This window comes from Tiliqua scincoides, chromosome 6 (assembly GCF_035046505.1).
Source record: "Tiliqua scincoides isolate rTilSci1 chromosome 6, rTilSci1.hap2, whole genome shotgun sequence".
Taxonomy (NCBI): domain Eukaryota; kingdom Metazoa; phylum Chordata; class Lepidosauria; order Squamata; family Scincidae; genus Tiliqua; species Tiliqua scincoides.
In genome coordinates, this window is record NC_089826.1 from 38426618 (window position 1) to 38714975 (window position 288358).

General features: G+C 42.7%; 7 protein-coding genes across 14 annotated transcripts; 3 read left to right on the top strand and 4 right to left on the bottom strand.

Annotated features, from left to right (window-relative positions):
- The first annotated feature begins 23904 nt into the window (after positions 1-23904).
- NOCT (nocturnin) lies at positions 23905-38823 on the top strand. 3 transcript variants are annotated; one of them, XM_066632751.1, is made up of 3 exons: positions 23905-24225; positions 34287-34556; positions 37637-38823. In XM_066632751.1, the coding sequence occupies exons 1-3, from the start codon at positions 24015-24017 to the stop codon at positions 38470-38472; spliced, it is 1317 nt and encodes a 438-aa protein (XP_066488848.1). In that variant the 5' UTR covers positions 23905-24014; the 3' UTR covers positions 38473-38823. The 3 variants fall into 3 exon arrangements, with proteins under 3 accessions (XP_066488848.1, XP_066488851.1, XP_066488850.1); XM_066632754.1 differs by lacking the exon at positions 23905-24225 and adding an exon at positions 31984-32061; XM_066632753.1 differs by lacking the exon at positions 23905-24225 and adding an exon at positions 33154-33460.
- A 3953-nt stretch (positions 38824-42776) lies between these two features.
- Positions 42777-101592, bottom strand: ELF2 (E74 like ETS transcription factor 2). 3 transcript variants are annotated; one of them, XM_066631830.1, is made up of 9 exons: positions 101454-101592; positions 78111-78324; positions 76683-76848; positions 54275-54388; positions 50066-50239; positions 48502-48591; positions 46194-46386; positions 45234-45578; positions 42777-44477 (listed from the first exon to the last, which is right to left on the bottom strand). In XM_066631830.1, the coding sequence occupies exons 2-9, from the start codon at positions 78183-78185 to the stop codon at positions 43850-43852; spliced, it is 1785 nt and encodes a 594-aa protein (XP_066487927.1). In that variant the 5' UTR covers positions 78186-78324; positions 101454-101592; the 3' UTR covers positions 42777-43849. The 3 variants fall into 3 exon arrangements, with proteins under 3 accessions (XP_066487927.1, XP_066487929.1, XP_066487928.1); XM_066631832.1 differs by lacking the exons at positions 76683-76848; positions 78111-78324; positions 101454-101592 and adding an exon at positions 72612-72672; XM_066631831.1 differs by lacking the exons at positions 76683-76848; positions 78111-78324; positions 101454-101592 and adding an exon at positions 67830-68024.
- Positions 101593-113883: 12291 nt separating this feature from the next.
- On the bottom strand, positions 113884-142053 carry MGARP (mitochondria localized glutamic acid rich protein). The gene is made up of 6 exons (XM_066631756.1): positions 141901-142053; positions 135177-135280; positions 132291-132396; positions 125744-125974; positions 115691-115837; positions 113884-114360 (listed from the first exon to the last, which is right to left on the bottom strand). The coding sequence occupies exons 1-5, from the start codon at positions 141974-141976 to the stop codon at positions 115710-115712; spliced, it is 645 nt and encodes a 214-aa protein (XP_066487853.1). The 5' UTR covers positions 141977-142053; the 3' UTR covers positions 113884-114360; positions 115691-115709.
- Positions 142054-158635: 16582 nt separating this feature from the next.
- On the top strand, positions 158636-213368 carry NAA15 (N-alpha-acetyltransferase 15, NatA auxiliary subunit). Its single transcript, XM_066632418.1, has 20 exons — positions 158636-158930; positions 173621-173705; positions 176526-176630; positions 177081-177238; positions 180063-180197; positions 180676-180829; positions 186022-186141; positions 186888-186983; positions 187853-187959; positions 189528-189600; positions 192732-192901; positions 194228-194380; positions 195393-195521; positions 198207-198420; positions 198948-199141; positions 199968-200076; positions 204676-204774; positions 209617-209760; positions 211405-211502; positions 211862-213368. The coding sequence occupies exons 1-20, from the start codon at positions 158877-158879 to the stop codon at positions 212060-212062; spliced, it is 2598 nt and encodes an 865-aa protein (XP_066488515.1). The 5' UTR covers positions 158636-158876; the 3' UTR covers positions 212063-213368.
- Positions 213369-216759: 3391 nt separating this feature from the next.
- RAB33B (RAB33B, member RAS oncogene family) lies at positions 216760-223179 on the top strand. Its single transcript, XM_066632017.1, has 2 exons — positions 216760-217021; positions 220022-223179. Exons 1-2 carry the CDS (start codon positions 216779-216781, stop codon positions 220460-220462), a joined length of 684 nt encoding a protein of 227 aa, XP_066488114.1. The 5' UTR covers positions 216760-216778; the 3' UTR covers positions 220463-223179.
- Positions 223180-226616: 3437 nt separating this feature from the next.
- LOC136655934 (uncharacterized) lies at positions 226617-238499 on the bottom strand. Its single transcript, XM_066632678.1, has 7 exons — positions 238453-238499; positions 237534-237787; positions 235354-235413; positions 233611-233745; positions 231245-231391; positions 227240-227300; positions 226617-227082 (listed from the first exon to the last, which is right to left on the bottom strand). The coding sequence occupies exons 2-7, from the start codon at positions 237726-237728 to the stop codon at positions 226979-226981; spliced, it is 702 nt and encodes a 233-aa protein (XP_066488775.1). The 5' UTR covers positions 237729-237787; positions 238453-238499; the 3' UTR covers positions 226617-226978.
- A 12854-nt stretch (positions 238500-251353) lies between these two features.
- SETD7 (SET domain containing 7, histone lysine methyltransferase) lies at positions 251354-273005 on the bottom strand. Of its 4 annotated transcripts, none has more exons than XM_066632397.1 (8): positions 272818-273005; positions 266617-266746; positions 264963-265164; positions 262856-263045; positions 259996-260077; positions 256792-256909; positions 253847-254004; positions 251354-251744 (listed from the first exon to the last, which is right to left on the bottom strand). In XM_066632397.1, exons 1-8 carry the CDS (start codon positions 272855-272857, stop codon positions 251564-251566), a joined length of 1101 nt encoding a protein of 366 aa, XP_066488494.1. In that variant the 5' UTR covers positions 272858-273005; the 3' UTR covers positions 251354-251563. The 4 variants fall into 4 exon arrangements, 1 of the variants encoding a protein (XP_066488494.1); XR_010794670.1 differs by lacking the exons at positions 251354-251744; positions 253847-254004 and adding exons at positions 257997-258101; positions 258627-259898 and having other exon boundaries at positions 256826-256909; XR_010794669.1 differs by lacking the exons at positions 251354-251744; positions 253847-254004 and adding an exon at positions 257997-259898 and having other exon boundaries at positions 256826-256909.
- Between the last annotated feature and the right edge of the window lie 15353 nt (positions 273006-288358).

Sequence of the window (288358 nt, forward strand, 5' to 3'; positions counted from 1 at the left end):
CTTACGTACTTTGCTGTTTCAGAGATCATCCACTGAAAGGTCATTTCCAAAATCACGTAACCAAAAGCCACCATCTATTGATTTTTACTTACGTCTGGTTATTTACCTCTCGTTTTCAGGACAAGTTGTTAAGAGCAGTTTACATACCCAATAAAACTACACTAACAATAAAACAAATTCAAGACACAGCAGAATTCAAACCAGCACTAAACAACTTTGCAAGCAGCCAAACAAATCCAAAAACGTCTTCTGGTCTTAAGAGCTGCTGGGCCCAATGCAAAACATTTTTGCAGGGGGGTCCTACCCCCATGGGGGATCCTACTCATCAGGATGAGTGGCAGCAACAAAGGCAGGGGCATCACTTCCAGGGAGATTTCAAGCCAATCAGACCTGGGAAGCGCAGGAGGGAGGGTTTTCCAGTGACAAAGCTTCACTCACTGCGCTCTCCTCATGATGCCTTGGCATGGAAGACTCCTACATCAGCTAGAGCTACAGAGCAAGATGCCGCCTGCAGTTGTTTCACTTGCTGCCCCAGTGCGAGGCACCTCCAGGTGCAGGGCCCTTTTAGCCAGGCCCCCATTTTGACACTTGTCCTCATAATTGGATTTGCCTTCCTGAAGAGTATAATCATACATTTCTGAAAGCATCTTAGCTTTCTGAAAAACTACCCCTACTATACATTTGGGACCTGCTTCGTCATCCAAAATCTGTCTAAGGCAATTTCCCTCTTAAGGTTTTTTTTAAAAATGCCACGGCAGTACTCATGGATGTCTGCTTTTAGACCCAGTCTACACATTGGCAGTGGGAGAATTCTGGATTGATCCGCTTCAGACTGCAGGTGTGGGGTGATATTTGGAATGCATCCCCTTGCCCAAAAAAAACACAACTCCTCACTGCATGTAGTGAATGAGCACACTGGGCACAAGGGTCAGTGCAGGTTTCTCCCTGATTTACCAGTTTACTCCATGTAGGATGTTTTCTGCAGTTCAAACAAAAACCAAAAATATGATTCCCTACCTGTAGCCTGAAGTGGAACAGTCTAAAAATCTACCAGCTCAGCTTACTGCTTCACACTGCATAATACGTATATAGGTTGGGTTTTTTTTTTATTTTGCCTTTGTCTGGTCTTTCAAAAAGACCAGTCTTTGCTTAAAAAAACCAATTCAGCTTCAATTGCTATTCACTCAATTTATACTCAGTTTACCTAAGTGAAGAGAGATACTCTCCCAACATCCCCACTGGCATATAAGGGAGATACCCTACAATTTAGGAGGCATCTGTGCTAATAAAAACCAGGGTGTATGCAAAGAAAGCACAGCAAGAGACTTGCCTTGCTTTCATGTTCTGCCTATGACACAGAAAACCACCTAGCATGTATTTTAAGAGCTATTAAACCTGTCTAGGAGCCCTGGAATAAATGCTGATTGTTTCAGCTACGACAAGGTAAGAACAAAAGCCAAGGCTGCATCTCTTTACAAAAGAGCTGCTCTAGCCGCACGTCTCCTAGCTCCAAGGGGATGCCTTGGTTTCTGTATTCCTCCTGCTTGATATTCCATTCAGATGCTCACCTTAATTAAACAGTCCATAGAAATTCCCCACCATGAGAGTAGGAGGAGCAGATCAAAATCGCAGAAGGAGATGGAAATTGTGTCAATATTTTTCACGAAGTCGGGGCGGCTTTGTTTTGGTCTCTGCCTCTAGAGAAAAAAGATTAAAATACAATCAATCCCACCACCTGCACACTGCAGACAGGAGAAGAAGATAACCAGCCATGATGTTTTGAAAGCTAGCAGCATACACCTGTCTAATGCCAAGGGGCTGGAACAAAAGAAAACCTGCCACTGTCCTGGCTATTCTTTTTCCCAATGGTCGTCAAAGATTTCAATTTACCAAAGCAAAAACATCTCTGTGCAAACTGCAGAGGGAACAGTCAGCCTTATTGGGAAGTAATTGAAAATATGCTGCTGCTGTTTTTTTGCTCTGCAGCCCTTTCTACCCTCTTTCCAAAGAGCTTTCTTTTCTCATTAGAAATACCACATTTATTGGCATACGAATATGCGTTCTGTGTACGGACAGTGACATCTAGTGATGAAAAACTGAATGTCTGGTCAGGAAAATAAATGAGATGGGCAAAGAACATAAGAACATAAGAACAGCCCCACTGGATCAGGCCATAGGCCCATCTAGTCCAGCTTCCTGAATCTCACAGCGGCCCACCAAATGCCCCAGGGAGCACACCAGATAACAAGAGACCTCATCCTGGTGCCCTCCCTTGCATCTGGCATTCTGACATAACCCATTTCTACAATCAGGAGGTTGCACATACACATCATGGCTTGTACCCCGTAATGGATTTTTCCTCCAGAAACTTGTCCAATCCCCTTTTAAAGGCGTCTAGGCTAGACACCAGCACCACATCCTGTGGCAAGGAGTTCCACAGACCAACCACACGCTGAGTAAAGAAATATTTTCTTTTGTCTGTCCTAACCCGCCCAACACTCAATTTTAGTGGATGTCCCCTGGTTCTGGTATTATGTGAGAGTGTAAAGAACATCTCCCTATCCACTCTGTCCATCCCCTGCATAATTTTGTATGTCTCAATCATGTCCCCCCTCAAGCGTCTCTTTACTAGGCTGAAGAGGCCCAAACGCCGTAGCCTTTCCTCATAAGGAAGGTGCCCCAGCCCCGTAATCATCTTAGTCGCTCTCTTTTGCACCTTTTCCATTTCCACTATGTCTTTTTTGAGATGCGGCGACCAGAACTGGACACAATACTCCAGGTGTGGCCTTACCATAGATTTGTACAACGGCATTATAATACTAGCCGTTTTGTTCTCAATACCCTTCCTAATGACCCCAAGCATAGAATTGGCCTTCTTCACTGCCGCCGCACATTGGGTCGACACTTTCATCGACCTGTCCACCACCACCCCAAGATCTCTCTCCTGATCTGTCACAGACAGCTCAGAACCCATCAGCCTATATCTAAAGTTTTGATTTTTTGCCCCAATGTGCATGACTTTACACTTACTGACATTGAAGCACAACTGCCATTTTGCTGCCCATTCTGCCAGTCTGGAGAGATCCTTCTGGAGCTCCTCACAATCACTTCTGGTCTTTACCACTCGGAAAAGTTTGGTGTCGTCTGCAAACTTAGCCACTTCACTGCTCAACCCTGTCTCCAGGTCATTTATGAAGAGGTTGAAAAGCACCGGTCCCAGGATAAATCCTTGGGGCACACCGCTTTTCACCTCTCTCCATTGTGAAAATTGCCCATTGACACCCACTCTCTGCTTCCTGGCCTCCAACCAGTTCTCAATCCACAAGAGGACCTGTCCTCTAATTCCCTGACTGTGGAGTTTTTTCAGTAGCCTTTGGTGAGGGACCGTGTCAAACGCCTTCTGAAAGTCTAGATATATAATGTTCACGGGTTCTCCCGCATCCACATGCCTGTTGACCTTTTCAAAGAATTCTAAAAGGTTCGTGAGGCAAGACTTACCCTTACAGAAGCCATGCTGACTCTTCCTCAGCAAGGCCTGTTCGTCTATGTGTTTTGAGATCCTATCTTTGATGAGGCATTCCACCATCTTAGCCGGTATGGATGTCAGGCTGACCGGCCTATAGTTTCCCGGGCCCCCCCTCTTCCCCTTTTTAAAAATAGGCGTGACATTTGCTATTCTCCAATCTTCTGACACCGTGGCCGTTTTGAGGGACAAGTTGCATACTTTAGTCAAGAGATCTGCAACTTCATTCTTCAATTCCTTAATAACCCTTGGGTGTATGCCATCAGGGCCCGGTGACTTATTGATCTTTAATTTATCAATGAGGTCTGAAACATCTTCTCTTTTAACCTCTATCTGACTTAACTCCTTGGTCAGGAGGGGCCGTTCGGGCAGCGGGCAGCGGTAAAGAAACAGAGCAGCAGAGAATCACTAAGAATTGAAAAAGTCACAAACAAGGCTTTGCAAAGAAAGTTCTTAGACATTAAGAGCCCAGTCTGGACTGAGCTGACTGTACCGCGATACAGTGGCACAGGAACTGCCGCTGCTGTATACCGCAGGGGAAGAGAGGCAGCTAGAGGTCTCCTCTGTGGCAAGCCCCAGCAGCCTCTATGGGTCTACTTGGAGCCGGGTCAGCTCAATCGCTGGTGCAGAACCAAGTAATACCATGTAGGGCTTTCAAGCCTAGAACAGGGATTCTAGGATGCAGCGAAGGCTTCCTCCACTGTCCCTGCCTCCTCCTCTGGGCCTGAAGCACCCTCCTCCTCATCCCCCCAGCCCCAAAACACCCCTTCCCCACCCCCATTTTGCCTTTCCTCCACCTCCCCACCATCCAGCATTGGCCTTATCCCAATCAGCGAGCACTGCTCCAACACTGGTGGAGGCAGGTATCTCTGCTAAACAACACTGGCCTCTGCATGGTTGAAACATGCCTTATGGTGCAGTTGCAACAGCACATGTGTCTGTCCCACCAGCAGGAGCCAGTTTAGGATTGGGCTGCCTGGCTCCAATTCATTCCAGAGCTAACTAATAACTCCTTGCCTTGATGCCTACCCTCCCCCCCATAACATTTAAATTAAGAGGGCATCAAAGTCACATTTGGTCCACCAGGACTTTGGAGGATTATTGAAGGAGGGGCTGGTGAGAGTTCAGCTGCTGTCAGATTGACCTGCCTCCATTTCTGTAATATGGTTCCATTGCTTTTGAAGTGTTTCAATGCATTATTTTGCTTATGTATTCATTATTTTTTCTTAGCTATCTTGAGGTTTACCCAGGCAAAAGGCAAGACACAATATAATTTTTTTTCTCTTATTCTTCTGCTCTCTGCCTGACAAGGGACTGTGTGCTTTGATTAGACAGGTGACAGAACAGAGTAAGCACAGAGATTTTATCTTTTCTAAAAATAGGTGTACAGCCATTATTGAGCCATCCCAGAAGCCATGGGAGCATTCTGAGGTCATGTCTAGAATCTAGCGAGGCTGATCCAACATTTCACCAGATCCATCTTCCCCACCCCAGCCCCTTAAAAAAAAAAAATTCATCAGGCCAGGTTTTGAGTTCTGGAGAACTCAAAAGCTTACTTAATGTTTTGAGTCATACTGATTGGTCCCAATAAAGGCATTATCAGAATGTGGCTTTTGAAACATCCTTATGGACCAAGATGGCTACCTATACTTTTTACTGTAGACTGTGTAATCATGAAAGTTCATGGGGACAACCGGTGGAAGCTGTTGCTCTTCCAGTTGCTCTACACAGCAATCAAAGTAATGTGGTCCAGTATATGGGAGTATATAGTGTAGAAGGGAGGGCAAGGACTCATAAGGCCAGATGCTATGTGTGGTTAGCTGACAATGATCCAAGTTCTTATATACCATGAAAGGCAGATATTGGGTGGCAGCAGGCACTGTCAGTTACTCCTCTGTAGGCAAGATTAGCAGAGGCCATGGATATTAATTGTCAACAGGCTAATAAAACTGCCCACATGGAACATACTGCCAAGTGACTGAGTAAACCAACCAGAAATTACTGGAATTCTTTTGCACTCTAATAACCACCTTCCCTTAAAAGTAACCTTGGGTGTTTCTTTGCCACAAATTAGTGAAGCGTATATCCAGACAGAGCGGTTGCTCTCGAGCCTGTTAAGAGCACCACAATTCATTCTTTGGAACCCACTGCCTCACGTTCCTGTGAAATAATTCCTTTTTTGCTGGCATCACTTGCTCAGCTGCCATGAGGACACAACGCAGGCTGGGAGCTGACATGCCCCAGTGCCTCAGAAGGGTGGGGAGATGGGGTAGCAACAATTCCCAAATCTCAGGAAATACTTTACCGCTATGCAAGGCTTGGGGATGAAAGAAGTCACAACAGCCCCCAAAAAGATATTACTAGCGCTCAGGAAGTGTGTGAAGCCTCACAGGAAGGTGGCCACCCTATTCTCCAGCGAGAGGTCTCCACAATGGCAGCTTTGTCACACACAATGCTCAACTTTGTTCCAAAGCTCATGCATGCCTGAAAGTCATATACAAGATGGTCATGGTTCAAGACCCACTCCAGACTCTGCCAACAGTGTCTCTCCCCTTTCCCCTTGTTGAGACAGCTCCTCCTTCCCGGTGGTGAGACCTGATTGGCTGTCTTCCAACACCCTGCTAAACATATGTTCAACATGGTGTGTTTTTTAATGTTCTCTCAGACTTTTCAAGCACCTATCAATGATTTCTAAACAAACCAGAAACGACACAATCTGCCTCCAGAGCCAGCCCAGCCTGCCAAGATCTTGCTGCAAGGTCAGGATAACCAGGTTATCACCATCATCAGAGAGAGGCAGCTGACTTCCTTCTTTGCAACTCGTTGCTTCAGATCTTTAGCTGTATCAGAAGTATAAATGCCAGCAGGGAACCTAGACCTCTCTCTTGCCATTATGATGCAGCCAGTTGGCTATGGAAAAGGTCATAGAAATATTTTGCGCTTCCCAGAATGAAAGGCTAGGCATGCATGGAACAATATTTACTGAGCTGCGGAGTATCTGAGAGCTGATGCTTTGCTCTATCGGTCTGTTACACTATAAAAGATTTGAATTAGCTGCATACACCGGAGTGCTTCAGAGAAAACTTATTTATAAATATTTATTTGAAACATTTGTATCCTGCACCTCTGGCAGGATTGGCACTAGAATGTGGGAGCCTGGTAGCAAAACTCTGTGCTAGACCTCTCCATAGCACACTGGGCCTCCAATCCATAAGAACAGCCCCGCTGGATCAGGCCTTAGGCCCATCTAGTCCAGCATCCTGTGTCTCACAGTGGCCCACCAAATGCCCCAGGGAGCATACAAGACAACAAGAGACCTGCACCCTGTTGCCCTCCCTTGCATCTGGCATTCTGACATAGCCCATTTCTAAAATCAGGAGGTTGTACATACACATCATGGCTTGTAACCCATGATGGATTTTTCCTCCAGAAATTTGTTCAATACACATTTAAAGGCAACTAGGCCAGATGCCATCACCACATCCTATGGCAAGGAGTTCCACAGACCAACTACACACTCAGTAAAGAAATATTTTCTTTTGTCTTTCCTAACTCTCCCAACACCCAATTTTAGTGGATGTTCCGTGGTTCTGGTGTTGTGTGAGAGGGAAAAGGGCATCTCTCCATTCTATCCTTCCAGTGCGAAATTTTGCACTCCAGATGGTGCATGGGTATATACAGTAATGCCCCCCCATATCCACCGGTGATATGTTCCAAAACTTACCATGGATGCCCAAAACCAGATAGTTGCAAACCACCCACCCACACACACAATTTTTCATTTACATACCTATGATAAAGTTATTTTCACAACAATACTGCGATAACATGGCACTGAATGTGGACAGTGAGAACACTAGAAGCAAACGGGACACAAGTAAAGTGGGCCAGCATGGATACAGAGAACAAAGAGAGATGAGTCATGAGCTCAATGGGGCAAGGAGGTTTCACCATGTTGCTCAGAATGGTGCAGAATTTGAAACTTATGACTTGTTTGTGGAATTTTCCATCTAAACCATGGATAAATGAAACTGTGGAAGTCAAATCTGTGGATATGTGCGTTCTCTTGTACATAAACAAGTAAAAAGGGAGCAAACTAAACATTTAAAATGGTACTGCCATGGAGAGGAGTATCCACCGCTGCTGCCCACCATCATCCAGAAAGCTAGAGCTCAATAAGAGGCAGTCAGCAAATGCAGCAAATGGCTGCAAATGTTTCAGAAGGTGACCAGTTCACAGGCGGATCCTTCAATGGGCAAGGGCTGTCAGGCCCATGCCTGACATAGCTAACCGCTGATGCTCCCATTCATCTCAGATCAAGGGCTCAAAGAGTGGCTAACAATGGTTAAAACACAGTAAGGCAACAGCATATTAAACAACAGAACAACATAAAATGACTTTTAAAACACAACTCAAAAACAGAAGTGCTAAAACACTCAAGCAAAGTCTTCACCTGGCACCAGATGGGCCTCTTTGGAGAGGACACTCCAAGGCAGTGGCATCACTAGGGGGATGCGGGCCACACCGGGCGACACGCACAGGGGGGTGACACTACTACTGGCCAAACTTTTTAAAAATCTTGGTACTTTTGAATAATACCATCATGCTATATATCATTCACGGCATAATTTCATGCAGAATTCAAGGAAACAAACTGTGTTGATATAACTCTATTCTATCAAAAGTTAAAGCCAAAAATCCAGTGAGGTAGAGCAATGGTGCAGCACCATGCCCACCACCTGGGGCACTGCCCCGCCCATTTCATGAGAGAAAGTCCATCATGGGGGTGATGCGCTGGCCTCCCATACCAGGTGATGCAAACTATAGTGACACCACCGCTCCAAGGACAGGATCTCTTCACTGAAAAGGTCCTCAAATCTGTACCTGTCATACCTATGGAAGGTGGGTGACCAGGATACAATAGACTCAAAGGCACATCTTGACAGCCAGGCAGGTCAAGTACACAGAAGAAGCAACAAAAAGAATTTCAGGAACTCAGCAAAACCCGGTCCTTATACTGTATATCATCATGACTGAAGTCTAAACAGAGTTCTCAGTTCTTCATGATTCAAAAACATGTCAGCCTAGGAATACTTCACATGAGAGACTAAAAGCCTATTGTGTGGTGAAAGGTTTTTTGATAACACATCAATGATAATTTTAAAAAAATGTGTGAAGATTTCTCTGTACTCTTCACGTCTTAGAACCTTCCATTTTTTTTACAAATCTTTTACAGCACAATTCTATGCACGCTTCCTGTCCTGTTGGCAACCTTCAGTCTCGAAAGACTATGGTATCACGCTCTGGATGGTTGTTCTGGAACAACGTCTAGTGTGGCTGAAAAGGCCGATTCCGGAGTGACAATCCCTTCCACACTGGGAGCAAGTGCAGTCTGTCCCTGGTCTGTCTCCCTGGCTATGGGCCTTCCTTCTTTGCCTCTTTGCCTCAGACTGTTGGCCAAGTGTCTCTTCAAACTGGGAAAGGCCATGCTGCACAGCCTGCCTCCAAGCAGGCCGCTCAGAGGCCAGGGTTTCCCACTTGTTGAGGTCCACTCCTAAGGCCTTCAGGTCCCTCTTGCAGATGTCCTTGTATCGCAGCTGTGGTCTACCTGTAGGGCGCTTTCCTTGCACGAGTTCTCCATAGAGGAGATCCTTTGGGATCCGGCCATCATCCATTCTCACAACATGACCGAGCCAACGCAGGCGTCTCTGTTTCAGCAGTGAATACATGCTAGGGATTCCAGCATGTTCCAGGACTGTGTTGTTTGGAACTTTGTCCTGCCAGGTGATGCCGAGAATGCGTCGGAGACAGCGCATGTGGAAAGCGCTCAGTTTCCTCTCCTGTTGTGAGCGAAGAGTCCATGACTCGCTGCAGTACAGAAGTGTACTCAGGACGCAAGCTCTGTAGACCTGGATCTTGGTATGTTTCGTCAGCTTCTTGTTGGACCAGACTCTCTTCAATGTGTCAAGACAACCCTTCCTATTAAGTCGTGCTGCCATATTCCAGTTCAATAAATTTAGACAGTCTAATTTGCATATTATGCAGATCATCTGCTAATTATGCAAACTGAGTGGCGGGTTAGGGAAGAGATTAAGCCTCACATCTCCGCATTTCCTTTCCAAATTGCTCCCTCCTGATGCCACTTTGCAGCAAGGAAATGGTCCTTTAGGCTTTTCTTGCACATATTAGAACATTCCTGCCCCACCTTTTGTCACCAAATGGCCTCAGGGCAGTTTACAATAATAATGGGCTCCTTAGAGGAAGGGTGCTTGTCATGAGTGAAGCTTGCAATTTGTGTTTTCTGTGAGAAGTCAGAATTCAAAAGACAGGGTTTCCTCCAAAATCACTGATTCTGCTTTTGTTCCCACTAAGTTCTGGCAGAACACCAGGTTACCAAGATAGTGAGCTGGACTCAGGGATTGAGAACCTGAAAAGGAATGTCCCTACTTCCTTCCCCGTGGGGAGCGGAGCCCTGGGAAGCCGAGGCTGCTGGCAGCGAAAGAATGAAAAGATGGGTCGGTGTCTCAGGGCTCTTCGTCTGGAACCTCAAAAGCACCACAGCAACATATAAATGTGAAAAATAAATAACAGCCAGATCCTATTGGGCTAAATTGGTCATCAAGGGGTCTTGTATGGCAGTCATAAAAGGATCTCCAGCATGTGCTGCCAGAGTACCAGGAGGCAAGGTCCCACTAATTTAAAAACCCAAGGCTAATTATTATTATTTTGGTTAGAGAAATAGTACAAAAATATCACTGTCCTGTAAAAAAACACATTAAGAAAACAGCCCTGCTGGATCAGGCCAGAGGCCCATCTAGTCCAGCTTTCTCTATCTCACCAAATGCACCAGGGCATTATCAACCATTCAAAATACATCAGAGTAATAGCTGCAATTCGTGAAGTAACAGGACGCCCACTGCATGGTGTCCTGCTGTTCATATGTTCAAACTTTATGTACACAAGACAACATGCATTAATTCCCCAGACTGCCATTCTTAGCACACCTATGTGGAAATCAATCTCACCTTCTCCTACTTCTGAGTAAACATGCACAGAATAGCATTGTGAGGGATTTAACCTGAATTCGGGTGCTGAGTCTTTAGCAATACCACCAACAGCAACACAGACAACGACTTTTGAACAAAGCATACTCAGAAGGCAACATCAGAGATTAAAGGACAGTGAGTTTCCAGGAAGGGGAACCTGAAAATGGGGATAGTCCCTGGCAAGTCGGGCAGAGAGAATGAATGCTCCAATACTACTGGAAAGGAAAATAATGACACAGGCAGTGCAATCCTAACTTGTGCTGGAACAAGGAGGCTGGCAGGCCTGCCTCGTATCCAATGCATGTTTCGGGCTAAAAGCAGCTCAGCCCGGGGCAAGGGGAATCGCTTACCCCAGGGAGAGCCACAGCAGCTCCAATGGGGCTACTTAGATCTGCGCCACCTCAGGATGTGGCACAGATCCAAGCAGCCCAGAGTTGGCCCTGGTTACCCAGGAACGGGGTCAGGATCCGACATAACTGCTGGATCCTGGCTCCACCCCCCACTCTCCCACCGCACACCCATTAGTACACCGGCCACCTGCCCTCCCTTCACCTCAAAACACCTCCTCCCCGTTTCACACACCCCTAGACCCCCACCCCGGCCAAGTTGGCCAGCACGAACCTACCTGTTGTCAGCACAGTGGTGGCTGGATGCAGTCTCACAAGCTGGTGCACGTCCTTGCACAGGCCCAGCTGACTCCAGAGTAGGGGCAAATGCGCTTGACGGCACGTTTGCTACTCTCCCGGGCCGGCACAAGGGACTTGCTCAGGATTGCATTTCGGATTATGCTCTGAGTTACTCAACTTTATGCAAACTTTCTCTCCCATTTCTAGAACATACATATTTTTCCATAAATATTGGGAACAGTGGGAAGAAATAGGTTTGAGATAAGGTTGATGGCATCATTAAGATCTGGAGGTATACAAATGAAGAAAAGTTTGGGGCTTGTTTCTAGAAGTTTACCTTTGCCAACTGATGGGCTAATCTGGAGACTCACAAGCAGATGTGATAGTACATTTTAACATAATTTAGTTTTAGAAGCTAATTAACATGTAAGAAGTGGCAAGGCAGAGTACTCAAGTTAGCACAAATCATCCTGCTGAGGTTTCCCTCAGCTGAAGCCTTCAAGACAGCAGAAGCCAAGGCCTGGAAGTTAGACAAATCTCTGCAGTCCCATTCTATAGGAGGTCTGATCAGGATGCTCTTTATCCTAGACACAAGGGGGGGGAACCCTATAATTGAACCCCCCTGCCAGTGGCCCAACAATCCATCCATTACTGACTAAAGAAAAACTGAATCCATCAGGAATAATAACATTTCAAATGTCACATGCAGTTTGGCCCTGACAGTTTAGAAAGCTGGTCTGAACATTATGGCCACACTCCATTGACAGATGAAAAGGCCACAAAACAGAGAAGGTGAACAATAAACAGAAACAAAGTATAGAGAAAGTTCCTGATAAAGTCCCAGAGAGGGATTTCATACCTTAAAAGTCAACAAACACAAAATGCAACATTTTCACACCACAATACTCCAAGGATTGGTTCTTGGTTTCCTGCTTCCATGGGCAGCCTTTCTTTTATCTGCACAGAAAAACAAACAGATTTCTTCCTTAATGCAGGATGAAATCCCCATATATCCAAGAGATAAAGAGTAAAGGTAGAATGTTCATTTACAGACTCTGGAACTGGATTTGCTCAGCTGTGGGCTTGGAGAAATAAAAACGCAGGAGGAAAAAAGAAACTTGAGTTGTTTTTGAAACTATTTCACTCCTTTCTCCTTTTCATCAAACACAGAAAGAAAAGTGTTGAAGTCCATAGATCTTCCCATCTAGGGAAGGCAGAAGATTTGAGTTGCTGCTCATATGATCTACAGGGGTCAATTTAAAAGCATGTGAAAAGCAGAACTACAAGTTAGAATATTTGCACCGAGCAAAAATAAATATCAAAAAACAATAAAGGCAAGCTATACAGATGGAGTAACTACTACAGAAGATGAACTGGAGTAAAACTTACTTACACAAGCCCTGTAGAGGCATTCAGGTCAAATGGACACTGTGATCAGACAGGGAACTCTGCCCCTGATCTATAAGCGTTCATCTGCAGAGGGGCTTCATGCACAGAGCTGTATGTGTAATGGGCTCAACATGCTAAACTGACAACAGCATGAAAGTAGCATTCCTGCTCATGCCAGCATCAGGAGTCAGCCACCAGGGACACAGGTCAAGAATCCATGCCACCAAAGGGCCCACAGCTAACCCTCAAGGCTTGGGTGAAGAAGTTGGCAGCTACCAGTGCAGCACCAAGAAACACTCCCTTAGAGACAGTGGTAATTCAGAACATCCTTAAGCAGCTATTCTGCTGGCACCTACTGCCTTTGGTTATTTATGATGCAATGTGCTTGTCCTCTGCTGCTGCATCACTAGACACAGTGAGGGGAGATGAGCACATTGTATTATTCACAAAAGTGGCAGCTGTCCTGATAGCTGCTCTCCCATGCCACTAAGAGAGCCACAGTGGCACTTAACCCAGATCCCAAATAAGCCTGGTGCCTACGTTGGTGTGAACAGATCTTTCTGCATGTACAGCTATAGACCTTTCAGGCATCTAAGTGAACGTGGGTAGATTGGGAGAGAAATTTATCTCCCAATCTACACACATTTAGCATCCACACAATGTGAACACCCCAATGGTGTCTCATGAACCTCTTTGTGAAGGCCTGATCCTTCTGGAGACATATTTTCTTCAGTTTCATTTCTTCATTAGGCTTGGCAAAGTATTACTGAAGCATCCGAAACAATATACTGTATACCATCCTTGTACGACTGCAACCCTTGTGTAAATTTTCCAAGTTACACTGGGCAGGTCAACAACTAAAGCTGAATGTCCATCTCGCTCGAATGATAAATGCATTTAGAGGAAAGGTTTGGAAGTCTTTGCAGGGGCAGGCAACAGTGGTGACAGAACCTACACAATCGTGCCACCTCCCAGGCAAAAAATGTCTTTTTAAAAAGCTTGCCAGGGGTCGCTCTGCCTCCCCAGAAGGTGCAGGGAGCCTGCACCCCTCTCTGGGGGCCTCCTTGTGCCTTAGAACTGCTACAGATTGCAATCATGACCCACTTCCAGTTTTCGTCCCCCCAAAAATGTTTATACATTTTATAGTGTCAAATTTATTATACCATAAGTCATACATATACTACAATACTATCATTCACACATATGTTGCCTATGCTGTACACAGAAGTAGTTGCTTGACAGAGTTACAGCACAATCCTATACTTATCCTTCACCAGTACAGCAGCCACTATGCCAGCCTAGAGTGCTGCAAATGCGTCATGAAGCACATTTGCAATGACTCCTGAGCAAGCTGCACTGGTGGGAAGGCCTGCACAGCTCACCGGCACTGTATCCAAATGAGTGGCTACTAGCGGAGGTAAGAAAAGCGTTGAGTGGCACCGGGGCTTTGGGGAGGAGGGTGTGCTGGGGGCATTTTTGGGTGGGAGGGGGCAGAACAGGGGTGGGACAGGCCCAAAAGGGGGATGGAAGAAGCTATATCCCAACCCCCTTCCCAGAACTGCTGGGAAGGCCATAGGACTTCTTGGATTTGCACCAGCGATCAGTTGCTTCCCAGAGAAGTTCAAGTGTTTCAGTAGCCCTTCTGAGAGGACAAGGGGTGTGCCTGCACCCTCCCATGAATGGTTGTCTATTCAGATTATCATCTGGGAACTAGGACATGAAGGACGTGCACTCCACACTATCACACCTTCACTTGAACTAGTTTGTACTAGTTCATGGAGAAGAGTTCATCTATCTTACTGGCTCAGTGCTTTGAACACCTGAGAGTTGAATTGGATATGACCAAGTTAAAATGCTGGTACATGTTTTTGGGATGCCTTCTGAGTGCGTATGTATGTGGGATGGTTAAAAAATATAAACCAGCTGAACCAGGTTTCTTCCAAGTGGATGAATCTTGGGAAATGGGCCAGTATGGCAATGAATAGCGGATTATCAAAGACTGGCAAAATAGGCTGGAGCATGACAAAAGATAAATTCAATCGCAGGCTCCAACCTGTTTGCTGTTACAGCCGCTGTAGACAGTCACTTCAAATAAGGTCATACCACTGGGGGGGGGGATAGGTTCATGAGGTTTGTAATGCACTGCATAGTAATCTTGATACACCACATAAAAGAATGCCCTGCTAGGTGCTAATATGCCCTACTAGCTAATGTTAATGACGGTATGAGGAAGTAGCACCAGAGGTGTAGTTTCAGGATAGCTGAACTGGTACATTGTGGCAGTTCAGGAACTAAGCTCTTGATCTGGAATTCCCTGATTTGAATCTCACCTCTGCCATAAAACCGCAAGGCGATCTTCGGCAAGCCACGACAGTATCTTCTTCTCTTTTTTTTGTAATATGAGGAAACACAATTCTGATCCCTTCATTCTGTTTGGAGAAGAGCTCCTAAAATTCAGGGAGAAAAGCATCTGCTTTGCATGCTGAAGCTCCCAGGTTCAATCTCCAGGTAGACACAGGAAAACTCCTATCTAAAACCTCAGAGACCTGCCATCAGACAGTGTCAACACTACTGAGCTAAATGGGCCACACTGTTCTGACTCAGCATAAGGCAGCTTCCTGTGCGAGTCAAGGAAATGCAGTGGCTTGGGAAAGCATGGTCACATTGATATATTTTCATCTCAAAGTCATGCCCTGTTAAAACATTCAAAGAACAACTTCCTTCACATTAGCTAGGCACATCAAATCTTTTTGCCTGCTGCCACAGATGATGGAACAGCTCCAGATGCTGCATACCAACTGAACTTCGCAAATGAGAACGGCTCTGTTGAGTCACCTGGCAATCTAACAAAAGGAACATTTTTTTAAACCAAAACAAAAATATAAGAGGCTATCCTGGATTTGGTAAATCAACCTTGTTCGATTTCACATTACTTGAAAAGGAAAGCATATAAATACACTGTAATGTACTGTGTACACCGATGTCACTACAATGGTATTAAGCTACCTCCATTGAGGACCACAACTAAAAACTTGCTAGACCACTTAGCACCATCTTAAACTGTCACTACCTAGGATCAGGGATGGCCAAACCAATGCCACTACCTGATGCGATCCCCCTCCCAAGCAAGGAAAAATAAAGCCGTTATTTACCTTAATTCCTTCATGTGTGATCCTCTTGATAAAGTGGGAATTATGAGTTATGCTGGGAATTCCCAGCTGTCACTGCACTTTTTGTTTTACTTAAGGGATCCAGAAGGAAGAAGCTAGATAATTATCTGCTTCCTCTCACTTCTTCCTTGTACAGTCTCTTGTAGTTTAAAAAGACCATGTAAGGAAGGAAAAAGGGGAAGGGTAGCGAAGTGGCTTACTGCTGCCCACATCAAATAAAACCATTTGGGGTAGCAGATTGCCCCTTTGCTCCCCCCTTCCCTTTTTCCTTCCTCTCACAGTCCAACTAAACAAGGAAGGAATAAGGGAAATGGATAGCGAAGCAGGTAGCATCCGTGCAGTTTTATTGGTGCAGACAGCAGAAGGCCAGTTAACACCCCTCACTCCTTCCTCATGTGGTTCAACTATGTGAGGAAATGGGGGGTAGCAGAGTGGATGATCCTTTTCCACTTGTTTTTAGTGAGCAGAAGTCCAAAGCAAAATTGCTGAGAAAGCATTCCAAGATAGCTTTGTGTAAACATGGGTAGGATTCAGTTGCCAATGCTTAAGATGTAAGAATTAAAACAATTTGCTCACCTTATGCTGATGCTTATGTCCTTTCAATGGCAAGCATAAACGTAGGCAGAGCACTCACATTTACCCTCTTCCTGATTACACTGTACGCAGATTCTGAGTGACATAACGGGATTTAAAACCAGCTCTTTCCAGGGTGGTATCAGGGGTCAGCAAGGTCATGAAATGGTGAAGGGCCCACAACCAGTGCAGATGTTTGTCCCTGGACCCCCAGCTACCTGGCACTGACACATGCTCCTTCCTGTACTGCACAGGTGAGTTAAATTATAGCAAACACCTGGAATTCTTTTTCTATTCCAACAGTGACTGGTGCCATACTCAGCAGAGATTGTAGCTAATGCATGCTAAAAATAGATAAAAATACATGTGTGAAATTCATAAACACTGTATAGCACGTGCATCATGCCAGATTACGAACAATCACAAACAGCAGCCCTTAATTCTGCACAGTCCACCCTGCCTGAGAACTTGATCTTTCTTGCTTCTTGAGTCTTTGTTTCCTAGCATTACACATTCATTCCTGAAAATTTTGTAGTGTGTCATTACCCAAAGATCACAATGGGATTAGCAGAATCACTAAAAATGGAAACTATGACCACCACCTCCCAAGAAAAGCAATTTCCACAACGCTGTGCACACATGATTCAATTTCTCAGCATCCCACTCAGTCTACACCCTTTAAAAAAAAATACATCTTGAATAGGAGGTTTGGAAGAGTGAATGCCCATTCATTTTCTTTCTTGGACTTAAACTGGTATTACTAATAGATGTTCAACGGATGAGTCATCAAGAGCTAAGGGATTCAAGAGAACCTCACATTATTATTACAGTTTAAACGTGCAATCCTATCCTAGGGATATTTACTTGGAAGTTAAATCACATTAAACTGAATGGGATTTACCACCTGGTAAGTAAGTACGCATTAACAGTTTATAATCACAGCTGGCCCAAGACCTCCCAGGACCTGAGGCAGTGACAAATAATGCCCACCCAGTGGCATCGCTAGGGGGTGCAGGGGGTGCGAGCCGCACCGGGTGATGTGCACAGGGGAGGTGACGCACACTGGGGGGGGTGACACGCTAAAATCGCGGTGGTTAGGAGTAACCCCATCATATTATATACCGTTGGATGCAGAACTTCAAGCAGAATGCAATGCAAAAACCCCGAGTGAAATATCTCCTTTCTATCAAAAGTTATGGCCAAAACACTGGAGAACAAAAAATGCATGGATCCCTATGGAAAGTGAAAGTGAGCTGTATTGTGCACTTACTCATGAGTAGGCAAACTTGCCTTAGTCCATTGGAAAGGGCAGGCTAAGAGGAATCCAATGACACCAGAATGGGCCTGATCCAATGACTGCAGCCCCAAAAAAACACCTGAGAAGGAAGTCCCTCCCTCTAAGCAGATGAATGCAGAGCCCTAGGGAATGCGAAACTAAGCCTCACAGTCGAAACTAAGCTTCACCGGGTAGGGCCGAAAACCTTACTGGTTTTGGAGGAGGGGTGTTGTTATTGTAGGTAGGCTACAGAGGAAATTCACTTGGTGGACCAGGGTTGGCTTCTGCTTATTTAATTGTTTTTAATTATTTATACTTATTTATTTTAATTTGCCTCATGATATCACTTCTACCATGACATCACTTCTGGTGGGTCTTGGACAGACTGTCATTCTAAAAAGTGAGTCCCAGTGCTAAAAGTTTGAGAACTGCTGCAATAAAGTGTTAGTAACTTGATACCTGGGGGGGGGAGTGACACCACTAGTGACTAAAATCATAATTTGGAAGAATAATACCATCATGTTATATATCGATCAATGCGTAATTTCATGCAGAATGTGTTCTATTAAAAGGTACAGCCAAAAAACCAGTGGGGGCAGAGTGATGGTATATCACCACACTCACCACCTGGGGTATTGCCCCTCCCACTGCATGGGGGTGACACGCTGGCATGCCGCACCAGGTGACACGAACCCTAGTGACGCCACTGTGCTCACCCTTACCTAATGAGGGTCTAGCTTCTGCTCTCCCACCTTCTGGGTTGGGAAAGGAAGAGGGTGTGGAACAGGAGAAAACGGTGGACTAAAACTCATCATTCTCCTTCACACTTCCTCTTCTGCTTTCTTAGTAAAAATCACACGCATACCTCCTTCTGTAATTTCTCAGAGGGGCCTGCAAACTGAAGAATACTGACTCTTTCACTAAGGCTGTGGTTTCACTTCCTGCTCCACTTTTTGCTACTTCCTCTACCCCAATACATTTATAGTGAGAGCAATGTGATAATTATTATTGTTATTGGTGAAATCATGCTTCCTGAGCCACCTCTCCCTCCTAACACCCCTTCAGAGTGATACAAGAAAAATTTGGTCACATGCTGAAATCATTTCATTTGCCTTCCCTGATTAGGGTAAAGAACTTCCTTCTATCCACACCATCCATAATTTTATGTCTCTATCATGTCTCCTCTCAGAGTCAGATCTGAGCAGAGTCAGAGCAACTCTTTTTTCTAGATAAAGAACCCCAAATGCTGTAGCCTTTCCTCATAAAGGAAAGTACCCTGCCCATTAATTATTTTGGATGCTCTCTTCTGCATCTTTTCCAGTTCCACTATATCCTTTTTGAGATGTAGCAAGTAAAACTGGACACAATACTCTAAATGTGGCCACACCATCAATTTGTACAATGGCATTATAATATTGGCCATTTTACTTTTATTCCCTTTTGTAACTATCTCATTAAAAGAACACCGAAGAAATATTACAAAATAGCACTGAAAGTGAAGCAGAGAAGGGAGAATACAATGACTGTAAACAGCTATTAACTACATCCAAAAAAGTATGCCGGGGGGGGGGGGCGGAAGGCTTTAATGCCCACCTAATGACTTTCACCTTAAATTTTTTTTTGTTGGTTACAAATTCAGTGCAGCCCAAGTCAACATTAGATTTACTTAAACAAATACACCAAAAGGAGAGAAAAGGGAAATCCAAGGATTGACAATGTAAGAAAAATCTATTATGAAACATATGTAAACAGAAAAGCAAATATGATATGAAATGCTTATATTAAAAGATATCCTTTGAAATTTACACCAAAAACACAGTCTTTCAAAGAAGTGATATTCATCTTGAATGAAACCTATGGAATCCTTGAAATGGTAACCTCAGTATAAGAGAGGAGAGGTGACTCACAAGACTGCTGTTGAACTTGGTGTACTTCATAGCTGACCGTGAACACCAGGGTTGCATGATTAACTCAGAAGTGTGGCTCAGATAACTCAAACCAAGCTCAAAACAAACTCCAATGTTCCAGAAATATGATGGCTGAATGAGCTTCCCAGAAAAAGCCAATTCATGGACATTCATTTCAAAAAGACTCAGTGTGAGTTTTTTTTAGATCTTATCGTTGCTATACGAGGCACTGCACCGATATTCTGAAGCAACACACCAATTCATTCAAGTCTAGTATCATCCACCTAAATTAGTTCAAACTGCAGTGTGCTACATAATATATGTTTAATTTGATAGAATCTACACTCCTTCAGTGCAGATACTATTTTTGCTTTCAAGTAGCTTGATTCTTATTTTAAATATATGACTCTTCCATAAGCTCCAGCAGCCCTTTGAACCTTGTACCAAATTAGCAGATGACTAAATTAATGAGTGACAGACTATGAAATGGAATAATCAACTGTATGCATATACAAAGGTTGAGGTTGGGTAATTGGTTTTTAAAAAAAAAAAATTCTTTCGTTTTTTTTTCATTTTCCATTCAGCACACAGTACAACGTATTATTATTTGCTGCAATCCAGAAAGAAAAATGACAGAGTGGGACAGAAAATGAGGAAGAGAGTGATGGGCTAGCACTAGCTAGAGAGTCTAAAGCAGTGATTCCCAACCTGTGGTCTGGGGACCACAGGTGGTCTGTAAGACCCTTAGAAGTGGTCCGCGAGGTCTCAGGGGGAAAAAAAGATGATGACTCAGCAAGATGTTTCCCCATAAACCACCAGAGAGGGTGGAGAATGGACCCCCTGCAGCTTGCATTTCCATTGTCTCGCTGAGCTCCCCCCCCCCCATGGGCTATCAAACTGAATTGTATTTTTTTGTGTGGTGGGGATGGAGGGTGTTGCATGTGGTCCAAGACAATTCCAATATTTGCCTCTGTGGTCCTCAGGCTCCTAAAGGTTGGGAACCAGTGCTCTAAAGGGAGTGCAAAGAGTAGAGGCTGGTGCATCATTGGGTAAAGGACAGGTAGCTTCAGATGCCAGGAGTTCTTGGGCAGGCCGAGTACAGAATTGGGCTGGATGTAACCGTAGATTCAAACCCCACTTACAGCCCAATCCTAACCCACTTCTGTGACTGCGTAACTGCTTCCCCTGCATCAGTACTGGAAAGTTAGATAGGATTGCACTGTTAGACACAAAGATCCCTAGGCAACAATGGCAATATTTCAGTTGCCCTTCGCAAACAGCCTACTCTCCAACACCCTCTGACTAGGGAAGAAGGAGTGTTTGGTTTTGTTTTCAGCAAGGGGTGGAGAGGCTGCCACAAAATAATTTGGGAGAAGAGGATTTTGGGGAAAGGCATTTGGCAGCGCCATCACTGACATGCAGAGGTTGGGCGTAGGGGTAAGAACATTGGTATTCCCTTTCCCACAACATAGTATCTGGTTTTAGCACAAGATAAATCCATCCCATACCCTCATTCTAGCAGAGTGCAAATATGCAACTCAACCTCACACATCCCTTCTCCCTTTGCTCCCCCCCAAGCACTTACATATGGAGCTGTAGTGTGAAATTATGAACTGCAGGAGCTCTTCATGACACCTCCATAGCCATGCCACACACCCCTTCTTCCTAGCTCCCTTTCGCAACTCCTCTCTTCCTCCTCACAGCTCACCACTGCCTATCTCTCCCCCAGCACTAGCTTGCCAGTGCCACTCGCCTCCCCCCCACTCCCACATTCACCACTGCCATGCTCTTTCACCACCTCCCCATCAGATCCATTCATTACTCCAACCCCTTCATTTCCACTGTCCCAGTTCTCTTTCTTTTCCTCCCCTGCTTTTGTCCTCCTCCCATTTCTATTCCTTCCTGCCTTTTCAAAAAGCAGAGGCAGGAAGGAGGAACTTGGAAGGCAGTTGCTCTAGTCCACTAGTGTCCCCAGCCACTTCCTTCTGAGTTGGGAGGAGGACATATGTCCTGGAAATGCAGTGCTCATCCTGATGATGACACTGCTGCACGTCAGGGGGGATGCCATCCTGACCTGCTTCCCTTTCACTGAATCCTTGCTCACAAGCTCTCTTTCCATATTGTGCCAAGATGTTCTAGGTCAGGGGTGTCACTCGTTTGATACAGAGGGCCACATAGCATTCATGATGCCTTCTGAAGGCCGGAAGTGATGTCATTAGGCAAGAAGTGATTAAACTGGTCATACCCAAAAATATGCACCACTTTTTCTCACTTAGGAACTCATTAGTTGCAAATGACAGAAGAGAAAATGCACAAATCTTGATAATCTTTCAAGATATGGAATAGCCCAATTTTCATGTGGGCCACCCTTTCAACAGTGTCATCTCAGCATTGCTCAGCAGCTGAGAGCCCGAGGGCCAGATAAAAAGCTTCCGTGGGCCACATCCGGCCCCCGGGCCTTATGTTTGACACCCCTGTTCTAGGTCTAATGGGTTAGAGTTCTAAAATCAGCATGGTTATTCCTGACAGCTGCAAAAGCAAGATCATGGGATGAAAGGCCACAGCTCCCTGGCAGAGAATCTGCTTTGCATGCAGAAGGTCCGAGGTTCAATCCCTGGCATCTCCAGGTGGGGCAGGGGGAAACCCCTGCCTAAAACCTTGAAGAACTGCAAGTATAGATAACACAGAGCTCAATGGACCACAGATAAAGCAGCTTACCCTACTTGGTATCACTTTGTCTGTTTCCCCTAAGCATTGTAGGGTAAAAGTTTGGGGGAGATGTATATACCTATGCCCTTTCAGCCTACAATACTAGATTTTCCAAAGACCTGATTCCAGCCCAAGAAGTTTCCTAACTCACACAGAAAAATGTTCCATTACTGAAGGAATAGGAAGTCAGCAATTAGGAACCTGTTTAGGCAGATCAAGAGAAGACCACTACTCCTTTGTTCACCCCATTCACTAGGCAGCAGCACCACTGACTCATCATGTGCCCTCCTTGCATTTCTCACTGGTCACACTGGCCACTTCCTGACTGGATCCAACCAGACAGCAGCCGGTGCTCATATTCCATGCAGATCAGCCTTTGGCTATTAGGAAATGCTCTGTTGCCACTGCTGCATGCTGAGGGGTGGGTGTTCTAAAACTGACGTTTGAAAGGTCAGCCTGGGGAAAGAGCCCTAGTTCCTGCAGTAGTTCTGGGCCCAAACAAACGCCAGCCACTGCCAAGGTAAATAGCCAGTGACGTTGTTCATTCTGAACAGTGGCGATGATGATAGCCCTTTGCTTGGGTGACTGAAGAGGCTCCGATAAATGCAAGGAGTTCTAGGGGCTTTAAAGGCTAATAGCCACGATAGCCCAATGGAACCTCCATGATACAGAGACAGGCTACCTTGTAGAAGGGAAGCTGAGGACTCATAACCCAATCCTACACACACCTTCCTGGGAGTAAGCCCCATTGACTCTAATGGGACTTATTTCTGGGTAGATATGCTTATGATTGGACTCTCAGGGACCAATCCTATCCAATTTTCCAGTGCCAGTGCAGCTGTGCCAATGGCCTGTGTGCTGCATCCTGTGGTGGTGGGGCAGTCACAGAGGCCTTCTCAGGGTATGCATTGTGGCTGCACCAGTGCTTGAAAGTTGGATAGGATTGGGCCCTCAGGTTGCAATCTATCCAATCACCTAGGAGTAAGCTCCACTGACTCTAATGGGACTTACTTCTGAGTAGACATGCCTAGGCTTGGGCTCATACAACGCCTCTGTGGCCTCCACGGAGGCATGTGGCTTGGCCACTCAGTAGATGCTGAGCTGGCTGGGCTGATGCAGCTCCCCTGATGCTGTGCAAGAGGAGCCCAGAGGATCGTTCTGTCCAGACAGCGCGGGACAAGCGAGGCACGAGCTACTCGAGGAAACGACAAACGGAAAGCAGAAGGAGAACCCCAGCATGACGCATACCGGGCTCCAGCAGCAGCAACCAGCCCACCCCTCCGGAGAGGGAGGCTCCCGCCACCACCCCTCCCACGCCCAGTGAATCAATGTTCCCCGTGACGTCAGCACCCGAGCTTTTGGCACTCTGGTGCAGACCGGATCAGACCATGTCATCCGCGGGGGGGAGCACAGGAGTTCAGGGTGGGGGAGGCTCCCTGGACGGGGACTTTTCCTGCTTGGACAGTATCGTTTGCCTGCTTTGCTTTGCACCGACGTCCAGCGGTGCCTTGAGCAGCGGGTGGAGGCGCAGCCTGGATGGAGGCGCCCCCTCGGTGGGGAGTTGGGAGCTGCCCATTGCGTCAGTGCCGGCAAGAGGAGTTCTTGTTCTGAGTTCCCGGGCGCAGCAGATGGTTTTGCCGGTGCCCGCGTGGGATCCTCTGCTCGGACGAGGCGTGCTCGTGCTCCGGCGGCAGGCAGGCAGGCAGAAGCCCCTCTCTAGACCCAGCGCAGCTGCTGGTTCCGGCTCCGCTCCGGAGGGCTTTTCTTGTCCTGCTGCGCCGGAGGGAGCGTGATTATGTATCAGAGCCCTGCCAGGTCCCTGTGCTCGGTCCTCTGCAACCTCTGCTGCGCGCCCTGCTCCGCCACCTCCTCCTCCCTGCTGCGCCGCTCTCCCGCGCCGGTGAAGAGAGCCCTCTCCCCGCCTGCGCTCCTCGCCTCCTCTGCCGCCGGCCCGCGCTGCAGCTGCCCTGCCGCTGGAGGCTCCGGGGCCAGCGCTTCCCCAGCAGGTGAGTGCTTGGAACTCTCGGAGGCTGAACGTTCTACCCATGGAACGTTGGCGCCTGGGGGTTCGGAAGGAGGTTTCATCGTTCCAATGATCCAGGCTGGAGGGAGCAGACGCTCACCCCAATCCTAGCCACGCTTTCCTGGGAGTAAGCCCCAGTGACTAATGGGATTTACTTCTGAGTAGACATGTATAGGGTTGGGCTGTCTGGCTCGTTTAATTCATCTTTTGCAACTGGTCAGTGGTTCTCAAACTTTTTAGCACCAGGACTCACTTTTTAGAATGACAAACTGTCCAGGACTCGCCAGAAGTGATGTCATTCACCTGGAAGTGATATCCTGACCAGGAGTGACATCATCAAGCAGGAATATTTGTAAAGCCCCCATATGACAAAATCAAATAAATTTAGGCAAATTAAAAGGTTATAAGATGTTTTAAAATGTATTTAAAATAAAGGAGAACCCTCCTAACCCTCCCAAGCAGTTGCTGATCAGTTTAAAAAAAATTCCCCAAGCATCCCAAAGGCTGCAATTGTAGCCACACTTACCCAAGAGTAAGCCCCATTGACTATATTGTTAAAGGGCTATACATAGCAACCTCTTAAAAGAACAGATCTGTAGCATTTTCCCTAAATGCAGTCACATACCATGGTAGTGTCAAGTCTAATATATTAAAAATAGAATGCACATTGAAATGTACACCCACCTGAAATTGGCTCGCAGTCCACCTAGTGTGCCCCAACCAACAGTCTGAGAACCACTGCAATAGGTGATACTTCACATTTGAATTTCTGGACTCAGAACATCAGTTTCTGCTATTTTATTGATTATGTTGCACCATTCACTTTCATGATGCTTGATACAGAGAATATATCTTCTTTAAACAACAACAAAAATCAGAAAGTAACTTATAAAGCAAAACAGATGGGGGAAAAATGATTCCTTGTCCCAAAGGGGTTCACAAAGGAGATGCTGGCAAACACCAGAGAAGATGTGATGCTGAGCTGAATACTGTAGTAGTTTCTCTTCAGCTGTTAAACATAAGAGAACTACCAACTGAAAGTTACTCATGGGGGGGGTCAAATTTCCTGGTATTTCCCCAAAACTGGGTGAGACTTGCTTGTGAGTAAACAGACATAGGAGCACTCTCTCTATATTGTACTGTTCTGCAGTAGATTTTTTTCTAGGGAAAATGTTATGAAGGATATTCTTGCTATTTTGACTTTAAATGATGCTGAGGAAATCTGTTGATCTGATTGTAATAAATATGTAGTTTGTCAAGTTTGTCCTAGCTGTTCAAAGAAGTGGGTACACATTTGTTTCACAGAATGTGGTACAATGTACCAGAATGCGGTACAATGCATCAATCTCACCTATTGATGGGAATAGGCACCTCACAATTGCATTCCCTGTCTAGTCTGCATCTTTTTTTATGTTCATGATGACTCATAGTTCTGAGGAAATGTGACTAGACCATGGTGGATCTCAAAAGCAATTGTTTTAAGCTGATACTTTAAGTAGGGAGGTGTGTCTGTCTTGGAGAGCATTTTACAAAGAAGGATATGCTGAACTGCATAGTTCCTTATCAGAAGTACTTCTTCCTTTTACTAAGCTCTCATGTCTCTTGTCTGTTTTCTGTAAAAGTTTAAGAAGCAATAGTTTATCTAGCAGAGTAGCCTCTCTTCCACAGCAGCTACTTGTAAATTGGGCAGCCTTGGATGAAGTATTGTTATCCAGTCTCAAGAAGTGTCTCAAGGCTTCTCTTTGCAGATACTCTCCTGCTGCTGTTGGCTTAGATTCATCTGATTTCATTTCTGACCTTTACTTTGAAGGCTTGAAACAAATTAAGCCATGTCTGACCCTATTAAAAAAAATTGTTTTAAGGCTTATTGTATAGCACTGACCATTCTCCCACCCCCCAGCCCACCCTGGTGCTAACTAAGTATATCCCAAAAAGTCCAGGTCATGTCCAAATAGGTCCTTGGTGTATGTTAGCTTGCTCAGATCTAGGCTCTCCCCACTGCAGAGCATCCACCAAGAAAGTGTTTGAGTGGAACTCCAAGGATTGTTGAGATAATTGGTTGTGCTTAGGGAGGTTTCCTTGACTTAAGAGTACCATTGACAAAATTACTACAGATATACATTCTCCTATTTAATATGACTATAATTGCTCCCCTCCCCTTTGGCTTTCCCAGTTTTTTGTTGCTGGAATATGGAACTTAAATGTTGCCCCTTTGGTTGTTTTGTTGGTTGGCAACCTTCAGTCTCGAAAGACTATGGTATAAGCCTACAGCACCTGGTATTCCTAGACAGTCTCCCATTCAAGTACTAACCAGGCCTGACCCTGCTTAGCTTCCAAGATCAGGCATGTGCAGGGTAACTGAAAGCATGTTTTAAAATGAGAGTATTTAGAATTTATGTCTACATTTCAGTTTATTTTGTATGGGCATCTTCTTGCAAAACAACTTGGTTTTCTAAATCTTAGTCATCATATTTGAGAAAACATGACTATGATTTCATGTGATCTTCTTACCCACAAAGGCCAAGAGAACAAATTGTCCTTTGGGGGAACACACAATGTAAGATGAGAAGGTACAGCTGGCTTGCTTGAACAAGCACCTTTTAACTACAGATGAATCCTGTCTTCATCTCTTGGAACTACTCTGGAGTGATAATTTGCAAATTGTGTCCAAAGCATACATGTTATTTCCCATCTTTAATTGGTTCTTGTTATAAATCACCATTTTTCACTATGGTATTCTGTGTCTTGAGTGAACAGAGTTTTTTAACTAGTCTACCAATATATCATTTATTTTTTTTTACATTTAGAACATGCACAATCAAGTGAGTACAGTGTTTTAAAATCTGCACAACTGGAGTATCAACCTGGAGCTCTTGTATATTGGTCATGTCAAACCTGAGTTCCTCATTATGAACCAAAATTTGAATTTTGAGCAGCAAAAACATTTAAAACAAAAATACCAAATTCCATTCACACTTGAAATCTGTCTCTGATTTGGAAAGAAATTCCTGGAGACCCAGCATTGGGGCAGCCCATGCCTCCCTGCTGCCTGAATCCTACCCCCCTTTTGCCATGTCTGCACACATGCACCTGACCATCTCCAATACATAACAAGTGGGGAAAGGTAGATAGGCAGGCAAGGAGAGCAAACAAGTGAGTATGCACCTATCTGTCCCCAGTCGATAAGGGGGCAGAAAGGTGCCCCCCCTTTACTTGCCTGGAGCTCAGTGTACAACCTCTCTGAAGCCCTGCCCCTATTTTGAATGGGCTCCATGGAATGGGGTCAGGGAGGGCTCTAAACTGCCTTGGTGCTTTGTATGTACTGAATGTGCAGGGAATAGGGTTCTGGAGCCATGGCAGCTATTTTACCCTCTTTCTTCTCAGCACCGGAGGGAGAAGGGAGCTGCTGCTACCATGGGTGGAAAGCCAAAATAGATTGGAGCAGCTGCCTGGAGAGGGTGGCAAATGGCTTGTCAGTTTCCTGCTCCTTTAAGCTTTGCTATTGTACCTGATGGTTTTATGTCTTTTCATGGACTAACTGGCCTTGCCTGGCCTTGCTCTGATGAATTTGAAGTCCAACCAACTATTCAAACCTCTCTTTCCCCACAATCTTCCTACTAAGAAGTGGCACCATACAAGGGATCCTGCAAACACTTGGCCTTTAAGGTTGTGACAGCAGGTACCTCCCAATCACTACAATGTAGCAAAAGTTGATCTAGGCTGTAAAGGAGACTGGTGAGGTCAAAGACACCAGTGACACCCCTATGCTTCTCAAATTCAAAGTAGCTTTCAAAAATAGGAAGGCAGAGCAGTTGCTATGAATGTACTCATGTTTAAGATGCCCTTCCCTCTCAAAGGATTGATCCCCTGAAAGCTAATAAGGCCCTGAGGACCGTGAAACGGGAAAAGAATGCAAAGTTCTCACACTCCCCAAGCCTTCTAGGGCTTGGAAAACACTAACATTCATTGGAAATGCAGAGCTACCAAAGCAGTTGACTGTCTCATTTTCATAAAATGATGGTGGTGTGGCATTTGGAGGTTTAGAGTGTGGTTACGTGGAAACCGTTTCATGTCCTACATAGACCTGCCCTACATCTTGGTCAGACTACGATGTACACCCACGAAGTGTTAATGTGTGAAGTGGCCCACATGGCTGCTCACTGAGTGATCTCTTTCAGCATCATTAGATTGATTGTCCAAATATTGGCAGTCAGTGTTGAGCAACATACCTGCATTGCATGAGTGTTATTGAGTAACTGTAGCTTAAATAGGCATGATTGAGCATTTTATCAGTCCTGCTGGAAGCTGTAATAGTCTTTTGCCTCAAGGTTAGGTAAAAGTAGCTGACTTGGTCCTGACCCATGTTTTAGATTGCTTATTCCAAAGTTCTTCATGTTGTGAGGGAAACTTTTTGCTGACAGATAATCTTTTTCCTGCACAAAATATTCTCCATTATAAATGTGAATTATTTCATAAACGTAATTGGTCACAGTGATTGGATGCAACCTTGGTAAAAGAGAGCAATTTCAAAGTTGTAATAAATTCTGGGGTGTGTATGTGGCTCTCCCTGAGTTGCATATGCAAGTATTATAAAATTGGTATGGTAACTCTCTGTACATTCAATTTTTTTATTCAAATCAAAATTACCAATAAAAATGTCCAAGCCAAACTTTGAATTTGTTTGAATGTAAATATTTCAGCCTCATCAAGTGTGCTTAACTGAAAATGTTTCAAGTTCAGAATGTAATTGTTCAGAAATAAAGTTTTCTGCAAAATCCAACGTTCTGTCTGTATGTAGCAATTTGAACTTTGCCAGAATGCAGTATGTCAACTCAGATGAAAAGTTACAACACCACAAGCCAAGAAAAATATTTGAAGAGCAAATAGCTGAAGATATGAAAATTGCTAATAAAAGAACACTAATACTAATTTACTAATTACTAGTAAAGTTACTAATAAAAGAATAAAGCTAGATGAAGGGATGTAGCTCAGTGGAAGAGCATTTTGAATGCATAAGATCCTAGATTCAAGTGTGGCAACTTCAGGAAGTACTGGAAGTACTTCAGGACAACTTCAGTAGGGTCCTGTAGAGCTTCTCATGGTTCATGTGTAGACAATATTAAGCTAGGTTTGGTATAAGAAGTCTCCATATATTTTCATAAGCCCTTTTGAAATGGCAACTAAAATGATTGACAATGAGAGAGGTCGAAGATTTGCCCAGGAGCATCTTTCGGGCATTCACAAGAATGCGGTGTGCTCAGTCACAGCAACTTCTCAATTCTTAGGACAGCTGTGCTTTAGCTACCAAAGATAAGCTATGCATCACACTCTGTTGCTTGGGTTCCTGCTGCTGCATTGCAGTTGTTTGTGATTGAGTTGTGCATCAAGGCCTGCTGTATCCTAAAAAGCAGACAGAATCTGGCTGCAAGTCATGCAGCTGCATCACTGCAAAAAAAGCATTTGGAACATGGAATTGGTGCAGCAACTCAGGATGATGCAACGGTGACTGTGTAACTTCAGTTGCACAATAACATGCAGATGACAGGAGAATGGAAGAGCAGTGCTACCAAATGCAGTCTTCCCTTCACTGAGGGCTCCAGGGAGCATCTTTGTGCCTCTGCAATTTTACTACCAGGATGCATGAATAATTCAACTTCAAAATTGGAGCATCAAGTTCTAAGGCCCGCCATTGGCCTCTCTGCTAGGCATTAGTGATACAGTACACTGGTTCCAATTGGCATTGTCCCAGAACCTTCCCCACAAAAAAGGGGGCAGAGGTGGAACAGTGGGGTAGAGGAAGCACACGGTTTACAGTTTCATAGCATGCATGATTTTTCCAAGTCACTGGTATTGTCACGTGCTAGTGCAAGTGTTGGTCTGGCCGTGGGCCCTTCAGGGACCCATGGGATCAAGCTTTGGTGGGTTGGTTTTTCTAAGATATTAAACACTGTAAGGTTTTCCTGTACTGTTGTGTACGTGTCTGGAACTACATGGAACTACATGTGTGTCAAGTGTGCTTACAGATGTATTCAGAATGTATGGCTTTATGCAGAGTGAGAGCCTTGACACAGTATTGTTTGAAGAGTGGCAACAGTTCCCCAGGATTTCATGCAGGTTCCCATTTCTAAAATGAGGAGGTTGCACATACACATCATGGCTTGTAAACCGTAATGGATTTTTCCTCCAGAAACTTGTCCAACCCCCTTTTAAAGGCATCCAGGCCAGATGCCGTCACTACATCCTGTGGCAAGGAGTTCCACAGACCAACCACACGCTGAGTAAAGAAATCTTTTCTTTTGTCTGTCCTAACTCTCGCAACACAGTTTTAGTGGATGTCCCCTGGTTCTGGTGTTATGTGAGAGTGTAAAGAGCATCTCTCTATCCACTTTATCCTTCACATGCATAATTTTGTATGTCTCAATCATGTCCCCCCTCAAGTGTCTCTTTTCTAGGCTGAAGAGGCCCAAATGCCGTAGCCTTTCCTCGTAAGGAAGGTGCCCCCAGCCCCGTAATCATCTTAGTCACTCTCTTTTGCACCTTTTCCATTTCCACTATGTCTTTCTTGAGATACGGCGACCAGAACTGGACACAATACTCCAGGTGTGGCCTTACCATAGATTTGTACAACGGCATTATAATATTAGCCGTTTTGTTCTCAATACCTTTCCTAATGATCCCAAGCATAGAATTTGTCTTCTTTACTGCCACCGCACATTGGGCAGATACTTTCATCGACTTCTCCACCACCACCCCATGATCTCTCTCCTGATCTGTTACAGACAGCTCAGAACCCATTAGCCTATATGTGAAGTTTGGTGTCGTCCACTCCGAAAAGTTTGGTGTCGTCCGCAAACTTAGCCACCTCACTGCTCACCCCTGTCTCCAGGTCATTTATAAAGAGGTTGAAGAGCACCGGTCCCAGGACAGATCCTTGGGGCACACCACTTTTCACCTCTCTCCATTGTGAAACCAGGAGAGACAATGGAGACCAGGAGAAACCTTCAACCAGGTCTCAGTCCAGGAGAGAACCTGCCCTCTAACTCCCTGGCTGTGGAGTTTTTTCAGCAGCCGTTGGTGAGGGACCGTGTCGAACGCCTTCTGAAAGTCCAGATATATAATGTCCACGGGTTCTCCGGCATCCACATGCTGTTGACCTTTTCAAAGAATTCTAAAAGGTTTGTGAGGCAAGACTTACCCTTACAGAAGCCATGCTGATTCTCCCTCAGCAAGCCTTGTTCGTCTATGTGTTTTTCAGAGCCATGCTGATTCAATCCTCAGAGGTGGGAGACTCCTGGTCTCATAGTTACGCCTTCAGAGCACATGTTCCAGTTCTGGGCTTGTTACGGCGGTCATATGTTCTGTTTTCAAATTGTCATCTCATGCTGAATACTATGAACTTCGAGGAATTTGGTGGAAAGGGTGTTGATAAGAAAATATGTGCTTACTCATTTGAAGTCATGAAGACAAGGCAGCAGGAGACTATTTTGGTCTGTATTTATTGCACACGGCCAAGTTAGTATGGGTTCACTTTTTATGTGTTTGGAATACGCATACCACATGGCTAGATCATGGTTCATCATGCAAGAGCAGGTTCAAGTCTTGATTTTTCCAGAGTTGCTAGGTAACTCGTAATTGTGACAATGGAGTTTTAAAAAATTCCTAAACGAGTGGAAACATTTCTGCCCGAGGCCACTAGGTGCCGCCAGTTGACTAGTTCAACTTATATAGAAGGCTCACATGACTGGAGGCTGGCATTTCTGGGTGTGCTTCACCATCAGACTTGTTTACTCGGTGCAGATGTATTCGTCTCCTTTATCAGGTGTGTATACATGAATAGAAATTTCATTTGTTGTGATTTGATTTTGGTAAGTTGCACAGCCTTGTTTTTCTTGCACATATAGAACGCTGGAAACCCTGAAAGCGTTGACGCATTTGTACAGACGAGGGTAAGGAATCTGTCCTTCTTTGTAGAGTTTTGCTTTTAACCCGTATCCAGCAACTGTTGGACAGAAATAGTTACAAAGGAGAACAGTCTCCTCATGTCCTAGGACAGTGATTATAAATAAGCAGTGTGATCTTCTTTTGCTTTCCTCTCCCCCTGTTGAAAGGAATGAGAGTTGGTGAATTGAGGCCCTTAAAACAGTATGATTTAGCTCAAGCTTGCTGCTACTTTTTTTCTGCATAGCTGTGTTTGATATTTCGAAACTGTAGAACAGCTCACTTGCTGTCTTGCACAAAAGTCAGTTTCCCATGGAGGAGACTTTGGCCAGTGTTGCAAGTGAACAACAGCTCAGTTGAAAAAATGGTGCCAAATGTGACCGAGCAAACTGCCAGGCGATGTTGGGGGGTAGAAAGGTGTAAAACTCAATTGCAGAGATTCCTTGATCATATGGTGAGCACTTGACTTGGTCACAGTCATAGTGGAATTGTTGGCAATTATTTAGTATTCTGTATTTCCAGAGTAATTGTTGAGAAAGTAAAATGGACATAATAACCTGTTTTCAGATAACAAATTTAAAATACAAGTTCACTCCTTGGTCTTTTTGCATTGCTTTCTGTGTTTTAATCACTGGGCTTTAACTTCCTGCTCCTGCAATTGAATGAGTGTTTGAAAGGCAAAGCTCCTGCCTTCTTGCACAGCATTAACCATCATTAATAATGTTGGTGAGCCAAACTTTTCTTTAGTATCCTCTGGTGACCCTTTTTATCTTCAGTGGGTGGAATGAATGGAAAATGCAGTGGCTTTATCACTTACAAAATGTCACTGATGCACAAACAAATAGATTGGAACATTCATGACTGTTTTTGGCCTTCCTCCATGATGGGAAGTAAACCGTGGCGTCATAAAACTTGGCATGCTTGAGAGATTACATAAGAGGCCAGACTATTTAGTAAGAAGCAGCTCTGTACTGATCTCGTTTTGAGTAGCTATTGCAGTTGACGGAAATAGTTGCAATATATAGTCTGATGGAAAATGTCTCGCATGTGACAAGTCACTTTTTGGATTAGAGTCAAATAAACTGAGAGGCTTCACAGTCAACTGGAAGAAAGTAGTAGCTCCCAGAACTCTGTTGGAGCCCTGTGACTTGGGTTTACACTGATGAGAAAATTCTGGTTGATGGAAGATATCTGCTAATTGTTCCCCCATAAGGAAAATGGCAGCGATTTCTGGGTGATGTCCCATGAGGAAAAACGACACTGGGAGCGTAAATTTGCAGGTATTAGGAGGGGAAATTGCATGTACTTTCTCTCTGTAATTTTCTTGACAAATAGCTGTGAATTAGGTTTTGTTTTTATGCTTCCACCAGGATGTGTGTATCTGAATCTCCCAATTTAGATATTTGACACTTTCTGGTTAAAGATCTAGTGTGCAATAAAGAACTACAAAATTATTCAACAATGTGAAGCCATGCCAAGTCACAGAAACAGTATTTTGCATGAATTCTTTCAAGTCAACCAGCCATGTGTTCTACTTATATACAGTTTTAGATGTTAATGATGTTATACCTTTGCAAATAACATTGGTTAGCAGTTTCAAGATGCAGTTAGTTTGACCTTCAGAAAACTTCAGGACTAATCTCTTATGCCTGGTTAGGCTCCCACCAATGTGAAGGGAGGGGGGGAGAGAAGGGTGAGGTTAAAACTGATCTAATTATTCTTGTACCGAAAAGCCTTCTGAATATTTCCTGAATTCAAATGTGTACTTTGATTGTGGCTGCAATCCTAACCACACTGAGAGTAAGCCCCATTGAACAAAATAGGACTCTGAATAGACCTGGTTAGGGTTGTGCCCTGTGTCAGTTAAGCAGATCTTAAGCGCTTAAGCAAGGGGTAGCAGAGAAGATACAATGGCTCAAACAAGGCAGAGGGGAGCACAGGTGGATGCAACCCATGAAGTCATTCTCCAGTGGTTGGAGTCTTTCCCAATCCACTCAGTTACCCTTTTCTTGGTGAAAAAACTTGTGTTGGCTCAATGGGAAAGGGAACTACATGTGTGTGTTTGTCTATGATGCTGAATTTGCTTTTTTCTTTGTTTCCTTGCAGTGTATTCCATGGGCAACAGTACAAGCAGGCTGTATAGTGCTCTTGCAAAGACTCTGAGTGATGGGGCTGTCTCCAAACATCAGGAATATTTGGAACAAACAGACCCAGACCTCCTGGATCCCATAGATCCTAAAGATCTGCTTGAAGAATGTCAGATTGTCCTTCAGAAACGCCCTGCCCGGCTCCAGAGAGAGTTCGTAGACCTCACAGCTAACTTTGCCAGAAACCACCAACCCATTCGTGTTATGCAGTGGAATATACTTGCTCAAGGTATAAATCGCAGTTGTGAAAATGTTCTTGTCCCACCATGGTGTCGAGATGGAACTGAATGCATTTTACTTTTTTTTCTATGTAGATAACAGGATTTTAGTCCTAAAAGAGTTAAGTGGCTAAAATGGAGACACATCCAAGATGATTGATGCCTAGAAAACTGCCAGGTTGGGCTGATGCAACCTTGTGTTTAATCCCATTTGTAACCAGCTACTGAGCTGAAGCTCCATCCCGTAGAGCAGGGGTGTCAATCATAAGGCCCAGTGGCTAGATGTGACCTGCAAAAACTTTTTATTCAGCCCTTGAGCTTGTAGCTACTGAGCAGTGCTGAGGTGTTACTGCTGGAAGGGCAGCCCACATGATAATTGGGTTTTGCTATATCTTGAAATATGATCAAGATTTGCATATTTTCTCGTCTGTCGTTTGCAGCCAATGTGTGCTTATTTCTGGTTATGTCTGTTTAATGACATCACTCCCTGCCTAACGACATCACTTCTGGCCCTCAGCAGGCATCATAAACGCTATTGACCTGCTGTATGAAAAGTTTGACACCGCTGCCATAGAGTAGAGACGTTCAGTAAGGGTGTGATGCTCCTTGCACTCTTCTTTACTAGCAGATGCAGAACAAATTATATGAACAAATGGTTTGCTTAACTATGCAAGTGTGTACAGCTCTGGATATCATTACGGCTGGAGACTTATCTTTACATACCTACTTGAATGTATTCATTGATTTTCTGCAATGGAAATCTTAAATCTAAATGTGAGCCAGGTTGAAGATCTGTGGGAGTGCTGGAGGCAGCAGATGTTTCAGAAGGTTTGGAGGTTCTGTAGACAAACGGCTTGTGGTATGGTTAAACTGTTCTTTGACTGTGCCACTTCAGACCAAACTAATGATCCTCCATTAAAAATCTCCAAATAAGTCTATATGTCAGAGATGGAATATAACCAAATCTCCACTCTGATGAGTTGCATGGGTGCTCTTGATCCTAATAGATTTCCCCACTATGGAATTTTTTCTAACATGCAAATAACAAAGCCATTAAAGACTGCTGGGATGACTTCTTGCAACAAAGAAGAAACAAAATGTTATACAGGTTATTTGTGAGGGTTCTGTTCATGTGGATGAACAGAATTCATGTGGATGGCAAAAACGGCATTAAAGCAAATCTATTTAAAAAACAATGTCCCTTTGCTAAGGGATTTAAAAACAGCCTTGCTGACCTTTGTAATGCATCAGGCAGACAATCAATCTCTATCCAGGAACTTAGAAAGGCTTCACGTGGAGGCAGCAATCCCTCCCTTCACCAGGAGCCGCAGTGTGGAAAGAATGGAGGAAGTGATTATCACTACCATTTAGCATTCTTTCACATGCTCAGGAGGAAAGGAGGGGTCACTTGCCTTGGAGTGAACCTATCTGGAGAGAGAATGATTGATGGATTGTCAGCTGCCTGCTCTCTCTCACATTAGCGAGCTATTGTTAAACATCTTTTTTCCTTTGATTGAAAGGGCCCTTCTCATTGCATTGAAAAAAAACTGCAGGTGAAAAATCTGTGGATAATTAGGTTATACCTGTAATGTGCAGAAATAGATGCATCATAAGCAAATAAAGGATGACTGTGGTAACCCAAAATGAAATAAGCTTACTAATCATAAAAAGAATAAGCTCTTGTACTTCTGGAGCTGTGATGCTATGAGCAGCTAGGTTAAAAAAAAATGAAAATTACCGTTAAAAGCACAGTCCTGTGTCTGAGTCTACTCAGAAGGAATTCCCCTGTATTCAGTGGAACTTGGTCTTAGGTAAAAGTGCATTGGATTGCAATGCACACAATGCTGATTTTCCCAAAACTGAAACTGAGTATAGCATTGTCCATAGATTTTCCCCAGATAGCTATATTCTTTCAACTAGAGTGCCCCTTCACAAAGTGAACTGATCAACCAGTGCTAAAAGAAGTATTTTTTTTTTTTTTTTACAAAACCGACATGCTAGAATTTGCCATTTAAGCTGAACTGGCTGATTCTTTTTTTCCCCTGCCATATGCCACAGCAGTTTGTGGGACCATTGGATAACTTTCCCCAAAAGGTGAAAAGAGCTGGCTTTAACTGAGTGTCCTCCCCACCCTCATCTAGTTCCATTTTTGCAGGTCTTTTTTTTCTCACCAAAATAGTTCAATTTAACTACAGGTGTGAGGGACTGCGTGGATTGGGATTGAAACAGTGTGCATTTTAGCAACTAGAGCAGGGATTGTTTGACCAGTGTGCCACAAAAGGTCCGCAGGTGTGCTGCGGGAGTTTGGCGCACAGCCGTTGAAAATGGCTGAAAATTCCTTCTGCGTTCTGTGGCTCTGTGTTTAGGGCAACTGTTGGTAGTGACCGAATTGGCTCTGGCAGTGGAGGAAGAGGGACAGACAATTCATTACTACAAACAGTTGTCCGAGAAACAGAGCTGAGGAACTGGGACAAGTCTCCTGGAAGTGACATCACATGAGGTGAAGACCATAGAGGTGCCTTGAAAAGGAAAACATCAAAAATTGCTGAACTAGAGTGACTTGCAGTTCTTTTTCCAAGCAGGAATTCTCTTATCTCTGGCCTCTATTTTGAAACTACTGAGCGAAACAAAATTGCTATTCCAATTCCTACAGGTTCACCCAAAAAGCTAAACCTGCATGACTTGGCACATTCAGGTCCTTTATGAATAGGATCGTGCACATGGTAGGGAGGGGGAGTGTTCAATCTCCCACACTTGCCATCTGAACCCATTAATACAGAACTTGTTTTCATCATGAGCTATTTGTCTAGGAAGCCTCTTAGTTAACTATAGCGTTCTTCCAGTGGCTGTTGGCCATGATGGCTATGTTTAGGGGCACTGTGCCTCTGCATACCAGTTGCTGGGGTGAGTTGTTGCCTTAATGTCTTGCTTGTAAACTTGAAGAAGCAGAATCCTGGCATAAACGGATGTTCTAACGTAGCAAGGCTCATCCAAATGTGTATAAATTTGGTTACTTGTGTTCTAGGCTATGAAAGGGAGTTAGACTTTCTTTTACCAGTTAACAGCTGTAGATTTTTTTTTTTTATTGCAGCTCTTGGTGAAGGCAAGGACAACTTTGTTCAGTGCCCTCTGGAAGCCCTACGGTGGGAAGAAAGGAAATGTCTGATTCTAGAAGAGATCCTTGCATACCAGCCAGACATCCTGTGCCTGCAGGAAGTGGACCACTACTTTGACACCTTTCAGCCACTGCTCAGTCGAATGGGCTACCAAAGCACTTTCTTCCCTAAACCATGGTCTCCATGCTTAGATGTAGAATGTAATAATGGACCAGATGGCTGTGCCTTGTTCTTCCTTAAAGACAGATTTACTCTTGTCAATAGCACCAACATCAGACTGACTGCAATGAAGCTAAAAACCAACCAAGTAGCTATAGCCCAGACACTGAAATGTAATGAAACTGGCAAACTGTTCTGCATTGCTGTAACTCACTTGAAAGCTCGCAATGGCTGGGAGAGATTTAGATATGCACAAGGTTCTGATCTCCTTGAGAATCTGAAAGTCATCACCCAAGAGGCAAAGATCCCCCTCATTGTCTGTGGCGATTTCAACGCTGAGCCCACTGAAATGGTTTACAAGGAATTCTCCAACTCCAGTCTGAACTTAAACAGTGCTTACAAGTTGCTAAGTGCCGATGGGCTCTCAGAACCTCCATACACAACTTGGAAGATCCGCCCCTCCGGAGAGTGCAGGCACACACTGGATTATATTTGGTATTCACAACATGCCTTAAAAGTGAGTGCAGCTCTCCGCCTTCTGACTGAGGAACAAATTGGACCAAACAGGCTACCATCTTTCAATTACCCTTCAGACCATTTGTCTCTAGTATGTGACTTCAGCTTTAATGAAGATCCTGATAGACTTCTATAGTTAGCTTGAGCTAAGTTTTTTTTAATGTTACTGTTTTATGCAGTAGCCTTTTAAAATGAGCTCCTGAAGACGTACGAGGAATTATTTATGAATGGAGAACTAATGATTTGTTTTCAACTCTGTCCTTGAAAGATACTTAGTCATTAATACCTTGCTGTGACAGTAAAAAAGACCACACAACTTACTGACTTGCTTATTTGATAGAGGCATTGCCATGTTTTAAATATTGGGACAGAGCTTCTCTTTCAGTTTCTCCTGTATTGGAAGACTGGTTCAATAATAAATATGCAGATCTTTATACCTAAGAAGTTGGGGACCCTATAATTGTGCTGTACATATACAGGATAATCAGGTTATCCTGATTATGCACATGGGGAGGTGGCAAAAGGGCAAAATACATGTTTCCATACTCCAGTGTAAGTTGTGCTAAATGACCAAATTTTGATAGGTCCTGCACGAAGTTATTTCATTTTAGAAATGCAAAGAATTGTAACCCTCTAGTGAATTAAAATTATGCTTGAACTTGCACTTATGTTTCTTTACTAACTTGACTACATTAGAAGATTCATCAAGCATAGCAGGGCTGTGGGGCTTTCACGTGTGTAGACTGTACCTTTTAGGTTACATCCTATAAGCTCACTTAGGAAGGACCAAACCACAAGTGATATGGGGGATCATACTACATGCAAGTGGTTGGGCAAATGGCAGTCTTAAGGGTCAGGGAAACAGCACTGCAGTCAGCCAAGTTGGGGCTTTACCACTATTTGTGTGTTTTAATGGCAGAATTAGATGAATCTCCTGTATCATGTCTGCCTTTGCCTTTTAAGTCTCACTTGAATTCAGTGGTTCTCTTGAGACCATGTGGCCAGAAATGTGCAGTCTACAATCCACAAAGCAAGTTTGTTATATTTTATATCCCACTCCTCTTCTAAGGAGCGCAGGGTAATATACTAAATGGTTCTTTTTCCCCTTACAACTGTCAGGCTACCAGCATAGTAGCTTTGTGCAGTAATAGGGTAAGGATTTGAACCAGTCACCCTAGTGCTAGAGCAACACTAACTATGCAGCAGAAGCCACAATAATAGCTGCAAGTCTTAGTCCTGGATTGAAACCAATGGGACTTGAGAAAATTAACTCTTGTGGTTTTCAGCTGCTACCTCCAAGTGCTGCTTCATATGCAGGGTTGTAGCACAAGATTTGACGTATTTCAAATCCTATTGTGATCTTAATACAACTCCCGATCATATGCAGCTTTGTCGGTTCTCACTTCCAGCTTCCTTTCCCCTCTTCTTCCTCTGGCCTCATGCTCCTGCCTGGTTTCCTCTCAGCTTTAAGTTAGTCAATCCAAGCAGCGTCTGCCTGACTGGTATAGTTCAGGGAATGACAACTTATGACTGCCAGTTGAACTGTTCAATGCTTAAGGAATTGTCACAGTGGTAGTGGAAGTCTTTTTGCAGTTGCAGATCCCTTTGAGACTGATAAATGCAAGCATACAACTACTTTTGCATCTAGTTCATGGATCCCCTTGAAACCCTATTATGGACCTTGGTTTAAAACCCCAAATCTACACTGGTACCACAACATCCTTCAGCAGGGTCCCTCCATACTGTACATAGTTGATTTCATATGCCTTTCCAATGTAGTTGTGGCAGATGCAGTGGAGGAATCTTGGCTGCTCATGAGAAACTTTGAACTGAACCACAGATGTGTAATTCAAAAGCCTTCCACCTAAATGTTATATTAATTATGTGGTTTGATATTTTCTGAAGATTAATTCTAGAATGCCCTGGGAAAAGTCAGTCATAAGTTTGAAAAAGGAATATAGTCCCTGTGTACTTGAGTTATGAAAAAAACTAGAGTTGTCATAGTTTTTCAGAAAGCTATCTAGTAACGTAAGAGAAATTTAGTGGCAGTTTTCATGTATTCTGAGACTGCATTCCCCTCAGGAATGCTGGTGGTAGGTCTCTTGCCTAAAAGGGACAAGTACTGAGACTTCCTTATACCATACTGTTTTCTAAAATCAACTTACATGCTAGGCTAAATGACTCACATGATCCAGCAATTTAAACTAAATAGCAGTGGAAGGGGGAGGGAGGGGATATTTAACCCTTTTCTGCCATGCTGGGGTCAGAAACTTCTTTTCAAATAGAGGGGGAATTTTATTGGTGACCAGGTGAGGGAGAGGTTTCCACGGGAACTGTAGTAGGAAAAGAATAAATCTGTTCCGCATACAGTATACTGTTCTGATCCTTCTCAGACACATCCAAAATGCAGAGAAACCATAATGGAAAGTTTGGCGTTTAAGGAAAGCTTATGGTTCATATAATATGCAAGATTAAAAGAACTGCAGCTGCATGGCAGAGCTCTTCAAATTGCTTCTTTTATTAAACTGGCAGAGGCAATTGATTAAACAAGCTGTGAAAAGTAAAACTTAATTATTAGAGAAAGTGCCAGATGAGTCTGCTGCTGGAAGCTCTTTTCCTCCATCCCTAATGTTTTATGAAAGTGCCATCAAGGAGGACCTTCACAGAAGAATGCAATTCGGGCACAGTTCCCTAAACATAGTGCTATGTGAAGACACCTTAAGGACATGTTGTACTCCTACATTACTTGTGCTTCAGAGGAGTTATGAAACACTGACTTCCCCTCTGTGGGAGGCACTGCTTGTGCCTTCACATGAGCTGCTGCAAGAGCCCCACTCTACTCTATATTGGAAAGATCAGAAACCTCTAACTTTCCTTTATCTTCAAAGGTGGATTAGGAAATAGAGGGGTGCGTGTCCCAGCTGCAGAACAGCTAGCAAGGGGTTGAAGGACAGTACTTTAAATACTTTAAGTACTCAAATGCATTCACATGACAATGACCAAGAAGCAGCAAGTTGTACTTCACAGTAGAGCAGGTGCTATTTGTAGCAGCAATCTGCAGATGGAGAGTGACCCCAACTGTGGGACAGGTTTATTCCTCTGCACAGCTGCCATCTCTGATGCTAGTGATGATACTCAAAGTAGTAGTACCTGCAAAAGGTAGTATTTGTCCAAAGGTTGCCATTTTAACCAGTTTCACAAGAGCAGTTTCTATAAGTTCTTCACATTGTGCTAGGGCAGAGCTGAGCTTTCATGAGACTTTTCACAGCAGTGTTTTCTTAGAAAGAGCAGCTCTGTCTAGGAGAGATTTTGTCTTTTGCTGCTAAATTAAGATAATTTCCCCAATTCTTAAGCACTTTCCAAAAAATGAGAGAAATGGATAGTATTGTATCTGTAGATTGAATGCCACACTAATTTTTGAAGCAGCTCTCAATGTGAATTCAGACAACTATCTATCCTAGTGACTGCACTTACCTGATCTGCAACAGTTTTGACATTTTCAGATAAACAGTCTCCCCGTTTTGAGATTATCTAAAATTCATGTGGTATTTTGAATTGAATGGTAGTCACCCTCTGTGGAAGTTGGTATTCTGAATTCAGAGCCAACCACATGGTAATTTATGAGTCTGTCAGACCTCTACAACCCATCATCACCAATTCAAACTACGCTGCCTACCTTCACTTCATTCAGAGTCTTGGAGGAGCAGGGAGAATGAAATGTCCACTTTTAACCTCTAAACATGCATGACAGAGGCTGGGTTTGGAACAAGACAGAAATTTATCCTTTACTGAGTCTGGTAGCAGTGGGAAGGTTTGCAACCAGATACTTCTGCTCATGCTGCCTTTTGACTCCAACAATGTAACTGCCCCAGGGAGATTCTACTCCCTTTATTACCTACCCACATCTTATCCCAGGAAGTTAGCAAGCATTTTTCCAATTCATCCATAAAGTATAATAGAGCAGGCAGATGATGGAAAGATGCTACTCCCTCCCCCCAAATTCCTTCTATGAATGATTTAAAGGAAATTTCAATAAGATACCATTGTTTTCCATGAATTCCTTTTCTCACAGTATTATCTGGATAATGCGGCCATTTAATTTTTTCCAGTCTTAGCCTCCAACAGACTTTTCAGTCTCTCTCTGGGCACAACTTTTTGGATTGTGTCATGACAGTTCCTTCACCTAAGGAAACTAAGCCTGTGAATTCACTGGGCAAATTAACAATTTCAAAAGCAAGACACTTTGGGGTTTATTGCCTCTACCACTGTATTGGGGGATACAAGTTAAACCAGGGATTGCATTGCCTGACACTTTTTTCAAATTCTGTCCTGTGAAACTAGGTTTTCAATTCGTTAGCATAGAAATTCAAGAATCAAACTATCCAGTACATTCAATCTAGTGGAACACCAAAGGGCATATTAACACTTAGACACACACAATTTAAATTTCATTTCTGTATTTCATTAAAACCTACTTGAATACACTTTGAAACAAGAGTACAACAAAATAGAATATACTTTAGATGTTGAATATACAAACTATTATAGTTCATTCTGAACACTGGTACTTCCCTCTAACTTCAACTAAAAAAAAATGTACAGGCGTTTAACTACCTGACAAGAAGAGTTCATGCCAAGCGTGACCTTTCAAGTGACAGTAGAAGCTGAAACTGAAATGTATGCACAGATGTCGAGGCTAAGTGGGCGACCCAGGCGTGGCGTGGCAAAAGGCCAATACAACCCTGTTGCCACTTTGTCCACAATTAAGAGACAGACTTAACTACCATACAAAATATGTTACATGTAATTCATCTATAACAATACTGTGCTAGGTATAAGATTTTAAAAAATTTGTTTTAATAAAAAAATGCTTTTACACAAACAAGCCATTAGCTTATTTCAAGAAAGATAACTGAAAATCAGTCTAAGGCTTTCATTTTAAATCTGCTTAAGCTGTATGATACAAAAATCCCTCTAGATCTTCATCTTCTTTTAGAAACTCTTTAATCCTCTCCTTTAAATTCACATTCTAGAATACCTAGTAGCAGAGTTTTTCACATAGCACCAGTTGAAACTGTGAGTACACAGTAGTAATTGCTGGTATGCACATTAAATGCATGAGATTTGTCTTTTGTAACAGTGAATCTTCTTATACCCTCATACACAAACCAAGAACCCCTCACAGAACCAGCTTAGTGTTCTATGTATTAGTGTAACTTGATAATGAAATGAGAGCCTCGTCAGTCCCTAAAAATTTTCTTTCTTCATCAGCTTAGTAGTTTCCTCACTTTGCAAGAGGCGGTTGTGTCAGTGTGTGGATCTGGTTCAATCCCACTGAAACATGGGACATTAATTCATTTCCAGTAAGTTTCAAATATATGCATAACTATTAACATTTTTTAAAATCTCAGTTTATACTTCTTGATTGTGTTCATTTCCCTGTCTCGCTAAACATGTCAGTTTGCTTAATTCCACAATGGTCTATGTAAGTAATGTCCACAGCTGTCTTTTCTTCATTTCTCACATGTTACTATTCCCTCCGTTTTCACGGTTACAGGGAGGGCAATGGCCGAGGGTGTACTGACGACGACTACATGAGTAACGGTCTTGGTTCCATCTGCTGGCTTCTCTTCCTGTACAAGTTGCAGCGTTTTTACCTCCCGTTCCTGCTTTAAAGCCATGGTTTCAGATTTGACCTCTGGCCCTTTTATGACCGCGCTAATAACTCTGGGAGGAGTATGGCTACCTGCCTGCTGGGCTGGCATGGACAGTCTCATCACTGGTGTCCCATGGGCTATAGACACTGGAGTAAGTGCTCTCACAGCCAGTGGCGTTCCAACTATATTAATACTTCCTGTCCCTGGCAAACCAGTTTTTGTTTGCAACTGGCACTGTGCAAGTTGTGTAGCAGGGATAGTAATTATCTTTGCAGGCTGCATTGTGATTTTTTCTCCGTTTTCAGCAGATGCCGGCATCACTGTTGGGATTGTCTGGATCACTACCTTTGGAGTTGTTGCTGTTGTTGGGCTTGTGTTGGCAATCAATGGTGACCCTGCATTTACTGACTGCACTGCAACAGTTGATATTTTCTGTCCCAGGGATGTCATTACAACAGGCACTTGCATTGCCACACGAACAGTTCTGTCAAATACAAGATGACAAACATTGTACGACAAACAAGCGACTTGGACAAAACTAAATAAGTTGCCTATTACAGACCAGGTTTTATAAGCTAACAAAAATAAGAATGTTTTATTGCTCCATTGATCTGAATCTGAAACTGTGGACATCACCACTTCATACCAGCACTGCTACCTGCACTTTCTTCTTAAAACTTCAGAACTTTAGTTTCTGTTACTACTGTTACAGGAATCCCAATAAAAATGTCTAGAACTGCAATTTTCAGCCTTTTTCATCTCTCGGCACACTCAACAAGGCACTAAAACTGTCAGAGCACACCATCAGTCTTTTCACAAGGCACACCATGCTGCTGGTGGATGTTCCACATCCCTCAATGGCCCTATTAATAAATGATATTAAATAAATTAACCAAACTCCCATGGCACACCATTCACGGCACACCACTGTACTGCAGCACACTGGTTGAAAATCACTGGTCTTGAAGATGGCTTAGCACTTCAATAGTAAACTAATTTAAATTTTCAAAGTCTTGATTTTGCTGTCAATTTCATTGTTGACCCACCAGTAAGAGCCAAACCTTGAAACCTATAACAACTCAAGCTACAAGCTGACTTCTCAACAGATTTCAATTTTTTCACATTTAACAAAGTCTGTATCAAAGTGGTATGAACAGTTTGTGTATCTTTGCATTCGCCCAATGATGCTACAGATTCCCCAACTTCAGCCCACACAATAGGCAAACCACACAGCACTAACCTGGGAGCAGTTGTTGCTGGAACAGTGGTGGTGGTGGGAGAGCAAGGCGACATTTCACGCCCAGGAGAAGAGATATTCACCACCCTAGTGACTGGCTTCTCTGCTCTTGTGCAGTTCAATTGAGAAGCACTTTTTCCCGCACGAGCAGAGGTTGCTGCTTTCAATAGGTTTTCTGCAGACAGTGACACTCGTTCCAATGATTTCTCATCTGTAGGTACTGGTAAATCTTCATTGCCGCATTCACTCTTGTCATCAATAACCACAATGTTTTTGGGCATTTCTTTAAACTGATATACAAGCCTTTGCCCTTCAACTTTTGCCAGAATTCCTCTTTGATAGTAATATCTGCAAGAAAGTGCCCCCAAAAAGGATATATAATTTTTATATGACTTAATAACCTTAATGCATTATCTTCAATTTCCTAATCGCTTCAACAATTTTTAGCATCTTTTCTTTGGAAGAGACATTATACAGGCATCTGCCACTTAACAATGGTTCACTTAATGATAGACTGCATACATGACAGTGGTCAAAGCATAATAAAGATGCTCCTAATGAAGCAATCGCGCCTCCCATAGCCTGCAGCAGAGTGTCTGTTTACACAACAGAGAGGCTCCAGTAGACTGTGCAGCCAGGTAGTATTTGACAGGGAGTGTCTGTTTAAACAACAAAGACAAAAGATTGGACTGAATATTCACTTAATGACCTAACTGCATAACAGGGATAAGATGACATATCCCCGTCGTTAAGTGGCACACACCTGTATACGCTAAAAAGCATAAAATGAGAAAGTAAGATTTACTGTAACAATTATAGTGAAAAGATGGACTGAAAAGCACAAGCCCACATTATCAAAAAAAGCTGCACCAGATATCCCACAAAAAATATGACCAACACTGCAATTTAAAAACAAACAGGAAGAAAAGTTTCTTCCCTGCCCCTCTTTTTTCTCTCTATTACCTCAGAGCCCTTCCCATAGTTTCATAGTTCATGTCAGGCTTGTTCTTATGTTTTCCCCACAGTTTGGAGACAGCTTTTGAGTCCACAAGTTTAAAGATGCCCTTCTCCCGCTGCGTCCACTTGATATACCGAGGGCAAGTGTTTTTATCCTGAAGTAGATCTAGAAGGAATTCCCACAAGTAGGTTGTATTTCCTACAATTAAAATATAAAGGGTCAGGCAATTCATATTTAAAAATCTCCAAACAGAAATAAAAGTTTCTTTACACAACTAGCAATTGTCAAGAACAGCATTATTAAATTTTACACCATCCTTCTAATGATATTAACCTATAGTAATTATGTATTGCATTTTAAATTCAGTGGGAAGGAGTGCAAGTACCACTCCTTGTGAGTGTGTCACAAGTACCTATAAACTGCCATGTCCCCTGAAGGCTGTACACCCTCACCACCAACTACATTATACCAGAAGGAGCTTAAAAAAGGACTTAACTGCAATCACGTTTTGGTTGATTTACAAAAAAGAAACCACTAAGAATAACCACTAAAATGCTAAAAAGGATATTTTTCAAAAGGGCTAAGGAACACAGATTGAAAAATGAATGACTAAATTAATGAACCCTTAACATCTTACATCTTTAATAAAAAATAAATAAATGTTTTAGATGTTTTGGAAATTATCACCATGCTTTTCTATGTATTTTTGCACAATCAAGCAGAATTATAATTCCTTTCTCAAAACATTCAATCCAATCTTACTTACACAGAAAAGATGAAGCATCTATAAGCTTACAACATACAGGAAGTCATCAAGGACGAAATTTAGGATTACAGGTTGAGTCTTGTTATTTGTGAGGATTTGTTCCCAGAACTCACATGGATGGCAAAAATTGCATTAAAGCAAATCCATTTCAAAAATAATGTCCCTTTCCTGGGTGATTTAAAAACAGTCTTGCTGACCTTTGTGATGTATGACAGAGTCATTAGGCAGACAATTCATCAGTCAGTCTCTCTCCAGGTGCTTAGAAAAGCTTCACTCCAAGCCAGAGACCCCTCCCTTCACCCAGAGGGCAGCACTGAGAAAGAATGCACAGTGATTCTCTTTCTTTCACATGTCAGGGGAAAGGGAGAGGGTCCCTGCCCTTGGAGTGAAGCTGTTCTAAGTGCCTGGAGAGAAAATGATTGATGGATTGTCAGCCAGTTGCGCTCTCTCACAATAATGAGGCTATTGTTAAATGACTTTTTTCCTTTAATTTAAAGGGCCCTTCTCATTGCGCTGAGATAAAACCATGGGTGAAAAATCCATGGATAATTAGGTTATCGATTTTCACCTCTGTTCTAAAACAAAAAGTTTCCTAAACTCTCCTACAGACTGACAGGGAAGAATATCTGACAAAAGGTGCAATCCTAATCCACTTTCCAGCACTGACATAAGGGCAATGCAGCTCCGAGGTAAGGGAACAAATATTCCCTTACTTTGAGGAGGCCTCCGTGAGTACCACCCGACTGAAGGATGCAGCCCAGATCCCATTGGCACCACTAAACCAGTGCTGGAAAGTTGATTAGGATTGGGCCAAAGTTACATACTTGTGTCTTAAGCACTACTTTAATTTACTGACAATTCAGTGGGGGGTAATCTTCCACCAGGGCCTGTATCAAACTAAATTAAAAGATTTTTGTCTTCATAAAGATTTTGTTGAAAGATAATAGTCTTCTTAAAGAAATTCAGAATACATACACATATCACTAAAAGTGTGTTAACAAAAAAGTGATTTTAGAAGCATTTAGAAGATGGGATTTTAAATGAGAAAGTAACATTTAAAATATTTCTAAACCATTGTTCTATTCAAATTGACTTAAAAGTAATAAAACAGCGGAAATAAACTGTGACCATCACCCTATACGCACTGTCCTGGGAATAAATCCCATTGAATTCACTGGAACTTCTGAGTAGACATGCATAGAACTGGTCTGGAAAACACGCATTGCAAGGATCTTTAATACACCAGAATAGCAGTTAATCCAAACAAGTCATAATCTGGGAGTCACTCCAGCCATCATTACTGAGCAGAACAGAGAAACACACCAAATTCTGAGCATGCTGAGTAGATGTGTGTGCAGAAGGAGTCAGGGAAGCAAAAATCTAGTCGTGAGCAAACAATTTCAAGTGCTCATCTCATGCAAAGTTAACTATAAGCAGCTCTGAAAAGAAATGTTGCAGTCTTTGGTATTAGACAAAATTGGAGCACCAAGGTGATTTTTGCCAGGAACTTTGTAATATTTCAAGGAAAATTATTGCGCAAAAGTCACCTTTGCCTTCTCTTGGTTTCTTCTTTATATTCAAGTCTGGCGACGTACTGGGAATTGTTGATGGAACTTGGGGTTTTGGCTTGCGGCCAGCTGCAAAGACAGTTTGAAAGACTGAAACATGCACATAGAAATAGTATTGCACAGCTTGAGTTACTGCACAACTCAGGCTTTCATCCAAGTCTGAATAAACAGACTACTATCTGGACTTAAAACGTTTACAAAACAACATATCTTATAAGTCACAAGTTTATCTGATTGTTGAATTTCTAAGGAGAAAATCTATTTCACTTGGACGCTACTACATGAAAATTACATGAGCAGTAGCCTAAGAATTTCTTCGTCCTGCTTGCACAAGGAGGGAGCAGGATCCCCAACCCTCATAAGCTCATTTATACAAAACACAGGAGGCAGCAAAGAAAAGGAAAAACTGGCAAAAACAGACCCTTTCCTGGACAAACAGAACTTTTTCCTATGTTAGGATGCAAACCAATCATTCCCTTATATATAAACTGATTATGTGTGAGATATGGATTCGTTGATGGATTTCATAGATACAGGTGGACCCCCATTATCTGCATAGGTTCCATTCCTGGAACCCTCATGGATACAGAATTCCACATGAAATCAAATCATGCAGATTTCAGGGTCCACTAAACTCTGAACATGTCTGGAGCTGTTCTAAAGCCCATGGAGGCTGCGCGCAGCCTCCGCAGGTCTCAGAATGGCCTCTGGAGGTCCTAGAAGGGCACTTCCGGTTTTTGCCCAAAAACCGGAAGTGCCCTTTTAGGACCTCCAGAGGCCACTGTGAGACCTGTGGAGGCTATGCATGGCCTTTACGGGCCTCAAAAGAGCCTCTGGAGGCAACCAGGAAACAGCTTTGGTCGCCTCCAGAGGGCTCAGGTAAGGCCAAGTCTGGTTCCATGCAGGTCCAGGGGACACACATTGAGCCAGATCTGCAGATGGAAATTACGCAAACAGGCTCCATCTGTATTTCTACAGAACACAATCCCTTCTGTAGCACTTAGTGTGTAAAAGTAGTATACAAATGATCTCATTCATTCTCACAACACAATTATGTTGATAGTTAATATTTCCTTTCTACAGTCAGAGAACTAAAGGAGATCCCCAATTTCATCCAGAACACTCACAGTAGGGTGACTATTTGAACCATAACCTGCTGAAACCATATCTGTCACCTCAAAATTGATTCAAGATCACTGACTCATTCATTTTGGACAGTATATGTAAGCTTTTACGCTTATACAGTTAGCTGTATCTCAACATATCTCAATTTTTCATTAAACACTGATTTGCTTATATAGTAAATATTTATAGTATTTCTTAATTGTATTTTCAGCCCAGTGTGTGCTCAATGGAAGTATAAACCACAACAGAAAGTGTACTGTGCCATATCACATTTGTGTCTTTTTCTTGATGATTTTGCTATGCTGCTGACAACTTGGAATGCTTGTCCTAGAAAAGCAGCATACAAACATTAATAAAATCCAGAAATTGCACAACATGTTACTTAATACTGAAGTCCCCACTGCTCTGCGGTCAGTACCTTTCTTTTTTTTCATTGGCTCATGGATTTCTGGAGATGTTGGTATTGGAGATGTATCCATTGGTTCAGACTCCTCAGTTGATACCTCCACTACTGTTTCTGTTATCACATCTGGCCTCATTGCAGCATGGATAAACTCTGGAGTTGACACACAAGGTGGGACAAAAACTTCCACTAAGAAAGCAAAAGGAAAAAAGACAAAGTTTTTTGTTCATGTTGGATACTGTCTGCTCAATATATTTTGAACTAGAAAGCATTTTTTAAAAATATTGCTGCTTGTGATTGGCTCAGAAGTAACACAGAACCATATTTTAACTATAGTTTGTTAAACAATCCAGAATTGGCTTCACAGATTATCACAAATTCTAGCTTGTTTCTGTCTGATTCTGGTTTCTCTGTGGCCTGCCTTCATTCCCCAGTCCTCCATTACACTGGCTAATAAATCCTCAAACTTCTTAGCTTTCCCTGAACATTGCATCATCCCATAGAATTAAAGAGGCACATAAGCCGACATTCCCAGACAAATGTTAACTGTTGCTTACCCATTTCCTTTCTCATACCAAAAGGGCATTACAATTATTTATAAGCTACAGTTTGAGAACAAGGTTAGCATTTACTTAGAGAACCTGCTTCCAAACAAATGATTTGTGGCTACCAGGAGAGCTTATCTATGCATTTGAAAGCAAAGCAGAGGAGCATGAGCAAAGCTGTTGCTAGACTAACAAAAAGAATAGAGCGGTTTGGGGACAGTGCCAGCGAGAGAGTATTGTAACCTACAGTGCATTTCTTCCCTTGCTGATCCTAAGATAACATCTTTGTAGACAACAACAGTGCTGCATGGACATAGCCACTGAACCAAGTAGATTCTCAGTTTGGATAGCACAGAACGTCATAGTTGAGAAACTCCAGTTAACAACTTCAAACCATGGGTTTAATCCTGCTTTGTTCTCTCTCTTCTCAAAATACATACATTCTGTTTAAGGTCCCGTTCAGACAACAAAACACAGTTACATAAAATAGAACATGACTCCATATGATAACAGAACTGAGCCCTTGGGTCAAACCATGGACCATTTTCAAAGGTTCACAGCTTCCCATATATTCAGTCATTTGCAAATATCCACAACTATCCCAATGCAAAATGAGATTCACTTCTTTATTATGACATTTCAACCTGATTTTAAATAGTAAAGAATACTTGCTCTAGAGATTGAATGTTCAGATGCTTTTAACTCTGGAAATGACAAGGCTATATACTTTTCTAAATAAGATTCAATATGCTTTGGAAATTGATACAGCCATTAGATAGAATTTTCTTTTCAAAATGAAATGCAGTTCTTGCCTAGAAAATTAGGGCTCAATCAGGTCTTCAATTAACCTTTGTAAAACTATCATTAGTGACTCAGTTTCTGGCTCTCAGGAGTTAATTGCATCATGTGAACATGCAATTTTACTATTTCAGAAGTCTTTGAACTTTAAATTTTTAAAGGCACATTATATTGGCAACCTTCAGTCTCAAAAGACTATGGTATCACGCTCTGAAAGGTGGTTCTGGCACAGCGTATAGAGTGGCTGAAAAGGCCAATCCGGGAGTGACAATCCCTTCCACACCAGGAGCAAGTGCAGTCTGTCCCTGGTCTGTCTCCCTGGCTATGGGCCTTCCTTCTTTGCCTCTTTGCCTCAGACTGTTGGCCAAGTGTCTCTTCAATTGGGAAAGGCCATTCTGCACAGCCTGCCTCCAAGCAATCCGCTCAGAGGCCAGAGTTTCCCACTTGTTGAAGTCCATTCCTAAGACCTTCAGATCCCTCTTGCAGATGTCCTTGTATCGCAGCTGTGGTCTACCTGTAGGGCGCTTTCCTTGCACGAGTTCTCCATAGAGGAGATCCTTTGGGATCCGGCCATCATCCATTCTCACGACATGACCGAGCCAACGCAGGCGTCTCTGTTTCAGCAGTGCATACATGCTAGGGATTCCAGCACGTTCCAGGACTGTGTTGTTAGGAACTTTGTCCTGCCAGGTGATGCCGAGAATGCGTCGGAGGCAGCGCATGTGGAAAGCGTTCAGTTTCTTCTCCTGTTGTGAGAGGAGAGTCCATGACTCACTGCAGTACAGAAGTGTACTCAGGACGCAAGCTCTGTAGATCTGGATCTTGGTATGTTCCGTCAGCTTCTTGTTGGACCAGACTCTCTTTGTGAGTCTGGAAAACGTGGTAGCTGCTTTACCGACGCGTTTGTTTAGCTCGGTATCGAGAGAAAGAGTGTCGGAGATCATTGAGCCAAGGTACACAAAGTCATGGACAACCTCCAGTTCATGCGCAGAGATTGTAATGCAGGGAGGTGAGTCCACATCCTGAACCATGACCTGTGTTTTCTTTAAGCTGATCATCAGTCCAAAATCTTGGCAGGCCTTGCTAAAACGATCCATGAGCTGCTGGAGATCTTTGGCAGAGTGGGCAGTGACAGCTGCATCGTCGGCAAAGAGGAAGTCACGCAGACATTTCAGCTGGACTTTGGACTTTGCTCTCAGTCTGGAGAGGTTGAAGAGCTTTCCGTCAGATCTGGTCCGGAGATAGATGCCTTCTGTTGCAGTTCCAAAGGCCTGCTTCAGCATGACAGCGAAGAAAATCCCAAACAAGGTTGGTGCAAGAACACAGCCCTGCTTCACGCCACTTCAGATGTCAAAGGGGTCTGATGTGGAGCCATCGAAGACAACAGTGCCCTTCATGTCCTTGTGGAAGGATCTGATGATGCTGAGGAGCCTGGGTGGACATCCCATCTTGACGAGAATCTTGAAGAGGCCATCCCTGCTGACCAGGTCAAAGGCCTTCGTAAAATCTATGAAGGCTATAAAGAGTGGCTGTCGTTGTTCCCTGCATTTTTCCTGCAGTTGTCTAAGGGAGAATACCATATCAGTGGTGGACCTGTTGGCTCGGAATCCGCACTGCGATTCTGGCTAGACGCTCTCTGCAAGTACCTGGAGCCTCTTTAGTTGTAGGAAAGTTGTCGGGCAAACAACTTTCCTACAACGCTAAGGAGAGAGATGCCACGGTAGTTGTTGCAGTCACCCCTGTCACCTTTGTTCTTGTACAGCGTGATGATGTTTGCATCCCTCATGTCTTGAGGTACTCCACCTTCTCTCCAGCAGAGACAGAGAATTTCATGCAGCTCAGTGACGATGATCTCTTTGCAGCACTTTAGGACTTCAGCAGGGATGCTGTCTTTTCCTGGTGCCTTGCCAAAGGCAAGGGAGTCCAGGGCCACATGAAGTTCTTCTAGGGTTGGTTCACTGTCAAGCTCCTCCGACACTCAATGTTGTTCAGCGCTTCTTCGGTGACTACATTATCTCTGGAATATAGCTCATAGTGCTGCACCCAGCATTCCATCTGCTGCGCCCAATCCTGGATGACCTCGCCTGTTGCAGACTTCAGAGGGGCAATTTTCTTCTGTGTTGGACCTAGGGCCTACTTGATACCATCATACATCCCCCTGATGTTGCCCGTGTCAGCTGCTATCTGTATCTCGGAACAGAGCTGGAGCCAGTAGTCGTTAGCACATCTCCTGGCAGCCTGCTGGACTTTGCTGCGAGCAGCTCGGAGGACCTGTAGGTTGCACTCACTGGGACAGGCCTTGTATGCTGCTTGAGCTCTCCTCTTTTCCTCAATGACTGGTGTCAACTCCTCAGAGTGGGCTTCAAACCAGTCTGCCGTCTTGTTGGTCCTCTTGCCAAATATGGACAAGGCGGTGTTGTAAACGGTATTCTTGAAATGTTCCCATCTGTTGGATGCGTTTTCATCGGCCGGGCCTTGAGGACAATTTTTTAGTAAAATTGAGGATAATTTTACTATCTCAGAAGTCTTTGAACTTTAAATTTTTAAAGGCACAACTCAGAAGCTATTGTAACAGCCTCTATGCAACAGCTGCTCCAAAAGGCAACTGTACTGCATAGAGCAGTTCACTATGTTGAGCATCCCTTTTGTGAAGAGATCTTCCACAACTCTGATGCTGCTACAAGGCAGCTGCTTCAAACAGCCTTCATACAGAAAGTATAACTTATAGAACAGCCATTCAGTGTTCCCTGAGGACAAACAGCTCCGCTCTGCTAGGCCTGAAATTTATATTTTTTAGGCCCCCAAAGCATACTGAACCACTGTTTTAGTTCAAAAGAAAAGGTACAATATAAATCTATATACATCTGTATTATCAATATACCAGGAGTTCTTGCATCTCTTAAGCAGGTTGGAGATTCCATATGAAGCAGGGCCTCTGCAGCTTCAATGGTCTTATCTGAACAGTGCACATTGCTGCCATGAACTGATGCTTCCACTGCACAAAAGAGAAAAAGAAAAATTACAAATGCATTTGACAGGTAGTCTGGGTTAATAGTTCTACATGGGCCACTTAATATTAATCAAAACCCAGAGAAACAAATGTCCTTACAAGAAATTTGGGGGGAGGGCATTAATATATATATTTGGAAAAACTAGAAACCCTTCAGCCCACCTTTGATTTGTTGAAACCCATCACTCCTGCCCCCCAGACAGACAACTGAAATTTTACCATTGCTTTTAAGTTAGGTTAGAACAATTTTGGATTCAATAAAAATAGTATCTGCAGATCCATACCTGTGGATCCTGTATCTACACATTCAGTTATCCACAGATTGGGTCTATGGGGCCCCTCTGATGTGCGCCCCCTAATGCCATTAGGCAAGATGTTGCCTAAAGCCGATGGACCTGAATTAAGAAATGGTGCTAGAACTTTTGGTCTGTAATACTCTACATATGTTTATATTTAAATATATATAAATATATTAAAGAATAAAAATAGGAAGCTCTAACTGTCCTCTTCAAGCACCATACATTTTTATGTACTGAAATGGACCATCTGGGATATTCTTGAATTTGTGACCATCTATGAATCGTAATTTCAAAAGATTAGAAATAAAACTTATCCTGGAGGGAGGGGGGATTGAATGCCTCCTCATTTCCCCAAGCTAGTATCTGGCTATATGACAGGATTTAACTGGGTCAAACTGAATGCAAAACTGAAATTCATAATGTCAAACATATGCATGAAAATTTTAGTAATTTGTCTCTTAACTCAATGGAGAGCAGATTGTTCTTACAAATTCCCTATCACAGGAAAAGAGACTTAATTGCCCCAAATTCAGAAGTCAGCCACAGCAACACACCTGCTGCAGGATAGAGAGGATATTATTGGAGAACTAGAAAGTGAAGATGAAAATATCCCTTGCTTCTACAGGCAAGAATCAAGCTGGATGACATGCAAGTAACTACTCCTGACCTCTATGAATGGTATATGGCTGCGGTTTTCAAACTCTCTGGGAGTTTGAAAAGTGCAGTAAGTTCTTGCAGGGGAGGGAGGCAGCAGGGGTGGGGGAAGGCAGCTACATGATCTCCAGGATCACACCACTCAGTGAGGCTGCAGGGACTGGGATGCACGCACTAGTCCCTGCAGCATCATCCTGGGGGTGCAGGGAGCCCTGTGTGAGCGCCTGCAGGGTTCCCCAGCTGGTTTGAAGTGAAAGTAGAGCAATCGCATTCCACTTTTGCAAAACCAGGAAGGCTGCTGCAGGGACTGGTAGGTACATCCCAGTCCCTGCAGCCCCCCTGAGCAGTGCGATCCTGGGGATCGCGTTGCTGCCTTCCCCCCACCCCTTAAGGGGGCAGAGGCCAGGGCCCTCGGGCTGGGACGTCGCAACGCCCCAGACTGAATACCACTGGTAGATGGGCATCAATATCTCTGTTTAACATGGAGAGCAGAATAAGAGAAATGAGAGAAGGTGCAGAAAAACAGCAATTAGTTTTGCGGGAAGGGAAAAGTCAAACCTTGAAGAGCAGCTGTTAGGATTTGTAATATAATTACTTGTAAAGGGCTCCAAACACTTTCCACCGAAGTCAAGGTATGGCCAACCCTCTCTCGCCCATCTTCCCTTTTAACTTTCTCATTCTCTGCTGTCTTGATCTTCCTGTCATCATCAGCCACACACACACACACACAGACACACACACCCTGAATCCATTTATTCTGTTCTTGCATCCAATTCAGAGTAACTTTCCAAATTGGGAAGTTTCTTAGTGGTCATATTAATTAAAAATCTAAAATGCACCGTGTTTTAAATTTTAAGATACATACACTTAACCTAACAACTTGTAAAAAACCAGGCAACTAACAGATTTTTTTAAATGTTTAATTAGCTGACACCCTTACTAGTCACAGATCAATGTAATGCCATGGAAAGCAATTCAGTTTCACTGTGCAGCCAATCTTTGCCTATGATAATCTACTAATCCTGTTAGGGGGTTTAAGCATAGTAGGTAAAACTATTCCATTTTCCAGGACTTGTATTTGGCCCAATACTGTGTTTCACAAATCATGGGATTTTAAAAAATTGTTTTCTTTAAAAGAAAAATGATTAGCAACAACTAGTTTTGTATTTCTCACAAATATTCTGCAATAAAAAAACTCATGACATTAGTGCCAAGATACTGCTGTGTGTGTAACAGATTTACCCAGCAATTTAACATTGCTTAATTTTGAAAACAGTGATTTAAAAAAAAAACAATTCATCTCAAACTAAAAATATAAAATTAAAAATGATTTTTTCCTGCAGAGATTTTTAAAAGCAGCAGTACACAGCCACCTGTTTCATATCATCCACGCACATGAAGGTGTACAGTCTCTCTCTCTCCACTTGCTCTTTCCATTTATGGAAATCTACGCAAAGCTAAATCATTCCAGCTGGGTTGCCAGGATCTAAATCTATCTTTAGAATAAGCAGGATCACCTATCTACAGTGCCAGTTAAGCCAATGAAAATTCAACTAGCAATAGTCTCCTTAAACATCAAAAGAGCTTTTTTATTATTTCAATATACTAAAATAAAAGGACAACAAACCACCTTTTTAAAAGAAGAGGTGGTGTTGATACCAAGACCAAACTCACACATGCAATTACCTGTGTAGATCACTGCTTAATGTGCATTTGTGTGAAGACTGTGTCACTTGGCAAGTCATTATTGTCAGTATAGTCAATACTATACGATACTAACAGTATGTACTATCCAGGGGTGTCCAAAGTTTTTGGCAGGAGGGTCACATCATCTCTCTGACACTGTGTCGGGGCCCAGAGGGGAAAAAATAATTTACATTTCAAATTTGAATAAATTTACATAAGTTTACATAAATGAGAAAATAATGAATGTGGCGGAAATGGATAGACTTACCGAGATTTTGGATCAACACAGCAAACCAAAACAGACAGAGCAATGGAGACCATTCTATGCTTGGTTGAAAATGAAGTTGTAGATGTATAAGATAGGGCATTTAGATGAATGTATACATGATAGATAAAGAATATTAAGAGGCTAAACTAGAAGAGGAACAAGATCAGAAGATATGTACTGATTGATTATATATATTGACATATGATTGCCTACACCCTCCAACAGTGTGTTTTTGTGTCGTGTATTCAGTTTGTATTTGTTATGTGTTTGTTTTATATTTGTTGTTTGTTTTTATTTTTGAAAATTAAAAAAGTTTACATAAATGAATATATTAAAGATAAACTTATATGAATGAATGAAGGTTTCACTATAGCTCAAAGCCTATAAAAGACCTTGTGCAAAGCAAGGCTGGCCTTTCCTTTGCTGCCACTACTGCATCACAGATGTGAAACAGCAAGCAGTGGAGGGAGCCCTCATTCCATAGCTCACACAAGAAGTCAAACAGTCGCCCTCATGCTGAGAGCAGTTGCATCAGGCCAGTGCAGGCTCCAACAAATCTCCGGAGGGCCAGAGGTTCATTGGAGACTGGGGGCTCCCTGAGGGCCGCATTGAGAGACCTCGAGGGCTGCAAGTGGCCCCAGGGCCGGGGTTTTGGCACTCCTGTACTATACTAATACTATACGAACAGTATAGTCAATACTGTTAATTATTATTATTCTGAAGTACCAATAGCTTCCCATATAGTTGAACTGATTTTCACACAACCAGGCAGCCACATATGAGGGAAGTTACATATGTGAATCAGGTCTTATTTAGCATTACCTAAGGGCAAGGCTTGAAAAGTGTTAACAAAAAGGTACCCAATCCACACAAATGGTCTGGAGATCAACAGAAAAGGTGAAGATGAGTCAGGAAAACTAACTTGCAATATCTGGTAAACAGTACCACACATTACAGAGAGCTTAACCCCGAGAAATGAATTTCAGCCTAGCCATCAACTTGCGGGATAGCATGAAAGGCGACATTTCCCATCTCTATAATGGGAATCTTCCAAGAACTATAAACATTCTTAAAAGTTTTTTTGGGGGGGAGGGGCTCTCCTGTACACCAGTATTGATTAAATGAGACAGCACATACAGCATCACTAAAGTTGCAGAGTTCTCAGACCCACCCAGAGTCCCATTGGGTTGTATACTAAAACGACTAATGCTGTCTACCAACTCTGGTCTAACAGTTACAAATGAGACAGGGCTTTGGGCACATATTAGGCTTTACCCTTTCAAATTACATACTGAGGATTACCTTGAGCTAGTTATAAGTGTATTACCTAAGCGGCTGCTAGAAATAATTCCCTAAACATAAGAGAAACTACAAGGGAATAAACTGTAATCAAGCTTAACATAGACAGGTGAAAACCAAACAAGCCTGAGATTACCAGAAAACTAAAATGTGCACAAGGCCAACAATATATTTTTCTTTTTAAAGTACCTTCAGAGGGAATGAACAGGGACACTGAAAACATTATAAATAACTCTTAACAGGAAAGCAGTCAGAAGAAAGCAATTCTCTAGTATACAGAGCCTCAAGCCGTACCAACCTGAAGTTGTTAGGATTTTGATAGGTCTCAGTATCCTAAAGAGCAGGACTGATACAAGTTTTGTAAATCACTTTTTGGTACTGTTGGGGCAGGTTCAGGTGTCTATTGCTCACACCTAATCCTAATTCAGCAGCAATTAAACCAAACCCTGCACACAGAATCATGCAAATGTGTACAATTTGCAGAATCTAACAAGGAGTAGGACAGCCAAGTATAAGGAAGAATTAGCAACACAGACTGGGGTTCATGGAATGAGACCAAGCAATACAGAGCACACTTTCACCACAGCTGAACTATTCAAAGTTTGTTTCTGGACTTTAACCCTTCATGACACATAATGCACACTTTCATTTTCTCTAGAATACAGGGGCTAAACATTAATAAAAAAAAAGAATTAGAGTTTCACTTCTTGACAATCTCTGTATCAGATTTCCAGTTTCTCCCTCTTTTTAATCTGCATCATTCCCCAACACAAACTGTATCATGCTTTCCAGGAGCAGTGTAGAACAAGGTTTCTCCACCTTCTTTGATCATGGCCCCATTCTGAGCCACATCTCATCATACACCTGGCAGTTAGGTTTGGGTGGCCCCTTCAGAAACTTAATTTGGCCCCCTAATGTTCTGGGTTTTTTCCATGTGACCCCTAGGAGTATGGCGCAACCCAACTGGGGCCATATGACCCATGTTGAGAACCAATGGTATAGAACAAAGCAGAAACATCCTCTAGTTACTATAAGCTATCACAGTGTTTGCATCTGGAAATTCAGATTAAGACATGAATTTTTTCAGAACGTGTTTTCTCAGAATAGTGCACATTTTTCTTCAGCAAGTGCACATTTTAAAATAAAATATTCAGTTTAACTTCTCACCATCTTAACTTTTTAGTCAACATGATAAATTATTTAATCTCCAAAGCTAAAAATATACTGAGAATTTGTCCTAAGTTTGGAATCATTTTCATCAGCCAATTAAAATGATCCAACAAACCCTTCAGTGTGTTGGATCCTAAACATAAACTGAGAGTAATGAGTCCACATGCTCTGTTTCACCCTCCACGTTTTTCCTAAACTCAGGTACAGAGTTATGACAGAGGAATCCTGCCATTAAACCAGAGCCACATGTGTTGACTAAATCCAGAAGGTGCAGTTTAACTGTGGCTTACCAACAGGCTATGAAATTGGATTTGAGGCTTTTTAATGATTGCCATGGTAATATGCAAAGTACCATATAACTATGACTTTACATAACTATTACTCTATTCTGAAATTTAGTTTGGGCAACAAGCCTGGATATTTACAACTCTATTCCCCCAACAGATCAGTTACAGAACTATGTTCTATTTTCATTTGCATTGGAAAGCTGGTAAGTAGATTACGAAGATAGAAAGAAATTTCCTAAGATAAAAAAACTCAAGTGAGGGACAAAAGCAGAAATATATATAAGAACTTCAAGGATAAATATGCTCTCTACTCAGAAGCTTATGTCTTAAAATTGTCCATACCTCTAATTAAAACTGCTACAGAAACAAATCTAGGTCCAGTCCAAATATAATATATCAACCAGCATGTATATTAACTTCTATCTCAACTGCATTTCAAATAAAAACCATTTTCCAATGGAGCAAGCCTACACTAAAAGGTAGTTCAAATAGTATTATGAAATGTGTTAGGTACCAAGATGAAAATAAATCTGGGTCTACAAGCAAATCTCTGAACAATTTGCAACATAACAAGTGTTTCTGATGCCTAATTGTTCAACAATAACAAACAAAAAGGATACCTCTTCCCAAACTCCATAATTAGTTGCTGAATTAAAGTTTGGAGGAAAACAAATACAGGGTACTGTACTTTTGTGCGAAAGGAATGGGAACACAATTCTCACTCTAATTTCAGTGTTGAGCACGTGCTCAGAGAAACTGTTCTTTAAACATTTGCATGCCTGCTCTGCACACTTCTATTTTTAATCTGGCTGGCTATGGATCTGGGCTTTCTACAGCAGGGGTGCCCAAGCCCCGGCCCCGGGGGCCACTTGCAGCCCTCAGGGACTCTCAATCTGGCCCACGGGGAGCCCCCAGTCTCCAATGAGCCTCTGGCCCTCCAGAGATTTGCTGGAGCCGATGCTGGCCCGATGCAACTGCTATCAGCATGAGGTTGGCTGTTTGACCTCTCATGTGAACTGTGCGACAAGAGCTGCTTGCTGTTTGACATCTGTGATGCAGTAGCAGCAGTGAAGGAAACACCAGCCTTGTTTTGTGCAAGGTCTTTTATAGGCCTTGAGCTATTGCAAGACCTTCATTCATTCATATAAGTTCCATCTCTAATATATTCATTTATGTAAATTTATTCAAATTTTATTCCTGGCCCCCACTACAGTGTCAGAGAGATGATGTGGCCCTCCTACCAAAAGGTTTGGACAACCCTGTTCTACAGGGTTGGGGGAAGGACCTCCTACAAGCTTTAAGTTTGCCCATGAATAAGTCTGAAATTTTGGATTACTTGCCAAAAGCAAGTCAAATTCTTCACTATGTCAGCAATATGGTTTATAGCATTGGTAACAGTATCACAGCTGAGGCAAAGAAAAATGCAAAAAAACACTAACTCATCTGAAATTTAAGCTGACCATTCATATCAGAGCTTGATTTTTTGACACCTTTTAAACAGTATGTTGCCTTACCATTATATGTATGGTAAGTTGCATTAGTATGTTGTATGTTGCATTATGTGAAGAAACGTACTTTTCTAAAATGGAAAATTATTCAAAAAGCAGGAACCAAACTGTGATGTGGCATGTTAACAGCTGCACAGAGCAAAAAACAAGTGAAGATTTTCTTAAAGATTTTTACAATTTGCAGTTAGAAGTTTAATGTCGGTAGAAATTTCCTCCCCATTTGCATATAATTTAGCAACAATTACAATTTGTAACTCCACAGTTACAAAAAAAATGGAATAAAGCAATTAAGTCCAGTAGAGCTGAACTTCAACATAGCAGACTGCTATCAACATTTCTATTCTGCAATAATGTTCAATTTAGTGAAGTTCAAATTGTTAAATGAACTACTATAACAAGGGTAAAGCTAATTTTCTAAGAAAATCATCTAATACAACCGCATTAGACAATTAAGGGCACAATCCTAACTAGGTCTACTCAGAAGTAAGTCCTATTTTGTTCAATGGGGCTTACTCTCAGGAAAGTGTGGTTAGGATTGCAGCCTAAGTTACTGGATAGACCAGCAATCTCAACTGCTCTCAGTCATCCTGGTGCATTCCTCTTTCTTGTTACAGTCTTCACATACTATATGTGTACAATATACACATCTGCATAGTACAACTGCCAAATGATCAAATTGGTGTCCACATAAACCCCATGGATTCTGCCATGATTGTTTCAGTGCAGTGGTCATATTACTACATTTACTTATGAACGCCAAGTATCAAAAGCACGAGAATCAGGACTGGTAGAAATGCAAAAATACAAGGGCATTGACAATTTGGAAGGCAATGGATCAACAGACATTGACCCAGTTTATGCAGAACAGGTGTGTCAAACTCATTTCATACAGTGGGCCAAATAGCATTCATGAGGCCTGCTCAGGGTCAGAAGTAATGTCATTAAGAAGGAAGTGATATCATTAAGTTGGTCACGACCAGACACTGGTATATTTCAAACCATGGTTAGGGAGCAGACTAGGATCAAACAATAGTTTCAGATTTTGTTTGTTCCATAACAGTGGCTTGAAACAAACCAAAGTAGAAATAAAAACTTTCCTCCTTCTCTTGTGAGCCAGATGCTCATTCAGATGGAATGGGAACAGTGGTTTCCTTCTACATTAGGGGTATCAAACATAAGGCCTGAGGGCCAGATGCAGCCCTTGGAAGTTCTAACTTCCACCCACCTTACCTGCTCTCAGCTGCTGTGCTGGACGGCCTGCATAATTGGGTTCTTCCATATCATGAAAATATGCTCAAGATTTGCATATTTTCAGTTCAGTTATTTGGAGCTGATGTAAGCAAAAATGCTTATTTCCAACTTTGGATAAAAGCATTACACTTTACCTCAAAGCAGACGTAAAAGCTCTCTCTCAACTTTTCAAGTGCAGAACCTCATAACTCACAGACATTTTTTAATACTGTGGGAGCCTATGATTTCTCATTATGTATGAACTGAACCACAGCATCTTCCTTATCTTTATCCCCATAGTTATCATTTCTGAAGTTTCAAGAATAAATAGCAGCATTACTTATAGTAGTTATTTTCTTTCAGCATATTACAGATAAATATTTTGACTTTTAAAAACCTACAATCTGAAACTTAAAAACTGAATATGGATTGTATTCAACTGATTTAAAACAAGCCTAAGAATTCACATTCACATTTTTCTTATAGTTGTTTTCACAAAAGTAATCACAGGAGATAGTGTCACCTTGATACACTTATACTAAATCTATTGTCCCACTAAAATATGAATTATGCACTACCTAGGAGGAAGACAATATCCTATTCTTTTTTAACAGTAATTCATCACCACAGGAATAATTTCGAAAGAAGAGTAAGTGCAAGAAAATCCCTTCCAGCAATGCTATAAATGCTCAACCCATCTTTCTTTCCCCTACGCCAATCACAACCAATCAGGATTTTAAGGATAAAAGAAGAGCTGTCCCTTCTATGATAGTCAGCCCTGATGTCTTCTCAATGAATACTGCAGTTAGAGTCAGAAGACATGTTCAACTTCAAGTGCTACTCCCCAGTAGATGGCACCATTCCCTATTCCCAGCTTTAACACCTGCCCGAAAGCACTGTTCAATTCACACCTGTACTGGCATCTATGTCGCAGAAATAACTATTTTGCAACATGAAAGACTGAGAATATAGGAACTAGGAGACCTGATCACTGAAAACTAACATAATCACTGCAACAAATTCTTGACCCTGAGTTGATGCATCACCTCACGTGTCCAACATCATAAGGTGTACTGGAGATATTGTACCTGAAACACTTTAAAAATGACAAAGCACTATATAAATGCTTAACATGATTCTATTCAAAAAAGAACCTCTGCAGACAGTTACAAAAGCAAACAGAACATGCACAATACCAGTTGTAGTACTGAATAAGTTTAGTCCATTTTTTCAAAATTCCACAGACATATCAACACAAACAATGCAGGCAGTGAAAGAAAACGGCAACACCAGCAACAGTCATGCCAATGAAGCACCAAATAGCACTCTTACCATATAGTATTTTATAAACTTATTCATTTTTAGAGTACTAACATTGCACTCATACAAGGCAATTCCACCTGTGAAGTTCCTAACTGTTCAGTCCTATGTTCTTCCCACTCCTTCACATGCCTGTGAGCAGTGAAAAGTCTTAAGTACTTTGCAAAACCAAGAAGCCATAACACTTTCTTTCTGTACTAGCCCAATATACCTAAAGGCACAAGTACAAAATTATACAATTTATGGTCTTTGGAATAAAAATTAAGGTTGTGCTCTTGAACAACTGCCACTTCATACCTCAACCCAAATTTAATGTGTTTTTGGATATGACTGAAGGTTTTATGGAACACTGTCTTGCACCACAGATTGAGTGTACTGTATTTTTAGAGTTGTAGAACTGAGAAAATAGGAAGTTTCACAAACTTGTATAATTTTTCTATGACTGTTGTGCAAAGAAATAAATTTCTACAATATTACCAGCCAGAAATCTTCAATTTCCTATGAATCACAAACATATTAAAAGGCAGGCAAAGCACAATATAACAGAGTAAAATATTCAAGAAATATGGGCTACTAGCACTCTAAAGCCAAATATTTCATATCAATATATAAAATTTAGTTCTTCAGCCATTTCCCATCTTTGTTCTCTAGCCCTACAATATCTCCCACCTGTACAACCACCCAGTTTTTCTCCAATGGGATACAGTTCACTCCTCCTGTGAGGCTTGTTCATCATCCAGGCCCTATTTTCTCTATGACCCCTCGTTTCCTCAACACCTTCAATTTTCTCCATTCAAACTAAATTCCAGTTTTTCCACTATGAGCACTTTCTTTCAGACATCCTGCTTTTCCTAACACCACACAGTATCCTAACATCAACACTGAGTAATGTTTTCTCCAACTAAAATGACCTTCACTTTCCTCACTGAAGCTTCACAATTCCATTCACTTACCCTTTCCCCTTAGCAGTTCAAGAGTATTTGCAAACCTTCTGTGGCATTAGAATAGCGCAGCCAATGGCTAGGAAAGCTCACAGGCAGCAAGAAAGTGCAATCTCAGGCTTAGGCCTGTTATTACATTGTGTCCTGTATTAGCACATTTACCATGCCTGGACACACTTTGGGGCAAAATAGGAGAGAAAATAAAAGTGTAAGAATGGGTATCTATTAACTATGGACACTGAATATCCTTTGTAGGAAAATGTTAAGGAGTCAAAAAACCCTCCCCACAATGCCAAATAACAGCAGTGGCAAGGGCAGCATATATATGGTCTTCTATGCTGGTGAAAAACAAAATGAAACAGTAGCACACAGGCACAAATATCTCAGCCAGCCAAGGCTAGGAGTTAAACAAACTTTAGGAAAAGAAACCAAGTAGTTTGCCTCATGCTTTCAACCTAAGGCTGATGAGAGGGGGCACAGAAAACTGTGTGGAGAAGATGTACATTTCAGGCTTGAGTTGTAGCCAGTCTCTCACATGCAGAGAGAATCTTTAAAGCTGTGAGGGAAAAGACTCTTTTTCAGCTTTAAGGGGAGGGATTTTTGCTCCAGAGAAAGAACGCCCTGCAGCATGTGTCCTCCTAACCCCATTTCCTCTCTTCAAAATGATACTTTTTAAACTATAAGGTGGATGAAAGGAAATTAGCCGCTAAATGCATGCATATCCAAATTCCACACTTTGTCCATGCCATATCAGATTTCTGCTTCTATATATGAAATGCAGGATACTACCATCCACAATATAATGTAACAAATACAAACCACAGACAAAATAGTCTCAACTTATTTTTTGTATTTATACCGTAACTTTCTTCGTAGAATTAAAGAGACATACAACAGACTGCCAAGTGGTCTCCCATCAAGGAACCTGACTCAACCCTGCTTAGTTTTCAGCAGGATTGGTCAGGCCCTCTCCGAGGACCAACTGTATAGAAGGCTAACCAGCATGGACAACACCATGGCAACTACTATATAAAGATGATCTTGCCTCAGCAGCAAATTCATGAATTTGCCAGATTTTAAATTACTGCATACTGGATCTTAGTGTAGCACTGTTAAACCCAGAATATTAAAGACTTCCAAAGAAGATGCAAAAAATTAGAAAAGTTGATAGGTTGCCACCAGCACCATTTGTTAACACAGAATAGGATGAGGAAAGAGTGACTGACCCATCATCCATTTCACTGCTTTCAGGAGAAGTTACCTGACTAAAGCAAGTAACACAGAAGTGAGAAGGGTTTGAAAAGGGAAAGGAAAACATACACCTCTCTGAACTGCAGCTTGCACACCCTTGGATCTCCACCACACCTCACGTTTTGGAGCTGCAATTCTATCCCGTTGAAACGGATACATAAAGCAACACAAGCAAGATGCACATCACAGTGCCAACATCCAGTAGGAAGCCACAGTATAGTTACTAGACAACCCTTATTCCGAAGCAAGAAAGCTATAATATTTTTCAGAATAATAATTATTAGAAGGACTATTAGAAGGATTATTAAAATTATTTCTAACTTTATTTCTAACTTTATTTCAAAGAAAGTATAACATTAAAGAAAGAAACATTCCTATAAGTGGTCAAAAATTATTACAGACCAAATGAGTTCCTATTACTGGAATTAGAAGGTCAATAGGCATTTGCAGTTGCAACACAATGCGACATGCCCAGGTCTAAATCACATGTCAACATGCAATTAAAGAAGCATGTTTCAGGGTGTAATTACATTTTAAGAAAGTAAAAGAAAGGTATAACAGCTATATGTGCTCACACTGTTGGTGATTTTCAATCAGTGTGCCACAGTACACAGGTGTGCTGCAAATGGCCCGCAGGTGTGTCATGGTTGTTTGGGGGTGAGACATTTAATAGTAGGGCCATTGGGGGTGTGAGCCCCAGCTGCAGTGTGGTTGAAAAACTGATGGTTGCATTCACAATTCCACCTCCTTGCCAGTGTGCTGCGAGATAGAAAGGCTTGGATTATTGAGGTTGCACTCCTGTCCACACTTTCCTGGGAGTAAGCCCCACTGACTCTAATGGAGCTTGCTTCTGAGTAGATACGCACAGGATTGGGCTCCTCCGCTGCAGCCCCGCCTCGCTTCCGTATTTACAATCCTTCCTCTTCCCTCCAATTCCGCGCTCGCCTTGTCAGCGCTGCGGGGAGCTGCCGCTCAGCGCGTCCCGCACCCCCATTGGCCGCGCCGGGCCCGGCCCCGGCCAATCGCGGCCGAAGTTTTCTGAGTTCGAACGTCCTTGGCGCCTAATTGGCCGCTGGGGGCTTGTCCCGCCCACCTTGTCTCTCTCACTCCCCCCCACCCACCACCCCACCCCGCGCGCTGAGGGCTCCTGAGGGAGCTCGGCGCTTCCGCTGAGGGGGGGAGGGGGGTTTAAAGGGGGGGTCGCAGCGCGCGGCGCCTCAGAACGGGTTGGGGCGCCGGCGGGCAGAGCCTCCGTGCAGGAATCCTTCAAAGAGCGGCGCCGCCGCCGTGTGAGGCGCTCCGCGTGTGGGTTGAGGGTGCTCGGGCGCCTCACACGGCGGCGGCGCCGCTCTTCGAAGGACTCCGGCGGGGAGGCTCTGCCGCCTTAGTGGACGCCACGCCGAGCCGTTCACTTCCTGGATGCACCCTCGCTCCACTGCCGCCCCCGGAGCAGGCAGAGCGGGCGGGCAGCGTGCGCAGCGCCCCCTCCCCCCCGCCCGGCCCTCCCCCTCACCGGCGCGGATGAGCAGGTCGAGCTGATTCGTCGGGCCCTCATGCAGGGACGTCGCCATGTTGATGCCGCCGGAGCGAGCAGCAGCCGCCGCGACTTCACATTGACCCGCAGGGGCTCGCGCGCGCGCGCGCGGGGACCCGCTCGGGCGGGCACGCGCCCGCGCGCTCTCTCCCGCAGTGGCTCCGGATCTTGCTCCTCCTCCCGCCGCCGCCGCACACGCTGCGCACTCTCCTCCTCCCCTCGCTGCTTCCCGCTCCTGGCGCGGGGCGCACGCGATCCTTCCGCCGCCGGCCTCGCAGACAGGAAGTGCCCGGCGGCGCCCGCCCTCCGAGTCGCTCCGCAGCAGCAGCGAGAGGGGACCGGCCGCCCTCGGGCGCTCCGTGAGCGAGGCCGAGCCGCCTCTGCGCTGCTGGCGCCGGCCGCCCACGAAGCCTCAGCCCCGCTGCTCGTCGCGCGCTCCTGCAGCGACTCCCGTCTTCCGCAACAGTCCTGCTCCCAGCCACCGTCCTGGAGTCCGTTGTGCTCCTCAGCCTCCCTCACGGATGCGCATCGGGTGGGGAGACAGAGCCTCTTCCACAGGAGTCCTTTGGAAAGCACCCTGAGGCTCCCACAGCCCATGCACAGGTGAGGCTGAGCCTCCCCCTTGCAGTCCTTCGAAGAGTACCGCCGCTGTGTGAGGCAACCCAGTACCCACAAGCAGGCGAGGCCTCTCCCCCAGTCCTTCGAAAAGTGCTGCCCTGTGAGGCACCCAAGCACCACAACCCATCCGCAGAGTGCACCCCTAACACACACACACACACACACACACACACACCCCTCTTCCATGGGGCAAACACACTCCATGCATGGGTTGTGGGTGCTTGGGCACCTCACACAGCTGTGGTGCTTTTTGAAGGATGCTGTGCCTCACCTGCGTGTCCCCCCTCCTGTGCAAGGTTCTGCCTCATCAGCCACATGTCCCTGGCCTCTCTGGTTGACAATGCAGTACAGCCACCATCACAGCCTTCATCTGTCAACTTCTTTTCAGGAGAGGGCAAGGCAGGCCACCAGGCAGAAGAATAATGCATCCTTTCTAGTTTGCTACAGATCCATGCTTTCCTTGTCATGTCCTAGAAGTCCTATTTAAAAGCCAAGTTGCCAGTATGCAGGAAATGCTTTGCTACATCAAACCACAGGCTGAGGTTTCTAAGGGTCCAATCCTACCCAACTTACCAGCACCAAAGCAGCCCTGAGGTAAGGCAAATGTTCCCTTACCTCAAAGAGGTCTCTGTGACTGTCCCTCCATCACAGGATTGGCATGGCTGCATTGGCACTGGACAGCTGGATCCAACTGGGCCTAAGTTTACAAGCAAGTCCTAAGGATTTGCATAGCAAAGGCCTTTTAAAGAATTCAAGCCAAACAATTTCCCTTTTAAGCTAGCTGTAGCTTATTTGGAAGCAAAGGTATGGGCATTGCACCTGTGACACTCAGTCCAGATAGAGCAAGTTTAAGTAAATCTACATGACTGCATCTTTGCTAACAGATTCATCAAACTCTACCTTAAGTTGTATTTAACAAAATACAAAAATGGTGACAAGTTGTAATAATGCAGAAGGTGTGGGACTGTGCACATATACAGTACTACAAACTGATCCCACACAGGTTCAAGAAGAACTGGTCCCTATAGTTCATTCTGACCCTTTTGTACTTATTACTTGTTTAAACATTCCACCTAAGTGTTTCTAATATTTTGGTTTAAGGTAACCAGATCTATAAAATACAGATTATCATGATACTTTCAAGTACTATTACATGAGCATAGATTTTCTTTGAGATGCTCAACTTCCCTGCAGTTCCCTACACACAGATGGTCAATTTGAAAAACCAATCTGGCATTCATTCTCACTGCTTGAGGACATTGCTGGCCAAGAGGTTGTGCTGGATTTGAAGTTATGCTATCAGTGACAAGATCTATCAAGGCTATGCAGTAAGGCTTCTTTCAAAAGATGAGCCTGACAGGTCTTTCACAGTAAAGATGCATCTATGTAAATTTAGTCATTAGTAGCTTCAAGACTTCCAGCAATGACATCATACCTCATCACCAGACTTCTAGGATTTCCAAGCTGCACAGTTTAATGGGGACAGTCACAGTATTACCTGACAGTTACCAAAAACTGCAAAACTTGGGGCCCAGTCCTATCCAACTTTCCAACACCTGTGCAGCTGCAATACAGCCCCAAGGCTGATGGTAGCCTCAAGGTAAGGGAACAATAATTTCCTTGAGGAGGCCATGTGACTGCCCCTCTGCTGCAGAACGCAACGCACACCCCTTTGGCATAGCTTTTCCTGAGCTGTAAAATTGGATAGGACTGAGGCCTTAATCCGAAGTCACAGTAAAGGCAGTGGGATTTACTTCAGAGGCCACATACATAGGCTGTTTGGAAACATTCATGCATTAAGTTTTAGCACTGCTGCCTGATGCCACTTATTAGGGTGAATGTAATACTTACAAAACTATACAAAGTTCCACAGTTTAATGCAAAAATAAGGAGATCCAGCTGTAACAGTATGCAGCAATATTTTCCATTAACGTGCTTCCTTCAGCACAGATTGGTTACAGTGCTTTGTAGCAGCATGGCTTGACAGCTACTCTAGCCAATGGGAGCAGTGCATTCTGGGAAGCATGGATTCAATCAATTGAATCCAGTTTCCTGCCTCAGACATTTTTGCACTTGATTGTGCTGTTTCACACAGAACTTTTTGGAATGGATCCCCCATGTTTTGGGAGATATTACTGAATTTAAGACAACTGCTGAAGCACCAGCAATAGTTACATATAAATGCTGATTTGTCTTAAGGATATTTGATAAGCACATACAAAAATAAAATAAAAGCAATAGCAGAATTCCTCTTCGTTTTCAAAGCTCTCTTTGTATCTCTATTACTGTGTTTAGATTAGCTGTTAAATCCTCTATATATAGACAAGACTACAGGTATAACTTAATTATCCACACTTTTTTACCTGAAGGTTTTATCTCAACACAATGAGAAGGGCCCTTTAAATTAAAGTAAAAAATTCATTTAGCAATCGTCTTGCTAATGCAAGAGAGGACAGCCAGCTGACAATCCATCAATCATTCTCTCTCCAAGCATTTAGAACAGCTTTACTCCAAGGCAAGCAACCCTTCTGAGCATGTGAGAGAAAGATAATCACTGCATTTTTCCCCAGAGCTGGATTCCGGGTGAAGGGAGGGGTCACTGGTTTGGAGTGAATGCCTGGAGACAGAATGATAGATAGATGGATGGATTGTCTGTCTAATGACTCTGCCTTACATCACAAAAGTCAGCAAAGCTGCTTTTAAATTGCCTAGCAAAGGGACATTGTTTTTTTAAATGAATTTGCTTTAATTCAATTTTTGCCATTCATGTGAGTTCTGGGAACCCTTGCAAATAAGGAGACTCAATCTGCAATTCCAATAAAAGTGTATTAGGTTGTTTTTCCAGGTTGTTTTTCCAGTTATTAGGTTGTTGTACATACTGTACAATGCATGTACATGAACACAGTGGGCTTCCTACACCTCCTTCAAACTTATACATGCAATTTTTTTTTAAACTCTCTAGGCACATCTTGAGAAGACACATCTTAAGAAGTGGCTGATGATCTGGTATTCATAGTGGGAGAAAAACAATGCTGACCCAATCCAGCTTGCACTCCTCTGGATCTTGGCCAGAGTCAGCAAGATGCTCAGTTTCTTTTGTTAATGGTGAAAGAAGGGTACAATCCCATGAACATCTTGAAAATGGGCTAAGTTTTAAAAACACTATGTCGTAGTATGTATGTTGTATACATACTTGCCAAAAAAGCCTTTTCATTTGTGTTCAAAGTATGATATTTAGAAATATTTATTGATGAAGCACTTTATTTGTATAACTCATTTAGAATTCTTTTTAAAAACGCTTTATGTTTACATAGTGTACAGGTACTTCTAAATGTTTCAGCCAAAATGTTGTATATAGCTAAACAATTGCTTTTATTATTACTCAAGCTGTGCATACCAAAAAGGGAGAAATAATTTCTCTCTCTGAAGTATTCCTTGTTAATACCATATGCCAAATCAAACTGCAAAGATATAAAACTGGCATGGAAGAAGGCTGATTTAGAGATTCATACTTTCCAAAAAAGAATTCACACATTCCATAACAATGTAGCAAGCCAGCTGTCCACAGATTAACTCATCATAGATTCATCAAACAATTGAAAGACTATATCATAATCAGTGTTCCCTCTAAGATTCAGCACTGTTGTGCAGAGCTCTTCTCTGCTGCGCAGCACTATGGTGTCTTCCTGGCATTCGGCAATGACATCACCACTTCCAGGTCAACCAAGCTCCTAGCTGTATAGAGCTCAGTTGAGAAGTGAGCAGCCATGCACCTTAGGGAAAGCACTGATCACTAATATTCCCACTAGTAATATCTTCCAGATCTAACATTCAATGTTAGGACAAATGATTTACATCATATATCAAAGTATAGTTTTTCCTAACAATAACAACAAAAATTCAGAGGAAGACATTTTACATTTTTTATGTAATTGGAATCAAATGAAAATCTGAATAGGTTAAAAGATTCATTTTCCATAACAGCGATAATCTAAAAAAAGAAATAAGGGTTTCTTTAAATTGTACAAGCTAGCACTTGTTTTAAAGGGGCGAAGGGGTTTCTAAATCTTTAAGTACTATCCCACCCCTTTTTTAAAAAAATTAATTATATTTAAATAATTTTAAAAATAAAGATATACATACCAATGTATTTCTGGCTCAGTATTTTTCCTCCCACCATGAGATAAATCATGGAGGAGCTCCTGTTTTTTCATGCAGGTCTTCTACCTCCCTGTGGCAACAATATGTGTAAAATTAAAAAAGATAGTCTCTGCCACAGGGAGGATTTCTGATGTGATGTCAAGAACAGGGGAAAAAGTTAAACTAAAACCATCCCCTAAAAAAGGTAAAATTAGTGTTCTGAATATCAAAGCTCATTATTCTGAACTTACTCTGTTCCAATTATAACCAACAGCATTCCACTCAAAGCTTTTCAAATGAGAGTCCATACACCTGCATCTCCTCAATTAAACAGCATTCTAAAAGCTAAAAACCGTTTTTTCCCTCTTGGGAAAGAAGATTTTACCACCATCTACACTGAATGCACATTCTTTTCAAAATAGCTACAAAGGAATTTAAATATTGCCCGTCTTCATCACAAGACACATAGCAACAAGAACTGGAATCTTTATTTTATATACTGAGATATTTATGCGACACCCCCCCCCCCCAAAAAAAAATCAAGGAAGCTTCTCTACATGCATGCAAAGCTTCATGCTATTATTCTCAAGAACTCCAAATTCTGTTAAAAGTAAATTAAGCAAACAGTAGATCTTTGTTTCAGAATGTGGATTTTCTTTAATAGGATTTCTAGTGGAATAGTGATGACGAGGAAAAGAAAAATTTTCCTCGTTCATGAGGAAGGATAAAGGTTCATGAGGAAGGATAAAGAAGTAAAGGACACAAGCTTCACAATACTAAGTGCTTTTCTCTGGTTTCTGAGCACTACAACTACATTACTCATCACAGCTGTGAAAGCACATGTAAAAAATGAAAACACTGTGGAATTGAAAATCAAGAAAGTAAACAACTCCCTGCCCACAAGCTCCAAAACTGGAGAAGAGAGAACGACGGGTGCAATTTCAAATAGCTAGGTTCACAGAGTATATCCACCTTCTCTCAAATATTAGCATGCCACATCTTAAACTATTTATGTTCACCCAGCTAAAGGGAGATTCTAGTATCAATACTTACACCAAAACCAATCATTTTGGTTTTACCTCAAACTTTCAGAGAATTTGTATGTTTAAAAAAAAATGCAGCCTGTGTTCTAAGAGTGTCATGGCCCAATCCCAAACTCACTCAGCACCAGTGCTGAGCCCTAACAACAACACTAGGTGCCATAAACATGCCATAAAGCATGTTTGCAGCACCTGGTGAGTAGGGAGCACTGTCACCGGGACTGTGCCAGTCAGGTGCTTAGGCCCAGCACCGGCAAGAGGAGGACACACTACCAGGGGTAAGTGAAACCCCTTTGGAGGCAGTGCGAACCCTTGCATCCTGAACTTGGATCAAGTCTCTCAATTCTGTGCCAGCAAAATAGCCAGCACAGATTAGAGAAGCCCCATTGTGGAGCTTGGGGCTTGCTCAGAGACGAAAGTTCCCTTCCCCCAAGGAGACTTCTGGTGGCTTCCCAGCATCCAGTGGATATAGTGGTAGCCAGTTTGAAACCATTGCTCCAGCAGGCTCTGGGAAGCTTAGGATTGGGATGTCAGTGTTTTAAGAAGAACACATCTTCAACAGGTTACAAAACTAAACCCTAATCACAATCCCTATGCACTGTAGTACATCAAGAAGTTATTTAATGTTTAAAGGAAAATGTTCCAAGGAAAGAATTTCTCTCACTTAAGTCTCTGAGGGCGCAATCCTAAAGCACCCTTGGGCCAATATACTTTCAAAGCGCAATACTAACTTGGCGCTGGAACAGGCAGGCTGGCAGGCCTGGGCTGTATCCAGTGCAAGTTTAGATACTGAGTCTTGACCCAAGGCAAGGGGAAATAATTCCCCTTACTCTGTGTAGAACCACAGCAGCCCCAATGGGTTGATTTGGGACTGTCGCACTTGGGAGTCAGGAAGGCTGGCGCAAGGATGCATGCCAGCGTCCCTAAACTGATGCGGGCCCTGAGAACGGGAAGTTTGCGCTAGACTTTCCAGGCCAGTGCGGGGGCCGGGGGAGCATGGGGAGGGCATGGAGGAGGTGGGAAGGAGGCGCTTCAGGGTGGGGGGAGGGTAGGCAATGGGTGGGCCCACAAGCAGGTGGACGGGAAGTGGGAGGCAGGGCATTTATGCTGGATCCTAGCCCCATTCCCAGGCAGCCCAGGGCAACTCCAGGTTGCTCAGATTTGCGCCACCGATTAAGGTGGTACAGATCCGAGTAGACCCACTGGGGCTGCTGTGGTTCTACTTGGGGTAAAGGAAATTTCCCCTTGCCTTGGGTCAAGCTTCAGCCAGCCCCAAACGTGTGCTGGATACAGCGCAGGTCCTCCAGCCTGTCTGTTCCAGCACAAGTTAGGAGTGCGCTATGAAAGTATATTTTAAAAAACTGTTAGTTTAAAAAAGCTACCTATATGTGCTTTTAGCTCTGAATTTTCATAAACTTAATGAGAAAAGTAAAAGTTAGAAAAATAAATACATTACATGGGCATATCCAAACACCCGTGTGCACTCAGTAGAACTTCTGACACTTTACCTTAGAATAGCAGATGTTCATGCTATATCACTAAAAAACAATTTGTCAAGTGGCACTGGGTTGGGGGAGTGCTATGGGCAGCTGATCAAAACTTCACATTGTGCTGGTACATGTGCATCAACTTGTGAGCTGGCTATGCCAGCACAACAATGTGAGCTGCCCTGCCAGCACTGACCCAGAGCCTAGTGGAGGCTGGTGCAGGTGAGTGTAACATTGGGTGGCGCAGGCGGTAGGAGAGGGTGGCGGGAGGGTGTTCCAGGGGTGAGGAGGGGAGGTTTGGGAGCAGGGAGAAGGTGGAACAGGAGGTGGGCCGGGCCAGGTAGGGGTTGGGATCCACTGCAGCAATGAAGGTTGCATCCTAACCCCCGTCCCCAGTCCAAGGAACCTTATGCTTATTAGGTTATGTTTATTTAGAAGCATAACATAGAAACCCCACTAGTTTCATACAACCTGTTTCTGTATGAAGTTTATTCATGCCCAAACTACCAATGGTAAATTGATGGAAGAGTAGCAAAGTTTAAATAACTTTCATTAAATATTTGGTTAGCATTCCAAATCAACCATCTCACTTTTAACTGATAGACTGGTCAACTAAATTGAAATAGCATTTACACATAGCAGCCCCTCAATGAAGTCGTTTGAGAAGCTTGGAAAGCTCTTAAGTAGCTTTACTTTACAAAATTGCAAGTTACTACTTATTATAAAAGAAAATTTTCAATTTTTTTCCTTTTCATTCACTTAGGGCGCAATCCTAACTCACTTTCCAGCACTGACATAAGGGCAATGCAGGGGAACAAACATTCCTTTACTTTGATGAAGCCTTTATGAGTGCCACCCAACTGCAGAATGCAACGCAAGTCCCATTGGCACCACTATACCTCTGCTGGAAAGTTGGTTAGTATTTGGGCCTTAGAGAATATGAAATATGCCTTAGCTTAGTAACACTAGAACACTGCTACAGGAAAGTCATTTGAGAAAACAAGGCTCATCATTGTTGGGAAATATCTAAGTTTAAACACACTATGGTTTGGATCTAAAAAGCTAGCTAGCCATGTCATCCATAATCTTTGACTTTCTTTGAGTGGGAGATCTTTATTCCATATCACAAGTCGTTTGAAAAAGCAGTTTGTGATACGGTCTGAAAATCTGCCACTCAAAAGGAAATCAAAGATTCTACAGGACACACTATTGTCATTAGGTTTGCCTAAGTAGCTGTTTGGATCCAAGCCACGAAAGTTAAATCTTAACTGAACAGTGACAATATGCTAGCTGTGGTTTTTATTTCTAGAAAGAAAGCCACAGCAATATCAACCCAAGAAGCAGATTATGTGCTATATTTATATATAAATTGAAAAGAAAGACATCTCCAATGTCTTATCAAATCAAAGTAAGAAAGGCAGAACTAGCACATTTGTACAGTGTACACAGTGACAAAGTTTCTAAAATTGGCAGGCACTGCATTTTTTTTATACTCACTAAATGGGGAAAAGCAGCAAAAAATTTTAGCAAATTTTTTAAATGTCTACCTGTTTTCACAGTTTCAGTCTCAACTTCTTGTTCTTCTGCAACATCTTGTAGCAGGTATGTTTCATCATCATACACAAAGATTTGGGCAGCATATCCTTGTTCAACTCTGGCACTTGGCACTGGCTCTACAATCACTGCGGGGTATTCAGAGACTGGCTCATTCTCCTGTAGAACATAGTAAGACAGTTTGTTAATATTTCACCATCATGATCTAAATTCTTTCCCTGTTATGACTCTGTGTAATGAAATATTAAAATTAAATCTGTTAGAGCAGCGGTTCCCTGCTCTTTCCAGTGCAATGACCCACTTCATCCTTTGTGGTGGGTTGCAACGCTGCTGATCAAAATGACTAACTGGAAGTGCCCAGAGGCAGCTTCTGCTTAAATTTTAAGCTGTGTCCAAAAACCAGAAATCGCTGCCAGATGCTTTGGTGGGCCATTCTGAGGCCCACAGAGGCCAACAGAGTGTTTTATGAGCCCAGTATGACCAAAAGAGGCCTGTGGAGGCTCCTGTGAAGTCATTCCAGTTTGCAGCATCACTGGGCTGGCTTACGGAATGGCTCCTATTATGAGCCAAACCAGCACAAGGGTGGGCAGGAAGGCCCACCTTGCAACCCATCACACAGGGGCTCATGACCCACTGGTGGGTCACAACCCACACTTTGGGAAATGCTGCATTAAAGTATATGTGTGCATGTGTGAGAGAGAAAAAAATATAGTACCACTAAAGCAAGGGTGAAAAATATGGGCAACACTAAGAGCAAACACACCATGAAACACAGCCAGTGTGTAAGCATTATTGCATGCCATTAATAAACATCATTTTCACAAATATGTTCAATGTCAAGCTACATTGTAACAGACATAACTGAGAACTGAAGCAAAGCTACAATACAACTAAAATTAGGCACTTTTTTTAGCACTCATTAATTTCTAAGCAAGAATTATGCGTATACCTCATATCTGGGTATTTGATTACTGCTTATTCCTATGCCATATTTAAATGATAACTGATATTTGCTATTACAACTATATCTTGCAAGCAAGAATGTTGCTTTTCCAAAGTGAAACTTTGGATTCTTAGATGTCACATGTGGTTTGGTAGCTGTATCTTGCCCAGGCCTATTCTAAAAGCAAGTTATTTTAAGTGGGGAAAAAACACTTAAATGCACTTTATATACACTTTAAATAAAAATCTAATCTGTGAAGAATCAAACAGCATAGTTCTTTTCCCCTTAGTTCATGTACCTTGAGAATATTTATATGCCACTTTTCAGTAAAAGAGTTCAAAGTGGATTACACAGGGAACCACTTATTTATTTTACTATCTCAAAAGGTTTCAATCTAAAAGAAATTTTTATATTCTCAATTGTCTATACTAAAAATTTAAAACAATACATAAAAACAGGTTGTATAATGTGTCTCAACCTTGCTTTGAATTTGCACACCACTGCTGTCAAACTCCAGACCAGAACCTCCACTGTCAACTACTACAGATGTCATGGTGCATTCCCTGGAAGGCTGATAGAAAAGCAAGCAAATCTTCCCCAAGATGGTAATGCTGAAAGCCTGAGATATGGGAAGTTTGTAAACCAGGTAGAATGTTCCCCAAATTCAACTTTTGTCACTGTAATCAGAAATCCTGAAAGAGAGTACAAATGAAGATCATTAGTACAGTATAAGCAATAGTGTTTAACGTTTACTGCTACCAAAAGCATAATCTGACAAATGAAAACAGGGCATCAGTGTGAAGGCCCTGATGTCTTAAAAACTTCCTATTAGCATTAAGCTTCATAATACTTTGAAGAATCACTGGTTTGCCATCACATGATAGTTACAAGCTTAAGAACAGCCCCACTGGATTAGGCCATAGGCACATCTAGTCCAGCTTCCTGTATCTCACAGCAGCCCACCAAATGCCCCAGGGACTGCACCCAGATAACAAGAGACCTGCATCCTGCTTAAACATATGGAGGACCTCCTACCACACAAATTTACTTCAAACTTGCAGCTAGTTTTAGTTCATACTATATGTTTTGGCTGCTTGCCTTTTTGTTTCAGAAACTATCCATTACTCAATTATGAATCTCAGTGGTTCTCAAACGTTTAACACCAGGACCCACTTTTCTGAATGACCATCTGTCTGGGACCCACTAGAACTGATGTTATGGCCAGAAGTGACATCAAGCAAATTAAATAAATAAGTATAAATAATTTAAATAAAACAAATAATTAAATAAGGGGATGTCTGTCCTGTTCCACCAAATGAATTTTCTCTGTCACCTGCCTGCAATAACACCCCCCACAAAAAATCAGTAAGATTTTCAGCCCTACCCAGTGCCCAGTTCAATTTCTTATATTTAAACCATATCACTATCAGGACCTACCTAGCTTTACAAGTCAAAAAAAGGAAAAAAAAATCACCTTACTAGCTCAAGCCTCTGTTTTATTCTTTTTATTGGAAGGGGCTGCATTCTGGAGCATTTTTTGAGCTCTGCTTTCATCATATTGGGACCATTCTCATTCCTCTTTGCCTGACACTACCACAAGCCAAGGCATGGTTGCTCACTCATGAGTAAACATGAAGGTATAGCTTAGTTTTGCTTTCCATAGGGCTCAATATATTCATTAGCTTGGAGGGGGGACCTCCTTCTTGGGTGTTTTTGGGGGGCTTCATTCATTGGATCGGGACCATTCTGGTGTTGTTGGATTTCTCTCAGCCTGTCTTTTCCAATGGACTAAGGCAAGTTTGCCTACTCATTAGTAAACACACAACATGGCTCAGTTTCACTTTTCATTGGACTCCATTCATTTGCCTTCTCAGCTATCAGCTTTATTAGCTAAAGCTTTGTGACCAACCAACAATCAGGTCGTGACCCACCAAGTGGTTCATGACCCACAGTTAGAGAAACCTGGTGTATCTTATACAAATTTACTAAGGCTGCAATTTTATAACACTTATCTAAATGTCCCGCTAAACTCATTGGGACTTAGTTCTTAAACATGCATAGGATTGCACTGTCATAGTATTTAACATACGGAGAAGTTATAAAAGCTCTCTGATATTATGAAGAATTTTGGGGCTGCAATCCTATATACCAGGGGTGTCAAACATAAGGCCCGGGGTCCAGATGTGGCCTCTGGAATCTTTTTATCCAAACCTCAGGCTCTCAGTTGCTGAGGTGTTACTGCTAAAAAGCAGCCTACTTGAAAATTGGGCACCCCCATATCTTGAAATATGATCAAGATTTGCACTTTTTCTCTTCTGTCATTTGCAGTTAATGAGTTCTTTTGTGAGAACAAAGTGCTGATTTCTGGCCTTCAGCTGCTTAATGATGTCACTTTCTGCTTAATGGCATCACTTCCAGCCCTCAGCAGGTGCCCTGAATGCTAACTTTGGCCCTCTGTATAAAACAAGTTTGACACCCCTGCTATACCCTTTCCTGGGAGGAAGTCCCATGGACCACAATGGGACTTACCATATATACTCAAAACTCAAAAAAATTCATGCCTAAAAATTGGCCCTGAAACCCATGTCGACTTATACTCGAGTTAATGCGGCGAGTGAAGCGGGCGCCTCTGGGAGCTTCTGAGAAGCTTAGCTGCTGTCTGGTGAAGGGGGGGAACTGGGCTAAGGAGCAGGACACGGGTGGAGGAAAACAGAGAATTTTTCCTAGTAATTACAGTATTCAGAGGCAACCATTTTAGCTTCTTCTCCAAACAGGAAGCGAAGTGAAGGCACTTATGGGTTGAAGTCTGTATGAGGGCTGCTACTATGGAAGTGCAGCACTGTACTCCTCACAAAGCTTCCTCAGAACTCCCATAAGCTCCTTCATCTCCAATCTTCATCAGTTTGGAGAAGAAGGTAAAATGCCTCCTTTTTTTCTTTTTGCTGCTGCCTTAGAACCAGTTCCTGGCAAGTCAATTTCAAAGAATTTCACAAAACCCCCCCCCCTCAGTTTTGGGGTCTGGTTTTTTAAACACCAGGATGGAATCCTCGTTTCCATCTGAAACAAAGTCCCAGCTACAGGTCAGTGCACCATTACTTAAGAATAATACCCATGGAAAGCAATGGGTCTACTTCTGAATAAATACGGTTGCAATTATGTGCAGCTGCACTTGCTCATGCTCAGTCCTTGTTGCTTATTTTTCCACTGTGCACACTCCCAGTTAAGTGATATATGTTATGCACACTCCTAACCCCCAACTTATCCAAATGTCATAGAAAATTCCATGATTTGAGGCTCAAAATCTACCCTCAACTTATCTGTGAGATTAACTTATAGGCTAGTATCTGCGGACCTTCTAAGCAGACATGCCTAGGACTGTGCTGTAAGAATATTGTTCTAAAACTGGACAACTTTATTTGCTATCCTGTGTCCAAAGAACACCGTCAGATGTAGAATGCTGTGGTAGACCCAACCACTGATATGCCTCAGAGATTCAATTTTGGGTGATCATTGTGCTCTTAATTAGGGGGGCCCTAGCTGACTTCTCCCCCCACCGGCCAGCCTGTACATTCTCCCCCCTCCTATTCCGGCTGGATCCCTCCTTACTTTTGGCAACTACTGCCATCACAGCAACTTCTCTCAGTTTCACCTCCTTCCTGTGCTCCCTGCTTTCTGAAGACAAAGAAGCAAGTTGAGAAACCATAAAGAATAGAGTGGTAGGGCTAAAGCAGATATGCTGTAACCCACCATTTTTGCCTCTATTGTTCTAGGTGCAGGAAGGGAGAGCCAATCAGAAGGTGCAGCAGACTCTTCTCTACTTCATCTGGTGTCATAATCGTTTTGCCACTGCAAGATGTGGCAAGGCCACCACTCCAGCCAGCCCCCCTTAAATACACCCCCAATTATGGGAGAATGAAAGCAACAAATTCTCTCCATTGCAATAGAATCAGACAGCCTCTCTCTGTATTCAAATGCTAAGGGCTGGAGAAAACAAAAGCCTGACTTTGCATGCCAGTCTTTCCTCCCTTCTTGGATTTTATCTCAATAACAAAAGTAAGCTGTCTCTCTTCACTGCTAAAGCAACTAAGGAAGAAAGCAAGACTACCTTAAGAAGGCTGGTGTTGCAGCCTTCCAAGGTTTGTCCTGGATGGTGGCTCCTTACATTAACTGAGGTGCATGAGACAATTCCCTCTCCAGATAACCTCAGGGCTAGCACTAGATATCCCCTAGTCCTGTGGTTCTCACGCATTTAGCCACTGGGATCCACTTTTTAGAAAGAGAATCTGTCAGGACCCACCAGAAGTGATGCCATGACTGGAAGCAACATCATCAAGCAGGAATATTTTTAACAATCCTAGGCTGCAATCCTACGCACACTTACCAAGGAACAAATCCCACTTACTATCATTGTTAAAAAAATATATACATAGTAGCTTGCTGAAAGTACAGTTCTGTAACATTTCCCCACATGCAGTCACATACCATGGTATCATAAAGTCTAATATATTAAAAATGAAATGAAATGAATGGGGACCCACCTGAAATTGGCTCACGACCCACCTAATAGATCCTGACCCACAGTTTGAGAGACACTGCCCTAGTCACATGAGAAAGACAACATGGAAGCGTGAGGAGCACTCTGATCCCCTACGAGTGTTTTTTCTTTGTATTTGTTTGTGAGTTTGTTCATTTGTTCATTTTGCAAGGGTAAGGAAATTTCTCCCATTGGTGTCAACTATCCTATTATACCCACGCCATCCCTGTTAGACATTGCCAATGTTCCCAGGTCAGGATCCTACCTTAGGAAAAGGCAGACTTGAAGGCAGCATGACAACATTTGCAAATGTGTCCAATTTTATATGAACCACGCAGGTCAACTGTTTTTAGATGATTATACCAGTGGTCCTCACACATTTAGCACCAGGATCCACTTTTTAGAAAGAGAATCTATCAGGACCCACCAGAAGTGATGTCATGATCGGAAGTGACATTATGAAGCAGAAAATTTTTTAACAATCTTAGGTTGCAATCCTACCCACTAACCCAGAGTAAGTCCTATTTATGATCATTGTTAAAAGAATATGCATAGTAGCTTATTAAAAGTACAGGTCTGTAACATTTCCCCAAATGCAGTCACATACCATGGTAGCAGCAAGACTAATATATTAAAAATAAAATATTGAAATGCATGGGGACCCACCTGAAATTGACTTGTGACCCACCTAGTGGGTCCTGATCCACAGTTTGAGAAACAATGGATTATACAATTCCACAAGTCTATAAATCTGAATCAGCTAAGCTTTATCCCATGCTCCACCCTAAATGATTTTGTCAATGTACATGATTCAGTTTGTTTTTAATAGTATTTTTGCACCTTCCTATTCAATACAGCACCCATTCTAGAATTAATGGTGTTAATTAATCACTATTCAAATGTTACTAGTTCCACAACCAACAAATTTCTAATAACTTCTTTTGTATTTTATTGGTGAGTACCATTTTAAGTAATTCAACATTGTAACAAGCTGACAACTCTAAATCCACTGTTTGATAACAAAGACTTTTTTGGGGTTAAATTGCAGCTTCTTAGGGACAATTATCAGCAGGAAAAATACATGGAGGCAAAGAATTACTCTGTCTCTTCACTGCAGTTCCAGATCAAATCAAAGCCTTACACACAACTAAATCTAAATCTGTAACTACACAATGACACATTTAGCATCATGTATGAACTTGGCTCTTAATCTCCTTCTAAATATCTTGAGTCTTTGGGCAAGTCTACCATATCTTTAATCACCAGTTTATTTACATATCCAACATATTCAGTAAAACCCTACCATAACATGCTTCAAGGTCACGCAAATTCAGACAACGAAATTGGCTCCTGCAGTCTGCTATGCCCAGAGGAATTTTTAACTCCTAAACATAGTATTTAATGCATTAATATTGCAAGTAAAATTTTAATACAGTACTTAATAATGGGTAGATCAACTCATAAACAGAAGGCATTTACCATCCAAGAAAAATTTAAAGCTCTGGATCAGTTGAAGAATGGAAAACAGCAAACTCAGCTGTCCAGAAGGAAGTATTATTATTATTATTATTATTATTATTCAGTACAGTATTACCTGTGTATTTGTCACATGCACATTCTGTTTGTAATAATTGGCCTATCTGCTACACATCTAATAAATGAAAACATTTTCTCAAGTACAAGCCATGACATGTATGTGCAACCTCCTGATTTTAGAAATGGGCTATGTCAGAATGCCAGATGCAAGGGAGGGCACCAGGATGAGGTCTCTTATTATCTGGTGTGCTCCCTGGGGCATTTGGTGGGCCACTGTGAGATACAGGAAGCTGGACTAGATGGGCCTATGGCCTGATCCACTGGGGCTGTTCTTATGTAACCTACCAAAAAACTTGTGTTTTTTTAAAATTAACTTCACAATAACATATCCCCGCATTTTACGTAATTGAATTTTTGTACTCCACTGATTGCATTATGGCAGGGTTTTATTTGTATGCACTAGTTTATATTCACAAGCAATTTTATACAGTCAAATTAACATCTATAAAAGTGTTAAAAGGGCACTTTTTTCCTATCCTTTAGTGCAGATATAATTTACTTACTTAAGTATTTTTATCCCACCTTTCTCTCACACCAAAGGGGACTCAAGGCAGCTAACACTAACATAAAAACCAATATAATATTAAAAACAATTAAACATTAAAGCACCCAGGATCATGACAATTAAAAATTATTTAAAAGGTAGTGGTTCACATTTAATTGGTTACAATTCCTAGAACAAGTACCATGAAAATTACTACACATCAGAAAGTCGAAAGATCGTAATTCTTCAAAATATACTTAAATCATTTCTTATATATATATATATATATATATATATATATATATATATATATATATATATATATATATGTCTTAAATCATCATATACTGTATATCATCATATACTGTATATACTGTATATCATCAAAATATATCTTAAATCATCTCATAAATGAAATCTTAAATCATCAAAATATACACCAGAAACATGCCAAAAGATGCCAGACTGAATAATTAGGGGCTCTCCCCATGCTCTTAATCCCAGAGCAATGGTTCCCAAACGGTGGGTCAGGACACACTGGTGGGTAACGACCTGACTTTTGGTGGATCACTAAAGGGTGATGGAAAGATCAGATAACTAATTGCTTCAAGCCCTGAGGCTATTCAAAAATCAGATAGTGTAGCTGCTAATTGCCCTGCAAAGATCTCAGTTCCTGCAGTTTGCAAGCATGTGTAAATAGGGAGATAAATGTTTGATGGTCTTTTTTCTGGCTATTATTACTTTAAATAAAACATTTATTTCTAGATTTCCTTTTATTAAACTCTGGTAAACCTAGGTGGGTCCCAATAGAGTGTCATTTTTAAAAAGTAGGTCCTGGTACTAAAAAGTTTGGGAACCACAGGACTAGAGCAAGAACACAAAAAGGATTACTCTGACCAGATGATATAGTCTACTTTTGAAGGTATTGAGAACTTGTGATATATTAGCTCTGATCAGCAAACTATTATGTCAGACTGCAAATACAATGAGACTGTATTGCATAATTTGAATCTTCCTCACAGTGCAGGAGTATGAGTGTAAGTGCATAAGTCGAAACAGGAGGGAATGTGGGTGTAGCACTGTCAGAAAAGTTCACCCAAAGATATACAGCAACTCCATGGCAGAAATGGGATCTTAATGCAAGATTTCAAAAGAACTGTTCTCCCAGCATACAGGCCACATTTCCAGGACTTTGGTCAAGCCACAAGCTTATGGTTACACAACCACCACCACCCATAGTCGCACATTATGCGAGGAAGTCTTGTGTTTTAATCCAATCACTTTTTATGCAAACTTGAACTGCCTTCTTGTGTTTGCACATGTTTAATCCCATCACTGTTTAAAGATCTCCTACATTACTGTATGCAAACTTGCCTTCCATGATTTTGGTGTTGAAATTCTGATTCATTGGATTGTACCTATGTTTTCCACAGTCTTTGTTAGGTTCCCCCTTCTAGGAAGCCAGCCATCAACCCCTGATTGAATTTTGCTGATAACTGACATCCTGATCCCCATTCAAATGTATACATACTCCAAGCACCCAGCCTTGTGTTAGCAATCAAGCTACCATCCAGCTCAGCACTGTCTCCCAACCTCTTATAAGAGAGGGCTTCCTCTCACTCTCTCTCTCCAAGGCCCAACACATTTGTGTTGTGTCAGAGGGTCCTTTCCACAGGACTCCCCCCGCTCAACTGCTCTACAAGACAGGTAACTATCTCGCGCCTGGAACTCTTTCCCTTCTTCCCCCTTCCCTTTTTCTCCCCTTCTCTCCCCATCTTTAGTTAGAGCGGGGGTTGGCAAAGCAGGGACCCCTAAAGCCTTCCCTACAATCCCCTGTCCTTATCTGTTTTCCTCGGTTGCACCAAATACGCTTCACACGCAACCACCATGAAAGCTAGGTACCAAGAAATATATTTCTCCATGTGCATTATGTTTACCTTTGTCCTTTTGTAATAAACCATAATATTTTGTAATAAACCATAATATTTTACTGAAAGTTTTCTCTCAGTCTCCTCTTAAAGCAAAAGGGAATTTCTCTGCATTACGCCGTCTTGTTATCCAGTCTACGATCCTAATGTTCCAATAAGGGCAGTGTAATAATTCCCCTAAACCAGTGGTTCTCACCCTTTTTAGCCCTGGACCCACTTCTGAGAATGACAATCTGTCTGGGGCCCACCAGAAGTGATATCAGCAACTTGGAAGTGATGTCATAGCCAGAAATGACATCATCATCAATCAGGAAGTGACATCACTGTGACGTCAGAGCCAGAAGTGATGTCATCAAGCAGGAAGTTCCTGCCTAGAAACTCAAACTGTAAATGACAAGAGACAGTATTCCAGCTCAGAAGCTTCTTCCAATTCTCCCTGCCCTCGCTACCATTGCTATCAAGCAAAAAATAAAACATCTGGAACAAAATATTTGTGTATTTATTTACTACTGTTTTTATTTCTGTCTTTATTTACAAAATCTCAAGCTATGTCTTGTATTTCGCTTGAAACACAAACATTGATGTGGCTATTGATACTGTGCACAGCATTAGCCAGAAACAAGTGCACCCTACTCATGCACCTCAATACAAGAAGTAGCTTGAGTTTTTGTAAATAAAGGAAATAAAAAAGTAGTATCCCCCTCAGAAGGAAGATAAGCAGGGACGCTTCCCCTCATCTCCCCCAAGCCTAGACACATCTACTCAGAATTGACTCCCATGATTGGCAACAGTGCTTACTCCCAGGTAAGATTAGACAGAATTGCAGCCTAAGAGAGAAGTAAGAAGAGGGGAGGGATGCACATCAGAGAAGCGGCTGGGGGAGCAGCACTCTCCCTGGGTGTTCCCCCCCACATACCAGGCTTGCCCTCCCTCCTCCCCGCTCGCTTGGCAGCCAGGCAATCAGGGATCACCCCTCACCCCAGCATAGATATAGAGAGAGAACCTGCTAGTCAGGGCAGGAAAGGATTGCGGCTTCCAGGCAATTTCAGAGAGGGAGAGAGGTCGTGATGCAGAGGTCGAGAACGACAGTGGGGTGGTGGAGGTGGTGATGCTGCTTTCAAGGCAGGCTCACAAGAGGAGAGATCACGCTGGTCTGCCTCTACTCACCCAAGCCCTGTGTTCAGGTCTCCACCTACACTCTCCAGCCCAGTCCAGCTGCAGGGGGGACAGGGGAGCTGCTCTGTCTTGCAACCCCAAGGCAGCCCATCCCGTCAAGGCAGCCAAGCTGACAAAGGTTGGTGGGGAGAATCCTGGCTGGCTTGTCCACATCCTTCTTTGCCTGCAGTCCAAGCCTGTACTCTGTGATTGGCCCCCCTGAGGGAAGCCTCCAAGTACAGAGGGAGGTTCAACTGGAAGGCAGCAGCACGCTTTCTGGGGAAAAGCGGCACGCTGCTTTCTTTGCACATGTGCAAGCCACTCTTAGTTACGTCTCAATGCCAGGAAGCTTAAATGGCGACGCCCAGGCTTTGCCCACTTCCAAAATGGCACCACCTAGGTCTTTGCCATCTTCTAAGATGGCTGCCACCAGCTTCTTGCGACGCACCATAAATCGGATCACGACCCACCAAGTGGGTCCCGACCCACAGTTTGAGAACCTCTGCCCTAAACAAAACAGCCCTTTTGATAACACTCCAATGACTTGCTAGAGCCCGCACTGGCCTGATGCTACTGCAGTGTGAGGATAACTGTTCAACCTCTTGTGTTAATTGCGGGCCAAGGGCTTCCCCCACTGATAAACTACAACTGACAAACTGATAGCAGACAAGCAAAATGCATTGAACCCTATGGAAAGTGAAATTGAGCGATATTGCATGTTTACTCAAGAGTAGACAACCGTGCCTTGGTCCATTGCAAAGGTCAGGCTGAGAGGAATACAATGCCACCAGAATGGTCCCAATCCAATAAATCCAGTTCTCCCAAAAACACCCAAGAAGGAAGTCCCTCCCTCCAAGCAGACAAATGTACTGAGCCCTATGGAAAGCGAAAGTAAGCACCCATTCCTCTCCTCATTCTGAGTTTTTAATGCTGTTTAGAGAGAAGCTTTGTATCTCAATCCAAACCAACCAAAAAGCATGTTGGATTTAAAATTGTTTTTGTCCCAAATCACACAACTGGTTTAAATATAAGAACTTAAATTGAACTGGACATTGGGTAGGGCTGAAAATCCTACACTTTATGGGGAGGTAGGGGGGTTTGAAGTTTTTGCAGGCTGGCTGCTGAGAGAATTCACTTGGTGGAACAGGGCTGGCTTCCCCATCTCATCTCCCCTCATTTAATTGTTTTACTTTAAATTAATTATTTATATTCATTTTAATTTATTCATAGCCTGCCTATCTAGGGAAAATAGTACAATTTCAGTGCTTGCTACATTCTCAAGAAAGCACTTCTTTCTTGTCACTTCCAACCATGACATCACTACCACATTAATGACATCACTTCTGGTGGGTCCCAGACAGATTGTTGTTCCAAAAAGTGGGTCCCAATGCTAAAAGTCTGAGAACCACTGCTGTATATGGTATTGGGTAGTGATTTTGAGAGGATTCTGCAGCTCCCCAGCTGGTTTTCCACATTCATTGAGTACCCACAGTCACCGACTACTAGCGAACAGCGTTTCCAGGACAAGAGAGTCTGAATTTCAAGCATGTCCCAACATCTCAAATACATGTATGTAAAGAGAAACAGAAACAGTACATTTTCTGATATTCAAAACAATTACAATGCCAAAATATCATGAAAATTTTGATAGGCATCTATACACACCCAAACGTTTGCTCTGTAAATATCTACTCTACAGTATTAGTGTGCCAAAAAGTAGCACTGCCAACAACAAAGTACGTACTAAAGATTCTTTGGTTTTAGATTTGGAAATCCAAATATTTCTAGCAGGGTGAGCATGAGAGAAAGAGGCTTTCAACATAATTACTTTCCATGACAGAATCGGTCCCCCCAGGATTCAGAGGCACTGGCATGAAAAACCACTACATCTTCACCCCTTCTAGAAAAATATCACCTCCAAAGTTACCAAGTCAGCATGTGAAGCTATCATAAAGCAACACAACCATACATTTCAGTAACAAAAAAACAGGGATACCTCTGGAGGTATTAGAGCATCTCTCTCATCTCTCTTTACAACTGTCTCATTTCTGATGTCCACCTCACATTATGCAGTAGCCAATGGATCTTCTACCCTACTTGCCTAGAGACCATAAGCTTCTTCTCCACAAACTGCATAAAAACAAACCTTTGCATTCCTCTTGTTACATACTCAAACTGCATATGCTGCAAAGAACGTTATGTGACTTTTTGGGAACTTTACAGTCAAAACAGTCCTGCCTAAGAGAACAGAACTAGGAGGGAAAGAACCTAGGAAGGGCCAATTCCCAACCCATTAAGAGCCCCATTAGGCTAATCCAAGCAGTCCATTCAGGAGCCTGCAGAGTAGGTTACGCCCATCAGCAGCCTCAGGAGTTCAGCAGCAGGGCGAGGAGGCCAGGGCCCCATACACTGCCCTTCCTCTTCCCTTGAGAAGAAGAGGTATCCAGTGTAGGGTTTATAAAAGGACCCCTAAATAAAACAACAACAACAGCAACAAAAAAGCTATGCAGTCAGACAGCCAGCAGCAGGGTGGAGCAGCACTGCTATCCAGTGTTCTGCATCGAGTGCCACATGTATGATTATATGCCTCTGGGGCATAAGTCATGGGTGTGTCCTCGGTGCAAGGAGCTCCAGGGTCTCAGGGAACACGTCCGCTCCCTTGAAGCCTTGGTGGCCGACCTGGAGAAGCGCAGGCAGGCAGAGGAGGACCGTGGGGAGACTTCTGGGGACGATCAGGCTTCGTCCCAACCTCAGGCGTGCAGCTCCTTGGCTGCCCGAGTGGGAAGTCTCGGGACTAGAGGACGTCATCCTGGAGAGGAGGGAAACAATCCCCTAGGGGGGACTCCTTCTCCAGGGGATGGGCCCGTATCCGAACGCACTCGGGATACTCCTTGGCAGGAGGGGGGTCGGGGGCTTCTTGTAGTGGGGGATTCAATTATTAGAAACATAGAGAGGGGGGTTTGCGACGGATGTGAGGACCGCATGGTGACTTGCCTGCCTGGTGCGAAGGTTGCGGACATCACTTCTCGTCTAGACAGGCTAGTAGACAGTGCTGGGGGAGAGGTATCGGCTGTGGTGCATGTCGGCACCAACGACGTGGGCAAGTGTAGCTGGGAGGTCCTGGAGGCCAAATTTAGGCTTTTAGGCAGGAAGCTGAAAGCCAGGACCTCAAAGGTAGCGTTCTCTGAAGTGCTACCTGTTCCACGCGCAGGGCCAGCTAGGCAGGCGGAGATCAGGGGTCTCAATGCGTGGATGAGAAGGTGGTGTAGGGAGGAGGGCTTTAGATTCGTTAGGCACTGGGGAACTTTTTGGGACAAGCGGGGCCTGTACAAGAGGGACGGGCTCCACTTGAACCAGAATGGAACCAGACTGCTGGCACATAACATTAAAAAGGTGGCAGAGCAGCTTTTAAACTGATCCCTGGGGGAAGGCCGACAGGAGCCGAGGGGCATCCGGTTCGGGACTCCTCATCCCTATGGGATGAGGATGGGGAGGTTAGAGAACAACAAGACAAAGGCAGAGTAGGAGAAGAAATTGGGAAAGGTAGTGTGATGGGATGTGATAGACAGTTTGGCACAATGAGAGGATGCGGGGACAAAGGAGCGAATAAGCAGCGCATCCTGGGGCATTCCGTGTACAAATGCTTTTATGCGAATGCCCGAAGTCTACGAGCAAAGGTGGGAGAACTGGAATGTCTGGTGACAAGGGAAAATATTGACATAGTGGGCATAACGGAAACCTGGTGGAATGCGGAGAATCAGTGGGATACCGCAATCCCGGGCTATAAACTCTACAGGAGGGACAGGCAGGGGCGTGTTGGTGGTGGGGTGGCCGTTTATGTTAAGGAAGGGATAGAATCCAGCAAAGTAGAGATTGAAGGTGGGTCCAACTCCACCGTAGAATCTCTGTGGGTTAAATTACCAGGCTTGTGCAACGATGTAATACTGGGGGCGTGCTATCGTCCTCCAGACCAGAAATCTGATGGGGACCTTGAAATGAGGAAACAGATCAGGAAGGTGACAAGGAGGGACAGGGTTGTAATCATGGGGGACTTCAATTATCCTCATATTGACTGGGTCAATTTGTGTTCTGGTCACGATAAGGAAACCGGATTTCTTGACGTGCTAAATGACTGTGGCTTAGATCAGCTAGTCACGGAGCCCACCAGAGGACAGGTGACTCTGGATTTAATATTGTGCGGTACGCAGGACCTGGTTAGAGATGTAAACGTTACTGAGCCATTGGGGAACAGTGATCATGCTGCGATCCGTTTTGACATGCACGTTGGGGGAAGAATACCAGGCAAATCTCTAACAAAAACCCTTGACTTCCGACGGGCGGACTTCCCTCAAATGAGGAGGCTGGTTAGAAGGAGGTTGAAAGGGAGGGTAAAAAGAGTCCAGTCTCTCCAGAGTGCATGGAGGCTGCTTAAAACAACAGTAATAGAGGCCCAGCAGAGGTGTATACCGCAAAGAAAGAAGGGTTCCACTAAATCCAGGAGGGTGCCCACATGGCTAACCAGCCAAGTTAGAGAGGCTGTGAAGGACAAGGAAGCTTCCTTCCGTAAATGGAAGTCTTGCCCTAATGAGGAGAATAAAAAGGAACATAAACTGTGGCAAAAGAAATGTAAGAAGGTGATACTGGAGGCCAAGCGAGACTATGAGGAACACATGGCCAGCAACATTAAGGGGAATAATAAAAGCTTCTTCAAATAAGTTAGAAGCAGGAAACCCGCCAGAGAAGCGGTTGGCCCTCTGGATGGTGAGGGAGGGAAAGGGGAGATAAAAGGAGATTTAGAGATGGCAGAGAAATTAAATGAGTTCTTTGCATCTGTCTTCATGGCAGAAGACCTCGGGCAGATACCGCTGCCCGAACGGCCCCTCCTGACCGAGGAGTTAAGTCAGATAGAGGTTAAAAGAGAAGATGTTTCAGACCTCATTGATAAATTAAAGATCAATAAGTCACCGGGCCCTGATGGCAAACACCCAAGAGTTATTAAGGAATTGAAGAATGACGTTGCAGACCTCTTGACTAAGGTATGCAACTTATCCCTCAAAACGACCACGGTGCCAGAAGATTGAAGGATAGCAAATGTCACGCCTATTTTTAAAAAGGGAAAGAGGGGGGACCCGGGAAACTATAGGCCGGTCAGCCTAACATCCATACCGGGTAAGATGGTGGAATGCCTCATCAAAGATAGGACCTCAAAACACATAGACGAACAGGCCTTGCTGAGGGAGAGTCAGCATGGCTTCTGAAAGGGTAAGTCTTGCCTCACAAACCTTATAGAATTCTTTGAAAAGGTCAACAGGCATGTGGATGCGGGAGAACCAGTGGACATTATATATCTAGACTTTCAGAAGGCGTTTGACACGGTCCCTCACCAAAGGCTACTGAAAAAACTCCACAGTCAGGGAATTAGAGGACAGGTCCTCTCGTGGACTGAGAACTGGTTGGAGGCCAGGAAGCAGAGAGTGGGTGTCAATGGGCAATTTTCACAATGGAGAGAGGTGAAAAGCGGTGTGCCCCAAGGATCTGGCCTGGGACCGGTGCTTTTCAACCTCTTCATAAATGACCTGGAGACAGGGTTGAACAATGAAGTTGCTAAGTTTGCAGATGACACCAAACTTTTCCGAGTGGTGAAGACCAGAAGTGATTGTGAGGAGCTCCAGAAGGATCTCTCCAGACTGGCAGAATGGGCAGCAAAATGGCAGATGCGCTTCAATGTCAGTAAGTGTAAAGTCATGCACATTGGGGCAAAAAATCAAAACTTTAGATATAGGCTGATGGGTTCTGAGCTGTCTGTGACAGATCAGGAGAGAGATCTTGGGGTGGTGGTGGACAGGTCGATGAAAGTGTCGACCCAATGTGCGGTGGCAGTAAAGAAGGCCAATTCTATGCTTGGGATCATTAGGAAGGGTATTGAGAACAAAACAGCTAGTATTATAATGCCGTTGTACAAATAGATGGTAAGGCCACACCTGGAGTATTGTGTCCAGTTCTGGTGGCCGCATCTCAAAAAAGACATAGTGGAAATGGAAAAGGTGCAAAAGAGAGCGACTAAGATGATTATGGGGCTGGGGCACCTTCCTTATGAGGAAAGGCTACGGCGTTTGGGCCTCTTCAGCCTAGAAAAGAGATGCCTGAGGGGGGACATGATTGAGACATACAAAATTATGCAGGGGATGGACAGAGTGGATAGGGAGATGCTCTTTACACTCTCACATAATACCAGAACCAGGGGACATCCACTCAAATTGAGTGTTGGGCAGGTTAGGACAGACAAAAGAAAATATTTCTTTACTCAGCGTGTGGTCAGTCTGTGGAACTCCTTGCCACAGGATGTGGTGCTGGCATCTACCCTAGACGCCTTTAAAAGGGGATTGGACAAGTTTCTGGAGGAAAAATCCATTATGGGGTACAAGCCATGATGTGTATGTGCAACCTCCTGATTGTAGAAATGGGTTATGTCAGAATGCCAGATGCAAGGGAGGGCACCAGGATGAGGTCTCTTGTTATCTGGTGTGCTCCCTGGGGCATTTGGTGGGCCACTGTGGGATACAGGAAGCTGGACTAGATGGGCCTATGGCCTGATCCAGTGGGGCTGTTCTTATGTTCTTAACTTTCAAAATTTAGTTTCCATATAAAAATTAAAGTGACCATTAACCACTTTTGCACAACTGTATCTCTAGAGATTTTCTAGTGAGACAGGCAGTATTAATCCATTACATGCAGTCTCCAGATTCTTGAACCAATAATCTGAACTATAAATTCAAATATCCTTTCCTCATATGTTCAATACTATACCCAGAAACATAGTGGCACATGGTGCAATATCATAATCAATGCACATGCGTCTCTGCACTTGTCCTTACACTCTTCCTATACAGAGGAAAGAACAGAACTTCATCTTTCTCATTTAGCTATTCTCTTACCCCAACATTCATTCAAAGAGAACATGTTTTCTTCTCTGATCATATGAGAGGACCTTTAGGAAGATACTGCTTCCACTTTCTGAACACAAAGTACTGAAAACATCCCTTGCTGGACAATCAAGTTAAGCAATTCTGAAGTCGTAGTATAGGATTGTGCTGGGATGCTCACTCTCTGTATGAGAAGCCAGATGTACTGCTTTGGTTTTTGGTGAGACTTTGATTCCTCTAGCATAAGATAAGGTCATGCCAGAAGAAGACATAGTCACATGTCTGGTCAGAAGAGGGAAAATTCTGGAGACAGCAGCAGCAAACAGGGCAATCTACGCTAAACACCAGTATCTTCTTCAGTAGCAGATTCTTTAGGAGAAATAGGGCAGTTGTGATGAGGGGCAAGGTCACCATCTATAATGACAGACGCTGCCCTTTGTTCTCCAGCCTCATACAAGCTCATTACTTCCAACATATTGGAAATATTTTGTTTTTGCTTCTTTTGTGTTTAAGCTGTCCTGTGCATGTACTCACACCTTTCCGAGGCAGATGGAAGTCGGCAAGAAAACCCCTAAATGCTGCCTTCTGATTTTTCAAGCTGCAGATTGCTAGGGCTTCTACAAATGCCCTCCTTCTCCTACCACCCATCCCTTTGCTTTCCATCTGCCTTAAGAGGCCTGTAGGACTCAAAAGCACATTGTTTTTTATTCTGCTATGTTTTTTATTCTGCTACTGTTATGGCAGTAGTAAAGACATTACCCTACTTTGGAATGAAGGTGGCTGAGCTTACTCAACAGGAGAAAAAAAATCCAGTGACTGTTCTTGCTATATGCTTGCACACAAAAAGATAATTCTAGCAGTTATCATGCCAATAAGCACCCCCAATTCATCAATGGTAAACAAACAAAAAATTCCAGAAATCAGGGAAGGAATTGGGAGCGAGCAGCTACTATAGTGAATGTAAGTGTTTTTCAGGGCAGCTGTCAGCTTTGTGCACAGTCAACAGAGCACTGAACTGTGTTTCCAGTTTGGAACCTGCAGTGCAGCTCTCCTCCTCCTTTGTGCCTTATTAGAGAGTCATTGGGAGAGCACATATTCAGCCAGCATCCAACGCTGTACTCCATTCCTGAGTCGGATGCACTCTACATTGCCAGTGCTGGCTTTTAGGACCAGGACAGGAAACTTGGATATGATATAGTGTGTACATCTGACTGCAGAAAAATGGGAAGGAGGCTACTTGCTATAAAAACCAAGAAGTATGATGCAGCATGACAATTCCTATGTTCTATCCCTATCTAGTTGAATCCACATCTTTTAGTTTTGCAAGTGCCAAAGGAGAAGACAGTGGCATGCACAGCATGTGCCTGTAGATAAGAAATAATTTTAGTTGAATACAACCTGATGAAAAGTCACACCAAGCTGTCATTCTGAGAACTTGACAATTGTTTAGGTACCAGAAAAGTATCCCTGTATCCAAAAAAATAAGAGTGTCTACCAATAAAGACAGAGGCATGCATTTTGTAGAGAGGAATCTACTTCACCAGATGAAGTTTATGTAGCAATCTCTGGTCTAGAACAAAATTTCTGCCTAGTTCAAGATACTAACAGCTGCTCCTAAACATGAAAGCAAAACCCACTCCCTTGGCTTGCCCAAAATTTATCTTCGCATCTTGACTAATCCCATACAGAAGTAATGTCTTCTATCTAGCTCTCTGTCCAATTCAGATTTCAAAGTTCCAAATTTTAAGGTTAAACCATTGTTATATTCAACAGGCTACTACTGAGACACTTGTAATTTACACATGTACAAGCATAATCTGAGTTAGCATGTACATGTACATATACACATGTACAAGCATAATCTGAGTTAGCATGGATTTAGAATCATATTGTGTAGCCTAATATTTTGCATTTTTATTTGGAAGTAAATCTCACCAAGTTCAATGTATGCACTGGCCACAATTTCTTTGCTTGCTCTACAATTGTAAAATGCAAAACACTTTTTAGGATGCGATACAGAACTGACACAGGAATTAAGAACCACTTTTGCTGTTAGTCATACTTATTCTAATTTGAATTCATCCTTCTTGAATGTTAGTATTCTGTAAATGGTGCCTAGTCAGTGCTACTTAACTACATCTGATTAAAGTCTCTCCCCTATAAAAACTCAGACCTGTGTATTTAAGATGCCACTAGACACTTTTTTTGCTACTTCTCTAGAACTTAAGCATTTAAGCACCTAAAGTGCTAGCCTGGTATAAAGTTTCATTTGGTTCTATTTAACTAACACTATTTTTTACATAGAGCAGCATCTTTCACACTGTGGGTAAGGATCTACCAGGTTTGTCATGAGCCAATTTCAGGTGGGTTGTGCAGCATGTCGCTTAGCCTCCACTGAAAATACAGAGCAGAAAATACAGGGTATAGAGCTGCTGGGCAGGGTGGGCTCCTGGTGGGAAAGGGCAGGGTGCTTTTCCCTGAATAGGTGAAAAGATAGGATGCTGGAAAGGGGGGAAGGCTGTGTGATTGAAGAAGGATCTAAGTCGGAGTTCTGCTTTGATTTCTGAGCTGCAATGTTTGAATTCTGAGCTATGCAAAATAACAGAATGAGCTCACTGTGTAATGAGACCTTTTGCTGATCTCAACTTAGGTTTTAAGCCTAAACTGATGTCACTCCCAGCCATTACATCATTTCCGGGGTGAGACAGATTGTCATTCTAAAAAGTGGGTTCTGGCACTAAAAAGTTTGAGAACCACTGACCTTAAGGCACTTGTTGCGTGCCATTTCTTTCTGGTTTGGCACCCAAGAGAACAGTATGACCAAGTCAGAAAACTTTATTTTTCCTTTTTTTTTTCCTTCCACATGACCCACAGACAGAAAAACCTCTTAAAGTATTTTCTCTTCCAGAAAAGTTTACTGGGGAGTAAATAAATTCCACTGAATTAGATGGAACTTTTAAGAAAAACTTCTTAATAAAATCAAGTGCTTCTCCATAATTAAAGTGTGCCCTAGGCTGTGAAATAAAAGGTGTCATACCAAACATATCAAAGTGTTTTATATGTCAACTGCTAACTAACTTATGCACAATATAGTTCATAAACTGATGAAGATTGGGCAATATTTCATAAGCAATTGGGTATCGCTTATTGGATATCAATACTGCATACTGTATATTTTGATTTTTCCCCAAGGATAGGAGTCCTATCTGCCTTTGTATCTGGTCATACTACGAGGGTCGCCCAGAAAGTAATGCACCACATTTTTTTTCTCAGCCTACAGTAATGGTACGCATGCGAAACTTTAGATATACATTATTTGAATTTTCAGGAGTGCGCACACAAATTTTTGGTTTCTTCAGACAGACAGCGTAGCTGCAGCAGTGTTTCGAAATGGCGTCTGTAAGTGATGTACGTTACAAGCAGCATGTCGTCATTGAAATCTCACTGCGTAGAAAGAAACTGTTGGGAACATTCACAACGTTTGTGTACAGTTTATGGAGAATCTGCAGTCGACAGAAGTACGGTTAATCGCTGGGCACAGAGGGTGAGGCCATTAGAAGGCGGTTCGGCAGAGCTCCAAGATTTGTAGCGTTCGGGGCGGCCATCCGCGGCTGTCACACCTGACAAGACGCAGCTTGCTGATGTGCTCATTCGCGAGGACCGACGCATAGCGACTAGGCAGTTGGCGCTGAAGCTGTCAATCAGCAAAGGAAGTGTGGATGCAATCATCCGTGCTCTTGATTACTCAAAAGTGTGTGCACGATGGGTTCCGCGCTATCTTACAGTGGACCACAAATCTCTCAGAAAAAAACATTTCTTCTGAGTTGCTGAAACGTTTTGAAGATGAGGGGGAAGCGTTCTTGTCCAGGATTGTGACAGGTGATGAAACCTGGGTTCACCATTTTGAGCCCGAAGCAAAACGACAGTCGATGGAATGGCGTCATCCTCAATCTCCACAGAAGAAAAAATTCAAAGCAACTGCTTCCGCCGGTAAGGTCATGATCACTGTGTTTTGGGACTGTGAGGGCGTCATACTCATTGATGTGATGCCAAGAGGCAGCACCATTCATTCTGAAGCTTATGTGAAGACATTAACCAAACTCAAGAAGCGCTTCTAGCGACTTCGGCGCTATAACAACCCAGGTGAATGTTTGATTCAACATGATAACGTTCGGCCTCACACAAGTTTGAGGACTTCGGAACACATCACTAAACAGGGTTGGACTGTGTTACCCCATCCACCCTACAGCCCTGACCTAGCTCCCTCAGACTTCCACTTGTTTGGGCCATTAAAGGATGCCATTCGTGGAAGACATTTTGAGGATGACGAAGAGGTGATTCACACAGTGCAGAAATGGCTTTGTGACCAGAACAAGGAGTGGTACCGACAGGGCATACATGCCCTTGTGTCTCGCTGGAGGAAGGCCATAGAACTGGACGGAGATTACGTGGAAAAACAGGGAGTGTAGAAGAAACATCATTCTTTCTTGTGTGTAAGTTTCATTGTGTTCAATAAATAATTTTTGAAAGAAAAAAAATGTGGTGCATTACTTTCTGGGCGACCCTCGTAGAAAAGAAAAGAGGAACAGATATATTCAATAAATAATTTAAACTGGGTATCGTGTTGCAGGTTGGGATCAAAGGCAGGTCATGGGTCTAAGAAGGTTGAGACAGCCACTGTAGACAATATACCAAGCTAATTAAAATCTTTCTTTCAAGACATTTACAAAACTGTGAAGGGCGGAAAACAGTAATTGACTCACCATCAATGATGCCTACCCTATTGGAAAGGTTATCTTGGACATTCTTACAAACATACAGACACATACATCTCTGTCATAGCAACAATGATTGCATTCTAGGGAGCAGATAAAATCTGGTACTCCTCAAAGCCCCAAGATGTATTTTTCTCAGCAAATTCAAACATGAAAATTGCTCAAACCCAGAACTGTGCACATTGAGAAGGGCAAGGCTGTGTCTATCTCTCTGAAAGTGTGTAGTGTGTACAAGCCCTAGTTCTTGTAATAAGACACATTGGGTGTCTCTGGTCAAGAGAAAAGACAGAACAAACATTTTGAAAAAAGTCATCCTGACCAAACTGATATTTCAATTTCATACATGAGTTCACACACAACTTTGTTCAATATTCTAAGAGTCAGAAGCACCTTTTTCTCTCCAAATGTTCAATATCACTTGCAAAACTGCAATCATACCAATGACATCATAAACCAGGGGTGGGTAAACTTTCAACTTTAGGGATCCTGGACCTTTAACAACTGTAGAGAGAATTCCAACAGGTTCAGATGAGATGACAAGCTGCACCTGCTGAAATTTCCTATACAATTGTTAAAGGTCCAGGATCCCTAAAGTTGCAAGTTTGCCCACCCCATCATAAACTATCAGAAGCATAAAATTTAACACTACCTAAATATGTGTTTACTTGGTCTTTTGCAAGTGCTCAAAAGCATCTGGCACTTGTTGCTTTCTCTATTAGAATTATAATGACTATTCTAAGATTCAAGTCTTACAGTCTTCAACCTACCTCAGATGAACTTTTCTCTTCATCTCCTCTGACAAAAGTCCCAGTGCTTAAAGATACATCACATAGGAACATTTTTATTATGACTAGCTGCATATACTGTACATGCAGTTCCTGCAACTGACCAAATATTATATCCTTCAACAAGATAGGAATGTGCCAATTTGTGACGCAACACAACAATTCATGAGAGCTAAAAAAAGTCACAAGACTCAAATCTCTCTTCACTTTCCAGTAACTATTAGATGAGGGCTCCTTTACTAGGTCAGTTAGAGGCGTGGGAATTGGGAACTGGGAATCCCCATTCAAATCCCATGACCAAAACAAAAAAGCTAAGCAAAGCAGCTGCTTCATCAAACTGGTTGAGTGCAGAACCTACATCCAACAGCAAAGAGAACATGTCAGAGCGCAATTACACACTCCTGAAAATACAGTCACGTGCAAAGAGCAGTCATCTACATCCCTTCTTAGCAGACATGGAAAATATTTGTAAGCCACGCGGACACAGGATTGTGTGTTGTTGTTTTGCATTCAGAAAAAAAGGAGAGGAGAAGAGCCCTATCTTTCCTAGCCAGGAAGGAATGGGCTCTGATAACAGAAACAGCTTAACAGACACTCTGCAAGGGATTTACATATGCAATTCTGATCCAGGAAGGGAGACAATATACACACAAGAAACTGAAAGTAAAGACTGGGGAGAGGGAAGAGCTGGGATGCATGTACAGTATAGTCATCCCCATTTGACAGGGGGACGGATTGAAGCTGCTTCATTTCCAGGCAGTCGTGATGGCCTCGACTGCCCCACTTACAGTTCCCCTCCCCTTTCTAAGATCAACAACAAAGCCAAGCCAGCCCTGATGGGGGGGAAAGGGCCTTTTTGCTGGCAATTTTCACTGATTCTGTTTTTGCAGTGCCTTCAGATACAAGGTTTTATAACAAATAGAGTTTTCCCACGAATATTCAGATGAGGGTAGAGGATTGTTTTTACTCCTGTTTGCCAACCCCCCCCAACAATGCCCGCACACGCGCGCACACACAACCTGACAAGACCAGACTTCGCCTGAGCAAGCAGCACAAAACATCTGTTTATTTCCTCACCGATTCCTGTTCCCTTAAACCCCCCCCCACACACACACACAAGCACACTGTCCTGTCCCCTTAAACTACACACATACAAACTGTCCCCAGAAACTACACACACACACAGTCCTGTCCCCTTAAACCACACACACGTATTGCACAACCGCCGAACTCGGGAGGGCGAGCGCGGCGTCCCGGGGACTTTCCAGGGCCGGCTTGTGCCCAGCGTCTCCCCCCCACCACTGAGGCTCCTCTCGGTTTATGTAAGCGGGGCGAGGGCGCGACGCTCCCCGCGCGCCCACAGCGCCAGCCAGCCAGCCGGGGAGATGCCCCCGCCGCCACCCACAAACGGAGGGAAGGGGAGCGCGGGGAGAGCTGCCCTGCCCTGCCCTGCCCTGCCCTGCCCTCCCGCGCCCCTCTCCCTCTCCGCGGGCCCTCGGGGGAAGGAGCTAGCCCGCAGCCCAGGCCGGGCTCAGCCCCGGCTGCGTGAGCGCCCCGCGGGCCCCGCTCGGGGCGGCGGGACTGGCCCGGACGGAGCGGCCCCTTCCCCGCGGATGTGTCAGGGGAGCGCGCGTCACTCACCTCTCAGGCCGGGCGGCGGCAGGAAAACAGCCGGCGGCGGCGGCGGCAGCCGGGAGAGAACCAGCTCGGGGCGGGGGAGGAGGCTCCTCGCTGGGAAAGGCAGCCGCCCAGCTCCGGGGGAGGAGACAGGCGGCGAAGGGGAGGTGGGCCCGGCGCCGGCACGGACGCTGCGCGAGCTCGCCCCCGCCCCCGCACATGCTCGCGCACCTCGGGCGCCCTCGCCCAGCAGGCACGTGCCGGCCTCGCGCCCACGACGCTGCTCCGGCTGCTCAGAAGGAAGCCCCGTTGCAGTCTGTGGGCTTGCTCCCTGGAAAGCGTGCGTAGGATCGCGGCCTCGGAGCCCAGTCCTGTGCGTGTCTGCTCAGAAGGAGGTCCCATTAGAGTCAATGGGCTTAGTCCCAGGAAAGTGTGGCTAGGATGGCAGCATCAGAGCCCAAGCCTATGTGTGTCTCCTCAGAAGTAAGTCCCATTAGAGTCAATGGGGCTTACTCCCAGGAAAGTGTGGCTAGGATTGCAGCCTGAGGGAGGGAGGAGGCAGAGATGCTGTTTTTGAAAACATCTTTTTAATCTGGATTTTCATCTTGTGCAGTGGTTGTTCTTAGAGCCCAGTCCTATGCATGTCCACTCACTTCTGATTCTAGTCAATGGAGCTTACTTCCTGGTAAGTGTGGATAGGATTGTGGCCTTAATGGATCGTTGGTGAGCCACCTGACAGTCATGAGCCTGGGCGGGCCACAAATTCATAATGCAAACAAATTAATAAAACTGGCCTGGCTTTTTCTACCCCCCCCCCCATCCAATTTTAATAACCTACTATGGTGTTTCTGAACCAGTTGTACTTGAGGTGGTGCCCGGTGGTACTCATATAACCTCCCAGACTCTTGCCACCAGGCAGCAAGACCAGCAATGCAACAAGCAGCAGTAAGAGGCTTGGGGCCCAATCCTATCCAGCTATCCAACACCAATGCAACCATGCCAGTTGGACCTGTGCTGCATCCTGTGGTTGGGAGGCAGTTGCTGAGGCCTCCTCAAGGTAAAGGAACATCTTTTCCCTTACTTTGGGGATGCATTGAGGCTGCATTGGCTCTGGAAAGTTGAGTAGGATCAGGCTCTTGGCTCTGCAGGCTGAGCTCCAGCATGCACTTTTCATGCACTCAGAAAAGCCCTCCTGTCTGCCCTGACCCTCTTGCCAGTTTTTGTTGTGTTGCATCTGGCCTCCCAACCCAGAAGTAACCAGTGATGATGTCATCGCTAGTTACTTCCGGTGGTACTTCCAATAGGTGGCCCATGCAAAGTTGAGGTGGGGGCATGTCTTCTCAGGAGCAAGTCCCATTTATTTCCATAGGAATTGCTCCCACATAAGTGTCTATTGGACTGCAGCCTTAATAAATGTAACTGGTGTGCAAGATTTGAGCAATATACTATACCATAATTCATACTTGTTAACACATGTAGTTTAACTCCAATAGTGTTTGAAATTAGTGTTCCCTTTTTCCCCCATATGTGTTGCTGCTCTTATTATCACAAAGAAACCCAGTCAGGTTTTGCCTCCGACAGCCATTTTCAACATATTTCATCTCATGACACACTGAGAAGGTGCTAGAATTGTCAAGGCACATCATCAGTTTATTGACAATTGACAAGGCACACAGCACTGCCAGTGGGGGGGGGGGGAGGCTTACATCCTCCAATGGCTCTACTAAAAAATGACCCTCCAGATTCACAGAGCACACCACACCAATGTGCTGTGGTTGAAAATGGCTGGCCTAGGAGAACAAACGGATTTGTCTTGAACTTTATCCTTCCAGTAATGGAACAAACCAGCTCCACTTAAGATAAAATGGTCATATCTGTGTCTTCTTTTCCTAAGTCATTCAAAATTTGTTAATTTTACCAATGTGGCCATATTCCACAGTTTAGTTAGCCAATCATAAGAACATAAGAACATAAGAACATAAGAACAGCCCCACTGGATCAGGCCATAGACCCATCTAGTCCAGCTTCCTGTATCTCACAGCGGCCCACCAAATGCCCCAGGGAGCACACCAGATAACAAGAGACCTCGTCCTGGTGCTCTCCCCTACATCTGGCATTCTGACTTAACCCATTCCTAAAATCAGGAGGTTGCGCATACACATCATGGCTTGTACCCCATAATGGATTTTTCCTCCAGAAACTCGTCCAATCCCCTTTTAAAGGCGTCTAGGCTAGACGCCAGCACCACATCCTGTGGCAAGGAGTTCCACAGACTGACCACACGCTGAGTAAAGAAATATTTTCTTTTGTCTGTCCTAACCCGCCCAACACTCAATTTTAGTGGATGTCCCCTGGTTCTGGTATTATGTGAGAGTGTAAAGAGCATCTCCCTATCTACTCTGTCCATCCCCTGCATAATTTTGTATGTCTCAATCATGTCCCCCCTCAAGCGTCTCTTTTCTAGGCTGAAGAGGCCCAAACGCCGTAGCCTTTCCTCATAAGGAAGGTGCCCCAGCCCCGTAATCAGCTTAGTCGCTCTCTTTTGCACCTTTTCCATTTCCACTATGTCTTTTTTGAGATGCGGCGACCAGAACTGGACACAATACTCCAGGTGTGGCCTTACCATCGATTTGTACAACGGCATTATAATATTAGCCGTTTTGTTCTCAATACCCTTCCTAATGATCCCAAGCATAGAATTGGCCTTCTTCACTGCCGCCGCACATTGGGTCGACACTTTCATCGACCTGTCCACCACCACCCCAAGATCTCTCTCCTGATCTGTCACAGACAGCTCAGAACCCATCAGCCTATATCTAAAGTTTTGATTTTTTGCCCCAATGTGCATGACTTTACACTTACTGACATTGAAGCGCATCTGCCATTTTGCTGCCCATTCTGCCAGTCTGGAGAGATCCTTCTGGAGCTCCTCACAATCACTTCTGGTCTTCACCACTCGGAAAAGTTTGGTGTCGTCTGCAAACTTAGCCACTTCACTGCTCAACCCTGTCTCCAGGTCATTTATGAAGAGGTTGAAAAGCACCGGTCCCAGGACAGATCCTTGGGGCACACCGCTTTTCACCTCTCTCCATTGTGAAAATTGCCCATTGACACCCACTCTCTGCTTCCTGGCCTCCAACCAGTTCTCAATCCACGAGAGGACCTGTCCTCTAATTCCCTGACTGTGGAGTTTTTTCAGTAGCCTTTGGTGAGGGACCGTGTCAAATGCCTTCTGAAAGTCCAGATATATAATGTCCACGGGTTCTCCCGCATCCACATGCCTGTTGACCTTTTCAAAGAATTCTATAAGGTTTGTGAGGCAAGACTTACCCTTACAGAAGCCATGCTGACTCTCCCTCAGCAAGGCCTGTTCATCTATGTGTTTTGAGATCCTATCTTTGATGAGGCATTCCACCATCTTACCCGGTATGGATGTTAGGCTGACCGGCCTATAGTTTCCCGGGTCCCCCCTCTTTCCCTTTTTAAAAATAGGCGTGACATTTGCTATCCTCCAATCTTCTGGTACCGTGGCCGTTTTGAGGGACAAGTTGCATACCTTAGTCAAGAGATCTGCAACTTCATTCTTCAATTCCTTAATAACCCTTGGGTGTATGCCATCAGGGCCCGGTGACTTATTGATCTTTAATTTATCAATGAGGTCTGAAACATCTTCTCTTTTAACCTCTATCTGACTTAACTCCTCGGTTAGGAGGGGCCGTTCGGGCAGCGGTATCTGCCCGAGGTCTTCTGCCGTGAAGACAGATGCAAAGAACTCATTTAATTTCTCTGCCATCTCTAAGTCTCCTTTTATCTCCCCTTTCCCTCCCTCACCATCCAGAGGGCCAACCGCTTCTCTGGCGGGTTTCCTGCTTCTAACATATTTGAAGAAGCTTTTATTATTCCCCTTAATGTTGCTGGCCATGCGTTCCTCATAGTCTCGCTTGGCCTCCCCTATCACCTTCTTACATTTCTTTTGCCACAGTTTATGTTCCTTTTTATTCTCTTCATCAGGGCAAGACTTCCATTTACGGAAGGAAGCTTCCTTGCCCTTCACAGCCTCTCTAACTTGGCTGGTTAGCCATGCGGGCACTCTCCTGGATTTAGTGGAACCCTTCTTTCTTTGCGGTATACACCTCTGCTGGGCCTCTATTACTGTTGTTTTAAGCAGCCTCCATGCACTCTGGAGAGACTGGACTCTTTTTACCCTCCCTTTCAACCTCCTTCTAACCAGCCTCCTCATTTGAGGGAAGTCCGCCCGTCGGAAGTCAAGGGTTTTTGTTAGAGATTTGCCTGGTATTCTTCCCCCAACGTGCACGTCAAAACGGATCGCAGCATGATCACTGTTCCCCAATGGCTCAGTAACGTTTACATCTCTAACCAGGTCCTGCGTACCGCACAAAATTAAATCCAGAGTCACCTGTCCTCTGGTGGGCTCCTTGACTAGCTGATCTAAGCCACAGTCATTTAGCACGTCAAGAAATCCGGTTTCCTTATCGTGACCAGAACACAAATTGACCCAGTCAATATGAGGATAATTGAAGTCCCCCATGATTACAACCCTGTCCTTCCTTGTCACCTCCCTGATCTGTTTCCTCATTTCAAGGTCCCCATCAGATTTCTGGTCTGGAGGACGATAGCACGCCCCCAGTATTACATTGCTGCACAAGCCTGGTAATTTAACCCACAGAGATTCTACGGTGGAGTCGGACCCACCTTCAATCTCTACTTTGCTGGATTCTATCCCTTCCTTAACATAAACGGCCACCCCACCTCCAACACGCCCCTGCCTGTCCCTCCTGTAGAGTTTATAGCCCGGGATTGCGGTATCCCACTGATTTTCCGCATTCCACCCGGTTTCCGTTATGCCCACTATGTCAATATTTTCCCTTGTCACCAGACATTCCAGTTCTCCCACCTTTGCTCGTAGACTTCGGGCATTTGCATAAAAGCATTTATACACGGAATGCCCCAGGATGGGCTGCTTATTCGCTCCTTTGTCCCCGCATCCTCTCATTGTGCCAAACCGTCTATCACATCCCATCACCCTACCTTTCCCAATTTCTTCTCCTACCCTGCCTTTGTCTTGTTGTTCTCTAACCTCCCCATCCTCATCCCATAGGGATGAGGAGTCCCGAACCGGATGCCCCTCGGCTCCTGTCGGCCTTCCCCCAGGGATCAGTTTAAAAGCTGCTCTGCCACCTTTTTAATGTTATGCGCCAGCAGTCTGGTTCCATTCTGGTTCAAATGGAGCCCGTCCCTCTTGTACAGGCCCCGCTTGTCCCAAAACGTTCCCCAGTGCCTAACGAATCTAAACCCCTCCTCCCTACACCACCATCTCATCCACGCATTGAGACCCCTGATCTCCGCCTGCCTAGCTGGCCCTGCGCGTGGAACAGGTAGCACTTCAGAGAACGCTACCTTTGAGGTCCTGGCTTTCAGCTTCCTGCCTAAAAGCCTAAATTTGGCCTCCAGGACCTCCCAGCTACACTTGCCCACGTCGTTGGTGCCGACATGCACCACAGCCGCTACCTCTCCCCCAGCACTGTCTACTAGCCTGTCTAGACGAGAAGTGATGTCCGCAACCTTCGCACCAGGCAGGCAAGTCACCATGCGGTCCTCACATCCGTCGCAAACCCCCCTCTCTATGTTTCTAATAATCGAATCCCCCACTACAAGAAGCCCCCGACCCCCCTCCCGCCGAGGAGTATCCCGAGTGCGCTCGGATACGGGCCCATCCCCTGGAGAAGGGGTCCCCACTAGGGGATTGTTTCCCTCCTCTCCAGGATGACGTCCTCCAGTCCCGAGACTTCCCACCCGGGCAGCCGAGGAGCTGCACGCCTGAGGTTGGGACGAAGCCTGATCGTCCCCAGAAGTCTCCCCACGGTCCTCCTCTGGCTGCCTGCGCTTCTCCAGGTCGGCCACCAAGGCTTCAAGGGAGCGGACATGTTCCCTGAGAGCCTGGAGCTCCTTGCACCGAGGACACACCCATGACTTATGCCCCAGAGGCATATAATCATACATGTGGCACTCAATGCAGAACACTGGATAGCCCCCACCCTGCTGCTGGCTGTCTGACTGCATAGCTTTTTTGTTGTTGTTGTTTTATTTAGGGGTCCTTTTAAAAACCGTACACTGGATAGCAGCCCTCTTCTCTAGGGAAGAGGAAGGGCAGTGTATGGGGCCCTGGCCTCCTCGCCCTGCCGCTGAACTCGCCCAGATGCTAAACTCTTGTGCCTTACCTGGCACTTAGTTCCCAGAGGCACTGGGTTCCCAGAGGCCACACGCGTCTGCAGAGAGCCTCACGCGATGGCCTGCCTAGCTTTATACTCCTGGCTGGCTCCTCCCCCCTCCTTCCTTCCTGATTGAAAGGGGGCTGGCCTTCCCAGGTGAGCTTACAAAAGCTCAGGAAGGCAAATGGCTGCTGATGGGCGTGACCTACTCTGCAGGCTCCTGAATGGACTGCTTGGATTAGCCTACTGGGGCTCTTAATGGGTTGGGAATTGGCCCTTCCTAGGTCCTTTCCCTCCTAGTTCTGTTCTCTTAGGCTGGACTGTTTTTGTAACCTCAAGCTAGTTTTTATTTGGGTTTGTTTAATTATTTATTGCTCACTAGATCCTGTGTCCCAATTTACTGACCTGTTTAGGTTATGTTCTAACTTAGATTAGGTTTAACCTGGGTTAAGTATAGGTTTAATCAGTTATGGGGGGGGGGGGGAACCATGATTTTCCAGTGTTTACAGATTTTTAAACTTGCAGCTATGAGGACATGTATAGCTTATTATGTAGGGATAAGAAACAAATCTATGCAATACCAAAAAGAGCTAGCTCTGGTGACTGAAGCAAGATTAAGATTAATCAGGTAAAAATAAGGTTGCCACTTTTTTTGGCAGGTTTCTATGCTTTAAAATTCAGCAGTTGACACTTTCTCCTGCACAGCAGTGCTAGTGAATTCAGTCTGTTCTTCACCTGTCGAGGGCACTTGGGTCCTTTATTTTAAAAAATGACATTCAGGGCCATTCCCATGACCTCCTGGTATTTGAGGCAGTGTAGCAAATGCTGTCTTTATTCAGCGGCACACCAGCTATTGCTGCTGCCATCTCATCTCCAGATTTTAGTGGACTTGTAACTCCTTATGGCTTTTGATCAAAATCTCTTGAGAAAGGATCGAAAATGGAAAATAAAAATATTAGCTCAGATGGAATGAAACCTTTTTAAACCAGCCTTACGCACAGTAGAACCAAAGCTTGAAGATCAGAATTTGGCCCATTTTTAAGCAGCCAGAAGATTCTTTGGTTACCCTTAGTTACAAAAGAATCTGTTGTTTAAAGGATGCTAAACTATCTGAGGGAAGTTTACTTTCTCTGGAAGAAGTTGCCATATTCTCATTGACTTGAGAATAAATAGTTGTGTCAGCTGTGGATTCCAGGAGGAGTTTGCTTGTCTTCTAGTCCTTTCATAACTTGTGTTATTTACTTAAGGCAGTTGTACTAAATATTCATAACTTAAGGAATCAGGTCCTAAGTGCTGCTCTTCAAGTCATAGCCTCACACAGTACATTAAAGATAAACCATCAGGCACTGTCTCCAGATGGCTTGGCAGCCTTATTGTAGATTCAGCTGCTACCTGAGGCCTTGTATGCTATTTTCTGGCTGTCTAACCAATTTTCTGTGCAATATTGCATCAGTCTCTTTGTTTAAACATTAAGCTAACAGTATTAATGTGTCAAGGCCATTGATCTTAAACTGAGGGCTCCAGGGGATTCATGCCGGCCCACTTCCTGAGGTGCCATGGATTGGCTGCTGCAGGATGTTCATGGTTTTTCTCTGTCCTTCACACTAATGAATCCACACTATTGCTGGATTGGCCAATTGCTTTTCATTTCCTTCATTCATTTTCATATGAATGACTGGCCAATTGGCAATGTATCAGATTCTCTAAACATGTGGAATTTATAATTTCAATGTCATGCTAAATTATCATTATACACCAGCCATGCAACCTGGTCATCTGAATTTAATGATATTTACCCTGCACCAAGTATGCATATTATTGTAACTTTAAGATTTATGGGTTATAACTGAATTCAGAGCTCTTTGTATGCAGTCACTTAGCAAGTTATTGCAGTTAAAATTGTCAATTCAGGTCTAACACTTGTCAATTCAAGTCTAAATTGTCAATTCGCAGCCCAATCCTATCCATCTTTCCTGTGCAAGTGCAGCCACAATGCAGCACTAAGGGAAGGAAAGAAATGTTCCCTTACCTGGAGGAGGTCTTCATGATTCCCCCCCCCCAACTGCAGGATGCAACACATGCCCCGTTGGCATGGCTGCACTGGCAATGGAAAATTGGATAGGATTTGGCCCTCAAGTGGCTAACACTGCCACCCTTTTTTCTTAGCCCTGTAAACTCAAACTCACACAGACCTTTATTGGCATATATAGCCCTGTAGTATTGGCAACCTTCAGTCTCGAAAGACTATGGTATCGCGCTCTGAAAGGTGGTTCTGGCACAGCGTCTAGTGTGGCTGAAAAGGCCAATCCAGGAGTGACAATCCCTTCCACACCTGGAGCAGTCTGTCCCTGGTCTGTCTCCCTGGCTATGGGCCTTCCTTCTTTGCCTCTTAGCCTCAGACTGTTGGCCAAGTGTCTCTTCAAACTGGGAAAGGCCATGCTGCACAGCCTGCCTCCAAGCGGGCCACTCAGAGGCCAGGGTTTCCCACTTGTTGAGGTCCATCCCTAAGGCCTTCAGATCCCTCTTGCAGATGTCTTTGTATCGCAGCTGTGGTCTACCTGTAGGGCGCTTTCCTTGCACGAGTTCTCCATAGAGGAGATCCTTTGGGATCCGGCCATCACCCATTCTCACGACATGACCGAGCCAACGCAGGCGTCTCTGTTTCAGCAGTGAATACATGCTAGGGATTCCAGCACGTTCCAGGACTGTGTTTGGAACTTTGTCCTGCCAGGTGATGCCGAGGATGCGTCGGAGGCAGCGCATGTGGAAAGCGCTCAGTTTCCTCTCCTGTTGTGAGCGAAGAGTCCATGACTCGCTGCAGTACAGAAGTGTACTCAGGACGCAAGCTCTGTAGACCTGGATCTTGGTATGTTCCGTCAGCTTCTTGTTGGACCAGACTCTCTTTGTGAGTCTGGAAAACGTGGTAGCTGCTTTACCAATGCGCTTGAGAAATAGCCCTGTACATATGCCTTAAACAGCATGGTGAAAGAAAAGCTTTGCATTTGTTTGAATATAACATTTGAACCACTTGCTTCTCAACCCAAACTGTTGCTGTCAGTTGGACCTAATCTTGCTTGAATTTATCTAAGCGGCTGTTGACATCTATCACCTCTACCTCCAGATAATCTGCCTGGAATCTGACTGTGGAATGGACTTTGAGACCCTAAGTGTAGCTTCTTATCTGGTGGACCTGACCCAGTCATATGCCCTGCTAGCTGACTGTGATCAAGGCAAGGCTTCCTGCACTGAAATGGAATCAGGTGCCCCTTGTTACATTTTTCATTGCTTGACTTTCTGGGCCTTGTCATCAGTCTCCATTCCTTCCTTTGCTTTCTCTTTGCTCAAAACTAATTGAAAAGAGCAAGGAGAAGTTATTATAAGGGACTTAAGCTTATGTTGTAGTTTAAAAAAATTACTAGCGAGACTGAAAGCAGCCAAATGCCCCCTGCATTTTATTCTTAAGTAAGTGTGTCTAAGTTGGCAACCAAAATTGTCTTCTGATAGACTAGTGACGAATTTCAAAGGTGCCGGGGATTCTTGTACCTGCATAGAACAGAAAATGTTGGCAGGTACAGCTTGTCTCACAGGGCTGATAAAAGCTGCAATTCTGCTGAAATTCTCCCTTCTACACATAGGCAGCTGCCCTTATACTTGACCAGATCACTGGTCCATCTGGCCCAGTATTATCAATGCTAACTGGGAGTGGCTCTCCGGGATTTGAGACAGGTATTTTTCTCTGCCCTTCCTGAGATTGTCTACATGGACTGTGTGCTGTTTACTGTGTACAGTTCTGGTTGCCACACCTCAAGAAGAAGAATTTAGAGGTGGAAGAGGTACAGAAGACAGTGATCAGATTACTAGAGCAACTTCCTAATGAGGAGAAATTACAGAAGTTGGGACTTTTTAGTTTGGAAAAAAAAGGCAATTAAGGGGGGGGGACATGATTGGGATTTACAAAATTATGCATGATGTGGAGAGAGTGGATAGACAAGTTTTTCTTCCTCTCTCACTATGCTAGAACCATGGAACAGCCAATGAATCTGGCAGCAGATTTCAGATGAACAAAAGGAAGCCTTTCTTAATGCATAATTACTGTAGTCAGTGGAATTTATTGCCACATAATATGGTGCTGGCCACTAGCTTGGATGACTTTAAAATTAGATTGGACAAATTCATAGAGCACAGGTCTTTCAGTGGCTACCAGTCTGATGGCTATGTGCTACATTCAGGATTCGGAGCATTAAGCTTCTGAAGACCATTTGCAGGGGGGCAACAATGGGAGAGAAGTATGCCTTTCTCTCCTGCTTGTGACTTTCCAGAGGCAGTTGGTGGGCCACTGTATGAAACAGGGGGCTAAAAGAGATGGACTTTTGACCTGATTCAGCGGGGCTTTTTTAATGTTTTTATTGAACATGGAACCTGCTGCCAATAAAGCGTGTGTTCCACCACTATGTACCCTTCCCTGAATCTTTGTCTTCTTTTGCAACTGATCCTGTTCACAGGGGTATGCAGTCTACTTTTTCACCATTTATTGCTCTTTTTTTCTCATCCTTTACTGTGACTTCAGTGTGAGCCTCAGCTATTCTACAGATAATGCTAACATCTTTTCAACCTTTCAGATTACTTTTATGATGCCTTCTTTCCTCATGAGGGACTGGAAAAAATTGTTCCATGGCTATGTGAACACACTGTACAAAGAACTTTTCAGTCTCTTAGGAACATAAAGTCAATCAACCTGGTTTTTGGTCATATTCTTTTGAAGTGAATGGTTAAAAACAGTGGGCAAGCAACAGGCCATTAATTGTGTTATATTCACTACCTCTGTTTTAGGGACATCTAGACTTCTGCAAGCAATGTGTGTTTTGTGATGTGGGTTGTAGGACAATAAGGGTATTAGGCAAGATATTTCAAAGTAAGGGGCACAAATGTGGTAAGGTGGCAAAGATTTGTTTTGAACAAACAGTACATCGCTATATCAACAGGCGGAATCATGGAACAGTGAACCTCAGTCACCACAACAGTTGTATAAAGATGTTCCCTCTGTTGTTCATAGCAGCAGTTAAACACTTCACTTGGCTTATACAGCGTAATCCCATTAAACAAATTCTCCTTCACTCTTTGATCAGTGGAAAAAGGGTGATGCAGTGACAATTTATGCCTGGAGGGGACATCAGGTTAATGCATATCCAGATGTCAATTTATTACCTGTTTGGGTTTCTGAAGAAAAACAATACCCTGTTTTGGATGCTTGCCTAGTAAAACAACTATAATAAATTCATCACCAACCAGTCATGTTGCAATTCAGGCCAGTGCTCATAGCAAAGAATTATTTTTGTTATGTGTTTCTTTTAAGATGTATTTAATCAAGTCAGTCTTTTCCACTAAAGAAAAATGCATTAAGCATTCCTTTCTAGAGTTTGTTTATAGCTGGATGAGTTTATAATATTCAGTTGCTTCCCATCAATACAGTCTTTAATGTAGTGCCCTCTTCTGTTTGATACATGTCATTGCATAGAAAGCAAATGGAGGGGCAAGGTAGCATGAAATATATTGCATATGTGGAAAATAAAAATACTCTGGATTATTTCTTTAAAATAAATTGATCACATGTAAGAGCTGGCAATGGCAAGAGTCTGCTTGAAGACTTTGAACAACTAGGGATGTACTACTGGTCCTACTGTATGTCACAGCCTCTGTCTATTCCTGCTTTTCCCCCCCTGACTTGGCAAGACTTCCCTTGGGTCATCAGCTCTGCTATCTGCTTCTTTACCTGCTTTATCTGCTGTGACTGTGCTTTGGAACTTATCTTCTCTTGCCTGTCTAAGTAGCTGTTTTGCCTCCCTACTTCCCAGTGGTCAGCTAAAAGGCTTGACTAAAAATATGCAGAGCAGCCCCCTATAAGTCACAAGGGGCTGCACTGGAAATAAATATTCTCCCGGCCCTCATGCATGCAGATATGCTGCTTTCTAGTCCTGCTCAGATATGGGATGGGCTTGGATCCCAGCCAAAATAATTCTGGGTTCCGTTTTGGGAATATCTATGATTGATTTTCATTAGTTTTTCTTAATTATATAGAGTATTACAACACAGTTACAGACATGGGTAGAGGCTGTCTCATGAGCCTTCCCAAAATTCAGCAGCATAAACCGTGCTGGTTAGGTCTGTTTGTTCGCGTGCTTTTTCAATTAAAGTTATTTAGTATTTCAATATAAATTTCAGTATAGTAGAATTAATGTTCTGTATTTTTTTTCTTTTGTAAGTCTGCAGTGTGTGTTGATGTTTACAATTTTTTTAAAAATCTGGTTGAGACGTATGGAATTCCAAACATGTTTTTCATGTAGTAAGAACATAACTCATGATCAGAAGACCCCCTCATTTTTCAAGAGGTCCCTATTAAACGTGCAAAACTACTCAGTTTGTGGCTACATATTTTACATTCCCCCTATATCTTACTTTGAATTCCAGCACAGCAGACAATCTGTCCTTATTTCAAAGATTGCTGAGAGTTCTTCCTAATGAAGAAATGGTAGCATTATAGTTTAAGTGTCCTAACATATTTTTAAAAATTTACTGCTTTCAAAATAGTGCTTTTTTCTTGCAAAATGTGTTGAGCCGCCTGGGAACAAAACACAAACTTCATTATGTTGATTGTTGAGGTGATCATTTTGAACGTTTCCGTAGAACACTTCAGAAACTTGTGGCTGCAGAGAGAATAACAGTTGTTGACTCGTTAATATAACTAGAAACCTAGTTAAATTATTAACATCAAAACAGGTAAGTTCAAGTAAAAAATATTTTTTCAAAGCATCCCTCTTAAGCACATGCTCAACTTTAAGTGATTTTTTAATAGGTTCTCAATACAGCTTTCATCCTAAAGATATTTCCATGTACATAGAATACATGTAACATGGACAGAAGGCCTAAATCCTAAACAAACCTACTAGGGATTAAACCCTATTGAACATGTGGGACATAGTCCTGAGTAAATATGCAGAGGATTGGGCTGTAAGACTTAACCTGTTTATATATTTATATGCTTGGTCTGCTTCTATCCTAAAAGTCTAGAGAAGTGAAACAAGACTATGGATTTTGACAATAACTTTTATGCAAAAGAACTATAGTCCTGACTTACATTTATAATTATTTATTTTGCTATGCAAACCTGTGTGTTCTTTTTTGAAAAGCAGTGTATCATTTGTCTTAACAGTAATGATAATAACAGAAATAAAATAACTAACCACATGGATCACACATGCTACTGGTGGTTGACTGATGCATGTTCACATGGAAGTATCTCCCACTTAACTCAATATGCACATGCATAGAATTGCACCTAGCCAGCAGTATCAGTCTGGATTAGGGGTGGCATCAGGGGTTGGCCAATTGGGCACCTGAGGTTGCACCAGGTCTTTAGTACTCATGGAAATGGTAGTGCCCCAAAGTGTCTGGGAGGGTGTCATGGGGGCCCTATGCAAGCTTTACCACAGGGCTCTCAGCAACCTGGTGCAGGCACTGTCTGGATTGTACCTATTTTTCTGTTTCACTACTATAACTTGAAAGCTGGGTGTCGGTAGCTGCAAAATTAGCTGTTTGTTTATAACACAAAAAATCCATACCCTGCCTTCATTTTTATGTCACAGCGTTCGAATGTAAATATTTCTAGTTAGCGCATCACTTTTTCTTTACAAACATCAAATATATTACATTACATGGCAATCCTTTATGCACTTACTTGTGAGCAAACACCATTGAATACAGTGGGATTTACTTCTAAATAAACCTGCACAGGATTGCCTTTCTTGAAAGATTTCTTTAAAGGTGCCAAGCACCTGCTTGACTTCAAGTTATTTTGTATTGCAGTTCTGAATAAGGCAATCTGATGCAAGTTTATTTAGAAGTAAAGCCCTTTGTGTTCAATGGGACTTGTTCCCAGGAACGTGTATATAAGATTGCATCCTTAGAGATGTAACATATTAGACTAGATCTAAATTATAATGTAATTACTATATAATCTAAACGATAGCATCTCACTTTCTAAAGCCTGTAGTAATTAATCTGCATGAGTTTCTTCATCCAGTGATGCTGTGTCTAGCTTCTCTTGTGATGCTGGGGCCAGTGTTCCTTCTAGATTTTCTTGAGAAGACACATCTTTGGAATCTGAGACATCTTCTGGAGTTCCTATGCATAAAGTGGTGTTTGTTTATAAGATACTCAGTTTGACAATTTTAAAAAGCTGCAATTATGTCTCTGTTCAGCAGAGATCTTGCAAGAGAGTACACATTAACCAGTCAGAGATTAACCAGCATTTGTGATTAGTACAGTTTGCAAAAAATACAGTAATTCACAGCATTCTTGTGACTGAGTTCACACTTCTCCTAAGACCAAGTGGTGGATGCATTTTGCAGACCAACTATAAGTATAAAGCAGCCTTTATCTTATTTTATGTTTCACAGCCCACTAGCATTTTCTTGGGGAGTGCATTGTGGAGCCAGGGTGGTGTAGTGGTTTGGGAGGTGGACTTAGACCTGGAAGATCCAGGCTCAAATCCCCCCCTCAGCCATGAAGCTTTCTGGGTGACCTTGGGGCAGTCACTTTCTCTCAGCCTCACCTACCTCACAGGGTTGTTGTGAGGACAAAAGGAGGGGAGCAGCTGTGTACACTGCCCTGAGCTCTTTGGAAGAAGGGCGGTATTAAAATGTGAAAAATAAAAAAATTTGTAAAGCTATCTCATAACATTTTACTTCCAGTTTAACCGAACTCGGTTGTGCAGTATCCACCTGGCCTGTAACTACCTAAGCAGTAAAAACCAAAATAAAATCTGTATCAGTGCATCTCTACTTTCTTAAAACTTAGAATTATATCTTTTCCCAGTTGACTGTGGTCTTAATTTCACTGGAACTACTGTTCAAGCTCAAACTGTACATGATACGGATCGCATGTGGTCTACACTTCCTTTTAATCACCTAGGAGAGGTTAGAATTTCTAATGAGAGAAAAGAAAGGGGGAGTGATATCTTGACCGTGATAATTGTTTCATGTTAAATTCACTCCCAGGCTGCATAGATAAGAAGAGACAGATAATTTATTTTTCCCCACAAGACTAAAAGCTGAAGGGGCGGGGGAGAGGTGGAGCAGCTGCTATTTTCCCCCCCAAGGACAGAGCTCCTCTTTACACCAATGAGAGCTTTTTCCCCAGGGGATATAGCTACCATAGGCAGCCCCCTGACTTGTACTAGAGCCATGGCAGGGCTAAAGGGTAAACCCCCGCCCCCCACACTGCAAATTAGGTCCCCAGGACCCAATCTTGAACTGCACCAATGCAGAGCCATAAGCACCAGTACTGGATGCCCTAAACGTGCTGTAAAGCACATTTACAGCACCCACTGAGTAAGGAGCACTGCCAATAGGCCTGCACCTGTCAGCTGCCAGGCCCACCACTAGCAGGAAGAGGACGTGCAACTGCCCGGGGTAAGTTCAAATGCTGGACAGAGGTGTGCCCTCTGGGGGGGGAGGAGGGCGGGATCAGAAGAGCAAAATAGCTGGTGCAGACTTGAGAAGCCCCATTGTAGTGCTTGAGGCTTTACCTGGGGGAAAAGGATGAAAGTCCCCTTTCCCTAAGGAGACCTCTGACTGCTTCTCAGCACTCGCTAGATACAGTGGTAGCCATTTTGGTCCTGCTGCTCCAGCAGGTGCCAGGAAGCTTAAGACTGGGCTGCCATTCAGTTTTAAAAAAACAACAAAAAACCTATGCATGTTTAACATAATGTGTAGTTTGGTCGCCATACCCCTGCTCTTAGGCAGTGACTCTGAGGGCCCAATCCTATCCAACAGCCATGCCAATAGCATGTGTGCTGCATCCTGGGTTAGGGTGGCAGTCCTGATGGCCTCCTAAAGGTAAGGGAACATTTGTTCCCTTACCTTGTGGCTGCATCAATGCTGGAAAGTTGGATAGAATTGGGCTCTGAGGCACTTCCCTCTGAGGGGATTAACAACAATGTTGTATGAAGAACACCATGACTATGAACAACCCCATACCCACTCCATAAGAAAGTAACCCACTGCCTGTCCTAAGATGAAAAAGACCCTCAACTTCATCAACTACTCAAGGTAATTCAGTTCCCATCTCAGAAGGTAAACCTGACCCCATGGCCACACAAATAATTCCAGATCAGGATTTTCCCCTTTAAAATCCTGCTTAGAGCTGAATGGAAAAGAAATACAATGACAGTCCGAACTAAAGTGCCCTGTGACTGGATACAAGGGGAGAAGCTGTTTTGAGGAATACCTGCAAAGGGTGCAAGCTGAGAATACATGTAGTGAGAATTGTGCAGTCTTAAGGAACGTTGGTTTATTCCACATTTCAGACTCCTGTGCTTCGTTTTAGAAAGTTTGCTCTATCCAGCTACTATTCTGGGGTGTGAGTTTGAAATAATTCTCTTCCCCTGAAGAAGAGTAGTCAGTGCTGTTGTTGAGGCAGTTGTACTAAAGTACAGTATTCCTCTACCTTCACACTGTTTGTTTATCTTGCTGTTGCACCTCCATTTTTGAGTGTGGCTGCTGAGGTGTACATAGTTTAATCTGAGGCGCACTCCTCATATCATGAGATTCTTATAAGCAGGCCCAAAAATCTACTCTTTAATCACAGGTCACATTTAATGGAATACATCAGTGTTTCTCAAACTTTTGGGACCCACTAGGTGGGACGTGAGCCAATTTCAGGTGGGGCCCCATTCAATATTTTATTTTTAATCTGTTAGACTTGGTGCTACCATGGTATGTGACTGCATGTGGGGAAATGTTACAGACCTGTATTTTAAACGGGCTACTATGTATATGCTTTTAACAATGATAGTCAATAGAACTTACCCCTGGGTAAGTGTGGGTAGGATTGCAGCCTAGGATTGTCAAAAAATTTTCCTGCTTCATGATGTCACTTCCAGTCATGACATCACTTCCGGTGTGTCCTGACAGATTCTCATTCTAAAAAGTGGGTCCCTGTGCTAAATGTGTGAGAACCACTGGAGTACAATTCGGAGAGGTGCTCCAAAGGAGAAGACTGCAGAATATCAGCATCTTCTCACAGCTATTATGTAAATATCACAAATACAGTGTTTCAAATACAGGGTAGCATAAAAACAGAGACATCTTCCCCAATCAATCACAAAATAACACCTCACATTTTTATCTATTCATAGGCTGCACCACTAGTCCCCTGTTTGAGGTACAAAATGGATCTGAAGTCAACCTTAGAAGAATGTCACATGGTGACAGACGCAAACACAAATCATTGATGGTATACACTAGTCACCTAAATAGATGCTATCTAAAGTGTACTCAAAAGAGAGAAAGCTGGGCACATGTTAATAAAACATGTTGACTCAGATGTCAGTGGGCTATCTGAATTACGAAAACACCCTTCTGTTCTGAGTTAATAACAGGTAATGTGAGCTACAGGATATTACATTTGAAAGCAAAAAGAAACAGTGGATTGAATAAGTGCCCCGGGGGAGGTACTGGTAGCATCCCAGGAGTTTATTATTGATAGACTGAACATTGCAAGCCCTTAAAAGTTCAGCTCTAGTTTGAAAACAGAAAGTAGCTATCTTCCTCTTTATGGATAACCAGAACAAAAAGTATTCTACTAAGCACACCAGGATGAGGTCTCTTGTTATCAGGTGTGCTCCCTGGGGCATTTGGTGGGCCGCTGTGAGATACAGGAAGCTGGACTAGATGGGCCTATGGCCTGATCCAGTGGGGCTGTTCTTATGTTCTTATGTTCACACTTACTTAACAGTGAGCTCAGTTGAAACCAGTGAAGATTTACTATGGAGCTAATGTGCCTGCACAACATAGGGATCTATGCCTCTCCACGATTATTTGTTGCCCCAAGTGGAATTTCAAATGCCAATTTTTTGTGGTCTTTTTCCACTTCTTGGTAAGAACATCTGTAGCCCACACATGCAATTTGACAGGGTGGAAGAATGCTCAGGTGCTGAGCTCCTCCTTCCACTTGATTTAGAGAAGCATGGTGGAACTGACACTAGTTTTCCAGCCATTTACATCAGCCAGCCATGCAGCATGGCCCACCCAGTCCCAAGAGTTGTTTCACTTTGTATTGCTCCTTCCCTTGTTATTCTCTCTTTCTCATTCCAACACTAAAGCTGAGGACCCTGGCCAAATCTTATGAATGCAATCACTGCCTCCAATGCATACAAAAATTTCTCTGTGTGTCAGATATTTGTTCTCAAAACCAAATGCTGACTACAAGCCACTTAACTATCTCCAAGGCTGGCTTCAGGTTTTAGGGGCCCATCAACAAACATGAGCCCTCTTCATTCTGGGTCCCCTTATGGTTAATAGTGGGGCTTACCTTGGCAGATGGCAATGGAGCCACTCCTCAAGATAGTTTCTGTTTTAGAAGGAATAGATTTTCAATTGTTTTAACAGAGAATGCTTCACATATTAACTATTGACCTTAACTCTCATAACTCTAAAATGAAGGGTCTGTTCGACATCTGATATTCTTACAATTCTATTTTCAAGACTGAAATTTTGTGGGGCAGCACATTTATTGACCAAAGTAGTCGATGAGAAAGAATGAACACAAGCTGAATGTTCAAGATGTAGAGAACAACAGCAATCTCTCTCACTCAGTTCAAGAATTCTACACAAATAATTTCTCTTAAAATAACATTTTCTAAGATTCTCAGCAGTTACATTTCTATCTTTTGCCAACCAATTTATGCAGAAGGAATCTGGTGTTAATTAACCAGATTGCATCCATGACAGAGCAACAAAGAATGTTCACTGTTTATTCTGCTCTGTCCCAAAGGATTTTTGCCTCTGCCATTGTTAACCACAAATAATTTGACTAGCAGTGGAGCTCACCTGTCTACTGATTGGAGGACTTTGCTCTGAAATGCTAGACCAGCTGTTTTCATTTCAGGTCTGTACATTGGCCCTGTACTATCTACTGTACTATCTAACAGGATAGTATAGGAAGAGGGAGGCAACATCAGTCCTATAAATTCTCCAGGAATTTCCATAGAAATATGTTTCTGGCTCTTTGAATCATTGGATCTGCCTTATGTTGAGTCAGAGCATTGGTCCTTCTAGCACAGTATTATTGACAATGATGCTGACTGGCAGGTGTCAGGCAGGAATTCCTCTCCATCCTAACTGGAGATTGAACTGGGCACTTTTGCATGCAAAGCAGATGTTCCTCCCACCAAGCTACAGCTCCACTCTCTTCAATTTATTAATTGTGCAGCGCAATCCTATCTTGCGCTGGAACAGGCAGGCCAGGAAGCCTGTGCTGTATCCAGTGCAAGATTGAGGCAAGAATTGGCTCAGTAGGAGTTAAGTGGAAACTTGTCCTCTTACTCCCGGGTAAGCCACTGCAGTTCCAATGGGTCTTCTTGTATCTGCGCCACCTCAGGAGGTGGCACAAGCCCAAGGAGAATGCAAAGACTTGGAGCCGCTCCGTGCTGCTCAGGGAATGGGGTTGGGATCCCAGCCCCACCTCCCAGTCCTCGTCTGCCCACCCCCTGGAACATTCTCCCCCCACCTTGGAATGCTTCCCTCCCGCCTCCTCCCCACCTTTCCCAGACCCCTGTGTTGGCTGATCTCGGCCAGTGCAGCCTTCCCTCCCCAGGTCGGCACAGAGGCTGGATGCAACCTTTGGTACATTTGCAATCCTCCTGGGCCAGCGCAAGGGACTTGTGCGGACCTAACACAAGGTTAGGATTGCGCCCCTACTTAGATTATCTGAAAGGTCACTTTACTGGGTTTTTGGAATTTCAGAATGGTTAAACATTCATGTCAGGCAGGCACATGTACAATTTCAGAATACTTTATAGTAGTTGGACTTAGACTTGGATGATCCAGTTTCCCATGGTGAACGGGAACCTCTTGGCACCTGGGACCAAGTGATGTGGTGACAGAAAAGTTACCTGGAAAGGTCACCCCTGCGCCTGCGCTGGTCATGCCCTCCACTTTGGTGAGAATGCAAGTTTTAATTGCCTAATTGCCCTGGAGTAGTCAGCCATGAGAACTAGTGCCTGCAGCCTTTCCAGGCCCCTACATAGCAGTCACCCCACAGAACTTCACTGGAGAAAAGAAAGAAGGAGGGATCATTAACTATAGCTTGCAAAGGACCCAAAGTGCCAGCACACTAGGGTATTCTGGCCTTCTCAGTCGTAAAGCAATGTTTCACTAGCAAACTTTGAAAGCAGTCAGAGGGTTGAAAGGCAACAACAGGTGGGGCAAAACTGAATGACTTCTGACCCTTGTGCTTAGATTAGGGGTTATTTTAGTTACAATGGTAGAGGCCTCTCCTTGCAATGAAGTAGCTGAAGTTGAATTTTACATAGGCCTGCTGGACTGCAACTAAGTACAGTACATCCATATCTGATGGAAAGCCTTCTCTCCTTGTCTCCCAGCCCCAATCATTGCTCTCTATGTCCTGGTTACTAGCTTCACAGAATACCTTCCAATCTAATTTAAATACATTCTATGCAGTTCATTTTTGGACATGTGTTTTGCATTTCTTCCCATAGAACTGGGACTGAAGCGTCTTTCTCATCAAGACAAAAATAGAAGGAAAATTCAGGAGGAAATGGATGATCCCAGAGTCTATAACAAAAAGCTAAGCAAAAATATTCAATTTTCCAACCTTTTCATCTATATATTTTTTCTAAATTGTTTTAATTGCTAAATATTTACTGTTCATGTTTAGGTTAGAAATAAGTTTGTGGAATTACATGACGAAAAACTTTTTTTCCCAGAAACATGTACAAAAGAAGTATTTACATTGCTCAAGGACCTAGAGTGGTGTTTAAAATACAAAGTAATCTCTGTGAACGAGACTGTTTATTTCTCTGGAAGCAAAATCTTGCATTTAACAAGCTATTTTATTAGCTAACCCAGCCATCAACTAATTGTCCCCTCTAATGCGGCATGTCACATTCAAATACTTCTGAAGAGATTTCTTCTTACAAACTGTGAAGCTAAAACAATAGCAGATGGCTAGCATAACATGACTGGAATCTGCCTGGAGCTATGTGACCAACATAACTGGGGTCTAGTGCAATTTCCGTCATATTCTCAATTATGTGTAGTAAATCTAGTGCTATCCAGATATTTAAAACACATGCACGCACAGAGAGAGAGAGAGAGAGAGAGAGAGAGAGAGAGAGAGAGAGAGAGAGAGAGAGAGATTGTTTCTACCTTTTTCAAATACAGCATTCGTTTAGTTTCAAGTATGAATGTTGAATTTTCTGCATACAAAGGTATTTTAACTAGATTGCACTGGAGGACAAAACCTTCCCGTAATGTCATTAGGAGCTGAGAACAGAGTGGATCACATGGGCTCTCCCAGAAACCACCCATGTCCCCAGAATAAAGGGTATCAGGACTGATAGAGAGCAGGACTGTTTGCATGGAAACCAAAGTTCAGGGTACCAACTAGTAAAATATTAGAGGGGACATGCCCAACTGGAAAATAAAGAGTAACAGACCCTTTTCCTCCTCCATTCCAACAGCAAATTAGGCTATAAATGATTGGTGAACATATGAAGCTCCCATATAGAAAGTCAAGACTGTCCATCTAGTTGACATTGTCATTGACATTGAATGGATTGTCCATTCTGTCTAACGGCAGTTCTCCAAGCTCTCAGGTAAGAGTCTTTCTCTGTCATGCTACCCAAGAATTCCTTCTCACTTGGGATGAATTGAATCTATGAGTACAAAGCATATGCCCCGCAACTGAGCTTCAGCAACTGTTGATGAGCTACAGGTGGGAGCAGAGGAAGTCAAACAGGGCTCCATCTTGACAATTGTTCTTTATCTCTTTTCCCACATCCTGTCAACATGTACCTGTACATTAACCGAATCCTTTCACATCTGTTTTTCCTCCTTAACACAACTATCTGAATGTTAAGATTTCAATTGTATTACCAAAGGAGAGACTATTCTGTCAGTTCCTCCTGGCCTGGGGCAGTTTTTACTTCCGATAGCCAGCATTGTTTAGCATCACCTAAGAATCGGGTTTTTGGAGTGGAGATTTACAGAAGTTCAAGGTTTTGCATCAACAGTGGCTCCAGGTAGGGTAGTCTTTACTTGCTAATTCTGTCCAGGAGTGCCATGGTCTTGGTCCCCCACATATGTCATGGTGTGTTACCATTAACACCATATACAAGGAGCAGGGTGGGTAACAGCAGTGAAAGCTATTTGATGCTTTTGCAGAAGGGGGTGAATAGGAGGCCTTTGACTGTTAATTGCAACTGGAGCAGAACAACAATTATAAGTTGATATCTTTGTGAAAAACAACCAGCTATATATTTTAGATACTTCACTGACTTTAAATAGAAATGTATCTTGATAATTAATCTCCCTTTACATTCTATCCAAAGGGGACAGTTTTGTCATACTGTTTTAGGGAAGCCTTCATGCTGACCTTTGTACTGTCAACTGTCCCTACATTGGCCACTAATTCCTAGCTCTAAGAGCAAATTATACGCAGGAAGTAGAAATGTCAACATCTAGAATACATAGTAACTAATTCAAGTTGAGAATTAACAAAAGACTTATCCTTCCCCTATTAATCATCTGCACAGAGGGAAGGATATAATCTCAGAAAGCCTTTTAAGCTTCTGCCTTAAAAACAAAATTAATCCCTTTTGTTTGATTCTTTTTATGAATGGTGGTGTCAGTGCATGCATTTTTATTTTTGTGTTAATGGAACTTAATCATAAATGCCCTTGAACATGAACATAATCAATTGAAAGGTCAAGAACAAACAACAAGAGAGGTACACCTGCTCTGTATCAGTCATTAGCAAAATAAAATAAGTGCTGCAAATCACCTGACTTCTCAAGACAAATATAGCATTAAAAAACTATTGTGCCTCCAAAAACCAGGTCTCTAAGCAGTGGACCCTTCTTGCATGGAACAGTGCATGCTGGGTATATTTAAACGTAAGCTTAACTCTAGCACTCAAAACAAGTTGCTGTTTCCTTGCCTTTTTTGTATACTATCCTCTGAACACCTTTAGAATGAAATCAGTGGTGAAACTGAATTCATTTTTCCAGTTTATTTAATGCTGAATGCCATTTAGGTGACTGCCTGGAAGGTGACTTGTGCTAACACCATGAACCATTTCCTTGAGGCAAAGACAGATCTAGATTTTACTTAGCTAGCTTTTTTTCCATTGGAAACTTTAAGACATTATTTATAATCAAGAAAATGCTACAGAGATCTACTGTTAGCTACAGAAGACAAAGAGACCAAGCAAAGATTATTCCATAGCCAATAATAAGACAGAGCCCCGGTTGCATTTACTTGCTGATCACACTCTTCTACCAAAATTGATCTAGAATGCCCTGATTTGGTCATGGATTTTGAGAACTCCCCTCAAATCATAAATTATTTTCTCATCTATTCTGAAGGACGTTGTCTGGGAAAAGGAACTATGAAAATGAGGGTATCCGATATATTGCAAAAAAAAACACAACACACTTTAGGATGAAGATTGCTTTTGTTGTTGTTAACAGTATTTATATACCACTTTTCCCTTACCTGTTCTATTCTGGGGTGAGGAGGGCCAGTTACTCTCCCCCTGCTAAATTAAAGAGGAGCACCCACTTGAAAAACAAGCCTCTTACCCAGTTAGCAGTAAGTAATCAATTTTCTGGAAATGTTCTGGAAAGTAATCAATTTTCCCTGTAAGAATTAGGCTGCAATCCTAACCACACTTTCCTGAGAGTAGGCCCCATTGAATAAAATAGGACTTACTTCTGAGTAGACCTGGTTAGGATTGTGCCCTTAGCATATATAGATACCGAAAAGCTGTATGCATGTGTGAGGAAATAGTTGCGGTAGAAAGAAACTACCAAGATTTCTAAGTACTGTAGTTTCGTTTCTATTGAGCCAACATCTGAAGAGTCATCTCAAACTCATTAATGTGACATTAAAACCATGTTTTTAGTGCAAGTGTAACTGCATATATGTATTGCTTTTTATTGTGATCAAAGATGCACTGTAGTAGAAGGCAGAAAAAGTGCTAAGTTCCGTTTGTAACATTAACCTTTCGTTTGAGCTGCCTCTGAGCTGGCAGGGGCATCTTGCTTTTCTTCTTGCACATCAGAAGATGCTTCCACAACAGGTGATTTTTCTTCCTTCTCTGCTTCTGTAGGTACTGTTTGTCTTTCATTCTGCACTTCAGATTCACCTGCTTCAGTCTCTTCTGTAGTTGCAGGTTTTGCCTCTTCGCTTGCTTCAGCAGCTTCATTTGTTTCCATTTCATCACTTTCTAAGGCTTCATTTAACATAACAGAGAAATGATGAAGCATAAGCATGCAAAGTAAAGCAGGTTAACCTATAGCTCTTACTAACTTCATTGGTTAAAGCTGCGTTACTGATATTATATCATACTCTCAAAAAACTAATTTGTTAACATTTCACTATAATGGAAAGAGGATGCGGCTGGAAACAAAAAGTAACTATGAACTACATAACAAAATAAGCAGAAACATGCCATATCATGGAATGCCATTTGTGAAAGCACAATTCAGAGGTTAAAATTTCTAGCCATTAATAATGGGAAGGGCTTCATTGAAAACAGATTCATACTAAGTCTTATCTGATCACTGTTTAGATGCTCCTTTGTAGCATAGCATCATGCCAGAAAGCTGCAAATTAAAAACTAAGATTCATCCATGCATTTGAGACTGACACAAATCAATCATACTATCAAATGAAACTAGGAACTGAAACTAGGAGTTTGTGTGTATATAGGCACCACAGTCCATCCTGAATTTCCACACGTGCTCTCTGTTCATTTCACTGGAGGAGACTTTGATCAGAATTCTATGCATACGTGGAGTAAGCTTCATTGAACTCAGTGGGATTTACTTTTAAGACGACATGCACAGGATTGCTGTTACGCAAACATATTTATTCCTTCCATTGAAATGAATGGGGCAAGTATTTATATTTGAGAGGTAGCCAATTGTAGGTGCTAGTGATGAGAATCCCTGGATATCCCCCCTTCCCTGTCTCAAAATGGGCTACAGCAGTGGTTCTCAAACTGGAGCGTCACGACCCACCAGTTCATGTAACACTTCCCCCGTCCCTTTAAGGGGCGGGGGAAGAAGAGAGGCAGTGAACATACCACCCTTTTTGCCTGCTACCCCTTTTGAAAAATTTTCCACATATTTTGATTTAACTTGGCTAGTCCAACTGACTCAGTGGAGAGCATGTTACCTCACTCCTGGGACTGCTAGCTTTATTCTACTGCATCCATTTTGGGCGAGCTCCTTCAGAATCTGGGTGAAGACCTCTAAGGGGTCTCCCCTCTGCCATGTTTTAGCCTTAGTGGCAGGAGCAGGAACAGCAATGACTACATTTTTAATTAAAGGAAATAAGGGAGAATTGGTGGGAGGAAGGAGGGTGCTAAGTGCAGGACTTTTCCCCCTTAATTATCACACCACGATATATATAATTGTAAACATGAACTTACAATTATTTAGAAATTGGATAAACCTATTTGTGAGCCCAGTTGTGTCCCTGCTCATGAAATGTGTTTGCATCACTGAGTGTCATTTTGTGAGAAACAGTGAAGTCCACTGAAATGGAATAGAAATGCATTCTTCAGCCTCAAAACTGGAAAAGAATTTTCAAATAGGGATTCTGAATATTCTGAATAAAATGGCATGCAAGTGGAAAAGATGCAATAGAAAACACAGAGTACCACATGGGTGAAACAGTGCCCCACAAGCTTTGTTAGTTGACAGACAACTCACCCAGGTAATAAAGATGGAAAGAGATGTGTGGAATAATCACATGCAAAGATAACATATATAAACAAAGAGACACTGTCAGGTTCAGAATGATACTGTCTTCCAAAAACGTTGCACATTCCCTATATTTGTATATGTGAACTTGACTTTTAAATATTGTCAAATGTTTGTGTTGGGGAAGGAGGCATTTCACTTGGTTTGAACATTAGGAAAGGGGGGGCACTTCTGTTTTTTGCTTGCATCATTCCACATGCTCATGCACTAGTACAGAAATGTGTTATTAAAAATTTCAGCAGATGCAGCTGGCCCTTTAAGAAGTTCAGCATGCATACTATTAAATCTGAGCCTGCAAGACCTGACTGTGTCCCTCCAAGGGATAATAATAGATTTCCAGAAAACTAACCTGTTCGCACAAAGAACAGATTGACAAGCAAAATCAATATTCAGTGTGGTTTATTGGACAGTCATATTACAAGTGCAGTCATTCAGAACAGCCAGTGTCTTAAAAGTGCCAAGTGAATCTTCCATAGGATGCATTTAAATAGTGCACTCTCTTGGCTTATGGGGAGAAAAAAATCTCACAAATATGGAGTTCTACAATAGATGATTTTCTCAAGTTTGCGAGGTATACAATGATGGACTGTCCTTTTAAAAATTAATTCCTCAGGTTTCAAAAGAGATTTCCCTTGTATTTTATTCTGAAAGGGTAAAAGTAAAGGAACAATTAGAAAGATTAAATAAACCTTTCCAATGCAAGAAAGACTGATACAGCAAAAAGACCATAAATCAGTTGAAAGGAAAGGGAAAAAGGAAAGAGGAAAAGCAGAAACACAAATTATTCTGAAAACTATATAATTAAAATATTGTATACCATATAGACTATTTTAAGATACACCATCTTGGAATGTTAGAAATTGTTTTTCTTTATTTATTTATCTTTTATTTCTATTTCTTTACCCAGTGTGTATTTAGTCTGTAGAACTCCTTGACACAGAATGTGGTGATGGCTCCTGGCCTAGATGTTTTTAAAAGAGGATTGGACAGATTTCTGGAGGAAAGCCCATCACAGGTTACAAGGCATGATGGTTATGTACAACCTCTTAGTTTTAGAAGTAGGTGACCTCAGAATGCCAGGTGCATGGGCGTGGCACCAGGATGCAGTATCTTGTTGTCATGTGTGCTTCCCTGGGGCATCTGGTGGACCACTGTGAGAGACAGGAAGCTGGACTAGATAGGCCTTTGGCTTGAGCCAGCAAGGCTCTTCTTATGTTTGCTGACCCCTTATTTCTTCTGCCCTTGAAGAGCTGTTTCATACTTTGCATGGGGGCCAACCTCTGATTGCCATTGTTTGAGCATGCATTCATAGGTATACCCAACTGGAAACTACAGCCTATTCTGACTCCCTGATGAGTGTTGCTGGCCTGTATTTGTTGTATTTGCAAACATGTTTGTCACATGGGACACTTTTTAGGCATTCACTTAAATCATCTGAGTCACAACTGTGTTTCTTTTAAAAATAAAATGTGTGAAGTAGCACAGAATCCATCTAATGGGAGATTAAGGATTTTGTCAGACCAGGCTTAAGAACAGTAGAAAAATACAGAAAGCAATAAAATTGTTTTGTAAAGATGCTAGATTTTACTAGTTTAAGCTAATATGATTCCATGCTAGGAATCTTTAAAAAGGGGAAGGAGAATAAAACAGTTAATATTATAATGCTATTGTACAAATCAATGGTATGGCCAAACATAGAGTACTGTGTTCAGTTCTAGTCCCCACATCTTAAAAAGGATATCATGGAACTAGAAAAAAGTGCAGAAGAGAGCTACCAAAATAATTACTGGGCTTGAGCACCTCCCTTATGAGGAAAGGCTGCAGCTCTTGAGACTCTTCAGTCTAGAAAAGAGGCGCCTGAGGAGGGACATGATTGAGAAATACAAAATTATGCAGGGGATCACTAGAGGGATGCTCTTTTCCCTCTCACACAACACCAGAACCAGGGCGCAACCACTAAAATTGAGTATAGGGAGAGTTAGAAAAGACAAAAGGAAATATTTCTTTACCCAGTGTGTAATTAAGTCTGTGGAATTCCTTGCCACAAGATGTGGTGATGGCATCCAGCCTGGATGCCTTTAAAAGGGGATTGGACAGATTTCTGGAGGAAAACTCCATCACAGGTTACAAGCCATGATGAGTATGTACAGTCTGAGATTAACTGGTCGCTCATTATGAGAGCCGGGTAGGAATTTTTTTCTGTCATCCAAATTGGCCGTGGATGGCAGTTTTTTCACCTACTCCAGATTGGCAAGGGAGAGAAGGTATATTCAGTAGGTTTCATGCATTAAAAATTGGTCACTGTGTTTAATAAAGTAGCACAAGTTCAACCCAATTGCAAACTGGTGTCTTTGCTGGGCTGGAGGGTGTGTGTGTGTGTGTGTGTGAGTGAGAGAGAGAGAGAGAGAGAGAGAGAGAGAGAGAGAGAGAGAGAGTAAATAGAATACTAGATGTAGGGAGGTGGCAGCAAGATGCAAGTATCTTGTGGTCTTGTTTGTGCTCCCTGAGGCCTCTGGTGGGCTGCTGTGAGATACAGGAAACTGGACTAGATGGGCCCTGGGCCTGATCCAGCAGGGCTCTTCTAACGTTCTTATGAAAGATTTTAAATAGACAGGAAATATTTTGTGTTTGCTTAAATAATTTATTTTAAACAATTTAAGTGGGTGTGAGGTAATTTCTGACTCAAAAATAAGTAGTTCACAAAGGAAGAAGGTAAATACTAAACACTTCTCATGTAAAGCCACATTAAAAAAGCAGTAAGACACAAGGATAGAAAACAGTAACATGGGATTTAATACTTTTCGAGGCCCAAATATTGTTTCACAGAACTGGGAAAGAGAAGGGTAAGCAGAACAGGTAAGAGAAAATGCAAACAATTATTTGCATTTATTGTATTTTAGGTAGGGGAAAGTACAGAAAATTTAGCAGCATATTAGGAATTAGAGAATGAATTCAGTGATACAGCTATAAGTAATTTGTAGTGACTGGGCTTAGTCTAGCAAAAGTTAGTTTTACCTGAATTCTACTGAAACTTGCAGATCAATATTGTAAGCAAGTTTCAAGAAATCATAACGTGGCCTAGTGATATTTTTAATTGCGGCTGGTGGGGGAAACACACATGATGAAATGGAGCAGAACTGAGGCAGAGTTTCCCTGCTAAAGTTCCACTCCCAATCCTACCCCAACATGCACTATTTTAAATGGGGTGAGGGAGTTTTCATTGGCTTTCAAGTGAAGCTTTTTGAAAGTTTATTTTTATTTAGAACAGTCCATAGCAGTAGTGGAATCATAGCAGGGGCAAAATCTTACAGTCACTCTGCCACTGTAATCACTCCATTGTGCCAGCCCTCAGACTCAGGTGTCATATTTCAACTGAGCATTGTTATACACAAACTGGCCATGTTCTACATTTGGTCCCAAGTTCAATAGAACTTGCTTCTTTGCATATGATAGCAGCTTGAAGCATTCACTGTAGTTTATTTGATTTTATTGGGACCAAGATGCAAATAATTTTTATAGAATTGTCATAACACTTTGGCTGACTGTGATCTGGCTAGACTGTGTAGATAGACTAAGAAGAGGAAATTACATACTGGATTATGTGCTTCTGAGAAAAGGAGAGCATGATCTTTTAATCAAGGGCTGGAGCAATTTAACTTCTTTTTTAAAATTCTGCCTTTCTACTTAAAGTGCCACCAGGAATTTTTTTACCTAAAGCACTCACACAACTGTGGACAATGATCCAGGAGAACTGTAGTCCACAAATCCTGTACTAAAATAAATGTACTAGTCCTCAAGGTGCCAACACTCTGTATATGATCCTGAAAATACTTGTATAGACCCCTTGGGGCTGCTCAAGCAATTTCAAACCTGCAACAACAGTTTAAAACAAAGGAATAAAATGGTCCTCCTATATAATGAAGGCAAACTCAGATGTTTAAGGTGGCAATTTTAAAATCAAATGAAGCCTTACACTTCAGGAGAACATTAGTCTATCAGAACTGTACATCCCCAAACATGAACAGAATAGCTTACCATCTTCAGCTGTTTAAGGGAAACAAAAACATTAGTTTCTGGAATCACATTAGTGTAATATGAAACTCATCAATTTGAACCAGAACTCTTCAGTTTCAGAGAAAATTTAAACTGGCAAAATTGCATGAGAGGAAAAGGATAATCACCTTATCCAACCCAGCATTACTTGTCTGATCTTCAAAGCATCTGAATTGAGCTATTAGTTAATAATTAAAAACAAAATGGCAGATCCTGATCACTGCTCCCCTGTATTGCATCTAGTTTGACCATGGGAGGTCCGCCAGTCAGCTGTGGCAAAAATGTTATACCATTAACAATGAAACCACAAACTATTTATTTAGATTAATAAACTGACCGCAGACATAATATCATATTGCATATACTACATCAATTGCATCACTTTTTCAGGATTTAGGAATCTACATTTTAGTTGCCACAAAACGATCTCAATAGTTGAACAATGCAGAAATTAAAGCTTTTGTGGCACATATACACCCCTATGAATAATACCTTGTGACCTAGGTGTAAAGATGAACTTCAGTCTTCTCTAAATCAATCAGCCAAAATCCTGACACATTGCTATTTAAACTGTGTGTAAAACCTATTGGAGAAACAGTTTCAATTCTTTCCCTTCTTACTTCTCTTTGCACTTTGGTTTCAAAAAGTTAGTTTTCTATTTGAAAATGCTCTGAGGATCAACTTTAAATGAGCATGTACAAAATGTAGAAAGCAATACAAACTTACACTGAGGAGGCCAGGGCTTTGGTTTCCATTCTGCTGTAGTTCTTTGCTGAATATCCTCAACACGTTCATTGTACCTGACTTTGTCAGAAGTAACAGTTTTATAGGCCTAAAAATAAATTATATAACTGCACTTATCACTATGCATCATGACTGGATACGGAAAGGGCTTAGGCACACACAAGCACTGTTGTGACATGTTAATTATTAGTCATTTAGTATTCCAGACTAAATTAAAGAAAACCCTGAGGCAACCTACAATAAACTATATATTTTTTTAAATCAAAACAAAACATGTAAAACCATACAAATCAGAAAATTAGAATGTAAAAAGTTAATAGATGAGAAACCACTACAGCCCTATACACACTTAAATGGGATCAAGTCACACTGACTGAACTCAGTGAAACCTACTTTTGAATAGACGTGCATAGAATTGCTCTATTAAGACAAGTGAACAAAACAGAAATTTATTCTTCCTCCTTCCACCACAATGTGCAGTTTCTCACATTACATCAGGAACAGTCCCCTCCCTCTCTCCTTTTATTATTGAAGAGGAGTCAATGACTTATTTAGATGGAGACACAACATTTCCAAAACTAAATATCTTTCTAGTCCATGGTACAAATTCCATTTATCAGCCTGGTTTATTGGTCAAGATCAGTGGTCTCCAAACCTTGGCCCTCTGAATGCCAGGATTATCCTTCTGGGCACAGCATAGTGGTGGCAAAGCCTTAATGTTCTGCAGCACAGCCACCATTCACTGTGCCCAATCTTTACAGAGCCTCACGCTGGGCTACCGCTTCTGCTGTCTGTTACCCCAGAAGGCTCTGTGCCTCAGTTTTCCAGGGGAAGCAGATCCCTAGCGCAAGACTCTGAAAATCAGGCACAACAAATGGTGGCTGTAGCACAGTATGTTAAGGCTTTGCCTCCGCTGCACCACACCTGGAATCCTGGTACAACATATCTGACGCATGGGCTGGGATTTAGAGACCCCTGATCAAGATGAACCTTATATTCGGTGGATTATTTCAGTCAATTTATCAGTCAGTTCCAGAGACTGAACCACTCTCAATGGCCACACTTTTCACAGGAGAAATGACAATTTTCCACTGATGTGCCTAGGCAATTTTAAAACACATGGGATATAATGTTAAATAATTCTAACAAGGGAAATATAGTAAGATTATAGCCTTCAAAATGGGAAACCCCAACAACCTGTACCCTATGATGTTACATATTTCAGGCCTTTATCACATATAAACAAGATCTTCATGAGAAAGCCATTTTCCAAGCTCTCTTCAGCAAAGCAAGTGCCATTGGGTGGGGGGGAGTGGCCTTAGAGCTCTGCCACATGCATAAAGCTCCTATAACTGCTTTAGATACAGGCCATGTTTTAAAGTTATATAAAGTTTGATCAAAGTTGTATTTATAGTAACAGCTCACCTTAAATAAACTTCAAGTTTAAGGAAAAAGAAATGCTTCCTTACTTAAACTGAAATATGAAGACCAGCTCTTTATCTTTTTCTCATTATGTCAAGGAAAAGGTTAAGACAATGCAAGGTCCTTTAGGTATTTTGTTTGTTATTTGCGTAATGGCCCAATCCTATTCAGGGTTTACAGCAGAGGACCTTATTATCTATGGCTCCTTTTTCTGGCCAGACACGTCCCCCCACCCAGTCTCTTCAGACTTACAACAGCTAAATAGCTGGCATAAGTACAAGGATACCCATTAGTGGCCAGGTAGCTTACAAGGAGATAAGTACTCTTGCCTCCCCTACCTTTATATGCTCTGTTGGATTGGACTGTTAGTGATTAGAAATGTTTTATAGTGTGTCTTCCAGCATTTACATAGCTTGAATCTGGAATAAAATTTAAACTACTAATGTTGTTTTCATGATAAAACAATTTGCAAAAGCAATAAAAACAGCACTGCTATTCAGACACATGTTTGAATTAAGTTCCACTGAATTCAACTGAACTTATTCCCAAGAAATTGTGCTGAGCATCACAGCAACAATTCACAAAACTGAGACTCAAAAGAAGCTAAATAATTTCTTTTGCAATGTTTTACAGAACAATGCTATGCATTCCTACATCCCATGGTGTTCAATGGGGTTCAATCCTAGGAAAACAGTGTATAGGATTACAGCATTGATCCAGTGGATACTAATTAGTAGAACCTGCATTCTTTTGTACCCCATGCATTTAAAGCTTGAAAGGAAGGGGGAAGCCAAAAATGTGAAAACCTGAAGAAACATTACATTTCCACAGCACTGAACATGTGGCATATTTTAATGTGCACTGTCATTGAATCAAGCTCTTAGAATTCATTGAAACTGAATGAATGAACTCTAGAACAATAATTTCTAAGACCAGGTTCCAGTTCAGGATCATGACAAAATTGTTCCTGACAAATAAGCATAGTCACTGCTCTTTTTGGAAGCTGTTAGACAATGCACTTTTAAAGACAACATATTCAGTTTAATATTCATCCTGAATCACATTGCTTGCTTAACACTTTAAATGTTAGGCTAAACATACCAGTTCCTTCATTCAAACATTAGACAGCAATACCTGTTTACATTATAAACAGAATACAGTACTATATACATGACAAACAGAAATATCACACATCCCTTTTCTCCTCTGCCAGTAACTTTATCTTCTAAAAATATAGAAATGTGTGATTCAGGGATCCTTTTTTCAAGGTGTTTTTATTCCATCGCCTCAAATAGTAAGAAATTCCCAAACCAAGATAAAACATTTTCAGAGGACATTCTAATTTAAATCTCCTGGTTAGATTATCATTTTTTCAGTACTGCAGACATGACTGAAAGGCCTTTGGACAAGGTAAAACATTTTATGAGAAGGAAGTCAGGTACTCACATAATAGCCACCTGCACTAGCAGCACCAGCTACTAAGAGATAGTAAATCAAGTTTTCTCCAGAAGATCCAGGAACACTTCCAGATGACATCTGGCGGAAAGGTACTTTTAAAAAAAAAAAAAAAAAAAAAAAGGAAGGAAAGGAAAATTGAAACCCAAAAACTACCACTAACACCGTCTAGAGATAGGTCAACTTAGGAAAAGCTTGGAAACAAGCAGAATGGTTATGCAGTACAAGTTCTCTTCTAGGAAAGATAAACTCAAAGGCCATTAAAGTATATGCAAAAAAGCTTTAAAAACTAAAGAGTAAAATGGCACATCAGGTCAGCAGAAGCAGGTATCAAGCCCTCTTTTTGACAAGAAGTGGAAATGTGATAGGAGAAAAGTCATTTTCAAGGGAGAAGAAATAGGGAGAAAAAGTGCTTAGCCCTTCCCCTGCCAGCTGTTTTATCCTCTGCCATCTCCTTCCAGAAATTTTGCACTAATCAGGTCACATTTTGACTCTCAGAACTGGGAGAAAACAGCCACAGGAGAGGCATCATATACCCCTCCCCCATTTCTTCCCAAGTAAAAACTAAAAAATGACATGTCAGTAAATTGCCATATATGTTAGCTCGGTCTTTGCAAGAACTAACGAACTACTTTTGTTCATAATGGGTTAAGGTCACAACAGGGCCTGTTTCTGTATTTAAATTATTAGCATAAGCAGTTCATTAGTTCAGGCTTTCTACATGGGTTAGCTAATTCAACTTGACTACCATTACAAAAACACTGTCTCTTCCCACAGGGAAGATTAGCCCTGTCCTCAAGAGAAGATTCTATTCCTGATGAACACATTACAGTTACCAGCCACCACAATCTAAGAAGGAAATATAGCTAAATGCATGCTCCAAAGACTATCATTCTTCTCATATTTTAAGGGTATCTTTTTAAGTTTCTCTTGGACTATGCTTCTTTGTTACTTCAAGGTAAAGTGCTGCTATTCATAGCAATATTTTGTTTATGGCTAGTATCCATAAGTACAGTATTTTTGGCTCAGCCAAAACTTGTCTCAACTCAGGCAAATCTTACTGTGAAGATTTTAATCGTGCTCTGAAAGACTCCTGAAACATAGGAAAATTCCTGCCAGGAAAAAGGACCAATTTAAATCAAGGTTTTAACTAAGTTAATATTCTTGAACAAAGTATACATACTAATTGGCTTCTATAATTAATGAAATGTTTAATGTGCAGTCCCCATGCTTTCTATACCATGAAATTTATTTTGCTTAGAGGAGCAATTATATTTTATTTTGCTTTTCTCAGTAAAGGCACCAAGCAAGATCACTTACATGGGCAGGGTCAGATGTCTGTTTAACACTGGCCAAGGAGGGCCCATATTGATCAGAAGGGCCACCTGGTTAGGCCAGGTTCTTGAACCTCCAGTACCAGAGCGCTGTCTCAAATCTGCCCTCCATTTACCTCTAGGGCCAGTATTCAACTTTCTCCCAGGACCTTGAACAACTTGCTCTGGCATTGATCATTTATGTCAGGGAAGGAGCCGGAAAAGGCAGGCTGACCAAGGGAAGTAGTGTCTAGTGGTTACTGCTCATGCACACCTTCCTGCTCTCCACTTTCCCTTTTTATTAAATCAGTGATTGAAGGGGGGAGAATGAGAAGATCAGGAGGGGAAAAACACTTCTCCCAGAAGAACACAGAACCCCAGGGATTCTTATTTAAAATTGTAATAGTGCCTGCAAACAATCAGATGCGACAAGTCACTGCATAGCCCATGAACAGACTAGGCAAGCAAAGAGTTAAAATATAACTAGTATACTGTATTAAAAACCCAAATGGAATTAAATTGAATGGGGAAAAGGGAGTAGAAAAAAAAGTACAAGCAGCAGATAGAAAATGCCTGAACTTGGCTGGATTGACACAAAGAAATAGCTTGACCAATTTGGACGCACCCCAGCAGAGGGGTGCAGAAAGCTGTTTAAAACTAAAGCACACAAACTCTCAAGTTTGCAGATTGGCTTACCAAAATGCATCTAGCTAGACATAGTCTCTAGAATCCCAGTCCTGCATATACTAAAGAGTAAGCAGGTGTAACTTCTGCAAACCAACATTAGATTTCATAGCAGGCCTGAGGGAAACAATGAGCATCCCTGTGCTTGAACTTAAGTAACCTAGGTTTGATGATAGTTACGTGATGGGAGGAATCGACCCCACCTGGCCACTTCATCCCATTGCTTTACCTAGCTAAATAGACTTGGCTGCCCAAACAGTAGGCATATGCCAGTCTCAGTAGAAGGCTTGGCTACATTTGACGTGAAGAAAGACCAAATCCACATCAGCACATAGCTATCTGGGGATGGCATTTTCAAATGAAGGCTACTGCAGGAGGGTATCCCAGCAGCTTAACCAGTACAAAACCTTCTGGGGCATTGGAGGCATTCAGAAATAAGAAAAATAGCCCATTCATCACAATTTACTAGAAGACCAAATGCCTAGAACTTGCAGAAGCAAAGGATGGTATTTACTAAATACAACACTGTTTCTCCAGGATGTGGAAAGACAATGGTGTTAAAGTGACAAATCATAAATAATTACAGTTCATGGCCTCATGAAACATATTTATACTGCCTGACTTCAAGCCATGTGTTTTCACTCAGGCTTGTTATCATATAACAAACTAATGCGTTAAGAAATTATCAGTGTAGATTTTAATGTTCCTATTATATCCAGATTTACTTTTAAATCTGTTTTTTAAGGGACACAATAGCTGAATGTAAAATATATCTACCCTATTTAAAAATAAATTTAAAGAGATTTGTCAAAGCAAAATATTTTTATCTACTGTATCTTGAAATAAACATATGACATTTAAGGGTTTCATTGTTTCTAACTACTTATAAAACACTAATAGCTGCCCTCATAAGCATGAATACTCATTACCTTTCCACATATTAATTTTGCAACTACTGCGTAAGTAGTATGTTTTATAGACTCACAGCATGATCACTCAAAGGCATGGTCTGTTATTCATATTTCCATTGACCAACACAGGACACCAGGAAAATGAAATGATAGTCATGTTGAATACAACCATAGGTATATGCTGATGTGGAATCCGGGATAAAAATATAGGTGACTAAGTTTGTGGATGATACTAAACTTTTCCAGGTGGTGAATAGCAGAAGGGATTGTGAAGAGCTCTATAAGGATCTCTCCAAACTGGGAGAATGGGCAGCAAAATGGCATATGTTCTTCAATGTAAGTGTATACATTGGGGCAGAAATCAACACATATATGTAACAGGTTCAAAGCTTCTCTATGATCAGGAGGGATATCTTGAGGTGCCGGAAGACAGCTTAATGAAGTGTCGACCTAGTGTGCAGCAGCTGTGAAGAAGGCCAATTCCATGCTTGAGATAATTAAAAAGGGGACTGAAATAATATGGCCAATATTATGCCATTGTACAAATCAATGGTAAGGCCACATCTGGAGTACTGTGTACAGTTCTGGTTGTCACAATCTCAAAAAGGATATGTTGGAACTGGAAAAGGTACAGAGAATTATGAAGAAAAGGATTACTGGGCTGGGGAATCTCCCTTATGAGGAAAGGCTACAGCGTTTGAGGCTCTTCAGGCTAGAAAAAAGGCACCTGAAGGGGGGCATGATTGAGTGGTATAAAATTATGCATGGGATGGATAGAGTGCATAATGCTCTTTTTCCTCTCACAGAACCAGAAGACGGCCACTAAAATTGCCTGTCAGCAGTGGCAGTAGAATTAAACAAAATGTTTTTTTTTACCCAGTAAGTAACTGATCTGTGGAACTCCTTGTCACAGATGTGGTGATGGCACTTGGCCTAGATGCCATCATAGGTCACAAGCCATGATGGCTATGCACAACCTCCTGGTTTTAAAAGTAGACTTATCTCTAAATTCCAGGTGCAAGGGAGCAGCAACAGGATATGGGTATCTTGCTGTCTTGTATGCTCCCAGAGGCAGCTGGTAGGCCACTGTGTGACACAGGAAGCTGAACTAGATGAGCTTTTGGCCTGATCCAGCAGGGCTCTTATGATTTTGTATGATGTCACAAGCGATGCTAACAGCTTATCTCTTCCATTTTGTAAATGTTATATGTACTTTATATAACAAGTTAAAAATCTTTTTGACATCAGTGTCTATGCAGATCCCCATTTTGCTACTGTAGCACTTCACTGCTCATCCACTATTCTTGTTCAGCAGAAATGTTTCCACTCCCAGCTTCTCTGCACTGTCCTGCCATTTCAGCTTTCTGGACAACAAGATCCTTCCACCAGTTGAGTCAGTATGAAAGGACCCATCTAGCACCACTAAGGTGGCAATCTTAAACACATTTACCTGGGAGTAAACCCCATTAAACATAATGGGACTTGCTTCTGAGTAGACATGCATAGGACTGGGCTGTAAACCTCCCCCCCCCCCCCACATCTCCCTGCAGCAAAAAATACACAGCAAGCCACTTCCTTCCATTACCTGGGGACAAAATACGTGACTGTCTCTCATGAACAGAGCGGTTTCATAACCACTAATGGCTCAGCAAAATCCCTCATTGCTGGGCATCTAGTAGAATATACAGAACTAAAGGAGAGCCTGTTGACACTGGAATGAAATCAGCAAGTTTTCTTTCAAGAAACAGAACACCAGTGGTTTTCTCTCTCTCCTTATGAGTCAGTCAGCCATATTACAAGCCAGCATAAGAAGGAATACCACTAGCTAGCCCTTTATTTCCATGACAGAAGACAGGTACTAGAAGAAGGCCAATTCTATGCTTGGGATAATTAGGAAGGGTATTGAGAACAAAATGGCTAGTATTATAATGCCGTTGTACAAATCGATGGTAAGGCCACACCTGGAGTATTGTGTCCAGTTCTGGTCGCCGCATCTCAAAAAAGACATAGTGGAAATGGAAAAGGTGCAAAAGAGAGCGACTAAGATGATTTCGGGGCTGGGGCACCTTCCTTATGAGGAAAGGCTACGGCATTTGGGCCTCTTCAGCCTAGAAAAGAGGCGCCTGAGGGGGGACATGATTGAGACATACAAAATTATGCAGGGGATGGACAGAGTGGATAGGGAGATGCTCTTTACACTCTCACATAATACCAGAACCAGGGGACATCCACTAAAATTGAGTTTTGGGCGGGTTAGGACAGACAAAAGAAAATATTTCTTTACTCAGCGTGTGGTCGGTCTGTGGAACTCCTTGCCACAGGATGTGGTGCTGGCGTCTAGCCTAGACACCTTTAAAAGGGGATTGGACAAGTTTCTGGAGGAAAAACCCATTATGGGTTACAAGCCATGATGTGCATGTACAACCTCCTGATTTTAGAAATGGGCTATGTCAGAATGCCAGATGCAAGGGAGGGCGCCAGGATGAGGTCTCTTGTTATCTGGTGTGCTCCCTGGGGCATTTGGTGGGCCACTGTGGGATACAGGAAGCTGGACTAGATGGGCCTATGGCCTGATCCAGTGGGGCTGTTCTTATGTTCTTATGAAACTCCCGCCCCCGCCTCCCAATTTGAGTCAGGTGTTTACCTGAGCCAGGCCCCTAGTCAGGGTGGACAATTATGTGGGTATATATATTGGTGTGCAAAAATTAAAGGATAAGTATGGAAAAACATTAAAGACCCATAATTGCAAGGGTGGACAAACTGCTGACTCAGGGTGAGTAATGCCCACCCTGGCCACCCTCTAGCTTCAGCCAGCCCTGCCCCCAGCTGATGCTCTGCAAGCCCCATTGGCTTGGTTCCACTTCTGGCTGCAACTCTGTGCCCATCTCTTCCCCTCCAGTAAACAGCGTCCCCACCCCATTCACCTATTCAGAACCACTCAGGGGGAAAACCAGACATGGCAGGTGCCTCTGGGCGCTCTTTTCCCTCACCCCAGGGAGGGCCACGTGCTCAGAGCGGAAAGCCTCCAACCAGGGATGTGCACACAGGGTGGGGAGGCAGGTGAGGCAGTGCCTCCCCACCAGAACCCTTCGAACAGTGCCACCGCCGTGTGAGGTGCCCAAGCACCCACACCCCCAGCACAGAGCCTCACCACTGTGGGAGGTGCACAAGCACCGACAACCCATGCGCAGAGCCTCTTCACTGGGGTCCTTTAAAAAGCGCAGCTGCTGTGGGAGATGCGCAAGCACCCACAACCAATGCGCAGAGCCTCCCCACCAAAGAAAAGCACCACCACTGTGGGAGGTGTGCAAGCACCCAGAACCCATGCACAGAGCCCCCACCACCACCACTGGAGTGCTTCAAAAAGTGCTGCTGCCATGGGAGGTGTGCAAGCACACACAACCCACGCGCAGAGCAGGGAGAGCGCTTGGGCACCCCCCACGGCGGCGGTGCTTTTCAAAGCACCCTGGTGGGGAGGCAGTGCCTCACCTGCCTCCCCACCCACCGCTCGTCCCTGCCTCCACTTCATCCAGGCCACTAGACCGGCAAGAGAGGTGGTTATCTCGCTTGCACGGAGGGAGCGCGCTAATACCCGGAGCGAAGCTCCGCTCCGTAATTGCCCAAGCGCGGTGACCTTCACCTCTCCTTTCCCCGGCACCCGCGTCCCGGCCGCCTTCCAGGCGCGCCCTGCTCGCCAATGAGCACGGGTCGCCCTGCTGCGTCAGGCAGGCAGGCAGGCAGGCAGGGGGCTTCCACCTGGCGCAGCCGCTTCCCTCCAGCAGGTGAGCCAGCGCCCGCCCCACTCACCGTGTCCCCGCAGGAGGGGGGCGGCGCGCGTGAGGCGCGCGGCCACAGTCTGCCAGGCGACCCTGCAGAGGTGCATGGTGCTCGCGGGGTGCCCAGGCGCAGTGACTCTGCAAGGTCCGCAGCTGCAGAAGGCAGTGAAGGCGAGGAATGACAGCCAGCCCCGCCCACCGCTCCGAAGGGGTGGATCCAGGCGGGGACACAGCGAGGGTCCTCCAATCCTGGCAGGCAGCTCTGCCTGCCCTGCGGCGCCAGCCTAGCAGCACATTCCGGGCATCCACGTTCCTCTCCCTTCTGCCAGCCCCGCCCCCTTCAAAAACCTGGTGGGGAGAGAACATCTCCTGCTCCCAGACACAGATGCACCTTCGCCACTGACAACAGTAACTTCAATGGAGACCACTGGACTGAAGCAGATCGGATGCATGAAGGGCGTACGGCCCAATCCTATCCAACTTTCCAGCTCCCCTGTAGCCCCCATGCAGCCCCATGGTAAGCAAACAAATGTTCCTATGCCTCCAGAAAGCCCCAATGACTGCTCCTCCCCCACAGGATGCAGTGCATACCCCACTGGCACAACTAAAATTTTAATGCCAAGGCTCAGTTCTCTATGTAAAGGGGGGGGGGAGCACCTCAGAGCACATGCAAGCACCTTCATGTTCAGAGAAGGCACTACTGAGTATATAAATGTTACAACCTCCCTCAGTGGCAGAAGTGCTGGGCTGCTGCTTTAGTGCCTATTTGATTTGTTACATTTATGGTCCATCCTTCCCTCAAAGCAGCTCAGGGCAGTAGGTCATTCCCCTTCCCTTTATTCTCACAACCATGATAAGGACCAGCCCAGGTCACACAGCAATGTTCATGGTAAAGAAAGAAACCCAATGTTAAACTATAAACAACTATAAACACTAACCAATAAACAACACTGCTTCTAGGTGGGTGGAGTCAGACTGTAGTCACAATGCTTCCTATACACTCTTTTCTGAGAGTAAGCCCCACTGAAGATAATGGGACTTCTGAGTAGACAAGCATAGGATTGTGTTAGGAAAAGACAGTCCCTATCCACCTAGAGACCATGCGGTGTATTACAAAAGGCAAGTCAATTCAGGAAAGGATAATACTAAAGAAAAATGAAAGCTCATTGTCAAGCACGTGCAAGAAGAAGAAGCCTTGGACAAAACCTTCAAAAGTTTTCACTGTTATGAGTCAAAAACTTTTGAGGACACCTTTGAGAACATCTTCTGCATATGAAACTTTTATCCAAAGGAAACTAGCCACAAAGTACAAGAGCAGAAGAACATCACTGCAATTTACAAGAACAAAAAAGTACAAGGTTGCAGTTCATGGGCTAAGCCAGGGGTGCTCAATAGGTGGATCGCGATCTACCGGTAGATCACGAGACAAAATGAGTAGATCGCAGAGTGCCGACCCCCCCCCTTCAGGTGCCTCTGGGAGGAAACGCCAGGAGTAAGGCCCATTGTACTCAGGCATGTCTACTCAGGAGTAAGTCCTGTTATACTCAGTGGGGCTCAAGGTACACCAACATACATTGTACACATAAATGTTATATGTTATGATGGCGCGAACATTGTAAAAAAAACTCTGGTAGATCTCCGGGCCTTGCTGGGTTTCGAAGTAGCTCTCGAGCCAAAAAAGTGTGAGCACCCCTGGGCTAAGCCAAGACTGAATCTGGGATCTCCAGTTTATGCTCTTATTACCAATCATTCAGAATAGGAGTCACAACATTTTCTTATTCTGACGGCAGTTAAGAATATGGGCCTAGTCCTTTGCTGGGCAACGCCAGCAGCATACATGCTGCCCCTGCAATGGATGTCACAAAAGTGCCATAAGGCACTTTGCGGTGGCCAGGAGAGGGAAGGCGCCCACAGCAGTGAGTTGGCCACCAAGCAGTGGGGAGGTGTTCCAGGGTGGAGAGAGGGCAAAACTGGATGGGGGGCAGTCCAGGCCTCGAAGGGGGGCAAGGATGGCAGCAGAGGCTGCCACCAAATCCTGTCCCCCTTCCTGCACCTGAAAGCCCTACATGGGCTATTTGAATCTGCGTCAGTGATTGAGCTGGTATAGATCCAAGTAGACTCATAGGGGCTGCCTGGTCCCAACACAGGGTAAGGGAACCAACAATCCGTTATCCCCAAGAGACCTCCAGCTGCCTCTTTGGCCCTGTGGGATACAGTGGTGGCCATTTTGGCACAGCTGGCCCTTGGCCCCAGCAAGGATTAGGCTGTATGGCTACATGGAAGCAGCCTCCAAGGCTGCAATCCTATGCACACTTACATGGGAGTAACTCCCACTGAATTCAATAGAACTTACTTTTTAGTAGACATTCAGGATTTGGCTGCAAGTCAATAAGAGACTTGCAAACAAGCTTTACTAGGGCTGTAGGAGAAAAACAGAGCTGATATCTATATGAATTTCCCCAAACAAATGAAGTCAGTGGACACTGGTTACTTTTCTAAGCAAAACAGAAAGATCAAATTATACAAAAGATTTAAGCTGCCATATTTTATTTATAGCATTCAGAGTTGATCACATAAAGAATGAACATTTCAGTCATTTTCTATACTTAGCAGTGTTTTATTTCACAAAGAATACACTGGAATGGATCCAACAACTAATGGTTTATCTGTTAAATTAGTAATCTTCTTGTAAAACATGGGTTTCTGCAATAGCTTCTTAGGAGCACATCTTCAGCCTAGAGGAGAGATTTTTTAAAAGTGATAATCATATGGTAAGATTGTAAGAAAGTAGCAGTTACATGGCCTAAAACACATCAACTTTTAAGGCTGCAAAAACACATTCATTGGGGAGTATGCCTCACTGAATTAATGAGAGCAAATTATGCTACGTACATTTCATATTCATTTAAACCACCATGATCAGGTAATGTGCCAGAATTTTGCCATTTTTGGTGAAAGATAAGGGGGAAAATTTCATTTCTCAATGAGTATAGGCACTAGGAATGTGGTAGAGGAGTGGAGCCCCAGTGCCTTCTCCTATAGCAGGAGCAGTGATGTCAGCTCCTGCCCTTGCAGGAATGCTCAAGTGCTGCCCTTGAAATGTCTATAAAAGGACTTGAGGTGAGAGGAAACACCAGTGTCAACAAAAGACAAACTGAGATATTTGCCTAGGGGCGTATGTTAATACGTCAGGCCTCTTTATCCTTGGATTTGGGATCCACAGAATGACCTGGACCCTCCAAAGGCTGACCCAATCTGAACCCTCCAAAGACTACTCAGAACCCTCCAGAGGACCCTCCAGAGGGTGTCTGGCTTGGGCCTCAGAAGGCCTTATAAAGGCCTAAAACATCATTTCTGGTTCCCCGCCCCCCTCAAAAAATAACTGGAAGTGACCTTCTAAGGTCTCCTGAAGGCCTCAGAAAACCCTTGGGAGGGTTAAGGGTGCTGAGACCCACAGATTTGATTTATCCATGAGTTTTGGCATCTGCAGCACCACTGTATGATGCCAAGGCACCACCATATATCGACCACCGTATACAGTCTTTCCCAAGGTTTGCTTGAAAGACAGTATGTAGCTCATGTTACAATCCAAGGCAAATTTACCTGAGAGTAAATCCTAGTGAAGACATGGCTCAGCAGGGGGGATGTCATGCTCTCTCAAGTTTTAAAATTTACCACTTTTTATATACTTGGATCAAATCTTCTGACATGGAAGACTGACAAAACATCAACTATGGCTTTTGCAGTTTTAATCAGGTATGCAGCACTTGTAAATCTACTGTATTCAGTCTTGTATAGTATCACAAGCTGATAAAGCAGATCATCGGTACCCCAGTCAGAGACCAGAAATTAGATTAATGATAAAACGACAAGTCAGTTGTTCCCAGGATTGGTACGCCTGCTACAAAAATCTAGCCTAATGCTGGATTTGGCAGCAGGCCATTACTCTTTCTAAAGTGCTCATATCAACACACTCAACAGGGTCTATTTCATGCAAATATAAAATGAACAATTTTTAGTGAACAAAGTAGCCAACTTGGGCATGATAACACCATCACAATGCAGCCGTTTGCATCTCTAAAATCTGGGACTATAGATATCATAGTCTTTTGCTCTTTTGCTAGTCTGACCAGCATCTTTTGCTCTTGTGACATCCAGTGACAAACAGAAGACAAAGCCATTCTCTTTTCATCCTGGCTCCACAGCAGCTAATAATGGAAGCTGAAGTAGAAACTTACTCCCCATCCCTGTCAGCTACAGTCATGAGCAACAATAACCCTGGGAAAGAGTTGAGACTGCAAATATTATATGCTATGGCAGTAAAGAACACTGGTTTAAAGAACAAAAGGGTAAGGGACTAATAGACCTGATACTCAGGAAAGGCTTCAGATAACTAGCATAGGACTTCACTGGTCATTGATTTAGAAGTGGCAATACAATAAATAGATAAAAACAGAGTGTCATTTTTAAAAAAGAATATAGCAGAAAGTTAACACTTTTAGACCATTCAGATAGTTATGGCATGATAAAAGGCCAAAAAGGAAGATGGTAACCTATGGTTTCCAAATATTATTAAAGAAAACCAGTCTTATAAAATGAAGGGTGCAATCTTAACCAATTTTCCAACATCAAGGGAAGGACAATGCAGCTCTGACATAAGGGAACAAACATTCCCTTTCCTCAGTTATAAGGTAAGGAGGCTTCTGTGACTACCACCCAACTTCAGGGTGCAGCACATGCCCCATTGGCACAGCTGTGTCAGTGCTGGAAAGGTGGTTAGGATTTGGCCTGAAGTCTTATACTAATAGGAGTATCTGGTACTGGAAATAGGCAAAACATATAGTTATTATTTACTCACCATAGTAATTGGGAATCACCATTAAGATCCTCGCTCTGCTTGTCTCCTTTCATATTCTGCTATATGTTCGTTATGCTCTTTGAAAAGCTGAAAGATACGTTTCAATCAAGTAAGTCTTCTGCTCTTTAATGATTTTATTTCAAAATGGACCAAACCTCTCACTGAGGTGCTAAGGCCTGGCCAAGAGCTCCATGATCAATAATACCGCAGACACTCGCCTATAAGTCAATCCCACAGATGAGTCGAGGGCAGGTTTTGAGCCAACAATCATGGAATTTTCTATGACCCTCGGATAAGTCGGGGGTTAAACTTAAAGGGGTGTCTGACTATAGTTTTGTCTGATTTTACTCCAGGCCAGATCCTGAAAAATAACCCACCACTAATTGTTACCTAAGAACTGTAGTCTCTAATTTATTAAAAACATAGTAAAAGAGCTTAAGATACATTTTTAATCTTTTTAAATTCTGCTCTTCATCACCTTTTTGTAAGCACTATCAGAGTAAGTACACTGTAAACAACATACCAGTAAAACAGTGGTTCCCAACCTGGTATTCACATACTCCCAGGGACACTCAACAGGACCTTTAGGGGTACTTGAAAAGGAATGGAATAATGGTAGAAAAAGGCAGGTCATGCTCCAGAATCCCTTGCAAGATAGGAATGCCTTGCAAGGACCAGTAGGGCAGGAAGGGAGGTAGCTAGTTGGCTGTGAAATCCCCACCAATAGCTAATTTTTGGTCATCAATTCATGTATGAACCAGTGATTGAAAACCAGCACAGTAAAAAAAGCTGAAACATAATATGGAAAGTGATCAATCACCCAGAATTTCTCAGCACACTTCTGGTGCAAAACAGTGCAAAGACAGAGTCTTCTGTTCTTCAAACAGATAAAAAGAGAGAACACTGTGATAAATACATGAAGTTTGGGCTTTCATATAGAGGAGATGAGGGCTTGTATTATTAATTACAAACATTTTGCTAATAGGATGGGTACAATTTATGGAAACGGGCTGCCAAGGGATATGCAAGTGAAAATGGTTGGGAACCACTGCAGGAGAACCATGAATCAAATCCACCTTTAAGGTGTCTGGTGTGTTAAGCCAGAAGCTCTACATACAATATACAACCCATAACACATAACTGGGAGTGAGCAATTCAATTCACAGCAGAGAGATGGAGCTGCATATATTTGCTACCCTTTTTACTGAGAAGTGGACCCACTGCTTTCCATTGGTGTTATTCTTAAGTAAGGATGCATTGAACTGTAGCCTGCTTCAAATGGAAAGGAGGATCCAAAAAACAGACCTGCTTTGCAAGCATTTGCGAAGCAGAACCAGGCTGCAGCAGAAGGAAGGAGAATAAAAAGTTAACAAATTGCTTCTAAGGAGTTGTGCCTGCCTGCTGCTTGAAAAACTTGGCGCCTGTCTGCCACTTGAGAAACAAAACTTTTCAGAGTTGAAAGGCTTTGCCCTCTGATTGACCTGGAGATAAGGCGAAGTGATAATTTGAGCTTGATTACTTGGCAAAAATTTCACGTACTATAGGCGAGTATCTACGGTATATTCAAAAAATAAATATCTGTTATTCTGGAGAAAAATATCATAGACCGAGGACTCTGACAAGGTGACAGGACAAAGGGAATGGTGACAGCTGTCACTTGAACTCAGAGACTCCATTAGTTCTAAAGAAGATTATACAATTAATGCGGCATCTTGCCAATGACCAGGTATCACCTGTCCTTAAATGACTGAAGCTTAATTCTCTCTAGATAGACAAGTAGTGAAATTGCTATTAGACTAATGGAATCCAGGCAACATGCTTGCACCAGCAAAACTTTTCCAATATCACTGAGGTTGTGCTTTTATAAATATATTTTGAATCAAGATACAGATGTTTACCCTACAGTTGGGAAACTTGTGCAGCATTAACAAAGAGTTAACTCCTTTAAAAGTGGTGCTAGACTGCATGCTTCCAATTCTATTCCTGTGGCACTTCATTAGCCAGCACTTTTCCTTGAATAAAGAAACAGTTTTTCTAAAATATTGCTAACATACAAACATTCAATATGATTCTTACCAGTGCCCATATTGCTACTGTGGAAGCCAAAGCCAGACCAACGTTCATCCAGTTGGGATTGTTAGGATCACGCTTTCTTGCAGTGAATGCAGAACGAGACAACGCTAAAATACAGAAGTTTACAAGCACATGTTAGTTCTGAGAAACAGTCTCCCCTCACTGGTTTCTTTCAAACTAATGCTTGAAACTCCAGTTACCGATGCAAAAAAATATTTGAAGTAACCTATGTTGCGTAGCTTACCATATGTTAAAAGTGCATAATAGGATTTTTAAAAACCAATTTTACATTTGAACAATTGAATCTAAGTGGGCAATGGACAATATGAAAAAGAAGAGCTTTTAAGGAAAAAGCAAGAAAACAAATGGGACAGTATTGTGTTTCTCTGTCACTTTAATGCCCAGAAATACATTCAGCTCCAGCAATTTCTTAATGTCTAACCATATTCAGGCAATAAAGATCTGATCCTGTCATCCTTCGGATCTAGTCATTAGGGAACTAGTCGTAAATTTACAGCTTCAGAGACAGAAAATACACTGTCTTATTATTACTCAATTAACCCAAACCCAGACTGGATTCATACAAATATTGGTTTCAGACACACTTATTTCCAATGTTTCACAACACACTTATTCCTTGACCTATTACCCAAGTATGCGTGTTAGTTTTAAACACAAATGCCAGGGATTCAGGGCCCAATCCTATCCAACTTCCCAGCACTGATACAGCCCCAAGACCTTGAAGAGGTCTCCTTGACTGCCCTCCCACTGTAGGATGCAGCGCACACCCTGTTGGCATGGCTGCACCAGCACTTGAAATTTGGATAAGATTTAGCCCTCCATCTAGCAAATTCTGCATGCAAAATACATATTCTACTATGAACAGGGTGACCAGATGTCCTCTTCTTCCAGAACAGGGCCTCTTTTTTCAACCTTGTGTCCTGAAAAAGAACTTACATGTCCTCCTTTCCCCTGTGAGCAGGCAGCACAGAGCCTTCTTGGAATTAATAAATTCTATGTAATATAGTTTTAAATTTAATGTAAGTAACATAGTGTTTAAATTAACCACATGAAATCAATATATGAGTGCTTTTTAGCTTTTATTTTGTTGTGTCCTACATTTTTCTTGGTTGTCCTACACTTTGGGGTGCCTGGTTCTTTTCTGCGATTACTACATCTGGTCATCTTGACTATGAACCATGTGAAATGTGTACAACTACAGAGTGAAAAGGTCCAGCATTCAGGAGGATCCTGTCAAGAGGGAACTAGAAATGAGCAAGGTTTGCACATGGAAGGAGCTGGAAATACATGACACCTCTACCCATGCATTTTAGGAGACAGAAAAGTATTCCATCAGTAGAGTGAAAGTTGAGTTGGAACCACCAATCAGAGATTGCACTGGGTGAGTTCCCCTTGAGGGCCCATTCAGCTTAATGCAAAAGGAAAAGACATATCTATCTCCTCAGCTATGCCTTCTCATGACTCCCCAGACCTGGGTCAAGATCTGCACTGCAGCACTAGACAAAGCACTGTAGGAGCAGGGAAGGAAGGCAGAAACAGCTGAAGTGGGCATGCAGGAGACACGGGTGCAGCATTCACTACACATCAGGACACGAAAGAAGGCAGAAGCAGCTGAAGGGGACATGCATGAGACACGGGTGCAATGTTCACACGTTTGCTACACACCAGAGTACAAAGGAAGGCACAAGCAGCACACAGGAGACAAGGTTGCAGCGTTCACACGTTTGCTACACATCAGTGCACGAAGGAAGGTAGAAGCGGCTGAAGTGGACACGCAGGAGACACGGGTGCTGTGTTCACACGTTCACTGCACATCAGAGCCCGTGTCAGGACTAAGAAGGAAGGCCTCTCGGCCCAGCCCTCTTCCCCGTCCAGGGCAGGCAGTGGGAACAGGCCACGTCACTTACTTGGGGTCAGGGTCCCCGACAGCTGCAGGAACCTCCTCACAGCCTGCAAGGGCACCGCCATGTTGGTTTGCTTCCTCCTCCTCTAAGCACTTCCCCGATCCCAGGAGCGACAGGACGAGCGCACCAATCACACAGCGCGAGGGGCGGGCTGCTGAGAGCTGCAGGCGGTGCGAGCGCCATCTACTGGCGGTTCAAGGCAGCCACTGTTGCTCTCCGCCACCCTTATGCGTTCCCACGGTTTTAGGGCTGCTATCCATTACAGTGTTTCTCAAAGTGTGGGTCGGCACCCACTGGATGGGTCACGAGCCAATTTCAGGTGGGTCCTTATTCCATTCAATGTGTGTTTTATTTTTAATATATTAGACCAGCATTTCTCAAACTTTGGGTCGGGACCCACTAGGTGGGTCCCGAAACAATTTCAGATGGGTCCCCATTCATTTCAATATTTAATTTTTAATAGATTAGACTTGATGCTACCATGACATGTGACTGCATTGGGGAAATGGTACAGATCTGTGCTTTTAACAGGCTATTCTGTATTTGTTTTAACAATGATAGTCAATGGGATTTACTTCTGGGTAAGTGGGGCTTAACCACATCCTTCCTGCAAGCATTCAGTGTTCCCCTGCTTGATTGTCTAACAAGCAGGCACTATATGCACAGAGCAAGCAGGGCTTCACTATGTCAGCATTGGAGCAGGGCTTGCCAGTATGCTCCTGCTGTACTCCCAACTGCGGGGAGGCAAACCCCAAAACAGGGCCTTTACCAAGCTTCAGTAAATCACTTACAGCCCAATCCTATCCACACTTTCCTGCAAGTAAGCCCCACTGAATCTAACAGAACTTACTTCTAAGTAGACATGCATAGATTGGGCTGCCAATTCTCATAATTCCCATCAGAAGCACAGCAGAGGATCAAAACTATACAGCAAGCTGCCTTATACTGAGTCAGACCATTGATCCATCCAGCAACAGCTTTCCAAGGTTTCAGATGGGAATGTTTCTCTGTCCTACCCAGAGATTCAGGGGACTGAATCTGGAACTCTCTGCCTGCAAAAACAGATGCCCTTCCACTGTGCTTGTCTCAAAAAAGTTTGAAAACTACTATCACACACACACACACACACACACACACACACACACAACTGTTCAGTAAAGGACAGCTTTCTTATTTTATGTGTCAGAGGGCCCAATCCTATCCAGTTTTCCAGTGCTGGTGCTGCTGTGCCTATGGGGTATGCACTGCTTCCTATGATGGGGAGGGAGTCACAGAGGCCTCCTCAAGGTATGGGAACATTTGTTCCCTTACCTCAGGGCTGCATTGAGGTTGCACCAGTGCTGGAAAGTTGGATAGAATTGGACCCTGTGACTTTAATTTCTATATAAATAGTAATAGTGTTTACTTCAGAACAGACAAAACATCCATCAGTCACCCAATTTCGGGCCTGCTGTTAAGTGAGAGACTACTCAAAGACCAGTCCTGAGCTGCCAGGCACCCAAGGCTGAAGTACCACCAAAATGGATGCTGCTGCATCCTATGGTTGTTGAGGCAGCCAAGGGTGGCTCCCGACGCCTCCTGGGGAGAAGGGGACATTTGTAAGTAAGGGAAGCGGCCCCACAATGGGGCTATTTGACTCTGTGCCAGCTAAATAACTGGCGCAGAGCAAAGAAGCCCATGTTGGGCCAGGAGGCCTGATGCAGGGCTTTGGATCTGGAGGAGCCAAGCTTCTTTATTCCTGCCCCCCACCTGTCCTGCTCCCTTCCCCTGCCACGCCTTTCCCCTGCCCTAGAATGCTTCCCCCCATGCCCCCACTTATCTCTCTGCCACCTGGCACTTCACCTGGAGTGCCAGGCAGCCAGCCTCTGATTGGTGCTGGCCCAGCATGGGCTAGTGCCAAGCCTGTTCCAGCACTGGGCCGATGCTAACTGCCACAAGCATGCTTTATGGCATATTTGCGACAGTGCAAGTTGGCAGTGAGCCAGCATGCATTCTTCAGGATTGGGTCCTAAGTCTCCTGGTAAGTGGGCTCCTCATAATTTGAAGCCATCCATTTGAAAACAATTTGAAATCTCCTCAGCCCAATTTACTATTGCTTAATAATTGCAATACACCAAAAGAGATGGGATGGAGTAGTCAGATGCTTCCTCTTTGGCAGAAATGCTGCCACAGCTGGTTCTTCCAGTATTTCAAATGTAATTCTGCAAGTGGTGCAGTGAAAAGCAGCGTGTGTAGGTGTGGGCTCAGAACGTAACATCTGCATGAATGGTGAAAGAGGAACAAGAAATCAAAGGGTGGATAAAACAAAGTACTTCTTCACACAAATTGTGGATCCTAATTCTTTTATGGAATTTAGCCATGGGAGTTGAATAGTCAGAGGCAGTATCTTTCTGATTATAAGTTCCACGGGTCAATCTACAGAAAACAGTTGTTGCTTTCATGCTCTGCTGGTGAGCTTCCCAGGACTATTTAGCCAAGTGTAATAATAATAATAATAACTTTATTTTTACCCCGCCTTTCTCCCCAAAGGGACTCAAGGCGGCTTACAACAGGTTAAAACAGATTAAAAACATAATTTAAAACAAATAAAAACATATTAACACATATCATAAAAACAGCAGTCAGATAAAAAATAGTAAAAAGAGCATAGAGCAGCAGCAAATCATAAAAGAATCAGGCCTGTAAAAAATATAAAAGATGTTAAAAAGATGTTAAAAGGCCGAGAACTCAGAAGGCTTGTTTAAACAGAAGGGTTTTCAGGCCTCGCTGAAAAGTCTCAAGAGAGGGAGCCATTCTTAAGTCAAGGGGAAGGGAGTAATAGAATAGGGAAGGGCACAAATAGGGCTAAGGCTATAATCCTATACACAATTACCCAGAGGTAAATGCCACTGAATTCAATGAGACTTATTTCTGAGTTAGCCATGCATAGGAGTGCACTGTGAACACACTTTGTTCACACACTTCGGTGTGTCCTTTGGTCCTATATGATGTTTCTGAAAGAGGAATAGCTGCATATTTTGCATTCATCCTATGCATATTTTTTCTGAACTAAATCCTCTTGTTTTTGATGGAGTTAACTTACAAGGTGGCATTGCAATGTATCAGATTGAAACCTTATTTTAATTTGCAGTGTACAGGTGTAATGGAAGATCAGAAGATCATCAGGTGGATGACATGGTATTGACAGCGATTCCATGTTTTGACAGCTGTTTGACAGCTCTGGAAAGGGCAGGGCTGACTCCACAGCTGTAATCAATCAAGGCCAATGGAGACCTGGATAGACACCTGAGCTTCATCTGACCTTGATAGGACTTTGAATGAGCTAAGGAGGTAGCTCACAGCTGAGCTGCATTTGGACTTAACAAGGGACTGCAGGATAAAAGGCAGCTTCAGAAGAAGCAAAGCTATCAGACCAAAGGCTACCATGACCCAGGGGGAGATGCTCCCTGACCCAGAGGGAATCTGACCAAGAGGCTACCTGACCCCAGACCTACAGGACAGACACACAGGAGAAGGGGACTGCCAGGACTCTGCTGGAGAACACAGAAGAGAGGACTGCCAGGACCCTGCTAGAGGAGACACTCTGCTGGAGAGGACACAGTGGAGGGACTCTGCTGCAGAAGACTGGACTGTGTTTTGGAGTCTGGATTGGACTTGAACTGGAGGCTTTAGACCTTTACCCACTGAGTTAAGTGGAGTTTTGGGGAGGGAAAGCCTCTGGACAAGAGGATTTGCAGGGAGTGTTACCTGTGTAATTTCATTCCCTTCACTTTAATTTCCTTTTGTCAAGGCACATAGGAGAGTCCTTCCCTGTTACTGCTACCCACTACATAGCTCCTGTTCCCCGAGTGATAATCTGCCCAGTGCGATCTGGCTGATGGGGATACAGGACCCAAACCTTCTGGCCACTACACATCTCCTGATCTGTAAAGCCAAACCCCTGAGCTCCTCTAACAGTGGGCTTCCCTGGGCCATCCACTCCCTGGATGGCTGCCGTACTGCACTTCTCACAGATCAGCTGTGCAATCCGCTGCCCAGCCTGACATGTGAAATTGTCCTTGCTCCCATTGTAGAGGATAACCTTCAGTTCTTCTTGGTAATCTAGGTCACGGCACCTCCTAGCACCTGTATCGCTGCCGTGGGTAGTTTCCTTGACCAGAAACCCAATGCACCTTCTTTCCCATTTGTCCTTTCTGCCACAAGCTCCACATGGCCACTTCCTGATTAGCAGACACTTACAGCTCAAAGGGAAGTCCTTTCACAAATTGGCCCAGTGGCATTGCAACTGCCACTGCAGCCTTAGCAGCAGTCAAAGCAGCATGCTGCTGTTTTCCCCATTCAAACTGCACCTTTTTCCTAGTTATATTATAGATAGGTGGCAGTATGCTATCTCCAGGATCCCATTAACCTTATTACCTTCTGAGCCTCCTGCTTCAAAGAAGATTTAACATCCTTTCCAGAACAGGCCTCACAGGCCCAGACCATACCACCTCTAAGAACTGGACCCATTGAGCCAGTCCCTGAATCTTAGCAGGGTTAATTTCCCAACCTCTGGCCTCCATATACTTTACTAGGGTGACTAGCCCCTCCTGCACATCTTTCTCGGTGGTGCCCAAGATCAATCCCCAAGCTTATGAGATCCTCCTCCAGAAGGGTTAATGAGGTCTCATCTTCTGTATCTGACCCTTCACAGGGGTTGGCGGGCATGGTTTGCCTCACCTGTGCATTCCTCTTCTCCTTCCCCTCCTCCAAGAGTTTATACAGCACTGGAGTAGGGATACCATCTATTTCTTCCCTGGGCACCCCCCTCTCTATCAGGTCTGCCCATAACTTCCACCTGGGAACCCTCTGTCCAGATGCATGCAGGAGGTTCTTATCTGTGGTCTTTGCTGCAGGCACCCTCTCCTCTGTCCTGGGTGTACCCTTCCTTTGCTTTACATTCCTGGCTTTAGGCTTTGGGGTACCTTCACTGGGCATATCCTCCAGTTGCCCTAACAGGAGGGCCACAGCCCTCACTGGCTGCCCTTGAGCAGGCCCCAAAATAGACACCACAGCACCCTTCATCTGTGCTGGGGCTCCATTCACTAGCCTAGATCTCATTCCTGAAAGGCATATCTTCCAGCCCCTGAAACCCAGGCACATAGATGCCAGTCTGGGTGGCCAACACGCGCAACCGCTCCATGGCTTCCCTAATGGTTTGCCACCCTGGCAAATCTTCCACCCAATCTAGGGGCATGGGGTATCTAGCTCGCACCGTCATAAAAACCCACATAAACAATGAACCTGACTGGCCATGAGCTCCCCATAGGTACCCATTAACACATCCCTAGATAAAGCTCCTTGTGCTCTTCAATTCATTTACACTAAGGTAAATGTTATCGCACCCCTGGTCATGAAGCTGGAGCATCCAAGCACTCAGTGGCTCCGTAGGGCTTTGCCTCACATCCCTGGCCAAGTCTGATAACTCCTGTGCTGTGTGATCCCTCACAGTTTGAATTGTCTGGGAGGGGGCTCCCAAAGGTCCTTTTGCCTTATTTATTACAAGGGGGTATGCCTGAACTATAGGCTGTGCCCCTTCACCTTTCCCTTGTCTGGCTGGAACTTTCATACTAGTGTCCAGACCAGTACTACTATCAGCCTGTAAGAGGCCTGGATACTGGCTAGGATGCTTGTGCTCCTCCCTTACCTCTGCCTTAAGTATTCCCTTGAGCTCTGCCAACAGGGCTGAGAGAGCTTCATTAAGGCAGTCTGATACCCTTATCTGCTGTTGGGCATTTGCAAAGGCTTCAGCATAAGCTGAATTCTGTTCTTTTTAGCAGCAGATTAACCCATTCAGCTGATGCAGTTCCCGTTTCAGGTACCATATCTCTGTGCTATCCCTTCCTGGCAAATAGAGTTTCCTCAGAGAGGAGAAAACAAACTTACCAAACTTCCAGATATGGGCAAATGCCATTATTAATGTCCATATCATTCCCAGCACACTCCATGCATTCAAAAACACAGCAGAAGTGTACATGTCCTTTACTAGGGGCTCCATATCCCAGATCCAAAAGGAATCCATTCCTTTGCGCACAGCTGTGTCCCTTAGTATTAATTGCCTCAGGCTTTAAATCCCACTCCTGGTGCGAATTTGTTCTATCCTGCCAACTATGCCAGTTTGTCCTATCCCAATTTTCCCAATCCTGCTGACTATGCCAATTCATCCTGTCCCAATTTTCTCTATCCTGCCGACTAGGCCAATTTGACCTGTCCAAATATTCCAACTCCCTTCTAATGCCCACTTTTTGGCTAATTCACACTCTCCTTTTCCAAGAACAGTGGTGTTTGTAGCAATATTCTTGTTAATTGCTCAACTGATAAGGAGTTCTGTTCATTTCTTTGCACACCACAGCTGTTGTTCTTGGAAAAGGAGGGCGTTAATTAGCCAAAAAGTGGGCATTAGAACGGAGTTGGAATATTTGGACAGGACAAATTGGCCTAGTCAGCAGGATAGAGAAAATTGGGACAGGACGAATTGGCGTAGTCGGCAGGATTGGGAAAATCAGACAAGCCAACAGGTCAGCAATGGGGAAAGAACAAGCTGTCTATGTCTGCAAAGCTTATGCACATTTACCTTGAAATAAGCCTTGCTGAACCCAGGAAGCCTTACTTCTGAGTCAATATGCATAGATTTGCACTGTAAGGCACCTACGAATTTGCATAGCCACCTTCTGCAGAGTCAGGCAATTGGGGCACAGAGCTCAGCACTGCCTACTGATGTGCAGAGGTTCTCCAGAGTTTGAGCTAGGTCTTTCCTAGATCCACCTGGAGAGACCAAAGCTTGAAACCAGAACCACTGACATACATACATAGTGGATCTACTCTGCCACTGCTACAGCCGGCTTTCCTTTATACTGTAGTCTTATATTATGGAAGATTTAATCCTAATGTGACTATGGGCAAATCCTAACCAGGTCTACTCAGAAGTAAGTCCTATTTTGTTCAATGGGGCTTACTCTCAGGAAAGAGTGGTTAGGATTGCAGCCTATAAGTGTGCCACTGTGGTCTTCAGGAGTAATTCAGGGACAAATACGAAATGCAGCAATTGGCAGGGCATAAATTAGTATGCACATTAGTCTGATCCGCTATACTAGTGTTTCTCAACTGTGGGTCAGGACCCACCAGGTTGGTTGTGAGCCAATTTCAGGTGGGTCCCCATTCATTTCAATGTGTGTTTTATTTTTCATATATTAGACCTGATGCCACCATGATATGTGCCTGCATTTGAGGAAATGTGACAGATCTGTACTTTGAACAGGCTACTGTCCATAGGTGTTTAACAATGATAGTTAATGGGCTTACTCCCAGGAAAGCCTGGACAGGACTGCAGCCTGAGATTCCAATCCTGTGGATGTCTACTCAGAAGTAAGTCTCATTATCGTCAATGGGGCTTACTCGCAGGAAAGTGTGGATAAAATGGCAGCCTAAAAGTCCAATCCTATGCCTGTTTACTCAGAAGTAAGTCCCATTAAAGTCAATGGGGCTTACTCCCAGGAAAGCCTGGACAGGACTGCAGCCTGAAAGTCCAATCCTATGCATGTCTACTCAGAAGTAAGTCCCATTTAAGTCAATGGGGCTTACTCCCAGGAAAACGTGGCTAGAACTGCAGTATCAAATACCCCAAGCCGACAAACCTCACCCTGCAGCACTGTGCCCATTCCCAGCCACACACAGCGCGCATGCGCACTGCTTCCTCAGAGCCACCCGCTCTGCCCAGTCCAAGACACACGCGACGCACATGCGCACTGCTTCCTGAGAGCCAGGAGTCCCGACACCCCTTGCTGCTGCCTCTGCGGGGGGCGGAGAGGAGAGGAAAGAAAAAAATGGGGTCATGGCGCATGCGTGCGCCGGCGGGTGACCCGGCTGGGGAAGCCCTGAGCGGCGGCCATTTTGGCGGCGCCTCCTCTCTCCGGCCTGTTCAGTTACCACGTGAACCGCCCGCCGCTTGGGGCTCGCTGCGGGACGGGGTAGCCGGCGCAGGCACGGCGGCTGGTAGGGCGTGCAGCGGGGGCCGGCGGCCTGGCGGGGAGTCCGTCCCGGGAGGAGGCGGCTGTGGCGGCGGAGGGGACCTGAACTCGCAGCGGCGCGGTGGGGGTCGGAGCAGCGGGAGCGATGCCGTCGGTGAGCCTCCCGCCGAAGGAGAACGCGCTCTTCAAGCGCATCCTGGTGAGTGGACGGCAGGCGGCCGGAGGGGCTGGAGCCCGGCCTGGGCAAGCCCTGCGCCCGCCGCTTCTGGCTCGGCCAGGGACTCTTGTCTCAGGACTGACAGGCGCCCGGCCAGGCGGCGTTCCTTGTTCCAGAGCGCCCTGGAACGCGCCCGCGTTCTCTGCTCCGAAGCGCCCCTTGGAAGCCGTCTGGCTGCTGGGACCCTCCTCTGCGGGAGGGAACGCGGCAGGTGAGGCAGAACCTCCCCACTGGGTCCTTTGAGAAGCATCGCCGCCCTGTGAGGCACACAAGCATCCGCAGCCCACGCACAGGTGAGGCAGAGCCTCCCCACTGGGTTCTTTGAGAAGCATCGCCACCCTGTGAGGCACACGCAGAGGTGGGGCAGAGCCTCCCCACTGGGGTCCTTTAAAAAGCACTGCCACCCTGTGAGGCCTGTCAAGCACCCACAGCCCATAGGCAGGTGAGGCAGAGCCTCCCCACCAGGGTCCTTCTAAAAGCTCCACAGTTATGTGAGGTGCACAAGCACCCACAACCTCCCCACTGGAGCCTCCCCACTGGAGTCCTTCGAAAAACAGCACTGCCATTTGAGGCACCCAGCATCCACAACCTATGCGCAGGTGAGGCAGAGCCTCCCCACTGTAGTCCTTCAAAAGCACCACTGCTGTGTGAGGCACACAAGCACCCACAGGCAGGTGAGGCAGAGCGTCCCCACCAGAGTCCTTCGAAAAGCACAACTGCCATGTGAGGCACCCACAACCTATGCGCAGGTGAGGCAGAGTCTCTCCTCACTTGAATCCTTAGAAAAGCACCACTGCTGTGTGGGGCACCCAAGCAACCACAACCCACTTGAGGAGCACATGATTTGTGGGTGCTTGGGTGCCTCACACGGTGGCTGAGCTTTTTGATGGACTCTGGTGGGAAGGCTCCCCAACCGCTGCATGTTCCTATGGCAGAGAGGAAAAAAGAACATGTAACTTTCATCTTGCTGGTTTCTCCTCTAATCTTTCATTCTGCAGTTCCCAAACTGTGGTTCCATGATCTACCAAGTGGATTGCAACCCAAGTTTTGGTGGGTCGTGAAACTGACAAGGCAGTTGAGGCTACATGCATCAAGGGTTAAGTAACTTGCTACTGGTGGGAGCATTGGTGCCCAGCCACTACTGTAGCCACAAAGTCTTGAGCATTTGGTAATGTGAAACTTTTTTTAAGGTGGGTCCCAGTGCTAAAAAGTTTGGGAGGAACTGTACTGGAAGCTGTGGAAAAGCAAGGGTTCCTGTGCTGGCTTTTAACCCATTTCTGTCCAGCCCACAGGTGTGCACATTTGATCCCTGTTGCATATATGCAGCGTTGGGCAGAAATGGCTTTAATGAAAGAGAGAGTTAACATTCAGCCGCTGAGATCTTAGCCTTCCTTGCATGTGAGCTTCCAGTGCTTTTAAAACTGCTTCAGCAAACCCTTCTGATATCTGTACAGTGTCAGTTTCTGACTCGAGCTACTTCAGATCGATTCTTGGAGAATTGCAATCTGCTGGTTTGAGAACAAGTTCAGTGAGGAACAGCCTCACAGGGAAAAGTTGTATCTTTACTAGTTTTAATTTCTTGTTCTTAACCACTGGAAAATAGCTACAGCTCATTTTTTTTCTAGATCAGCCATTTTCAACCACTGTGCTGTGGCACACTGGTGTGCCGCAAGTGGTCCACAGGTGTGCCACTGGAATTTGGGGGAAGGTCATTTATTAGTAGGGCCAATGGGGATGTGAGCCCCCAACTGGCAGCATGGTGTACCTTGTCAATTGTAAAAAATCTGATGGTGTGCCCTGACAATTTTAGTGGGTTGTCAGTGTGCCATGAGATGAAAAAGGTTGAAAATTGCTGTTCTAGATGGTAGTAAAGCCATCTCAATTTATATAAGCATATTTAAAAAGTGAAGTATTTCTGTTTTTTTAAACATGCATGATATCGGTTTGTGGTTAAGTTTGAATTATAGCATAACGTGTTACTGAACCAAAATAAACACTTATAGAAAGTTGGTCAGCACGTTCTTTAAGATAGTTTAGTCATTTTTAAATAATTGGAAATAATTTAGGACATCAAGATTTTGATGAACAGGTCAGATTATAGATCAGAATATTTTACTTGTGAAACAGCTGATGAAGTGACAGTGCTCTTCTGTTAACAAAGTGTTGAAAATTAATGGTATTATTTACTTAAAAACAATTACATTTCATCCCTCAATGTTCATAGCCTAAGAACATCTTGGTTCATCTGCTTTTGAGTATGTTATGCCAAAAATATTGCAGTCATTGGATTGATAGCATTGCTGTAGGTTACAGAAATAGTAACAGAAGCCACATAGAGATGATGGCCCTTTCTGCTAATAATATCCCCTTGCAAACGTTTGCTAGTATTAGTCTCAAAATCAACTCAAGGAAAGTATAGTCTTGCATTGTTCCGAGGTACTTATGTGACCTTAAAATACAAGGCATTAATTTAATTAGTAAATAAGAAGGCATGGTCTAGCTATAAACAAGTGCTTTCACATGTTTTGGATTGTGCCCATGGCATTTTAATTTTCAGTGAAATTGCACTTTTGAAGATTTGCATGGATGGCACATAATAGTCCCTTTGAAGGTATTTGGTAAAGCTGTATTATGGGTAATATGAAACTGTCAAGGGGAAAACATTTTCTCCATTTTAAAATGTGATCTTAATTATGCAGGTGTGAATACATGGAATACTTAATGTGGGAATATGAACGCAAAGTAGCAGTACTTCTGATTATGCTTTTATCCTTCTCTTCCCTGGAAAGCATGGAGTGACTTACTTAGGGCATTTCTAGCAGTCTTCCAATCAGGTTTACACTTACTCAGGGTCCAATCCTATCCAACTTTTCAGCGCTGATACTGATGTCTTGGCAAGACACTGATGTCTTGGCAAGGGAATTTTTGTTCCCTTAAGTCAGGGCTGCATTGGTGCTGGAAAGTTTGATAGGATTTGGTTCTTAGTTTTAGTGTTATTGGGTATTCTTAAATGATTGGGTTCTGTGGGTAAGATGGGATTGGTTTCACGGTCCCTTCTTGACCATTCTTCTGGGATCACATATGTTCATAGTAAAGTGAAGGAATGTTTTTGCTTCATTGGGGTCATGTCTCTATTGCAGTTGGGAGTAGGTTTTTAGAACAAGCTGTTGAACATAAGATGAACTTGATATAATGTCCTGTGCTTGTCCCAACTTGTTTGTAAATTTTAATAGTATTATGGAAGTACAGTAAATAGGTCTGTAGGATGCTTTTATCAAGTACTTTTAAGGGAGTCTCTCACATGAGGCATTATCCTCTGGGGAATAACTTTTCTGATCCTTTTGTCTGTAAAAACTTTTCAAATGCAAGCTTGCAAGAAGAGTTGCCACTGTTGCCAGCACCCTAGTCCGCAACCATTTACAGTGAATAATGTATATTTAGACCAGTCTAAGCAAGTTAAACTTGTAGGGTTATTTTCCATCATGATTTTAGGATTTTATTTTTTTTGTTTTTGATTTCAGAACAACATATAGTAATAATTAGGATGGAAATGCAAATATGTTCCTTAGGTAGGTTCACACCTTCAGGAAACTATAGGCAGGACATGTTATGGGTGAGGCATGCATCACAGCTTGCCCATCCCACCTTAATACATTTGATGTATATCTAAATGTTCCTACAGATGTGTGTTAGTAACGTATACCAAAAGTGTTTAAGTTTCTCTTTCATCCCACTTTTTCATGAGAAAAACATTGCAGCATTATCAGGTGCATGCATGTTGAGATATACCTGTTTTTCTCATATAAGATCTTACATTAAATGCAAGGAGGTGGAGAGTGTCCATCTGTTGAGTTGCTAAAGGTGTGAATAGACCTCTTTGACATTAACAATAATTTATCCTACAAGCAAGGCAAAATCAAAATGGACCACTTCATCCTCTTTAATTCTGAGACTTTATCTTAATGGTGGAAACAAAAGATGATTCAATGCTTGCAAATCTCAGTTGTGTTTTCTTGCCATCAGCTTGCACTTTCTAAGATTCTGTATCAGTAGTTACTGTCAAGAGCCTGCTGGAGAATTTCCAGTGGAAAAGCAGGTTCTTCTTCGTTGTAGAAGGGAATCTGTGGACACTATCAAATATGTTTGCTTTCCATGTTCAGAAGGTAAGAGGAGCTGTTTTTCAGCTTTCAAATTGAATGAGTGATTTTCAAGAACTACTTGTCAGTCCAGAAATGATGGAACAGATGGTACAGTCTTACTTTATCATTCTTATCCTATTTGGAAACAGTGTCACAGGCTGTAGCAATACAGATTTTCTTGGCTTTGGAAATGTGTCTGTGCAAGACAGTGTTGCGTGGACAAGTGAAAAGGCTACTACATTAATATGTGATAGATCTCTAAGATGAACCAAAGGCACAAGAAAAATACTGAAAACATGATGCTGTCAGAAAGCTTTGTGATGATTTCTGGGTTTTTTAGAGACAGTTATCTCACTTTGCAAATTGTCCTAAAATTTTTGCATCAGAATATGTAATCATCTAAAAAAAGTCTTTCAGCATAACTTTCCATATGATACTGTAAACCCTATTGGGTAAAAATGGCTATAGGTGTTTTATATTTAGCAGGGCTGGGGGAGGAATTGTTCCTCTTCACCTTAACATGCTGTCTTTTTCAGTGGCTTTTTTCTGGTGTCTCCCTTATGTCTTTTTCTTTTTCTTTTTTGTGAGCCTTTTGGGGACAGAAAACTGTTCATCTAGCTATGAACTATGTTTTGTTGAAAAGTGGTATATAAATGTTAATAACTATTCGAGTTGATAATGTTTGAATGCAACACACAACTGTTCTGTTGGTGGAGCTACATGACCCTGACAAATACTTCTTGAATCTTTAATATGTAGTGGTAGATTTCAGTGAATCCTGTAAACTGCCTTGCTGCTTCTTTAGTCACAGGGATTGCTCTCATTGACTCATTACTCTAGTGCAGTGGTACTCAAACTTTTCCGGCCAGTGGCTCGCTTGACCCTCATGGCTGTTGGCCATGACTCCCCATCCTGTTCCTGAGGGCTGGAAGTGACAACATTAAACAGGAAGTGGCCAGAAATATTAACTATATTAACTATATTAAATATAATATAATATTAGATTTATTATAATATAATATTATATATATATTAACTATATTAATATTAATTATATTAATCATATCATAAATTAAATGCAGATCTTAAAAATATATTAATACAAAGCAATATACATGCTTTATAAATGATCAGCTGCTGATCACTGTTGGAGACAGGATGCTGGAGTAGGTAGATTTTGTCTGGTCCAGGAGAACTAATTTTTTAAAACTTTGTAAGCATACAAATAGAATTGTTTTATCAAATGAGCTTTGTGAACAACCAGTCTGACCAACAGTACACAAACACACCCCTGTGGACCCCAATCCAACTAGTCATTTCTCTCATTCTCCTTGGATAGGATTGAACCCTTTATTAATTTAATGAAATTAAATTTTTCCAACAGCTGGTGGGGAAAACAAAAATAGACTGTGAAAATATATCAGAGCTAATAAGGGTTTGGTTAGGAAGCTGATTTGTCTCCTATACTAGGAGATGCACAGCTCAAGCCTATGCATGTCTACTCAGAAGTAAGTCCCATTCGAGTCAATGGGGCTTACTCCCAGGAAAGTGGATAGGATTGGGCAAGCAACTTTGCCTTTGCCAACTGCATGAAAACAACTTTAAGGGGAGGGGGAGAAAAGCGGGAAGGTTTGGAGATCGAAAGGGGGGAGTGGAAGAGGGAGAGGGTTGAAAAGAGAGATTTCACTTTGATGAGAAGCGATCCCAGGCTGGGAACTAGGAACCAACCAGACAAGGATCAGTGAGGGTTAAGGACTGCAAGCTGAGCATGCTCGGAAGGGGCCGGGGAGGCAGCAGCCACTCTCGCAGCTGAGCAACTCCCATTTCTTCTGCTTTAAAAAAAAAGCACAGATGACAGGGCAGAAGACGGGCTTGTATTCTGCCCAGTGACTGTATCGCTGCAAGAGAACATCCCACGCCTTCCCTCTGAATTCCTGGCTCCGCCCTAAAGTGCCACGCCTCACAGTTTGAATAACACTGCTCTAGTGGCTGGACTGAAAGACTTCATGTCCACATGGATGAGATTGGTGCATTGGGGAAAACAAAGGTATTTAACATTTCTGGTTGCAGGAAACATAGGGCCCAATCCTATCCAGTTTTCCAGTGCTGATGCAGTTGTGCCAGTGGGGAGTGTGCTGCATCCTGTGATAGAGGGGCAGTCACTGGGGCCTTCGTAAGCTACATTGTGGCTATACCAGAGGCTACATTGTGGCTATACCAGAGCTGGAAAGTTGGATAGGATTGGGCCCGCAGAGTGTATTGCACTGACCTGAATGCACTTAACTGGAAGGTTTATCCCCACTGTAATAATTACCACTTATTTTTGTTTGTGTGCTTGTTTGACAGATTAGATGGTTATGTGGTTGTTCATAACATAACTGTTTTCAGTATGTCTGAAAAGCTCTGCATAGGTAACTTCATTACTGTATTGTTATAAACTAGATCCAAAAAATCTTTTCCTTCTCTAGTCTAGGTCAGGGGTGCCCAAACCCTGGCCCTGGGACCACTTGCGGCCCTTGAGGCCTCACAGTGTGGCCCTCAGGGAGCCCCCAGTCTCCAATGAGCCTCTGGCCCTCCGGAGATTTGTTGGAGCCCACACTGGTCCGACGCAACTGCTCTCAGCTTGAGGGAGACTGTTTGACCTCTTGAGTGAGCTGTGGGATGCTTGTTGTTTCACGTCTGTGAGGGAGTAGCAGCAGCAAAGGAAAGGCCAGCCTTGCTTTGTGTAAGGCCTTTTGTAGGCCTTGAGTTATTGCAAGACCTTCATTCATCCTTATAAGTTCATCTTTAATATATTCATTTATGTAAACTTATGTAAATTTATTCAAATTTTAAATGTAAATTAATTCTTTTTTCCCCCAGCCATTGTCTGAGAGACAATGTGGCCCTCCTGCCAAAAACTTTGGACACCCCTGGTCTAGGTTAATAATAATATGATTTAGTTTCAGGCATTCTCAACCTGTTATTGCATATTCCCAACCTGTTTGCTAGAATATTACTTTTGTATGTCTTTCACCTTCTTTAAACATCAAGATTAAGCAGTGTCAAGCTGATTAAAAACACACCCAGTAATTTAACTCACTTGACTTGCACAAAAAAGAGTTCAGGAGTTGGGTGCTTCCTCTCCTCTCCTGTTTTCTTAATGAAGTACTGCATGATCTTTTACCTTATGGTCTTAACAGCCATGTTGGGCATAAGGGAAGGTGCACAACCACCAATAGTGCATTGCTGTGGTACTCTTGTCTCTAACCATTAAAGGCTTCAGACAAGTGACAGATTACATGGCTAGCTCTTAAGTAAGTCAAACACAGGAATGCATTGATACGGTCACTTTCATTTGCTTTATGTTATAGTACTTATCAGGGTTCTAAGCATTGTTTTTAATTTTAGATAGCAAGCTGTTTGAACGGAATCGGCCTGAGCTGGGTTCACGTAATCTGGTTAGTTTAAAACAAGTGGAAGAAGTTGGATATTACTTTAGAGGTGCCATTTTGCATACAGTGAAAACAAAGTTGGTTTATAATCTGAGGTTTCAGTTTAGACTTGGAATAGGATTTAAGCAAACCTGAAAATGTCAAAATATTGATTTTCATCTTTGTTGTAGTATGGTATTGAGCAGATAGTAAATATCATTGTTGTACATCTTTGAATTTGGAAACCTTCTCAAAGCAACTTTAGCATTCAGATTTCCTCTGCTTGGGAAGGAGGGAGCCCAGCCTGCTCTTAGTGGGGTGTGTGTGTGTCCAAATGCCATAGCCTGCATTCCTCTGCCTTGCCTGGGGGGGAAAGGGGTGGCATCTGCATGTTGGGGTGTATGTGTGTGAGCATGCCTCTATCTACTTTGGGAGTGAGTTGTAATCTTGCTCTGTGTGGCTACAATCCTATCCACACTTTCCTGGGAGTAAGCCCCATTGACTCAAATGGGACTTACTTCTGATTAGACGTACATAGGCTTGGGGTCTGTGTCAGCTTAACCAAGGATCTTCACCTTCCTCTTTTTCCTCCCCCTTCAAAAAAGAAAAAAAGCCATTCTTGATCAGTCAGACTTTGTCTCCAAAAATTGATTAAAAAATAAAAATACCCATTCCTTTTCAGCCATCCCCCCTTTTCCTCCTGCCTCCTTTGGGGGGAGGGGTACTTCCCATCTTGGCTGCTATTATAAGACAAAAGGCACAATCCTAAACTAGGTCTACTCAGAAGTAAGTCCTATTGTGTTCAATGGGACTTACTCCCAGCATAGTGAGGTTAGGATTGCAGCCAAACAGTCTCAGTTTCACATCAGTTTGCAATTAGCAGATAGACACAAAACAAAGTCTTTCTGTCCCCCAGCAAATTTCATCACTTTCCACGTGTGCTGCTATCAAACTCAAGGCACAATCCTAACCAGGTCTATTCAGAAGTCCTATTGTGTTCAGTGGGGCTTACTCTCAGGTAAGTGTGGTAAGGATTGCAGCCTTAGAGTGCCTGCAGCTCTGCTGAAGATTTGACCTCTTTTTTTTGTTTCTAGTGTATAATTATAACACCATCATCCCCATTTTGGGGGGAGGTGAGGTGATGTAATGGGGAGCTGTGGCCAGTCGCCACAAGGATCAGGGGAGCCACGGGCCAGAAAAGTTTGAGAACCACTGCTTTAAGGGGTAGTGTAGTTATTACTACTAAGCATTTGTACAGTGCTTTTTAGTGTGCTAAATACTTCACTGGTATTTTTAATGTAGTCCTGTAATTATGTAAAGCAGGGCTCTCTAAACCCTGACCGTGGGCCAGATCCGGGGTTTGGAAAAAGCCCTCCCCCCCATGAGCAACACTTACCATTGTGCCCAGATCAGCTTGAAAGAAACACAGCATTGCGGCAGAACTGTAAGTGCTGCTCAGGATATGGGGGGCTTTTTCCGGATACAGCCGTTTCAGAGACCACTGATGTAAAGGATAAACCAGAGGTTCCCAAAGTGTGCGCTGTTGTGCTTGCCACCAGCAGTGAGACCACAACATGACCCTGCAAACAGTAGTAGGTATCTCCTCTTGGTGGGCAGAGCTCCTGTGCACAGTTTTTAGATGCTTGAAAAAGCCAGCCCATCTGCCCGTCCTGAGCCTCTTACCACTGCATGTGGGGGTCATGTTTGGTCTCCCAATCCAGAAGTAAGTGACAATGATGCTGTCACATTGTCATGGGATCGCCACTTCCTTCCAGGTCCCAGGGCGTCATGATGGAGGTAAGTTTAGGAAGCATTGGTGTCAACCATACTGTAGTTTGATTTATGTCACGCTTCCTATTGATATATAAAACAGCAGTAGCAAAAAATTTTTAAAAACCCCTCAAAGAAGCAGCAGTCAAAAACTGAACACCAGTGAGACCAAGTGTTCTCTGTTATATTTTCTCTGTGTCTGCAGAAGGAGCTACTGCTGTGAAAAGCTGACTCCCACCAGTTTGTGGACTGAATTTGTTTAAAATATCCTCTGCAAACATGTAGTGCTTTTTTGATTCACAATCAGCCCTAAAATTGTGACTGGCGTAACAGTAGCAGCATCCTCATCAGCAGTTTGACCTCTGCCCCTAAATTGGAATTGAGAACATTGTCAAGAAAATGAGGTGGAGTCAGTGCTTGATAGTCTCTTCTTCATTGCTTGCAATTTTGTTTCTTTATTTCTAGTCTTCTTTAACTCTGAGCCTCTAGTAAAGAGCACTGATTCAGTTTAAATCTTTATTCCAGGGCTAGCATATTTATATTCAGTTTACTTAATAGTAACCAGGTTAAACTTTAAGAGAAACTTAGTATTCACATTTTTAAAGAATCAATTTTTTAAAAAACTATCCATTTATTTGTATTTGGTAAACCAGAGGGTCCATGGCACAGATTTTACTCCAGCCGCAAACTCACCAGAAGATGGCCTTAGAGAGATTGCTATTTTCTAAGCCACAACCTTGATATGCAGTTTGATTTCTGAGCCTAATTTACAGAGATTTTTATAAGAGTTACTAAAAAAAGAATGTAAAGTGCTTTTAACATTGGAAATGCACTTATGAACGCATGCATATTATTCTTGCTCTGTAAGTGCCCACATTTTTCAAACGTATGCTACATTTTTCTGCATACCCAGCAACCTGTTCTACACCATGTGAGTCAGGCTGTTTCTGGCTGAAGATTTTAATTTTTATGTTTTCTTCACGTAAAAAAAAATAGCTGTTAAGATGCTTGGAATTCTTGGGACCTTCTGGATGAAAGAACAAAGATTTATATGCATCTTTAATAGAAACATAGAAGCATCCGCAAGAGAAAATCAAGTATTTGGCATATGGCCTAGATGCCACTGTTCTAGAAACCCTAGTTGCCTATCTGTTCATTATCCTAGGACAGTGGTTCTCACACATTTAGCACTGGGACCCACTTTTTAGAATGAGAATCTGTCAGGACTCACCGGAAGTGATGTCACGACTGGAAGTGACATCATCAAGCAGAAAAAATTTTAACAATTCTAGGCTGCAATCCTACCCACACTTACCCAGGAGTAAGTCCCATTTACTATCATTGTTAAAAGAATATACATAGTAGCTTGTTAAAAGTACAGGTCTGTAACATTTCCCCAAATGCAGTCATATCCCATGTTAGCATCATCTAATATATTTAAAAAAATTGAAATGAATGGGGACCCACCTGAAATTGGTTTGCGATCCACAGTTTGAGAAACACTGTCCAAGAATGTCACAGACTACTATTTATACAGTGTAGTCCTATGTGTGTTCCAGAAGCGAGTTCCACTGTGTCCAGAGGAGTTGCTCACACATTCATGTCCATTATATTCCAGCCCATATTTGTGTTTTGTTTGTTCTTTTTTGCAATTTTTGCATTCAGGGGTTGGACCTAAATTCTTTCCTATTTTTATTTTATACATTTATATTTTGCTTTTAATTGAAAATAACATATTGGCTTGCAAAATCTTGCAAAATGATAGGAAAAAAACAAGCAACAAAAATTATAGATAATAATAAAACACATGAGCTATTGGAGTGTAAATTCAGTTCACAACAAAATAAAAATCTTCCTGAAACAAAGTTTTAATATTCCATCTAAAAATGGAAAGGGCGTTAGCAGGTCTGATCTTTGGCAAAGAATTTGTGTTCTTGAAGCTGGGAATGTCCAGTCTCTGGTATCTGCTCATTGAATTTCTGTTAATTGGAGGTCAGACAGAAGGATCCTTGAAGCAGATGTTGAGGCGTGGGTCAGGTTCATATGGGACCTTTAAGATAACCTGGTCCCAGATGCTGTAAAGTCCAAGAACAGCACTTTAAATTGAACCCAGCAGGTAATTAATATAGCTGGAGTAAAATTAATATACGTTCTAGCCAATGTGCTCCTACCAACACTTTGGCAACTATGTTTTGTACCAGTTGCAGCTTCCAAATTGTTTGTGAAAACTGGTTCATTTAGGGAATGTTACAGTTATCTAGCTAGGATGAATCCAGTGTAATTCAGGCCAGGTCCAACCTCTTCAGATATGGGGGTTGTTGGCGTACCATTTGAAATTGGGAAAAGGTGCCCCTAGTTGAGGCAATTGCTTAAATGTCCAAGGCATTGTTTCCACTAAGCTGTGCAGCCATGTAGCCTGGAGTCATAAGAACATAAGAACAGCCCCGCTGGATCAGGCCATAGGCCCATCTAGTCCAGCTTCCTGTATCTCACAGCGGTCCACCAAATGCCCCAGGGAGCACACCAGATAACAAGAGACCTCATCCTGGTGCCCTCCCTTGCATCTGCCATTCTGACATAACCCATTTCTAAAATCAGGAGGTTGCGCATACACATCATGGCTTGTAACTCGTAATGGATTTTTCCTCCAGAAAAATGTCCAATCCCCTTTTAAAGGCGTCTAGGCTAGACGCCAGCACCACATCCTGTGGCAAGGAGTTCCACAGACCGACCACACGCTGAGTAAAGAAATATTTTCTTTTGTCTGTCCTAACCCGCCCAACGCACAATTTTAGTGAATGTCCCCTGGTTCTGGTATTATGTGAGAGTGTAAAGAGCATCTCCCTATCCGCTCTGTCCATCCCCTGCATAATTTTGTATGTCTCAATCATGTCCCCCCTCAGGCGTCTCTTTTCTGGGCTGAAGAGGCCCAAACGCCGTAGCCTTTCCTCATAAGGAAGGTGCCCCAGCCCCGTAATCATCTTAGTCACTCTCTTTTGCACCTTTTCCATTTCCACTATGTCTTTTTTGAGATGCGGCGACCAGAACTGGACACAATACTCCAAAAAAGAGTCTGGTGGAACTGGTAGTCAGCGATGACATAAGACATCTCCAGAAGATGCACTGCAAGCAAAGGGGTCTGTGCAGAAGTGTGGACCCCTTTCCAGAAATACTGATCCTGTGTTATTCCTACGTGCCTTTAGATCAGTCATTTTCAATATTTTTCAGACCCAGGGCCCATCTTTTTTTTTCATTTTAGAACATTAACCAAAAGACTAAGAAAAGAAGCATGAAATTGGCGCCACTATTACCTTAGCATGGACCACCACTGAGTTGTAGGTCCAGACTCACTAGTAGATCAGAAATGTTTTATATAGGTTCTGTTCTTCTAAATTTCTGAAATATTCATACAAATAGTTTTTACCATAATTAGCTTGACATTGGCTAGAGAATCATGACCGATAGGCAATATCTGATGATCCGTGTTTGTGTGAATTCTGGGGTTAAAAGTGCTAATTGTATAAAGCTGATTGAAATCTAGTTTGATTTTCCTGCTTTGTTCATAAATTGGAACTTGCTAGATCTGGACCACAAACCCAGATGTTTCAGGCTTTGACAGAACAAAAAAAAAAATCACAATTTGTTTTTAACCAGAAACAGGTTGCAGATTTTTTTCTCTCACACGTGAACAAGAGGGAAGACTATGTGAGCTCAAGACTCACGATGATAATGTTGAACCAAGGTTTTGTGTCACATCTGAACTTGATCCATGAGTGTCTGAATTGTGATAAAACAGATAATTCCCATTGTGTGTTACCTGGAATAGACATTTGGAAACATTCTGCTGTTTTTCCAGCTGAGCATGATACTTAAGGGCACACCCTGGAGAGTCATTGACAGAATGTCTGGGAGGGTGCCCTACTTGAGACAATCATGAAACATCTTAACCTCATTTAGTTTAATGCTGTTTTGACTATGAAAGATCAGTCATAGATAGGCCATAAATTGTAGGTAGATATGATCAGCGTATATACAAAGTATAGAAAAAAGAAAGAGTACATGGAGTTCAGCCACACCATATTAATATTAATTTTCCTTAAACTTGCAGAATTGTCTTGAGCGTAGCATCATTTGGTTGTTTCATTGGTAACTAATGAATTGCATTGCTATGGCCGAAGCTGTATTTATGGGAAGTGGGGTTCTGATAGCAATCTTCGAACCTCTTGTAATACCAGTCTTTGAATCCTATGTAAACAGGTCTCCACAGTGGGAATAGTTAATGGACTCTTCTCATTTAGCAAAGAAAGAGAGGATGTATTTTTCAGCAATAAAAGCTTATTTATTTTAGCGGCCTAATTAGGAAGGTGAAACTTCATGATAAGGACCCACTGGTCAGATCTGTACTGATCTGAAAGTACTGATCTGTGAAATTTCCCCAAATGCGATCACTTACCAGGGTAGCATCAAGTGCAATATATTAAAAATAAAATATTGAAATGAATGGGGACCCACCTGAAATTGGCTCGCGACCCACCTAGTGGGTCCTAACCCACAGTTTTGAGAGACACTGGCTTATAGAATACATTTGCGTATGGGTAAGTTTTTGGATATTTGGAAGCCATGCTAGAAATTTATGCATAGATTCTTTACTAATATCCATTCTCTATAAGGATATGTTTATTTGTATGTTTTACTGATATATATACATCTTTTTAGTTTCTTTTCCTTTATTTCTTTTTACATTTAATGTTTTGTTTAACAATTGTGCTATTTTATTATTATCTAATAAAGGGAAAAAAATTTAAGGTTTGTGATGTGCTTGTTCTCCCACTTGAATGATATATCCTCAGAATGCAAGAAATTAAAATTTGTAAAAAGGAAAGCAAACAGAATTTGGATACTTGGCAATGATTCATCTCTCTTCCCTCCCCTCCCACCATTCTTAATTTATGACTTGAATGGTGGATAGCTACTATCAAGATATTTTGCACATTTATATTTTCAGGAAAACGAAGGCTTACAGCAGATTGTTTGACAGCAAAACTTATGGTCTAGCTTTGGTACTGTAATTGCCAAAAGCTTTCTGAAAAGCACCTGTGCAAGCTATAATTTTCAGCAGTGAAAAACCTTAATTGCTCAAGTGCTGTAGATCATGCACATTTCAGTGAATTAGGAGGAATCATTTAATCATTTGTAATCATTTCTGTTTAATTGTACTTGTTGAAGAGTCTGCAGAGATCACATACATAATCTGCAAGTTTCTCCTGATCTTTAATTGCATATCTTTATTAGTGGTATTTGTTATAATTTTGAGATGTTAACAAAGTTTGATATGTTGGTTTTCTTACAGAGATGCTATGAACATAAACAGTACAGAAATGGTCTGAAATTTTGCAAACAAATCCTTTCCAATCCAAAGTTTGCAGAACATGGAGGTGAGTCTTCAAATGTGTACGTAAAAAGTGTAGAACATATACTTAAGGTCTAAAATTGACTTGTATTTGTAGTTTGTCCGATTTTGCAGGTGTAGGTTGGGTAACAAAAGGCCAATTTAAGTGGAGTAAAAACATTAAAATTTCACCTCAAGATGCTTAGTCTCATTTTCAATTTTGATGAGTCTACAAGAATAGATAACTCTACCATTGAAGGCCAAGGTAACATGTAATTCTGCATTCAGCAGAAAGAAGTGAAACACTTCTTGGATTTCTAACCTTCTAGGAGACTGAAGATGCAATCCTGGCTTGCCCTTGAGTCACTTGCGCCGGCTTGGGAGTGTTGCAAATGCGCCGTAAGACATACCTGTGACAACTCAGGTGGAGGTTGAACCAGTGCACAGATGTGCACTGGCTCAGTGAGGCCGAATCCAGGCCCCACGCCACCTGGACCCAGTAAGGGAGCACTGCCCAAGGGCAGCTGGCATGCGGTTTTTTTGGAGGTTGGGGGGAAGGTGTGATGGGGGCATTTCAGGGTGGGGAGAGCTGGCAGCGGCCAGGACATTGGGTGGGACGACCTGGGGAGGAGTATGGGACCAGGATCCAGCCCTTAGGCTGAATCCCTCCATCCCTGGCCTGGGCAACCTTACACAGGGCACTTGGATTTGTGTCAGCAATTGCGCTAGCGTAAATCCAAGTATCCCCGTAGGGCTGCTGTTTTCAAACTCTCCAGTATTTTTAAATTCGCAGTAAGTCCTTGCAGGGGTAGTGGGGAGGTAGCAGGGGCGGGGGGAAGGCAGCGACGCAATCCCCAGGATCGTGTCGCTCAGGGCTGCAGGGACTAGAGTGCACTCATCAGCCCCTGCAGCAGCTGTCCTTGGGTGCAGGGAGCCCTGTGTAAGCGTCTGCAGGGCTCCCCAGGTCAGCAGAAGTGAAAGTGGAACGATCCCGCTCCCCCTTGCAAAACCGGTAGTGGAACGCGAGCGCCCCACTTTTACTTCTGACGACCTGGGGAGCCCTGCATACATTTCGCAGGGCTCCCTGCACCCCAGGACAGCTGCTGCAGGGACTGGTGAGTGCATCCCAGTCCCTGCAGCCCCCTGAGCGACACGATCCTGGGGATCACATCCCTGCCTCCTTGCTGCCCCCTTAAGGGGGCAGAGGCCAGGGCCTTCAGGCTGGGGCATTGCAGCGCCCCAGTCTGAAAACCTCTGCCATGGGGGTAAAGCCTTACTCTGAGTTGTGCCAGTCATCCTGCCTGTTCCAGCACAGGTTAGGATTGTGCTGTGAAGGTTATACAAGATTTGACGTGATAGATGCATGTCTTCAAATGCAAATTGGTGGTAAATATCTAAATGTGGGTTAGATCATAGGACATAGAAAGCGCTGTATACTGAATTATATCACTGGTCAGTCTAGCACTAGTGTATTGTCTACAGCAGCCATTTTCAACCACTGTTGCCAAGGCACACTGGTGTTCCACGAATAGTCTTCAGGTGTGCCACAGAAGTTTGAGGGATGGTCATATCTTAGTAGAGCCAATGGGGATATGAGCCCCTCACCAGCAGCATGGTGTGCCTTGTCAATTTTAAAAAAACTGATAGTGTGCCTTGACAATTTTAATGCCTTGTCAGTGTGCCACAATATGAAAAAGGTTGAAAATAGCTGGTCTACAGTGATGTTATTCTTACTGTATTTTCTGTGGGGAGATAATTTTTTAGTTCTTAGATGGTCCACCACATGTTGTTTTATAAGGAACATATATGTAGTTCAGTTGGCTACCCTTTTAATCTGTTGCAAGTATATACCTGTACTGTTATGAAATTATTTCTCTGAAGAGAAATTAAGGGCATTTGCTTACATAAATTAAAGAAGGATTTCTATAAAACATAGCCCTGCTTTGAAATGTAATATAATGTAACTTAAAATTCAGAATAAAACTTGACTATATAGTCAGGTTGCATCTTACATGAAGCTTAGGTTTTGGTGTCAGCACATAAGGGAGAAATTGCATATAGTCAAAACTGTCTTGAATCCAAAAAATACATATGGTCTCTTTAAAAACTAAAGCTGCACTGCATGAGATATGTGGGAACTGAGGAAACAGCAGGTTTATTCTCCCATCTCACGTTCACTCCAGGGCATACACTGGGTGAGTGGAATGGTCGGCAGAATCGCCTGCGCAACTGTTACTCTTTTTTTTTATTGCCAAGCATATATACTTTAACTTTATCTGCCAATGCCTGTATGACGTAACCTGACTATACTAATTTTAACTATTTATAACTAAATGTAATAATCTGTAATCAGTTTCTCTCGATCAGTGGTTCTCAAACTGTGGATCTGGGACCCACCAGTGGGTCGTGACCCAATTTTTGTTATGTCACGAAACTGACAGGGCAGATTAGGCTATGTACATCAAGGGTTAAAAAGGCCTCTACTTGGGGGACAGAGCACTGCTGCCCAATCACCATTATAGCCTTACCCTTGGCATTTATAAATCAGGAGCAGCCTGTAAGGGTCTCTAAAAAGTTGGAGAACCACTGCTCTAGGTTATCTCCTTCATTCAGTTAGTCATAATTAAGTACAATTGATTTCATTGGTACTTAGGCTTCAATTCACGTACATACTTATCCAGCAGTCGGTCCCGCTGAACGCAGTGGGCTTACTTCTGAGTAGATCTGCATAGGATTGTTAGTCATGACTACCTGAATGTAGGATAGCTTCTTATTTTAGTAGTAACTATTTTTTTTAACGATTTCAGGTTTTCTAGTTTATGTTTGTAGTTTGATAACTTGATGATTATTCAATTTCTTTTTTTAGAAACCCTGGCCATGAAAGGACTAACATTAAATTGCTTAGGTAAAAAAGAGGAGGCATATGAACTCGTGCGGAGGGGCTTACGAAATGACTTAAAAAGCCATGTCTGTATCCTTTCAAAATTCTGCATTTCGTTTCTAAAAGAAGCAAATGGTTTAAAACGGCTGTCTTGTAGAATATACACTGTAGAACTCAAACATTTTTGTTTAATTCTGAAAGGAATTTTGGTGAAACGTTTGAAGTGGTGTTACATACTTGGCAGTCGCTACTAGAACAACTGCCCTGATAATGATCATCAGTTTTAGGCAGTAGTGCATCTGTCATCATTCTGAAGATGGAAGCCTTATCTTTATCATTGCATACCAAATTCAGATGGGTGCTTAATCCTGTGCGAATGTAGAATTATGCTTATTCATATGGTATACTTGGTACAAGCTTCTAGACAAAAACATTGCTATAGTCTGTCTCTTAACAGAATAGTTTGAATGACCTTTCATAGTTGCTATAAGGTTGCTGTATAGCTGCTGTGACTGTGAGGCCCTTAACTAAAGTTTCCAGGTTGGCATGTCTACGGTCTTCTTCAGAGGTCAGACAAGAAATATGATGAAGCCATCAAATGTTACCGAAATGCACTGAAATGGGATAAGGACAATCTCCAAATCTTGAGAGACCTCTCTTTGCTACAAATTCAAATGAGGGATCTAGAAGGTTACAGGGTGAGTTGAGAACATACCTTGAAACAGTGCTTTACAAGTGCAGTAACTAGTTTTCATAGCAAAACTTATGAGGAAGAACAGAATCTTTTGCCTTTCTTCTTTGTCTTAATAGTCTTCATTGGTACAAAATTTTTTCAGAAATGATGCTGTTTTGAGTACCTAAAACGTTGCATGTTTAAAGTATACAATGCTATTTCCAGATTATCAAATAAAATGGTAGTAGTTCAGCCCAAAGAAATGTGTGGTTTTTCTGTGATACAACACCTCCCATCCCAAATTAATAATAACTTTCCTGCCTTGTTTATGATCTAAAATGATTTTATCATAATCTTTTAAAGATTATTAATGTCACTGACAGACTTGTTACCTTGATGTGCATTGCTGGTTGATAGTTCTTGTCAGTGATGTTCCTTGAGCTTGGAATGTTAATACTTAGCAACTTCACTAAATATTTTGCTCTAGCTTTATTCTTTTGGTCACCACTTGTCATCCTAGAATATTTTTATGTTCAATTAGGTTGCAAGTCTCTGGGGCAACTGAGTTAAGGAGCAACTTTTCCTGTAAAGGATGACATCTACTGCCTAAGCTACTAGAGCAGTTGAACTTGATTGTTAAAGAAGCAGTAGCAGTGAGAGCTGTCTGGTTAGGGGGAGGCATAGGAGGAACCGGCGCCAGAGAAAGAGGGAACATTATGGAAGGAACCCAACACTGGTGGAGGGGGGGTGTTACTCCTCTTCCTTCATTGGGTCCTCTAGGTATGAACATGTGTCTCTTCCCTCCCTCTCTGTGCGAGTGTCAGAAAAAGGGGATAGGAAGAGAGCTTGTATTAAAGCACATGTTTGCTCTGAAGTAAGCCTGTTGAATTCATTGGGACTCACTCCCTGGCAAGTGTGTGTAGGATTGTAGCCCTAGAGCTGTGTAGAGCCAACAACCAAACATTCTTGATATAACTTCTTTATTCTGCCTTTTGACCTTTTTGATAATTTATACAATTCAGTGATGACATGTGAGATTTTTTTGACCAGTGTTAAAACATAAAACTCTGAAAGCTGAAAAAATGGTCTAGCTCTTAAATTATTGGGCTGGCTCCTTAATCTAAAGGAAATTTACTAGTCCCTGCTCTTGTGCAAGCACACAGTTGTTTGTATGTGTAACATATGTACATTATTAATTTCATAGTATTAATCAAGATTATCCTTTAGACCGGGGTGCCAAACTTGTTTCACGCAGTGGTCCAAATAGCATTCAGGGCCAGAAGTGACATTATTAAGCCGGTGATGATGAGCAATAAGCCAATTTTTCTCACTTAGGAACTCATTATCTGCACATGTCAAAAGAGAACATACAAACCTTGGTCATATTTTCAAGATATGGGAGAGCCCAATTATCTAGTGGGCTACCATTTCAGCATTGCATCTTCTGCAAAGGCGTCACTTCACAGCTCACCAGCTGAGAGGTAATTGGGCTCTCCCAGCACCTTGGCAACTTCTCCCTTCCTCACCCCACTTGGGCTGCCTCTTCTTCTGTGTTGTTCCTTGCCTTTAGAGGCCTCCTTCCATCTCTCCTCCCCAGTGCCTTGATAGAAATGGTGCTGCTGAAAGGGCAGCACTGGGAGAGCCCAGTTTTCATTCAGGCTGCCCTTTTCAGCAGTGACACTCAGCAGAAGCAGTGCTGCTGAAAGGGTGGCCATCATGATAATTGGGTTCTCCCACTACTGCCCTTTCAGCAGTGCCACTTCTGCTATTGTGTCACTTTGCAGCTGATAGTGGTGCAGAGAGAGCCCAGTTCTCATGAGAGCCAGATAAAGAGTTTCTGGGGGCCGTATCCAGCCTGCGGGACTTAGGTTTGACACCCATGCTTTAGAACAGCAGGTGCCAAACCCCAGCCCTCAGGCTGGATCTGGTACCTGTTGCAATCCTTCCCCCGGGTGAATGGAGCTTACTGTTTCGCCCAGGGGCCTTTCCATTCTGTGGCTGATTGCCCCTGACCTTCACAGTGGCCAGCCACACATGCCCGGAAATCTGGATGCAAAGGCTGCTCAGGTAACATACTCCAGAAGTGGGTGGTTGCCATGAAGATTGAAGGCAATGTGCGGCAGAATGGAGAAGCCCGTGGGTGGAACAGTAAGCTCCGTCTGTGTCAAGGATTCCTTTACCGGCGGCACACAGTGGTCTCCACTTTGGAGATCACTGCTTTAGACCTTAGTTGATTGTATAAAGATTCTGTATAAATTGCCAGTTCTTGGTTTTTGACATCCTGACACTTCTTTAAAAAGGAACCCAGTACAGTTCCAACCTATTTATACACGGATTTTTTATACGCGGATTTGACTGAACACGAATGGCCCCTGCAAATGAGAAGGAATGTGCTGATCCCTGGAGAAGGGGAAAAATGCATCCCTTTAAAATCAGTTCTAAAAACTGAACAGGCATTCAACAACAGCCTCCTTAATGAGAGAGAGAGGGAGAGGGCAGCAGGCTAACAATCCATCAATCCTTCTCTCTCCTTCGGACCCCTCCCTTCCCCCAGCACGTAAAAGAAATGATCATTTTGCATTGGTGAAGGTTGGGGCTGAGTGAAGTGCTGATGGATTGTCTTAATGACCTTAGAGTCAAAAGGTCAGCAAGGCTGTTTTTCAATCACTGGAGCAAAGAAACTTGATTTGCTATAGTTCTGATTTGCTATAGTTCTGATTTGTTTTATGGAACCCACGTGAATAATTAGTCTCAACCTGTAATCAGTTTTCTGATGAAATTTGTGGTTTGTTGCTTCAGTAATGAATCCATGAGAATTTGAAAACTTATGTTTTATAACTGTCATGCAGGAAACTAGGTATCAGTTACTCCAACTTCGACCTGCTCAGCGAGCTTCGTGGATTGGCTATGCTATAGCTTATCATCTGTTGGAAGACTATGAAATGGCAGCAAAGATTTTGGAAGAGTTTAGGAAGACTCAACAGGTATCAAGACAACTTTTTACTAGAAGTGAAACATTAAATATGGTATCCTGATTTAGAAATTATGTGTGTGGCCATGTACATCCAGCTACATATCAAAATTGTTCTGTTTGTTCGATTGTGCTATCTGCTTTTACTATGATAATGTACATCTTAAGGAAGGAGGATGCATTGGTTGAGCACTTCTCCCTCCAAGTATCACAACTGTCAGAGGAGACAGTGCTAGCCATGTGTTTGGCAGATGCATGTGTGAACCTGATTCAACAAGAGGTACTGCCTGTTCAGATCTAGGAACTGTGTATTGTTAACTTTATTGCATTAGCACACCTTGACACAAATGGATCACATCTGGCAATCAATACATTCCAAACTACTTCTGTGTTCAGAATGCTATTGCTGAACTGGGACTTTTTTATGTTTTAAGCTGCATTAAGCTGATGGTAAAAGAATGAACACTTCATTTTATTTCTTGCCTGTGCAGACATCTCCTGATAAAGTAGACTATGAGTATAGTGAGCTCCTCTTGTATCAGAATCAAGTTCTCCGGGAAGCAGGACTGTATAAAGAAGCTTTAGATCATCTGAGCACCTATGAAAAGCAAATCTGTGACAAATTAGCTGTTGAAGAAACTAAAGGTAACTAATTCTTCAGGATGCTTTTGTTCCCAAACCTGTCTGCAGTGATGGGTCTTGCACTGTATTGTAAATTCTGATAGTTGCTGACTGATTTGCGTCCCCTGGGGGCTGGGGATAAGATTAGGCCCTCAGTTTGGCTGTACTTGTTGTAAGAGGTGACTAAACAGCCAGCCACTGCTCATCTGAGAGAAGGAAAACTCTGATCCCAAACTTCCACTGCCTTGTAGCTATATCCAGTTATGGAAAAGACTTCAGGAGTCAACCTTGAGGCAAAATCCGGAGTCCCTGAGGCAGTTCATGGCTGAACACAGTCACGTTCTGGCAACTCCTGCGGCGCTGCTGGAACCAACTGTATTGGCTTCTGCCTTTCCATTGGACCATTTCAGCGACGTGGAGAGGGGGGATTTGCTGTGGGTAACAGTCTATCCTCCATATCTGCTTTACCCAGGCTTCGCGCACTGGAGAGGACACTGTTCCAGAACCACTTTTCAGAGCACTATACCATAGTCTTCTAAGACTGAAGGATGCTAATGACTGATTGCATAGTTAATTGGTTGAAGTAGAATGTATTTTTCTGCATGTTATGTTGCTAATTGACAAGTTCCAATAAATTTGTTTGCCTTCTTGCCCTGTGGCCAGGGAGAGTAATTTTCTAGTGAGTAAACAATTTTTTTCACTTGTGCTGGAAGGAAGTTGTGGAAAACCAGAACTAGATTTTGGGGGGAAAGGGGCTTGGGTTCTTCTGCAAACTCCTAGCTAGAGGAAAAATGAAGTCGCCTCTCCTTTTCTTCATAGACAATTTGCGTTGGGAAAGGAGAAGGGCTTCTGTTCCTTGGTAGGACAGAGCCTTTTTTGTTTTGGGGTGTGTGTCTCCACATCAGGCTTCTGTATCATTTGAGTACCAGTGCTCTCCAGAGGCATACCTGGCAGGGGTCCAGGGTGGCAAAGGAGCAGTGGCAGCATTCTGGGCCCCCGTCAGCTTCCATTCGCTTTTTATCGCATTTGATTTCAATCTGCGACTTTCTGGCAGCATAATTTAGCTCTTTGCTGTCTTCGCCATCAGTCATCCATCAGCTCAGTCATCCACATTAACTGCCACCCACCTTCACGTGACTTGCTACTGCTCTCTTCCTACTGCTTCCATGTTGATTGCCTTGAGCGCCTGTGCCTATTGCTTCAACTCAGGGGAATCTTGGTTGAAACAGTGCAGGTGCAGGGAATCAGGGGCTGCCTAACTCCCTGCTGGTCATACTCTGAAAGCTTCCGAATCTCTGAGGCTTTCCAAGTCCTGTCAGCAGAGAGCCAGCAGCTCTTGATTCCCTGTGCTTGCACTGTTGCTTGTTTGGTTGAGTTGTTGAGCCTTAGGTGGGGGAGTGAGAAAAAGTTCAGGAGTAAACGATGCTCTGTTGGAGGAGGACTTCCCTCATACACAAGCCTAGATCAATGTCACAACAAAGAAAAGGGACTCAATGCCATCCTAGATCAATGTCACAACAAAGAAAAGGGACTAAATGCCATCCTCCAATCTCTTCACCATCAAAGCTATAGATTGCTCTGGCAAAGCAACCTTGTATGTCAGATGAGCATGAAGGCTTAGGTATAGAATTCCTTTATTGCTTGTTGTGGAAAATAAATAGCTGTGTTCATGGTCAGTTAGCGTCTGGAGTGTCCCCTGCGCCTTTCAATCTTCTCAAGATCTCCCATGATTTCTGAGTGTTCAGGGACTGATTGTTGTGGACAGATCACCCACTGACATGGAGAATTAGAACTAAAAACGACTATATCAGTTCACTTCTTGACGTAGATCCATAACATGTTCAATTGCCAGTGTTTTGTTGAGGTTTGGAACTACTGCAGCTTTAACAGCTGTATCTCAAGGAAAATTGGTGGTACTTTTCCCCATTGCTGTAACAACAGAGTTATTACTGTCATACATCTGTTAAAGTCACTGGAACCCTGCCAGAAAGAAAGTTGACACCCCAATATCACATGGAAATCAGTTATCAATTTCTTGGGAGCTGAATCAACCAGCACAGTCCAAGAGGAATCTAGCTTGCTGCTCACAGATTCATCCTGGAGAAATTTTATAGATTACCAGCGATAGTGCTGTGATGTAAATCAGCAGTGTAGTGGTGGGCAGTGGCCTGGACTGCCAACCTGCTACATCTGACAGCAGTAGAATGATGTCTTCTGCTCTGCCTGTGCACTTGCATGCCAGTGTTCCCCATATCTCCCCATCCCCCCCTCCCGGCCGGTGCTCTCTCCCCCTTGGCTGGTTCCTTACATTTGATGGTGGCTGTCACCACCACTTCTTGCTCCTCATTCCTTTTGAAAAGGTAGGGGATGTGACCCATGAGAGAGCAGTGAACTAGAGTTGGCGATATTCTAGCTCACCTCTGTAGTGTCTACTGCTCTCTCATTTCCTTCTTCCCTCGTGACTTCTCATTCCAAAGTGTCAGGAGCAAAAGAAGGCGCTGTGGTTCAGTCAGTAGCCATTAGCCAAAGAAAGAGCCAGGGTTGATGGGCAGCTGACCATTAAGGATTACTCCTAAAGGAGTACAAACCTCAGTTTTCAGACAATGTGCTACCCTGTTTGCCACCTTATGCTATAAAACATGCTTATTTGGTACTTTCACATACAGAATAGTAATAGAGTGTGATAGGAGAACTACTTGAAAGAAATAAGTCAAAAGATGAAGATAAAAGTAAGGTGGATGTCAAGTGCTCTTCTGGTTTTGATGAGCGGCTTGAAAATGATACTATATTTCTCTTACATTAAGTAAAGGTAGTAGTAATTGTAAAACAAAATAATTGTTTTCAAGAGAGTCATAGAAATCTTTAAGGGGAGGAGTACAGAGACCACACGTAAATTAGCAGTTAATCTGATTTATTAAACTTAGCACGGCAATTGATATATTTGATCAAAATTGTAACTGATCGAATTGATTCAATACAATTTTAATATACTGTATTTTAGAAGTGCAGCAATAGATAAAGTTGGTTAAATGTTTTTAATTTTTTCTAAAGTGGCAATAGTAAGCTTTGCTTCCTTATAATTAGACATAGCATCAAACTAGCAAATACCATCATATTCCAGATTTAGCAATTTATCTATTATTGCTCACACACTCCCATGCACATAAGTTAAGTGGCCAATGTAAGGACTGCCAGTGCACTGCGATTTAGATTCTTGTTGCTGGTGATGGACTTCTCTGGTGTAATGAAGGTTGTCTCTAATTTCTGTTGTCTTTGTGCAGTGTTTTCCCTAGGGCTGTTGGTTTTTACTTCTAGCTTGTATCAGCATAGTGAGGTGGTTATGGATAATGACACAGATGTTTACATTTCTGGAAAGTCCTGTCTAGGTCAGACTGACAGTGGCACCTTGCCAGTCCATCCCCACTCATTGTGGCACGATGGTTGTCATCCTCCTTCTTAGACAGAGTTCTTGAATAACAATATCAGTGGGGCCATATAACCATTATTCTTTTATATCATGGCAAAAGTCCAGTGTGGTTTTTCTTTCCGCAAAATCCTAGTTCATTTTCCATACTACTTTCTCTCTGTCTTTGCCCGTAAAGCTAAATGCAATTGAAACAAAAATCTACTCAATTCATTCAAACAGGACAATGATTATGGCATAGCATACATGACAATTATAAATGCTTAGTATAGACAAGCATATTTTTCAGTTGTGACAGGGTGATCAACTTTTCTGCGATATTGGGCCTGAGTATCCACAGGGGATCCATTTCTGGATCCCCCGCAGTTACTGAAACCTGCAGCTAATGAAATCTGTGTGCTGTAGTCCTATAGGGCCTTTGAACATGACTGCAACCTAATTCTGATCACAACTGGGACCCTTTCTGAGGCCCATAGAGGCAGCTTGTGAGTGAGTGAATGAGTTAAATCCATATTTAAATTGTGGGTGAGTCAAATCCGCAGGTCCCGAATCTGCAAATTAGGAGGTTGGACCTGTATTCATTCTTCCTAATAGAAGCATTCCCTTTATAGCCACACAATGTTCATTCCAGAAAGAAAATTGTATAAATTCTTAAACACTATGCCTGAAATTTGAAGCTTACTAACTTGCTGAATGCAACAGTGAACAATCTTGGATAGTCAGGCAGCCAAATCCTATCCCCCAATCATCCATAGCATGCAGCTCTTCTGATGGTTAGAACTAGCACCTTGAACTGGGACCAGAAGCAAATGGACAACCAGTGTAGCTGTTGAAGCAATGGTCCAGCTGAGTCATAATGTCTGGACCTTGTCACCACTTGAGCCACAGCATTCTAAACTAAATCTCCAAATTGTTTGAGGGTAGCCGCACACAGAGTGCATTTCAGGCTTGAGGTTACTAAAGCATGGGTCACCATAACCAGGTCCAAACGGCTCAAGTATGGTCTTAGTTGGCACACCAGCCTAAGCTGGGTGAATGCACTTCTAGCAACTGATGTTACCTGGTTTTCCAGAGAGAGCTGAGAGTGCAGGAGAACTGTTCTTGTAAAGGGAGTGCAACCCCTTACAGAGTTGGTAGATAATTCAGTACTTGCACTGAAGTTTTCTTGACCAGGAGAACCTCTGTCTTTTCAGGATTTAGTTTCAGCTTATTGGCTTTCATCCAGTCCCTAATGGCATCCAGACAGCACGCCCCAGACTTCCGCTGCTCTTCTTTAAATAATAACTTTGCTGCTGTTTGGATGTTAGGAGTGGCCATATGCCAGATACCAGCTGCACTATTACAAGTTCATAGCAAAATTCCTGAATGCTAACAGGAGAACATGGTGAAGGAAATACTATAGCAAATTTTGACAGCAGATATTTTTGGACAAGGTAGACAATATGTGCACATAATCTTAGTAGGATATAAATATTCTTGGCTTTTTATTAAGAGGCAACTGATTTATCTCACATGGGCATATTGGGCTGTGGTAGAATTTTTTCCCCCTTTGGTTTCTTGCGTAGCTTGATACAAGTAAATCTTATGGTTGTGTTAGGACCAAATTTTGGTATAAGGAGCTCTATGCAGGCTGCTTCGAGTCCTGCCTTGACTCTGGAAAAAATAGGATATAAATGCAAAGCTGCTCTGTTTTGAGGGTTTGCTTCATGTTGGGTTAGATTAGAATATACATTTGTTTTATGTAATATTTATTAAACATCTCACAGTTGATTTAATTCTGCATTTTTAACAGGAGAACTTCTGTTACAACTCTGTAGGCTGGAAGAAGCAGCTGAGATATATAGAGGATTGCAAGAAAGAAATCCTGAAAACTGGGCTTATTACAAAGGCTTAGAAAAGGCACTTAAACCAGGTAACGATATAGCTTGGACTAAGTAAGATAGGTGTGAAATGTTAAGGCATTGATCCAATGCTTTCCTCAGAATATGCCCCACAGTGGGACTTACTTCAGAGTAAATACTTGTAAGATTGTGATGCATGTCCTATGGGAATTCTAATGTATCTTGGTTAGAACAAATTGAAATTTGCCATGTTCACCGAATCCCAGCCTGTTCTAAACCATGTAAAGAACCTTCAGGATCTTAGGGTAGAATCAAAATAAAACCATAGTTCCACATGATATCTGAATCAGGAGGATCTCAGACTCTTGTACAAATGACATGCAAACAAAGATCTGGATTCCTCCACTTCTATGATTCCTCCACTTCTGTTGTTATTTATACCTGAGCGTGTGCTAAACTAGTTTGTACGTGGAAACCTTCTCAATGAAATCCAGTTTAAAAAAATAATGCATGCAATGCCAAGCCAGACAAAGCTAGCAAGTGAGACTTGATTTTTTCAAACAGGTGTTCATGCTGCAGAGGAGGCTGCTCTTGAAATTTAGGGGAAAGGGTAAACCTAGGTTTCCAAAGTAGTTTTGGTTTTACATGACAAATAGCTGTTAAACATGTGACTCTACTGCCCCTGTGCTTAAGCACTTTGGAGCACTGAAAGACATCATCTGAAATGCACACGTGTTAATTTGAAACCACATTAACAAGTATTTTTGTTACTCCAAATAAATCTTGGTTTGCAATTAACTTGATATTGTTCTCTTAGCTAACATGTTAGAGCGGTTCAAGATCTATGAAGAAGCCTGGACTAAATACCCCAGGGGACTGGTTCCAAGAAGACTGCCTTTAAACTTCCTGTCTGGTGAGCTTTTTTTGTGGGGGGGGGGGGGTCTGAGTAGAATTAGTTACATTAGAATCTTCTTTCATGAGTCGTCTTCTCATCAGTCAGTTGGCAATGACTTCCACATTTTATCTTCTGTGTTCTAGCTGTGAACATAAAGTACTAGAGACAGTTCATTTGTTAGCAGACTATTTTCTGCTTATTTCTGATGCTATGATACACTCATTACCATGGTAGAAGGTGTACTGCTAATAGAAGGCAAAGTAGAAATCCAAACTTGATTACAATGATTTGGCACCATCAAGTATGTGTACCTCTTCCCTCCACCCAGCCCCTCAAATAGTAGAGGTTCATACTCTTTCCAACTCTGGTCATCATGTGAAAATGTGGATTTTTGAAAGTTTTTTTCAAAATTTAAAATTGCTCTGCAGATGTTCTCCGTATTAAAAGCAAAGAAATAACCTAAAGTCCAAACAATAAATGACTTGAATCACATCACTGGCACCAACAGGCTTAGTTTTTCTTGTGTAAATAGCATACATGAAGGAAGGGGATCCAGATCAGGAACATAGTGTAGCAGGGTTTTATGCCTATTCCACCTGGATTATGCCCCTGTCCTTTGCGTGTACTGCTTACCTTGGAGATAAAGCCCCCATTGGAGTCAATGGAAGCTTTCATTTCAGGGCAAATGACACTCATGGGGAGATGACATTCAACTGGAACTGCAGCAGGGGTTAGATTTACATTTACAATTCAGATTGCATGCCACCCTCCCCCCATGCACACATGTACAATTTATGTTGGAAAAAATCAGCATGCCAGGGCCAATGCTTAAAGTCATGTATAGTTTGACTTTAATGTTACTAAATTCATACCCGTTTCTTTTCAAGGTGATAAATTTAAGGAATGTTTGGACAAATTTCTGAGGATGAATTTCAGCAAAGGTTGTCCACCAGTCTTTAATACATTGAGATCATTATACAAAGATAAAGAAAAGGTAATTCTAGCATTCTGCTTTGCTTAATAGTTGTGCACAAGCCTAAACCCTCCAAATATTTAGCATGTGTAATTTTGTTTTCATACTAGAACATGGATCCCAGAAAACATCTATTGATTTACAGGAATTGTGTGTATGCGTTTACTGGGGATGAAGAAGATAGTGGGTGGGGCAAGAACAAATGCTGCAATCGAGGAGGTCGAGATGATTGATTGAAGAATCCTTGTCTTTGATCCTGTTGTTCAGGTGCTAGCAGGGATAGAATTTTTTCCCCACAAGAATCCTCTATGCTTGCATATTCCATGCTCTAGTAAAGAAATGTATTATCTGGAACATAGGAACCTGCTGCTTGACTGAGCCCCTGTATCAAATTCCTTATATGCAGGAAAGTAGAATTTTAATGTAAAATAGGACTCTCTGCTGCTGCAACAAACATTTGACATTTGTGAAAGACTTAGGGTCCAATCCTATCCAATTTTCCAGTGTCGGTGCTGCTGTGCCAGTGGGGTGTGCACTGCATCCTGTAGTAGGGAGGCAGTCACAGAGGCCTCCTCAAGGTATGGGAACATTTGTTCCCTTACCTTGGGGCTGCATTGTGGCTGCACTGGTGCTAGAAAGTTGGATAGGATTGGGCCCTTAGTTTCACAAAACCATATTTGTTTGCAAGATCCCTTAGATTACATGTTGAACTCCTGTTCTGTCAGGTCTCACTTTGAGCACTGTCACTTGATATGTTGTTAAGACACTTGACTGTCCATATCCTGAAACCCCATGTTAAGCTTAAGCTATTGATTGCATCCAGCACGTACTGTCTAGAACAGTGGTTCCCAAACTTTTTATCACTGGGTCCCACTTTTTAAAACAACACTCTATGACTCACCTAGGTTTATCAGACTTTTAAATAAAGGACACCTAGAAAGAGATAATTTTTATTTATTTATAAGTAATAACCAGAAAAAGACCCTCAAACATTTATCTCCCAATATTTGTACATGCTTCTAAACTTCAGGTGCTCAGTTCTTTGCAGGGCAATTAGCAGCTATCTTGCAAACTGCAGAAGCTGAGCTCTTTGCAGGGTAATTAGTGGCTAAAGTATCTGATTTTTGAATAGCCTTGGGGCTTGAGGCAGTTATCTGATCTTTCCATCACACTTTGGCTACTCACCAAAAATCAGGTTGCAACCCACCACTGGGTCCCAACCCACAGTTTGGGAACCACTGGTCTAGAATTTAGATCAGTAACTGGAGACCCCAGGGTTAGATTTGACTCTGGAAGAGTACCTATTGGATTCCCAGCGTCGGACCGTAGGCAGGAGAAGTGTAGGTGGGGATAGTGGCTATGACAGTGAGATTTTTTGGAGCCCATTTTGTGGGTTGTTCAGGTGCAGCCTAGCCCATTGTCCACCAAAAAGGGGCAGAGTGGCATGGTTGACCAGGGAACTAGATATTTATTTTACTTCTAATTACATGTGTTCTCATGATTTAGAATTTTGTGGAGGCACAATGATCCTGTAGTCTGTGTTCTCCTAAAGTTTTGGTAGATGCTTTATAATTGTCTTATAATTATAGGTGGCAATCATAGAAGAACTGGTGGTAGGGTATGAAACGTCTTTGAAAAACTGCAGATTATTTAATCCAAATGGTGAGTTTTACAACACTAATATTCAGCAAGTATATCATTATTAATATTGCTAGTAATATACTTATCAGGATGATAGATGGGTAAGAAGGGGGTGGACAGTAGGCTCTCTCTGGAATATCTGGCGTGGCTTCCCTCCTGTGACCCTCTCATTCCCATTCCTATACTGTATCCATAGGCCATTAGAAAGTAACATAGAGTTCACTTGATTAGAAACAATGAATTTATTGAGTGAGATTGAAAACGCTGGTATCAAATATTAAAAGAAACAGAATACAATTATATATGATAGAAGCAGAAGTATTACTGTTGAATATATCAATGCAATTTCTCCTAGGAAAATCGAGGGATTTGTGGCAGGTGGGATATGTTACCTGTTCTTAAAGCTAGAGAGTAATTCAGCTCCAAGGGAGGAAGAAATTGGTTAAAGTGATACTTTAATATATTGATGGTGCCTCAGTATCTGCAGGGAGGAGGGTACGTTCCCCCACCCCCATGGATACTGAAACCTGCAGATAATGAAATCCATGGATCTTGGCCCCTGTAGCCCTCCAGTTGCGACCAGATCTCTGCTCCTTTTAGAGGGCTACAGGTCTGATCCAGGCTCAGTGCAGGTTGGGGGAACCACGTTGAGTCAAATCTGTCAATGATTTGCTGACCTTCCAGCTTACACCTACTCATGTTCTCCCACTCTTGGGGCAAAGGGAGTTCCCTTTTATAGAGGGAGAAGGAGGGGATCAAAATCTACAATCAAACTGAATAATGACCTGCAATTAAAACATTATTAATTGAAAAGAAATCTCTTCCTTAACTTACCCCATCTCTAATCTAAGGATGCATCAAAAATATATCATAAATCATACTTGAGAAAGGGAATTGCCACTTACTTGAAAGAGGCTCCCAGTTTTTTCTAGTTCTTATTGAGTATCAGGTGATGAACTTTCTCTTATAGGGCGTAACTATCAGCTATACTCCAATTACTCAGATTTTAGATGATGCAAACTTCATAATTGGAACCTGGCTGTTTTTGGCAGGACATAGTGTTTTTAAGGGCCACAAGAGTGCCAGTACTCAAAGAGCACAGGGTCTGCTTTCTCCAGACTCTTGATTCTCCAAATCCCTCGTCTCTTAAAATAGAAAACTGAGCTTTCTTTCTAACGTACATCATGTTTCCCAGGGGACCTTACAAGGAACCAATTCAGGGATTTCAGTAATCTGTCTGGGCTTTACATCTGCATGGGGTCAGGTATGAGGAACCAAACCTATCCTACTTTTATAGTGTAGAAGTACTGTGTTGCTTATATGTGCACACATACAGTGTCCCTTCTCCAAGCTGCTGCTGCAGTGCAAAGGAGCTGGGTTGTTCTCAATTTATGGTGTCAGTTGTGGGCTAGAACACTCTACCAACTCACTAACATTAAAACATGCTTGAAACTATGCTTTGTGAAATGGCTGTGTAGTGGGAGGGTACAGCTCACTAGCCACTTTATATTTTATATGCAATACTCTTAGAAAAAAGAGTGTATACATAAAATGAAGTAATTGTTAACAATCATAATATATCAGCTGTAAGTTTCCTGTGTTCAGCTAGATGCTATTTTCTTATCACTGAGGCAATGGCTTGGCTCAGACATAAGCAAACCATGGTTTTGTGTTAGCTAAACCATTGCTTTTGCTGTGACCCTGCTCACAAAGCAGGGTTTGAAACCATGATTTAGAGTTAATTTATTAACCATAATGCTTAAAGTTGATCTATTAACCACAATTCATGCTAATGTGTGCCTCATAGACCATTGGTAAACCACAGTTAGGGCCTGTGGAGGAAGAAGATGTGTATAGGAAGCAGGTGCATTGCTTAGCAGTTAGCAACAGTCTTCCTACCCCTTGCTTCCTCCTCTTTTCTCTCCCAAGCTTCATGTGGGGGGATTTGATAGGTCTCTTTTGCCACTACCAAAGCAGAAAAAAGCCAGGGAGAGAGAGGCCATCGTGGAAACTTGCTCACTGACATTTAAAGGAGTTCCCAAAATCCAGGGATTCCCCACTTATACAAAGTCAAACAGTAATGAGAACTGGACAGTCTGCGGAAGCATGGCTAACCTGCTCCTTAATAAATGGAGGCTAGACATGTAATCAGTAAAAATGAGTTTATTAAAGGTCTGAATAAACAAGGGAAAATACAAGAAATGGGAGTCAAAGCATCAAAAAAGAATGACACAGATCAAAGAAAAAGCAGGCAAATAAAACAGTTTGGCAAAGTTGGCACGATCTTAGAAAGGCAGGCAAGCAATAAAAATAAAATTATTGAATGTATGTTGCTAGATATTTTCTTGCCCATGGCTACTTTACATGGTTAAAGACAAAGAGGAATGGGGTCCAGTCGCTACATCTCTGAGCAACTTTCACTAATACACAGAGATGGCACATCAGAGGCAGACTAGAGGCAACCAACAGAAAACATCTCCATGTGTGTTCCTTAAAAAAAAAAATCCTTAGTTTGTTGATATCATCGGGTCATCCAATTAAGATAGCATGGACCATTTGGACAATTCATCCTATTGCTTTGCTTAACTAGGTGGGCTTGGCAACCTGGATGGGCACTTATCAGCAGGAGATTAACCAGCATCTTTTGTTTCTGGGGAACTTCAGGCATAAAGACATGGAATCCACATCAGATTTTTCTGGAATGTCATGTGGTGCTTCTGTAATGATGCTGAAGTAATAAGGGCAGAGATATTGCAGGCAGATGTCTTAGCCTCTATTTGGATGCTGAGACATCAGAGGTCACTGGGGGCTTAGAATGGTTGAAAAAATCCAATTTTTACCACAGGGCCATTGCTCCACATCATGAAGAGATAGGAACTTTCATAACTTCAAGGAGTGGAGTTTTCTCATATGGGGATTAAAAGTATTCAAGGCATTCTACACCATGGTTTGTTACATGCCTGGAAACTCAAACCATGATGTTGAAACTAGAGCTTCATATTCCCTCTGAACTTGGTTTATGTGTATAAAAAGTTCTTGCCTGTTTAAGAGAGTCAGGAATAGTTGTTTGGACAGCAGTAGCAAATCATCTTGGAACACCACTAGTTTCCTTCTTGCACAATTTACTATCAAATAAATATTTCTTCCAATAGATGATGGTAAAGAAGAACCTCCAACAACTTTACTATGGGTCCAGTATTACTTGGCACAGCATTATGACAAAATTGGTCAACCATCTATAGCTCTGGAATATATAAATGCTGCAATAGAAAGTACACCCACCTTAATAGAACTGTTCCTTGTGAAGGCTAAAATCTATAAGGTAATTCTTTTTGTTACTGTAATGAACTAGTACCATAAAACTATCCCTCTTAGCTGTTCCAGCTCATCGTATCTCAAGAATCGAGAGATTCTTGGTTGATAGCCCGGGCTGTGTGTGTTTTCCATGTACCTGCAGTGCATGTTTGTTGGAAGTATCCAAGACTATTTCAGAATTTAATGTCCTCGTATACTTAAAATTTTAAAATGTGCAATCTCTGCTGCTTCTCCTACTATCACTAATAATGCTAGCTCTAAAGTCATTGTGATTTTAGAGAAAAACTTGGAAATGTGTCCACAAGTTATGGCGAAGGTTGCAAATATAAGGGAGATTACTGCCATTGGTTATAGAGTGGAGGTCATTACCTTATACTGCATGTCTTCTGTGGTTTCTCTGCTCTATTAGCCAACTGTTACTCATCTCCTTGGACCTTTACCATTCCTTCAGATACCTGTTCTGCACCTTTGGCAAAATTCTTGGAACCATAACCAATATTCCCTCTTGTTTCGTTTGGGGACTATGCAAAGTCCTATAGAGGGCTGCTGGCATCCAGAGTACTCAGTGTTGATATCAGTGGAGCGCTGAGAAAGAAAGCATGGTCATAAAGCTTTGGGCAGAGCACGGGGCTTCAGACTCCAGCTGCATGGCAGTGCAACTTACAGGGAAGGCTAACCATAACTGACTAATAAACCCTTCCCAGTCAAACCAACTTGGCAGCTAAGAAGCAAAATTAAACATAACAGTAAAATAGAATCAAAATTTAATAGAGAAGCAACAATGGATATAGAGCACAAGAAAGTTAGCATACAAAAAAAGGATGGCAAAAATCCAGATAATATTCCAATCAAAAGAATTCAGAATTGGTCCACTTTGCATCTCAGCGCCAGTAGGGAGGGAGCTTAGCAAGCATTTTAGGGATAGAGTTCTGAAGTTGGGTGCCACTACCCAGAAGGCCCTTTCCTGCATACTTGCCAGTCACACCTGCTGAAACATCCTGGTCCCATATTGTTCAAGACTTTACAAGTAATAACCAGTAATTTGAATTGAGCTTGGAAATCAACCAGAAACCGAGGGAGAGTGTACAAGATTGCATGTGCCAAAAAAAAAAAAAAGAGTCAAAACTCTGTTGTATTTTTTACAAGCAGAAGTCTCTAAATTTTTCAAAAGCAGCATTTGGATTTTATGTTGGGAATTTTTATAATCATTGTTAAGGTGGAGGACTGAGCATTGTCATTTGTATCTTCCTTAGCTTAACTTTACATTTATAACTTGCATCAAGGAGTAGAATAAGGCATGTTGAAATGATTGAGCTTATTTTTGTTTTTCAAGCATGCTGGAAACATAAAAGAGGCTGCAAGATGGATGGATGAGGCTCAAGCTCTGGACACAGCAGACAGGTTTATAAATTCCAAATGTGCAAAATACATGTTGAAAGCCAACTTGATCAAAGAAGCAGAAGAAATGTGTTCTAAGTTTACAAGGGTTAGTTCAGCTTACTATAGTTTACTTTAAAAACTGTAATCAGAGTCTCAGCCATTGGTTTTGAAAGCATTGTATGTTGTTGAGTTACTGATAATCTTTCAAGGGTTTCTTGGGTGTCAAAATATGACAGCTATTTCTCTGTGATTCTTCTGTGCAGTGTAATTATTATTATTGTTATTGTTGTTGTTATTATTACTATTATTAACGGTATTTATATACCGCTTTTCAACTAAAAGTTCACAAAGCGGTTTACAGAGAAAAATCAAATAACTAAATGGCTCCTGTCCCAAGGGCTCACAATCTAAAAAAATGCAAATGAATACCAGCAGACAGCCACTAGAACAGACAGTGCTGGGGTAAGGTGGGCCAGTTACTCTCCCCCTGCTAAAAAAAGGAGCACCCACTTGAAAAAGTGCCTCTTACCCAATTAGCAGGGGTAATTCAGTGACCACAAGCATTTCAGTTGTCAGGCTGCAATTCTATACATTCTTGCCTTGGAGTAATTCCCATTTCTGGGAGTGGGACTAACTGCTGTGCAAGTGTGCTTAAGATTGCACAGATCTTACACACATCTCTTATAAAGCTTAAATATCTTCTTGATCTCTTGTATTTGGACACAAGTACATGTAAGATAAGCATGGTTTAGCAGTAGAACCAATTACCAAGGGAGTTGGTAGATGCTCCCTCACTGGAGAACTTCAAGAGACAGGCACCTGCTAGAGATGCTGTAGAAGAATTTCCTCCTACAGATAAGGGGGTGAACTAGATAACCTTGTGTGACCAAGCACTCTATGATTCTGTGTGTTGTCTCATGAGAGTTTCATACTGCAAAACTTTACTGACAAATAGCCTCAGCTGTTAACACTGCCCTTTGTCTTGCTTGAAGACTGGATTCATGTTTACTGAAAAAACAAATCGAAATGTCACTTCTAATTAAATTATTTTTATATTAGAAACTGAATATATGTAGTAATTTACAGAGCTTTGAAATATTCTAAAATTTCATTTCTAGGAAGGAACATCAGCAGTGGAAAACTTGAATGAAATGCAGTGCATGTGGTTCCAGACAGAATGTGCCCAGGCTTATAAAACAATGAATAAATTCGGAGAAGCACTTAAAAAATGCCACGAAATTGAGAGAGTAAGTACCTAATGAAATCAATACTTTCTGGATGTCCATTCTCAAGGGTAGTGCTTGGTTTTGTTAAATGTTCTGTTTTGGACCTTAAGAGCTTATGCTAGTTACATACTGTGGTTTTCTAAACCTTGATTAGGGTACCTCCTTGTGGCTATGCTTTATTTCCCTTTACAGTGCTTGAAACCAGAATTTTGCAAGGTGTCACAATTCTAACCTTGAGTTAGGCTGGCACAAGTCCCTTACACCGGCCCAGGAGGGTTGCAAACATGCCATAAAGTACATTTGTGCCTCCTCGGGAGTTAGCTGGACCAGTGCAGGGATGTGCGCCAGCCCAGAGAGACGGTATCCAGCCTCCGTGCCAGCTTGGAGAGGGATGGTTGCATCAGCCAAGCTCAGCTGAAGCAGGGGTCTGGGGAGGAGGCAGGAGGGGAGGCGGAGGGCAGTCCCATAGGCAGGGAGTGGGAGGCGGGGCTGGGACCCAGCTATTATGCCAGCTCCCAACCCTGTTCCCTGAGCAGCACGGAGTGGCTTGAAGCTGCTTCATTCTTCTCGGACTTCTGCTATCTCCTGAGGTAGCGCAAGTCTGAGAAGACCCATTGGGGCTGTGGTGTCTTACCTGGGGGTAAGGGGAAGAGTTTCTCCTTACCTCCAGATGAGCCGCTTCTGGCCCCAATCTTGGGCTGGATACAGTGCAGGCCTCCTGGCCTGCCTGTTCCAGCGCAAGATAGGATTGCGCTGTAAGTTACCAAACTCTTTTTTTCTTTAGAATCATTGGAAAGTGATTGCTGCATGAACATTCAAAGTTTAGAAAGAACAGGCTCAATTCAGATGTAGCACCAAATCATAGTTTGGCATTTGAGAGCATCCCCATAGGTTCAAGCACGCATCCCCTTTCACATGTGTGCTTCTTCTTCCATCTCCTGATTTTTGCTAACCACAGCTTGCCATGAAATCCAAATTGACTTGACTTGCAGGCATTGCGGGGATCACCATATTATTAAGAATATTTATATACCACTTTTCAGCTTCACATTCATAAAACACTGGAGAACATACTTTCCTCCAACTTGCAAATCCATCTCAAACCATGACTTTGAAGCAAGATGTCCCATAGTTTGCTAATTCAGGTATCATGGAAAACTGTGGTTAAGGGAAGACAGCAAATGATGGAGAGAACCCAAGAGGGGAAGAGTGGTGGAATTGTGTGAACCTGCTGGGATGCTCCTAATTGACAAATAATTGTTTAGGATTGCTCTTGAATTGAGTCATTAACTTTTTAAAAAGCATTCATGTGTATTCGAACATTGCATTCCATAATTATTCTATCTAAAATCTGCAATTTCTGGTGCATTCTGAAGACTGCATTGGATAAGCATTTAGCATACTATGAGCCAAACTGTACAAGCTTGTAAATGTGTGCTGTGGGGGAACACTTCCATCCAGAATTTTTCCTTAAACACAGCCTCGTAGGGTAGCAATCCCAGTTAGAACTGGAACATGCTTGAGGGAGAAGTTGATTTCTGCCCCCACCCACTGTATTTGTCCTGAAAGTCACCCTGCTAAGTAGGGTTTTGCCCCTGAAGTGGCTATTTTACTTTGGGAGCAAGTGCTACTTCATCACACTGATTTTCTGGGAAAGAAGACATGTGTGTTGTGTGCTGATGCCCATGCAAGTCAAGCCTGAAATTCTTGGTTCTGATTAGGTGTATCAAAATGTGCTATTAGAAAAGAGCAGCTTCCGAAGCAATCCTGTATTATTACTTTGGTGCAGAAGTATATCTTTAAAAATCTGCAGTTTTTTTACAGCGTGTATATTTCCAAAGCCCTCCTCAATTCAGTTTTCTTAGAATATTTGAAGTATGTCAAACTTTATGCAGAAACATCAATTAAAGCTTATACCACAAGTGGTTAAGATGTGATAGAACACTTTGTTGTGTGTTCTGCAAGAGTCAAACATGACAAGACTACATTGGACACGCGCTTGTTACTTGCATGGTTGGTATACTGAGAAAAGTAACAGCATTTAGCTTTGTTCCTGATGTTTTAGAAAGCTTGTCGTCATTTCCGAGAGATGTGTTCCAAGACAGTGCTTTCCAAATGTTTTAGCACTTGGAACACAGGACCACTTTTAAAATCGGCAATCTATCATGACCCACATAGCTTTACTAGACAAAAAAAGGAAATGTTTTTATTTATTATCAATAACTAATAAATTATTAATTAATAATTGGGGTCCTGTGCTCCCAAGGCTGCTAGAGACCTTACATATAGCAAATGTCTATACACATGCTATTCCCTAGAAATTTGAGTTCAAGGACTGTTCCCCCAAATCTTTGCAGTCACTCCAGGGTACCCAGAAGGCTGAACTGGAGAGCAAGATGTGTAGTTAAGCACTTGCAGGCCAGACAAAAGGCTGGAACTGGGTTCACATGTGATTTACAACTAGAGAAAATTGGAAAATGTGACATTTCAATTTTAATATGATTACCTCATACCAGAGGTTAGCATTCCAGCTAACCGTTTTCTTCTGCAAACTGGGCAAGGGTGCTTGCAAACTTTGATTTTTAATGTTTCAAAAAACTTCTGTGACCCGCCAAAATTGACTCACAACCCACAGTTTGGGAAACACTGTTCTAAGATAACCCAGTTTGTTGCTGATGCTTGCTAAATAACTTTGTGATGTGTTAGCATTTTGTAGAAATCACAGATGATCAGTTTGACTTCCACACGTATTGTATGAGGAAAATTACACTTCGATCTTATGTGGACCTACTGAAACTAGAAGATGTACTTCGGCAACACCCATTTTATTTTAAGGCAGCAAGAATTGCCATAGAAATATACTTGAAACTTCATGATAATCCTCTGACAGATGAGAATAAAGAGCATGAGGCAGATACAGGTACAAGTTCTCCTAGTACTCATTGTAACCTTTGTGGAGTCTTAGCTTTGTGTATGTGCTATGTGGTCTTCATCATCTTTAAAGGAGGTGTTTTAAGTTAGGACAGGCAAATGTATGTAGTATGCTGCATTTAAAAGAAAAGTTCTAAGTGTTCAAAAACTTCAGAGTATTAACTTTTATATGGTGTTTTTTTTCCACCAAATATTCACATGGATGAATATTCCCACATGTGTCTGAAAATCTTCACAAATTAAAGGCTGAATTGATTCAAGTTCTGGTAGATGTTCTTTAATGTTTGGAGAAAGGAAAAAGTTAAACACTTGTCTTTTGACAGTGTATATCATTGAAGGTGAATACTTTAGATAGGCTACTGTGTAACTTTTCAGGCAACCCAGTTTTGGACTACAGTTTGGAAATAGAAAGGATTTGGACTAGGAAATTGCAATAGATAATTTGAACTGCAAGAAACTATTGATCAACATGGAATGTTCTATGCATAATCTATTTGTAATCATTTTTATGTAAAGCAAACATGTCTGATAAAGAGTTAAAGAAGCTACGTAATAAACAGAGGAGAGCACAGAAAAAAGCTCAGCTAGAGGAAGAGAAAAAGAATGCTGAAAAAGAGAAACAGCAAAGAAATCAGAAAAAGAAGAAGGATGATGATGATGAAGAAGTTGGAGGACCAAAAGAAGAGCTTATTCCTGAGAAGCTAGCAAAGGTATTCAAAAAGTAGAATACAAATTCCTGTTGAATTGTTTGAAAAGATATATTGAAGTACACATTTAAAAGTAATTCCCCTTCAGTGCTTTAAGAGTATTTATGCCACAACCCCCAGTTAACTCATTTATTATTTAGTTCTTGGTTAGTTACCAAAGCTGAGGCCCTAAAATAAGTTTTGGAGGATCAACTTTTGATTTGTAGCTAACCAAATGTGGAGGAAAGAAGATTACTTCTGTTCTAATTTTACCAGGAGAAAACACTTGGATTTGTCAATGGCTTTGGAATTTTCTTGATTGCCAGCATGCTTATCATTTTCCTTAGCAAGATAGGAATAGAAAGAGAGGGAAACAATTATTCAGATGTATTAGCATTTGACCATATGTTTGATGGCTGTATTTTCTGTATGTAAGTATACAGGCAATAATGATAGGCATAGTGTGAGAGTGGAGGGAGAATTTATATACTGAATGGATCTCAGTATTAGAAGACAGTGGATCCCTGTCCGTGAGGAGCAGATCATTCAGTAGATGATCAGTAGAGATGGAGGCCCAGTATTGCTTCAGCACTTTTCACCTTGGCACATTCCCAAAGATTTTCTCCCCATAAGTATAACTGGCAGCCTTTTGCACATAAGGAAGAAAGTAAATGGGTGCACTAGATGACAGTTATCTGTGTCGCATGTGTTGGAGTTAAACCTGTTGTTTGTCACTGCTAGCCCTAAATATTAGAAATCATTGAGTTCTGGTTCTCTCTAATTGTAACTCTTGTTTGACAAGTATGTCTCTTTCCTTCCTTGCTCTGACAAATATTACTGTGTTTTTCAGGTTGAAGCACCTTTGGAGGAAGCCATTAAGTTTTTAACTCCATTGAAGAATTTGGTGAAGAACAAAATAGAAACTCATCTTTTTGCCTTTGAAATTTACTTCAGGAAAGGTAAGTAGAAGACACTGTTAAGAGGAAATACTCAATAAACAAGATTATATCTCCCAAGTGTAAGATTAACCTCGAATGGTACACATGCAGATATTGAAAGGAGCATGAGTCTTTTTGACAGAAAATAAGAGAGAAGGGCAGAATGAGTGCAGCATCTAGTGGTTAGCAGTGGCCTTTTCTCTCTTGCTTTTCTCTTCCTGTTCATCAAACTAGGCTATACTGGGAAAAACAGTAGCTTTCTCTGCCTCTACCCTTGGCTAGGAAGGCCAGTCAGAAATAGGCTAGTTTGGATGAACATTTCTCCCAGAGTAAGAAGCCTGTCCAAATCCATAGGCTCTTAAAAAGCAAACTGGACATTCCAGGGCCTGGTTCATATACCCACAGTGCAATAAGGTAGGTGGTTGTGTCCCTTTCCTTAAAAAGGCAACTGTTTTCCATTGGTGGACTAGGCACACACAAGTGTCCATGACCATAAAAAAGGTAGGGTTGATAATATGACTTGTCCAATTGGATGATTTAATGGTCACCTGAGCACCACTGCTTTCCCCTTGACCTGAGATGCCCAATCAGCTTTTGCATGCCAGTCTCAACAGAGGGGCTTGCCAGGATCTCTTACCTAAGTGGAACTCAGACATGAGGACAAGCAAGTCACAAATGGACCTGGCTACCCTGACATGTTGCTCTTCTGTAATGGCAATTCATTTAAAAAGGCTTTTGCAGCAGCCTGCCTGGTTTAGAGACTGAAGCCTTACAGAAGCTGCTGAGTGGTTGGAATGGACCAAAAGTAGGAAGATATCAGTATGTGTTAGCGCTCATGCTCTTCTTTCTACCCCCTCTTTTTTGTGCATCTTGTCTGGGCCAGGAGATGGAATGATCACACACCTACCTCTTTCTAAGTGCAGGCCTTTGTCATCATCCCCATTTATGTTATTTTAGTAAGGAGTAAAGAAAGAATAAGAGTTCTTTTCATAACTTAAGGAAATTCACCATAGTCAAGTTAGGCAACCCCTGCAAAAAATAAACTATGATTCAGAAGATGGTTGGTGGTGGTCCGTTAGAATTAAAATTCACAATCCAAAGTAAGATTGAGGCAAACCAAAACATAAGGTATCAAGCAGCAAACTTTCAACTAAGGTTCTTCATCAGACTAAATGGTAAAACAAAGGATGGGGTAAGGGGCAATAGTGGGAACATGCTGTAGGTTCCCTGGCAGTCTTCAGCTTATAAAAATAAAAGCTATTTCAAAAGGCTACTGAACTCTTTTACGGAGTGCTGCAGTATTGGTTTTGTGAATGCTTGCCAAACTGTTTGAGGCTGTCTTTGACCTGAAGTGTCCTGTACAAACAGAATGGTGATGAATATTTATATTCTGCTTTTCAACCACCCTCCCCAAAAAAAATTCACAAAGAGATTTACATAGCTAAATGCATAGTTCCCTATTCCAAAAGTTCACTATCTAAAAGGTTGCAGAAGAAACATCGGTAAACAGCAGCTAGAAAAGATGCTGAGGTTCATAGGAACAGTGACTTTTCTTCTGCTAAAGATAAGTGAAGTGCCACTTAAAAAAGTCTCTCTTTGTCCAGTTAGCAGAGGTTAATTCTGACATAACTTGAAAAAATGATGCTGTCCTGTGTTATTGCATTCTTTAAAAACATTTTAGGACAGAGGCCAAAGCTTTCAATCTCATGCATTTCTTCACCGGCTTTCCTTTACATCAGTGTTATTCAAACTGTGAGGCACAGCTCCTTAGGGAGGCACCATGAACTCAAAGGGGAGGCGCGGGATGTCCTCTCGGAGTCACACCCCTGGGCAGAATACGAGCCCGTCTTCTGCGCTTTTTTAAAGCAGAAGAAACAGGAGCTGCTCAGCTGTGTGAGTGGCTGCTGCTGCCCCACCCTCTTCTCCCTCCACTCCGAGGCTGCCACCTTCTGTGTTCGCTGCATGTTTCCAAAGTTCTTCGACTCCAACCCCCATCTGGCAAGTACCAGTCATGCTCGTTTTGCAGTCCTTTTCCTTTGCTGACCGTCAGAAAGAAACCCTCCTTGATCCTTGTCTGGTTGGTTCCTAGTTCCCAGCCTGGGATCGCTTCTCATCAAAGTGAAATCTCTTTTTAACCCCTTCCCTCTTCCACTCCCCCCTTTCGATCTCCAAACCTTCCCACTTTCCTTCCTCTACCCAAATAAAACGCTTCCTATTTTACCAGTCACCAGGGGTCTTAAAGTTGTTTCCATGCATTTGGCAAGGGGGGAGGGAGAGAGAGAAGCACACATTTTACTTGGCCAGGAGCAGTAAAGTGATTTATTGTTGTTGACTGAAGAGGAGAGGCTGTATTTTTAAAGTGATGAATCTTGCTATTTGAAGGGAATATTTACCAGCCACTGTTGAAGTGATTGCCAGCCCAATCCTATCCACACTTTCCTGGGAGTAAGCCCCATTGACTCTAATGGGACTTACTTCTGAGTAGGCATTCGTAGGATTGGGCTGTGCATCTCCTAGTATAGGAGAAAAATCAGCTTCCTAACCAAACCCTTATCAGCTCTGATATATTTTCATGGTCTATTTTTGTTTTCCCCACCAGCTGCTGGAAAAATTTAATTTCATTAAATTAATAAAGGGTTCAATCCTATCCAAGGAGAATGGGAGAAATGACTAGTTGGATTGGGGTCCACAGGGGTGGGTGTGTGTAATGTTGGTCAGACTGATTGTTCACAAAGTTCATTTGATAAAACAATTCTGTTGGTATGCTTACAAAGTTAAAAAAAAATGAGTCTTCCTGGACCAGACAAAATCTACCTACTCCAGCATCCTGTCTCCAACAGTGATCAGCAGCTGATCATTTATAAAGCATGTATATTGCTGTGTATTAATAATATATTTTTAAGATCTGCATTTAATTAATGATATATTAACTATATTAATATTAATTATTTCTGGCCACTTCCTGTTTAATGATGTCATTTCCAACCCTCAGGAACATGATGGGGAGTCATGGCCAACAGCCAAGGGGGGGGGGTCAAGGGAGTCACTGGCCGGAAAAGTTTGAGTACCACTGCTTTACATGCAAGTCTGACAAAAACATTTGGCTCTTTCATTTAAAATTCTGAATACCAAGCTTTCAAAGAGATCAGAAAATATGATCTGTATGAAACTCAGTTAACTTTTTTAATTTAAAATTCACTGGTCAGAAAACTTTTATTGTGGATCAGGCTATTGAAATATCTGCTTTCAAAATGGGCCCTGACTCCAGTGGTCTTCCTTGCTTGGATCAGATCTGTCACTCACCTATGTGGCAGCAATATTTCCTAATTCTTTGGAGCAAGGGTGAATTGGCATGTTTGTGTTTTGTTGGCTGTAATAGATCTACTCAAAAGTACAGTTTATCCTAATGATGTTGTCTTTAAATCTAGACTGAGCAACCTATACATTTTCTAATTCAAGGGGGCTGCATCACTGATACTTGTAGAAAAGCATATTTTAGATCATTTTTGAAAACCATCTGTCTATAACCCCATTTTTCCTCTGCATCTCATAGTGCATTCTCTGTTCTCTCTCAGAACTACCATAATTTGCTTTCCTTCTTTCCCCAGTTTCACAGATTTTGTTCCTCTAAATCTCAGTTTTCTGTCTCAGATACCTTTCTATACCTGCTTCTTCTTTTTTTCTCTTCATTCATCTTAGGTTTTTTTAATGCTCAGTTCTGTTCTTCACCATCCATCTTTGCTTTTGTTGGTGGCAGTAACCACCAGGAAAGCCACACTACCTAGCTGACTGCAATAAAAGCAATGCAGGCACTCTTGAGTCCTCCCTTTCAGTGATCTTGAATGAACTTTAGATATTCTCACAAAATGTGAGAATGAACCACAAATAATGGAGACAGACATGGTTGGTACCAAAACTTGATCTGCAGACTTATACAGATTGTAGATTATAATATCTCCCCATATATAATTTATGATTTTACATATAGAAGACTGACATTTTGTCAGGAACATTGCTAACTGGCCCTCCTCACCCCAGCAGTGTCTTTTCTAGTGGCTGTCTGCTGGTGTTCTTTTGCATATTTTTAGATTGTGAGCTCTTTTGAGACATGGCCATTAGATATTTGATTTTCTCTGTAAACCGCTTTGTGAACTTTTGTTGAAAAGCGGTATATAAATACTGTTAATAATAATAATAATAATAATAATAATAATAATAATAATCTCATTTTATTATTACTGTTCCATTATTACACACTGCTGCGGCATGCCTTCTGATTTGTCTGGAGGGGCTAGGAAGCAGTAGTACATTCTTAGAAACTTCTTTCATTTTCACATGGGGATCTTTAAATACAAACCAATTTGTTTAGTTTCTAGAACTGACTGTTTTTAGGTTGAGTAAAGCATATGTTTCTTATATCAGCTGGTAGGTTTAATGTAAGTGCTAAGTTAATGATGTTGATCTCCTTTATTCTAGTCATTACAATTTCAGATGTAATTATCTTGATTATACATCTGAAATGTAATTGGGTTCTATATCATATTTATCTGCCAAATCTAATTTTCCTGGTAGTAAACATGGGAATTGTAATCCAGTACCAATCTATTTTGTCTCCTACAGAAAAATTTCTTCTTATGCTGCAGTCTGTGAAGAGAGCATTTGCTATTGACCCAAGTCATCCATGGCTTCACGAGTGTATGATTCATCTCTTCAGTAGTGGTATGAATCCATTTTATTTGACCTGGCAGTCATGCTTCCAGTAGTCATGTCTTGCAGTTGGTAGTCTCTAAACAGTTTACTCAAGCACATGCTGCAAAATGTGTATACTTTTATGGTATATAAGCTTTCTTAAACAGGAGTAATAGGATTTGCCTAGTATGAACTTCATGGACCAAAAAGAAAATTTCTTCTTTGTGGTCTCTGTGCATTCACACCAATGGGATCTGTGCATGTGCAGAGTCTTGTTTGGAACCTTCTCACACTTTAGCTGCAAAGCTTTTGGTGCAAGCCTCAGGTCTTCGATTGCTATAGTGGAGCATTAAGAGGAATCCAGCAGGCAACCTTTGGTCTTTTAGCTGTTCTAACTTTTCTCTCTTCTCTCATTTTTCTGTCTGTCTTGTTTTGCATTTTATTTTAGGTGGCTTGCTTCATTTTCTGCAGCTGTGGGCTGGAAGCTTATGGCTCAACAGGTATCTTTCAAAAAATGCAACTCCTGCAGAGTGAAGTTGCCCTCCATGGACGGCCACAATTAGTCTCTCTTCTGTCTTGGAGTGGAGCACAAGGTCAGTGCCTGTGCCCACAGCTTGTAGTTCACCAAGCAGGCCTGAGGAAATAGCTCCTCCTCCAGACTTAGGGAGAGAATTCTCCAGTTCCTTAGCCAGGTCTTCTCCTGTTGCAGCCAATTTGCGCAGTTCCCAGGCCCTCTCATGAATGCCTTATTGCCTCTTCTGAGCAGGGATTTTTGTTGATTCTTTCAATGTCTATTTCGCCTTCTTCAGCAGACATAACTCGCTCTTTTTCAACACCAGTGGGATCCAGATTGAATCCACAGCCTGATTCATTTATTAAAATCACTAAACGTAAGCAAAAGCCAATCCTTCAAGCAAATGAACCTAAGAAGAGAAATCATGAGCTAAGGGAATGCCTTGAGCTGATCCTTGATACAATTTAGGGGTTGATTTGCCTCTGACCAGATTCAAAACAGCTAACATCTCAAGGTGCATATCTTGGGTTCGGAATCAAAGCTAATCCACCTTTGACTCAGTCATCCCCTCTATCTGCATAACTTCAATCATACCATTGCATCGCCCCTTTCCTTCCCTGACCACGCATCCATCTGCTTGTCTACTTTATGATCAGGATCAACAGTGGCTTCTAGTCCAGGACCACCCATCTGAATATCCTCTCTCACGTGTACTGGATTGGGAATTTGGCCACCTTAGTCAGTCTTCTTTGAGTTGTACCACTTCTCTTGACTTCACTCCTGTGAGCAGTTTGACAGACGTTCTTGGTCTCCATTCTACTCCCTGTGTTACTGTTGGGGTTGTTCTCAGTGCTCTGATCATGAACAGAATGGCAATTCTAATCCTTCCATCATTATTATACAGACATCGCTTTACCTGAGCAATATCAGTCTTGCAAGTATCAAAGGAATTCCCACTATCAGCAACTGTGCCAGAACCTCCTTGGAGATGCCCCCCCATCGCTGTGGCATTACTTCTGTCCACTACCCTAGCTCCTTTTGTTCCTCCTGCCACCAACTCCAATCTGTATTTGGTGCCAGTCCCCACACATGTACTGGAGGCTGATACCCTTTCTCCCTTGGATACTTTATTTCGTCACTTCATCGTCGTTGATGTCTGATGTTGGTTTCATCTTCTCTCTGATGGAGGACCCTCTTCTTCCCTCTTGTGGAGGACCCAAAATCTGCTTGGGCTGCTTTGTACTTGTATCGGCTCACTCATATATCAGTTTGGAAACCTTTTCCCTTGATCATGGATCAAGTGTTTTAGGTCATGGTTCTGTGCATGATTTTGTGCCTCGGCCTGTGTTTCTATTATTGCTCCAGGTTGTCCAGAATTCTGGGACAAACATTCTGTATCCCTGAGTATATGTGGTGCAGAAGCAGGACTAGCATCCTTTTGTTTCACAATACTCCCCCAAATTCTGTGGTGTTTGATGTGACTTAGCCCAAAGGCAGGTGGAAACCATTGACTACAGAAGCAAATTGGGGAGAGGGTTCGTTGCTTTGTATAATTAACTACCATGTCTGCATTCTTTGAGCACCTGCCCTCTAAAGAAAAGTTGCTATTAGTCATTCAGAGTAAAACTCTGATGACTAACTCAGAGTTTGGGAAGACTGCAGATCTCCATTTGCCACTGCCAAAATGAGCAATTGCCACTTTTCTATAGCAGAGAGAGCCACAATGCTCAATCCCTTGGGAACGCATTATTCAGATCATGGCTAAGACTTTCTATACCTCTCCCATCTGAGTTGTGCACAAGCTGCAAATTTGCCAGTTGCAATCCTGAAGCCACCATAGTTCACAAATCTGTTGCATCTATGCAGGGGGCAGCTTTGCCTTCTACAAAACATCACATCTCTCTAGAGACAATTTCCCACTTGGACACAACAATATTGAAGATGACAGCTTGGAGGATTCAACCTGGGTGGGTGTAATTTTGAGCTCTTCGTTGATTCTTTTTTGTTTTACCAGATTGATTTATGTCTATAAATGGAGATATTTCTGCTGCTGATGGGTGCCCACCAATAGCCCCACTGTCCTTAATCCTCTTCTGTTCAAGAATTGAAGGACTCTGGCCTTAGCATTCCCTCACTTTTTGTCCATCTATCAATGATCACTGCTTTCCATTTGCCTTTTCCAATAGGATTCTTGTTCTTGGACATGCTATTTTCTTTAAAAGTACTGTACCTATCTCCACTCATCTCTTGCCAGCCTCCAGCCAGTTGGTTTTATCCCATTTTGGTGTACAGGCCTGTAGAATCACTCACCTCTTGTGATTGCTTTCTCTTAAAGTAGCTTTCTTAGTAGGAATTATTTGGGCTCAGAGAGTGGAAAAGTTGCAAGCTTGGTCCATCAAGATAGCCTTATCTTACACCCAGATAATTTTAAAGGTTGTTTCTTCTTCTCACCTTGCCCGGAACCTCATTCTCCCTGTCCTTTTTCCTTCATCCACATCCAGTACTGAGCAGACTGTTTGCTATTTGAATCTGAGAGTTTGTGTCTCCTCCAGTGGCTTTCTCAGATTTCATCTACTATATTTCAGGTGTATAACTTGGCTCACTGTATCCTTCTTGACACAGTGGTAGCACATTCCACATGAGTGAGAGCACTTTGGTGGCATTTAGTAGAGATGTTACAATTTTGCTGGGCTGCTACTTGGTGTCAACTGTCATTTGTCTCTACAGTCTGGACATTCAGTCTCATGTGGATGCTGCTTTCGGCAGGATGGTTCACCAGAATTTGTGCAATTATCAATGCTGCACCCTTCTCCAGATAAGAAAGCTAATTAGTCTCCCATTGTTGTGAATGTAGAGACCATGAAGAACAGGTTTCTTACCTTTACCTGGTGTTCTTCAAGTGGCCATCAGTTCAGTTGCACAAATCACCCTCCTGTCTGTGCTGCAACATGTCAGTTGCCTACACCTTGTGTCACTGTGTTGGTTAGTTTGGTGACCTGATGAGGGAAGTGCAGACCATTCCTACTTGGGCACACTCAGTCAAGTCAGACTGGGGCTTGCTTGCACCAACAAGCTTTGAGGCTAAAGCGCAACAGTTCTGAACAAGGCTCTTTTCAAGCTCAAATGTCACTACATAGATGACCACTTGCAGGACACCAGTTAAAAGGTAAGCAAACTGCTTTTACTGTATTATTTAATATATAATAAACTCCATTTAATAAAAATAGCCCCAGGAATGGACTTATGATCCAACCAGTTTCTTGAAGCTAAGCAGGTCTGGGCCTGATCATTTCCTGGATAGGAGTCTTCCAGGAAACTTCATGTATGCCAATTTGGTTTCCACTATGAAAGAAATACAATAAAATAAAAAATCTCTGCTGCCTACACACACACACACTTCTTTCCCTCCCTCCCCAATTTGTCCTTTTAGATAAAGTATTACGTAGGAAGTTTTTTAGTAGTTCATTCAGGACATAAAGTGGTACTGTGTGTGCCATTCATCTCTTATAAATGTGATTTTTTCACAAAGGGAAGAAATTACACTGTACTTGACGTTTTGCAGATTTGGAATACTTTGATCAAGTACAGAAATAACTGAACAGAGGTATGAGCTGGGATTGAAATCAAAACAGTGTGCTTAGAGTCATATCGATGGACTAAGTGACTATAAACCTTTGTGGCTCTACAAAGAAGACTTTATATTTTCAATTTTTTTTTTATTGAAGCCCACTGCTAAGAATAAAAGTAGAAATCCCTAGCTATAGCCCAGGTTGTTTCTAGTTGCCTACCTTATTCAAAGTTGTCCACTATAGTACCAAAGAATCTTTTAGTACCAAAGTACCAACATAAGTTAGTACTAAAGGCTTTGTTTAAAAAAAAAAATTATATTTAACATTACCTAAATGAAGTAGCATATTTAACTCCTTTTTAAAAAAATCATAGCAGGAGAAAGGCCATAGCTCAGTGGTAGAGAATGCATTTAAGATGTGGAAGGTCCTGGGTTCTATCCATAATATTGTCACTTTAAAGGATGATGTAATGGGAAAGAGCTGTGACTTGGGAGAGCCATTCTCTGTTAAATAGTACAAAGCTGAATGGATCAATAGGTCTAATTCAGTATAAGTTCGCTTTCATATGTTCGTATGGTTCCTGATTTGGGGGAAGTTAAACTAGCACATAATTTTGTTGTTCAGGCTTATTATGTGTCCATTTCTTTCATTCTGCTATAAATGTACAGAACTTTCAGTTTGGGTGCAATAAGGGAAAATCTGTTGCTTTAAGGAATAACTTTAAATAGCAAAAGTGAATTCAGTCTAAACAGATTCTGTTGCAGTAAATTGTCTATTTTAATTCTATAGTTTCTGAAAGCAAAGATCTACATGAAACGGTTAGGATGGTGTTGAATCAAGAAATGAATCGGCTTTTTGGGGCAACTAATCCAAAGAACTTCAATGAAACTTTCCTTAAACAGAACTATGATTCACTACCACACAGGTTATCTGGTAAGTAATTTGCTCTGCATTGCAAGTTTTTCTCAGAAGCTTTATAAGCAACTATCTAATATGGCAGTTTGGTCCTATACACATAATCTTTTCCAACTTACTAGCTGATGTCAAGACACCTTGCATCAGTTTTAACATATTAGCATATCCTGTACTTCTTTCAGAATGGAATACAGCCAGGCTACATGAACAGCAAACACATGTCGCACAGTATTGCCTGGATAGTATTAAAGAACCCACAATGACTGTGATACATAAGGGAGGAATCAAATAGTTCATCAGGAAAGAAATTCAAAAGAAAATATGTTCAGTAGTTTCTTAAAGTGAAATAAAGAAGCTGCCAACTGAAATTTTAGCAGAAAGGCTTCACATATAAGAACCTGAAAGAAAGAAAGCATGGAGCTGAGAAAATAGCCCAAGCGAGTGAAATTTAATGAGAAAATTGGTGTTTGAATGAAGGTACTTGGAGACTAGAGAGAAAGAAGTGAGGATGACTAAGAGAGCAGGATAATGAAAAGACTTAAAGGTTAAGAAAAGGAGTTCAAACTTAATATGAAAACAAAGGAAACAGGGGGGGAATAGATTAGCAAAAGAACAGAAATGAGGTTTATGCTTGAGAACTTTACAGTAGTCAACAAAATAAAGGCAAAAATGAAGCTTTGAGACAGCACAACAGATTGTATTTTCTGGCTGTTAAATTTGCAATAGCAATCTGATATTAATACGGTTACAAGATGATTGGTAAGAACAGGAAGTGATCGAGATCAAGAAAGAGAGAACTGGCATTGTAATACCAGTTGCCAATACCAGGTTGCACTGCCAGTACCGTAACATTGGCATTGCAAGCCAAAAGGAAGCATATAAAGACCCAAAAGAAGGGACCAAGAACTGAACCCCGAATGAAAGAGGAAACTTAGAAGAGAGAGGGAATCATAGACGGAAACTATAAAAGAAGAATTTATGAGATGGAAATAAAAACAAGAATACCAACAAACCCCAAAGAATGTAGAGAATGTTCAGCAGTATCAAAAACTGATGAAAGATTAATACAAATTGAAAAGAGCCCTTGTGACGCATAATACTGAACCATAATACAATTTTAACACTGCAAAACCTTGAAAATATTTCTTCAGAATGAGGTAACCTGAAGAAGAGATGCAAATGCTCTTCACTCATATACCATACTTTAAAAAAACACAAAATCTCAGTTAGTAAAACCTGATGACGCTGTGGAAATCCATTACTATTCTCATTATTGAGTGTGTTGCATTTTGTAGCAAGTAGATACCAAAATCATGTCTGAACTGCGGTAAAGTCTCAGCTTTAAGATATAGGGGTTCTAACTAGAGTTGTATTAAAAATTTCAGAACTTGGTTGCAAGCTCACTAATGAAAGATTATTCTTTCAGAATGTTTCCGAAGTATTGTTCTCATGTAAAAGAATTGTTCAAAAGCATTGTGTGAGATGAACTCATAGTACATGCAAAATTGATACCACCACTGTTACAAAGGTTTCATTAAACTCTTTCCATATATTTTAATATGAAAACCAGGACAGTAATGTGTGTTACGCCTTACAGCAGTCTGTGTTATTTGCACATTTTCCCATTTACCCATAATGGTAACTTTTAACTTTTCCTTTTAGCTGCCAAAATGGTGTATTATTTGGATCCTACTGGCCAGAAAAGAGCTGTGGAGCTGGCAACTTGCCTTGATGAATCCCTCGCAAACAGAAATCTTCAGGTAAGCATGACCGATTGCAAAATTGTTTACTTCCCTGGCATCAGATGTAACTGTTCTGAATGACACAGCTATCTCTTGTATATTCAAAAGTTCTGCAACTGGTAGAACTGGTAATATCATTGGAATACTTAATAATTCTCTAGAGAGAATAAAGATAAAGAAGCCTTTTTCACAATGAACAACTGTCTAAATTGCTTATTGCAGTTAGTCCCTCTGATATAACATCCAATTACATAACTTTATGCAACCTACAAATATATTCTCAAAAATATGAAATTGGAAGTAACTGTAATATGAATGGCAGCTTCACAGCATCTTTTACAAAGTGTAACACTTGATTTTTTCTCCTCCCCCTTTAGACTTGTATGGAGGTATTGGAAGCTTTGAATGATGGTAACCTTGGAGACTGTAAAGAAGCAGCTGAGATGTACAGAGCAAATTGTCATAAGCTTTTCCCTTATGCGTTGGCTTTCATGCCCCCTGGATATGAAGAGGATATGAAGATCACAGTTAATGGAGATATATCTGCAGAAACCGAAGAACTGGCCAATGAAATATGAACTTTTAAAAGGAGTGGAATGATTTTGAACCGTATCTGGTGTATAATATTTTTGTCACGCACCTGCTGAATTGTTCTAACTTACACGGAGTGGAAGGAGTAAAAATGGTTGCCTTCAAAGTTTTACTTTTTTTATCCTGCTGACAAAGTATATAATATAAAGTAACGTATTTCTGGATATAGGTGGCTCAGTTAAGAAAAACTAAGCACTGCTAAAATTGAAAAGTATCCCTTGTCTACGTATCCTGTTTTTAAACTAATTTATATGGAATTTGAAGGCTTAACACCCCATTGGAGCAGGTGTGTGGCAGAAATATTACTTTAAATTTGTCTTGATGAGATGACTATCTCAGACAGCAAAATGCTGTTTTAGCACTGGATCCTTTCACTGAGCACAAAGAGTTGTTGGGGCTTTAGCATCTGACTGATTTTGATACAGAGATTATTCTACCCTTTGGAAGTATGCAATGTGAATCATATTTGCCGACAAACCTGCAGCACATACAGTGTTGTTGCAGAGACTGGGACTTAAAATATAAAGCAAAATAACAAAACATAAGGTGTTCAATAAGCTTGTTGTGTCTCCGAAAATTCACTGCACGTGATCAGTTTGGTGTTCTTGCACCACAGTTTTTAAATGAAGGAACTGGTTAGAGCACTCTCCTTGTTTTAGTGGAACATTTGAAAGGAAATCAGCTCAGCTGTTCAGGAGACTAGCATGACAATATTGTCTGGCTAAATTTGTTAAAACTGTAATGCAAGAACCAAATGCAATTATGCACTGTGATGTGGCACCAACTCATTAGAAAGACAGCATGTATTTTTCCCCGTACAGTGAAATATAAATGAACATAACTATGGCTTGAAATGTCAAAGAGTGGAACTCCTGACTACCAATTCGTGACTGATCGAGAGACTAATTGTTTAAAACCTCAGCAGGCCTTGTTCACATTATGGAGAAAAAGTGCTGCAGTTTAGATACCTCTGGAACTTTTCCACAGTGTCACAGGTTTGTAATACTTGAAGCCCTACATTTCTAAGAATATATTTCTTGCTCAGTTGTTTCAGGCAAGCCCTTGACTTTGTAACTTTTAACGGGCCCAAGATTTTTTTTCAATAACAGACCAGCTTCTTATTCCTGCGGTTACAGATGTAATTTCCTTTGTCAAACATAAGGTACCAAATATAATGCAATAAAATGTTTTGAAAAAGAGTTGTGTGACTGTAGAATTTGAAAACTGCTGTCAGAATGAGAGATGTGGTACCAGATCAATGTAACATGTAATTACAATAAAAGGTTTATATTAGCGTTGGTGAAGTCCCACAATGCATAATGCAACAGTGCTTGGAGACACCACTACTTTTGCTTCCCCTCCTCCAGTAAAGCTACCACAGTGACTGCTATTATGGATAGTAATTTCCAAATAGGCAACAGTGGCTCCTGGAGTTGGTGTATAGTTCTGAAAAATATATTTCATTTAATAACTTGCAAAAGCTGACCATGTCTGGGAGTCTAGGGTAGAGTACGGAAAACTGCATAAATTATTGCCAGTCTGAGACACTAGAGTTGAAACTTTGTGGCTTTCATTTTACATCTCTTTAGGGAGTTCATTATACTTTAATAAGAAATTTTACTCAAGTATCTATTTACATGTTACTTGGGCATACATATCTGAACAAAATTTGTCATAACCTTGTATCAGGAGTGTATGGGCCAGTATTTCTATGAACATAATTCTTTAACTAGTACAGTGGGAATGTGTTGCATTCCCAACTAAGTTGAATAACTTACCAATAGTATTGCATTCACAACTAAGAGTTGGATAATTCTTCAAAGTTATAATGTTCTCAGTCTGCAAACCCTGCCAATTTATAACCATTTGTTTTTTTTCCTGACCGAGCACATTATTGGTACACAGCACTCCAATAAGAGGTAGTGGTCTGGCTGCAGCTATGCTGGTCTAGTGAAATCACATCAGAAAAGCTTTACCCCCCAGCTGGCCAGCTAGAGGCTATCCTAGTAGTGTACTGTACTTTGCTAAGAGGGTCTTGATGTGAATAGCTACTCTGGGCCTCTCATTTTCCCTCCTTCAGTACTAGAAAGTAGATAATCTAAAACTGAAAAGGTGTAGAGAAGGCTGTGTAATGTCATGTGAAAATCTTGCTTCAGATATAGGTCTACTATAAATTGATATTTAGCTTTTTTCTAAAAATATTTTTTATTTATGTAATAGTAAAAGAAAAGCAATAAACATTAATACAAAAATACATAAACAAATAGAAAAGAAAAATAGAGGAAAATAAAACTAGAAAGGATATACAGGTTGAGCCTCATTATTCGCATGGGTTCTTTCCAAGCACTCATGTGGATGGCAAAAAGTGCACTATAGCAAATCAATTTAAAAAACAGTTTCTTTGCTGCAGTGATTTAAAAACAGCCTTGCTGACCTTTGATGTAAGAAGAGAGTCCTTAAGAAGACAATCCATCAATCAGTCCTCCAGGTACCTTCACTCAGCCTCTCCCTTCACCAAAGCAAAGAGATCACCTTTCTTTCATGTGCTCAGGGGGAAGGGAGGGGTCACCTGGAGAGAGGATTGATGGTTTGTCAGCCAACTGCCAGCCCCCCCCCCCCCCATGTTCAGTTTTTTAAACTGATTTTAAAGGGTACATTTTCCCCTTCTCCAGGGATCAGCACATTCCTTCTCATTTGCAGGGGCCATTCGTGTTGAGTCAAATCCATGTATTAAAAAATCCATGTATAATTAGGCTGGACCAGTATCTTAAGAGTGTAGCAAGAGCAAAGCCAAAAAATTCGTAACTTACTGCAATTATATTAATGATCTAAATTTCCACTCTTACAAAAGCTATATCTCCAACAATTTCTTTCTTCAAATCCAAAACTCATTAAATCATTTCTCTCTCTTGCAAAAAGTCAATTATTGGTTTTCAGTTATTCATAAAGAACTTCGTTGATTTGTCTTTAAAGCCGTAGGTTCATCCATATCTGCAATAGATTTGATATTTATCAATCATATAGTTATGTGCAAGTTACACAGGCCAACACACATTTTGCTTCCTTAAACGTTATCCCTATTCCTGGATATATTTGGTGTGCCGATTCCAAAAATGGGATCCGTTTTTGCCCTATTACATCTAGTTTTTGAGACAGGCATAGCCTCTTCAGTGAATGGTTCAAGCAGCTTCCTCAGGAAGCTGCTTGAACCATTCACTAAAGAGGCTATGCCGTGTCTCCAAAACTAGACGTGATAGGGCAAAACGGATGCCATTTTTGAAATCAGCTTCCCAAAATCTTATCAAACCACCATAAAGTTTGGGAAAAACATTTCTGACACTCAATTTTGTAGGCCTGCGTTATGTGTAGAAAATGATTTTTTGGAGTGGCTAATAAGAAGGCTTGACTTTTACCTTTGCTCTTGTTGTTTGCCATCAACAAAAGTAGCACATGGTATTCTTTAGCAAGTAAAATATTCTTTTACCAATAGTAAGAAGAGAAAAAATGGAAAATATGGATTGAAAGTTCTACTAGGAATTGCAAACTTCCCTATTGCCTGTAGTATTCCCTTACGTGCAGTCCTGGCCAGGCATCATAAGAGCTTATTTACAAAAGTACCTTTAAGCCACCTACTGCCCAACATTGCATATACACAACAGCAGGGATATGCGGCAGGTGGGAAGGCAGGTGAGGCAAAGCCTCCCCACTGGAGGCCTTTGAGAAGGGCCTCACATGGTGGCAGTGCTTTTCGAAGGCCTCTGGTGAAGAGGATCTACTTCACCTGCCTTCCCACCCATGCTCTGCACCTGGACTGTGGCTGCTTGGGCACCTCACAGGGCTGTGGTGCTTTCCAAAGGGGGGGGAAGGCTGTGCCTCCCCACCCACCACACGTCCCTGTGCAACAGAGATCAAATGTGTAAGCTTGTGGTCGGTCTGTGGAACTCCTTGCCACAGGATGTGGTGCTGGCGTCTAGCCTAGACGCCTTTAAAAGGGGATTGGACAGGTTTCTGGAGGAAAAATCCATTATGGGGTACAAGCCATGATGTGTATGCGCAACCTCCTGATTTTAGAAATGGGTTAAGTCAGAATGCCAGATGTAGGGGAGGGCACCAGGATGAGGTCTCTTGTTATCTGGTGTGCTCCCTGGGGCATTTGGTGGGCCGCTGTGAGATACAGGAAGCTGGACTAGATGGGCCTATGGTCTGATCCAGTGGGGCTGTTCTTATGTTCTTAGCTGCGGGGCTTGCAAAACCCTTACCCAATCTTATGCATGCCTACTCAGAAGTAAGTCCCATTAGAGTCAATGGGGCTTACTCCCAGGAAAGTGCGGCTAGGATTGGGCTGTGACGCGCTTGAAAACTGCAGCAGCAGCTGCTAGGCGCTCCTCAGTAGCAACAGATATTGAGGGGAGGGGGAGAGAAGGAGAGGCCAACTGTCAACGTTCCACCTCTCGCGAGACTTAGGGTACTCCCCGCCGCAGCGAGCGAGGCCACCTCCCCATCCCTGATGACGTCATCCTCTTTCGGGGAAGAGGCGGGGCGGTCCCACCTACGCGCCTCGATTGGTCCAAGAGCGCCTCAGGCGCTGGCCGGGCAGGGAGAGGATGGATGGCAGTTAAACGGCCGCTCGCTCGCAGCTCAAGTGTCGCGGGCGGTGCGCATGCGCGTTGCCGTGGCTTGCCTGAGCCGGGCCGGCGCCGGCGATGGCGGCCGAGCTGGAGTCCTCGCTGGAGCTGAGCCTGTCGAGCAGCGGCGCGGGCCCCGCCGGCTCGCTGCCCCCCGCGCGCGCCCGCATCTTCAAGATCATCGTCATCGGGGATTCGAACGTGGGCAAGACGTGCCTCACCTACCGCTTCTGCGCCGGCAGCTTTCCCGAGCGCACCGAGGCCACCATCGGCGTCGACTTCCGCGAGCGCGCCGTCCTCATCGGCGGGGAGCGCATCAAGGTGCGCGGCGGGCTGGCCGGAGCAGGCCTGGGCTCCGGCCCTCGTCTGCCTGCGGGGGGACCGGCCCTGGCCGAGCCGACGGCTCTTCCAGGCAGGTAGACCTGGGCTCCCGCCTGGCTTTGGAGCTCACATCTACATGCTGGGTAGACCTGGGCACCTGCTTGAGCTGATGGCCTCCTGGCCGTTTGCCCCACAGGTAGATCTGGGCTCCTGCCTGGCTTTGGAGCCCAGATCTACCTGCTGGGTAGGACTGGGCTCCTGGTTGAGCCGATGTCATCCATGGCTTGCTGGGCAGGCATGCTCCCACCTGGACATGGAGCCCAGATCTACCTGGCAGGTACATGGGCTCCCATTCCAATTCAGTTCTATTGGCCACCGGCACCCCGTCCAGTGGGCATCCCCCAGCTCCTGACTTTGGTCCCCTCTGGTGTGACAGTTTGGGGTCGGTCACACACCTATTTCCCCCCTGGATCTGAGGCAAGCTCCTCCCCAGAGTGTTAGGCCAAAGGGCCAGCCGGAGACGGTCTCTCCTGGTGTCTTCGTTGTCCCAAAAACTTGTCCTGGTCTCTTTCCAGCTTTGCGGCAGGGCTGAACTTCAGAGTACAGGACCTCATTGTGATAACCCACCCCCCAATGCACATCCTACAGGCACTCCCTGTTGAGATGAGCACTAACCTTATGTTAACATTTCTTCATGAGTGTTTTCTTCTCCAGAGGTGTAACTAGGGTGGAGCCTGAAGGACACCTTCCCCAGGTTCTGTGTGGCAGGGGTGGGGACTGTATTGTATAAGGTAGTCACTTCTCGAGGAGGAGGTGACGTTGGCAGCTTTGCACCCCCCTTTTCCTTTTTGGGAGACTTAATGTAACACAAGTTGCACATAGTCTCTTAAGTAGACTTGGGGAAAAGCAGTGCTCTGCCAGCACCTCCTCCAGGGAGAACCCAGAAGTGACAGCCTGGTGTTATGTCACATCATGATGTCACTGCCCTGGGAGCCAGGGCTTCTAGTGACACTTCTGGTCTTCTGCTACTTGCTTCTGCTTATACTGAATTCTACAATTATGAAACTCCCTACCAGGGGAATTAAGATCTACCCCCTCCTGGTGTTTTGGTGAGGGCTCAAAATATTTTTGTTTTGTTTGGCATTTGAACCGTCTGCCTCCTGTGCCCCTATAGCAGTTCCTTGAACATTAACAGTTTTGTCATTCTCCAATTGGTTTTTAATTTTATTTATTTTTGAGTTTGTTGTTTTTATAAATTGTTGTTTATTGAATTACCGAATTGGTCTTTTCAGCCACACTAGATGCTGTTTTAGAACTACCATTCAGAGCGCAATACCGTAGTCTTTCGAGACTGAAGGATGCCAACAACATTTATTTAATTTTTCCCCCCTATAAATTGTAAGTCGATTTGGGCATCTGCTCCAGCAGAGGAAAGGTGGGATAAAAATCTTTTAAATAAATAAATATTCCATTTAAGGACTGAGCTCTTTGCACCCCATACATTTGGGATGGTTTGCAATAATTTAAAAACAAATGTGCTGTATAAACATTGAAAAATGGGACTTACACCCTCGCCCAATAAATATAAAAGGTACATTAGAATGCTGGCCTCTGCATGTTTACTCAGGAATAAGCCCTTCTCTATTCAGTAGGATTTACTCAGGTAAATTTGCATTGGTTTGTAGCCTTAAAGTAACACCAAATTGCACACAGTCTCCTAGGTAGACCTTGAGAAAAGCAGTGGCTTAGAGAAGCTAACATTTGCCCCTAGGCAAACATCTCACTTGTTCCTTTGTTGTTTCTGATGCTTCCTAGCTCAGGTGCTTTGGAGAGAGAAAAAAAGAAAGACTTCAAAGGCAACACCTGAGCATTCTTGCTGATGAAATCTTCATTTCTGCTTTAGGAGAAGCTTAGGAGCTGTACTTCTCCTTTGCTAGATGCCTGGTCTGTGGAGTAGGCAAAGATGAGGGGGTGTCACTGCCACACTGAGCATAACTGAGCAGGGACTTGAACCTGAATTTCTGTTTCTGAAACCAAAAGTGGAACCTAGTGGTTCCCAAACTTAGCACCAGAACCTAGGACTTTTTAAAATGACACTCTATTGGGATCCGCCCAAGTTTACCAGCCTTTAAAAAATGAGATACAGAAATAATATGTTTATTATAAGTAATAACAACCAGAAGAAGACCCTCAAACTTTTATCTGTTTGCAAACTGTTTGCACATGCTTGCAAACTGCAGGAACTCAGCTCTTTGCAAGGTAATTAGGAGCTACAGTATCTGATTTTTGAATAACCTCAAGGCCTAAGGCAATTAGTTTTCTAATATTTCCATCACTCATTGGCAACCCACCAAAAATCAGATTGCAACCCACCAATGGGTCCTGACTCACAGTTTGAGAACCACTGGTCTAGCCACTATATTAACACTCATTTTGGCCTTCATAATTGGTGAGTGTGAAGCAGTGGTTAAAATGTGCATGGCCAAACTAATTTATTGTCAAGCACTTTTGAATATGCATTGGTATTTAGGCAGGAGAGTGCCATGCTGTGTCTTCCTTTTTTTCTTCACTTGTAAAACAGTGAGTTAAACACTGGGTTTTCTAGGCAAAACTTCTATGTGGAGGTGATTTAAATTCAGATTGTGTCTAGCAAAACCTAACTTTTGTATCAAAATGTGGAATTTTCTGCAAAATGTTAGTTCTCTGATTTGACTTTCCTGGCCAGTACTGGAGGAGACAGAGGTACTGGTGTTCAGTGTAGTAATGTTGAAAAAAAATTGAATGTGTAAAGACACATCCTTGAAGGAACGTAGTGCTTTCTTTTTATGTTTTGCCCTTTTTGTTTTTGCTAAAATATAAAAGTGGCAATTCCAGACTATCTGTTCATTTCTAAAAGGCAGTCATAAAGAGAAATCATGACCATAGATCTATTACCTTAAAGTTGAAATTATCTCATTGCCAGCATGAGTGACTCAGATCTGTTCTTTCTTTCTTCTCTAGATCCAGCTCTGGGATACAGCAGGGCAGGAGCGATTCCGAAAGAGTATGGTGCAGCATTATTATAGGAATGTCCATGCTGTTGTGTTTGTATATGATATGACAAACATTGCCAGTTTCCGTAATTTGCCGCTGTGGATCGAGGAATGCAAGCAGCACTTGTTCACCAATGATATACCCCGGATTTTGGTGGGAAATAAATGTGATTTGAGAAGTGCAATTCAGGTGCCTACGGACATGGCACAGAAATTTGCCGACACTCACAGCATGCCTCTGTTTGAAACGTCTGCTAAGAACCCCAATGACAATGATCATGTGGAAGCCATCTTTATGACACTGGCTCATAAGCTTAAGAGCCATAAGCCACTCATGCTTAGTCAGCCACCTGATAATACAATTTATTTGGAACCTGAACCAAAACCTGCCATGGTGTGTTGGTGTTAGCTCTCAGGATTTTTGCAGTCATCACTGTGTCCTGTTGGCATGTGCTTTAAGAGCATAGTGTTGGTAATGTTCCAGTTTATCAGGAATTACATTGGATTTGTTTTTTGGCACTTTATTGTATATTCCCACATCTAGATGGTCGCCATTCTTGTTTCTGCACTTTTGTAAACTAAATTACTGGAGTATCTCTGGAATTAGATTTTCAAGTGAAGTTTGATATTGGGTCCCTACATTAAGGTAGCTATAAGTTTAGATACTTTCTCCACTAAAAGAAGATAAATATGTATGGTAGGCCAACAAACTGGTGCTTTTAATGTGCCAATTTGATCAGATCACAGTTCTGTAAAAACCCAAAGAAGAGTGGCAGGAAGTGATGATATGAAGTGATTGGTCAATTAATTTGTAAATGGAATTTCTTTTGTATGTTTTAATAAGTGACGTCCTGTTGGGACACCTCTTGTTTTCCTCTCAATTCAGTTTATTCTAAATTCTAACTAAGTTAATTATGAAAGAAAATTATTTTTCACATCCAGGGTTTTTTCCCCCTGCCTAACCTCTTAACTTTTCTGCCTCCATTGATAGCATGCTTTTCATAGCTTTGTGCTACTTTATATGTGATAAAACTAGAGACAGAAATGGCCTTGGAAAAGCTAGGACCATTGAAGGATTCTTCCACAGCATCATGCTATAATTTCTTGCAAAAAAAAGAGAAGGAAATCATGTGATCTGATGAAACATTCAGCAGACTAGTTGTGTTTGTCTGTAGCAGGGAAAAAAAGTCCTGTGGCACCTTAAAAAATAGAAATTAATTTCTGTATGAGCTGATGTGAACTGAGTTCACAGAAGCTTGTGCTGAAATAAATTTTGCAGTTTATCAGGTGCCATAGGCTCTTTGAATTTTTTTTTTAATGGAACATTGGAAGTGACTCTGGCATAGGATGGGGTTGGACTGCTTGTATTGCTGCTATAACCATGACAGAGTGAATAATTGCTCAAACTTGGTATGTCTCTGGAGGGAAAGTGTCAGTAGAATTGCCCAGTTTTATTGTATTATTGCCTAGAATTGGGGGGGGGGGCAGTGAATGATGGCTACAGCTCTCTAGATGAAGCCTATGGTCATATTCTGGAAACAGCCATCCCCCCACCTTCAGAGGAAGTCTTCTGTTGGCACCAATGGCAGCTTCCATCCCAGAGTAAATAGTAGTTGCATAACCTCGGTCCAGATCAGGCCCTGATGCGGGCATAGGGTGCAAGTCCCCTCCCATTATCTTGCAGTCCCAAACTGATTTGCTTCCCACCACCACTGCCTGCCTGCCCCCACTCCTATGTGGGGAAAACTCTTCTCTGCCACATTTTCACCAACATGTTAATTACTTAAATAGATAAAATCTGCATAAATTTGCACATGCATAAAACTGTTACAAAGAATATTATTTATGCATGCATCCTTTGCAGTAGGTACCATTTTAAAAGCATTTTTTTTCCTGTGCAACAGATGTGGGAATGTATCTTAGCACCAACCACTTGCAGTTCTTGTATTATAAATATTCTTAAAATCTGCCCAAGTAATCAGTTAGGTTTTCAATTAGGGTTTTTTTAAACCTATTGATTTAGCACAGCAGTGGTCAAACTCACCACTACTGCACAAGAGAAAAGCAGTCGCCGTTTGGGCCGCATCTTTCCTTTCCACCCAGGCGCTGCATGTAGTCCTCTATGATTAGGGGACATGGATGTTCTAGGCAGTCATGTCTGCTGCCCAGTGTCCCAGAAGGCCACACAACAGGACATCCGGGCAGATGCAACTGCCCAGAGTATCCCTGTTCCCCGATCATGGAGGACTACACATGGTGTCTGGGCAGAACGGTAAGGTCTGCCCACTGGATGGATTGAGTTATTAGAATCCTGAATCTGGCCCCTGGACTGGGGTTTGAGCAGCCCTGATCTAGCAGATTGCCTAAACATTATAATCCCAAGTATTAATGAATTCCCAAGATCTGGTGTTAAACTGCTAAAGCTTAAGATTTTTAATGGGTATTGTGATTCTTCTGGTCCTCATTCTTCCTTCATGGAACATGTGTGTTTCATATTGATTTCACATTCATATAACCATTTGGATACATAAAAAGAAATAAATCATGGAACTGAAGTCACTGCTGCATGTTGTTGGAATACCAGTATTGGATGTTAACATGATAAGAACAATTTGGTCACTGTAGTTTGCATACACTATATCCACTCTGTTGTAGCTGGAAAACAAAATATGAGTGTTTTCCTAAGCATTGAACCTTTGCAGTAATATGGCTATCTGCAGTTGTACTAGGATAACTTATAGAAGAAGCTAAATGTAATTACCAAATAATGAAAAATAGCATTGCACTGTTGCAAAATACTAGCTTTACTTATAAGATTAGTAAAATTGCACCTTAATCAGAACTAAATATTGAGGGCAAGATCTCCTTGCAGCGTGGACTGCTTGTGCAAATTGATCAGGCTCAGAATTTTTAGATAATCTTTTTAGCTTATTGCTACAACTGTGATAGCATTTTCTTGTTCAGTTTTTGTACAAAATTTAAAAAGGGAACTTTTATTTTCGCTACTCCAAACCTTAAGCAACATTACTTTGGTTTACAAATATTCTCAGCAGTGTCTTTAATGATTTTTAATAATGGAATGTTCTTAAATGGTTTACACTCCTCTTCCGAGGGCTCACTTGTTTACTTCATTGATTTACTGCAAATGTAGTATTACATTTATGTCTGTAAACCTCTCTCTTTTAAAAACAAGCACAAGAATGCAGAATTCTGTAATGGGATGGGGAGTAACAAATCAGTAATTGTTAGCTATAAGGACTTCGCTGGCTCCTAATGAGAATCTCTGAAATGGTTACTATGAAACTTCTTAAGCAACTGCTTTATGGCGTAGTTATTCTGTCATAGAAGTGCAAAATAATATCCAGCTGTTCAGCACCACTTATCTCAATAGCATACACAATGTTGTTAACTATAAAATACTTCCTGTTTCACTAATTGTTTACCTGCAAAACTTTTGTATGTCAAAGCAAAGTGAAGGATTTTTTTTTGTATGTCTTTATTAAAATAACGTGTCACTATCTTAAATGCTCATAGCTACTGCTGTTGACTCCATTTTTACTGTGTTTTGGACTGCCAGTCGGTAGGGGTAAGGGCGTTGTTGGCGCTTGGCGCTTAGGTCTTGGCATTCTTAAGTATGGCATCTTATGATCCAACATCCAAAACAACCAGCAAAGGGCCTAATCCTATCTAACTTTCCATCACCAGTGTAGCTGCAATGCGACCTGGAGGGAACATTTGTTGCCTTACCTTGAGGAGGCCTCTGTGACTGCCTCCCCACTAAAGTATGCAGTGCATGTCCCATTGGGACAGCTGCACTGCCCCTGGAAAACTGGCTAGGATGGTGCCCTCAGTCTCCTTTGTTGGGCCTGTTTATTGTAACAAAGGTGGTAAAACCTGCCACTACAGAAAGCACCAATTACATAGTGTGGCTGATCCTTGGTACTGGGTAATGACAGAACAGTACAGGTGCAAGAACAGCACAATAATGTTACCCCATCTCTGGAGGCTGATAACAGTAAGTGCTCCATTAATTTTGCAATACCTTCTTTATAGGCTTTTTGAGTTCTCCTATGCATGACACTCTGAAAGGCACTCCTGTCTTTGTCATCTTCAACCAGCATTATGGGAGAGACATATAAGTATATTGACAATTCAGTTTCTTTGTACCTGGTTCTAGAATCATGACTAAAAAGAGAAACACTGAATAATTTTCTGAAAGAAACTTTGCAATGTTGACATGGAGGGAGGGGGGTGAGTGCAAAGAATACAGTTGCCCTTCTTTTTACATGTGACTGACTTGTGTGAATGCAAGTAAATGTGCTTCCCACTTCACCAAAAAAAGAAGAGAAAAACAGTTTGAATAGTGCAGATGGCTCTGCCCATCATTCCACTTACTCAGGTTATGCCCTGGAGTGAACTGGAAATGGGAGAATAAAACTGCTTTTTCCCTTAGTTCCCCTTGTGTCTCTGATACAGTGTTTTTAGCTCTTAAACATACACTATGTGTTGGGAGTTTAAACTATACACTATTTTGGCTTTAAGCACTGACCTCAGAATGTAACTTTCATGGAAGATTCAGGCCAACTACTGCAGTCAAGGGGTAGTACGATTGTTGTTTGACTTTCTCTGTAAATCACTTTGAACTTTCCGTTGAAAAGCAGTATATAAATACTGTTATTATTAATAATAATAATATGATAATAATAATACTATCCAGAGCCGCTCTCTCTGGAACATGCTACTCTGGATGCTACCTTTAAAAAAAAAAAAAAAAAAAAGTTGTATCGTGTAAACTATCATCAGCTAAGATGGTGTTTTTGTGAATGTCCATAATGACTCCTCAAGCTATAATGATTCTGGGGTGAAGCTTCTTTTAGGAATTTTTTTCTTTCACAGAATACACAATCCTAACTGTTGACTAGTTGTGGAGCATTGCACCTGGACAATACTTCTATGTGTAGGTGCAGTTGATTGAAATAGTTTGTTTAGTGAACTGAACATATGGGTATAGTGTTAGATGTCAGCCACCAGGAGGCAGTTTACTCTGGTTGTTGCCATGTGGATGCTGCTTTAAATGGGTTGTGTGTTGATCTATTTTTATGCAGTGGCTTGCCATGGAAGTTGAGCATTTTTTTCAAGCTATCACAAACATCCAAAAGAGTCTTGTGGTAGTATAGAAGTTGCCCATGGTGATCCATAGCATATAAATTGTTGTCTACACTCGAATAGCATCCATTTGACATGGCTGAAACTAGATTCTACCCAAAGACTGAAAAGTACAGAACAGTCTCAGTGGCTACTGTAGTATGCATAAAGAATCTCTTTTAAATAGCCTTAATTATTTCATGTTAATCACTGACCACAGTTTAACATAGGGGTACTTTTTTTTACTGGACTTTCCACTCTATCAAGTCTCCTCATTCTAGTGCTATTCAGCTAAAAGAGTCCTCCTTAAGCCCATTTAGAATTTAAAGGAAAGGTACAAGTGGTACACTGGGTAGAGCCCCCCACCACCACAAGCCAACTTCTAGCAAGTTGCAAACAGGCTAGCAGAAGCTGTATTACGCAAGATTTCTTTCCAATTTGTATTTCCTATTTATCACTTCTGAATTAACTTCCTTCATAATGTTCTTGATTAATTGTAGAAATGGAGGAGTGTTCTACAATTCTACAGAATAGTATTACATTGGATATGAGCAAGCTGTGATTGGACTGACATATTTGGACAAGCTTAAAGCTCTTGAGGGAAGTAATGTGGTTGCGTGATCCAAGCAAACAGTTCTATAGTGATTTAAAAAACTTTACCTGTTACAAGTAGTGTATGTTCATGTTCAGCTTAAAAAATATACAGTATATTTTGTGTATCCTTACATAATACAAGAGTCAATAGAGAAAGAACAGTGCCCCAGATGGGGCGCACACTAGTTAATTTTCTTGTAGCACACGAGGATTGTTTTAGGAAGGCTTATATATCTTTAAATGAAACTCTGATTCCATAAGAAAGGTAGATGCAGAAATGTGAATCAATGACATCACACAGGATGAGGTGCAGAATGCAAGGTCATGGCTAGTAATCCCTTTTTCCTTCCACTACCTCCCAGAAGTTCTCTGTGTTGGCAATGAAGTCAGTTGTCATACAGAATCCTTTGTCTAGTCTGAGGGTATAGATCTCAATAAAGCAAAAGACTTGGCATTTAGACGTCTGCTTCATGACACTGAGCCAGTGATATAAATTTATATGGACCATGGCTCATAGATACAGTTGTGGGACTAACAGCCCAATCCTACTGAATTCCCTCCCATGTTGCGATGCAGTGTCAGTGGTGCAGGCTCAGGGGGAATTTTGGCTGCTGCTGGTCTTCTCAAGGTAAGGAGACATTTGACCCCTTGCCTCAGGATAAGCTTCTGCAGCCACAGTAGGTCAACTTGGACCTGTGTCAGTAGTATCACTGGCACAAGCCTGAGTTGATCTGTGTTGGTGAATCAGACCCGGGAAGGGGGATAGGATATGGCATGCACCTGTGCCGCCAATCCCTCCCCTTCCCAGGCCTGATCTTCCCTACCCATCACTGCCTTGCCCTGCCCCTACCCCAGACTTACCTATTCCAATGGGCATCCATGCAAGCACTGGCATGTGCAGGAAGACTCTCACCTTCCCACCTGTGTGCCTGCTAGTAGTTCTGTCACAAAGCACTTTATGGCAATTTTTGTGACAGCATGCACTGGTGGAGCTTATGTGTTGCCGGCACAGCTAGGCAATAGGATAGGGCACAAGTTCAAATATGTATGGAGATGGAATGCAGTCTATTGACGTATAAGATATAGATCACCATAGGTTTTTGGTGATCTCTAGGTATTTGTTGTCTTCTCAATAATATTATAGTATCCTGAAGTTCTTAATAGAATTCTGAATGCTTCATGTTTTTTAAGTAAGTCTGATGTACGGAGGAGGTTTAGATACTTCATCATCTGCTTCTTCATTTAGATCTGGCAATTTTCCTGGTGAGTTAAACATTCTATCCACCTGACCTAGAATGGAAAAATATATTTGCAGTGAGCATAAGTAATTTGTGCCAAAGCTCAGTGATCTTTCATGTACATTCATGATTTTGATTTACATAAATCAGTAAGAAGTATCCATTGCAACTTAATTTTTTGGTTTTAAGTTGGAGGAGACACTACATACCATGTGAAATGCAAACTAGTTCTGCAGTTTGTAGCTGGTCTTCATTGACTTGTAGCCTTTCCTAGAATTGAGAAGTACATTGATATCAGAATTTATATGAAGCTAATATTCTGTTGTATTTCACAATTAATAAAATGAAACACAAAACTCAAGAAATAGCTAGGCTATACATTTCAGTTCTTTAAAAAGTTAAATCATTCATCTCCCACTGAATAGTCTCCTATACAAAGTCTTCTTATTTTTGTACAGTAATGATAGATTTGGTAACCTCAGGGGTAGTATATTTCTCATGAATGCTGAAAAAAAATGCATTTTTTCTCACATTGATCATATTAGATCACTTGGAAAACAAGCTGCAAAGTGTACTCTTGGGAGAAAACCAGGTGTGGCAGTGTAACACAGTGGAATATGCATCACATATTAAAAGGATTCAAGACCCAAATTTGCATAATGCTGAGCTGAATAAACAACATCTGAAAATTTAGAGCAGTAAAAGTCCTACTCATTGAGCAAACAATTGAATCATTTATCTAGTAAACAACATTTTCTGTCTTGTTGGCAACCTTCAGTCTCGAAAAACTATGGTATCACACTCTGAAAGGTGGTTCTGGAACAGCGTCTAGTGTGGCTGAAAAGGCCAATTCGGGAGTGACAATCCCTTCTACTCTGGGAGCAAGTGCAGTCTGTCCCTGGTCTGTCTCCCTGGCTATGGGCCTTCCTTCTTTGCCTCTTAGCCTCAGACTGTTGGCCAAGTGTCTCTTCAAACTGGGAAAGGCCATGCTGCACAGCCTGCCTCCAAGTGGGCCGCTCAGAGGCCAGGGTTTCCCCACTTGTTGAGGTCCACTCCTCAGATCCCTCTTGCAGATGTCCTTGCATCACAGCTGTGGTCTACCTGTAGGGCGCTTTCCTTGCACGAGTTCTCCATAGAGGAGATCCTTTGGGATCTGGCTGTCATCCATTCTCACAACATGACCGAGCCAACGCTGGCGTCTCTGTTTCAGCAGTGAATACATGCTAGGGATTCCAGCATGTTCCAGGACTGTGTTGTTTGGAACTTTGTTCTGCCAGGTGATGCCGAGAATGCGTTGGAGGCAGCGCATGTGGAAAGTGTTCCGTTTCCTCTCATGTTGTGAGCAAAGAGTCCATGACTCGCTGCAGTACAGAAGTGTACTCAGGACGCAAGCTCTGTAGACCTGGATCTTGGTATGTTCCGTCAGCTTCTTGTTGGACCAGACTCTCTTTGTGAGTCTGGAAAACGTGGTAGCTGCTTTACCAATGCGTTTGTTTATCTCAGTATCGAGAGAAAGAGTGTCGGAAATCGTTGAGCCAAGGTACACAAAGTCATGGACAACCTCCAGTTCATGCGCAGAGATTGTAATGCAGGGAGGTGAGTCCACATCCTGAACCATGACCTGTGTTTTCTTCAGGTTGATTGTCAGTCCAAAATCTTGGCAGGCCTTGCTAAAATGATCCATGAGCTGCTGGAGATCTTTGGCAGAGTGGGTAGTGACAGCTGCATCGTCGGCAAAGAGGAAGTCACGCAGACATTTCAGCTGGACTTTGGACTTTGCTCTCAGTCTGGAGAGGTTGAAGAGCTTTCCATCTGATCTGGTCCAGAGATAGATGCCTTCTGTTGCAGTTCCAAAGGCATGCTTCAGCAGAACAGCGAAGAAAATCCCAAACAAGGTTGGTGCAAGAAGGTGCAAGGTTGGTGCCCTGCTTCACGCCGCTTCGGATGTCAAAGGGGTCTGATGTGGAGCTATGAAAGACAACAGTGACCTTCATGTCTTTGTGGAAGGATCTGATGATGCTGAGGAGCCTGGGTGGACATCCCATCTTGACGAGAATCTTGAAGAGGCCATCCCTGCTGACCAGGTCAAAGGCCTTTGTAAAATCTATGAAGGCTATAAAGAGTGGCTGTCATTGTTCCCTGCAATTCTCCTGCAGTTGTCTAAGGGAGAATACCATATCAGTGGTGGACCTGTTGGCTCGGAATCCACACTGTGATTCTGGATAAACATTCTCTGCAAGTACCTGGAGCCTCTTTAGTGCAACTCGAGCAAACAACTTTCCTACAACGCTAAGGAGAGAGATGCCACACTAGTTGTTGCAGTCACCCCTGTCGCCTTTGTTCTTGTACAGCGTGATGATGTTTGCATCCCTCATGTCTTGAGGTACTCCACCTTCTCTCCAGCAGAGACAGAGGATTTCATGCAGCTCAGTGACGATGATCTCTTTGCAGCACTTCAGTCTCTTTGCAGGACTTCAGCAGGGATGCTGTCTTTTCCAGGTGCCTTGCCAAAGGCAAGGGAGTCCAGGGCCACGTGAAGTTCTTCTAGGGTTAGTTCACTGTCAAGCTCCTCCAGCACAGGCAGGCACTCAATGTTGTTCAGCGCTTCTTCGGTGACTACATTTTCTGTGACTGCTGGAGACGACAGAATCGGTGTATAAGCACTGATGAGAGTGACAGGTCCTGCTGATGACTGGAGCTGCAGGGACAAAATTCTTTCACTTCCCACAGTAGGTGGGATGATGGATTTCAGCAGGATATTTCTGACCGCAAAGCCAACACCATGTTCCCTGGTTTCGTTTGGTGGTTTTCCCTGCCAGAAAAATGAGAAATTTCTCTCCTTGACAGATCTGGAATCTGGCAGCCTAGTCTCTTGAAGGGCGACGATGTCCATCTGCAGTCTGCTCAGCTCCATGTCGATGACAGCTATTTTGCATGCATCGTCTATTTCTTGCAGGTCATCAGAGAAGCCAGGTGTCATTGTCCTTACGTTCCAGGTGCCCAGCTTTAGGGCAGGAGTTTTCTGTTTTCTGTTGCATGGTGCAGAGTTGTCGATCCGCTTGTCGGTTTTCACCCTAAACCCCACGCACCCATGAGGTTAATGGACCATGGCGAGGCAACACCTTACTGGCTGGGGACTGCCCAGCTTAAGGCGGGCGGTAGCTGCCCAATGAGATGCAATGATCTCTCCCACCGTCGGAAGCAGCCCCTGGCGTCACGCTCTACACCAATCGAGCGAAGACTTATAACCGGTAACTGCTGCTTCCCGTGTTGTGCCAATGCCGTATGGCGAAGTTGGAGTGTCCTCTCCAGTGCGCGAAGCCTGGGTAAAGAAGGTATGGAGGATAGGCTGTTACCCATGCAGCAAATCCCCCCTCTCCACGTTGCTGGAATGATCCAATGGAAAGGCAGAAGCCAATATGGTTGGTTCCAGCGGCGTCACAGGAGTTGCCAGAGTGTGACTGTGTACAGCCACGAACTGCCTCAGGGACTCCAGCTCCTGATTTTGCCTTGAGGTTGACTCCTGAAGCCTTTTCCACAACTGGATGTAGCCACAAGGCAGTGGAGGTTTGGGATCAGAGTTTTCCTTCTCTTAGATGAGCTGCCTTTCCAGGCTGACGAGGCTCATCTACCCGTTGGAGAGAGAGAGCAGTGTTCAGACACTGCTCCCTCTCCACTGCTCCCTCTCCAATTTCCAGATACCCACAAAGCCCTCTCTTCCCCCTCCCCCCTGCATCCCGTTCGTCTCACCACTGCTCCCTCTCCAATTTCCAGATACCCACAAATCCCCTCTCTTCCCCCTCCCCCCTGCATCCCGTTTGTCTCACCACTGCTCCCTCTCCAATTTCCAGATACCCACAAATCCCTCTATTCCCCCTCCCCCCTGCATTCCGTTTGTCTCACCACTGCTCCCTCTCCAATTTCCAGATACCCACATTTTCTGATACCAGACATGTTTCAGATACCAGATACATTTTCTGTACACACATGCAAACAGATGAGTCCATTATATTGTGGCTAGCAACAGTTCTCCAGGGTTCCACACAGGTCCATTTCCTAGGTACCCAAAATATTTTGGAGATCTACATATCACATGAGGGAGCAAGTAATTGTCATAAGTGGGGAAGTTACACAAAACTAGTTTTTACAGACCCTCAAGGGGTTTGTCTCCCCAGGTATCACACACAATCCTTAATCATGATGCGTCCACTTACCAGTCCTGTAATGCTGTCATAGCATGAACAACATGGAAGGCTTCGAGAACTCTCATAAACAATAATCAGCACAACCAAAGCACTGCAAAGAGATGCAATCAGCATGGTGATGTTGGCTCCTTTGACAAATGTGTCCAGCACAAAAGCCTGCAGTACAAACATAGTAAAGGTGAGTGTACGTGTGTGGTTTTGCCATGTACATCTAATGTCATTCTAGATTTCTTTTTAAAAGGAAACTAAAGAAAAATCAACTTTTGCTTTTTAAATGTCAGCTGATTACTATCACATCTTACAAAACAATGATAGCCTGCTCTTTGTCTATGAGCAAACTATGGAAATACTTTATAAAATTAGGGCTCTGTAGAGAAAAATGCAATGACACCACACAGACTTTGTTCTTTGCAGTAACTCTGAAAAAGTCACCATTCCCTTTTCACAAGTAATATTTAAGGGCTTTATACCCCATAAGAAGGGATGGGCCAAGTTGCAAAAACACTTTTGCGACTCGTACAGACACAAGTCACATGTGTCAAAAACTTGGGCACTGATCTGGGAGTTTTACCCTAAAATGAAGAGACTCAAATAGACTTGAGTCACAACTCAAGTGCTTTTGTGTGCTTGTGACACTGTTTGTGTGTGAGCTTGCTTACTTGCTTTTTTTTTTCCTTTTTGCTGCTTCCCAGGCTTGACTCAATTTTCTAAAAGAGACTCGCATCAAAATGACTCAAAAAACAGCTCTGGGTGAGTTGCGATGGCTACTGTTATAACTCGTGGGGGACTTGAATCAAGGGGGTGGAGACTCAGGGCTTGACTCGAAGCTCAGCACTGTGCCTCAGGCACATCCCTGCCCATAATACTTACTCTTTTTAAATAAAAAGCATTCTGCATCCGTAATTTGAATATACTCTTCATTGGCTTGAATGATTTTGATTTGAAATCAGAATTGCTCTCTCACCATTTCTGTCCCAAATCAACAGCATTCTCCTATTATGCTATCCAGGCTAAAAGGTGTACTTAGCAACACTTGTAAAAGCATCCTTGGCCATGCAATTGAATGAAATGCTTGCTGGAAGTGAAAGAGACAGACACATTGGCATGGATCCAGGTATAGCCATGTGTAACAACACAAGGCCAGCCCAAGGAAGAGATTGGAATGTGAAGACAAATGCACAACCTCGTCCACACCTTGGTGTGAAAACAGCTGTATGAGTGACAGCCTCCAGCTGTGCTGCGTGCTGCAGATGTGCACCTGGATGTTCACATGTATCCAGCCTGCATGTGTCAAATTTGCAGCTATGTGTGAATCTCCCATGAGGAAAGGGGCAATTGGAGCCAGTTTTCCTTCCCATTTATGCAACGAATAGTGACTCACAGATATAGATTGGCACAGAGTGGAATACTAACTGGCAGTGTTGCGTGATGCTTGTGCACGCTGTCCACTGTTGTTATGGGTGATAGTTTTTCCTGTATTTTATTTTCTACTTGTATCATGTTCTCTGATCTAATTATAGGCAGTGTACACATCAAATGGCAGGCAGCAGCACCCAAGCCAAATCTGCCTGCACATCCCCAAGCCTGCATTGCATCATAGACTGTTGTTGATCACTATCCTGTACCCCAATGGACACTATAAATGCTGGACAATGCTTTTCTGAAACTCCAAAAAATCCCACCTTGCAATCTATTTGCCATTTCATGCCTTGGGAAGGGGAGATAATATAATCCCATTACACAACAGTTCGGCATCACACCTGGTTCTGTTGAATGACACTGTGCAGCATTCTGTCTCTGCATTTTGTATGTCTCCCCCAGGGCCTCTGAGAGGAATTTTATCAGGGGGTACAAAGTTTCTTTTGGGTCCCTTTGCCAAGAGGAAGGGGTGAAACAGAGCAGGGGAGGGTGGTGTTGGGCAAGCAGACTAGGGAGCAGGGAGGGGCAAAACGGTGGGGGGAGGGTAGAGACAACTGGAAAAGTCTTTGGAGCCCAGGTCTACCAACCCATGTGGCATCAATAGTGTCCCCAGCATCCCATATGGTAGTGCTGCCAGCATCCTGTGCAGGCCACAAGTCTGAGTAGATAGGAAATTATAAGATCTCAGGAAATTTCTGAGCCCCTCCTTTGGCTCCTGGGCCCCCCTTTTGACCCTGGCCCTTTGTACAAATTATCCCCTTTACCCCCCGCCCTGGTCTCCACTGAATTTTATGCCACAAAAAGACATATACTGTAACCATTTTGGAAGGTACTTGCTGAAGTAATGCCATGCAAGGCATATAAGCCTAAATGATAGTTTCCTAAAAACTTTGTCGATGCTTGCAAAAGGGGTAAGGACTGAATAAGGCAGATCAGTAGCAGAGCTTAATACTTACTACAGCTGGATGAGTAGAAATCCTATCACTGTAACCCTCATATTTTTCACCATACTCTAAAGTTACAGAAGCATAGACAATTACAAGTAGCGTATTGAAGCAGGAAAATGAAGAGGCAATGATCAGAGCGTTCACCTGCACAAAGGACGAGAGAAGTAAAATACAAGTCAAGAGAGTAGTTTCTTCTTAAAATTAAACAGCATGTAAACCCACATGTTGTGAATGTCACACCTTTCCAAGCTACAGTGACTTTGTTTTCCAGAAGGCAAATTGAGACTGGGTGAAACAAATCTTCACCATACAACGTCTGCAGTATGGACACAATCTAACCCATAATCTAGCCAAAATTGAGCACATGTTTAATTTTCCCATTGAAATCAATGGGGCTCAAGGTGATTTTCTACAGCTATATTTTACCCTGTGGTTTTAGGAAGCTCGTAAAGGAATCTGGAAGTGTCACTTAATGCTGAATAACTGCCTGAAAGCAACAGTGCTCAAAATGCCAGGAAGAATAGTTTTCAAAAAGCTGCATCGAAATGGCAAGCAAAGGGATTCAGGGATTTGGACAATGAATAGGCTTCTTATCAGGCAGCTAGGAAGCCAATACAATACTCCACTCGGCGGTCATAGTGTCCCTGCCTGCCCCCATGGCTCTTAGGGCGCTATGGCTGCCACTCGTACGAAGGCTGATGGATCAGCCCAGTCAGCTGTGTTCTGTGATGGACATAGTCAGCACCACCCTGGTTGAGTTCCCTAACGCTGGTATGACTTGGGATGTCACCCAATGCAATCACCCACATGGTACATTATTTGTATGGCTCAAGGTATAGCTTGCATTGTAATCCACCCAGAATAGGGTAAAATAAACATTGGAACATATTCTCAACCCAATCCTATCCCCCACAAGTGGATGCAATGCAACCCCTGTTGACTAGTTAAGAGGCACTTTTTCAAGTGGGTGCTCCTCTTTTACTTAGCAGGGGGAGAGTAACTGGCCCTCCGCACCCCAGTAGTGTCTTTTCTAGTGGCTGTCTGCTGTGTTCTTTGGCATCTTTTTAGATTGTGAGCCCTTTTGGGACAGGGAGCCATTAGTCATTTGATTTTTTTCTGTAAACCGCTTTGTGAACTTTCTGTTGAAAACCGGTATATAAATACTGTTAATAACAACAACAACAACAACAACAACAACAACTGTGCTGACGGCACACGCCGTAGCCAATGGTTGGTGAGGGTAACCAGAGGGCCAACCAGAGGTAAGTAATTTTTTTTTACTTACCTTTGAGTTGAACTTATGGCTGCCTTTGCATCTCCTTGGACCCACACCAGCTATGTAGCTAGCGTAAGGCTGAGAAGACAAAGGAGGTGGAGCAGGTTGGAAAATGGGGATAGGATCCATTGTGTGCTTTGGCTGCGGAGATTCACCCCCTTCAGCCCACTCCCCCTTCCCCATCACAAACTTCTCCTCCCTGCTCATGAACCACCCCATCTGGGTTGGCAGAGCATCCAGGCAATTCTGGCTGGCGCTGCCATGGCTCCATAGCACACAATGGCAACATGACCTTTCCACCATTGATGGGCCTTTTGCGCCAGCAGATAGAAAGATATGCTGTTGCCAAAGGCACATAGGATTGGGCTATAAGTCACATTCATTGTAAATTGGCATTCATTGTACATTTTTAAAAATGTATGCTGATGGTGAGATTTTTTTTCTTTCCCTTAGACAAAAATACGTTGGAGACATACCAAAATTGGATTCTTTTTTTGAGAAGAAAATAGAGCCATAATTCCAGGAATACCCATAAACTGCAAAACAAAAGGGGTAAATTAAGTTTATATTTGTCCCATCTTTCTATTCTTAAGCAAACTCAGTGTGGCTTACAAGGTTTAAAACAACAGCCAGAAATCAAAACCTGGAGCATCAGTTACAGTAAGAACAACAATGGCCCCAGCTTAAAAAAAGGGCGCACCAGAACAAAAGTTTTCAATACGTGCTTAAAAGTAAGCAATGGTGGGGACAGAGGGAACAGAATTGCTCTGCCAAATATCAAATTTGGGGTCAAGGGTCATGGTTAACAGCAGCAAATGCTTTTTTCTTTACATTTGTGATAATGTGATTGATGCATGAGGCTATTAAAATAATCCAGGACAATTGTCAGACCAACAGCCCATCAAGGGCACTGGATGGATCATGAACTTAAACATACAGAAGAACCACTATGAGCATGCACTTTTCAACTATAAATTATTTCAGCTTTCAACCAGTTCACCTCTAATGTTAGCAACAGGAAAGCTGGATCTGAGAGGAGAAAAGGACATTTTAAACACATCATTGTATGAGAATCAGCTGCTGGCACTAAACTGCTTATTGCATTAGGTTGCCACTGCTAACGTTACCAGCTGCTTTTTGCTTGCAATATACAATATTTCTCACAGTGCTTATTGGAGTTTCCTTGTGCTATGCAAGTATAAAATTGTTACTGTATTATTCAACAAGATTAAACTAGGAGCAGAATCAGAATAGTCCAGTGTGGACAACCGAGATCAGCAGTTCCCAAAGTGTGGGTTGCGAGCTGAATTTTGCTGGGTCATGAAAAAGTTATGGGTTGGTACCAACTGTGGCACTGCAAGGCATTTTGGGGCACTGCCTGGTCAACGAGAAGTGGGTCATGGTGCTATAAAGATTGGGGAGCACTGACCTAGATCATTTGGTTCTCCCACATGCCCCCAACCTGGAATGGCTAAGTGGGGTGCTACAAGCGAACTCACACTACCAAGCTCCTACCACTACACCTTGTCTCTGTTGCACCCACTCAAAGCTCCTCCTGCCTGCTTTACTGGTGGAAGCTCCTATTAGCTATAATACTTAAGTGTAAATTCTATGTCCAAAGGGGATATACTTCTGAATGAAGATGCTGGAGACCATCAATGAGGGGATTCTGACACCCTCATGTCCTCTTTATAAGCCACTCAGAGGCATTTAGCTGGCCATTGTTGGAAACAGAGTGCTGGATTAGATGGAGGCAAGCAATTGTCTGGCTCACAATTTGAATACAAGGCAGAAGTGAGAACTGAACTCCAGCCGCGAACTCATAAACTAATTTCAATTCCATTAATTTAGTCCAATTTACCTCACAAGAAAGGAAAATTTCATGCCTGCCCAGAGTTGTCCATTAGTGCAACTTGAGCCTCTATTTTCCTGTGTACAACTTAAAGAGGGAGTGCTTAAAACAGAGACCTGCTTATCCAATCAGCAACCACCAAATACCCAAGATAACCCTAGCTAGTCTCTGCTACATTTCCTGTCCAGGCTTCTCCACCAAACAATTATGTGGACACCAGTATGATGTTCTGGCTTCCACTATACAGGCAGGCAAAGATCAAAACCTGCAGTCCTTTTCACTCGCCTTCCTGCAGGCTGAGAAACATAAGGGAACATCCATCTTCAAATGAATGGGGAGTGCTGGTTCCATGTTGCCATGAGCTCTGAGACAAAGCCCAACCCTGGGCCTACCCCTCTTCCATCCCTTCTCCCACTGAATACTGGGGCTACCCCCCATCCCTTCCCCCACAGAGTACTGGGGCTTCAGGCATCTGTCAAATGAGCTCCCCCCAGAGAGTGTGGGCCCTTGGTCAGTGCCACATCTGGTTAACCTTTGACACCACCCTGCTGATTGCATTTTCCTCCCTGGAGATTGTGCTACAGCACACGATGTACATTCTGTATGAGGCACCCGAAGTGTTTCCAGCTCTGTCCTTCCCACAACACATTGGCCCACTTGTGAAGTGAGGAATAGCAAGTTCTTAAGAAAATGTAACAAATTCCCTTTAGGAAAAACTGCATAATACAAAGTATTATCCAAAACTTATACAAAGTTTTACAGCCTTATCTAACAAATGCAAAGGGAGAAGGGAATATAGCTTACCACTCCAGACCAGATGGGTATTTTAGATTTACTCAGTGCCGATTCCTTTCTGAAATTGACATCGATTAATCCACTCATAATACAAATTGTCGCACAAATTATCTGAAAAAGCCCCAGCGCAACCATGCTTTTTTGGTTGAAGATGAAATATCTGTAGCGATCCATTCCTGCTAAGCCCTGAGTCAATGTGCACATTCAGCTTGGGGGAAGGAGCACAGGAATCTTTCATGAGAAGACAGCCCTTACAGGTTTTCCTGGACAGAAGATGCAAACACATTAGCACTTCAGCAAGCCTCATCAGACAAATGGCTCACATTCCATTCCATTCATAGTATCTATTCTAGTATCTCTCTCTTGCAGTCCTGAAGCACTGACATGAACACTGGGCTTGCTGCACACATGGAGGCCTGCAAATTTGCATCCAAAGTAAAACAACATAGGCAAAAAGCTGGCTGGGATTATTTTAAGAAGTTAAAAAGCTGCCTTTGATTTTATATAGAAAACACAGAGCCTTACAGTTTTTAAAAATGCTGAAATCTGCATGATGCAACATCCCCCTGAAAAGGTTATTTATGTGATTTTTTCCAAGCAATGACAAAACACAAAGCCTAACAACACAGATTTTAGCATATAATTTAAAACCTTGTATTTCACTTTGTGTTGTTGAAGAAGGCAACCCTGAAACAACCAGGCGCACAGAGAGAGAGAGAGAGAGAGAGAGAGAGAGAGAGAGGAGGTACTTTGAATGTTTGAAAGCATTATGTACATGCTTATTTATTGTTATTATTACCCTGGCTATATAAAATAGGAAACCAATTGACTGTTCTGCTCAGAAAGAGATGATGTCCTTTGAACTGTCATCTTTCAGAGACCTACATTTAACTTGGTCTGTAGCATACTGAATTGATAGTGTACTCACAGAAGAAATTCAGCTCTCTGTAGACTTGCTTCAGGGAAGAAATTTGCATTGTAAACACAGGAGAAAGCAAAAGGTAACAAGCCTATCCCCAAGACAAAAATGAAAGCAAGGAAGTGCCTGCAAATCCAAAGTCCATGGTGTCTTTGAGGCTGTCAAGACAATTCCCAGATTCATCTCTGATGACTGCAAGTCATTCTCCCCCCCTGGTTTTGCCTAAACTGGTGGGAATCAAGGATTTGACAAAGAACCTTACATGTCATGATTCAGAAATTTCTAAAATGGGCTATTACACTACAGTGATGGTATCTAAGACCTTGGTGCAGAGAGAGAGAGAGAGAGAGAGAGAGAGAATGTGCGTGTTTAGCAGCTGGGCAAATGGAGCTGTGAGCAGTCTGAAGATTAGGGACCATGGGCAATCACTTTCTCTGGGGATGTGGTGGAGGGAACAGATTTACTGCCTGCAAGAGGAACTGTTTTCCTCCTCTTATGCTCTGTGTGTACATTCATAAATAAAGAAAACATACATCTTCAGAGCTTTCCCATTCATAGGAAATCAAATTCTGAAATATCTGCTCCCCCTGTTTGGGGAAGTGAGGCATTCTTAATAATAGGTAAAGTTTGTATATTTGGGAAATCAAGGGGTTTGCATCCCTAAATACCAATTAGTCTAGTAATGGGCAGCAGATCTGACCCCTAGGTGCCTGCATCAAGGGTGAATTTGGGGTCATATATGGTGGGTGCAGGTCTTCTGCTTTGGGGGCCTATAGAGGCACCCATCAAAAGTCAGACATGGGCAGATGGCAGAGACTTTAAAAAAAAAAAAAAAACTCCGGTGTTTAGACAATTCAGCAATCAGAGATTATTAACATAACTATGAGAATGGGAAATCAAAAAGTACAGGTTGTAGAAAATTCTGCAGGTGAAGGAAAAGGAGAAGGAAGCAGGAACAATCACATTTTAGACAGGCTGGGAAAGGCAGCTAGAAAAAGAAAGCCGCTTTCCTGCCTCAGGTATACATTAACTCTATCAAGAGTAGTTTATCAAGGCAGAACTTGACCCTGAACACACACTTAGGAAAGTACCTGGCTGATTCAGCTCCCAGCCAATCATCTCACCAGAAGTATCAGGGCAATGAGCAGGAAGAAAAGGTGAGAAAGAGAAGTGGCAGGAAGAGTTGGCACCTCCAGGTAGCTGCAGAAAAACATGACCCCATTTCAAACAAGATGGACATTCACTTACCTCAGCCACACCGGCCTCCCTTTGCCAAGCAACCTTCGGAAGCTCTTCCAGCCTGGGCTGGCAGGTGCACTGATGAGTCACAGAGGGGCTAGTTCAGTACTTGTGGGTTCCATTCATTTCTCCCTACAGTCTGCACAAAAGGCTTGCCCTACCCAGGTGTTGTTTCAACCAGCCCCTCCCTCTGCAGGTAGCACCCTTCCTGGTTACCTTCCCACCTCTATGTTTAACCCACTGAGTGCCACATAGCATTAAGAAATGACTTGCCATGCCAAATTGAGCCGCTTAGGCAGTTTCAAGGTACTTGAAGCTCTCCAAAAGAGGAAGAATACTATTTTGCCTCATAAGTGGAGTGTATGCTCCACATCTGAGCCACCACTAGCTATTTCACTAAGCAAATAATAACTACCAACTATACTAGACAGGATAACGGATTTTGTAAAAATGTGGCTTTGGAAATGAGACTTCGAGACCACACAAATCGTAAACAGACAGATGCTGAGTAACCTGCGCGCCTCTGGAAAACACATTCTTTTCAGGCAGATGCATTTGAAGTTGAAGCAAGCAGTTGGTCAGTTTTGTTACATCCATTCAAGTGACTTGCACACAATCAGCAGCTTATGATTGAGAATGTGCTACTGTGTGCTTTCCACTCACCTGAGCAACAAGAAGGTCCACAGGCAGTGCTACCTGGATTTTGGTTTCTTTTAGAGGGACAGCACTGAATCCACTTCATTTTTTGTCTGTATAGTTATGTTCATTCCAAGCCCTTTAGATGGGCCCAACTAACCTCCATTCAATGAATACAAGACTGTGAATATAAGAGTGTATGGAAACAGATGGAACCCATTGATTTTCCCTACAGAATGGGGAGGTGATAGGACAGGGGTGGGTGAACTGGGGCCAGGAGGGCAGGTATGGCAAGTGCCAAATTCAAATCCTTTTCCTGATCCACCTGTATGAACTCAGATGTGCACCAGCAATATCTCTGGAGCAGGTCTGAGTTGATCCATAGCGGCTGCTGGGGCTTACCCTGGGGCAAGGGGACAAATGAGGAGCTATCAACTCACTGAATATTCCCCCACATGACGCAGCAGTTTATGCCAGCACAGCTGCATTGCCGTTGGGGGGGGGGGTTTAGTTAGAATTGGGCCATCCATCCCAGAGTCAACTGTAAGAGAACAAAGATTCAGAGGCAATTAATAGCTTAATTCATTTAATTTGTTGCTTTCATAGCACAATTTAATGCAAGTTTTAAAATTCTTCCAAGTACATCCAAACAATATTTGGAAGTACATCTTCCAAAACAATATTTTTTGTTCAAGAAAACATTTTCTCTACTTCCTTGTATATGCATTCAAAACATACTTAAAAAACCTCATTCATAAATGTAACAGGAAGTGCAACTGTCATTCATGTAAACTTTACAGTTATCCATAGTTTTAGAAATTGTAAGTAAACCTATGGATGTCAATAAGGCTCATCGTTCTAGTACAAATAGCTGTTTGATTTCATCAAGTACAGAAATACATATTAAATATAGTGGGATTGCCTGTAAATACACAAGTCTTTTAATACACCACACAACATAGCCTTGGGGGCAAGGATATCCCTACTAGGCCAAGTAGAAACAATTGGATTCATATTTTTGTATTTTAAAAAACCCAACCAAACAAGAAAATTGATTTTGAAAGAAGCTTCTATTCATCAGCCGCTATTTTGAAAAGAAAGTTTAGTTGCAATATGAAAGTTTTACAGAGAATATAAAAAAATTTAAAGACCAGTATATTTCAAAGTATATTGAAAGTTACATTACAAGGAAGAAAGCATTATAGTTGAGATTCTAACTGAAATGATTTAACAAAAAATATAAAATTCTGATAAGAAAGTCTACTCTCTTTTGCAGGATTGTAGAATCAATTACTTTGTTTTAGCTGTAGAGCCATCTTGACGAATGCAGATTTTAACATGGCAGCTATGTAAAAATGGTGGTGGTTTGGGGAATATGTTTTTCTGTATCAATAAGAATGTGCTTGGTGTTTTTGCAAATACATTTTGAATTATACAGAAAAAGTATTTTGTTTGTTCATTACACAAACGTCAGCTTCCATTTCCTAAAAATGGAAGGTAATCTTTTCATTTTATGTAGCATTCTATGTAAGTACTGTAAAGGCATTAAAAGTTCATAGAAATGCAACTTTCTGAACTGGGATATACAATGTGCAGTAAACATAAATGTCTTCTTAAAACATGTATACAGAAGCAGTGATGTCACTAGAGTGTGTATCACCTAGTGGAGGTCATCTCCATGATGGACCTCCTCCCATAAAGTGGGCGGGGCAATGCCCTAGGCAGTGGGCATAGTGATCCACCATCGCCCCACCCTTGTTGGCTTTTTGGCTATAACTTTTTATAAAATAGAACGTTGAAAATATTTCAACATGGTTTCATTGCATTCTGCATAAAAATTACACATTGACTGATATATAAGATGATGGTATTATTCAAAAATACCGAGATTTAAAAAATTTTGGCCAGTGGTGGTGTCACCTATGCGCTTCACCCATTGCAGCTTATGCCCCACACCCCCTAGTGATGTCACTGCACTGAAGACTTCAAGAATTGTGTTTGCTGAAACCACATGAACATAGAATTCAACTGTCTCCTTTGCAGTTTGTAGTGCATGATTTCTTGCAAGTTCACTTCAGCAGCTTCAGAGAGACAACCCATATTTCTGAAAGCTGCAACTGCTTTCATTGAGATATGACTGTATCTCCTCTCCCAAAGAATGGGGTAGGGAGTTGGATGGTCAGTCATAGCAACCAAAGTGACCATAGCTTCCACAAAAGTGGGATGCATTTATTAGTTAGCGACTGAGTATGGCCACATGGGTACACCATTCAGAGGATATGTTGCTAAAATGCAACACTTATTTAATGGCAGATATTGAAAGTAGGTATCATGTGTGTGTACAATGCACATATACGTACAGCTTCTGTCTTGACTCATCCACATTGTCAAGGACACTTGTGGGATTGTACAGAAAATGGGACAGATTCCTGAAGAATAGATGAGAGTGCAAATTAAAATGTGCAGGCATGGAAAATGACATGAATGCAGTTTAATTGATGCCTGCCCAGTATTTCTTTCCACTGAATATTAAACAGTACCAGATGTTATAAATGCATGGAAGCCTTCCAGAACTAGGCAAATGCATATGCAGGTATCATTCTTTTTTAACCTGTTCCAAACAATAGCTATGACTTCTGGCAAATGAAAATTTTGTGTTATTGATAGGACAGCTACACATATCCACTGTCAATATTGCAATATATCTGAAATCATTTTCTACTATGTGTTTCAAGTGAAGAATTGCTCAGCTACCTGCATGGCACATACAGTTTGCTCTTGTCAGAGAAGTCTATTCATTATTGCTACTTTGAACACAATCATGCTCAGTAGATACCACCTGAACATGAATATCTCATCCATTCTTTTAATAATCAGTGAAGTTGATTAGCTTAGCAAAAGGTATGCCCTTTCAGAACTGAACCATGTTGGTCTTTCTTGCCAGATCACTTGGTCTATATTGGCTTTAATGCCTAACCAGACATTCTGCATGATATTTTGCTTCCAGTGCTTCATGTTGCCAGAACTTAGTTTATTTCTAACCTATTTTATTGTTCACTTGCATTCGGACAAATCTTCTTGTCTACTCTGAAAACTATAACATTAAATAATGGATTATAAGGTTATGCTAAACATTCACAGAAAAAAAATCTACATTTTCTTTGAGTGAAAGACACCCAAAACTTTAAACTAGTCAATAAACAAACTGATCAATAAATCCACTTGGAGAATAACAGTAAACTATTTGTAGACTATGTAGACTTGACTGATGATGACAGTTTGTCAAAGTGGATGGATTGTTTCCTTCCTCTGTACATTCATTTTGTTTTCTTTTAGTTTCACAGAGCTGCACTGCAATGCATATTTTCATTTGAAAAGTCCTACATCAATGTCTGTAGGTAGTACATCAATATTTTGAATTATTAAGCTAACGTAACACTAATGAGGCATCATGGATGCAGACGACTTCTAGGGCAGCACAAAACTCCCATGATTTGGATTTCAGAAGAAAGAGCAAAATGGCCAATTGTTTCTCCCAGAGTGGATTTACTGACTAGTCCAAAGCATTTTGGGGTCTTCAGCATTATTCACCTCAGTTTCATAGGGTTTTGACATTAGCATATTAGATAGGAATAATAAAATATTTTTTAATGATTTAGAAATAAAACACATTTAATGCTCACAAATGAATTCCTTGACTTCATAAGCACCATATACATTTTCATATGCAGTATATTAACAAGAAGCTGCCTGTTTCATATGGCTTCCATATTGGAATCTGCATTTTCCAACATGGCTCCATTTCTGAACGTGACCAAATCGATCTACAATACTCTCAAAGTGGATCTTTTTGTAACAACATGCAGGGATTTTACTATATTATTGCCATGTTATACCAATTATTATATTATTGGTGTTAGTACACCAATTATTAAGCTTACTGTTGGCACAGGACAAATACTAAACAGTAGGAAGAGAAGTTTATACAGTGTCATACATGTGCCTATGCTTGAAGTGAAAATTTGACAATTAAAATGCAAAAGCTACATATACATTCCCTAACTTTTGTCCTGTACTATAAGACAGCACATGTTTAATTTCTGCATTTTAAGGTATTTAATCTATTTGTTCAGGCTTCTACCCTGTTTTTTTTTTTATAAGAATACATTTATAGTTTGTCTTAATTTAATCTTTTACAATTTTATTTATGCAGTCTGCCATAAAAATAATGTACATACAACTATCATCTGTTGTCACTCATACCTACACACAAACTTGCAACATTTTCCTTTGCCCCTGATTTTATGGCTTGGATATTTCATTGCTTTCAATAGCAAAAAATGAGTGGAAAAAGACCACAAGTCTTTCCCCCCCTAAACTACAGAGGTCATGTTGATTTTCATTTTCAATGAAACTATAAAAAGAAGTGCAAGGCCTCTTGCTGGAGAAACTGATAAAATCAAAAAGGGCAATTGTCAATAATTTTGGCCTATCTTGCAATTAACCCCATTATATTATAATTCTTATAATTATTATATTATAATTCTTTTAACAGTGAGTTAGCAGACCTAAACAATAGTTAGGATCAATTCATGATTATAGATATTACTGCAGAACTGTACCTACTTGTAGGGCTGAAGACGGGCAAAGCCTTTAACTGCCTATTACCCCTGCAATAAATTAAATTCAGAGACATCCAAACATATTTTATGCCAGAAGCCAAAAGCAAAAGAAAGTGTGATCAGGGGATAAGAGACATGATGAGTTTCTCTATAGGCATTTGGCCTCATGCACAGAGTTCATACTTTATGTATTCATTTAGCATTTAAGAGAACATCCACTGCAATCTTGACAGAGGCTTTTGAATGCTTGTTATAGCATAATAACCAGGTTCCTGTGGACTCATCTGTGGGTATCATTAAACAATACCTGGGAGCCTAAACAGAGAAGCACTTATCCCATTAGATTAACAGGAATAATCAAAGAAAAATCTTCTGCACACAGAAGCCAGGATGGCTTATAAAAATGCATCATATATTTTCACTGAACAAAGGAGCCACACAATATACGTATGAACCATTAGCAACTGAAAAAGAACCTTAAAAAGGAAGATAGTGCCCAACTAAATACTTCTTCCACAATCATGAAAGCCAAGCTGACATCCCACAGCAGCTCTACTTAAGATGCAATAAGGACATTAACCACAAGGTGTCTGGAAAAGAAATCGTGATATACAGGTGCAACCTATTTATCCACAGATTTTTTATGTGAGGATTTGTCTCAAAGCAAATGGGGTGGGGGGAACCGAAAGTCACACACACCTTTGCCTCCTTTGCCCTGCTCCTTTGCCCTGGCCTCTGCTTTTATTTCCAAGCAGCCCAAAACACTGCAAAAAGGCTCCGCCTCGCCCAGACAGGGAAATAGCCTTGGAGCCATGGACGAGGTTCCCCTTGCCAAGAAACAGGAACTGTTGGAGCCCCTGAGCCAGCAAAGAGGCTGAAGAGGGGAGGGTGTGTGTGGAAAACCTCTGTAGCCACAGCACGTGCAACAAGATGGAGCTCGCTCTCCTGCTTGCTCTCTCTCTCTCTCTCTCTCTCTCTCTCTCTCACACACACACACACACACACACACACAGGGAAAGTAGTAACAGAGGGGATTGCTTTAAAAAACCCAGGGAGTGTTTGCCGAATTCTCCCCCCCCCCCATGGTGCAGGCTCTCCGTGCTCCAGCCTATGGAAACAAAACAGCCCAGCAAGCAAAGCATGAGATTTAGGCTACAATCCTCTCCACACTTTCCTGGGAGTAAGCCCCATTGGCTGGAATGGGACTTACTTCTGAGTACAAATGCATGGGACTGGACTCTTAAAAGCTCAGCATCCCACCTGTGAAAGAAGCAGGGACAGCTGGCAACAGGAGGGCTGAGGGGATTGATAACAGCTGCCTTAGTTTCCTTCAATCCGGAAGTGTCTGGCTGCAGCGTATTTGCGTAACTCTATGAAATTTAGCACAACACGTTTTTTGTTAATCGCGCAGAGTCACAGAACAGAACTAACACGGATAAATAGGCTCCACCTGTACTAGAAAACATGTGTGTGAAACCCCCATACATCACACTAACTATTATGATTCACTTCAACAGTCTACCTATGTTCAAAAGAGCCAAACCATAGTCAGGATACTGGTCTCATGTGGAATTAAGTAGTGTGATGGTGTGCAACACTGAATCATTACAAACTAGAATGGAGGTTAGAAATTACTGAAGGCTCTGGTAGTTTCTCTAAGCCTGGCTTTCCAGAACACAGAGGTAGCTGCTGTATGTACAAGTTACAACAAAATCAACAGCAACTTTCATGCTTGCCCAATCACTGAACAGTTGGACAAGAATTAACAGAGTAGAAAGGATGATGATTGTACAGTATATTGCAACTCATAAAGTTTTTATGACTTATTTTCCACACCTATTTACAGCTGAGTGCTCAGTTTTTTGCCTGAAGACTACCTTTCCCCTCAATTCAGATAAGGATTTTTGTAGCATTGGGTGCTAACATAATGCAGTAATTTTCACTTACTGAAAAGTCACAAAATAATTAAAATTTGCTGCCACTCTTTCCAAGTTAGAGGCTACTGAAAGTTAAGCAGCTTAGGTGCAACAATTACTGTTTTATGATTCTATCTTGACAAATGTCATCAATCTCAACATTTCTTACAAACGGCTCTATAGTAAGATTTGTTCATATATGCTGCCTTTATGAAAAGATGGAACTCACTTCATGAACACAGAGTTCCTTTAACACTTTTTGATCAAAGTCACTGTGGTGTTTTCCTCCCTTGAGCCTATGTTACTCATTCCTCTGGGTTGCAATTAGTCTTAAAGACAGAGAAGGTTCAAGTAGAAGTCTCCTCATGGAGACAGCTCTATCCCCAGCAATTCTCATTAGATGAAATCTCTATGTTCATGTTCAGCGGTAGTATGCCTCTGAGTACCAGCACTAGGGGACAAAACAATGAGGAAAGGCTACAACCTTCATGGTTTGCTTGCAAGTTTCCAAACTAGCTGGACACCACTGGAAAATACAGTGCTGAACTGGATGGATCTTGGACTGATTCAACAAAACAATCATTAGAAAGTCAAAGCAGCAGAAGAAAAGCCAGTATGCAAAACAACTTCCAATTAATCTGTGTTCACCTTCTGTTTTAGGGAAGTTCATGTTGACCCCAACATCTAATATGATCAGAATCCATTTAATATCCAAGTATGGGTGAGCTAATGGTTGATTTTTATCCTGCTCTTTAGGTCTTTTTAAACAAGAAAAGGTAATATGAAACATTTATCAAATAATTCACCATTATCCCATTGATGGCCCAATCTAGCACAGCCTTCACGCCAGCATAGCAGTTGCCAGCACTGATGTAAAGACTTGCACTGGCATGCATGCACCAGTAGAAGACCCAGCGCATGCCAGATGCAGTAAGTTCTGCGCTGAGTGATGTGGGGCATGGGAAGGGCAGGGTGGTGTAGCGGGGTAGGGGTGAGTGAATCAGGCCTGGGAGGGGGGCAGGATCTGTGGTAGTGACATGTGCCACTTCCTATCCCCTCTCCCACATCTCATCCATCAGTATGGGTGCACACAGACTTGCACCAGCCATATGGCTCATGCAAATCTTAGACCAATTGCATGGGCTGGGGCCTTCCCCTGGGTCAAGGGGATGAATGCCCCTATATTTCGCAGAGACCTCCAGCCTCCAAAATTCCTATCAGGATTTAGCACAGCTCATGCTGCATGTGTGAATTTGAGTTGGATTGGACTACCCATCACTGTTGTCTTTGAAAAAGAGTTATCACCAGTATAGACAAATTGGGCAGAATTTAATGGGAAGGGGGATGGGAAAGAGGATAAGGTTGTTTTATAGAAAGAGCCTTAGTAGATCTATCACTTTGCTGAAAGCTGAGTCAAACTGCACACTGCAGCCTTAAGAGGACTATAATATGACATGCCTGACTTGTACTGCATAAGAAAAAGCTAGTGATTATAGAAAGGAAACATTGCTACAGTTAAGTATCTAACAGAAAGTCATAAAGAAGAGAAAGAATTCTTTACACAGAAGAACATAGGTTCAAATTACAGCAGATGAAATTAAAGCTGGTTTAGACTGGTGTTCACTAAATGCTTCCTAATTCTAAAAATAGGCAGTTGATTGAACAAGCCTCCTAAGAAAATGGCAGTTTCCTTCCTCTAAGATTTGTATAAAGAGATTGATGAACATTAGTCATAGGAAATAAGTATAGAGCATGTCATTTCTGCAGCGCCCTAACTTTGTTTTTTCTATGTGAAAGCTCCACTAAAGAACTTTCTTTATTTCTGGACTTTCTGCTGAAGTCCAGAACAGTGTTTGCTAGTTAGATGAGCAAGTGCAGTGGACAGATGCTTTTCTTCCAGCCCAGGCTCCACTTCTCCTAGGCAGAAATAGACTTTTTACCAGCACTGCTGGTAAAAAAGCTGTTAGCACTGCCCACAAACAGTTGCAAGTGTCTGAATGGCTACATAAGCAATGAAAAGAATCATAAGTTACATAAGAGATTACAAAGTAAAAAGAGAGGAAGAGAGAAATGATTAGCCTGGGACTCATCTCGGTATTGACACAGCATCACAGAGGGCACATTAGTCATAGAAAGAGCCCAAGATATGTTTTTTTCTCTCCCCAATGATGAAAGAATATATTAACACAACTAGAACAAAAGATATATCAGAAAACAGTGAGATAAGAACTTGGGAACCAGAAATTAGAAATTAGTATTTCTGCATCTTAACAGTGACATACATAACCCTGGAGAGTGCACCTGTTCTAATATTAGATATGCATACTGTTTATTCAGAATTGTCATGCCATGTTCCAGGAAACTTGCTCCCTAATCAATGTGCTTAGAATTGCAGACCCAGTTGCCAAAGTTTTTTCTTGAGAGAAAATACAAACTCAGGCAAACTCAAAAGGATATTAGACAAAGACCATGTCTCCTCATTTGCTACCAAGTAATTTCAATGAACTAGGTAATCAATCAAGGGTAATCCATCAAAATCAGTAGTATTTACCTGCAGACATTTTTTACGAACTAACAGAAAATTGATAGTGTGCTTAAATGTACATAGAAAAGAAGTTGAGAGTCACTTTTTGCTCTCCTGAAGTAGTGTTATCATCATTTTAGTCTGTCTCATATTTACAAGTGAGAAACTGTTCAGCCTCAGCAGGCCCAGCTGAGTCCATGAAATCTCATCTGTGTGGGCTACTTGCCATACTTGAACAAGAAAAGATGTGGCTAGAGTTGCCAAAGAGGGAAGTTGGAGTACTGACAATGTCCCCATTCACTGCTTTTTTTGCCATGAAATTCTGGGCAAGTATTAAAATATATATATCAAAAAGTTCATCACTGTTCAAACCTAGACAACAAAATCCAGAAAAGGCTCCAACCTTTGCAATAAAGCTGACAATAAATAAGGCTTTATCTCCAAGTACAAATATCAAAGTAAAAGAATCACAATGATTCGCTGATACCAAAGAATCAGCTTTAGAATATTCCATGTTAAGATCCTAGCCTAGAAATAAAAAATAGTGAAGCTATCATGTTTCAACTTCATGCTTGCTTGAATGATGGTTAATTATTTAAAATTCCAGTACATGCAAATTATTGGCCTGCTGGGAAAACAGCTGGTTTATCATTTGAAGCTGTTTTAAACTGTGTCAGACCATTAAGCTCCATATTGCTTACATTGACCGGCATGGTTTCTGAGGGGTATGCCCAGCCCTACCTGGAGATTTTAGGGACTGAACTTGGAACTTTCTGCATGCAAAACAGATGCTCTACCACTGAGCTACAGCCCTTCCCCGAAGGTATATTTCTATAGGATACACAAAGAGTTAAATTTTTTCCATAGTGACACGCACAAACATTTGTGCTGACACAAGCACCATAACGTGCGTGATCTGTTAAAGCATTGTGAGAATTTCAAAAGCTATTTTTAAAAGCCAGATGCTAATAGTTCAGCTTAGCTATAGACTCATGAAAAGTCCTTCCTTTCTGAAATGATACTGTTCCACTGATCACAGATAAATGCTAATTAAGAATTGTAAAATGTATTTCAGAATTCCTATAAAACTTATTTGAAATAAACAAAACAGGGTTTGCTTTACACATTAGCAGTTAAAAGGTTTGCCTTCAAATGTTCCATATTACTCCTTTTCTCATTCTCACTCAACATCCTACTAAAAGAAACAAGGCTCCCAAAGTGCAATCCTGCCATTGTTACTCTGTCCCTATCATCAATATAAAACTGATGTATCTACGTCTCTCTCAAAACCTGCTGAAGCCAACTAACCATTCAGGAAATGAAAAGAAAAAAGGTTAGCAAGCCACAAGGCTCAAAGCACAACCATGGACTATTTGCTTCCATATGCATTACAGTGAACAGCATCTCTGCATAAATCACCCCTCTCTTATTTTAAACAAAATGAAAAAAACACCTAAAAACTATCCAAGTGTGATTATTATCTTTAAAGTTATATCTTTAAAGACACCAGCTTTGGTTGTCTTAGATACGTTTCTAAAATTAATTTGTCTATGGAACCGCAAAACCACACACGTAGCATCATTGCTTAAACCTTTGTGCGGTCTCATAAAAGATAAACACCTTTTGGAAAATGACCATTTTCAGAGAGAGACAGAGAGGAGTCACAAAATCCTGCCTCCTGTGCACCAAGACAGAAACTGCTCTAAAGCAATATCCTGATCAAAGGTTTTAAAAGAAAAAAGTTACACGACTCTTCAAGATTATTAAAAACAGCACAATTCTGTTACCGTCACAAACAGAATGTATACAAAATGAAGTTGCACAGTAACGGTAACTAGGTTGTAGAAAAACAGTCTTTTTTATACCCTTCTCATAACATTTTGGCAACATTGCATATAGTACAGAATTAGGTGAAGTTTGCCAAATGATCACACTGCCTAGCACATTAAATTGTGTGTGTGTGTGTGTGTGTGTGTGTGTGTGTGTGTGTTTCACAACACTAGCTACATATTTTTTAAAATTGCTCTAAGGTAATGATTAAAACTTGTTAATTTTCAAGAAATTCCTCTCTGACCCATGGTAAAGGGTTGTGGAACACCACCACAAACAATTCCTGCTATCCTCTTTCCAGTTGGAAGATACTACATAGATCCAATTAGCCAAATGGAGAGGCTGTCTGCATTTCACTTATTCTGGGCAGCCTGGAAGGCCTTCAGTTCCACTTGGTACCACTCTGGTGCTTCTGGTCCATTTTGTCCAGTAGGGTTGTGATCATATCCATAAGCCACAGTTAATTCTTCATCTTTCTCCACAGCCCTAACTGTGCGAATACATTTAATCAGCCCAAAACGAGGATGAACAAACCTGGGAAAAAAAAAAGATTAAAGAAGGAACAATGTGATTTAGTTATAAAATTATGCACAACATGGAGAGAGTGAATAGAGAGAGGGTTTTTTTCACTATACTACAAGCAGGGATCCTCCAATGAAAGACAGGAGATTTAGAACAGACCAAAGAAGGTATTTCCTCACAGTTCATAATTAGTTTGTGGAATTTGTTGCCATAAGATTTGGCTACTAACTTGCATGGCTTTAAAGGGGCTTGAAAAAAATTCATGGAGAACAAATCTATCAATGGCTGCTGTTCGTGACAGCTATATACTATCTCAAGGTTCAGTGGTGGTATGTCTCTGAATACTAGCTGCAGGGGTGCACTGGCAAGAAGCCTTTCTCTCTTGCTTGGGGACTTCTGTGATCCTTGCCTTGCCTGCCAGCCAATTGGGTGGAGAATGACACAGCAACTGGTGTAACACCTGGTTTGACAGCACCTGGTGGCGATATCACTGCCAGCCAGCAGAGGGAAGAGCAGGACAACCCAGCAGAGCTGCAACTGCTGGCAGCAGGCAGCTGAGAAGCAGACGTGTGGGTGAGGAAGGATAAAAGGAGGAGAGAATGGAGACTGAAGACTGAAAAAGAAAGCCGCAGGAAGCAAAATGATACAGAAGAGAATGTGAGGAGAGACTGGAGTCTGAGTCAGAAAGGAAGGCGGTCCAAGGGGAACTAGGACCAGGGAAGACAGCTCCAGAGGGACTGAAGGGAATTCCAAGGCAAGCCCCACTAGGGAGAGGAACCCAGGGGTTAGCCTGGCTGCCATGGTGTGGTGGGAACATAGAGCTGTCCTGACCAAGCCACTGCATCCTATGATGGGGACCAGTTGCAGCAGAAGCAATTCCGTTACCTGGGGATAAGCTTCTTTGGCACAGGTCCATGTGGATCTGCGTCATGGGGTCAGGTCTGGGAAGGGGGTTGGCACTGTTGCTGCTGCAGTATTCTGCCCCCCTCCTGGGCCTGATCTTTGGTGCCACAGCATTGGCAGAGGGTGGGAATTGGATAGAATTGGAATATTCACTCTTTTTGATCACCAGAGTTTGTTCAACATCTAATTTCAAGTGGTGCATGTTCTGCATGGCATAAACAGCAATAACAGAAGTACTCAAACAATGAAATTTCAGGCACAGGATGGGTGAAATTACTAAACTTGAAGCCAATTACTGCTGAAGGGTTCATTTGAAATGACTACCTGGTGGCTTGCATTATGAGTGAAGCATTACAAGTGTGGACTGCACAAGTCATATCACATCCTGTTGCCAAGATTCCTGCATGTTTTCTCTCTCTCTTATTCTTCACCACAGCATTTGTGCAGTCATGATCCAGCAGTGTAGACTGTGAAAAGCCTCCTGGTGCAATCATTTGCTCTTCCACTCTGTTTTCCTCACTGTTTTGGTAAAATCTTACAATAGGCTTTGCACTGTCATCCACTACACTGCCCTGCATGCAAGATTGTTGGGGGTGAAGAGCCTCCAACCCTACTCATCTTTGTACACTCCCATTATCCTTGTCACGTGGGTGTAAAAACTTCTCCAACAAAGATGTATCAATATTGCTCCAGTTGAATCTGTGCATTCACACAGAGAGCTTTAGGTCCTGCTAGCTCATACGAACAATTGTGGGCTTTTTATTCTGAATGGCTGGCTTCCTCTGGGCTGTCCAAGCAAGCAAATGAGCGGCTTGGCAGCAATATAATTCAGAGTACCAAAGAAATAGTATATGATCCAGAAGAATCCTTTGCCATGTCATAAGGAAAACTGGCTGATTGCATGTAGCCCTACACATTATCTTCAGCAACTTTACAAGAGATCCTGACACACACTTCTCATATCATGCACTGCAGTCATTTGAGTCAGCAGAATATTTGAGGTTGGCACTGGGGTGTCAGCACAAGGGAGGGCAGTTATTGTCCTTTTCCAGGGTTACATCTCTTGCTTCCAGTTGCAGATTACAGCAGTTTCCTAATGCTCTGAGGTGATCCTTCAATCTAGTCAATTACCATACAAACAGTGCAAGGTTAGCCACAGTTCTAACATTTCAAAAGCAGTATCTGATATCAAACACAAATATAATACTTACGAGTCATAAGTACAGTTAGGTGTGAAAGAGTGATTTGCTTTGTGCCCCAAAGAGGCACAGTACTTCGATGCATGGTTGTAGGGTTCTGGTACATCTATGACTGTTTCATCATCAAGGGATATCGTGTTTCCATTCAAAGCCCAATCTCTGCTATCCACCTAGTTTTACAAATAGATAAGTGTCAACTTCACAGTTTATTAAACTGAAGACAGTATAAAGACTTCCTTCTCGCATGCCTTTTAGTAAAGATCTCTCTTATACTACCATTTTTTAGGTCAATAGTAGACTAATGGTACTCAGTCTTTCTAATAGGCATGCTAGAAGTCAAATCCAAAAACAGATAGGTGCAACCCCACCCTCTGCCACATACACAAAAGTCTGTAGTACGCCTCCCTCCATCCTTGTGCCATCTGCTTATAAATGAGGAAGTTTGTTTTATTACTAATTCACTGCACACTTTCCAAACAAATTGGTTATCAATTGAATAGACAAATCCCAGGGATGGACAAGTAAGGCACGACTTGACTCGAGTCAAGTCACAAGTCTTTGCCCCCCACAACTCGAAAATAAGTCATAACCGGGACACTTTCCGAGTCACCCGGAGCGTTTTCACAACTCAAAAAAGACTCAAGTCTTGAGTTGTTCCCTTTAAAAAGCCTATCATGGCAAAAAAAATGGGGCTGCTGTGGGGATGTGTGAGTGTGTGAAAGAGAGAGAGAGTTCTCTTTAAACACTCCGCTGCTGACCCCATCCCATCTGTGAACAAGGTGGGAGGAGATGGGATGGGATGGACAGAAGCTGCAAGTGAGAGGAAGGTCATGCACACAGCCACAAGGCTTACCAGGACAACCCAGTCCTTTGCAACTCTACTCAGTAGTCCCATTTGCACTGGTCATTCAGTGAGGCTCTCTCCTCCCAAGTAACAAAGGAGCCCACCAGTAGGGTAGCTAGAGTGGGTGCAAAGCACAAAGTTTTGCAAGGAGCCTCACCACAGCTTGCAAAGCACTACATGTTGCATGGAGCCTCACCACAGGTGTGCAAGTTGCTCCATAACCTTCAGAAAAGGGCAGCAGGTGAGGCAGAACTGCCTCATCATTGTCTGTGGAAAAACAACAACAACAACAACAACAACAATAATAATACAGGTATTTATATACCACCTTTCTTGGTCCATGAAAATCTTGGAAATCTTTCTCCTCAGACTTTAATTCAAGGCGGTTTACATAGGCAGGCTGTTCTAAATCCCCTTAGGGATTTTTACAATTGAAGAAGGTTCTATCTTTCAAGAACCACAACACTTCAGATGGATCTTTTGCTGATCTGGTATCACATTCTGGCCTCCAGGCTGACAAGCAGCTCCTTCATCTCTCACTTGAAGGGCAGCCAAGAAGCTTACAGGTGGAAAACACTGCAGCTTCCCCTCCTTCTTACAGCCAAGGAGGCTCCCCTCACACCTGAAGAGCGTCCATAGTGAAAGTAGGCAGGGCAGCTGTGGTGCTTTTTCATGGACTATGATACAGCGGTTCTGCCACACCTGCCACCCCCACTCTGTAGGGGAGAGAGCCACTTACAAGCCTGCACTGATGCTCCATGCAACACGCAGTGCTTTGCAAGCTGTGTTGAGGCTTCCTGCAAAGTGCTTTGCACCCCCTGTAGCTATGCTACTGGAGTGCACAGTAGCCAGCAATGCAGTTGGAAAGTCTGATCACAATGAATCACCTCCTCCCCATCCCCGGGCTTTTCAATTCAAAGGCAACAACCCCCTTGGGCTCCTCCTTCTGTCCTCCCTCATCCAAAGAAAAAAACCAGACTGCCCATCCTTCATCCAGTCTGTTACTTCAGAGCTAGGCAAGAGAGACCGCTTCTGCCTCCCACCCTAGGCAAAACCAAAACATTAACCCTTCCCTGCCTCCTGTCTGGAACTTTCCTGCTGCTCACCCAATCTGAACTATGGCTCCATGAGGTCTTTCACACCACGAAGAAAGTAAGCAAGCACACCCAGACACAGAGAGACTCCAGTGTGCATGCATGGGGAACGAGTGCTGAGTCAAGTTGGCCTCAGACTTGAGTCATCGGCATAGGTGACCTGAGTCTCCCCGAATCGGCGAAAAACATTGATTTTTGCAACTCAGACTTGAGTCACCTGACTTGAGTTCCCATCCCTAACAAATCCAGTCCTAGTAAAGATATTTAAAAGTCAGTTCCAAAAAGACGCACAATCAAAAATATTTCAGTGTGATTTGGGCATCTGGGAGGCCTTCTGAGGCCCTCCAGCTACAGGTTCGGCACCTGTGGATATTCAAATCCACAGATGCCAAACTCGTGGATAATGAGGGCCCACTGTACAATAAAATTCTGGGCTATACTGTGACAAACCTGGCTTTCTCCTTCTACTGGGTTATGTGCTGGGTGAGAGTGAGAGTGAGAGTGAGAGAGAGAGAGAGAGAGAGAGTGTCTGTGCACGGATATATTATTTTTATTCCTATGTTACAGGCTGCCCAGGTATAAAAGTTTTTATTACTCCACAGTTATGTATGTGTTGATTAGGAGACCTCAATTAGCTCAAACACTAGAGCACTCGCGGGGGGGAGGTCATGCATATTTTAACACTTGTGGCATTTACATCCATGATTATGGATATTACATATGCTACCTCCAGGTTCAGAGGCAGTGTGGCTCTGAATACCTCTTGCCGGACAGCATGGACAGGGAAGGGACATAGGTCATCATCTTCTGCTTGTGAGTTCTCTGGAGGCATCTGGTTGGCCTCTATGGGAAACAGGGTGCTGGACTAGATGAGCATTTGCCCTAATCCTGCAAAGCTCTTCTTGGGTGCTCATGTAAATATTGTAGTGTTTGAGCCTTACCCAAGTATAACAAGCAACAAGAAGGTTTCTAAAACAAGAAAGTTCAGAAGCAGTAATAAGAAGCTCTCCCCATTTTACCTCCTGGTGGGTAATCCGTACTCCATTATAAAAGGCCATAACTGTGCCAGCTTCAGCAGCTATTTTAGTAAATAACCCTTCTCCAGCACTGGAAATGAGAGATGTATCCACATATACCCTGACAAAAGAGACAACAAATATAAAATATAATGCCATACTTAGAACTCTGTAAATATACTAATGTTCTACCATAAATTATATTAACTTGTGTACATTTCAAAACAAAAAACAACAACACATAAAGCAAAATAAAATTCTGGATTATACTGTGTCAATGTTTGAGTCATGTTTAACATTAGGAAAATCTTGTTAATGCTTAAACGGAAGCCACAGAATTTACCATCAGCAATAGGTGACCAAGCACATCAAGGGCCAAATCCTATCCAACTTTCCAGCCCTAGTGTAGTGGTGCCAATGGGGTGTGTGCTGCATCTTGTGGTGGGAGAGTAATTATGGAGGCCTCCTCATGGTAAGGGAACATTTGTTCCCTTGCCTTGGGGCTGCACTGCAGCTGCACTGACACTGGAAAGATGGATAGGACTGGGCCCCAAGATTACATTTTTAGCCAAACAAAACCTACAGTCATAGCTTAACTGTAAACCATGTTCCAGAATTAATCATCATAACACCTGAATATCAAAGTTAGCAAGTTTCTTCAGCATCATTTTTTAATGTATAAAATTAGTAATTACCCCGGCCATCAGAGAGACCAACTGGAACATTAAAACACAGAGCAACGATAAACATATTTAAAAGGTTTCAAAAAAAAAAAAAAAATAAGAAGACTACACATTAAGGGCCAAATCCTATAGATTCCAACTTGCAGCGTTGGTTGCAAAAGTGCCATAAGGCACTCCGTCACTGCTGGGAGACAACCAGCACTGGTGGGAAGGCCCACACTTGTCAGTGCTGGGCCTCTGTGCTGGAATGATGTAGATGAGTGCCAGCCAGTGAGCTCCCCCACTGGGCAGGGGGAGGGCGGGGCAAGGTTAGGAGGGGTGAAACTGGGCAGCGAGCGAGTGGACACAAGGGCAGATTGGGCCTTGGGATGGCAACAGAGACTGTCACAGTATCCTATCCCCCTGTAGAGCAGCAAACATGGGCCTCCTCAGTTCTGAACCAGCTCAGGAACTGCCACAGATCTGAGAAGATCGACTGGGGCCAGCCATGCTCTACATGGGGTAAGGGAACCAAATTTCCCTTACCTCAAGGTGTCCTCTGGCACCTGCTCTGGCCCCGCAGGATACAGCAGCAGTCATTTTGGCACCACTGTACTGAGTAGCACCAGGGCAGCATACAATTGGGACTGCCTAATGTAGCAAAGTTAGATCACAATTAATTAGTCGTCTATAAAGAAATCCAGCATTTAATTCTCCATGCTCACTGGATAGTATATTTTCTGACAGAAAGGAGTCAAAATATTCTTTACTCAAGTCAGAAAAGAAAACAAAACTGGACCAGGGAAGGCAGTAGAGGTATCAAATGTGATGAAGGCTCTATGTTTAGATAAAGAAACCTTTTATCCTACAAACTCAAATTTTACATTCCACATACAACATGCACCATTCTAAGTGTGCCATCATCATCTTGCAGGAGTGATGAGCTCCAGCCTTCCTCCTAACTGTGACGCTGCAGAGGGGTAAATGGACTGTCCCCAAGTTGTTCTTGCCCCATCTGCAAAGTTGAGAGGAAGGCTTTTTCGCTTCTGTTTTTTCATGCTTGAAGTACTTTGCACCTGCAGCAGTCAAACTGACAAGTCTCTGCCATCCTATTCCAATTGGAGCTGGGGAAGACTGCATTACACTGCATTTCAGAGATTAGGAGCAAAACTCTACCTGTTGGGGGCAGGGCAGAGTTGACTAAATGTGCTGATGTCCTTCCATCCTCTGCCTAAACCCACTCTGCATCTGAATGATAACCTTCTGAACAACCAAAGAAAATAATGGTTGAGTCTAGGAAGAAGAAAAACACCCCTTTTTTGAAATCACAGAGAGCTCTGCAATTAATGGCCCAATCCTATGAAGGGTAGAAGGCAGTGAATATCATGACTTGTTGCCATAGGCCCCACTGCAGCAGCACAACAGTGACACTGCCATTACCCCTGGTGGAAAAGGTCAGTGTCTCACCAGATTTGCCTGTATGCACACCAGGTCAGATGCACACCAGATTTGCCTGGATGCTCTGCTGGCCCAGATAAGGTGGTGGACGGAGTGGCTCATGTGGAGGGAGGGTAGAGGATGGGGAGGAGGCTGGAGGGGTGGATCTCCATGGCAAAAACCCATGCCATATCGTATCCCTCATTTTCCAACCCTGCCTCTCCCCTGGGGGCTGGGGATAAGAATAGGCCCTCAGTTTGGCTGTACTTGTCGTAAGAGGCGACTAAACAGCCGGGTAGATGGGGCTCGTCAGCCTGGGAAGGCAGCTCATCTGAGAGAAGGAAAACTCTGATCCCAAACCTCCACTGCCTTGTGGCTACATCCAGTTAAGGAAAAGGCTTCAGGAGTCAACCTCGAGGCAAAATCCGGAGCCGGAGTCCCTGAGGCAGTTCATGGCTGAACACAGTCACGTTCTGGCAACTCCTGCGACGCTGCTGGAACCAACCGTATTGGCTTCTGCCTTTCCGTTGGACCATTTCAGTGACGTGGAGAGGGGGATTTGCTGCATGGGTAACAGCCTATCCTCCATACCTACTTTACCCAGGCTTCGCATACTGGAGAGGACACTGTTCCAGAGCCACCATTCAGAGCGCGATACCATAGTCTTCCGAGACTAAAGGATGCCAACAGCTTGCCCCTTTCCTCTCTTTGGACTTAAAGCCAGCTACATAGCTGGCGTGGGTCCAAAAGAGACTCCATAGATGGCCAGAATGCAGAATGATTTTTCATTCACATACTTAAAAATTATTTATACTCACTTTCAAAAGTACTAAACAGTTATCTATTATAAATACAAACTTTCATGAGAATTCACACTTTTAAGGAAAACATTTCAATTCAATTAAACCCATGCAAGACATCCATCAAGTCAAAGGGCTGATCTGACAAGCCATTTATACACCAGCAATCCTGTTCACCATTCCAAGGAATAAATCGTTGCTGCATGGTGCCCTAAAATGCAAAGCAAAACAACCAAATAGTTTCTTGAAAATATTTAAACAAGGGAAAAATCACACAATTATATATATAAATAATAAAGTTATTCTACCTCTCTGATTCATAAGGATCAGGAAGAAGGGCATATGTAGAAATGCAAGATGAAGTAGATTTATCAAAACTGTATACTGGGCCTAAAATTAAAAACAATACAGAAATTAATGGACAATATTAAAATGCAAGTCTCTCTCTTATTAAAGTATTATGCTTTCAATTCAGTTATGTAAAAGGAATTTAGCTTTCTGCACCAGTTACAAAAATGAGATTTACATGAGCTAGAAATAAGGCTTCCCAACTTAAAAAGAGGTCAGTTTTCTATGAAAGTTCTGTGTATTTACAATCTCTTCTACCCCATACCCTACTACTTAAAACCTTACTTCAATTGATTGTTACAAGTATATAGGGCTGGAATCCTAGACACACTTTCTTGGAAGTCCCACTAAGTTAAGACTTACTGCTAAGTAGATATGCAAAGGATTGTGCTGTAGAGATATAAGGGTAAGGGTGCAATCCTAACCCTGCGTTAGTCCCTGTGTTAGTCCCTTGAGCCAGCCTAGGAGGGTTGCAAATGTGTTGTAATGCATGCTTGTGCCTCCTTGGCAGCAAGCTGCACCAGTGCACAGAGGTGCGCTGGAGCATGGAGGCTGAGTCCAGCCTCTGTGGCAGCTTGCGCCAGATCGGTTGCCTTGGCTGAGTTTGGCCAATGCAGAGGACTGGGAAGGGAGAGGTGGAGGCGGGGAGTAGGCAGGAGGGAGGCATCTCGGGGGCAGGCGGGCCGAAGTGGGAGGCGGGAGGTGGGGCTAGGACTTGGCTGTTATGCCAGATCCCAACTCCATTCCCCGAGCAGTGTGGAGCAGCTTCCAATCGCTCTGTTCTCCTCAGACTTATGCCACCTCCTGAGGTGGCGCAAGTCTGAGGAGACCCATTGGGGCCGTGGGTTATGGGGTTATGGGGAAGTTTTCCCTTGATTCAGCTGAGTCACTTCTGGCCCCAATCTTGCGCTGGATACAGCGCAGGCCTCGTAGCCTCCCTGTTTCAGCACAAGATAGGATTGTGCTGTAAAAGATTAATCCTATTAATATTAATCCTATTAATCCTATTAATCCTATTAAAATTCCCCCATTCCGATGCAGTGGGGCCTGTGCAGTTTCTGCTGTATCCCATGGGGGAATTCTGCAGTCTGAAAGTCTCCTCAGGGTAAGGGTACATTCATCTCCTTGCCCTGGCAAAAGCCCCACCTGCGGAACAGGTCAACTCAGACCTGCACCTGCTAAATTGCCAGTGCAAGTCCAAGTGTATCCACGTTGGCAGATCTTCTCCAAGAAGGGGGATAGGATACAATCTCACCCTCTTCTGCACATCCTTACCTCCCACGCCCCTCTGTACACTCTGATCACTGTGGAGCTTACTTGCTCAGGCATGCTAGTGGAATGGTGCAGGCCTTCCTGCCAGCCGTACTAACTCTTACACTGCTGCAAGATCCTTTACAGCACATTTGCAATAGCCTGTGCTGGTGGAGTAAACAGAGCATAGGATTGCACTATGAAGTCAGTGGGATATACAGCACAATCATATCCTTGTTTAATAAAATACCATTAAGTTCAGTGGGATTTACTCCCTTACTGTGCCTACAACTGCAAGCAGTTCCTCTGCAAATATTCAAGTTGGGAGCCCCAAAGCTGCTAATTGTTTCTGAAGTATTGTTTTAGCCGCAGGCAGCCCAATTCTATCTAAGTTCCCTCATGCTGATGCAGTAATGCCAGCTTGGGCTACACTGCATCCTTCAGGGGAGTTTAGCTGGTGGGACATCTCCTTAGGGCAGGGGTCTCCAAACTTTTTGGCCAGAGGGCCACATGAAATATCTGGCGCAGTGCTGAGGGCTAAAAAAAATTTAAATATAAAATTAAATAAATAAGAGATGGAACTTAGATGAATGAATAAATGAATGAGTGGGCTCATTCACTCAACCTCTCTGGCCATCAGAACACCCTCCAGATGCAAACAGAGCACAGCTCTGGTCATGTTCAATTGAGTGGGCCAGAGGCTTTCTGGGGACAAGAGGCTGGCCGTGGGCCGGATAGAGGCTTGCTGTGGGCCGCATCTGGCCCCCGGGTCGGGGTTTGGAGACCCCTGCCTTAGGTTAAGGGGATATTTGTCTCTTCGCTGCAGTGAAAGCCCAGCCTCCACTATAAGTGAACTCAGACTTGCACCAGTGGTATGGCTGGTACAAGTCTGCACTGATCCATGTCAGCATATCAGGCTTGGGAAGGGGGATAGGATATGGCATGTGTCATTGCACCCAAACCTGTTCCCTCTAAGGCCACCCACCCCTGCCTGTTGGTGCCCTCCCTCACCCCAATACATCCCTCCCTACTCTCCCCCACCCCTGTGCTCCATAGTGCCAGACTTACATGGACAGATGCAGCAGCTCTGCATGCTAGCACCAGCGACAAGGCTCTAGCCTTCCCAACGGTGTTGCAAACAAGCACACTGTCATGAAGCGCTTTATGGCACTTTTGTGATGGCTTGCACCAGTGGTGCACACGCACCACTGGTGCAAGAGCCAATTAGGATTGTGCCATCAGTCTTGTACAGTCTCCAAGCAAAGTTCTCACCTGACACAAGATGTGTTTACTTTTTGCAACCAGGTTATCCATACCCAAGTACAAAATGCGAAGTGAAGTGGTACTACATAACTACCCTTTACAGTAGTAAGCTTTTATTCTGGCTCAGTGCTGTAAAAAGTCTACCAATTCCACTTTGTTGATGGCTGTTACAGTTTTAAAAAGTTAGATTTCAAAATTTTAGACACAAGTATTGAAAAACATCAAAAAGGAAAATGGGAGAGAGAGAGAGAGAGAGAGAGAGAGAGAGAGAGAGAGAGAGAGAGATGACAACACGTGAGAACTTACAGCCTGGGACTACTTCAAATTGTGGCTTTCCCTCTTCTATGGATAGAAGAGTTGCTAACTTTGCTTCTAACATTTCGCCATCTATGAACTGGCCAAAATATGCCGTCTTCCCATCAGGGTATACATAAGCTATCTTCTCTCCAGTCATTTCTCCTTCTTCATTAACTTCTCCCACCAGGTGTCCACCATCCTGAAAGAGAAGAACATGATTGGGTACAAGAATTTGTGCCTTGTTAAGGAACTTAACAAGTTATTTGATTTTTCTCTGTAAACCGCTTTGTGAACTTTTAGTTGAAAAGCGGTATATAAATACTGTTAATAATAATAATAATAATAATAATAATACCTTTTTTAATTTTTAAGTAACCATAATCCAACTATTTATATAATTTTTTCCCCCAAAAGTGCCCATTACAGTCTCATTCCCTTAAGCTCTACATCAGACATCCTCAGTCAGCTGTGATCTACCATCACTTCAGTCCAAATACTATGAAGCTTTGGATAGAACTAGGCTGGCTACTTTAAAAAAGCCCTCCATACATTTTTCTGCAGAACATCGTGAATCAAGAAAAGAACAAGTGTCCTTTTGCTATTTTTAACACAGACAAAATAAAATAAAATCAGTTTACATAAGAAAGTTTTGTCCTGGATTTTATTTCCGTACTGAAAAGAAAAGAAAAGCAGGCAAAAAGTTTTGCTACAATTAAGCCTGATTTACAGATTTATCACTGGTTTATCTACAAATTATGACAGCCCCCAGGACTTTATGCATTCTTTTTATTAATAAATACACTAAAGATATATCCCAAAAAGTCTTTTTCATATAGCTATCTGGTAAGTTATATTTGTGCAGTGCAATTCTATGTAAAATTACTCAGAAATAATTCCCAATAATTACTCCAATGTGTTAAATGGAGCATACTTTCAGTTAAGTACGTATAGGACTGAAGCAGTAATTTCTTCAATCAAGCAGTAATTTCTTCAATATTTAGAAGACAGTGTGCCTGCACTAGTGCTGTTATTTAAAAACACTTTAACACAGAAGTCAGTTTGATTCCTATTTTTCCTAGGAGGCCATCAAACATTGTAGAAATTTAAGAGCATAGTTTGTTTTTCCAGCTTCAGCATTCAGAACACTTTGTTACAACAGACTGATGTCTAAAGCACATACATGGTCACTACAGAACCTATTCAGTATTTATTTAGGCAAAGTGTCACTAGCTTGCAAGGCTTGAATAGAACTATTCATTTGAGACAACAAGAAGCAAGTCTGCTATAGTGTCTTTAATTTAGAACCACTAAAGAGTGATGTTTAGTGAATATTTCAGAAGTATTTATGAAGGAGAAAATCCTTTCTCCTAAAAAGAGAAACAAAGCCCATGAAAAATCCATCACATGTTGGTCCCAAATCTAAAACATATACAAGTACATACTGTATATGTACAGTATGTACATATGTGCAAACATAATGGCACATACTGTATGCTCTGCACACCACAGCATCTTGTACTAACCTGTTACACCATTTGCAAACAAATGATAAGAGGTTGTCACCATATTACCCCTGCTAACTGGGTAAGAGGCACTCTTTCAAGTGGGTGCTCCTCTTTTTAGCAGGGGGAGAGTAACTAGCCCACCTCACCCCAGCAGTGTCTTTTCTAGTGGCTCTCTGCTGGTGTTCTTTGGCATCTTTTTAGATTGTGAGCCCTTTTGGGATAGAGAACCATTTAGATATTTGATTTTCTCTGTAAACCGCTTTGTGAACTTTTTGTTGAAAAGCGGTATATAAATATGGTTAATTAATAAATAATAATAATAATAATAATAAGCGTGAAGTTACTGGGATTGTGATTAGGACCCTAGTGGCAGAAGCTCAAAATTCCTGCCTTCAGCAACCTTTGGAGAGAGAAGTTACACATTGCAGAAAGCTGCTGTTGCACAGGACTACTCTCCTAGCATTGCCACAGGTTTTGCCACTGCATAGCATTAGAAATCATTGTGCCCCAACTCTGATTATCTCTTTGCTGGCAACCCACAGGAGCCTAGAGGTCCTTTCCCTCTCCCCTTCTAAAACTATATTTAAAATATATAAGTCCAACAGACTTACTGGGTAGTATATCCAACAAATTCCATGCCGAATATTATCTTTGTATTGCCCTTTGAATATTAATCGTGCATCAGCATCATATTCCTGGGCTGGCCCGTTCAGTTCGCCATCCACATAAGTGCCATGAAGAGCCCCTCCATCTTCATATGTGTACACTCCCTGGCCTTGCAGAGCATCATCGACATAATAGCCTTCTAGTGTGCTGGTAAAGAGGAAGAGGTAGTGCACATGCAACCATGATTATTAGCTGCTGTATATTATAAAGGTCTCAAGCCAAAGTTAAGAAGAATTTTGCAGCCCTAAAGTGGAACCTTTGTATACTGTGATCAAAGAGCATTTAAGCCATATGACAAGTTCCAGGGTATGGGCTGAAGGATACAGCTACCTTGCTGTAGCAAGCCTTTTCAGCGCCTTTTCAGCTACCTTGCTGAAACGGGCAAGGCTTTTCAGCGCCTGGATGGGATACTGCCTGGGAACCACATGTACAATGCATTGAATTCAATCATGGAAAAAAGGTGGGATAGGTAGGTTTCCTTTACCTTATCTGCGGGCAGCAAGACTGACACTTACCTTGTACTTTTTGTGGAGTTTTCTCAGTTCGTTGTGGTCTCTGCTACCTTCTGAAGGTCTCTAATGAATTTAGCAGAGACCTTCAGAAAGTGGCAGAGTGCTTCAAAATAGTGTCCGTGACAAGTACGGAGCACTTTAAATGGCCGTTAGAAGCTTCCGTTTTGAAGTGCTCTGCGGCCTTATGAAGGTCTCTGCTGGCTGCCCGATTCTGCCATGCTGGTCTCTCCAACGGATTCTGTCTCCACCACTGGCAGGTAAGCTACCCTTCCCCCTAACCCCACTGATTCAATTGGATCACTGGTTCACTATCCATGGATTCGCTATCCACTGGGGTTTTCAGGGATCTAACCCCAGGTGACAACGAGAACTGACTGTAAATGAAAGGGTCTCATCTCAGAAAGAAATGGAGCAGACAGTGTAGAGCAAGGGTGTCAAACATAAGGCCCGGGGACTGGATGCGGTCCGTGGAAGCTTTTAATCTGGCCCTCAGGCTCTCATCTGCTGAGCAGTGCTGAAGTGTTACTTCTGAAAGGGCAGCCCACATGAAAATTGGGCTCTCCCATATTTTGAAATATGATCAAGATTTGCATATTTTCTCTTCTGTCATTTGCAGCTAATGAGTTCCTAAGTGAGAAAAAGTGCTGATTTTTTATTATGACCTGTTTAATGACATCATTTCCTGCCTAATGACATCACTTCCGGCCCTCGGCAGACATCATGAGTGCTATTTGGCCCTTGGTTTGAAACAAGTTTGACACCCCTGGTGTAGAGGTTTGTAACACTGTTCTTGTAGAACAAAATTCCTGGTCATGATGCTTATCTTCAGAACTTCTTTCATTTCATTATTAAAAGCCTTGCTGCTTTCGAAGGCAGACCAGCAAGAACAGTGAAGCAAACCTGTATAAAAGACTGAGAGCAGAATTAAACAAAAACACTGATCAATTATCTACTTTTGCTATTAAAAACAAAATCTTTCACATTCTTTTTGTTTCACACCACAGCTACTAAAAGAATACATCACCAGGCACTACTGAGTGCATACAATTAATTGCAACAAACAAAAGATGCATGATATTATGTATACCTTCCATCAAAAAAGAAGAATTTTCCACGACCATTCTTTTCTCCATGCACAAAATTCCCCTCAAATCTGTCTGTTGATGAATATATGACTGTGCAGAAACCATGTGGCAACCCATCATCATCAAGTGCTCCTAAAGATAAAATTTTAAAAATAGAAAGAGGACTATGAGACCAATACAGTAAAATACAGTAAGGGTGTGTTCAGATGGAGCAGGTGTGAACTTTTCTTCAGGGGGCAAGCTCCAATTCCCACCACCATCACCACTTCTCTCTGCTGCCACATGTACCTGACTCTGATGCCAACATGGATTTTTGACCTTTTCCCACATGCTTTGGTTAGATCTTTTAGCTTCTTGGGTGCCTGACATACTTGGGCACAAAAATGTTTGTTCACTGCCAGTAAAATGAAAAACCTCATATTTTTTTTCCTAATTGAACATGAAACACTGATTCAGTCTGAAAGTCTGTACACAAAGGAGAACGAGCAGATTCACAGAGGGCTCACCCTGCAATGCACAACTATGTATTATGTACATCTGTATGCAGCCAAAGCCCTATGAATGTACAGGAATGTACACTTTTTATCATGTATAGGAGCTGCCAAGCGACAGCATCCAGAGGATGTTTTTTAAAAGCTATACTAGTGAAACTGTTAAAACATCAACAATAATATCAGATGCTGAGATATCATCTAATCATTAAAATTAATTTGTGTTTTAAAAAAAGCTTTAATACAAAGGAGGTAAAAATATAACATAGGATCGACTCTTTTTTTTACTATTCCTAGCGCAGAACAGAACTATAACGTAAGCGCCTAGGACTTGCAGCATTAATGGACACATCCTCGGAGTGTGCCTACCCTTGTAGTAATTCAGTGTTACACCACGAATAATAAAACTTGGCATTTGTATTGTGCTTTTGTGGGTACAAGGACTTTCACATGAAGCATCTTGATGTAGTACTTAGAATAACCTTGTAACATAAGTATTATTATCCCCTTATTGGGGGGGGGGGTATAAGAGTGGCTTGCCTAAGGTTACTATTTTCTAAAACAAATGACTTCCTCAATGTATTCCTGAAAATCTGTAATGTTCTAAACTTAATACATAATGCAGCAGTTCCCAAACTTTTTAGCACTGTGACTCACCTTCTCCGCCCCAGTGGATTGCAACGTGATACTCAATGTTGCACCACAATGTATTACTGGGAGCCTCCGGAGGCCGCTTCTGGGTTGCACCAGGCCCACGATCCACTCAATCGGCTTCCACAGGCCCCAGAATGCCTGTGAAAGCAAACTTAAAGTAAATCAGAAGTTGCAAATGCAAAGTGGAAGTCACTTCCAGTTGCTTCTGGAGGGCATTCTGGGCCTGCAGAGGCCAGTGGAGTGGGTTGTGGACCCAGCGCAACATGGAAGAAGCATCTGGAGACTCCCAATGCTTTGTGGCGCAATAGAGAGCATTGCATTTTGAACCACCACACATTCGGTCACAACTCACAAGTGGGTCACAACCCATAGTTTTGGAAATGCTGATATAATGTATGAAATTCATGTGCAATGTGAAAAATTCTAATACTGTATCCATACCAACCAATCTATAGCATTGGGCAATTACAATTTCTGAACACTACAATCAAAGACTGTTTCAGATTTGTTCACCTTCCTCGGCCTGTGGAAGAAATTGCTGTATATTTAGAAATTCACACACCAATTCAAGAAACAAATTAACTTGCGAAAGAAAAGAGAAGCTTGTTTCAGTCCTTGCAAACCTTCAGATCTCAAAGCCCACAGAGACTGAAATGAAATGTGAATTTATTGATTTTTCAGAAACTGATTCTGATTAGAGAATCAAATGTGAGATGGTAGTACTTTTCATGCTATAGTTATTGTTTAAAATGACTTGTAAATATATTGTTTAAAATGATTGTTTTAAGCCACTTACTGTATTTTATGATGATACTAACACTACTGAATTGTTCAATGTTATGAGGTTTAACTCATCCAAATTTACTGATAGACCCTGAACTGATACGCTAAAAAAAAAGTTATTTTCCCCACCCCAGAGCACTGGAAACAGTTGGAAAGTGGAATTGTTACTCGAAGTGGTGTATACTCTCACCCCACTGTTGCTCCTGACAAACAGGTTTTGAAGATTTTTGTAGTGTTTCTTCTGATTCTTAATAAGGTTAGGATTCTATTGCACAGAAAGGAATATGTTTTGAAGATAATTTTTTAAAATATCATTTTGTTTACTACAATGTTGATAGTTTCTACTTTCAACTTGAATTTTATTTTTTCCCATTTTCCCAATTGGAAAACTTAAAGTACTGGAACACAGTGTTGCTCCAATATTAGGTGAATTTATAATTAGCAACTGTATAAATATAAGGCATTTATACAGTACTTTGGGCAGCTCAAATCCAAACCTTAAGCCGGCACAGGCTCCTGTGCTGGCTCCCAAGTGTTGCAAACATGTAATAAAGCATGTTTCAGCAACTCAGGAGAATGCCATGCTAGCATAAGTACATGTACCAACCTGCCGCTACCAGATCTTGTCTCTGCACTGGCCAAGCAAGGTAGTTATGTGCTAGGTGGTGCAGGGGGTGGGAGAAGGTGGTGGGAAGGCATTCTGGGGATGGGGATTTCTGGGTGGGGGAAGGTAGAACAGAGAGGATCAGGTAGAACAGAGACGAGCCGAGATTGGTAGCACCAGTGCACGCTGTATCCTGACCCCGGTCTCTGCCGATTTACATGGGCTGCTCAGATCTACATCAGCAAAATAGCTGGTGCAGATCTGAGTAGTCCCATAGTGCAGACTGGGGCTCAACACAGGGTAAGGAGAAAAATATCCCCTTAACCCGAGGTGACCTCCAGCAGCCTCCCAACCTGCACTGGATACAGCACAGGCCATGTGGCCTAGCTGTACCAGTGCAGATAATGATTGTGCCCTAAATGTAATAAATAAACCAAATAGTACTGTGATATGGGCTGTACTGGCACAGGTTAGAATTGCACCCTAAATATAATAAATACTGTATACCAAACAATACAATGATATGGGTTGAATACAGGCTTTTTTAAAATTGTAAAGTTTAGCTCTGATAAGTATTGAATATTTAGCAAGTATTTAGCTCTGATAAGTATTGCAAACACAGGTAATCCCATTTTTCTCAATTTTTTAAAGAAAAAACATTTTCTTCTTGTGGTTTCAAAATTTTGGGAAATTTACATCTCTACACATTTTTATGGCAGTGTTTCTCAAATTGTGGGTCAGGACCCACTAGGTGGGTCACAAACCAATTTCAGGTGGGTCCCCATTCATTATTTTTAATATATTAGACTTGATATTACCATGGTATGTGACTGCATTTGGGAAAATGTTACAGACCTGTACTTTTAACAAGCTACTATGAATATTATTGTTATTATTATTAACAACAGTATTTATACACTGCTTTTCAATAAAAGTTCACAAAGTGGTTATATTCTTTTAGCAATGATAATATTTATTATTATTATAGGAATGATAATGGTAATATTCATTTAGCAATGATAGTAAACGGAACTTACTCCTGGGTAAGTGTGGGTAGGATTGCAGCCTAGGATTGCTAAAAATTTTGATGATGCCAATTCCTGTGGGTTCTGACAGATTCTCATTCTAAAAAGTAGGTCCCAGTGCTAAATGTGCGAGAACCATTGTACTATGGGTTCTCTGTGTGAACTTAGAGCAATTCTTTATTAATGAAAATGATTTCTATTTCTTACTTTTCCACAAGAAACACTGACAACCAAGCTTCAAGCATTTTGACATTAGCTTAAATATTCTTCTTCAGAGTTTGTGATCCAACCCCAAAGCACAGGCTTTTTAAAATAAATTCAGAGCCTGCAAAACACTGGTACTTGGCTGATCTGTTGGAATGATAACTGCACAGGCCATCCAAGAAAGCAGAAATTGTGCAGCTGTCAGGGTTCAGGCAAAGCTGGCTTGTAACTTTATATCAGTCTGCATTACTGAACTGAAGTTGACATTTGTTTCACAGAGCTCCTATGGGTCTTGCCTGTAAACTACTGAAGAGGATTTTTCTTCTCTTTAATGGGCTTTGAGTCACTCTCTTAGTTAAGATGTGAATTCAAAACCATCAAATTTTGCTAATTCGTTATGTATACCACAGAAAGACAGGATGAAACTGTGAGAAGATATGGATGCATCAGAACAAAGTGGACTGCAAGCAATGAAAATGTTTGAAATTTTGTTGTCATCCATGGCACTTCTTTTAGCATAGTCAAGGAATTTTGTTTGTTAAAAATAAGTATATAGCCTGATCCGTTCTGCACAAAGCACAGGTGTTTAGGATGGAGCTTTGCCATTAGGTGCAGGAGTACGTTTCTCCTTAGGTTATGGCAAGCTCACAAAGAAAACGAGGATAGGTATTGCCAACTGAGCAGGTCAGGGTGGGGGCTAACAGAAGCTCATGGATTTCAGCTGAACCAGAGAGCTTGTATTAAGACAGCTGAAGATGTCCCCATAATGTACATGCTTTCTTCTTTTGACCCCCTCCCCCCATTTCTCCCTAATCAAGACTGGCTGCTTTGTCCTGCTTTTTTTTATTTATGCTGGAGGACTCATTTTGCATTTATACACTGGTGGTGCCTTCCAACAGTATATAACCAAACAATTCCAAAATACTTCACAATACACTTTGCGGGTCTATGGCTGTGGACAGACAAGTCCCTATCGGTCTCAGCAGGCCTTCCTCATAACTAGGATTACAATAAGGCTACATAATTCCTGTCACAATTAAACACGGTCACCTTAGGAATTAAGTTCTCAGCTAAGTGGCATACTTCATACTGGACCAAAGAGGAAAAGCTTTGGCTAAGGATACTGTTATTCTTATCCCAATAATACACGTAGTGCCAGATTTCCAATTGTCCATAGTTAACTATTCACAGATCAGAGATCTGAGAGAAATAACTGGGAATCCATGTTTACTACACTGTACCCATTCTACATGCCTCACTGAAATGGCTTGGGGGCCTTGGGGATTCAATGCTCATGGATGTACTGAACACTGTACTCTTTCCAGCTGAAGTATTCAAGAGTGACTGTATTTAAAATTAAAATATTCTACTTGTGTCCAGCAAAATGGGAAACAAAAATAAAAGCCAGCATCTTCCTATCTTGCACAATAACATTTCAAAGGTGCACACATTGTAATATCCTCCACTATGGATGCCAGAAGCTGTTGCAGAAAGATATTTTTAGAATCTTTAATATTGTCTGTGTGTCCAAAAAGGCAGGAAATTAAAGCTTGCCTGGCACTGCGATTTTAGTGACAGGACTTCGTGTTTCATATATAGCCCCAGATAAATCAAAGGAGGATAAGATCATGCAAGTTTCAACTTCCTTGAAACGTCTTCCAGGCTGACTGTTCTGGCCCTCAGTGGAGACAGCAGCCACACGTGCCAAGACAGGGTGAGGCTCCTGATGAGCCCATTGGGGCCCTGCCACCCCAAACACAGCCCTCCTTGAAACAGGTCTCCAGAACCTGCGGTCAGGACCACAGCTGGTGGCTTTGAACCTCCTGTTCTGGGGGGGCTCCCATTCGAGGGAAGCCCCTGCAGCGAAAGCAACAGGACAGCAGCCTACACGCCCGAGGGGCACCCGAGCAGTTCCTCTTCCCCACTGCACAGGAGCGCAGGGGGCGGGGGAGGGCAGAACCAGAGGCGAGGCCGAAGGGGAAGCTATTCCTGTCCGGGCTGCTGCGGGCTTCACCCAGGGGCAGCCTCCAAGCGCCGGCTTGCAGAAGAGGGCGCTTCGCTCCTTGCCGGCGCCGGGGAGGCAGCAGGGGCCGAAGGCGGGAAGGAAGGAAGGAAGGCGCCCCGCGTGGCCCCCCAGCTCCCGGCAGAAGGGCGCGGGGACTCTTCTGCGCAGCTGGGCGGGGCTGGGAGGCGCTTCCCCCTCCCCCGGCCTGTGCAGGGCTGCGCTTTCATCTCCCCGGGGAGCTGTGCCTGGCTGGGAGGCGCCTCCCATCGCCCCCGCGCAGCGAGCCGGAGAGGCACTGGGCATCCCTCCCGCGCAGCTGGGCAGGGCTGGGAGCGAGCCCGGGCAGGCACTGGGCATCCCTTCCCAGCTCGGCTGCTGCTGCTGAGGCTCCACCGCCCCCCCACCCCTCGCCCAGGCAGGCCAGGCGACCCCATTACCCTCGACGGTCTCTTCCAGCGTCTCCTCGTCGCTGTCCATGGCGGCTGGAGAGAGTCCACTTGCTCCCGCGCGGGGACCTGCCCTCCTGCCTGGCCGCACTCTTCCAGCTGAAGCAGGCGGCTGGCTGGCTGGCTGGCTGGCGCTGTCTCCCCCTGGAGCCGCCGCCGGCGCTCCCTCCCCACCCTCGGCTCTCGTCGCTTTGTTATAGAGCAGCTGATCCACTGACATCAGCCTGGGCTGGGGCTGCTCCCTGACTGACAGCTCCCTGCCTGCCTGCCTGCCTGCGCAGTCCCGGCGCCGTCGGAGCAGCAGGCACCACCTCGCCAAGACCGCGCACAGCCCCGGGCACGGGGAGGCTGTCCAGCCCGGGGGGAGCACTTCGCAGCCTCGCTGAGGTCAAGGGGGGAAGCACCCGCTTGACTCTCCTCTGTGCTGCTCAGTGGGCTTCCAAAGTGCTTCGCTTGGCTGCTTTGGACTCCCCCCCCCCCAAGCAGAATGAGGAGAGGCAGACTTGGGAGAAGGCGGAAGCTACGGCTGCAATCCTGTCCACACTTACCTGGGAGTAAGCCCCATTGACTCGAATGGGACTTCTGAGTAGACGTGCATAGGATTGGACTCTCAGGCTGCAACACACTTTCCTGGGAGTAAGCCCCATTGACTATAATGGAACTTCTGAGTAGACACACATAGGATTGGACTCTCAGACTGCAATCCTATCCACACTTACCTAGGAGTAAGCCCCATTGACTGTAATGGGACCTACTTCTAAGTAGACAGGCATAGGATTGGGCTCCAAGCTGCAATCCTATACATTTGCTGGGGAGTAAGTCCCATTGAATAGAATGGCACTTACTTCTGCCTAGGATTGTGCTGTAGCAACGCCAAGGAAATCTGCACAGTTAAACATCCATTTAACTGTGCTAAACAGACAAGCCAGTCTGCAGCAATCCAAGCAAGTGGCCACATTAAAAGCCATTTCTGCCCAGCATTGCATCTGAACAACAGGGATCAAATGTGTTCACCTGTGGGCTGGGCAGAAATGGGTTAACTGACACCCTAAGTAAAAGTGGAGTAAAAAGTGTCCTGTGTCCCCATTTTGAAACTGAGCAGCAGGTGCCTGCCTGCAAATCTCATCAGACTCTTACACTTAAATCCAATTTCATTAGGTTTGGGTGAAGATTGCTCAGCTGAAAGAAAAATGCATTTTACTCATGCTCAGATGTGATTTATTGAATATGATTTCTATGTCTCAGGCTCAGAGCTGGCACTGAAAGAGAGGTCAGCTCTGCCTTTAACTTTGTGTGTGTGTTTGTGTGTTGTGTGCATCCTGTTATTTATGTAAAATCAATTAATTGAAAAGATGCCAGCAACCAGATGTTTAGCTCTTTTATGTGGGATTGAATTCCGCTGATGGCAATACTTCCAAATATTGTAATTCCAAATTAGGACCTTTGATTTCATATTGTGTTTTGCACACTAAGTAAATGCTCTGGGAGTCTTAGGCCTCCTCCATTTTCTTTCTTTCTTTCTTTCTTTCTTTCTTTCTTTCTTTCTTTCTTTCTTTCTTTCTTTCTTTCTTTCTTTCTTTCTTTCTTTCTCTCTCTTTCTCTCTCTTTCTCTCTCTCTCTCTCTCTACTTCTATTTAAGATTTTCAATATTTAAAACAACAATAATTAAAAACAATAACAATGGGGGGAAAAGGTGGGGTGGAGGTGGAAAGGGTAGGCTGGTTTGGCAATCAGCCTTTCCTGTAAGCTGTGTGACTGTGCAGCTCTGATTGAACCCCATACAGCTTTCCTTTCAGTGCTCCAGAGCAGGGGTGCCCAATCCCCGGCCCTGGGGCCACTTGCGGCCCTTGAGGCCTTTCAGTGCGGCCCTCGGAGCCCCTGGTCTCCAATGAGTTTCTGGCCCTCTGGAGAGTTGTTGGAGCCTACACTGGCCCGACACAGCATGAAGGCAACTGTTTGACCTCTCACATGAGCTGTGGGATGAGGGCTTCCTCCACTGCTTGTTGTTTCAGGTCTGTGATGCAGTAGCGGCAGCAAAGGAAAGGCCAGCCTTGCTTTGTGCAAGGCCTTTTATAGACCTTGAGCTATTGCAAGACCATTCATTCATATAAGTTCATTTTTAATATATTCATTTATGTGTAGTTATGTAAATTTATTCAAATTTTAAATGTAAATTAATTCTTCCCCCCCCCCCGGCCCCCAACACTGTGTCAGAGAGATGTTGTGGCCCTCCTGCCAAAAACTTTGGACACCCCTGCTCCAGAGCATGGTCATGATGATGACATCATCACCAAATGCTCAGAAGTTCCTCCATGCAGCCACATTTACTCCAGGGGAAAATCAGAGGGAACATTAATGGCAATACAGCTTTTACTTTGAGTATGGGGATTAATAGTTTAGGCCAGAGGTCTCCATACTTTCAGCTGTCAGGGTCATATTGCTCAGTCTTCTCTTACGGTGGGCTGGAGCAGATCAATTACAGAAAAAAATATACTGTGCATCTATTGTACATAGCTAAGAGTTTTCACAAAAGAAGAAAATATTTGCAATTATTTTTGCAAGTAATAATAAGGAACTGAGGGGTTGCTTGCTGTCTCTTTTAGTTGGAGTCTCAGCAACAGTGACCCAACTGAACAGTTGCTTCATCCAGCAGGAGAAAGAAGGTGGGTGATGGCAGGAGGGGTGGGGCAGGACATGTAATTATAATGCCACAGAGCTGAGAGTATGTTGGTTGGCCAGCTGTGACCTGTGAGCCATAGTTTGGGGAACCTGGTCTAGACCAAAATAATCCAATCTGAACATTGCAGGGGAGATAAAATAATGTAACAATATAGGCTATATTTGGATTATTTAATCACCAAATGCACTACCTTTGGTAGCAATGTGTTACTTGGAGAGCAATAGAAGGACTGCTTCTATGGGCTGGCTTCTCTAGCAATGGCCAGCACCTGACTCTGTCTACAACACTCCTCACTCTGGAAAAGGGGTCTAGAACCTGGATGCTGTCCTCAAATGTCAAGGACCAGAAGAGTCAGGTCAGCAAAAACATGTTTTCCTTAATCTTTAAATTCCAGGCTGTATCTTGCTCATAACCATATCACCTATTGATGCCTGATCTGGTGGAGATAGGGCCATGCAGAGCTTAAAGGGTAATTTGTGTTTTCAGTACACCTTCATTTTATTTATTTTAGCAGAAATCATTCCAGCACACTGCTTGGGTGAATGCTGCAAGTACTGGAACAATCAAAATCTTAAAGAATAATGTTTTTACAAATAATGTTGCACTGCTGTCTAACATTCTACTGAACACAGTGAATATTATTGAATGACTTGCATTGTTGACATTTTATATTTAGTGATATGACAAAGAGAAGGCCAGTCACATTTCACAAAACCAGGACCAGAGGCATTCAACTTTGTAGTTTCTTTTAAGTGAACAATTTAGAGTGCAGTCCTAACCAACTTTCCAGCATCGAGGTAAAGGAACAAACATTGCCTTACCTTGAGGAGGCCTCCATGACTGTGCCTCAATTGCAGTATACAGCACATGCCCCACTGGCACAGCTATGCATGTGCTAGAAAGTTGGTTAGGGTTGCACCCTTAGTACCATAAGGCAGCATGATGCTAATATAGCTATATGGGCATCTCCTGATTGGAAGGGGAAAGTGAGATAAAAATACTTTCATTCTTTATTTACAGTCACAGACCCAACACTCATAAAACATTTAAAATATTTAAAAAATTCATAAAAACATTTTAAACAAAACTTTTATTAAAAAAAGAAGCAAGAATCTTCTTACATGTTCTTTGTGCTAATAAAAGAAACTTGGCCACTGATTCTGTTATGGACTTATTCTTATCAGCTAAGATATATTTTGAATACCACGTAAAAGTCCTACCTGGAAAATTACACATAATAGGGTTAATATATCTTATACGCTCATCCCTGTAAAAATTACATACAAAAAGAACATGTTCCAAGGTCTCTATTTCCATATTATTACAGGGACATAATCTATTTTCATATGGCACATTATTATAGCATCCTTCCAAGACTGCAGAGATAAAAATACTTTAAATAAATAACTGTAACTTTGGAAGTGATTGCTTAAGGTTGTACTCTAAACATACTTACTAGGAAGTACACCCTGTTGAACACAGTGAAACTCCTGAGGGTGCATCCTTAAAATTGTATTACATGGTCATGATCCTAAGCATACTGCAGATGCGCTGGGGTGTCATACTAGGAACAGTGTCACCAATTGGCCAGGTCCACACTGGTCAAGAGACTTCAACTGCAATCCTAACCACACTTTTCTGAGAGTAAGCCCCACTGAACAAAATAGGACTTACTTCTGAGTAGACCTGGTTAGGATTGTGCCCTTCATCCATTCGGAGCCCATCTGGCCAGGCTGAGCTCACTAATGATAGTAGTGTTGTGAGTTGGCTGAGAGACTTGAACTGCTGCTGCATTCAACACCCCATCTACAAACAGAAGCATCTCCTTGAGACCCCTGCATCATTCCTTTCCTTCTTCTATTCTCCTTATTGGTCAATGACTTTCTCCCAAAAAGTCCTGTGAAGATTTTCCCCATTGAGCAATGAGGCAAATGGGAGAAAGTGTTGTCACAAGCTTGGGCAACTGCACAGTGCAGGTTATTGCCCCAGATCTCCAGTATCCTGCCGCCAGTACTGTATCAGGCTGTTGTTCAGGGTTCAGGATCCTAAACTGTGAATGAAATGTTTTCATAAAGATATTTGGAATTTCTATAATAATGTTGCCCCCCTTTTAATAGAGAGAATGATCAACTAATCTAATTTGTACTAATACTTACAGTTAGCTACCAGCATAGCCCATCCATTAGGCGATGGAGGAGATTGCGGGGAAATGAGATGGTAGCAGATCAGGGTGCCCTACCACCACACCCTCCCTCTAGCCCAGGGGTGCCCAAACCCCAGCCCAGGGACCACTTGCGGCCCTTGCAGACTCCCAATCTGGCCCACAGGGAGCCCCCAGCCTCCAATGAGTCTCTGGCCCTCTGGAGACTTGCTGGAGCCTGTGCTGGCCTGATGCAACTGTTTGCAGCATGAGGACAACTGTTTGGCTTCTTGCGTGAATTGTGGGATGAGGGCTCCCTCCACTGCTTGCTGTTTCACGTCTGTGATGCAGCAGCAGCAAAGGAAAGGCTGACCTTGCTTTGTCCAAGGCCTTTTATAGCCCTTGTGCTATTGCAAGACCTTCTTTCATTCCTCTCTAATATATTTATTTATGTAAATTTATTCAAATTTTAAGTGTAAATTACTTCTTTTTTTCCCTGGCCTCTGACACAGTGTCAGAGAGATGATGTGGCCCTCCTGCCAAAAAGTTTGGACACCCCTGCTCTAGCCTGCTGGATATACAACTTGTAATTTTCTTTCTACCCACTAAAAGTTATTATCTGCTATAAATGATATAGCATTACATATGTAATGTAGGTGCTATTGAATATTCGTATCACATGCTATTCCAGTGTGATTGGTATTGGGATCTTCATTTATACCATTTAGATCCAATACTTTCTTTTTGGGTTGGATGGATGAGGATAAAACCTGTTATCCACTGAGGGTAGTAAATAAGGAGTTAACCAAAAAGGTAGAGATGATGTAAATTCAGTGTATCTAACTCAGATGCTCCCAGTGTGCAGTGCTGGGTAAGGGTTTGATTTTTCTTTTTTTTTTTCTTTGTATCATAATTGTATTATGTATGCCAATAAAGGTTTTGAACTTGAAATTGTATTCATTTTTTCCCTGAATTAATATTCAAGATCAATATGTGATCTCTAAAATATGATTTTCCTTGACTGAATAGACATTTTCTAAAAGCAAATTGAGAGCTTTATAGTGTAAATGTTATATTAATTTTTTTTTAAAATCTGCATTCACATCTTGTTACATTTGCTAAATGCACTTCTGTATCTTATTATATTGTGCACAATAGGGATTGCATAAGAGCAGGTCTTGGTAGTTTAAGCACAGAATCTATTTTTCTGAACACCTTTTTTTTTTTTTTGCCACAATACAGTATTTGTAACTTGAAAGTGCTGTAAATCCTGCTGATGGTTGTATCTGATGCATCTGGAGTAGACTCTCGTCCATGAAAGCTCATGTTACAAGAAGTGTGTTAGTCATTAAAAGTAAGATGCAACAAGAATCTTTCCTGTTTTTACAACTATAGATGAACAGGACAGCCCCTCTAGAAGTACACTGTAGTTGCATTTATGAAAGGAGAGCATTGGAGAAGAGTTCTCTCCATCATTTCCTAGGGCACCTCTGCTCACCAAACAGTGATGGTGTTTCTTATCTCTAGAACAGTGATTTTCAACCATTGGCACACTGGTGTGCTGTGAATGGTCTGCAGGTGTGCCATGGGAGTTTGGGGGAGGGTCCTTTATTAGTAGGACCATTTGTGGAGTCTGAGAGAGGGCAGAAGCAGTGTCCTCCTTCAGACAACTGTTGTTCAGATTGGGTGTGTTATTCTGTATAATCTTGTGCTAATGCATTTTGTTTGTTGTTTCTATATCTTACTGCTCATTAAAAAAAAAATCTGGTAGTGTGCTTTGAAAATTTTAGTGCCTTGTCAGTGTGCCCTGAGATGAAAGAGGTTGAAAATCTCTACTCTAGAATACAGCACAGTGGAAATCTCTGGGATAACCTTCAATGACCTTACCAAGCACAATCCTTTTGGGGAAAAGCATGGAACTATCCTGTATATATAGTATGAGTAGTCCAGTATGAGTAGTCCAGAAATAACGCCACCTAATTAACCCATGCAGGATTATCTCAAAGTAGAGCAAAATGAGGATAAGAGAAGTGCAAGTGAGTTTAGGCTGCAATCCTATACAGATTTTCAAGAGAGTAAGGCCCACTGAACACCATGGGACTTATTTCTAATGAGTCAACATAAATAAGATTGTGCTCAGAAGCAGAGCTAGAGGGGGGGCAGAATGGTTAAGTGCGGCATGCTCCACAATGCACTGTGTAAATGTCCCTCTCCCAGGTATTTGGGAGCCATTTGGGGCAGCGACCACAAAGTACCATCACTGCCCTGAATGGCTCTGATGCTGAGGGGGAGAGGTGCTTTGAGGAGCCATACTTACCACCACCCCCCCAGCTCTGCTTCTGCTTGAGCTACTAGTATACTGTAAGGACTTTGTGGGTGTGAATACACAAATCCAGATTAAAAAAGAAACAACTTCTGTGTATCATCCCTGCCAATTTCTTTTCATACATTATACCACAAAGGCAGTAGAAGGGAGACTTCAGGTGGGGCCTCCTTTTCTGCAGGGAATTCATTTTCAGACCCTCCATGGATACTGAAAACTGCAAATAAATCTGTGGTTGTTGCTCCCTTAAGCCTTAAACTGTGCTCCAGTTGCCTCCGCAGGGCTTTCTGAAGCCTGCAGAGGCTTGACATGTGTGTCTGCCTGCTGCCTCTGCAGGTTTCAGAATGCCTCCTGGAACAAAAAAAATGCAACCAGAAGTGACATTTTTATGCCTTTAAAAGGCACTAGGAGGGCTGGGGAAGCCAGTCCTCTATTTTATTTATAGAAAATCCACACATAAGTAGGCTCAACCTGTACATCCCCTTCCAAGTTGTTGGAATATACAAAAATATTTTAAAGGTGTTTGCCTTTTTTCTGTGAATCTGAGCAATGTGTTATTTGATACATGGGTCACAGCAGCATGGGAAGAAGAACACAGGCACAATCTTGGCAGGCAAACACTGGCTTCAGGCCTGTAAAAAAGCAAATCCTGAATTTATGTACCATTCAAGTTTCATTTCTTCCAGGAAAGGATATAATTAAAAAGAACATGTGCCCAAGACTGTGAGCATCTGGAGGACAATCCCTAACCTGAGCATTGCCTTTATGTGACTTCTCTCCAGAATGGTCTACTAAGGCATCAGCAAAATTTGGGGGAAGTTCAAGATTATTTCAACTGAAATGGAACTTCATATGCCAGTTTAAGAGGTAAAGGATATACAACTTCTCAACCATTTAGTTAACTTCAGGTTTGTTTTTTTTTTGTCTTTGTAGATATTTCAAAAGTCTTTGGAAACTCCCTCTGTCTTGTAGAGCATGCATGCATCCAAGACTTGTTAAGGGCTGCTTCTGCCAAGGGTGGCAGAGAAGATATGAGGAGCTAGCAAACATTATTAGCCATAAACAATTCCATGCCAAGTAAAGAAAAATGAAAATACTATTCCTCCCCTGCTTATTTGCCACCATGAAATGTGTGAAATAGCATTAGCTTTTGGCCTTGGCCAAGGACCTCTCTCTCAATTTAAGCTGCCTCACAGGTTTTTTGTGGCCCTAAATGGGAGGGCAGGGGGTGGGTGGGAGAAGAACCATATATACTATCTTCTTGTAGATTTAATTGAATAAAAAAGACAAAGAGGCAATGGCTTGTTAAAGTTGCAAAAAAGAAGTTATTTATTTACAGTTCCATTGAGTGTATATTTATAGTATCTGATTAGGATCAGAGGTTCAGCTAACACTTAGAGATAGCAAGGCCCTGGAGCTGGCTCACCCTGCATGCCTTGTGCTCAAGATGGCCTGGGCATCAGAGCCCTGGTGTGTGCATCTTAACAGGTTGGTGGTCAGAGGACAAGAGGAAGTGCTCAGAGGAGAAGGGAAGGATAAAGGGTTAGGGCCACACCCCACAAGGATCACAGAGAGAACAGGTAGAAAGGTCAGAGTCACTGGACCATAGCTTGACCCCTTCTGAACAGCATCCTGCCCCCTCTGGACAGCAGATGGAGTTGCATCAACTCCTACAAAGTGTTCTATAATGGTGAGTGACATTCTCTAGAGAGGAAGACAAGGATCTGTGTCCCTTAGGGCAGTTCGCGTGTTCTGTGGTACCCCCTGGAGTGTGGACTCTGGTTCCATGTATAAGGAGCAAGCTCCTAACCTGGCTGTTGTTAACAGCATTCCAGAACTCATCAGAACCACCAATACTGCATAGATCCTGTGTTTTCTGGCTATAGAAAACCTAGAGAAAGGAAGCCAGTTTGAATAAGAAAATAGCATGACTCAGGGCTCAATCCTATCGCATCCTGGTGTCCAGTTGTAGAATGGCACCAAAATGGCTGTCACTGTATCCTGTAGAGCTACAGGTCTCCTTGTGGTAAGGAAACCTTGGTTCTCTTATCCTGTGTTGAATGTGTCTTGCCTCAGTGTGTCTACTCAGATCTGTGCCGGTTCTGGAGCTGGCATGGAACTGAGAAGACCAGTGTTAGGCAGCTCAGCTCTGGAGGAGAGATAGGATCCAGCAGCAACTCCTGCTGCCATTCCTGCCCCTTTCCATGCCCAATTCGCCCACTAGTCCTCCCTCCCTCCACCCAGTTGTGCCTGCTTCCCCCCTCCTCCTCTCACCCCCTAAACCCTTGCCACCAGGTGCTTTGTATCTGCTGCCTTCCAGTGTTGAAGCTCAGAGCTGTGTGCTCCCCACTGGTGGGGACGTATGAGCATTTTCGCAACAGTCATTGCCAGGGTAGTGGACCGGCTGCCAGCGCAGCCCTAGCATAGGATCAGGTTACCCAACATACAATGGCAGCAGTATGAATGTGTCTGTGTGAGTTTTACATGCTTCAGTACTTTGGATGTTTGTGAGAACACTACAAAACTGAAGCACTGAATATCACCAACAAAAGCTATAGATATTGGTCAATTGTTGGTCAATTGTGTAACAATTTCCCTATTTAAAGGACAAGGACCATATCTCAGTTCCTCACAAGCTCTTTAAACGAAACAAAAAAGCTAAACCAATTAATTTTGAATTCCTGGCATGAAGTCTTAATTGTTCATGTGAAGTGTGTAGAGCTGTGGCTTTGATCCCAAATCTAAGTAGGAAGTGGCAAGAAAAGCAGATTGAGATTCCTTCCTTTTACACTTAATTATGCTTTTCTTTCAGCAGCTGTGGATCAGTTCTAATTCAGTTCTGGTTTTTCACACAGCCCTAATTTGTAATAAGCCAAAATTGTTCAGCATCTTTGTCTAAATGACCTCAGGCGCTACAGAGAACTTTTGCTTCAAATCCAGACTTTGCAACTCTGCCCAGCTGCTCAACAGGGGAATTTGGCAACTTGATGAGTGTGGCTCAGTCCTTTTACTCACCAAACATTCCTGGAACAACTGTGACCAGCTGTAATTGTTGTTTATGGGCAGACAGTCACTTCCAAGAGATTAACTCCCATTACTGGCTGGAGAGCTAATAAGCTTTAAACCTTCCCATCACACTGATTGACTGTTCATTTTGGATTGATTCCTTTCCAGGAGGGGAGTTAAATGACACTGGAGACTTCCATGGCTGGTAACAGTGGAGGTGGGATCACCCCCTTTTTCAGTTCAGCACTCTGTATGAACCTTTAGAACCTACAGTTGCACTTTAAGAAAAAGGTCTTTAAAAGATGCTGTTACCACTGAGCCTGGGTTGAACCCTCTCACCCTCAAGACTGAGAATCATCTGGTGCATAGCAGGTAACTGCCTGCCTTGGAATGCCATGCTCTTGGAGGGCAGCTTATAATGCCAGCTCTTTGGTGACCTTTGGGGGGTGCTGTGGGCATGTCTCTATAGAGCTGCCTTTAATACTTAGCTGTGTAGTGTGTGCATGATGTGGATTAGGGTGAAAAAGGACTGAATGGGTTCAGAGTGTGGATAGGATTACAGTCTTAGTCAATTAATCACTGGAGTTTTAATGGGCTAATTAAATGATTAGATTTGCATACATTTGCATAAGCATAAATTAATGTTTCTGTTTGAGATTTCTAACATGTTCCCTTTATTTTGAAAGAGAATACTCCACATGGGTGAGTGAGGCATTTGCATTGTGTCTGTGATTCCACCCTGCAGTGAATAATTCTGCGGAGTGTATGATTAGTATTGGGGAATTGGGGGGGGGATCCAAATCGCTCTCTAAAGCAGGGTTCCCAACCTTAAGGAGCCCACAGACCACTGAGACAAAAAATTGGAATAAGCATGGACCATATGCAGCCCCCCACCTCCCACTCCCCAGCACATGAAAAATACAATTAAATTTGTAATAATTAGAAACTTATTAGATGTATTATTTATAGAGAAGATTTGTGAGTTGCTGCTTTTGTTGCCAGCTGCAGCTGCAGGCAGTCTGTTCTCCACCCTCTTTGGTAATCCATGGAGAAGCATCTCCCAAGCAAGTGCTCCCCCAGGGACAATCAGAAAGGGTAGCAACCCACAAAGGCACAGACAATACTTCAGTGCTGGGGGAGCTCTTGCTTGGCCATAGGCTAGAAGTGATTGAAATCTATCTTTTTCCTTGAGACCACTTCTCATTTCTCTCAGGTCAGCTGTGGTCCATGGACCATGGGTTGGGAAACAGTAATCTAAAGACTTGATCCAAATCACCCTCCTCCCCTTCAGAAGCTTTTATCAAGAAAAAATGCAGAATAAATTGTTGGTCCTTGAATGCTTGATCCTAAAAAAGTGATGGAAAGTATGCTGGGAATCCTCTCTACCATGAAGTCCCTAATATAATAATAATAATAATATACAGTATTTATATACCACCTTTCTTGGTCTTTATTCAAGACTTTATTCAAGGCGGTTTACATAGGCAGGCTTATTAAATCCACGCAGGGATTTTTACAAATTGAAAGAAGGTTCTTTCTTTCAAGAACCACTACATTCAAGGTGTTACACTCCGATCTGGTTTAACATTCTGGCCTCCATCCTCCCACGCTCCGAGCAGATGGAACAGCTCAGCTGCAGCTTGTCAGCTGCTTCAAGGTCGCACGGTGCCGGTGGCTTCGAACTGGCGACCTTGTGGATGTTAATCTTCAGGCAAATGAAGGCTCTATCCTCTAGACCAGACCTCCTGCCTACACACTGTGGCAGAAGAGGGATTGAAGAATACAGGACAATAACCAAAACTGAAGTGTTGTTTGAACTCTTCTTGTTGATTCCAAAGGTTCCCTTCTTCTGATGGCACAGGCTTTATCTTATGGGAAGAGCTTCCTTGGATGAAGGAAGGCTCTTTCCATTGATGAAGGTCCTTCCATCTTTTGTCAGAGGAAGGGAATCTTTGGTTCCAATCCACAGAATTGGAAGGCACCCACAAGGCATCTAGTCCATCCCTGCTTTTAGCAGGAAATCCAGACCATCTCCAGCAGGTGGCTAATGAACTTCTCCGTGAAGATCTCCAGTGAGGGAGAATTCACCTTCTCCCTCAGCAATCTGTTCCACTGCTGAACCAGCCTTAACTCTCAGGAATTTCTTCCTGATATCCAAATGGAATCTCTTGCAGCTTGTACACAGATATTGTTCTGTGTGTGTACGTGTGGGGGGGATTTCTGGAGTGGATCTCCCAACTTTTTTTTACATAAAAACATGCAAAAGAGGCCCCGAATTTGATGAGGGAGTTGTGCCTTAAAAGGCACATTACCTTCTTAATTAATTAATTCTTTCTTCTATGAAATTAATTATTTCTTCTATTAAATTAATTAATTATTAATACTTTCTTCTACGATTAATACTTTCTTCTACGGTGTTTTCTCAAATTCAATCGGTCATTCATGCACTAGTCACTTCTAAGTTAGATTACAATAACCTCTGTAGACAGGGATATCCCTGAAGACAGGCTGGAAATTCATCTGTATTCAGAGTGTGACTGCCAGGATGTTAACAGAGCAAGTAAGTCAGAGGAATATATAAACTGTGTGGATTCTCCAGGGATACTTTCTGCTTCAGAAAGTGTCTGTACATGCAGCTACCCTGCCCCGTGGTGCCCAGGAACTGGAAGGATGGTGTAAGTTCTCCTTCATGCCATTATTATTATTATTATTAACAGTATTTATATACCGCTTTTCAACTAAAAGTTCACAAAGCGGTTTACAGAGAAAAATCAAATAACTAAATGGCTCCCTGTCCCAAAAGGGCTCACAATCTAAAAAGATGCAAATGAATACCAGCAGACAGCCACTAGAACAGACAGTGCTGGGGTGAGGTGGGCCAGTTACTCTCCCCCTGCTAAAAAAAAGGAGCACCCACTTGAAAGAGTGTCTCTTACCCAATTAGCAGGGGTTCATCACACCAGTGGTGATCTTTAAGGTTCCTGTCCAGAGACACCAGCATGCCTGTTGCCAATCTGCCTGCTCACTTCTCTGCTGCCACCGTTCCCATACTTGCCAAAGACTCTGCCCTTTGTAGAGCTTTGAGGGATTAGCGACACATCCCTCTCCATTTCTCAAACCCAGTGTCCAATTGGCGCTTCAGTAGCTTTGTACTCGGAACAAAGGGTGCAGGGTTTGCCAAGAGAACCTATTCACAGCCTTCATCTTAGTTTCTGTCTACTCCATCTCCGGACTCTCTCTGAATGGGTAAATGGTTGCCACTACAGGACACTCCAGCCCTTTTCAGTTAGCCATTTGTGAAGGAAATACAAACAAAACTGCTCTTTCCAACCATTTATTTTTTAACTTAAATAGTTTTAGGGAAACTTTATTTTGACTTGGTTATAGTGATCCATGCTTTAGTAACTTCAAGACTGAACTACTGCAATGTGCTGCATGTCGGGCTACCCTCTAAAACAGGGGTCTCCAAATTCCGGCTCAGGGAGCCAGATGCAGCTTGTGGCGATCCTCTATCTGGCCCACGGCCGGCCTCTGATCTCCTGAGAACCTCTGGCCCAGTTGACCAAACACAACCAGAGTTGTGTTTGTGCGGTGGGGGGATGGGGGTCCATTTAAGTGTGTGCTTTATTTCTTGGGCTGTGTTGGTGCTTGGAGAAATCTTGACATTTGAACTCATTCATTTATTCACTCATCTAAGTTCCATCTCTAATGTATTTATTTAAATTTTATATTTAATTTTTTTTTCTGGCCCTCAACACCTTGCCTGATATTTGATGTGGCCCTTCAGCCAAAAAGTTTAGAGACCACTGCTCTAAAACAATTTGAAAACTGCAGTTAGTGCAGAATCTGGTGGCTCGAGTGGTTACTGTTTGACCTCTCGCATGAGCTGTGGCATGAGGTTTCCCTCCACTGCTTGTTGTTTCATGTCTGTGATGCAGTAGTGGCAGCAAAGGAAAGGCCAGCCTTGCTTTGTGCCAGGCCTTTTGTAGGCCTTGAGCTATTGCAAGACCTTCACTCATTGATATAAGTTCATCTTTAATATATTCATTTATGTAAACTTATGTAAATTTATTCAAATTTTAAATGTAAATTAATTCTCCCCCCCCCCCGCCCCTGACACAGTGTCAGAGAGATGATGTGGCCCTCCTGCCAAAAACTTTGGACACCCCTGATCTAGTCCAATATTGTCTATACTACCTCTCCAGGTTTTCAGATGGGATAATTTCCAACCTCTGCCTGGAGATGTCAGGAATTGAATCTGGGATCTTCAGTTTGGAAAACAGACACTGCAACTATGTAAATCCTGCTTATTCTAATAGTTGGATCATATATGTTTCAAAATGTGGATAATGTATTAGTAGATAACAGCTAGATATCAAAAAGCCTTTGATATCACGAATAAGAGATTTGTACAAGGAATATAGCGGAATAAGGAGAAAATCATTTTAACTTGAAACCTCATAAACTTAATAAAAGTAAACACTGAAAATATACTAACAATTTTTCTGCACAAAATGACAAAAACTGGAGAGGTGTCCCTTGCGATCCATGCTAGGGATGAGTTTATTTGAAATATTTATTAGTGATCTAGAAAGTGGATGAAGAGCAAATGAAGCAGCAACATTTTTGCTTGATAGAATGAATAAACAAATACTCAGGAGGTCTAACACAGCATGAAAAGGAAGACAAAATCAAACTGAGTCTTTAAGTGGAAGAAGCTATGTGCTATCGGTGGAGCTGTCTGCATTCAAACTGAAAGTATTTGACACTCTAATGTTCTAAGAAACATTAAGATCATTGTTCTTTCATTAACTTTTGTGGAGATCTGGAGGAAGTATCTTTTCCCTCTGTGTAGTGATGCAGCTGGATGCAAAGATAATGAATGTGACCTTCCCATGCACTCTTGGGTATATTTGGAAACCAAAACTAGCTGTAGATTTTCTGTGACCAGAAAGGGAATTGTCCACCATTCATTGGTAGAAAATTGACATGTCCTTTCCCATCCCAGCTTCCGACTGAGTAAATTTAAAAGCAGTGGTGTCACTAGGGTTTGTGCCACCTGGTGCAGGATGCCAACACGTCACCCGCATGATGGACCACCTCCCATGCAGAGGGTGGGCAATGCCCCGGATGGTGGTGGTGATATACCACTGCCCTGCTCCTGCTGGTTTTTGGTCTATAACTTTTGATAGAATAGAGATATTGGGGTTTGTTTCACTGCATTCTGCATGAAATTACACATCAAACAATTTATAACATGATGGTGTTATTTGAAAATACCAAGATTTAAATTTTTTTGGCCAGTAGTGGTGTCATCCCCCTATGTGCTTTACCCAATACAGCCTGCACCCCTCTAGCAATGCCACTATTTAAAAGACTGGGG

Coding starts and splice junctions, on each gene's coding strand:
- NAA15 (XM_066632418.1), top strand. CDS start 158,877: ATGCCGTCGGTGAGCCTCCCGCCGAAGGAGAACGCGCTCTTCAAGCGC. Junction 189,601..192,731: donor CAGATTATTTAATCCAAATG/GTGAGTTTTACA, acceptor TTCTTCCAATAG/ATGATGGTAAAGAAGAACCT. Junction 194,381..195,392: donor TGTGTTCTAAGTTTACAAGG/GTTAGTTCAGCT, acceptor TTTCATTTCTAG/GAAGGAACATCAGCAGTGGA.
- ELF2 (XM_066631830.1), bottom strand. CDS start 78,185: ATGACATCTGTAGTAGTTGACAGTGGAGGTTCTGGTCTGGAGTTTGAC. Junction 76,849..78,110: donor GTGTGCAAATTCAAAGCAAG/GTTGAGACACAT, acceptor TATGTTCTACAG/GAGAATGAGCCAGTCTCTGA. Junction 44,478..45,233: donor CCAGCAACAACTGCTCCCAG/GTTAGTGCTGTG, acceptor TGTATTTGACAG/AACTGTTCGTGTGGCAATGC.
- RAB33B (XM_066632017.1), top strand. CDS start 216,779: ATGGCGGCCGAGCTGGAGTCCTCGCTGGAGCTGAGCCTGTCGAGCAGC. Junction 217,022..220,021: donor TCGGCGGGGAGCGCATCAAG/GTGCGCGGCGGG, acceptor TTTCTTCTCTAG/ATCCAGCTCTGGGATACAGC.
- MGARP (XM_066631756.1), bottom strand. CDS start 141,976: ATGCACCTCTGCAGGGTCGCCTGGCAGACTGTGGCCGCGCGCCTCACG. Junction 132,397..135,176: donor CTAGTGCAGGTGGCTATTAT/GTGAGTACCTGA, acceptor ATTTATTTTTAG/GCCTATAAAACTGTTACTTC. Junction 115,838..125,743: donor AGAGGCAGCTCAAACGAAAG/GTTAATGTTACA, acceptor CTTTATGCATAG/GAACTCCAGAAGATGTCTCA.
- SETD7 (XM_066632397.1), bottom strand. CDS start 272,857: ATGGACAGCGACGAGGAGACGCTGGAAGAGACCGTCGAGG. Junction 260,078..262,855: donor ATTTGAAGTAGTCCCAGGCT/GTAAGTTCTCAC, acceptor TTTTAATTTTAG/GCCCAGTATACAGTTTTGAT. Junction 254,005..256,791: donor TACGGATTACCCACCAGGAG/GTAAAATGGGGA, acceptor TTGTAAAACTAG/GTGGATAGCAGAGATTGGGC.
- LOC136655934 (XM_066632678.1), bottom strand. CDS start 237,728: ATGTGCACATTGACTCAGGGCTTAGCAGGAATGGATCGCTACAGATAT. Junction 231,392..233,610: donor TTTCTACTCATCCAGCTGTA/GTAAGTATTAAG, acceptor TTTGTACTGCAG/GCTTTTGTGCTGGACACATT. Junction 227,301..231,244: donor ATGACAGCATTACAGGACTG/GTAAGTGGACGC, acceptor TCTCAATTCTAG/GAAAGGCTACAAGTCAATGA.
- NOCT (XM_066632751.1), top strand. CDS start 24,015: ATGTATCAGAGCCCTGCCAGGTCCCTGTGCTCGGTCCTCTGCAACCTC. Junction 24,226..34,286: donor GGCCAGCGCTTCCCCAGCAG/GTGAGTGCTTGG, acceptor GTTTCCTTGCAG/TGTATTCCATGGGCAACAGT. Junction 34,557..37,636: donor GTGGAATATACTTGCTCAAG/GTATAAATCGCA, acceptor TTTTTATTGCAG/CTCTTGGTGAAGGCAAGGAC.